Raw genomic sequence first — 250,036 nt, 5'->3', positions numbered from 1 at the left:
TCTCTCTCTCTCTCTCTCTCTCTCTCTCTCTCTCTCTCTCTCCCTTCTTCTCTAAAATCAATATATAAAATGGAACTTTTATATTATTGGTGCATATGGAAAATGGTACAACCACTGAGTAGAATTTTTAGGCTTAGGGTATGAACACACTCAACCTCACTAAACATGCCAAACTAGTCTCCAAGGCTTTACCAAGTTTTCATCTCAATAGCAATGTAAAGAGTTCCCAGTGCTATATATCTTATTAATGAGAGAGTCTCTTTTTAAGCCAGGAAGTTTGTTGTCATTAACCACATTCATTCTCCCAAAGCACTGATTTTTAATAATTTTTATAACTCCATAATGCTTTTAAGAAGTGTAATATTCATAGCAAAATTCTGACATGGACTTGCAAAGAAATTCTTTGAGTATTTAGGAAATAAATTTCATATTTCTAGAAGCAAATATAGCCTTATCAAAACCAATTATTTAACTTTCTCCTTTTCCTCTTTTCCTGTTTTATTTTTTTTCCTTCCAAAAATAGAGTTCCTATTTTGGAGGAATAGGAGAATGCCATTGAGATATATAGTCATACGTGTTTATATATATATATATATATATATATATATATATATATATATCAACATATATAATATATAATATATGCTATATAACATGTATTTATATATAACATGATTTTTAAAAAGTAGTTGATAAGCTCTCCCTTTAGTTCCTGTATATATAAGATTCTGAAACCAGGCTGGACTGATAGACTGGGTAGGTGGCAGCCTATAGCATTGTAAAGTATACAAGTACAGCAGAGGATAGTAAATAGAATTCACAGTTTGAATCAGATTACTGACAAATGATTCTGGATTATTTTAGAATTACTGTACTGTAATGGTCACAGAACTCTGTTCCTTGTCCTGTCCTGGAAGGAGATGTTGAAATGAAAATGAAAGTACTTTTCAATTCTTTCATCATTCTTAATGATAGAAAGAAAGGAAGAATAATGAAAATTCGAAAAGATCTCAAAACCAAAAGGATGGAATTTAACCAAGGAAACTGTAAATCTGTCTTCACATTTAAAAGTTAATTGTGTGTGTAAATAGTGAGTCTGCCTTGGCTAAATTTCATTTCAAAAATATTTTGTATGGCCTACTTGGCTTCCTACTTTAAATGAGGCGAGGCGGTGAAAGATTTGACACAATCAGAACGGCTGTGACAGCAGTAAAGTGTTGCTCTGGACAGGATCGCCCCGCCCCCTGTATAAGATGCTCCTGGCCCCACCTGGATATCTAATCCACTGTGTTCAGTTCTGGGGGCTGCTCTTCAAGAGGCACATCAACACCATGAATGGTACCCAAAGAAGGGTGTTAGAGCAGCATGGGGCACCTGGCCAGGAAGCAGTCTGCTTGCAAGAAGGGTTTTCTGGAATATAGTTATGTTCTACCTGGAAAAGGTGGTGACTTTTTCTAATTGGCCATAACATGCCACTAAGTAAACACACCAGGAACCTAGAGATCACTTCCTGCAAAGCTGGAAATCTAGAAAAGTTTACTGGGAGAAAGACAGATTGAGAGCCAGCCCCGAATCCTGTTCCCCAGCCTTCCAGGATATCCTGGTCGGAGAGAGCAGAGATTTAATCACCTCCGGCCCCCCAACGAGGCTCCCCTTGCCGCTTCACTGACCCTAAAGACCCACACCAGACTCATCATAATTAAAATGGCAAACGTGAAAGACAAAGAAAGAATCTCACGGTCTTGTTTGAAAAGCTGAGCTTTGCCTTGTCCCTTAAAATGAAAAACAAGACATCGTGGAATGGTGCTCAAGCATGTGAGGAATCAGGTTGAAAGTGTGGTTTGCATCCAGATGTTGCTTAGTGACTGAATGATCTTGAGCAATGACCTGAATATCTCTGGGCCTTACACATAAAATGGGTTGGGTGGTGGTAATAAAACCAGCCTCATAGTATTAGGTGGGTAAAGATTCTTGCAAAGGGCTTGGCATAGGACATAGTAAAAGTAGGTCTCGTGACCGTCACCCTGTAGCCTGGCCCTGAACTTGAGCCCAGTGGCTGAGGCCCTGTAGCAGGAGGTGAGCACTCCAGGCATTGGCTAGGTACCTCCTGGTCTTCCACCAGTAGGTTTCTCCAGGTCCCCGGAGTTGTGTTCAGTATAGTAGCCACCACCCACCATGGCCACTGAGCACTTGAAATATGGCAAGTGCAACTAAGGAACTGAATTTGAAATTCTATTTCATTTTTAATTAACTTTCATTGAAATTTACACACCCACACTGCTAGTGGCTGCCTCACAGGACGGTGCCGAAGAAGAGACCTGCTAGTGTGATGAATGACCACAGCCCACGATGAATGACCACGGACCACAGAATGACCACAGCACACTCTTCGATGAAATCGCCATGATTATTAAAAGGGGTGCAAAATCACCCTTAAAGTGGGCAGATCCCTTCCAACTTTGATCTGTAGGGGTCCTCTCTATTCAATTGCTTTTCTTCAACATCCTATTTTTGCCACCACCTACCCAGTCTTTTCTGCCAGCGGCAGCAGCTCCCCAGGCCTCACAGCACCAGGTGCCAAGCTTGCCAGGGTGCCCAGGGTGAGCTTAGCAAGTCCCAGCAACAAAGGGTGGTTCTGTCTGCATTTTGCTTCCTGCCTGGGTGTGGTGTTCACCGCTCTCTCCCGGCTGGTGTTTCTCCGAACAATGGAAATAAATCGGATGTAATGTAGCAGAACATGACAAGGGACGGTTTCCCCTTAACAAATACTCATTTGAAATGGTGCCCAAGCCCTGCTCGAGGAGCGATCTATTTCCCACAGCAGTGTTCCGGCAAAACCCATTACTAATTCCACAACTCAAATTAAAACTAACAGAGCTTGAAGGCTGGGGCCGACACTCTCTCTGCTGACAAGGAGTGAGGAAGGGTGGGGGAAGGCGCCGCGCACTCGCCTGTGTATGTGTTTAATTACACTGTTTAACACATCGAGAATAATTTAGCCACCCAAGTGGAGAAAATAAGGCACTTAACTGTTCTCTGGTGGAAAAAAAACACACCAAAAACACAAAACCCATGCAAACCACTTTTAGCTGTATGCCACCTGGGCACACCTCTGGGCTCTGGAGGGAGAGGAAGAGAAGGGGAAACCAGGGAAAGAGAGGTAGAGTAAGGGAGAGAGAGAGAGTAGGAGGAGAGAGAGGTAAGGAGAGAGGGACAGCTTGAGGGAGAGAGGAGTGAGAGGGAGAGAAAGAGAGTAAAGGAGAGAGAGGAAGAGATGGAGGCAGGAAGGAGGGAGAGAGAAAAACAGAGAAGGCGAGAAGGAGGGGAGAGAGCAGAGGAAGGGAGGAATAAAGAGAAAGAGGGAATTTTCCATACGTGCAAATCCACAGAGAGTTGGGAAGGACACATGACCACTTCTCAAGGTGAGGCAGGCAGGGGCCTGGGGCAGTCCTGTGTCCATGTGCATAAAGTGACCTGATTAAGTGAGTAGACAGGGTCTGGGAACCGGGTTAGAAGGAGACAGCGACGCTGGATTAGGACAGCTGCTGAGTGGAAGGGACATGCCTGCGGTTCCCCAGGAGCCAGCCATCCTGAGGGCCTCCCCCTCAATCTCTGCCTCAGGCACGTCTCTTACCTTCCGTTCCTGAGAAGAAGCAGGGGGTTTCAGAGACAGTGCCGAGTGATGCAGCTCAACTGGTTGGAAGCCACATCTGGATGAGGATTCGAGGGGCAGAGGACAATGTTTGGCTGAGAACGAGGATAACGTTCCTGACCTCCCCTTCCTCAGGCACGTGAGAGTTCATTGGATCCAGATGTGGGCCCCTGGCTGCGTTCCCTGAAGGCAGGTGTGTGGTCAGCTCTGATGGAGACCTGCCCCTCAGGGTCTCTGTCCACCGGCTGTGAGTGGGGCTGCTCAGTTCTCTGAGCTGCATGGGCTTGACCCTCCAGCAGGGGAGGTGGGCACAGAGGGGCTGACCCAGCCAGTGAACAGAGCCCAGCGTGCTGCCCAGAGAGAAATCAAACCGAGGTCCTGGCCACTCTCAGTTTTAAGGATCCCTTGTGGCCCATGCGGCAGAGCAAGAATATTAACCTCAGCATCGGCTCTCTTCCAGCCCAAGAACTCAGGCAGCTCATCACCCCATCACCCGGGGCCACTACCTTTAGTTCAAGGTACTTCTCTCATTAAGTGCAGCTCCACTAGACGGGGTGGCAGTGGGCAAGCCTTTGCTTCCACACCCCTCCACCATCTCTTAAAATTGTGCATGTGCTTATTAGCTAAATAGACCATCTCTGAGGCATTGCAGACGCTGGATAGAGGTGACTTTCAGCTGCCTTTCAACATGAGTGTCACAGATTACCAGGGGCTGGAAAGCCCCTTAGGGATCACCTTGCTCAACTATATTAACTATTAAGTCAAGGAAATAAGGTTTGGTTGAGCTTTCTGGCTGTTTATTGAGAGAACCAGTTTTGCAGACTGGAGAGCATGCATGGCCTCACATTGTATTGCAGATTTTTTTTTTTTTATTCAAAAAAAGACTTGTACAAAGCAGAACACAGTGCATGGTAGAGAAGAGTACCCTGAGAATTTAGGGGTCCAGACAGAAGAGAGACCAAACCCAGGGCTGCCTGGGTCTGAGGCAGTGCTCCCAACAGGTGTGCTGCAGGAAAGTGCTGGAGCACTCAGTTCCACCAATTTCTTTGTTTGGCCTTCTCAGAGTCTTTATATACAAATCTGAATCATGATTTTCCAAGGAGGGGAGAATAAGAGGCATCATTCACCCAAGTGTTTGATCCCAGAACCTTATATCAGGAGCACCTAGCAACAGCTTTCAGAATCAGTGTTCCATGTACCATGCTTTAGGAAACACTTGCCTAAGATATAGAGTCCGGTCTATCAAGGACAGGGAACACCAGTGCCTTACACATGTCCAGCAAATATTAATAACTAGAGGCCCGGTGCATGAATTCATACATGGGTGGGGTCTGGCCAGCACGTCTGATTGGGGCCCATTGATCAGGGGCCAGGCCAGCCGGAAGGAGGGGCCGTGGGAGGTTGACCAGCCAGCCCTGCCCCCATCAGGCCAGTTGGCCAGCCACAGTGCACGTCATAGGGACAGGTTGTTCCGTTCGTTCTGGTCACTTGGCTTTTATATACATATAGATAGTAATTTGATCTGTTTCGAACAAATCTTATGTGCTGTCTCAGGTTCCCTTCATGTCACTTGTCTTTGGGACTCTCAGCCCAGACAACTTCTGGACTCAAATAAAGTGCCAAGTTTAAGGACTAGGATCTGGATTTCCCAGTGGCTGCCAAAGGGGCCAGATGGCACAAACCCAAAGTTCAGGAGAGTTAACTCCCCATGGGGCAACTTGAACAACGGAAGATAGGAGACGGAATGAAACCTGCATGTAAATTTCCTCCCCAACCTCTCTCAGTAGAGTGTCCCAAGGCCTGGTGTTTCTGCAAAGCTAGCCCACAGATGTTCTGCGTTGGCCACGTGGCCAGCGATGTCTTTTTGTGAAGGTGACACTTCTCCTTGCATTGCTTCCCATTCTCCTCTCCTCCTTTCTCATTTCCCTCACCCACACTGTCCTGATATTGCATCTCCCAATGAGGCATTAGCACTTAACCTTTGTCTCAAGCTTTGTTTTGTAAAGAATCCAGGCCCAAGGGATATAAGTAGTATTAACTAAAATTTTTTTGAACATTGACCATGTGCCAGCCACTGCCCAGCACTTTGCATGTATTATTTTATTTAATCTGTTCAGTAATTGTATGAGGCAGATGCTGCTGTTACCACGTTTTAGTGATGAGGAAACTGAGACCCAGAGAGGTTAAGTAACATGCCCGAATGATAATATCACATAACACATATGGTCAGAGCACGCACAGTGCTGGCAAGAGAGGAAGCACCCAGTGCCAATAGTTGGGTCATTCATTTGTAATTTCTTGATAGCACCTCTTCTAAGCCATTCTTTCATGTGAATCCCTCACTGAATACAACCAACAGGGGGACAAGACAGCACACTGGGAACAATCTAACTCTAGCTCCATTGTTTGCATCTGGTGTGCACTCAGCAGCAAGTCACTCACCAGGTACCTCACGTTTTTATCTATAAATGGGAGGTAATGAACTCATGTTACACATAACTCTTCCCTATTACACAGTTGGCTGATTATTACTACACTAGTGGCCCGGTGCACAGATTCGTGCACAGTGAAAGGAAATTAATTAGAAGAAAGACTCATGTGGTAATTATGTTACTGCAAAAAATTACATGTCAAAATAGTATATATAATATGGTATAATAAAATTAAAACACGTGTGCAATTGGCAGCAGTGGAAGCTTTATATGTATTGCACAGGCACGAGTCAATGCTTATTTTTAAATTGCCAGTGCACATCATATGTACTGGCCGGTCAGTCGGTTGGTAGGATGGACATACAGTCAGTCACTTAGCCTTTTATATATATAGACATAGATTGGCATCAACCAATGTGCTAACAATTGAGTCCTCCTGCAGCTATCACCATCAAAAACAAAGTCTGGGTCCAGCAGGATACAGGTGGGACAACTCAGGAGGATGTGGTGACTGGAGATCCAGGGAATGCCACCCAGGCATCAGCAAAATTCTGCATGTGCCAGGGCAAACAGGCAGTCGGCAGGTCACAACCCAACTAACTATAGAGGAAACATATCCGCACTTATTGCAACCTGTTAGCTTGGCCTCAAGCAAAACAGCGTGAGCTCTGCTCTCTGAGACCAGGATCACATCTCCAGGATGACCCACCTCCAGCAGCCATAGAGGCACAAGCATTGACTGGGAAGCAGCTGGAGGGGTATAGGAACTGCCCGAACCTCTGAAGTGGCCGTGATCAGTCTTTGGGACTAACCTGGATTTTTCAACTCTGTTTGTATCATTATTCAGCTGCTTCATTAGAGAACAGAAGGCAAGGCCTGGGCCCCATTCCTCTCCTCAGTATTAAATACTGACCATGTGCCAGAAACTATGAATGGAAGGACAGAGATGGGGGTATCCATTATGGTCAATGTAGTGCTCAAGGTTGCGGCTTTGCATGAGTAGAAAGCAAAGGTGACTCAATGATTAAGAGAGGCTCTCTTAGAGAGTCAACTCATCCTTTGCCCTGGGTTTCCTTAAAGCTTATCCTTACACACTGCATCAAAAATACAGCTTTCAGAGCTACTGAAAACATATTTCTGGGTTTGCAGATTAGGAATCTACATAATTTTAAGAGGCTCACTTGGTCCCTAGCTCTAGGAGGTCACCATTCACACCTTACCTGTTTCCAACAGGTATGTCCGATGGAGCACTCGGTGTCAGCAGTATTCCCAAAGGGACCCGGATCCCAGGAGGACTGGGCAGGTCCCAGGGCTCAGCAGCAGTCTGGGGAATGAGAGTGGCAGTCTCTCTGGGGAAGTGAAGTTGCAGCCCTCAGTGCTGGCATCTGGCATCTGTTTGCTTCTTCCCCTACGGCTCTTCCTTATAAGGGCACACTAGGCATTGCCCCACCTCAGTTAAACAATAATCAGCAAACACTGGGCACCTCCCTGAGAGGGGACATTGGATTTAACTGCAAGATCTTCCCCACACTGGGCCCCAAAGCGATTGCCACCTGATCCCTCCTTACTTCCTGGAGCCCCGGCTGCAGATTTGCCAGCTGCCTGGGTTTTGGGTTTCTCATTGTTTCCAGATACTCAGCTTATTTTACTTCAGGGAATTGTGTTTCTACAAAACCACCTGGGAAGCTAACTTCCTGCCTGCCTCATTCTCACACAGGGAAGCCCCATCGCCATGTATTGCAGATCAAGAGTGTATGCTCAGTAGCCGAAACCGGTTTGGCTCAGTGGATAGAGCGTTGGCTTGCGGACTGAAAGGTCCCAGGTTCGATTCCGGTCGGGGGCATGTACCTGGGTTGCGGGCACATCCCCAGTGGGAGATGTGCAGGAGGCAGCTGATCGATGTTTCTCTCTCATCGATGTTTCTAACTCTCTATCTCTCTCTCTTCCTCTCTGTAAAAAATCAATAAAATATATTTAAAAAAAAAAAAAGAGTGTATGCTCAGTAAATCCCGGAGAGAACATCTCTCTACAGGCCACTGCAGAATGCAGTAACCGGGCCTGGGAGACCGGGGAAGGTCTTGGCATCACCCCTGCTCAATGGAGGGGGAGAAAGCAATGAGGTGTGGAGAGCAGATGCTTCCTGCCTGCAGAACCCTGGTGGCGAGGCTCCCCCGAGGTTATAGGAGGGGGTGATAAAATAGGGCAGCAAGAGGAGTGTGGGAATCACTGAGAACAGATGTGACAGGTGAGAACAGATGTGACAGGATCCATCCCCAGACTGGGGTGGGTGGGAAGAGATGGGATTTGGAATGAGAGCGCTTGGGAAGTGTGGCTCAGCCCATGTGCCTGGGAGTCAGGACCATAGGTGAGGAGCATCATTCAAGGCCTGAAACCGGGTTTTAATCTCAGTCCTACAATTGCTGGTTCTCTGACGTCAGCACACCTACCCCCTCCGAAGCTTAGTTTATTAATCTGTTAAATGTGGTTTACAATGCCAGCCTCGTATCCCTCATATTTATTTATTGGGGTGCCTATATCCCAGGGGACACACTCTGTTTGGACTTTGACTATAAATACAGTAAACAATAAACACACTCTTGTATAAGCATAATTAATGAATAAATACACATATGTTTGTTGGCTGTGCTCAGAATGATTTTGCTAAGAGGGTATGCAATCAAAAACGTTTGAAAGCCATAGTTTCAGAAAAAAGGGGTGTGAAAATGCTTTAGAAAGCCCTACCCAATCAGTGTACCTTGAGACAGTGCCTACAGAAAAGTAACAGAGTTTTCCTGCTTACTGATGACAGTTTTGTCTTCTCCCATTTCATAAAATGAAGCTCCCCCTGTCACTCCAGAGCAGTCTTTGGGAATACTAAGTTAAAAAAGGAAAACAACCCCTAAGGCAGCGGTTCTCAACCTGTGGGTCGCCAACCTGTGGGTCGAGACCCCTTTGGGGGTCGAACGACCCTTTCACAGGGGTCGCCTAAGACCATCGGAAAACACATATATAATTACATGTTGTTTTTGTGATTAATCACTATGCTTTAATTATGTTCAATTTGTCACAATGAAAATACATCCTGCATATCAGATATTTACATTACGATTCATAACAGTAGCAAAATTACAGTTATGAAGTAGCAACGAAAATAATTTTATGGCTGGGAGTCACCACAACCCGAGGAACTGTATGAAAAGGTCGTGGCATTAGGAAGGTTGAGAACCACTGCCCTAAGGAGTGTTCTTGGAGCCAGGAGCCAAGTGGCTGTGGGTGACAGTTCTGCTGTAAGGATGGCTGAGGCGAGGGGCTGGAAGGAAGACCTGTTCACCAACCCAAGGGGCTGTTTGCTTTGGGGCCTCATTGGCTCTTGGATGTTCTCTCTGCTCAATCATATGTGCTCCTTGAAAGCCACCACTCAGTGGGTTGTGTGTTCCAGAGAATTCTAGCCTGGGGTCATCAACCCAGTGACGTCTAGCTGGGACTTTCCAGCTGACTTCCTCTAGGCTTGATGAGCTTTCGCAAAGTGATACCCAAGTTACCAGCACCCAGGTTAAGAGACAGCATCACTGATACCTAAAGCTCCTTTGACAACCCTGCCCATCACTACCCTCCAGGATACCCCCAAACACCATCCCCAGCTTGTTCACCTTCATTAGCTCCATCCTCCTTTTTTTTTTTTTTTATAAGAAAACCCCCCAGTGTTGAGTTAAGGGATTAAACCAAATGTTTTAAATATGGCAAAGGGGACTATGCGGCAGAGCAAACAGGTATAGAGTGTTTGCCACACAGGCAAACAGATCATCTAACACAGTGGCTCTCAACCTGTGGGTCGCAACCCCTTTGGCGGTTGAACGACCCTTCCACAGGGGTCGCCTAAGACCATCCTGCATATCAGATATTTACATTATGATTCATAACAGTAGCAACATTACAGTTATGAAGTATCAACGAAAATAATTTTATGGTTGGGTCAACATGAGGAACAGTATTTAAAGGGCCAGAAGGTTGAGAACCACTGATCTAACAGATTTCATATATTTTTACATGACTCTGTGGGTCGAACAGCAAGTCAACAAAGCGAAGTTATTTTTGTTAGTGTCCAAAAGAATAAGGTGACGGAGGCTCACCCAGCCCAAATTTGTTGTGCTATGGATTGTTCTGGATGGATTCTGAACTGTCCAAGTCACGTTCTTACTAACTCAGAGCAACAGGTGGCAAACCCAACATTACCTACAAGGAAGGCAATATAATCCCTCCGGTTTTCAAGTCAAAGTGCCCATCGTCTGGCCCTTCCACCAACTGCAGAATTTTGGACAAGCTACTTAACTCTCAGCCTGTTTCTGCAACACCAAAATGGTGATGATAACAGAATCTAACTCCTTAGGCACCAGGAGAATTAAAAAAGCAAAGGCAGGTAAATTGCTTAAATACTAAGTCTGGTACTTAGTAACTACTCAATAGATTTAGTAAATCAGACATAGACCTGCTTGGTGGAACATTAGGAGAACTGGGCTGGAAGAGAGATTGGGACGTTTAAGGTGGAACATTATGGAAATGATAAAGGTGATAACCCAGGGACTCAGAAATGACACACTGACCAGGAGAAGGTACAGTAGGGAAAAGGAAGTCATTTTCACTTGTTTCTTGAAGTTCTATTTCAATAAGTAAGGCCACATGCTGCAAGTATCGCCTGAAGAAACCAACAGAGACCGGCATCATTCATTTCTGCTGTTGCCACACGTTGCTGAACTGAGAAAGACAGAAGCCGTTGGCCAAGGAGAAATGAGCTCTGCTACTCACGTGGAAACCTTAGTCATGGGTGGGCCGAAAGGACATGAACCCGTCGCCGCCTTCTGATGTGGTGGCCTCCCTGGAAGGGACTGGAGAAACCCAAGTGCTGCGCCTGCTGAAGGAGCGGGAGTCAATACTGAGATGTGTGTGGGTGTCAGGGCAGGGTCCCCGGGTGCTTGCTCTGCCCCTGGCAATGTTCCAGCATCCCTCAGGTGAACTCCTGCGGTGGACACCAGGTCCATGAAAGCACACTCAGAGGGTGGTCACTGTCCTTGCTGCCTGAGGAGGCTGCATGGACCAGGGCCGTATCCCATCCTGGGACTGGGAATGGGTGAGGGGATAAGACATGGGCCTCTCATCACTGCTTCCTTCTTTGACTGCACCCCCAATAGGCAAGTTCTGAGAAATTTGAGGCAAGGAGGCCTAGGTCCGCCAGTGCATGAGGTAGGTTAGGGAGGGTTGGAGTGAGCTGTGCTCCCCACTTCCATGTGTTAGCTAACCCAGGGGCCTTGTGGAAAACCCTTCTTCTTCAAAGGTGACAAGTCGGTAGGAACAGGGACAGATTGGACATATCCAAAGTTGGTTCAAGTGGCCTGAGACAGAGGAAGTGCATTTGGTAAATTGGTGGGGGAAATTGTCACTTGCCCAGAAAAGTCAGTGACCAACCCTAGGGAGGAAGAGGCAGCGTGCTCAGGACAAAAGGTTGGTGAGCAACCACTTGCAGGGCCTGGGAAGCCACCGGATGTGGGGGCAGTGCCGGCCAAAATTCACATGGGGGTACTGTGGGAACAATTAGTTCTGAAAAGAGTCTCTCAGTCCCAGTGGGAGAGACTCCAGGGACCCTGTAAGCAAATGATCTTGGGGAGCTTGGTTGAGCCAGTGCAGCTTCTGTAGATTTCTGGGCATTTCCATCTGCTCCCCAATGTCATGAACAAGAAAACCAATATAAAAGGATACCTGTGTTCACTGGGAGGTGGGGGAGGGGGAAGGAGAGAAAGAAAAAAATGTCCTGAGGAGACTGTCTTCATCTAAGCCAGTTTTTGGGGTGACAAAAGGAACTACATGAGAGCAGAGACATGAACCTCCGAAAAATTAGAGAAGAAGAATGGGGAACCCTAGGGCCTGGACCAGAGGCTCTGTGGACTCTGTACAGGGATGCCACTGCCCACTGACACACTATGGAAGAGAAGCAAGTAAGTTCATTCATATGGGTGCTGGCACCATCACAGTAATTAAATGAGGATGTTAAAACTGCCAAGTACCACTGTGTGAGGACTACACTGAGATGCCTCAGAGAGATCAGACTTCACTCAAGCTCAGATAATGCCAGTTATCATTACAAGATACAAGCCGGGTGGTCAGAGAAATAGTTATGCTTCCTTGATAAGGAGATGCTACTGGGGAGGTGCGCACAGCCTACTAATATCTATTTTTATCTGTCTGAGATTGCAAACTCTTCAACTGAACCATCAAGCTTTATTCATTTCTTGACCACTCATCATGTTACTCTTTTAATATGCAAAACTGTCAATTCAATTGCACAGTGCAAAAAAAAAATATTTGGGACAATTCAGATGATGCTAAAAGGAGACAACTACAGAGAGAGAATTTGCTAAAGAGGATTCTCATCTGCTCAGATCCTCATTGGCAAACGGATCTGGTCATCCAGGACCCCACCCCATGCCCCACCCAGGCCTCCGTCCTAGACCAAGGCCACTACACCCGTCAGGGGAACCTGAAGGGCATCAGGAAACACAAAACAAAACCTGTAAGTTTTCCCTTAGTCATCCGGCTGATAAGGTACTTTTCCTCCCAGTTTGTTTTTACATGTTCATTACATATTTCTTCTTCAAGATGAAAACAACTATTTTATTTGTTTTCAAACCAAAGGTAGGGAATATAGGTGCTGGGCAGAAGCGTTGAATTCCTGAAAGACCCTAAATTTAAAATGTTTTAGGTATCTGATGAATTTTATATACTTATAAGTATCACCTCTTCTATGAACAAAATATAATTTTATACAGTAATCAATTTTAATAGACTCTTTCATTGATTTAATTTAGCTGTGTTCTATTAATAAATTTTCATTATTCACAGGAAAAATGTGTACAGCCATTCAAATACACACACACACACACACACACACACACACACACACACTTAACACAGGGAAATGCTCACAATAATCTACACTAATAAAAGAGAAACGTGGTAATTGGCGTACAACCGCTACCCTTCCCATTGGCTAATCCCCCTGTCAGTCACAGAGTAGGGCCGAGATATGCAAATTAACTGGCAGCCAAGATGGCGGCCGGCAGCCAGGCAGCTGATGCGAACAGGGAGGCTTGCTTGCTTCAGTGACGAGGACTCCAATGTTCCTCGCCTGACTTGCCAGCCTCTCAGCTGCAACTCTCAGCAACTATGTTGCGAATATAGAAGCTAAAAAAAACCCAGAAACCTGCTTTACTCAGCAGGGTTTCAGCCAGCTGGACCGCAATGTTGTATTAAATACAGATGGTAAACAAAGGCCAGAAACCTGTTTTCAGCAGCCGAGGCCTCAGAGCTAAAGCTGGCCCAGAATAAAAAAGAAAAAAAAAGAAAAAAAGGAGCGGTTGGGAGCTTCAGTCCCAGCCTGAAAACAGCCCTCAGCCCCTCACCCAGACTGGCCAGGCACCCCAGTGGGGACCCCCACCCTGAAGGGTGTGTGACCAGCTGCAAACAGCCATCATCCTCTCACCCAGGCTGGCCAGGCACCCCAGTGGGGACCCCCACCCTGATCCAGGACAGCCTTCAGGGCAAACCAGCCAGCCCCACCCATGCACCAGGCCTCTACCCTATATAGTAAAAGGGTAATATGCCTCCCAGCACCGGGATCAGTGGAGCCGCGAGGCCTCCTGGCACCGGGATCAGCGTGACAGGGGGCAGCGCCCAAACCCCCTGATCGCCCTGCAGCTCTGTGTGTGACAGGGGGCGGGGCCCCAACCCCTCCACCCCCCACGGGCCCTGCTCTGTGTGTGATGGGGTAGAGCCATAACCTCCCCATTGGCCCTGCCCTGAGTATGAGAGTGGCGGCGCCCCAACCACCTGATTGGCCCTGCCCTGAGTGTGACAGGGGGCGGTGCCCCAACTCCCCTATCGGCCCTGCTCTGTGCATGACAGGGGGGAGCTCCCCAACCCCCTGATTGACCCTGCTCTGTGCATGACAGGGTATGGAGCCCCAACCCCCCTGAAGGGCCCTGCTCTGTGCGTGACAGGGGGTGGCAGCGCAACCTCCCCATCGACCCTGCCTTGAGTGTGACAGGGGGCGGTGCCCCAACCCCCCAATCGGCCCTACCCTGAGCGTGACTGAGGGTGGCATCACAACCTCCCAACCTGCCCTGCTCTGTGCATGACAGGGGAAGGCACCCCAACTCCCCAATCGGCCCTGCTCTGAGCCCCACCAGGGGCTGCACCTAGGGATTGGGCCTGCTCTCTGCCACCCGGGAGCAGGCCTAAGCCAGCAGGTCGTTATCTCCTGAGGGGTCCCAGACTGCGAGAGGGCACAGGCCGGTCTGAGGGACCCCCCCCCTTCCCCCGAGTGCGCAAATTTTTGTGCACCGGGCCTCTAGTGTAGAATATAAAGAGAGATAAAAATTTTATAGATGGTGCTATCTAAATTGTTCTGCTTGAAAAATACAAGTAAATAAAATTAAGCCCATAAATATAAAGTTGCAAAGAATATGAAGATTAGACAGAAATATTTCAAAATTTAAACACTGGTTATCTCTGAATAGTGGGATTATGAGTAACTTATTTTCTTGTTCAGACTTCTGTATTTTCCAAATTATCCATGGGGACATATATTATCCAAAAATTAGTGAAAAGTTATTTTTAAAATATTTTTTTTTCTGCTTGGGAAATGGTATGATATTCCCTCATAATTTACATCCCATGTGCTCTAGCAATTCCATTTCAAAAGAGTTGAAAGGTGGCACTCAAACAGACATTGCACACCCATGTTCACAGCAGCATTACTCACAATAGTCAAAAAGTAGAAGCAGCCCAAGTGTCTATGAATGGATGAACAGACAAAGAAAATGTGGTAAGTACAATGGAAAATTATTCAGCCTTAAAAAGGAAGGAAATTCTGATACATGTTACATGAATAAACCTTGAGGACACTGTGCTCAGTGAAATAGGCCAGTCACAAAAGGACAAATACTATGTGATTCCACTTACACGAGGCACCTGGAATAGTCAAATTCATAGAGACGGAAAGTGGAATGGAGGTTATTAGGGACGAGGGAGGGGGGTAATGGTGAGTCAAAGTGTAATGGGTACAGAGTTTACTTTTGGAGGATGCAGAGTTCTGCAGTTGGATGATAGTGATGGTTGCACAACCATATGAATGTACTTAATGCCACTGGACTGTACACTTAAAAATGATCAAAACATTATGTTATCTGTACTTTTACACAATTAAAAAAAAAACAAATTTTACCTGATTGAATTAAAATCCAGAGAATACTAAGGACCAGATAAAGTAATAAAGTTGATGATAAAGTTGGAAGGCCGTGGGCCAGATTGGGCAGGTCCGACAGCCCGGCAGAGCTATGAAGTAAGAGGAGCCCTGAGGAAAAGACACGGAGATGACCCTGCCCGAGTAGCAGGCTGGCAGTCACGCTCAGGATGAACTGAGCAGGAGTGGCAGGAGAGGGGAAGGAAGCCAAAAGTTCTCAAAGCCTCCTATATCCTGATGCTCTCCATATCCCTCCGTGCCTGTGGCTCAGGAGCTAAAGGCTGGGAACAGTGACTTGGCCAGTCTCAGAGCTGGCAGGTGGCAGACCCCTGTCTTAAGCTCAGATATCTCTGACCCCATAGCTCTCCTCTTTTCTTCATCTACCATGTTACTCCCGGGTATTACAAATGAAAGCAAGGAGGAAGACTGGTGGAAGAGGAGAAGGTAGAGGGAGTGGGAAGAAAGTAGAAAGAGAGGGAGGCAGAGGAGTGCCGGGAGCAGAAAGATGAGGTTCAAAGCTGCAAACAAGAACAAACTTTTCAAAAAGGCCCCGGGCCTGCATTGAACTTTTGACAATTATGATTTGTCAGCGTGGTAACTCATTCATAATTATTTTATGGGAGTTTAGCAATTCCATATGTAAGAGGCTCAAAGCTGTTGCAGAGCTGTTAATCCCGGATGTTTATTACCCACCATTCAATAAGTAGCTTAATAAATCTGAAGAAGTCCAAGTTATGGGGGTGGTAATGGCACGCTATTCAAATTCCAAGCAATTACAATAAAACCATGTCTATTGAGGGTGATACATTTGTAATTGCTGTTGTTGTTTTAATGTGATATTGGGAGGTGCAGGAACTCGACAACCCTTTGAGCTATACTTCGCTTTCTGTCTGACCTTAGGGCACCGGGGCAGGACAAAGGCCAGCGCCTGTCTCCGGGTTGCTGTCACTCCAGGCAACGGAGTGAGATGTGAGACACAAGCTTATCATTTTTCATGATATTTAGGGATCTAGGTTCCTGGTGATGGTGACATTTCACAGTGTTGGGCTCCCTGTTCAGGGCTCATCTCTGGTATGATAGACTATGCCACGCCCATGTTGGGAGTGCTTTGGTCATCGTTGAGAAGGCAGGTGATTTGGGAAGAGTCAGGAGGGATGACTTCTCTCCCCTCAGCTCCCGTCAAGTTCAGGGACTTCTCTGCTCTCTGCTTACTTCCAAGAGCCTAATATAGCCACACAGAGGACTGTAGGTAGAATAGAAAGGAGACAACACACACATGTATCCCTTGGCTCTTGGATTTCCTCTCACTCCAGACACTTGGCCTTCCAGTGTCTCCCACTTAAGGAAGCAACTGGTTGAAGGTGATGCAATGAAGAATGAGAGAGAGAGAAAGAGACTCTCAAATGGGAAAGATATTGGCCTAAAAGATTGCAGATCTGGTCCTGGCCTCAGCTCTTATCTTTACTGTGTGGCCCAGGACAAGTCACTTCCACTGTGAGGCCTCAGTTTCCCCTCCTAGTTCTGACATTCTGTGGTTCTGTGCTTCATCAAAGAGACTAGCAGGTGAACTAGAGAGATAGGCAGAAGAGGTACTCAGCAGAGGAAGAGGAGGATCCCTGTCCAAATTGGAGACAAGACTTCACATCATCAAAAGGCAGAGTCTGAATCTACCTTCTTCCAGCTCAGACATTTATGGAGCATATAGTTATTCAGTGTAAAGTTCAGTGTTTGAAATTGTACGTGACTGAGACTCATTCCCTTTCCTGCTAGGAGTTCAAATCTAGTGAACGAGGAGACACATATTTAAATAATTACAATACAAGGAGGTAAATGCTAAACTGGCATTTTAGAGATGTTTTAGGGGCAGGGAGAAGGAAAGTCACTCATTTTGATTTGGGGAAGGATGTGTTTAGGTCAGACTCAATGGAGAAATTGATATTTGAGCTAAGCCTTAAAGATGGATGAATAAACATTCACCTGAAAAAGGGTGTCCCAGGTAAATGGGAGAGCAATGGTGAAGAAGCGTGGAAGTGCATTCAATCACCTGCAAGATGCCAGGAATGGTTTGGGGGCCCTGAGGGTACGCCATTAAATCAGATAGAGTCTCTGAGTTCATGGAGCTCACAGACAAGAGAGTAGGGACCAGTATTGACCAGGTATTGAATATGTTCTAGAATTAGTGGTGATGATTGCAAAACCTTGTGACTGTATTAAAAAACCAATGCAATGTACATGTTGTGATATTTAAATTACATCTTAATAATTGACATGCAATAGATCCACTAAAATGTTTGTAATTCAGATGTTAGATAAAGGGTTAATTCCTCTACTATGCAAAGAGAAATTATAAATTGACTAAAAGACTAAATCACAATAAGCAGAACAAATTATAACAAAATATAATTCATAGAAATGCATATGCAAATGGCACAAAATATACTCAATTCACTGACAGTCACAGAAGTCTAAATTAAAATAACAATAATCTATTGTTTTGCACTCATCAGACTTGCAAAAATTATAAAGAACTATCGTATCTGTTGCCGGCAGGGATGTCAGAAATAAAGAATGTTCTTATACATCCCAGGTTGGGATAGTGATATAGTTACAGCTATTTTGGAAGCTAGCAAGCAATAAATTATTAATATGCAAAGTACATATATACTTTGACCAAGCAATTCCACTTCTGTGAATCTATCCTATTTAAGTAAAAAGAATAGTTTCTAAGGACACAGACACAGAGATAGTGCACTGTATCATTGTGCCATTCTTTTGAATTAATGGAGCTATAACCTGAATGTCTTTTTCCATATGAACTATAAACCTACTTTTGCCAATTCCTGTATATTTGCTGAATTGGTTATTGGTGTTTATAGTGGCCCCAAACTGAATTGACTTGGTACATCTATACTGAGGAATATTATGTAACCATAAAAAGTATGAATTGAAGAACTACCAGAAGATTTTAGAGGGAATTGAATGGTTTTCATTGCATTGGAAAAGAAAGATACAGAAAGATCTATATATATAAAAGCCTAAATGACCATCACAACTGAATGGATGACCAAACAGGCTGCGTGGGGCGACCAGGCCAGCAATAAGGAGGGAATATGCTAATTGACTTCCATGCCCTCAAAGATGGCGACGCCCACAGCCACAAGATGGCTGGCAGGGGAGGGCAGTTGGAGGTGACCGGGCTGACAAGGGAGCAGTTAGGTGTCAATTAGGCTGGCAGGGGAGTGGTTAGGGGGTGATCAGGCTGGCAGGCAAAAGTGGTTAGAGGCAATCAGGCAGGCAGGCAGGTGAGCGGTTGGGAGCCAGCAGTCCCGGATTGTGAGAGGGATGTCTGACTGCCGGTTTAGGCCCGATCCCACAGGGATCCCCTGAGGGGTCCCTGATTGGAGAGGGTGCAGACTGAGCTGAGGGATAACCTCCCCAGTGCACGAATTTTATGCACTGGGCCTCATATATATATATATATATATATATAATACCAAACCCCCCTTTTTTTAAAAAAAAAATTTATTGATTTTTTACAGAGAGGAAGGGAGAGGGACAGAGAGCTAGAAACATCGATGAGAGAGAAACATCCATCAGCTGCCTCCTGCACATTTCCCACTGGGGATGTGCCCGCAACCAAGGTACATGCCCTTGACTGGAATCGAACCTGGGACCCTTGAGTTCGCAGGCCGATGCTCTATTCACTGAGCCAAACCAGCTAGGGCCCAAACCCCCTTTTAAGAAAATAATTAGAAATAACAATATATCCCCTTTTAATAAAATAATTACAAAGCACAATATGTGTATATATGTGTATATCAAATACATAAATCTATATATGGTTATACTTTTAATATGCCATTAACAAAGAGGGACAAAGATCACTTGGGTGGTAGTAGTGGGGAAGATACTTAAATGGAAGCACAGGTGGGTGGTACAGAGAGCAGCTGCGAGGCTCCTGCAAAGGTCCAGGAAGGACACGCTGAAGACTTTGGCTAAGTCAACCTAAGAGCGCAGGGGATTGAGCATCTCTCAAAAGTTCTCTTGGGACATACTGTCTGGGGCCATCTTTTGGATGTTAGACTCCCTGCTTGCCTTTTGTCCTACAACTTGGTTTCCTGCTCCATGGCCAACACCCATTCCTCTATCTTGGATTCTCTTTTTCCCATGAGGCCAGTCCCCAGTGAAAGCATCTCCACAGCTTTTCCCCACCCCCATCCTTGCCCCAGTCATTGTCGTGAGCATGCCCTCCTAGCCTTCTGATATTCTCCATTAATTTGGACCATTAAATTCCATAAAAAAACACCCCCAAACCAGACAGGGTCAATAAGACATCTACAATGATATTTTAATGGTCCTTTTCTGTATGTATCCTCTGTCTATGGACAATAAAGATACCCAGCTGTGACCTTCCTTTACCTCTGTCTGGTCCTCTGCATGTTTTCTATCTTTATCCCTCCTCTGAGAGTCAACTCCACTCCTTCTTTCACTGTCTAGAGCTTCTAAGTTCTCCCAGAACTCTGCGTACTTCTCCATTCCAACCCAACTCTCCTTTCTTCACACCTAGACTAGAAATTCTCGCGTTGGTTGTGAGCTTATATATAAGAATCCTATGGGGAAAGCTTTTCAGAATACATATGCCTGTCACTCTCTCCACCTTGGTCCCCTCCCCCATGTGTCATAGGTTCTGGAAAAATGAGCTCTTTTATCTTTTTTTAAAAATAATAGTATTAAGATGGTACCATGTACTATCTTCATTTTATAAATTAGGAAACTAGAGACATAATATTAAGTGATATTCCTAGGATCTTCAGGCTCTAGAGCACATGCATTTTCTACTGCACTCCGAAATTTTTGGGAGAACCAACCAAAGACTCTGAGCAGGTGCCTTTACTTCTCAGAGGAACTATGGGAGCCTAACGCCCAGCAGCTTGTTTTGGTTTTCATTTCTACAAACAATTATGGAGCCTCCAATACATGCCAGGCATTGTGGTAGGTGCTTGGGGTTGGGGAGGAGGAGGTTAGAGGAGAGATGAAAATACAAAGATGAGCAGAACAGGGCATCTGCTTTGGAGGCACTCACAGCCAGTGGGGGAGCAGATCGGTGAGAGAGACCTTTACAGTCCATGTGATGGGTACAGTCCATGGGGCCAGCGGCACTGGCCCCATGAGCAGGCTCCGATGAGCAGGTGTCTAAGACCCACGTAAAGTAAATGGGTCTACTTAGACTTACCTATTCCTAAAAGGGAGTACTCCTGTCCCTCCTCCTGAACATGCAAAGCCTACCTTCTTGGGGGTCTATTATGCTTCACCCTTAATTGGGGGCAAAGTTACTATTCCCCTGATTCCTGAGGGCTCTGTGCCAACCAGGCTACCATGAGGTTCTGGCAGCAGGGACTTCTGCACTTCCCAGCCCCAAGCAGACAGAACGAAGTGCGTGGGTTTTTAAAGTATTTAAAGACATAAGTGTGGTCTTACAGAAAAAAATAGGGGTTTCCCAGGTGAAGAAAGTGCAAGAGAAGAGACTTCTGAACAGATGGAGGTGCATGAGAAGAGGCAAAAGTTCAAAATGGTTGAACTATGGAGGAAACTGCCTGGGCTGGACCCCCAGCTCTGCCACTCCCTAGATGTGTGGCCTTGGGCCATGTCTCCAGAAAGGGCAAGGCATTTCTGATTCTGAAACAGAAAGAAATGTGGGGAGGGGGGTGGAAAGTGGTGGTGATGCTCAAATTGTAGGTTTGTCCAGATTGTACGGGACCCTACATGAGTTTGGGCTTGAGTTGGGGAAATTAGGAGCTAAAGTAGATTTTTCAGACGAGCATTGCAAGGTCAAGAAAATTATTTTTGATCATTTCTTCCTAACCCCCCCGTGCTTTTCTGGCCTGGCAGGGATTTCTGTGAAGCTTTTGAAGAATGCTGTGAGTGGAATCAGCCACAGAGAGGTGGCGAGAGGAACACACATCTGACATGGACGGAATCGCATATCTCTTCAGAGCAGAGTGGAACCCAGGGAAGGAAGGCGGTATCCCAGCGTGTGAGAGTGAGAGGGGGCCGCAAAGCCAAATGCTTGTGCAGCGCCTGCCTTTCGGGCCCAAGAACTTCTAAAACATCTGCTCTCCCTCTGTGCTTTCAACTTCTAAAAACTGTCTCTTTGATCTAAAAGAAAAAAATGGATTCAGCCTCTAGGTTAAGGCTGCTGGCTAAGTATCTCAGAGGCTGCATGACTTAAGCATGAGCAGAGAGCCAGGCTTCAGAAGCAGCAGCTGTGGAAATAAAGGCAAGGCACTCAAGCTGTAGGGATCACAGTGTTCTCACCTATAAAATGGGGATGTCACCCCATCCCACATTCCTTCCCCAGGAGGGGGTGCAGGAGGTCATGCAAGGCAAGTCCCTTCATCAGACATCTGTCACCATATTTGTGATGCTTAACCAAACCCTCTAAACTACAAGGGCATAAAACAGTAAACACCGAATTAGCTCATGAGTCTGTAGGGTCCGGCTGATCTGGGTTTGGCTGCTCCTGTCTGTGCTTGCTCATGTGACTGGCCAACTGCAGGCCACCTGAATAGTTCTGCTGATATGGGCAGGGACCACTCCTACACCTGGGGGCTGGTTAGCTACTGCTGGTCTGGGATGGCCTTGGGATGACTTGTCTTGTTCATGGTCATGTTCTTCTAATGGCAATGGCATAGGACAAGAATGAATGAGAAAAGGCAGGTGCTTTTCAAGCCTCTGTTCATGTCACATCTTTTAACATCCCATTAGCCAAAGCAAATCACATGCTTAAGCCCAGCGTCCTCGTGGGAGGGCGTTGCAGAGTTACAACAGCATAAGATGAAGATGCAGGGAGTGGTGTAGAATTGGGGGCATTTTTGCCATCTACCATGGCCTCTATGAACTGAAAGTTATGCAAATAAACACAAGGTAATGTTACTATCCAATGGCAATTTAATCAGTGTATGCTTGCTGGGTTGATTTACATGGGCACTGGCCTGCCTCAGACCTGATTACTTTCGCAAGTTTTTCCAATGGCCCCAATATTTTTTTTTCATAGCTAGAATAAAACTCCATATAAAAATTCATCTGTAAATTTTCCTTGGACAGCTGAAGCTCTCTGCTTTCTCTCCATCTGATATTAAAGCGCGTGCGCCTGTGTGTGTGTGTGTGTGTGTGTGTGTGTGTGTGTGTGTGTGTGTGGTGGGTGCATGTTTGTCAGGGGGATGGGTGTTAGTGGTGATTTTCTGTTTCCATTTAGCTTAAGTCATCAGTGATAACTTTAACTTGGCAGTTTCATCAGGGCTCTTTGTAAATGTGCTGACATTTCAATTAAATGTCAGTGGCATCATACTGTTTACCAGCTGGAAGATTTGTAATGGGGAATATTGGTAGCGCCAGAGACTAGAGATTTACACTTGGTGAAAAGCCAGCCAATGCCTTTTTGTCTCTACTATACCCTGAGGGTCCTCTGCACGTGTGTTTTGACAGACAGATTGTCCCTTTAATATGTTCCTTGTGCTCTGGGTCAGGAATTTTCAAACTATTCCCAGAATCTTCATGGGGGCATTTCAAGCGTTAGAACATGGAATAAAATGTATTTTGCTTTCCCAATTTAATGAAAAAATAGCCTGGATTTGCAGGGCAATTAAAAAGTGATTATTTGTAACTATATATTTACATATTAAGTCAGCAAAAGAGAACAGTTATTCCAAGAATGGACTGGGGAGCTAGTCTGCCTGGGTTTGAACCCCACCTCTGACCACTCCCTCGCTGTGTGATCTTGGGCCACTTATCGAAGTTTCTTTTCTTTACAAAAAAAAAAAATATTGATTTTTAGAGAAAGAGAGGAAGGGACAGAAAGAGGGAGAAATACCTATTTGTTGTTCCACATATTCATGCATTCATTCAGTGGCTAATTCTTGTATGTGCCCTGACCAGGGATTGAACTGGCAACTTTGGCAGATCTCGACAACACTCTAACCATTATCCAGGTTTCTGGGCCTCTATTTCTGTACCTGGGAATGAAAACATTATCGGTTCTAAGGCTTAATTGAGTTTAAATGTTTGAAGCACTAAGAGCAGTGCTGAAGCATTAGTTATTATTCATTATTAATACCATACAACCAAAATAAGATATAGATAAAAATAAGATGCTGAAGCTGACACCAAAAATACAACTGTCATCCTTGATTCCTGATTTAACCGTATTTGTTCATCGAAACAATCTCATCATTGTCACTGACTGACTTTGTAAAAAGTAAATATTACTCATTATAAATTATAAAATTAACACATAAGTTCCAGATAAAATTTCATTTTGGGGGAAAAAATGTTCTGTTGCTTAAAAATTTTTGAAAGCCACCACTCTTAGCCATCTTACAGGATCCTGAATTAGGAGCTTTGAAGGCAAATCAGATCCATCTACGTGGCCCGAGAGGAGAGCTTTCCGAGTATGTGCCCTGTCCAGTGCCAAGCTGAAATCCTTCCACAATAGTTTCCGCTAGCACATTTGGTTGAACCAAACAATTTGAAAGGGCATTTTGGCGACAATAATCTTCTATAGAAATAGCAATTGTCTTGTGCATTGGTGGGGGTCTGGAAATGTCCGCTGAGTGGTTGCTAATAGCCCCCAATAGTGTGGCTATTCCCATCACTGCTGTGAGGCCCAGTTCTAATCTTCTGGTCTCACAGAATCCACAAACACAGCAGGATTCCAGGGGGAGCCCAGGCAGGTCCCTGCCTCTCCACTCCTGCCACCCTGTGGACTGATTGCTGCAAATCACTTGGATTACCTTAAGGAAGAGCCTGATGGGCAGGCAAGTCCAAACAGAGCAGAGGTTGGTCCCCGCTCCTGCCAGGGTGCCCCTGTGGAGCTGCCCTCTCTCTTGCTGTGCTTGGGCAAAGCCCTGAACATGTGCTTCCTCCCCAAAGGAGTAGCAGGGAGACTGGCTAGAAGGGCTGCGGCCAGCTACCTCCTGTGCTCACCGCAGCTCCCTGTAGTGGGCAGATCCTCCCCATTTCACAGGCAGACACACCGAAGTCTCAGTGACTCAGCAGGGCTTTGCACAAGTCGTTTCTGACTGTGATCCCTTGTGGATTTTACCCTCCCAGGTACCCTCAGGGGCTGCTGCAAGGAGGAGCTGGCAAGTGCTGAAAACTTGAACTTGTAAATTAACGCAAAGCTTAATTAACCTGCATTGTCACTATATTTGTTATTAGGGGACCCAATTTAACCTTTTCTGGTTTTGCTGTCTCTGCCCAAGAGGCCTCAGGGAGAGAAAATCTATTCTCCTTTAGCTTTTACCATTGGAGAGAGCCAAATGCTCCCATGTCATGGGCTCCTACCTCCACGTGGGTGGCTTTCTCCAGATCTGCAGAATAGAAATACTTCACTCTTAACGTTTCTGTTATGGTTGACCATGCACATTGTTTTCACCTGTCACTTTTCACTGTCATGTACGTTGCTATAATAAACACCTCTTGTTCAGTGCCAAACCATCTTTGTCAGTGTGCAGGCATGTAATTTGTTTTTATGTATCTTTTTATCACAGCAAGAGAAAAGGTCAGTTCTGAGAGTGCAGAAGGAATGCAAACATTGGGCTTGCCCAGACGCCTCCGCTGACTGTGTGGCGGTGGAGGTGGTGCAGAAAAGACTGGCACCAAATTGTGGAGGGGCTTGAATGGCAACTGCAGGTATTTTGACTTTTTTTCTGGGAAAGAAAAAAGAAGGTATAGCTAAAAGGGAAGGGTGGGTGAAATGTGCAAGCTGCGTGCAGGAGTGTAAATGTGAGGTCAGAGGATAGAATTGAATGAAACACAAAGACATGAGGTCAGGCGGTGATTGCTGTAGTTCTTAGAGCTCTCTTTGTCTCCGCTTCCTTCTCTATGCAATGACTGGAAAACTTAGAGTACAGAGGAAGAGTCCTGGTCTCAGAGCCAAGTAGACCTCAATGTAAATTTTAGCTCAGCTACTTATCAATCTGAAAAGTGGGGAGAATTTAAAATACCCCATAGGATTATGGCGATGATACAATTACGGTGTAGAGAACACAGTCCAATGGTTGCACAAGCTTGGATAAGCACTAACTGTTTCATCCTCGTCAATTTTATGGACTGGAGGCTCCCTAAGCTGTCTTCCAGCTCAGATGTGCCATGGTTCCATTATGTGATGAGAAAACAATTTAGAAGAATGAGGGTCTAGAAATTAAATCACTGGTTAATGACTTCATGGCTTAATCTAATTTTAAAAATCCTCTCCTGGCAAGAACCCCAAGGAAAATAATAGTAAAGATCTAAGCATTGCACTGAGAAAAAATGATGTTGACTAGCGAGGTTTTCTTTAAAGTGTGTTTAATTCACATCACTTGATGCTGTCCAGGCCTTACAGGTCAGTTTCTCCCCGTTCCCAGGAGAGGAATGGAATGACATGAGGAATACACCTTGACATTCTTAGATGATAAAAAAGGATTAAAAATCAATAGTCTTTCTGCTTCAGCTCTTTCAATTTTGTTTTCATATCCCTTCTGTAGAATGAAGCACAGCTACTGAAGAATAACTGGTGCATTTGGGGGGACCTGGTGTGCTTTGCCAATGACATAGGCAAGTTTTTCTAAGTGTCATTGCCAACTGCAGAATCCCGCTGCATCGATGTTTACAGGGGTGTTGGTGCTGGGCCTTGGGGAAGGGCAAACACTGGAGCTGAGCTGTCCAATACGGTAGCCGTGAGCCACGTTCCAAGTGCTCAATCGCCACATGTGGCCAATGGCTACTGTATTAGCGTACAGTATGAGAGCACAGAGGGATAGTAGAGATCGTCTAGTCTTGCTCCAAACCAGACTAGAAGGCAGAAGACCTATTTCTAGTCCCAGCTCTGCCACAACTTGTACGTTGCCTTGGTTTATCAACTAAGGATCACATGCTTTGGTTTTCTCATCTATAAAATGGGTTTAATTGTTCATTCAGCCTGTAAGCTTATTATTTTTATATCTACTAAGATTAGACACTGTGCTGTAGACTGTGAACACTAAAGCAGGTTCTCTTGAATTTCTAGAGCATCCCTGAGAGCGGACTGAAACACACACTATGCCACAGGACTGCCAGCGAGAACCACCAGATAATACGCACTGAGCACCTGTCGCTGGGCTTGGCACACAGGAGGGTTCACTGTGCTGTCAGAAGCCACTGGGGCATAAAGAAAACTCCCTTCAGGTTCTCCCCTCGCATCTGGCTGGTCTTTCACACACGTTGGCAAGCTGAAGATGGCCTAGGGAAGAGATGGAGCAGGGATCCAGAAGCTATATGTCTGGACAAGGAATGGCCTTAATCCAAGGCTTCCTCCCTACCCTCCTGCCCCTGCCCAGCGAGGTTACAGGCTCCAGAAATCAATGGGAAGAAGCACCACAGGGGCTCCCACCTGCTCAGATGAACCTGGAGTATCTGTTCCTGAGGGAGAAGCTGGAGGAGTGGCCTCAACATCTCATCTTGGCCCTACAGCATCTTAGCCACACTAGCATCACCTATTCCCAGGATATAGGTGAGGAGGTGGATGGGAGAACTGAAGCCCACACAGGATAGAAGACCCACCCACATTGACCTCCTGAAGAGGCCACCAGGACACTTCAGGTGCTGAGACCTGTTTGGCCCTTCCTGCCCATCTCGCTGCTGCCTGTGTCTCTTGTCAGGTATATGCCCAGTGAGGGCACTTCAGCCCCACGCCTTGATGCTTCCAGAGGAGCATTCTGGGCTGGAGGATAGGAAACCCAAGCTCCTGTCTCAGCCTGAGCTGTGTGATCTTGGGCAAGGCAACCAGCCTCCAAGGCGCATGCATCAGTGAAATGACCACAAGTCGTGTGTGTGCGCGTGCAAGCGCGCTAATGAGAACCAAAAACTGAAAGGAAAGAGTGTGCACAAATCAAAGCCCCAGGCCAGTGGTCAGCAAACCACGGCTCATGAGCCACCTGTGGCTCTTTGGCCCCTTGAGTGTGGCTCTTCCACAAAATACCACGTGCGGGCGCGCACATACAGGGAACATTGTGGAGTGAAAGAAGATGTAGTGTCGAGGATTGAGAAAGGTATGTTGAGGTGGTTTGGACATATAGAGAGGATGAACAAAAGGAGGTAGACGAAACAAGTATACAAGACGAGTGTGGATGGCAGAGTTGGAAGGGGTCGACCTCAGTGAACGTACCTCAATCAGATTGAGGACGTTTTTAGCAAAGGCCAGCTTAGGAGTACCCTCATTAAGTTAGTAACAATGTACCTACCTATATAGTTTAAGTTTAAAAAATTTGGCTCTCAAAAGAAATTTCAGTCGTTGTACTGTTGATATTTGGCTCTGTTGACTAATGAGTTTGCCAACCACTGCCCCAGGCAAAGTCATTGCTATCTTGTGACTGGCATGGGTGCTCTGGAGAACTGCTGACCCCGGGGGTGATATCGCATGTAAGGAATTGAGGCTTCAGGACCATGGAGAAGCAAAGAAGGCTCTGAAACCCTTCCTCTACTGCTACCTGAAGCCTGCTCGACTGCCTGCCTTCCTTCCTTCCCCAGCCATCGATAACCAGGGAATCTCAGGGACAGTCAGGTCTCAGCCTTCCCCTGTGATCAACTCCCTGTGACAGCATCTCTGTGCGTTGATCATGTCCAGGGGTCCTCAAACTACGGCCCGTGGGCCACATGTGGCCCGCTGAAAACATTTATCCGGCCCGCCGGGTGTTTTTGCCACCACTGCCTGTTGCTTAGCAGCCAACTAGGTTTTTTTTAAACTATAGTCCGGCCCTCCAACTGTCTGAGGGACAGTGAACTGGCCCCCTGTTTAAAAAGTTTGAGGACCCCTGATGTAGCCTGTGCTTGGACACTGCCGGTGACCAAGAGCTCACCACCTGTCAAGCCTGCCCATTCCACCTTTAGGCCATCCTGGCTGATAGAACAGCGGCGTGAAAGGTTGAGAGCTGATGGATTTACTGTTAGTGACTGCCTGGACGACCAAGTTAAGAAGGAAGCTGGTGCTGCCCAGGCACAGTGGTAGACTGGTTAATTAACTAACTGTGTTTGCCATTGGTTTAGAAGGGGGCAGCTGTGGAATGCATGCAGCATATCTGTGCCCCACTGCCGGAAGCTGGTCCATCCTTGCTGCTTGACACAGTCTCTGCAGGAAAGAAACATCTGCACAGCATATGTTTCAAGGGACCTGGCATATATGGCATACTGTTCTTGATGTGTTTGCTCCCCTTCTTGGCGCTATGTATTTTAACCAAGGTCACCTCTCTGAGAAAGGTTGTTTCCCCAGGTAGGGATTTTTCCCTGAAGTTAGGGAGGGAATAAAATCCCTTAACTAAGTGCCAGGAGGGTAGTTAATCACTTTAACTATGAACAATCACGCTTAAGCTACATAATCTTTACTCCCTGGAATGGAGATAAGAAATGCCCTAACCTTTGGAATAGAAATTGACAGGATTAAAATCAACTGGTATAAATATAGATGTAACAAGACAAGAAAACACAGAACCTGGCGACAGAACCTGGCTGGAGAACCTAGCGAGAGAACATGGCAAGAAAACCTAGAGAACCTGGCTGAAGAACCTAGAGACAGAACCTGGCTACAGAACCTGGATAGAACATGGCAAGAGAACCTGACTAGAACCTGGCAACTGAACCTGGCTGGAGAACCTGGACAGAACCTGGCTGGAGAACCTAGCGAGGGAACATGGCTACAGAACCTGGCTGGAGAACCTTAAGAACCTAGCAAGAGAACATGGCTACAGAACCTGGCTGGAGATCCTGGCTAGAGATCCTGGCTAGGCTGCTGATCAACTGAATGCAGCCTCCGTGTCCTTCATTTTTCACCAACTCCGTCCACACCTTGGGGAACCCCTAGACCTGCTGGGGTTGGACCCCAACACCCCACCCCCCAGTACTATAAGCTCTTCTTTCTATGGGTCAATTCTGCTTTTACCATATTGGCCCTATTTTCCCCCTATAGTGAACAATGTTGGTGGCCTTGCCAATTATCAATCCCCCTTTCGTCCTTCCCAACAGCCGAATACTGCTCAGGTTTCCACTGTTCCCCCAAGAAATCCCAGCAGAAGCGGACCTATAGCAGCTCCAAGTTGGGTTGTGATTAGTCTGAAACAACCAGAGCAATCCCATCCTCTGTACCACAGTGATTAACGTATAAATGAGCGTGTGACCCAAGTTCAGCCAGCGAGATGTGAGTGGAGATGTTTGCTGGGGGGCTTCTAAGAGCTTTCCTCATTATTCTGAGAGTTAGAGAGTTAGGTCTTGCATTCCTACTGGACTTGACCAAGAGACCATGTAGCCCTCATTGCTACTGTTGGTCATCATAAGCACATTAGAATCACCAACTTAAGGTAAGGCTGACACTGGATGGCAGAGTGGAGGAGTGGGAAGAACCTGAGAGCTGGATTGTATCATTGAGCCCCTGACTCAACCAGCCCTGAAGACCATCTACCTCTAGACCTCCAGTTACACAAACTAGTAAACATCCTAGTCATTTAAACCTGTTAGATAAGGTCTTCTGCTATCTGCACTAATTAATTCATCCTCGTTGGACCACGTAGAAGTATCAAGTCTAATTCATCTTGAAATGTCTAGAGATGGCCATCCTCGGCTCCTGTGTCTTCTCTTCTCCAGGTTCAACTATGGTTCCTTCAACTAAAGTTCCTAGAGACTGGCTAGGAGTAATTCAGTATTTTGCAGGCTATCTTCTGAGTGTATTCAAATTGGTTTAAGCAATTCTATAATGGCTGCTTTCCGTACCTAGGCATCTGGTGAGGCCAGTAGAAAGTGAGTGCCTACTGTGTACCCTGCCACCTGCCTCCTATCATTGCTCCAGGAACCACAGGCTGCCAGTGGTCACACGGGGCTTCTCTTTCCACAGCTTGGCAGAGGCAGCCAAGTTCTTCCTGGCTTCTGGGTAAATAACTCATGTTCTCGTCACTGCGTGTCACAGATAGAGAGTTTTCAGTGGGGTTCAATGTAATTGCTACCATCTATCACTTTAATAGCCTAATGAAGGTGAGATGTAATTAGAAAGGGTGTCAGTGGAATATGGAGTTTGTTTTACAATTATCTATACAGCCGGGGGGGACCATCAGCACAGAACACTGCCTTTCAAAAGCCCAAGAAACATGTGGCATAAATGTTCATCACTGAGCGACTTAAAGGGACCTGTGGTCAAAGCCCATGTTTCCTTTTAGCTCCTTTGAATCTAATGAAGGTTTGCTTACGTTGGGCAATTAGGTGGGCTCCGAAGAAAACTGCATAACAACTGAGTTTTTGTCAGTCAAATCCTCCCTTCCTAGTGACTGACATTCACATCCCAGAGCTGTTTCTTTTCTTTTGTCCGGTCTTAAGTGCCTTTGGTTGCCCCTTCTTTGAAGAGCAATTAATGATTTTTTAAACAAACATTACAATCATCCTGACTTGCTGGTAGCATAACATTCCTTTTCTCCAAGTGAAAAATTTCTGCCTGATGGTTTTTTATTGTAGTAAAATATACACAGCATAAAATTTAGCAGTTTAGCCATTTTAAGTGTATGATAAAATGCCATTATATTCACAATGTTGTACAACCATCACCACTACTCGTTTCCAGAACTTTTTCATCTTCCCAACCAGAAACTCTGTATGCATTAAACAAAAACTCCCATTTCCCCCTCTCCTCAGTCCCTGGTAACTTTCGTTCTACTTTCTGTCTCTGAATTTGACTTTTTAAAAAAATTTATCTTTATTGTTGAAAGTATTACATATATCCTCCCCCCCCTCCCCCCCCGGCCATTGGCCTCCTCCACCCTGCACCTGCCCACACCCCCAGTCTTCACCACCCTATTGTCCCTGTCCATGGGTTATGCAATACTAGAGTCCCAGTGCACAAAATCATGCATGGGGGGAGAGGTCCCTCAGCCTAGCCTGCACCCTCTTGCAATCTGGTACCCACCGGGGGATGTCCGACTGCTGGTTTGGGCCCGATGCCACAGGGATCCCTGTGGGATCAGGTCTAAACCGGCAGTCGGACATCCCTCTTACAATCTGGGACCACTGGCTCCTAACTGCTCGCCTGCCTGTCTGCCTAGTTGCCCCTAACCACTCTGCCTGCCTGATCACCCCTAATCACTAGCCTGCCTGCCTGATTGCTCCTAACCACTCACCTGCCTGCCTGATCATCCCTAACCACTTGCCTGCCTGCCTGATTGTCCCTAACTGCCTCTGCCCCTGCAGCTTTGTCCGGAAGGATGTCCAGAATGACGTCTAGAAGGTCGTTGGCTGTTGGTCTAATTAGCACATTATGCTTTTATTATTATAGGTTATTATAGATGCAACAAGGGTTGATCTCTTTCCATCCACCTACCCAACTTCCCTCTGAGATTCTTCAGTCTGTTTCATGCTTCTATGTCTCTGGTTCTACTTTGTTCATCAGTTTATTTTGTTTACTAGATCCCACATATGTGCCTCATATAAGTGGAATCATACAGTATTTGTCCTTTGTGTTTGGTTTATTTGACTTAGCATTATGTCCTCAAGGTTCATCCATGTTGCAGCATGTATCAGAATTTCCTCCCTTTCTGAGGTTGAATAATTTTCCATCGTATATAGCACATTTTTTAAATTCATTCCTCCATCGCTGAACACTTGGATTGTTTCTGCCTTTTGGCTATTGTGCATACTAGTGCTATTATGAACACGAGTTTACAAATGCCTGTTTCAGTCCCCGCTTTTAATGTTTTTGGGGGCATGTATATGTAATGAGTCTAACTTGCTTAAGGTCCAGAAGCAGGAATTGGTGGGTCTGGACTTGAACCTGGGTCTTCTGATGCCAGGTCCGGGGCTACTTTGATGACAGTGCATTCTAAGCTCCTTGACTCACATCCATTCCACGTTCTGGTCTAATGGTAGGAAGACAAACAACAGAAATCAAGAGCCACAAGAGCTTTTTCTTTCACCTTCCTCACACCCACACCTTCACCATCCCGGTAACTGGCTGGATGTCTATTGCATTTTGCATGAAGCTTTGCTGAAGTGGAGATGAAGATTCTCCCTGGTATTGTCTTCTGTGTTCTCCCCAACATTCGTTCATCAAATATTTTGAGAGTCAAAGCTCAGGCTGGTTTCTCTGGCTCAAATGTGGAACGACCACCTTCTGTAACCTTCTCTCTTGCGACTCCCTCTCCCCCAGTGCCCCCACTGCCTTGGTTCGAACGTGGTTTATCCCACAGGAAGAAATCAGCGTCAGACCGAATGCGGGATGGCTGACCCTTATTTAGAAGATACTGTCAGTGGGAAGAACATTGCCCCCAGATAACGATCACTTGCTGTTAGATAAATGCCAGGGCTTGTCTCCTGATGGATGTCGCAGAAGAAAATAACAATTACTCACTGCAGCTCCGTTGGGTTGTGGCAGCATTTACCCTTGCTAAGGGACACACACCCTTTTGGGAACTGAGCCACTGGGGACCAAAAGCAGCCTCCGTTGAATACCCAGTGCCAGACCAGGAGGCAGGGGATGTTAAATGGGCAAGAGGGAGGGGAAGAGGAGGCTCCATCTCCAATCTGCTGTGTGACTTGGGGTATTTGGTTTGTTCCAAGATGGCAGAGAATGAGCAATGACTTCTGTCTGCAGTGGCAATGGTGAGGATGTGTATATGGGAGCCTTACCCAGAGAGGCAACACCCGAACTGGACTTTCATGTGACCATTCAGGTCACAAGTATTTAGTGAGCACCTACCATGTGTCAGGCATTGTGTTAGGATCTACATGACCACAGAGATGACAGTCAAGGATCTTTCTTCATGGAATTTACATTGCAGCCATGGAGATAATGGCCAACTAAATAAGATCATTATGGACTGTGAACCGTGCTCTGGACGAGGTAAAGAGGGTAGTGTAATTGCCCATATGTGGGAGAGGCCTATGTTAAATCCAGTGGGTGGGGCAGTGTTCTAGGAAGGGGCTTTTGAACCGAGACTTGAAGGATGACAAGTCTTTTACAATGAGAGTTGGTGAAAGCTCCAGGTGGAGGGATCAGCCAGTGCAAAGGCCCTGGGGTGGAAAAGAGATCATGTGTCCTGGGTAGAGAAGGAGGCTGCTGTGGCTAGAGTCGGCTGGCACTGAGAGAGGCTGCACCCTCATAGTAAAGAGTTGTCTTTCTGCTTTTGGGAACAGGGGGGGATTTAAGGAAGAAAAGGACACGTAATTGGATTTTAGGGTTAGAAGATGTGCATGGCCTGGAGACCACCCCAGCACTTCCCGTCTCACTACCTGAATAACCCCACTGATTCTACGAGTCTTTACTTAAAACCTTCATCTTTCGTTCATCATGAGTTTTTTATATTAGTTTTGACATTTTCTATAAATTGCATTAAGATGTGATTGGACTATGGAATTCTTGGTTCCCACTTACATGTTGTGCCTTGCCCTCCTCACCCTAGTTCCAACTCTGCCTCCTAGGCCCTTGCCTTCAGACTTGGCTCAAAGGGGAGGGGCCTGGAGTTGCCACAGCTTTTAATTCCTGCCGCCAACTGTAGAACACTTCTCCCCACCCCCCGCACCTTTCTCTGGCACACGATCATGTGTGCACACAGGCGTGGCTCTTCTCCCTCATCGACTCTCTCTCAAATACAGAGGAGCTGGGTCACCACAGTCATCCCCAGGAACGGTACCCCGGGAGGGCTTCAAAGCAGAGCGAGCAAGAACCCGCTCTCTCAGACACTTGGCAGCAGAGCCCCCCACCTGTGGCCCCACAGATCGGGCTGAAATGCCCCTCGTCCCACGCAGGGCACAGCAGCCTTAAAGGGAGGCTTTGCTTTTTACCTGAAGAGACAAGGGGACCAACAGAGCCTGGAGAAGGGCCGTGAACAACGAGACATTTTCATCAAGGGCCTTTAGGAGGCACTAACCGCAGCAAGGCAGCCACTGGCACACTAGCCAGGCAGCGATTTTGATGCCTTTATCCGGCTTCCTCTGACGCCCTGGTGCACTCCCTGATGTGGGGCCCAGTAAGCCTTCCACGTGGACTAAGAGCCTCTATTAGAGGCCCTGGAGGCAGCCAGCCTTGTGGGAGAAGCCTCGGCTAGGTCAGGGGATCAGGGCGCAGCTCTGTCTGACCAGCACACTGGTTCACACCTGTGCGTCTGTGATAGAGCCCCGGACAGACTCCCTAATTCCCTACAGGGCAGTGACTCCTCCATGGCTGGGATCTGTCCTTATTAGCTTCTTAAATCTTGTCTCCAGCCTGTCATATGTGCCCAGCACATGGTACATCCTTAATACATTTTGGTTGAATGATGTGTAAGATTAAAAAAAATATATCAGAAGCCCTGGCCACTGTGGCCCAGTTGGTTGGTGCATCAAACCTGTGCACTGAAGGGTCGTGGATTTGATTCCTGGTCAGGGCACATGCCCCGGTTGCAGCCTTGATCCCCAGTAGGGGGTGTGAGCAGGCAGCAGATCAATGTTTCTCTCTCATCATTGATGTTTCTATCTCTCTATCTCTCTCCCTTCCTTTCTCTCTGAAAGTGAATAAAAACATATTGGGAAAAAAATCAGAAATTAAAGTCCTGGATGCACCCTGGGGCCCCTTAAACTGTCCTTAATAATCCGTGTCTTCTACCTTCCGCCTTCTCAGCTGGATTTATTCTTACTAATAAACTCTTCCTCCCATCAGAGCTAAATTGGAAAATTCATCCTTGTTCTTGAAGACCTTTGAATAATGCTTGAAGTATACTTAATACACTGACGGGAAGATTGGATTTAGGGACGGATATGGATTTCATGCATAACAGACCTAGGCTTGGAAATTGCTTTTACTTAAAAAAATCGTTTCTTAAGTATTATTTAATTTTTGAGTGCAAAGGATATGCATTCACACAAATTCCTCAAACTCGTGCCACAGTCGACAACGGGAAACCCAGTGCATACGATTTAGTGTGAAATCTTTCGCTCTCCCCTTCTCTGCAGTATGTGGCATCCTTAAACGCTCTTCCCAGAGTTCCCTCCTCTCCTGGCTTCCACATTTGCTCACGTCTCCCAAGCTGGAATCCTCGTCTTAATGAACGACTTCGGAACCGGTTTCCGCATGCTGGGGCGAGCGCTGCTGCTCCCACCTGCTCATCTCTCACGTACAGATGACTGTAAACGCTATGGGAAGACGTCTCACTGGTGCCTTCCTCACCACAGCCATCGGCCCTCATCAAGTTCAAACCCTTACTTTTTTTTAAATTTTGCAAAACTATTGCAAAACTCTCAAATGGGTTTTTGCCTCTCAGCCTCTTTTTGCTCCAATCTGCCCTCCATGCCCTGATCCATGTCCTTGTGGTCTTGCTGTCGGGAATCTGCTGTTTTGCTGTCTCCCCTGCCCTGTGAGTGGGCTCTGGGAGCCACAGGACAGGCAGGTGGCTGGGATCAAGCTCCTGTCGCCCAGACTGCCCTGCCTTCCCCTGCCTGGGGGGCGGCAGGAGGTGCCGCCTTCACCACACTGGCCTAGGCGTGGCAGGAGCTGACAGTGAAGCCTGGGTGCCTTTTCTCGTTCCCTGTCTAAGCTCCCTCTCCACTGGAAGCAAAAAGCCTGCTCTTAGATCCAGCTTCAGAACTAGGACTTAAAAACCCCTTTTTATTAAGGAGAATTTCAAACATATGGAAATAGAGAGAAAAGTATAATAAACCCCAACGAGCCCCCACCTAGCTTCAACCAAAATTTTTTAACTCATGGCCAGTCTTGTATCTTCTCTATGTGCAACACTCCTCTCCCCACCCCGGTTATTCTGAAGCAAACCCCAAACTACAGCACTGGGCTTTAACAGAGGGGAGCAGCAGGGGCGCAAGCCCTTCAGTGAGGCCAGTCTTGGTGCCCACGCTCAGCTCTTCTCGGCACCTCTCCATGTGGCAGCTCTTGAGGGCAGGGCTCTGCCAGGGACCCTGGGGCTTGGCCGCGGCTAATCATGGCGCATGGCCCTCTGCTCCATTGTCATCCATGGGTGACACCACCCGTCTGCAGGGAGTGGAGTAGTCGGGGCCACATGCCTGGTCTCCCTGCACCCAAGCCCTCTGTGAGCCAGCAAAGCACTGCCCACCGCTCCCTAAGCTGGAACTTCTCACCTAAAGGGGCTCATCAGATTTCCAGAATCTCAGAGGGGAGGGGGAGGGGGTGAGGAGGGATTGACCAAAGAACTTAGTATGCATATATGCCTAACCCATGGGCACAGACAATAGTGCGGTTTTAAAAAATGTTAAGATCCATTCCTGAGCTTAATGGGGGGCTGAGGGAGAAGGAGCCGCAGCCAAACAAAGGGAAGGAACCCAGATTCTGAAGAGTCAAAGTGGGAAACATGGTATCCGGCTTCCTGGGGACCCAGTAGGACCCAGCAGAGTAGTTTAGGGCAGGAGCAAGGGTGACCAAGCCCCAGGTGGCTCAGGAAGGGGATACTGTGTCCAGGCAGCTGGGAGGCAGGGGTGTCAGGCCAGGAGTTGCAATGGTTAGTGCCTCCCCCGCCTCAGCAGAGCCTTTTTTGTCATCAAAGACATTTGCAGGGCTCTGGGCTCAAGATACAAATTTGCATATTGCTTTACATAAGTCAGCATATGGAGTTCACTCACCCCTAACACCAAGAAAGGGAAATTAAATTCAATTAGATTAATTAGTGCAACTGATTGCAAACTGTTTTCAGGCCTAATATTAAGGGTGCTGCACACAGGAAAGAGAGAGTGGAATTTTTAATTGGGATTGGTGGGAGGATGGGAGGAAGGCAGGCAGCTCCGGCAGCCCAGTCAGGCTTTCCAGAGAGGAGTGAGGGAGAGAAAGAGAGGGTGGGAGGAGGGTGTGTCTGGACTTCCAGGGGACATTAGCCCTCCAGCCCCCACCTCTGCCCCCCCTCCCGCCCCCGCCCCATCTATACAACTGCTCCAGGCTGGGCAGAGGCTGACTTCCCTGGAAGAACACGCTTAGGCTTGGGGCCACTCTCTCCATGATCGCTTTCCAATGCTCAATGTTGCATTTGTAGTTTTTGAAGAGAGCCCTCCAGACTGTGTAAGTTTCAGGTTCCTAAAAGCCGACACCTGCCCCTGTTACTCTCCTGTCCTTGTGTGACCCCTGCCCTTGCTGGCTCACTTCTCCCTTTTCCTGCCTTACTTCTTGGAATTCAGGGTGGAGTTAAGGCTCCAGGAAGGAGAGACCTTGGGGGTGAGGCCCTGTGAGCACAGTCCTGGCCAGTCCTGACACCCAGCCCGGTACACACTGGCAGCCTCCAGCTCCCCTGGGGTCAGGAGTGAACTGGCCACCCTTTTCAGGTGTCTGCCCTGTGCTCAGGGCAGATCGCATGTCTGGGCCCGTCTATCTGATGCTGGTCCCTCCCTGGCCTGCTGGGGTTGCTCAGGTCCTGAGAAGGATGAGCCTCTGCTTTGTGTCCTGTGAGCCTTAGGTCCTCTGCTAAGAAAGGACCCCTGTCAAGAGGCCCAGCTCACCTGGCTGGGGCCCGACATACTGCAAACACTTGCCTTGCTTACTGGACGACCGCTCCTTCCTGGCATTCTCATGCCAGCAGGGCAGGTGACAGGAACTGTGACAGTGCCTGCCCCTCCCCGACCTGGTCCTGGCTCTCTCCTGTGTCCCTGGCTTATGTCCCTGAAGTCTCAGTGTGCCTAGGTCTGAGTCGTTCTCAGTTCTGATAAAGAGGGATTCACACATTTCCTTTACTGTTGCTTTCCAGGCCTGGCCCCTTAGATAGCAGAAGGCAGAGCACTCCCCAGAGAGTCACAGTTGGTGGCACAGGGATCCCTGGGTGGCTTAGCAGTGCCCTGAAGACCTTCCCTTCCCTTCCCTTCCCTTCCCTTCCCTTCCCTTCCCTTCCCTTCCCTTCCCTTCCCTTCCCTTCCCTTGCCTTCCCTTCCCTTCCCTTCCCTTCCCTCCTCCCTCCTCCCTCCCCCCTCCCCCCTCCCTCTCTCCTTCCCTCCCTCTCTCCTTCCCTCCCTCCCTTCCTTCCTGTGCTAGGTCCTGCGCTGGGTAGACCCATACAGTCTGGTAAGGGAGGTTAAGACAAAGTCAGACATAACCATAATGGGAGACAGAATAGAATAAGCCTTCGAGAGAGGCACCGACGGGTCCTAGGTTGCTTAGAAGTACAGACAGCATATCTTGTGGGCAAGCAAGAAAGTCTCTGGCTCTCCAGCCAAGGTAAGAGGGCAGCAGGCAGGGGTGGAGGTAGGGCCCAACCTGGAGGGACCAGAGCAGTCACAGGAAGATGCGGCAGGAGTCTCAGCCCCAGAAGGAAGGAGCTGAGCTTGGCCTAGTGTTTGGGTGGGTAAGGAGTCAGCCAGTCTGGAGAGCTCTGTGGGCAAAGGCAGCCTAAGGGGGAATGAGGAGGACGTGTAGCTAGGAAGGAAGTGGGGGAGGGCAGGAACAGGGGGTAGAGGTGTCAAAGGCCCCTTGTTCCTTTCCAGAAACTCCTCTCCTTTCCTGCTTCTCCCCGCTGAGGGTGAAGAGGGAGGTGGAGGACCTCAACTCACTGCCCCCAAGCTTGGCTCTGCTCAGTCTGGGCTGAGGCCTCCATGCATGTTCCATGTTAGCAGCTGGGGTTCCCCGGGAGCCCCAGGATTCCTCAGTTGGGCCTTGAGCATCCGAGGAGGAGCGTGGCTCTCCATTTGGGCAGTGGCCTGCTCTGCGGAATGAGGAGCACGCTCCCTGCCCGTTCATCTCTCATGAACAGATGAATGTACACGCTAACCACTTCCAGTAGACCCCACACTGCTGGGTGCGGTGCAGAGAGGTAAGAATTCCTCCTCTGGGATCTCTCAGACCACAGTCAGGATAGTAAATGCAGGAACCAGAGATGACAGCCTGTAACGAGGCTTTACCTCCAGCTGTTTGGCTCATTTTCTAAACAACAACAGAACATACCCTCCCTTTCCACCCCTCCCACTCGTTCCTTTGGGTTTGAGATCTATTTTCAGCGAAATGCTCTTGTCTAAACCTCCAGGCTCATCCAACTTGAGGAGGGAGGCCAGAAACACCCAAATCACAGGACACCGCCCCATGTCCTATGGTCACTCACTTTTGCCTCTCCTTGCTGCTGGGAACTTCCCACCGAGAAAGGGGATCCCAGGTCCCTCTCCGCTGCTGGCTCTGACCTGACCCTCTTCCAGGGCTGCACCTGCCCTGGGAGCCCTGGCCCTGGAAGCTGAGGCTTAGCACCAGGCCTCTGGCTAATATCGGGGTGACTGCCTTGTCCTGTGCTTGGTCCCCACATCATTTATACCTCTATCCGAGTTCCGGAGAACCTGTCTTGGTCCCTGCCTAGTGCCATGATTGTTCTAAGGTCCTTACTTACTCTTTTTTTTTTTTTTTTTTAATTGAGGCGAAATTCACATAACATAAAATTCACCATTTTGAAGTGAGCAATTCAGTGGCATCCAGTACATTCATGTTGTGGTACAACCACTACTTCTATCTTGTTCCAAAACATCTTCACCACTCCGAAAGGAAACCCCATACCCATCAAGCAATCATTTTTCATTTTCTTCTCCCCGCAGCCCCTGGCAACCACCAGTCTGCTGTCTCTATGGATTTACCTATTCTGCATATTTCACGTAATTGGAATCATACAACATGAGACCTTTTGTGTCTGGCTTCTCTTACTTGGCATAATGTTTTTGAGGTTCATCCACATGATAGCATGTGTCAGTACTCCACTCCTTTTTTGTGCTGGAATAATAATATCCCATATTATGTGTATCCCACAGTTTGCTTATCCATTCTCCCACTGGTGAACATTGTATTGTTTCCAATTTGGGCTATTGTGAATAGTGCTGCTATGAATATGCATGTGCACGTATTTGTTTGAGCAGTTTTCATTTCTTTTGAGTGTATACCTATCTGTGGAATGACAGGCAGGATAAACTCTCCGCTTAACTTTTTGAGAAACCACCAAACTGTTTTCCACCACAGGGGCTGAGCCATTTACATTCCCACCAGCAAGGGGTGAGTGTTTCCATTTCTCCCAATCCTTGTCCACACTTGTTTTCTGGCTTTACTACAGCCATCCTACTGGGTATTAAGGGGCATCTCGTTGTGGTTTTGATTAGCATTTTTCTAATGACTAATGATGTTGCACATTTTTTCATGTGCTTGTTGGCTTCTTTGGGGAAATGTCTATTTAATGCCTCATCCGTTTTGTTTTGTTTTGGAGTTTTTTTTTTTGTTTTTGTTTTTTTGTTTTTTTAAATTGGGTGCTTGTCCTTTTATTGTTGAGTTGTAAGAGTGCTTTATATATTTTGCATACCGCTCTTATTAGACAGATGACTTACAAATATTTTCTCCCATTCAATAAGTTTTTTCACTTTCTCAATAATATCCTTTGATGCGCAGACGTTTTTAATTCTGAGGAAGTCTGATTTATATATATTTTTTTCTTGTGTTGCCTGTGCTTTTGGTGTTATATCCAAGAAATCATTGCCAAATGGGAGGTCATGAAGATTTACCCCTGTTTTCTTCTAGGAGTTTTCTGGTTTTAGCTCTTATATTGAGGTCGTTGATTCGTTTTGAGTTAACTTTTGTATATGGTGTGAGGTAGAGATTTTTTATTTACTCTTCACTCCTGCTCCTGAACCCACATCAGCTTGGGGTCCAGCCCGGGTCCCTTCGCCTGCTGGCAGTTGTCCCAGATGCCTGCACTGCTGAGTATTCCTCGCCCTGGATCATCAGTTGGTCTGGGACACCCTCGATCCTTTGCCAGCCTTCACAATGTGGGTTGCTTGTCTAGACTGCTGCTTCTTGCCCTGGCTTGAACTCCATGAGACAGGACTTCCTTTCAGCCAAACAGCTAGGTCTATTCTTCTCTGTTGTAGATGAAACCCAGGCCCTCTCCCTCCCCCGAGACTGAGCTATCCTGCTATAGCATCAGGCCACTCCGGCAGTATCTTGTGACAAAATCAAGTTTCATCAATGCAGTGCAGTTGTGACGGGCATGGGGTCTGGAACTGGGGACCAAATCCCAGCTCTGCCACACATACCTGTGTGACTACAGAGAGTCGCTTAACCTTTTTGTGCCTCCGTTTTCTCGTCTATAAAATGGAGGAAATCATTACACCAACCTCACAGGGTTAAGGTGCAGTAAAGTGAATTAATACGTAAAAAGGGCTAAGAAGAGTGCCCAGCACACGGTAAACGCTCTGTGAGTGTTAGCTCTCCGTAAGAATGTCTAAAAACACCACTGGTCCCTGGTGCAACCAACCAGAACAGCATTCTAGCATGAGCATGATGAACTCATTTTTTCCCAGGTCCAAGGTTGGGAGGGGGTTACCTGCCAGACCAAGGGGAAGAATAAACCTACTCATGCCAATGGTCGTGGTGAGCAAGCAGACACAGGAAGGAAGGAGAGGAGGGGGACAGAGGGCTCAAAACCAATCTTGCCGATTGCAAAATTGTGTTGGTGCCTCCAGGTTAGATAAATCTACAGCAAATGCATGATACCTGTGATCTAATAAAAGCAGCAGAAGGCAGGAACTGATTTTGCTGAGTTGTCTGGGCTGTTCTATTTTTCCCCTGATTTGCCTGCCAGTGAGCTCTGGGGGAACCTTGTTATCCTTGATGTACTCACCACTGGCAGGTTTGTGTCCTGGGGCCAGAATCTCAAAGCCCCCCATCCCTCCCTCCCCTTGCCCCCCAGAGTCCCCTGTAAAGCCTGGGAAGAGGACCCCTCTCTGTCTCTACCCCCTCCCCCTGTCCTCCCCCACTCCACTTCTTCTCCTTCTTCCCCATTGCATGTCCTTTTCAGAGTTTCAGATGTTTCATCCCCAGAGGGAGGTGAGCCGCTGGAATTTATTGTCTGTCTGAATAGGCTCTGTGCAGTGCTTCTAAAATAAAATGGAAAAAATAGAGCTGTCTCAGCAGAATCTGCTGAATCAGAATTAACAAGAAAATGTTGTAACTAATGATCAGAAATTAAAATGTGCTCAGGAGCTGCAGTGTTTAACTGACTAGCAGGGCTGTGGGTGACACTGTGCGGGAGAATGAACCGCAGCCGCTCAGATTCTGCAGTGTCAACTGCGGCAGCCGGTCCACAGGCTTACCTAGGCGGGTCCCCAACAACCTGGGGCACCGGGTCTGGACAGGGACTTCCTTCTCCCCTCGCCCCAACCCTCTACTTCTCTCATCGAAGGTGCCTTACCTTCCTAAGCACCTCTCAGCTCACCCCCTGTATCTCATTAGATTCTCATGGCAGCCTCGTGGGAGCGTGAAACTTACGGCCACATCTCCCCATTTTCAGAGGTGAAGTCCGAGGTGCAGAGAGGCTATGCCAGGAAGCAGTAGGGCACAACCCCGGATTCAAGTTTTCGAATCACTGGAATTCCTGTACAAATGTGTCCTTGTAAACAATCTCCTCTGGTTGCATTTTTCCTGTAAACCAGTGGTTCTCAACCTTCTGGCCCTTTAAATACAGTTCCTCATGTGGGGACCCAACCATACAATTATTTTCGTTGCTACTTCATAACTGTAGTGTTGCTACTGTTATGAATCGTCATGTGAACATCTGATATGCAGGATGGTCTTAGGCGACCCCTGTGAAAGGGTCGTTCAACCACCAAAGGGGTCTCGACCCACAGGTTGAGAACCGCTGCTGTAAACCGAGATTTTCATGGATGGTGTGCGTAACGGGCTGCCTACTGCAGCATGCTGGCAAATATTGGAGCCCGAAGTGCAAAAGTATGGCTGTTTTCTATATCTGAAATGTTAAAGAAAGCTTTTTTGGAACAAAAATCAAGTATTTCCTTGGTTGTCTAACTCTAAGTCTGACAAAATTATTCACATCTGCAGCTGCACTGAACCACGCATGTTTTCAGTCTCGGGGTGAGTGTCTCAGGAGGCCACGGGGAATGAAAAGGGTGTAAAGAAAAGGGCTTACAGCCTGGCAGTGCCACCTTGCCTTTCAGACAACTCTCATGGCACCGCATTATCAGTGTCACAATTCGCCTCACCTCACCCGCCAGGATACTGAACACCCACGAGGGAGGAGCCTGCTGGTCCGCATGCTGAGCGGGAGACACCGGGTGATGCGAGCTGAGTTTTATTTGCACGCGTCTCCCTGGGAAGACAGAGAGGAAGCTGCCCCTCCCAGAGGCGAGAGCTGCGTCCTTCAATTACCTGGACGCAGGGGGAGCCTACCATCGGGAGCCTGGGCTGCCAGTCTTCCTGCCGACACTCCATAGTCTTGAGAGGACAATTCTCTTGGCCTCATTTTCCACATCTCTACAATGGGGATAATCATGTCTCCCTTGCAGGGTTGTGGAAAAGTCTCCAATCTACATAGATACATAAATATTATGTATCTATGTATACATAAAATATATGTATCTACATGTAAATTATATATATAAAAATGCAGTGCTGGTCCTGGACTAGGGATTCAATGGTAACATATCTGGTTATTAACAGGACTAGTCAGAATAGTAGTGCCTATATTGTATTAACTGGAGGCATGCAGTTAAGACAGCGGTTCTCAACCTGTGGGTCGCGACCCCTTTGGCAGTCAAACGACCCTTTCACAGGGGTCGCCTAAGACCATGCTGCATATCAGATATTTACATTACAATTCATCACAGTAGCAAAATTACAGTTATGAAGTAGCAACGAAAATAATTGTATGGTTGGGTCACAACATGAGGAACTGTATTTAAAGGGCCGGAAGGTTGAGAACCACTGGGTTAAGTATTTCCTAGGCTTGACTTAGCCCTCCTCTACGAATACACAAAAACACTCTTCCCCCGAAAGTCCTGCTGAAACTCATTTCAGTGCGACACCTCCCTGCGATACAGTCTGAGGTCATCCCTTCCTCCTCAGGGCTCTTTGTCTGAATTCTTATGAGACCAAACATTCCAACACCCAACAGCGCCCTTTCTTTCTATTTATGGGACCTGGGGCACAGACAGATCCGACTGGTGCAGGCAGAATGGAGCAAAACATCAGGGCGTGGGTGGTGGGAAGTGGGTGAGGGGTGAGGATTTGAGTCTTGGCCGGGCAAGTGAGCCCAGTAAGCCAGCCTGAGACCAGGAGGTCAGGGTGAGGACAGAGAAGAGCCAGGTGGCAGGACCAGAGCGGAATGGTGATGCACAATTAAGGTCTGGGGTTTAGGTCTTGTCTAGCCAGGCAATGGGTTGGCAGAGGTTCAAATGCAGTTTGCACCAGGGGTATGTGGCCTAGGATATCCGAGTTCCAAATTCAGGCATCAGGCACGGGAGGCAAGAGTGTACTGTCAGGTAGTAGGTCACTAGAATCACTTAGGAGATTTTCTCAAAATACAGCTTCTCATGCACTAGCCACTGAGCTTCTGATGAAGTCGCAAGCACTGTCAGAAGAGACCATGAGCTTTCCCGCCCCGCCAGGGCTCGTGCTTACCAGGTGATGATTTAAAATGGCCTCCTAACAGCAGTGGCCTTGGAACTTAATTAAAGACTTGAAGGTGCAGGAGGCCTTCTTTAAGGCATGTGAACCAGACACTCAGAACGTGTGGTGAGCTTACAAGCACCTAATGAAGAGAACATTTTTAAAAAGAAGGGCAAACACCACCTTGAGGATCAAGAAACCAAGGTCAAATTAATCAAAAGAAAAAGAAAAGCAGGTATTTTCTTTAGAAAGCTCCATGTCGTCACCAGGACCCCAGGTTCTCTCTCCAGAATGTCCTGCTCAGATTTCCCCTTAGACACCCCCTAAGAACAGCACCGCCGAGGAGAGCACAGTACGTATCCAAGTTGCACATCCTGTGCCTTTAATAAGCTTGTGGGTCTCTTCCTCGACATCATAAGAGGGAACTCAGGCTCTACGCGAAGGCCCGCCCCCTCAGAGGCTGGGGATGAGGGTAGGACCACCGCGAGAACCTGAGGGTCAAGAGGCATTGGTTTAGCAAATGTATTTATTTCTTCTCTTTCATGAAAACATGCTTGCTGAAATGTGGTAGCCTCAGCTCTCTTCCCCTGCCTTATGTCCAGAAAGCCATGCCTGGCATAAATCTCTCGGGTAGGAAACCAACAGACTGCTTTCTGGAGAAACTAGAGGAACCGAGAGCAAACACCTCCTGATACTGAGGATTGAATGAAAGGCCCCCATGAAAAGGCCTCATCACCTTGGGTCACCCTGTGGCTCAGCTCGCCAAGTGGCATGCCCTTCCCATACACACAGAATTTCCAGCTGTTTTCGTCTCTCATTCTTAAATATACTCTTACATCCATAGGTAATTGGAAATTTGAGGAAAATCCTCTAAACTGAATGACAGAACAAAGCCAACAAATCCAAAGGAAGCTAGAAAACTCATAGGACACCATCTAATAACCAAAGAAACAGAATAAGGAAAATCTCCAGAAATGCAGGATAGAAGAGTCTCCACAATGATATTTGGAAATATCGGAAGATCAGGGATACAGAGATAGGCTTCCGGAGAGGAAATAAAAAGGCAACTGTAATAAACTGACTAAAGAAACCGACAGACTAGAGAAAATGACTGCACTGACACCCGGGGGAGCTCAGGAGCAGTGCTGGTGGCTATAAGGCAAGGCAACAATTTGGGGCAGACAATTTATCACACGTCTCTGGCATTCCCGAATGTCTAATGAGAGAAACACTGACTGCCCTTTGTTCCGGACGCCCTTTTCAGGTGTGTTTGTACAGTGACCAGCTTTGGAAGGCAGAGACAGTATTTCCCTCCGCAGCCAAAGGCAGGCGCCTATGCCCATTATAAAACACTTGGGTTCCCTAAGCTCAGGTTCCTCTCTTGTAACACAACCCACCGTGTGTGTGTGTGTGTGTGTGTGTGTGTGTGTGTGTGTGTGTGCAGGTGTCATGTGGCCCTCTTTATGTCCCCTGTGAGAACTGGGGTTAGAGAAACAGGTGCAAAAGCTGCTGACATCTGGGCTTCTCCCATGGCTGAGTAATGAACTGTCCTTTGTCTCTGACCCGGAGCCCTGTCTCTTCTACCAGCCTCCATGGAACTGGGCCAGGCCAGCTTCTAACTCACAAGGAGGGCACAGCCCCCCTCTTCACAGTTCTGGACGGACAGGCCATCAGAATTCCGAGGGAAAACGATTCTCACCTTAGAATTTCATACAAGCCTGAAGCAGAAAACAAAGCTGAAGTAGAATACAGACAGTTTTATAATTCAAACTTTTTCCCTTGACAAATTTAAATTCAAAAAAAATTTACCTGCAATGAATGAATGCACTCATTCTTAGGAATGGTTTCTAGGATATTATCTTTAAAAATTAAGTAAATAAATAAAGAAATAAGAAGGTGTATGATTCATACAAAAAAGGAGAAGCAAAATTAGAGTTGGAGAAGAAAATTCCCAGGATGTCTGATCTGCAGCATGCATTCTAACAATATGCAGGGAAATTTGGAGAATAGCATGAAAGAGCCACAGAAAACCAGGGTAATGAAAAAAAAAAGGAAGCAATTAGTAATTCTGGGAAAAACAAAAGATTGTACAAGAGAAGAACGTTGGGTTGTAACTCACCGTTGGCTCATTGTGTAAGTGCTGACAGTTGATTTTGCCAAAAATTATTTTATAAATATGCTACAGAGATTAAAAGAGAGAAACATGGGCAGTGGTATGGAAAAGCCAAGTCTCTATCTACCACGGCACAAAGTGAATAGACAATGTCTAAAATTGATATTTCAAGAAACAGTAGTATCATTTTAAGTTATAGAGGTAAATACCAGGGAAAGCCCCAGGAGTGTGAAGGATGTTAAGTCTGAGGAGAGAAACTGCACGTGCAATAAGGGATTTCTGTACATGAGCATTCCTTCAAACGAGAATCACTTTGACAGAAATAATTACCAGATTTAAATGTGAGTTTTTAGAAATGACAAAGATAGCTCACACAGCCTTCTCGGTGGCTGAACCTTTTTCCAACCAAACTGGCTAGTCATTATCATCTCAAAACTTGAGCTAGTTTCATCACTGACCAGACAATTTTACAAATGTGTTACGTGTTGAACTTTTCAGTTACCCGGTACACTAGATACAATATCAGTTTCATGCTTCCCGATCAGATCTTTTAAAGAGTTAAACTTTCTTGGAAAAAAGAAAAGGGCAAGAGGAGAGGGGGCTGGGGTCTGGAGCAGAAAGGATGGCTCCGGCCCCGCCGCTCTGTTACCTACTGTGTGCCCTGGACACGTGACTGCTCTGCTCTGCCAGGCAGTGTCCTGCTCTGCCGGGGCGGCCAACGCCAGCTCCGCCCGGGGCACCGACAGGCAGGGCCTGGGCACCGACAGCCAGGCCTTGGGCACCGACAGCCAGGCCTTGGCATTGTATGGACTGCAGCCTCAGTAGTCATTGTATTTACTAGCTACTTGCAGGGAACAGGCATCCACCAAGTATTGACTTGATGTGAGCAAATGAAGAGTGATTTCTAAAGACACTCAAAAATGGAAATGAGTGGCTGTTATAATGTGGGTACGGTCCTAACCAAAAAGCTGAAGTTGGACTTGAAACGCTCTTTCAAGATTCTGTTGGTGCTCAGCATTCTAGGCTTTTCTTTCATTCAACCATAGAAATATACAATTCCAGGCAATGCAGTTGGGCTCCTGCAAGGAGAAAGAATGGCTAGCGGAGAGGCACAGGTCACTGAACTTGTTTTCCCAGGAATGACTTTGGGCCACACTGGATTCCCAGCAGACACAGAGACTTAATCTTCAAGCCACGCTCCCACACTAGAGCTCCCGGTTCTGGAATCTGAACTATGACCCGTGGTTGGCACACATCTGCTGGTGCCCACCGTGCCTTCCTATGGGTTCCCCTCCCCTGGCACTGCTTCACAGGTGAGCTGTTATCTTTGGTCTAGATGTCCCAAAGCCAACTGTGACAGAAGGGAGGTCCGTGGCCATCTCTCTGGGCTCCTGACCTATGCCCTGCCATTCTCAGATGGCAGGGTTGCTGAGTGGCCTGAGGGCAGCGGGAGGTCCCTCCAGGCAGCCCTGACTGCTCTGAAGTCCCTGTTACTCTGTATTGTCAATCTGCCAGGCTACAGGGCAAAAGCAGGATTATCCATCAACAGATGCTATGTCTGAGAGTCTTCCACTTGCTTCATGATCCACAGAGAGAATTCTTGGTAGTTACAGTGAACTACGGCCTGTTTGTGCTGCTCAAGTTGCAAGGGCCTGTTCTGGAGAGAAGAATGCGATCCTGGCCTGGCTGATTAGACATGAGAGCAAACAAAGGAGCAGCTTAATCTGGAAAAATCTGGTTGTGTCCACTCAGGGTGGTTCCGTTCAACAGGCACCCTGGGTGCCAGCCCTGCCAGATGCAGCGTGGGTCCCATCCTGTGAGGAGCTTACAAACAGATGCGGTGGGAGGCAGGCACATCTGCAGAGGAAGTGCAGGCCACGAAGTGCTGGCAACTATGCAGAGGGTGCTGTTCCCATAGAAGGTCCGTGAGGTCACAGGGTTCCACGGGGACCCAGAGGGGACACCTCGCCTCCCAGCACCTCTCCTGCTGGGGCGTCCAGAAAGGGTTTCCTAGGGCATGGCTCAGCCTTCTTTAGTCCCATGTTCCTACCCGACGTCAAAACAATTCCTCAGAAGTTCATAAAGGGAATGAAATGCTCTATATATTTTGCCAGGCTTGAGTCAGGTGTGAAGCAAACGTGGGCTCCTGGGTCTGGAATTCCGCCCTCTCTTCCTCTCGCCCCATCAGTCTTACCACTCAGCCGTCCCATTGCCTGTGAAGCTTTTCCATCCCCTCCCTGTACCCCTTGTACCCAAGTGACCTCTGTTACAGCCATGGTCACACCGACAGCTCCTCCCTCTGATGCCGCTCTCCTTCTCTCTGACTCTAAAATAACCCCCCCCCCCCCCACCTGCCCGTGTCGTGTCCTTGAAGGCAAGGACTGGTGGCCAGCTCCTGGCATCGTGCCTGCCATGTAACAGGCGCCTAGGAAATACTTATTGCCTGGTGATGTACACATACATGTGGGGCTGGATCACCACGTACTTTGCGGGGCGGCCTGGCCACTGAGGAGAGGCTCTGCCACCTGACAGTTGGGCCACCTTGACCAGGGAGTTACTTCTCCGGACTCACGTTCCTCATCTGTAAAACCACGAGGATGACACCTACCTCGCGGGATGCTGTTAGCATCCAGTAAAAGTGACCGTTAAGCACAGAAGCATATGGCTGGCACTTACAATAGTTCACCAAGTGCTGGTTCCCGCCTCTCTTCCTTGCCTAACAAATGGCCAATGACGGAATAAATCTGCGCATCAGTGTGGCTGACCCGTTGTTAAAGACGGAGAACTACTTGATTTGAAAAGCCAGCCCCGTAGGGACTTGCCTGTATTTGTAGCATTTTCTCCCTGGCAAGAACACACATTCATTATTCCATCCTCAGGGTGAGAAGCAGCGGCTGTGAACCCAGAACTCTGGAGTAAACTTCTTGGACTTGAATCTCACATCTACCTCCAGTTGTGTGACTTTGGGCAAGTTACACTACCTCCTTGGCCTTCAAGCGACTCACTTGTACGTCGGAGATAACAGTAGTTATTATTCTACAGCTACTGCTTTCACGAGGATTGACTACGTTAAATTCTTTAAAGCTCTTAGAACAATAGAGCACAGAAAAGCACTGTGCGAAGGGTTGCTAAGCTACTATTCTTCTTCTGCATGTCTAAAATGTTTTAAAATTAAATAGTTGAGCTTAGGTATCAGATGCCGAAATAGAACAATTAAATGTGGGACCATGAAGACTCTTGCGAGGTAAGCAGAGCAGGTTCCATCTGGCATGAAGGCCATCCTCCCACCTTGCTCCATCTCCTCTCCTCCCACACCCACCACCGCAACCTCCATAACCACTGTCCATGCTGACTGACGGTGTCACAGTCCAGGCCTCATAATCTTCCCTGGACAATTTCTGGAGTGTCTAACAGGCCCCTCTTCCCAGAACCTCGCCTCAAAACCATCTTACTCCCCCACTCCTTGCTACCCAATGCATCTTCCCCTCCTTACAATCTGGTCACTGTGACTCCCCTGCTCCAACACCTTTATTGGCTCACAACTACCTACCCAGCTGTGTTCAGAATATTGTGCCTGGCAAAGCCCCCTTTGGTCTTACCGACCCCCGTTCTCCTTCGTGTCTCCTACTCCTCAGGCTGGTGCCTTGCTCTGCATTTGCTGGAAAAGGCCAGTCCTCCCCTGCTTCTGTGCCTTTGCTTCGGCTCTTATCACCTAGGATGCGTCCCCATCTCCATCTCTCTGAGTCTCACTCATACCCCCAGTTCATCTCACCGGGCATCTTTTCTTCCTTTGAACCTCTTTTCTGACACAATGTTCTGTCTGAACTGCTTTGGGACCTTAACATCCTATCTGCTTTCTCAGGACCGAGTGTCCTATAGAACCACCCCTGGTTTGGTGAGAGATCGGACCCTACTTCTTGAGCAGGGGACCCTACTGGAGGCCCAGGACACTGGGCGCTGGCACCCAAGCTGAACCCGGCGTTCTGACAACATCCAAGGGTCAGAACTGAACATCATGCCGGTGCCAGGGGCAGAATTCAGTCAGGCATGAGAGCTGAACGCGAAGGTGAGACCAGAAGATTCAGAGGGGAGGAGGCAGAAATGGAGACATCTCCTGGGTGCTGAGGTGTGATGGGACCATCCTGTGACTGAGGAGGGGGTTTCCAGGGTGCGGAGCCAGCTGCCCTTCCTCTGCCAGGCCTCTGTCACTTGCACGCTGGCTATGACACCACTGACATTATGCACAGTGCGGCATCCCCACAGGCTCTGCACGCACCCAGCACACGCGGGGCTCGCACACAGGTGGCAGACCCGGTTAGCGTGCACAGGCAGGGAATGAGCATGATGGCTGAGGAAGCACCGGCTGCCAGAGCATAGAAAGGCAGGCAACGAAGGGCCAAGACCAGCCAGGGGACCCCCATGTCCCTCCCTGCTCCTCACCACTGCCCTGTGCTTCCTCCTCCTCCTGGCTCATCACCAATTCAGATCCAAAGAGCAGGGCTCGGTTTCTCCACCACCCTGGGTAACCCCACAAGGGAGTTGCAGGCCCCTGCCTGACCTCTAAGTGACCTCAGAGGATGGAGGGTCAGCCTTCCGCATTCCCAGGCCCTGCCCTTTGCTCTGGAAACTGATGTTTCAACCTCACTAAAAGACTACAATGATGACAAATATTTTCAGACATAATATGTGCCTGGCTCTGTGTTGAAAATCACATGAATCATTTCTTTTCATCTCAAACGGAAATAATAAGGTAGGTGTGCCTATTTGCCTCATTTACAGAGGAGGAAGTTGAGTTCAGAGAAGTTAAGTAATTTGCCCTGAGCCACACAGTGAGGAACTGTAGGAGCCAGGATCTGAACCTGAGTCCATGAGACTGACTACTGTTAGAGGAGCATGTTGGTCAAAGAAAAAGTGGGGGCCAGGCTCAAGGGAAGGCTTTCTTCTGTACATCAGGGGAGGAGAGACTGGGACACTACTCCCTTAATGCGGAGGGGTTGGCCTTGGAGGAGGCTACTGGGGGAAAGAGCCCATTCCAGATGGCCTCCAACTCCCCTAACCCGGGAGAAATTCACTTCCAGGACAAGGCAGGGGAGGAACTTGAGCCTCGGGGGAATGAAGGCGGTCAGCCCCCTCATGCAGGGACAGGCCTGGGTATCCTCCAGCTGACCTGACAGACAGGCCTGCAGAATAGAACAAAAGGCCCCGCTGAGCTGGCTGCCCCCTGAGCTTGCACCCCAGCGCTGTGGACGGGAACAGCACTGGAAGAGAGCTGTCTGCCGACTGATTCAGCCTCTGGCTGTCAGCTCACCTTGTCCCCGTGACGCCCGCTGCAGAAGCATCTGGAACAGGAACCCATTCTTTCCTCCATCCTGGGGACGGGTGCTGCCCCACTGGGAAATCACTTCGTCTCCCCAAAGGAAGGGGTGCAGAGTGCACACTGGCAGTCCACCAACTCCCCTTCTCCCCAGCACCCGGGATGGGGGCTGAGCACCTGGAGCCCAGAATTGCTCAGAAGACCATCTAGCCAGCCTTCCGCAGGGCGCTCACTGCTCCCGGCTGCGCCGGACAGTGAGTTATTGCCGCCTGTTATCTTCAGCAGCAGGTGGAGGCGTCTTGGGCTCCCTCCTGCGAGCGAAGCCAGGTACCATTTACTGGCTCAGATGAATAAGGTAACCAGCCCTGTCACAGCACAGAGGCTGCGTCTCTCACCCTAGGGTTTTTTTTCCCTTTTCTTTCTTCATTATGTTTGTAATTTTGTTTTATTATTTCCCATTGGAAAGCTGTGAAATGAAAATGATGCAATCTACTGCTGTGAAATAATGTCGTGCTCGAGTCCTTTTCCAATAAGCCCCGAGGTTTGCACTGTGACGGCTTCATTAAATTAGTCGGCTCCATGGCAAATGGAAAAGCGCTCGGAGCTTCGGATTCTGTTAATCTGGGTCGGGCTGCCTGAGATTTTAGACCACCAGGGAGCTCGGGAGGTTGGCTCTGCAGGCTGGGGAGAAGAGGTTCCCGCCCTTTGCAACGCCCCGGAGGCCACCACGCGTGCACAGCTGCTCAGCATCTCCTGCAACCCTCCAACCTTCACTGCGCTCCTCTGCATGCCAGAGGCTGCCCTAGGCGCTGTCATGGGCCAACGGGACAAAGGTCTCTCCAGGGTCACAGTGGACAGCGGCTCAGTGTGTGGAGAGAGGGAAGGGAGAGGGCTTAACTCTACTGCAGGTAAATGGTGGGTGGGCGCAGGTAACGAAGAGCCTCTCCTTGAAGGCCAGCCAGGACTCAGGTTGCTGGATGCTTGCGGACGAGATGCGAGTGCTCCCCGTCTACCTTCTCGTCACCATCCCTCAGAGTCTATGAGAACAGATTCTCTTGCTGGGCTCTACTGCAGTATTAAAGGTTTCCATTACTGATGGTTCTTGCCAGTTAGCACTTTCAGTATTAAACTCTGTCATTATAAAGTAAAATATGCATGATCTCTAAATCTATGTGTATGATAACGAGGTTTCATTGTTAGACATTTGTCTTCTCGGTCCTCCATTCCTGCTGTTGCTGTCTGTTTAAAACCCTCATGTCTGATAGCTGCAGCCAGGGGGTAATTAGGGAGAGGGACTAAGAATCACAGGCTCATTCTCTTACTTATTCATGGAAATGTACCAAGTGTCTATACGAAGATGTGGCCCCACAGCCAGTGGGGAAGACAGTGCTGACAGCCAATTACTGCACTGAGGAATTCTGGTCTGAGCCGACATGGAGGCTCCCTCCCCCCACACATATAAATATTGGATGAAGCACAATAAAACAACGTGAAATCACAGCTGCATTCGGAAGGATGGAAGGAAAAGTTCCCGATTCCAAAAACAAGTGGGAATTCAAAGCCAGAGTGGAGAGTGAGCTGAAGGGGGCTTGCAGCCAGATGTGTATAATCAGGGCTGGGCTTTTAACTCCAAGCAGAGGCAGACACCGAAGGCCACAGCCCACCGTGGCTGGGGCCAGAAACGAGACCGGACAGAGCTGGGTGCCTAGAAGGGCCAGGCTATCCCCACCCAGCTGGGCAAGTGGTGATGACATGAAAGCAAGAAGACCATTCGGGTTGAGGAAAGAGCATCTGCAAAAGATCAAAATCCACGCTTGTGCCAAGCATAGATGTGGGGTATGAATTCGCATCATGTTCCCACAGTGTGGAAACCACGAATGGAGAAATTGATGGATAAATTGGTTTGACATCAATGGAACCCAACACAGACAAACTTGAGCCTTCCCTGATGCATACCTCCATAACCAGGGGGTCAAGAGGAAATAACTACTGAAGATGAGCTCACACAGAGAAATTACACGGCACGTAAGACAACAAAGTAAGTGAGGGAGTCTCCGATTCGATATGGCACCTGGCTCGGCCACCTATGCTGGTCCCAGAATTACCTAAAAACTCCCATTTCTGCCCATCCATTCCACATCATTATCACTGCAACTCGAATCTAGACACCAGAGAGTGCCTGAGGCGCCACCTCTCTTCTTTCTAGTATAACACACACACACACACACACACACACACACACACACGTATAGATTCCCTTTCATTTAATTTGCACACCACACCATTAGGTTACATAGGCGCCCATATTGCTCACATCTGTTCCCACCAGCCAGATGTGCTCCCCGTGAGGGGGTTTCTGCCACACCTGGACACCTCCTCACCTGCCAGTGTGGTAAGACTGCTCCAGGGTGGTGATGCTTTGAGTTCAGTTTGGGGTGCAAATCTTGTGAGCCCTAAAACTACCAAGAGTATAGGTTCTTTTTGTTTCCATAGGTCGATGCCATTGGAAAAACTTCCACTTTGACCCACAGCTACAGGTGGCCCACTGAGCTATTATTCTAGGAAATTCTGCGTCCAAACGCAACGATCAGAGTTGACTTAGGACTCTAATTCAGCATCCACCAAAAAAACAAAACAAAAACAACAACAAAACAAAACACCAAAACTGACCACCAAGTCACACTCACTTCGCTGTGCACGTGCAGGTCACAGGTGTCCCACACCGGGGCAGTCGCGGTCCTACCAGGGCACCATCAGCTTTGTCCCGGATGGGGTTGAGGTTTGGAAGTGCTGCTGTTCTCGCTTTTTAATCACAGATGCTTCATCACCATCAGTAGTGGACAGAGAGCATGTGGATAACTACACGGTTGTAGCGACTTCTGTTTGCATCACCAGAATTTTTAACCTGTATTTTCCACTAAGGAGGTCTTTAGGACGCATGCCCCTGTACCTGAAACTAATATAATGTTACATGTCAGTTATACTTCAGTAAGTACAAGACGCGCACCCGGCATCTCACGTCAACCACCATATGTCCACTAGCAGGCTACCCTACACATCCTTCATTCTTACCCCAGGTCCTTCCCTAGTAGGAGGGGGACGATGGCATCGCTGAACATTAGTTCTCCTGCCACATGGGAAGCAGCCGAGATTAAAAATGGCTGTCCCCTGGGGGCAGGGGCATCTACTCCTATTTCCCTGGGTGTTTGAGACAGACCTACAGCCACCTGCACTTTGTGACTCTTTTGGGGTAAAATGTAAGTAAAGTCACTTCCTCTTGGGCAAGGAATCGTTGTTCCAATCATCCATTTAGGAAAACAGTCACTGAGTGCTTGCTGTGCCTGGCCCCGTGCTGGGAATAAAGGCAAGAGCCAGTTTTCCTGCCACCAGGGACAAGCACATACATGGAGAGACAAGGGGACAGGTGAGGACAATGCCAGCTCCTTTCGTTATTTTAGCGCAGTGCTGCATCTTCTACTCGGGGAAAAGGGCGCTGATGAACCCATCTGTTCTTTCTTTCTTCTCTGCAAGGATGGCTTAACCTCCGTGGACACATAACTTGAGAAGTCATCGGAGCGTCATCTTCCACAGATGTCTTGTCCCAGGGCCTCCTTTTCTTTTCACAATGGGGACTGAAATAGTCCCACAAAAGAGCCAACTCATAACTCACAAAGGCAAGAGGAGGACCGCATAAGCAAATACAACCACTGGAGGAGATTCAGGGCCTGTGCACTCAGCCCTCTACTCCCACACCTGCAGCCTGTCAGTCATGCATGTCTAATGATGAGCTTGGACAACTGCCAATCACTGAAGGCTTCCTGGGTGAAGGGGAGATGGCCATCTAGGGTATAATAGGATTCTAAAAGGGCCCCCGAATGACCCCTATTTTCCAGCGTCGGCTCTCTTGTGCAATCCTCTCTCCTTGGGCGTGGGCTGGGCCTACTGACTTGCATCTGTGGAATAGGATGTGGGGAAAGTGATGGGAAGTCACTTGCGAGATCAGGTTATAAAAGGCTGTGATTCCCGCTTTGCTGGCACACTTGGGGAAGCAGGCTGCTGCCTTGAAGGGGCCTGTGTGACAAGGAACGGAGGGAAGCTTCTGGCCAACAGCCCGTGAGGAACCGGATCCTGCCAACAACCACTGAGTGAGCCCAGAGCAGATCCTCGCCCGTTGAAACTCAAGACGACTGCAGCCCCAGCCCTCTCCTTGTGACCGTAGCCTCTCAAGTCATCCTGACGTAGGGGACACAGTGAAGCTGTGCCTTGATTCTTGGCCCACAGCACCCAGGAGAGTGTAAATGTGTGTTGCTTTATGCTGCTAAGCTTTGGGGTACTTTGTTACTTAGCAATAGATAGTTAAGACCGCAGCTGATCAGTTTGTGAACTTACCATGGCAGACAATGTACAGGCATGTTTTGGGAACTTTTAAACAATACAGATTGGTTTGTCTCTTAAACACTAGTTAATAAGATTGGACAACCACCAGACACAGAGCACACCGTAATTGATTAGAGAAAGAATCCTTTACATTGTGGCTGCAGACGATCAGGGCCCACGGAGCCATAGGACAGTGATTCCAACCTGTGATGGGCATGGGGCTCAGCTGAGGAGCCTGGACCCCACCCTGGACCTACTGAAGCGGGATCTCCGCAGGCGGAACCTAGAGCCCTGAATAGATGCAATTTTCCCAGATGAGACAGGCCAGGTATCCCTGGGTAAGAACCACCGATGAGCTCCTCCTACCAAACCTGACACAACAGGAAATGAAGGGCCGGAGACGTGACAGGTCTTCTTAAGGTCACACAGCCAGTCAGTAGCAGCCCAGGTCTCCCACCGCCCTGTTCTCTGCTCTCTGCTTTGCCCACCTGCCGCAAAACCCCAGACCCCCGGGTGCCCACTTGATGGAGAACTTGGCCTAGCCCTGAGCTAATGTAAGGAGAAACAAAGTAAGAGATACACAGACAACTGCTAAGGTTCATTTATTTGTTTCAAAACCACCTCCACTCCTCAGCTTTCAATTTAGCCCTGGCCTTGTGACAAGAAGGCTTTTCTCTCTGGCCTCTTGCGTAAGGAAGAGAAAACACATTAACATTTCCCATCACATCTCTGTCGCCAGACACCATTCAGGGGCAGACCGGGCCAGGACTGGAACTTCGTGGCATTGAGAACGTGTGGCTTGCAAGCTTTTCCTCCATCCTCCCTGAGACATCCGCTCCTGCCCTGGGGGGCTGTGCCTCCACCCCCCAGCTCAGGGCGTCTGCAATAATCATGGGTTGCTTGCAGCCTGATCTCCAGTCTGCTTCTCATCGGGGAAGTGCCACGCCACGGCCCCGCTGGTTCTGGCATGGATCCTCAATGGCTCTCCATGTCCCAGTGCTGGCTCATGAGTGAGGACTCGCACGGGTTGACAACGACTTCCCTGTCGTTCTCAGTGCTGTCACCAAACAAGTCTGTGTCGAGGCAGAGGTGAGAGGCCATGTGCTCGATGCGGGAGCCAGTCTTGGTCCATTGCTGAGAAGATGGAGAGGAGAGAGGATGAGCCAGGATTCTCTGGCGAAGGCCGGGTCCTATCAATAATACGAGGAGTTCCCGCAGAATCAGAAATGCTTAATTTCTGATTTAAAAGGCTAGGGTCACCTCGAGACCCGACTTCACGGTCTCATGGAGAAATAAAACTGCAACTAATTGCCTTGCCAGGTATTATTGTTGTTTTTTTAATCAGATAAAAAAAAAAGTAAAGCAAAATCAATATGTTTGCTAGGAAAACTCATTAGAAGGGAATAACCTTCCAAGCAATAAGCTAGAAAATGCGAAGCAAGTTAGTCACAGGAGCAACCAACGAAATGATCCGCGTGGGTGTCTGCATGGTCACGGGGACAGGGGAGTGAGGGGGATGGCGATGCAGGAGGGGTGGGGTTCCAGGGCAGCCTGTAAACCTCTGCTCCTTCAAAGTGATTCAGCACATGGGGGCCAATCGGGCGGGGTAGGGGTCTCAGGTTGCTGCTTCCCACCTTGCAGGACAAGCAGGGAGGGAATGGATATGTATTGGGAGATCACCATCTCAGATAATTTCTCTAAACAGCTACCCCGTGTGGTGGGCATCAATTCCATTTCACAGAGGAAGGAACTGAAGCTCAGAGAGACCCAGTAACCTGCCATGGGTCCCACAGCCAGTGAGACATAAAACGGGCATTGGAATCTGTTTCCCTGGTGGGAACTGGGTGAGGCCAGCACCCGGCAGCTGGAGGACTTGCACACATGGCACATAGTACTGGGAGTGCTAGGAACTTGGTGGACATCCTGCCTGAGTCCAAGGCCCCGGAAAGTCTGAGCCTTGCTCATCCTTGTGGCCCTGAAGGCTTTGTCCTGGTCCTCTCCTGCTCTGGGCTCCCAGGAGGGCATCAGAGCAAGACAGGATAGTACAAGACACACATGCACGCTGCAGCCCAACGAGGTCAACAGACTTTCACGTGCCAAGTTGGCCACGGCGGCTGGCACCACGGAGGGCATCAGAGGCAGCATTTTGTCCCTCTCCCAGCCACAAGGACCCCCTTCTTACCAACACTCCCTCTTAGACCTACCCACCGGGGCAGGCACTGTGCACTTACCTGTTTGTCATCTCCATTCTTGCAAAGGACAAGAACCACTGGGGCACCGGGGAAGAAGGTGATGACGGAGAGGCACAGCTCTTCCTGGATGATCTGCTGGGTGTACGTGAAGGCCCAGATCTGGAGGGAAGAGGCCAGGAAGTGTCACGTGAGAATCCTTGGAAGCCACCACTGGTGGGATACCACCGTGCTTACGTGCGACAGGATGGTTTGGTAAAAAGTACCCGGTGCTGGACAGGAATCAATCGTCCATCAAAGGTCACCTTAGAACATGCTACCAAAGAGCCAGAAACTCTTAGGTCACATCCCCAGTGCAGTCTCCATCCCTACACCCCATGGAGGAACCGGCCGGGGCGTACAGGCCACCTCTGGGAGGGGCTGAACAACACCCGAGCCCAGCTGAGCTGCATGGTCTCCAAGTTCTGTGTGGATAAGTTTCTGTTCCTCACACTGGAAAGTTCTAGCAGCTACCTGGCAGGTCACCCCCCAGCTGTCTTTAGAATCTCCCTTCTTCTCTGAAAGGGAGTCTAAACCAGGGTCCTGGGAACAGGAGGCAGATGGAGAGACAAAGGAACAAAGCAACCCAAGGGAGGCAGTGGAAGAGGAGCCCAGTGGGAAAGAGGAAAGTCCTGAGAAATAAAATTATTCCAAGAGGCTGCATGTGCTCCGGCACCCCAGCAGCATAGATCCCCGGCGCCCGAACGGCTGCAGGGAGAGAAGTTGAGGAAGCGGACGGGCAAGCAGAGCTCTGATGACAAAGGAGAAGGAGGTCGTTACCAGGAATGCTCCTCAAGTATTTCCTCCAAGTGCCAGAGATCAGAGAGCAGCTGACTGCCCCGAGAGCCCACACACTTCCCAGTTCTTACACCAGGGGGCGAAGGGGCCGGCATAGTAATGCCAAAAGGTGAACCTCCCAGAGGTTTTGCCCAGGCTGGTAAGTGGGGAGATCTGCCCTTTGCCTTCATCACGGGGCAAAGATGATTCCTGGATTGGATGCCCCGAGGGGAGCTGCATGTCCATGCTTGGTCACTGTCCTCTAAATGGTCCCCCTTGGGTCTGGGTGTGTGCGAGGGACACAGTCCACCTCGGGAGGACCGGCCCAGGGGTGAGATCCACGCAGGTCCTGAAATCAGACTCGGGCCTTGGGTGAGGGATTCAGGGTCCTAGACGTCTGGAGTTGATCTAGAATGTGGGACCAGGTCCTGGGTGTTGACCCAGAGAATTCCTTGCTCTGTTAGGAAAGGCGAGAAGCGCCCGGGGCCCAGCCAGGGTAGGACCGCCAGGGAGTCATTTACCTGGGCCCACCTCGCCTCTAGCCTTCTGCTAGAGTCTGGAAATGAGGCTAAACACAGTCACCGAAGTGGAAAGATGAGGGTTATCCTCTGTCCCTTGACCCCACCTCAGAGCTATGCCTTAGCATTTTAATGATAACCCTGCAATTATCTGGTGATCGCCACCAGACACTGGCTTTGTATTTTTCACATGAAAAGGATTAACTGGGTCAACAACAAACACTTAAAAACTGTACCCTAATTTCTGAAAGCCCATTTTGGCATTTCTTTTTTTTAATATCCTAGTGGCTTGGAAAACTGGAAGTGCTAGGGATGGAGTGGAGGCAGGTGGAGTGGGGGTGGTTCTTTTAACATCTGAGACACCCTAAACACAAACACCTTTTGGGAGGGAGTGCATAGGGCAGGGGTGGGCAACCCCTGGCACGCGTGCCAAACACGGCACGCCAGTAACTTTTGCTGGCACTCGAAACCCTCTCTTATAATCTTCCATTTACAATTTTTTTCTTAATATCGACTTTTTTATTTTTCAGATAAATTCAGTGTAGGTGCATCTTAGATAAATAAATACTTTTACCTAACATGTATACATTAAAAAAAATAAACGTATTTTTCATCATCATATACTGTTTTTGTCTCTCGAATGAATTTTATTATTTCTTCAAGGTCCTTCACATACGTATATCTTAAGAGATATCAAGTAAGTGTAACATGTTCTCAAAAAATTAGGGTTGGCACACAGAAGAATTTTGAGTCAGAGAATTTGCTGGCTTTGGCACACACTCACAAAAAGGTTGCCCACCCCTGGCATAGGGTATACCCCTGGGATGCCACCTCAAGACCCCCACAGACAGGGATCGAAGCCTTTTCACTAAGTGGACTTTCCATTAGCTGGTGCTTTACTGGCATTGAAATAATTCAGCCTCTGAATTTCCCAGAGGAACACGGCTCAATGGCCACATCTGCGAGAGAGGAGATTCGAGGGGTGGGGGGTGCTAGGACACAGGAGCGGGGGCAGGGAGTGAGGAGGGGGGTTTCCAATTCCCACCCTGCAGACTTCCTTCCCAGAATGGCCAGTGATGAACGGGTTTATTAAACAAGTCCCGGAATCAGAAATGGACTCAGGAAGGCCACAGCGGTTGCTCAGATTGGTCTGGCCTCGATCTGTAAGTGCTGGGCCTCTATTTGGGGGACTGGCTAAGTCGAAGCCCCCACTTCCAGTGCACACAGGCACAGTCAAACCCATGGAAGGAAACCCATGGGTGGCCTTATTCCCTCTGGAACAGGCTGGTAAGCGGCTGAGGAGAAGGGAGTTCTCCCCAGGAAGAGGGGACTGGTGATGGGGAGAGGATGGTCCAGGCTGGACAGCTTTGAGGCCCTCTGTGCTCAGAAGTCCCTGGAGACAGCCGCTGCAATGGGAGAGAGAAGAGACCGCTAGGCAGTGGGCAGACTTCTCTAGCAAATGAGTATCTGGCTGCAGCTGTAAAAGCTGGTATGAAACAGGCCTCCCGAGCCTGGGGCCTACTGTCTTGCACTGGATGGAGAAACAGAGTTAGGGGGCTGTGTTTCCATTAAGGCAGAAGCCCAGAGCATGTACTGATGGTGGCGAGTTTCCCATTCAAAACTCCTTCTGTGTGGGAAAGAGTGAACCACTGAGAAGAAACACGGAAAGCCAGGGGCAGCGCTGCCAGTCAGGCTGTGGAGAGACGGCCAAAACAGCTCACTCACGGGACCTGTCAGTCCCAGGCGCTCACATTCTTGTCTATTTAATCACCAACACCTACGCCTGGGAGGAAGGTACAACTGAAAGGAAGAACGTCTACTACTGAGGTCAGTGTTACTCCGGGCAATGCCGGAAACAGACCCCGGGGTAGACCGTGAACATGGGACCTCCTTGGTGAGATGGGATCTGAGCTGAGTAACCAGGGCCACTGTTGGCCTCGAGTCTCTAAGCTCACACTGGGTAGCACAACCGACCAGCAAACACGCCCTCGAAGCTTTTCAGACAAGGAGTCTGGAACGAACAAGTGGCTTCAAGTGAAACTTTAGTTCAGCGGACCTTTCGCTGCACCCGGATCCCTGAAGGAGCATCCAGATGTGCCGACTGCCGGGCTGGAACCCTGGCTCACCCGCTCATCAACCCTGTGAACTTGGGCAAGTTTCTTAATTCTGCATCTCGGTTCCCTCATGTGGAAAATGAAGATACAATCATCCCTACTGCAGAAGGTCATTGTGAGGAACAAACGGGTAAATACATCTCCATGTGCAGAGGGTGCTGGCCCCAGAGCCAGTGCTAGTTACTGTGATGATGGAGGAAGCCAATAGGGAGAGAGAGGGCCCTAGAGGTTTTCCTGTAGAAAACTGCCTTTCTTTGCCTCCCGGGAAAGATGCTGGAGAGGCGGCTGGGAAGGGGCCACTCGCAAGGTGTACTGAGAAAGCTCAGGGAGAAAGGGTGGCATCGGGCAGGGGAGGTGACATGCTGGCAACCTGTCCCACAGGCAGACTCCCCTCCAGGAGCCAATATGAATCCGGGTTTGGGGGAAGAGCCTTTATCTCCATCTCACCCACCCAGGGTATCCAGCTGCCACCAGCCAGTAGCCTAAATGGCTGGGATCCAGGTAAAAGAACACACTCAGAATTTTTTAATTTATGTGGTTTCCCTTTCTTTACGTTGGGATAGCAACTAGATTGGTGCATGGGTCTTCCTTACAGGGAATCCAATAAAGTCAAGAGAAAGCTTCTCAACCTGGAGGCGCCTTGGGCTTCACACGATTACAAACTGACGATGGATTTCTCTTGCCTTCTAACCAAGGCGCCGGTTTGCCCACATTTTCAATACACACCCCGATTACACATTTGCTCCCAAGGTCGACAAGCCAGCCCCGACAGGGAGGTGAGGCGGGTGAAGGACGAGTGGGGCTGAGGGGAAGCAGGGACACACAGCCAGCATCAAAGCAGAGGACAGATATGGTCTGGTAGTTCCTTGCGGTAACGAGGAAACCCACGGGCCTCGCCACACGCCACCTGGCCAGTGAGTGGCCAGATGGGAGCAGGACTCAGAGCTCTTGGCTCCCACAATCTGGTGCTCTTTCACCTCAGATGTGTAGGACCCCGAATCCCTCACCCACGTGGCCCGAGTCTGACTTCAGGACCTGCATGGGTCAGTCCTCCCGAGGTGGACTGTGTCCCTTGCACACACTCAGATCCAAGGGGGACCATTTAGAGGACAGTGACCAAGCATAGACATGCAGGCTAGGAGTTCACCATGGGGGACAGAGCCAGGGATGGGGAGAAAAGGGGGGTTGTCTAGGCTGGAAGCCAGCACCATGTGTGTCCCCTGGTCTGGTGTGGAGCCCCCCGAGTGTGGGCCTCGATGCCTTACACTGCCCAGTTCCCAGCAAGGATCCCTGCTCTCTGGTCTGCCCCTCCCAGTCCCGACACGGGATGTGAGTGTTGTTTCCCTCCTCAGAGGGGCTCCCATTGGGAACTGGCCCAGAAGAAGAATTTTGCCAGCTGTCTCCTGTCAAAGTGGAGCTGATTTATAGCTTTAATATTTACAACCTGGAAGAGGATCTCGGGGACAGGCATCCTCCATGATGAAATTGGAATAAAAAGGTTCCAGAACCAGCCATGACTCTGGCAACAGTTGCAATAGCAAAGTGCCCAGGGCACAATGGCCAGATTTCCCAAAGCCACCTTCATCACTTCCTAGCGTGTAACCTTGGCTAATCTCTCCAAGCCCTGGGCTTCATCACCTGTAAGATGAAGATAACAGTAATACCACAGTCCCCCCTTCTCTCGGAGGATGCATTCCAGGACCTCAGTGGATGCCTAAAAACTGGACCCTATATATACTATGTTTTTTTCATACACATACACACCTTTGCACTTAAAGGAAGCACTTTATGGCTTCTCCTTGGCATTTCCAAATTGCAGCATCACTACTCTTATGCCTTGGGGCCATTATTAAGTAAAATAAAGATCACTGAACACAAGCACTGTGATACCGAGATAGGGTATCCAATCACCAAGAGGGCTGCTGGGTGGCCACTGGGTGGGGAGCATGTACGGTGTGCTATGCTGGACAAAGGGATGGTTCACGTCTGGGACGAGGCCCTAGATTTTATCATGCTACTTAGAACCGTGCACAACTTAAAACGTATGGGTTGTTTCTTTCTGGAACTTTCCATTTAGTATTTTTAGACCACGGTACCTGAAACCATGGAAAAATGAGACCGTGGGTAATGGGGACTACTGTACCTACTTTATAGGGCCTCTCAGAGACAGAAGAGGTGGGAGCAGGAAAGAGGACGTCTGAGTCATGTGAAGGGCTGAGAAGCAGACTGACTCCCTTTGGACAGGCCCAGAGGCAGGGCAAGTAGAGACGGAGGAGGGAAGAGGCAAGGCAGGGGGAAGCGGACAGAACCCCTGATACCATGATGCATTAGCAGAAGGGGTGGGAGCCAGAAAGACAGGCCTGAGTTTATGTAGAAAGGAGCAGCAGACACTGAAAGAGAGAGAGAGGTAACGTAAGTTTTAAAGGTGTACACGCCACACATGCACACACACGCGCACACATGGTTGGGGAACTATGCTAGCTGAAATAGTCATGTGGACTTGCATCAGTCTCAGGTGGATTCAGAATGCTTGGCCTTGCATCCAGTGCCGCTGCTGGCCATGGGCCCCTCTAGGAGAGGCTGTGTCTAATCCTCCGTGGCCCCACCTTGCAGCCCAGCGCACAGTCTGATGGCCGGGGTCCCAGGGGCACCCCGTGTCATCAGCTGGAGCAGACTGCACATCCTTCCATCTCAGCGTGCTCTTCCGTTATCCTTAACTCACCCTGCTGCTATGCAAACCCAGCAGTTCTCTCCAAAGCCGAGAGACAGCTTGGCACTATTGTCTAGGAAAGAATGCTGCTCACTCTGAAGACTGTTACTATGATAACCCTTAGTTTCCCACAGATGAGCCTCCCCCCCGCCCGCCCCCCCGCCTGCTTTCCCAAAGTCAGCTGGGATAAATACTATGACCCTCTGGTCCAATAAAGTCCTGGCAACCTCTCCCAGGGCCAGGTGATTAGGGACCTCTCCCCGAGACCCAAAGAACCCCACCTCCCACTTCCGTATGTAGCCAAAGACATCGAGTACTGAAAAGCCTCCACTTAGCTGGACAGATGGGAAAACTCCCATCCCAGGGACGGGGCACACAGCATCCTGGCTGTTGGGATCCCCACGAGCAGTGCCCACACACGATTCAGAAGAGAGGGTGCTGGGAGCCGGTCCATCCTTGCTGTTTCAAAGGACCTGGCATATATGGCATACTGTTCTTAATATGTTTGCTCCCCTTAGCGCTGTGTGTTTTAACCAAGGTCACCTCTCCAAGAAAGGTTGTTTCCCCAGGTAGGAATTTTTCCCTGAAGTCAGGGAGGGGATGCCTCTCCTAGAAAGGTTGTTTCCCCAGGTAGGAATTTTTCCCTGAAGTCAGGGAGGAGATGAAACTCCTTAACTAAGTGCCAGGCGGGTAGTTAATCACTTCAACTACAAACAATCATGCTTAAGCTACATAATCTTTACTCCCTGGAATGGAGATAAGAAACGCCCTAACCTTTGGAATAGAGATTGATAGGATTGGAATCAACTGGTATAAATACAGTTGAAACAAGACAACAGCAGACAGAACTTAGGAGACAGAGAAAGAGAGAGAGAGAGAGAGAGAGAGAGAGAGAGAGAGAGAGAGAGAACCTAGGCACAGAACCTACACAGAACGTTCACTAGAGACAGAAGAACTTCGCTGGAGAGAACATGGCAAAAGATCCTGGACTGAACCTGACTACAGAACCTGACTAGAACCTGGTGACTGAACCTGGCTGGAGAACCTGGACAGAACCTGGCTGGAGAACCTAGCGAGGGAACATGGCTACAGAACCTGGCTGGAGAACCTGGAGAACCTGGCTGGAGAACCTTGCAAGAGACCATGGACACAGAACCTGGCTGGAGATCCTAAGCAGAACCCCTCTGGAGATCCAGACCAGAACTTGGCTGGAGATCCTGGCTAGGCTGCTGATCAACTGAACGCTGTCTCCATGTCATTCCTTCTTCGCCGACTCCATCTACGCCTTTGGGGACTACTGGACCCGCTGGGGTTGGACCCCGGCATCTGGCGCCCGAACAGGGACCCCTAGGTAAGCGCCCCGCACTCGGGACGGATAGGACTCCACCGTAGGAAGAGGGTGGATAGTCTTCGCCGACTCCGTCCACACCTTTGGGAACTCCTGAAACAGGATTCCCCTAGGTAAGCCCCCCTCCCCATTGAGAACCCCCACACTCGGGACGGATAGGACTCCACCAGGGTGCTACAGACCCCCCTATAGAGGATAAGTAGGGTAAGAAGGTGGATAGAACAGAACTTAGATTGAGAAGATGTGCCATACTGAGTCCAAAGAAAGAAGACTCTGTATTGATTCTTAGATTGAGAAGATGTGCCATACTGAGTCCAAAGAAAGAAGACTCTGTATTGATCTTTAGATTAAGAAGATGTGCCATACTGAGTCTAAAGAAATAAGACTCTGTATTGATCTTTTAACTCATATGCTTGCTAGCAGAGGAATTAAGGTTACTCCTAGTCAGACAGAACGTTTTATACAAGAAGTATGTCCATGCTTTTCTGAGGAAGGAAAGGTAAATGTAAAGGCATGGGAGGAGGTAGGCCCAAGGAGCCTTATCCTTAACCCCACTGCAGCCTTTCCACCCTGGGAAAGTGCAGGATTGGCAAGTTCTCCCTGGGGTGATAGATCAGGCCTCAGGTAATAGCGGAAAGTGCCAATCCTACTCTTAAAATGGATACAAGAGAGCATTTCAGGTTTTTCTTTTTAATGCCTGCTTTTAAAAAATAAAAAAGGGGGAATTTGCTGGGAGCCGGTCCATCCTTGCTGTTTCAAAGGACCTGGCATATATGGCATACTGTTCTTAATATGTTTGCTCCCCTTAGCGCTGTGTGTTTTAACCAAGGTCACCTCTCCAAGAAAGGTTGTTTCCCCAGGTAGGAATTTTTCCCTGAAGTCAGGGAGGAGATGAAACTCCTTAACTAAGTGCCAGGCGGGTAGTTAATCACTTCAACTACAAACAATCATGCTTAAGCTACATAATCTTTACTCCCTGGAATGGAGATAAGAAACGCCCTAACCTTTGGAATAGAGATTGATAGGATTGGAATCAACTGGTATAAATACAGTTGAAACAAGACAACAGCAGACAGAACTTAGGAGACAGAGAAAGAGAGAGAGAGAGAGAGAGAGAGAGAGAGAGAGAGAGAACCTAGGCACAGAACCTACACAGAACGTTCACTAGAGACAGAAGAACTTCGCTGGAGAGAACATGGCAAAAGATCCTGGACTGAACCTGACTACAGAACCTGACTAGAACCTGGTGACTGAACCTGGCTGGAGAACCTGGACAGAACCTGGCTGGAGAACCTAGCGAGGGAACATGGCTACAGAACCTGGCTGGAGAACCTGGAGAACCTGGCTGGAGAACCTTGCAAGAGACCATGGACACAGAACCTGGCTGGAGATCCTAAGCAGAACCCCTCTGGAGATCCAGACCAGAACTTGGCTGGAGATCCTGGCTAGGCTGCTGATCAACTGAACGCTGTCTCCATGTCATTCCTTCTTCGCCGACTCCATCTACGCCTTTGGGGACTACTGGACCCGCTGGGGTTGGACCCCGGCAAGAGGGGTGTGTGTCACCTACTCAAAACATTTTACAAAATGCCACTTGAGCAAATTGTGCCATTTTCCAGCCAGCCCTCCACCCAAAGCAAAACCGACACCTCTGCTTCCTTTCCTGGGTGACTCGGGCAGCCCCTCCCGTGTCCTGATGGAGCAGAGAGATGGTTCTTGGAAAAGTCACGGCAAGTGGAGGCTGGTGGTGAGATGCTTCAAAGGCCAGACCAAGAATGTGGATTTTTGTGGTAGGCAATGGGGAGCCACTGAAGGCTATAGAGAGATGGGGAGCAAGGATGAGGCGATAGCATGCCGGATGGGGGACGAGGGGCAAGGACTGGAGGCTATGGTTGTCATCTAACACAGTGGTTCCCAACTGGGGCAGTTTTGTGGGCAGAGGCCAGGGATGCTGCTAGACAGCCAACAGAACACAGGTCAACCCAACCACAAAGAATATCTAGTCCCAAATGTCCACAGTGTTGACACTGAGGAATGCTGACCAGGCATGAGGAAGCCAAGGCAGGTGTGCAGGACTGGAATGACAGAGCCCCTCATCTCGCAGGATGCAGCTCAAATGCAAGTCCTCTGGGAAGATGTCCCTGATTCTCGTGCATACGTTGAATACCATCTGGACAAAACTCTATCCAGGACACAGTTCATATGAGAATGGCTGCTTGCTTGCTTGCTTCTTTGTGCATTAGATCCCTTGAGAGGCCACGGAGGCCTGCAACCTAGCCTTTCATTTCTGCATCATCACAGTTCGCAGAGAAGTAGATGTTTGCTGAGTGAGTGAATGGGTTCATAGATGGATGAAGATACAGAATTTGTGAAATCCCTGAAACAGAGGAGGTTTCCAAAGCTGGAAGCATGGATAAATCTCCAAGAAACCACTTTAGAAAGGAACAGTGACCTGAGATCCATGGTAAATACTCACCGTAATGGCATGAGAGTTCGAGAGAGGAACCAGCAAAGAACACAGAGACAGGGAGAATGGAAATGTGGGAGAATCTGGATCACAGAGCCCCCAGAGCCAGGAGGGACACTTGCGAGATGGGTGTACTTTAGTGCATCCAGCAGGCAAATGGTATAGAGGTTGAAGTGGGCCATGTATTTGTCAGTGACCTTTAAAAGACCTTTCTAGCATCGGGGGGAGAGGGAGTGCACTGGCCCACAGGACATAGAGGTGCTATGTTGATGAATCACTAAGGCACCAGAAAACCTTTGTGATAAGGGGCGATGTGGTTTCTCCAGACCTGGGGGAAGCAAGAGGCAGCACCCCCGGCCTGGTGAGGGCAGGATGGGGATGAACAAGGCCCTGCTCAGAGGCGGGTGTGGCAGAGGATGCCAATAGCTTTAGCAAAGCTGACGTCACCTCCTGGAGCAGTGATTCGAAGAGCAGGCACTCCAGGCTGGAGCAGTGCCACCCAGCGGCATGCTTTTCTGTTTGCATTTCGTATTCCGGAGTAGCTGTCCCACCCACCCTGCCTGACCCGGCCCACATTTACTGCCAGCAGGCTGGGCACCAATGACATCCTCATTCAACTGCTCACTGAATGGCAATTCCCTATGGGCACGATGCTGCCTGGTAAGGCATCTTTTCAGAGAAATTCCATGGAACCCGGCAGAGTGAACCCCGCCCCAGAGTGAGGGGGACATACTTCTGCTCCGCTGCTGGGCTCTGGGTATACCTGGACACGTGGTGTCACATGAAAGCAGGCGACAGAGGCACACGTTCTCGAATCCCCAGCCAGTGACTCACCTGGGACTTTGCATTCTCGCCTTTGATCTTGACACAGGGCCTCAACTTGAGGTTGGAGACCTCCTGGTTTTTCTGCCGTTGAGACTCCAGGCACTTCTGGCGCTGTCGGATAGGGCCCTTCTGGATGGAGGAATCCTTGGGGACTCTGGAGGAAAGCCACAGGAGAGGTGGGAATCCGCGGCTCTTGGGACTTGAACACTAACTAGCAGCTGAAGAGGCAAGGGCAGTGTTTAGAGCAGCGGTTCTCAACCTGTGGGTCGCGACCCCTTTGGGGGTCGAACGACCCTTTCACAGGGGTCGCCTAAGACCATCGGAAAACACATATATAATTACATACTGTTTTTGTGATTAATCACTATGCTTTAATTATGTTGAATTTGTAACAATGAAATTGGGGGTCACCACAACATGAGGAACTGTATTAGAGGTTTGCGGCATTAGGAAGGTTGAGAACCACTGGTTTAGAGAATGGCAGGGCATTTTGCCTTGAACTCTGCTAGGGGAGAGGATACCTGAAGGAATAAGGCAGCCAGGAAAGACCCCAGAGCCAAAGGTCAGATGGAGCTGGAATGGAGCCAACCTGCGAATTCTACATCCTTAAGTCACACCCAGGGCTCAGACCCCAGCCATTGAGAAACACTGGTCCTCGTTAACCTCAGTCCCTCATGCTACTGGTTAATATCACTCCTCTGCTGATTTGCAGGATAAAGGGGAGCTAATTGGATTTTTCTATATACATACACCCCGCTGGCCACAGGCCGTCCCTTATCCAGACCGAATCAGCGAGGGCCTCTCCTTGCAGCCACAAAGGCTCACACAGTAGGGCAGATACCTGAGTTCTGGGTAGACATTCTCCAGGTACCACTTGAAGCTCTGGCACCGTAGTTTCCTCCTCAGGTCCAATCTGCTCTCAATGCTGGGGGCAGAGAGGATGAAACACGCTTTGTCAGAGACAGGGGCTGGGCTGGGAGGCACATGGCACACCCTGTGCCCATGCTCGGCGCCCACATCACTCTGGGGGGCACTGGAAAAATGAACTGAGAGAGATTTCTAGCGCTCCAGACAGCGCTATGGAAACACTGAGCAATAGCTCACAGTGGTGCAGTAACGACACCAAGGACTTGTGCTTTAACTTGAAAATGGATTTTGGGGGTGTTTTGGCTTTTCATTAAAAGCAAGGCTACAAGGACATTCGGTGTGTTGTAATAATTCACCATCGCACCTCTGAGTCTAGTTACTCACAAATCCCTTTTAGGATTCTGCAGTCAAAATACCAACCTCCACTGCTCCAGCCTCAAAGAATCCTCTTCTTTGGCTGGTTCTGGGGCCTTGCCATGTATTTGTTCACCAACTATTTCTTGAGCACCTACTATGTGCCAGGCATTGTGCCCAATGTGGGATCTAATGATGAGCTTTTGAGCATGAGAGAAAGGTAATGAATTGAGTGATCCCCACCCTATGTGGACGTAGGTGAGCGCGCAGAGGCTGTGGGAGAAACTCAGAGTGTGCCCCTGCTTGTCAGGTCAGTGGAGGTGAACATGATGACACTGAAGGAAAAGGGTGTTATCCAGACAAAGCAGAAAGAGGGTGAGGCAGGAGCCCTCGTAGAGGCAGGGGACTAGGAGAGAGAGAGAGAGAGAGAGAGAGAGAGAGAGAGAGAGAGAGAGAGAGAAATGCCTGTAAAAAAGTGAGTTAGTTCTGTGGGCGGAAGCAGTTCTGTAGGAGGTGAACATATGTGTGTGTGCAAATGTACATGTGAGGGGGGATGGAAGAGGGGAAATGAGTGGGATGAGAGATGAAGATATAGACCATATCATGACTTGTGAGGAGAGGCTCTGTGGAGGAGGTGGGTGGGACTATTTTTAAGGGCAATGATGCAACTGATGGGTTCTGAGCAGAGCATGATGTGATGTTTGTACTTTAAGAGCGTCCTACTGATGGCGAGTGTGTCTGATGGGGCAAAGCTGGAGGCAGGGAGAGCAGTTAGGAGGCAGTTGCAGAAGCACGGGTGCTGACCATGATTTCAGGTATAAAAGTAGGGTTTGGGAATGGAGAGAAGTGACAGGTGCAAGTCCCTCCACTTCTCTCCATCTGCACCAATCCCTTACATCCAAGTACTAAAGGGACAGTTCCATCTTGTCCCTCCCGGGCATCCATACAGACTGGCCCTGCTCTGTCCCAGCTATGCCTGCTGCCCCTAAGACCACTCTCTTGGCACCAGGACTTCTTACATAGCACTAACCACATTTCCTCACCAGGCTCTAAGCAACATGGGAACAGGAATGGATTTTTTTTTTAAGTGCTGAATATTTTGTGTTTAGCAGGCACCTGGGTGTCTGGGTGTCAATGAGGCAGTGTTATCATGACCTGGTGACTGCCTGGATGTGAGAGGAGAGGGAGGAGTGGAGGCTGACACCCAGATTTCAGACTTGGGCAAAAGGATGCAAAGAAGAGCATTCACTGAGATGGGGATTATGGGATGAGGAGCAAGTTTAGGCACAAAGTTGGGTGAGTTCAGTTGGAACTTGAGTTGGAGGAGCCTGGAAGACATCCAGGTGGAGACGTCCCATTGAGACTTGGGTCTAAGGGACCAGAGCGCAGAGGAGAGGTCCGGGCTTAGGGACAGATGTGAGCAGCAGCAGTATACAAGTGGTGGCTGACACCAGAGAGAATGTGCAGGAAGAAGAAGGCTTATGACAGATCCTCAGGGAAGACCAACATATAAAAGTGACAAGAAAAAACTGAGGCTGCAAACGAGATGGAGAAGGTGGAGCCCGAGCAGCAGACAAAAGCCAAGACGGTAGTTATAGAAACCCAGAGATCGGCAGTGCACTGGGCTGAGAGGGGGTGGGGTGGAGGAGACTCAAGCTAATGGGATAACACAGAGATGGTATGGGGTCCAAGGAGTCATGGGTGAGCCAGGTGGGAGCAAGCAAGAGGACGGGGGAGGGGCAAAGCCTCAGATCATAGAGGGGGCGCAGTGGACAGCGAATGCAGGCAGCTGAGTGGCAAAGCTTGGCTCTGAAGGAGCAGAGGACAGGGTGTAGGTACTGAGCCAAGTTGGATTGAAGGAGAGTTTTTATAGAGTTTTCTTTGTCCCTTTTCCTTTTCTTTAAAAAACAAAACAAAACATTTTTATTGATTTCAGAGAGGAAGGGAGAGGAATAGAGAGATGGAAACATCAATGATGAGAGAGAATCATTGATCAGCTGCCTCCTGCATGCCCACTACTGGGGGTCAAGCCCCCAACCCAGGCATGTGCCCTGACCAGGAATCAAACCGTGACTTCCTGGTCGATGGTCAACCAACCACTAAGACACACTGGTTGGGCTTCCTTTTCCTTTTATTTTGAAGATGTAAAATGCTGAATAAATTCAAATGCTGACAGGAACCATGCAGCAGAGAAGAGGTGAGAGTTGAGACACATGGAGGGCAAAGTCCCCTAGAGCAGTGGTTCCCACACAGTCTGCACATTAGAATCACCAAGAGGGATGGGGGGCCTTTAAAATATTCCACAGCCCAGGCCACACCCCAGACTAAATCAGCTCTCTGTGAGTGGAGTAGAGGCATCAGGTTTTGAAGCTCCCCCGGGGATTGCAATGTGGGGGCTATTTTGGGTTCCATCGCCCTAGAACTTTGCTCCTGAGTTGAGGTCCTCTGACCAGCCCCACAGGGCCACTTGGGAGCTTATCCGAAATGCAGCCCCATCGAACCATCATGCACATTTCAACAAGATCCCCGTGAGGTCTGTGTGCACATTAAAGTTTGATAAGCTCTGAGCCAGGAGGCAGGCGGAGATGAATCCAGGCCATGGGAACTCAATAAATGTTGATTTATAAATGAATGCAGGAATGAAAGGTGCGTCTGGAGTGTCGGTGGAGGGCTGGCCCGTCACCGCAGGAGACACACCTTGTCCTTGGAGAGGAAAGAGATAGAGAAGGATGGTGCAGATACAGTGAAGTGGATAGGTTGGTGTGTCCTGGGAAGTTGATAGCTCTATTCCATCTATAAAAGAGAAGGTGTCATCTACTGTGATTGACAGGAGAGTGTGGACTCGGCAGCTGGGGAGAACGGAGAAGATTTAAATGGATCTGGAGGGAGAATGCTAGCCAGGAAAGAGGGGGACCAGTAGGCATAGAGAGGGCCTCCTGAGACTGATGCTACGGAGTGTCATGTCAGCAGCACCAGGGAGGAGGAGGAGTTAGGCTTGGGTGACGAAGCACCAGGAGGCAGGCACTCCGACCTACAGGTACTGAGGCAGTTTAGTCCCAAATCCTACCTTTCCGTGAAAACCTGGGAATATCAGTCCACTGGACAAGGAGAGCCCACCCACGGAGCTGGAGGTCAGGGTTGCCAGACAGTCATTCCACAGGCGCTACCTGAGCCCTGCCCGCCCAGAACCCAGCAGGAACCAGAGGCTGTGAAGGGAGAGCCCCGCAGCCTGGGGCTGGGCGGGCTTAGTGGCTGACCAGCTCAGTGAAGGCCGGTCAGCACCTGCTCGCCTCGGGCCTGTGAGCTGGGGCTCTTGACTCGGCACAAGTCAACCGGAGGTACACTTACTCTCCGAAGGGCCTCTCCAGGGCGAACGGCCGGGCAGCATAAAAGTACTGCTTGTATTCATCCATCCACACTTCAGCTGTCCGCTTGGTGTTCCTGGGGAGGATAGGGGGTGTCAGGGAAGTGCTACCTGAGAGGACCTGGGACATATCCAGTTAAAACACACACGCATGGCCCAGCCGGCACGGCTTAGTGGTTGAGCATCAACCTATGAACCAGGAGGTCACGGTTCTGTTCCCGGTCTGGGCATATGCCCGGGTTGTGGGCTTGATCCCCAGTGTGGGGCATGCAGGAGGCAGCTGATCAATGAATCTCTTTCATCATTGATGATTCTATTTCTCTCTCTCTCCCTCTTCCTTCCTCTCTGAAATTATATACAAACTATACAGTATATATATTTTAAATGCACACATGTGAGCAAGTTGGCAGCATCACCCAGGCGGGGGCCACCATGGTCCAGCAACTCTACTCTTCCCAGGGTGCTGAGCCCAGGCCCATCCCACCCAGTCTCCAATGGTACCTTCACCCCAAGACATCGGGTATTCATAGTAATGACAAACTCTTCCCCAAAAGATATGGAACCGAAAATTACCCAGAAACTGAACTTCTGTGACTCTCAAAAAAGAAACCATAGGAAGAAAAGAGCCAGGACAGCCCGGCACATCACATGGCGCCAGTAGCCAGGAGGAAAGAGCAGGGCCGCGCCACCACCTTGCCCCGGCCTCCCCGGTCCTGCTCCAGGTGCTCCCGCTTTGCACAGGGGGTGTGGGGAGGCCCCAGCTCGCCAAGGTCTCCCTGTTGTCCAAGCAACTAGCTGCTTGCAGGTGTAAAGAATTAAGTAATCAAGCCATCGCAGACATTTTGCTAGAGCACTCTTAGGTTATTTTTAAAATGAGGTATTTGCTCTGAGTCTGACCCTAAAGGACACAGAAAGAAGTCAGAGAGGGACAGAGGCACTGAGAATGTCATCATTCAGCGGTCAAAGAGGCAGGGACACAGGGAAGAAGCCGGGAGCACAGAAACAGCTCATCAGAAGACAACCGGATGCCAGGGGCACTGTGGGGAGCAGCCCCTGCAGAGGCCCTCAACAGTGAACTTGGGGCTCACGAAAGACGGGGTGCTCCTCCAGATTCCTGGTTCTATTTGGAGCACAGGCATTCAACAGAGGGCTGTGGCGAGCCCTTCCATTCAGGCTGATGGGCCTGAAAGGAGTCATGCACACGCAGCCCAGTTCTTGGGGCTCTGAAGGCAGTTCTTGTCTTATTGACCCTTCCACTGGCCGAACCATCAACCAACCGGAAGCTGCTCAGGAGACACTGTACCTCATTCCTCTAACCCCCGAATGACCCACTGGTGGCATGCAGGATGCCACTGGCCAGGGTCCAGGCTCAAGGACAATGGATGTTCTGGAGCCCCAGGCTCTGCCTCTCATTCCCAAGCTGGCCCCATTCTACATCACAGCCACAAGGCTTTCCTATGTCCCCAGCTCATCCTTCCCTCTGAAACACCTGAGAGCTGAGGCAGCCCCACCTCTGTTCCCCGCTGCCCCTGCCTGCAGGGTTTCTCATTGCCCACCCTTGCCCACCACGTTTCTAAAAGGTGTTAACTTTCCCATGACTCAAACCTACACCTCCTCTGAGCCTGCCATGTCAGAACGTGACCCAGACCTGTTCATAAATGTGAAAAACCGAGCATGGAAGTATGCAGAGAAGGAAAGTGACACCCAGAGGAAGAAAAACACCTAATGAGGTGCTTAGTCCTCCTTCCCCCAAATGGACCAAATCATAGGAAAAAAGGTGAATAAATAGGTGAGAAAATGAGTAAAGACAAGAGGATTAGGGAAAGGGAGAGAAGGTGCTAGAGAAAAAATGAAAAACAGGAAGCAGAAATACAGTGGGGCCTTGACTTACGAGTTTAATTCGTTCTGAGACCGAGCTCCTTAACTCAAATTACTCTATCAACTCAATGCAAAAAATCGGCCGAGAGACAGCTGGTATTTCAAAAAACTCATTAGTCGGGATACTCGTAAGTCAAGGCCCCACTGTACATGAATTTTTTATTTAAAGGAGGGGAGAAAGGTTGAAAGAGAAGAAATCAAGCAGAGAAGGATGTACGCAGGGAGAGCAGGAAAAGGCACGTGGACACTCCTGGGTCACCGAGTCTTTCCTGGCCAGGAGATGAGGGCACTAGGAGAGGAGCCCAGGGCCAGGCCTGGAGCAGGCGTGGGCCTTGGATCCCCTGTGCCTCCCCATTCCCGAATCTTCCCTAGTGACTCAGCAGGCCTTCTAGAACTCAGGGGCCCAAACCGCTGCCCTTCCCTGACCCCAAACAACACGAAATGCCCAGAACCTTGAGCTCAATGACTTAAAGCCCCCAAGGCCACAGGTGGGGCCTTGACAACCTGGGGGTCCCTGCCAAACGCTGGATAGGCAACCCTGACCCCCCCCTGCATAGGAAGAGGCCCAGAGGGTGTGCTATGCGGCTCCTGACCACCCAGAACACTCAGGCAACCTGCCAGGGAACCCGGGCAGCCACAGCCCATCGCCAGGAAAGCCCTCGGCCTCTGCAGCCCCTTTGTAGCCCCCGGACGCGCACTTACTTTATATACGTGTTGGCGTTTCCATCCGGGAAAACATATGGGTGCTTCTTCCGGAAGACATGGCCCACACGGCTGCAGGGGACGATCTCTAGGCTGCCCCCACACATCCACACTCTGAAGGACATTTCTGCAAGACAGCATGCCTCCCGTCATGGTCATGGCTCTGCCTCGAGGGGGTGGGGGGGCACAGGAAGGCAGCTTGGAGGCACCAGGAAACACCAGGCCTGAGCAGGTGGTCAGGGCCCGCTGCACCCCGCTGAGGAGGATGCAGGGCTAACAGCTGTGCGCTCCACAGGCTGGGCAAGCGATTCCGCATTCACAGGTGGGGATGCTGATAACTCACACCTGGGAGGGTGGTGCGCGCTAATTCGGGAACAGTGGCCTGCGTGGAGGAGGAGCATGTATCTCAATCAGCCCAGGAACACGTGCAGGGCAGGGCCTGCGATGCCTTAGTCTGGAGAACAGGAGCCTTGGGGCCAGGAGAGCGCTGCTTTTGGACACGAGGAAGGTTTCCGTGTGGAAGACATTAAACTCCCTCACAGAACCCCAGAGGGTTAGAATCAGGACCAAGGAGAAAGAATTTCCATTCGAGAATATGGGAGAATTTGCTGTCAGTTGAGATCCAGATAGAAGTGGCTGTCTCGGAGCTAGGGGTTTCCGCACTCCGACAGGCCAGCAAACCACAGGGCCCGTGTGCAAGCGAGAGGACCAGTCAATTCCAGCAGGCACCTCCCACACCCAGAGTGCAGTTCTCCTCGCTGTCCCTCCCCACTCCTGCTCTGTCTCCCTTCGTTCCAACTACCCAAGCAGGTGCCTGATCCTGATCCTCATCTGCTTTGTCACTCACACTCCCCAGCCACCCTTTACCTGTCTGTCCCCTACCGCCCCCTGCCGTGTGTCCCTGGAAAAGCTACTGGTTTGCAGACAAGACTTCCTCTGTTGCCACCTTCGCCCCACCTGTCCAGGTGCTGCCAGATGTGCTACAGCGCATTCCCAGGAAGCTCAGATTTCCCTCGAGCAGGGACAATGTGCACATTACGATGAAGAAAGGACTCCTCAAGGTTGAATAATGGCAAGAACATGGGGTAGGGAAGAAACGGGAAGAGTGTTGCTTTGGGATCAGCCGCGTCAGGGGGGAACCTGCTTGCCCCGGCTGAGGCTGGGTCTCCTACTATGTCAGACAAAGATTATAAAAATACTCCACAGGGTCACTGTCCACATGAAATGAAATCTGGAGAATAACTGAAAACTCTCCGTGCGGTGAGAAGATCAGCGGCAGCTATGCAGCCAGTGTCTTTAGCACACGGACACCGATGGCATTGCCACCTCTGCCCATGTCCAGCTCCCTCCTTCTGCCAGGGGAGGCATCTGAAATTCACGGACCAACATTTGAGACTTTTACTCTCCATCAAGGTCCCCGGTGCAGTGATCTGGCGTTTGGCGGGGGCAGTGGGGATCGTGTGCCCCAAGCTGATGCCTGTGGGAGACCAGGAGCAATGAGTGGGCTGAGCTGACTGCACAGCCGCCCCTCCTCCCCCCTTGCAGTGAGTGCGTCCAGGGAATTAGCACACTTGTGAATTTAGTCTCCGGAATGTCTTCCCTTAGCAGGTGTGAGGTCTACTGTGCTGCCATGGACGCCTTCCCAGGATCTCAAAACACGGTCTGCTCTTGTTCCTAAAAAGGAAAACACGCTCATCCCTCAACACGAGGGATGGGGGCCTTGCCTACGAGATATAACCTACACACCCAGCGCCAGCTTTCTCCCAAAAATACGCACACGCTTCCGCTATGGTCTCTTCCTTTCCACGTATTCAAATGAGACATATGCTCCCTCCTCATTTGCAAAGTGAGGCCTCACCTCCAACTTATGTCTCAATCCTATCCCCTTCGCCGCCCGAAACCTGCTCCTTTCCCTGTGTTCATGAGGCCCAGCACGGAGCTTTTCTCTGAATCTGCTGACTCCCGTCCCCTCTGCCCCGGCCAGGCCATGCACAGGGCCCCGTCTGAGACAGTGCTGTCACCTGACCCTGCCCTTCCCACTCCTCTGGTCTCCTAGCGTTCATTCTTCACGCCAAGGCTCTGGGGGTCTTCCTGACGTGGCTTTCTCACCGGATCCCCACGTTCGCTCGACACTAAGGCCTCCCCTCCATCCCGCAGCCCCAGCTCTGCTCGGGCTCCACATCAGCGAGGTGCACTGGATGCCATCAGGCACAGTGTCTCCCCCCCTCCCCCACAGCCTGCCCCCTCTCCTCCGCCTCTAAACCCGCTCTTCCTGCTCCCCGTTTTCCCGCCTGCTGCTTTTACCTCAATCTTCAGAGCCTCTCAGCTCCGCACACATCAGCCACGGGAGGAAAATGACCCCTTCGTGTACCTCTGGCTGGGTTTTGTTCCGTCCTCCCTCCGGTGGCAGCTTGTTAGTCACCCCAACATCCCAACAGCCTCTGGGGCGCGCACCTGGGCACGGGCTTTAGCGAGCAGCCCCGATAGGGAACAGAGCAGCCTGCTTCCACTCTACTCTCCAAATCGGGGAAAGAGGTGACTTTTCATCAGACTCAGGGGTTCTTCTCAGGCGAGGCCATTTCCCTCCCCTGGAGCCACCAAGCCTGGGAAGGGCGAGGCTGGTGGAAGGCTGGAGGGCTAAACCATTCCAGCAGGCCCCACACCATCTCCTCGAACAAACGATGCTCGCACGGAGCCCGAAGGGGAAGTGGAGGCCCTGCTTCTAATTAACCTTCCCAGGGAGATGGCAGTGGGGTCACTTCCTATTTCTGCTGTAACAAATGACTACACTCACCTAGTGTGGGGTTTGCTTGGGCCTTTGCTGAGAGCCTCCCAAGGGCAAAATAAAAAAAAATCAAGGTGTAGGTGGGCAGGATCCTGCTCCTGTCTGGGGCCTGAAGAACCTGCCTCCAAGCTCCTCCAGGTTGTTCAGAGCTTAGTTCCTCGCGGGTGTGGGGCTGAGGGTCCCTCTTCCTTGCTGGCTGTAGGCCAGGAACCTCTACGTCCATGCTTCCCCCTCCTCCTTCAAGCCATCAGTGGCCAAATCAGCCTCGCTCATGCTGCCCACGTCTCTGCCTTCTCCTGTTCCATCACTTCTGCCTCCAACTGAAGAAAGTTCTCTGCTTTTGAGGGCTCACGTGATCAGACTGGGCCCCTGGATAGTCCAGGATCATCTCCTAATGTCACGGTCAGCAGCCTTCATCACATCTGCAAAGTCCCTTTTGTTGTGGGAGGTGAAGCCCTGACAGGTTCTAGGTGACATGATGCTCTCCTTGCCCAGCTTTGGCCAGCTCTCTTCTCCAAGGGGCCTTGACCCTGGCCCCCATCCTCGCGGAGCCTACATTTCCCAGTTGCAGCGAGAATCCTGCTGAGCCAGCTGAGAGGGAATCCCCCACCCTTGTAATTTCCACCCACCGGCCCCCTCCCTACCTCCTGTTCTTGGATTCAGAGTTGACCCCATCTCCCTACCTTACTGCCAGTCCTGACGCCTGCTGTGAGAGTCCCCAGTGAAGTCTTCCTAAGCATTTGAACAAGACTCCGAGTCACTCTTTCCTTTGCACGGGGGTTAGGAGTGGGTATCTTTTGGGGCAGGCCATTCTCCCTACCACTGTCTCCACCTTAAAGACTTGGAAAGAGGCTCCGTGGAGCAAAGTACCTATTCCAAGGACACAGCCAGTAACGACTAGAGGATTCAAACTCTGGCCCATCCGATCCTGCAGCCCATGTCCATACACACAGTGTGTGTGCCAAGCCTGACACACCCTGACATCCTCGACTACATTCTAAGGGGGGATGGGGGTGGTAGCTCCTCTCCAGGCCTCACCTTATCTCTTTGCTCAGCACTGCCTTTGTATTTGCTATGCTTTAGAAATCCCCCATTCTAAATCCAGGAACCCCACGCTCACCCTTCATATATGTGCTAAGGCCTCCCTTTTTTTGTTTTTAAGAAATGTGCAACCCCCACCTACACACACACACACACACACACACACACACACACACATACACACACATCACTGAGCAACTGCTTCCAGTGACAAAAAGCTAAAAGTGAGGTGCAGCTGGAAGTGAGTAGATGTATCAGATATGCTGTGCGTCCTGTGTTATGTAAATTGGAGTCTAAGCATGCAATTTTAATGCAAAACAACTGGGGGGGAAAAGGCTAAAAGCCACATTCCCCTGAAGCCTGCTCCTATGCTGGTGTAATTATCAAAACTATTCAGCTCCCCTTAGACACACTGTGTGGGAATAGGCACCTTACAGAGCTCAGGCTGGGTGAGGGCATGGGGGCCGGCTTTCCCGGGCAGCTGAGGCTGCTTCCAGCAGATGAAAGTGAGAGGGGCGGCAGGGGCAGCGTGCCACCGAGGACCCAGGAGGTCACCCTGGCCAGAGCCTTTCTCGGGAATCTCATGGATTCTGTGCTGTGAACTACAGTCAATGCCAAATAGGCAAACGCGCCTGGCACACACAGCACTCCCACTCCTTGGAAAGGACGCACCTGTTCCCGCTGTAGTTTTTTTTTCTCCGTTTAATGCAGTGAGACCTGTTGTGCATGGAGCCTCACAGACGCGACATATGTTGACCTTCCCACCCTGACTCCTCTTCCCGGTCTCTTGCTTTTGAGCAGAGAGAGCAGATTCCACCGTCAGGGCCTGGCGGACGAGAAGCTGGATGAGTGTTCTTGCCTTGTTCCAAGTTTAGCAGGAGGCAGGGCGGCAGGCACAGATGAGTAAACACAAATGCATGGGAGTGCTCAGTGCCAGGGTGGAGAGGAGACCCAGTGCTAGGGGCACAGAGCGGGGGGGGGGGGGGGGGAGGGGGCGACAGAGGAGGCAGGGAAGGCGTCTAAGTCCTGGGGTAGGCGCCCAGTGCTGTGCTCCTCAGCTTGGTGGGAAGGGGCTAGGTCGCTGGGGTCTGGGCCGTCAGGGCAGAGCCTCTGGACTGAAGGCTGGAGGGGTGGGCAAGGCCAAGGAGGGGCCCAGCTGAGGAGCGTGGGCCTCGTCCTTAGGACAACAAGCAGACAGTGGTGGCTGCCAGGCCTGGGAGGGTGGCCGAGACCTGCATCTCAGAGAGAGCACTTTGGCAGGCGTGTGGGAGGATGGCTCTGAGGGGAGAAGACGAGAGGCGGGGGCCATTCAGGAGAGTATTGGGGATGAAGAGGGGAATGGATGTGAACAATGGTGGGGGGTCAGGTCTCGGGACTTGGTGAGCTGCCTGGTCCTCAGCATCCACTTGGTCGCTGGAGCAATTCCCTGGTGGCCTCCACCCTCCAGCAACTGCTCCTTTCTCTGGCACCTCACCCGGCCTTCCCCTCAAGGACTCGCCACACCCTGGCACGGAACCCACTTCACTCTCACACATCTCCTCTACGTCTCAACACCATCTCTGCTTGCAGCTGAAGCATCATCGCCCTCCAACCCCATCAGACCCCTGATCATCACTCCCATCCTGCAGGGACTCTCCCAAACGCCCACCTTCATGTCCTCAGGTGCCGGCTACCCTCCCCCACAGCATTGATGCCGTCCACACGCTGGGTCCACCACGGGAAAAGCACTGCATTTCCTGGCACACGCAACACTAAGAAAAAGAAAGCCCGGTGCTGGCACCGGCTGTAGCTTGTGGAATGCTGGGAGGGGAGAACACCACGTGTCCCCGTGACAGCCGCCTGCACCGCCTTTTCTGTGATGGAGTGTAGACTGCTCTCCCCCAGCTGTGCAGAAGCCCCCACTGCTTCCCCATTTGAATCAGCCCCAGATAAGGCAGCCGACTTGGAAGCGACCACATGAGATCGCCAGTTGATCTGAGCAGATGTGTGTCAACATTGCTACACAGAGAAGGCACTGGTGGGCGGGACCGAATGTGCCACCATTAAACGTAACGAGTTCTCTGAGTCCAAATGGGGCTGCCCCGTGGAAGAAGGAACACACTCACGTTGTGAGGTCCAAAAGGGCACAAGCCCCGACAGACAAAAGAGAGAGGGAGGTGGGCTTGGACGGAATTTTCTAGTGCTTCAACACAAAATTCTCAGCAACGGAACATGCTGAATTGTGAAGCGGAGACCGCATCACCGTAGTAGCATCTGAGCAGAGATCGGACGACCGCTGGCTGTCAAAGTGTCGCAGAAAGAATCCATTTGGCGGCTGGGACAAAAGGCTAGAGCTCGTCACTGAAGGCCGTGCTGTTTCCGCCCAGAAAGAGGGAAATCTCATCCCCACTGAGAACAAGGGTGGACCTGTCTTTACTAGTAAGTCCTCCTGGGCCGGTGCCTGCAGATCTGACCCCAAACCCCACCAGAGGTCCCTTCATGTTCCGGGACTGGGTCCAAGACGGGGAGTCAGTGTGGTTGGGGGTGTTGGGGTTTTCTGCTTTGTTGGCCAAGCTTCCAATCTGGCCCCCGTGTGGCAGGAGACAGACTCTTCTGATGGATCTCCCCGCACTGCCCAGTTTGGGAGAACAGATGCGGTGGGTCAGGCCAACAGCCATAAATTCCCGGGGAATAACTCTTAGTGACTGAGGAAGATGCCATAAAACACTCTGGAGGCAGGGACAGGAGAAAACAATGGCAGAGGACAATGCACCAGATCACTGCTAAATGCCTGGAGAGCCCATGCATCATTCTCCTGGCCTCTGCCCCGCTCGGGGAGCCCGTGACAAACACAGTGCCCGGTGCCCAGGGAGGAGACGCGCCCCCAGCACTACAGGACTCTTCCTCTCCCCTTACCGAGTTACCGAGGCCTCCTTTGGGGCAGACACTATACTAAGCACTCAGACAGCTGTGAACAAAGCAGACCCAAATCCCTGCCTGTGTGCAGCTCATATTCTAGTCATCTCTTAGGACTCACTGCTGGAAGGAAGAAAGGGAAGCTAACATTTCTCGTCCCCGTGTGGTGTGGTGCCTGCGTTTTTATAGACTTACCTCAATGGATTTTCACAGTGACCCCAAGAAGCACCCCAACATTATGCTTTAAATACACAAGGAAACTGGAAGGCCACTCAGTGTCATCAACCAGATGGAATGGGCCTCCGACTGCTCTTTCTGCAAACCGCAGCCCTCACCACTGTGGCTGCACCTGGCCCGCTGCTGGCACAGTTTTGGAACCTTAACCCAGCCCCTCCACCCCACCCCTTTCTCTGCACTGAAAGATAAGGACAAGTTGCCCCCAGAGTTTCTGTAGCAATCACCCCCGAGCCTCCTCATTAACCCAGTGCTGAGTGCTATACGCCTAGAGCAGCCAACAGATGTGAGCCAGATGTTTCCAGTGTCACTGTCTATCCAGCTCTTCATTCTTTCTCTCCAGACTCATTGCAACTCCAAATTTTCAAAGTTCCGTGTTCCCAACTCAAGCCTGCCTCTGGCCCTGGGCGTTCCTCTTTGGTTTTCCTGGCTATTGCATCTCCACTTCCCCCTCAGGGTCTGCCTGGTCCTCAGCATCCATGTGGTCTCATGGAGCGAGTCCCTGATTGCCTCCACCCTCCTAGCAACCGCTCCCTTCTCTGGTGCCCCACCTGGCCTTCCCCCAAAGGAGTAACTTAGTCCCCATTCCCTGACCCTTTTTCCCAGGCACACGTGGTCCCAGGACACACCTTCCCCACCCCAGCTCCAGGGCACAGAGGCAGTAACTCACCAAAGTTCTCCCCACCCCAGATGTCCATGTCCATGTCATACTTCCCCAGGAAATTGAACCAGGATTTGTCCATCACGAAGAGCCCTCCAGCTATGATGGGAGTCCTGTGCATAGAGGAGAAGATAGAGCATCAACTCTGGGAGGGGATCATTTGTTACATTCTTCTGCCCTAGCTGCCCAGAACTCCAGGCCATTTTCTTACCATTATTGCTCCTCTTCGGGAAGGCCAATGTTTTCCATCTCATCTAACACACAAACTTGCTCCTGGGGTTTTCCCTTCAATTATAAATCTCCTGACCTGGCAGACAGGCTAACTCACTCATCAGCACACCTGCCATGGGGGACCAGGGCTCGCAGACCCCTGGCTGCTCTGAGGGCCGCCTGCACGGGCCTCCCCCAGGCCCTGCTCAGCATGACTCTCTGGGGAGCTCACTATTGGGTATGGGGGCCGGGGACCACTGAACAGGCAGAGAAGGCCTGAGGTAGCAACTGTCAACAGCGCGTCCATTTCTTGAGACTGAGCTCCTCTCCCCTTTTTCCTCTTTCCCCTCTGTTACGGGTTGAGTTATGTCGCCCTAAAGGTCGTGTTGGGGTCTTAACCCCAGTACCTCAGAAGGTGACCTTATTTGGAGAGAGGGTCTTTACAGAGGTAAGCAAGTTAAGAGGAAGTCATTAGGGTGGTCACACTGGGCCTGGAAGAGAGAATGTAGATCAGGACAAAGTCTCCCTCGGCCGCACCAGCCACTGTCACGTCCTCACACAAAACAGAGTAGGTGTGTTTGCTGATCAGCCGCAGTGGCCAGGCCTTGGTGTCAGCCTCCACTTATTGCAATGGCTGACACCACCTTCCTGGGCTTAATCTTGACATCCAAGACCTGGGCTCTCCTCCTGTCCCGAAGGCACCGTTTCTCCTGTCAGAGGCTCAAACAGGACCCTTTGGGACCCTCCTGTGCTTAGCAGGAAGCACAAGTACATCATGACATATTTGCCGATGGACAACCTTGGGCAACTTCCTAGCAGAAGGTCTCCACCAGCCCCATCTCCTTAATAGAAGTTTCCATGAGGACAGAAACCTTCTAAAATGAGGGCAGAAGTGGCGCTGGCCTGGCAAAGGGCTCTCTTGGTCTCTGCCCAATCTTTTGAGCATCCAATGCTGTTTACCTCCCTCAACTGTGTGAGAGCGGGAAGGAGCAGGAGGGAATGAATCAGCCACCCACCCTGGCCCTGACTTACCTGATGGGCTCCGAGGGGTCCAGGCGCTGAGCCTTCTGTTCTGGGGAGAGCTGCTCCCATTGGAAGTGGAGGCTCCAGTCAAACCCTAAAACACAGCACCCTCTCAGTAGATCTGGTCTCTCGGGTATACCAGTCGAGCTCGCTCATTCTGTCCTTGTTCTTGAAGGGCATGCATGTACCCGGTTTCCCGGGGAAGCTGGTCCCAGGGATATCAAGCCTCATCCCGCTGAGCAGAAGCAGAGTCACCTTGGCCCATTTCCCTTCTCTTTTGCCTGCCTCCTGTCTCTCTGCACCTTCTCTGCAGTTAGGGATGAAGGGGAGAGGGTACAGGGGGCGATGTAACAGGGACCCAAGGTGCGAAGATGATCAGCTATGGAATGTGGCCCTTGGCCAGAAGCCTCGGGAAGGTGGAACAGGAGGTTTGGAGGGGCAGAATCACCTAAAGTTGGTCTTGGGGTGGAGGCGGCACTAGGTCTGGGTGTGAGGCCTGCGCTGGAGCAGAGCTTGGGGGCTGAAAACGACCTGCCCCTCCCCTGTGGTAAGGGCCACCTGGGAGCTACTGACATTACAGGATGCAGAGCTGGATGTTGCAGACAAGCCACAAGGAGGCAAGTTTTGCTCCCTCTCCCCCTGGGCAGCAATGACCGTGAGGAACCGAAAGTGTCCCCAGGAGAAGGCATCAGGGCACTCACCCCCCCTGAGCTCCGTGGCCGACTCGATGTAGCTGAAGGTGTCCAGGTTGATGATATCGATGACGGGGCATACCACCCGCGTGTAGTCCTGCCAAACAACAGACCCGCGCTCAGTGTGTGGTGTGGGGGGAATCGGGAAGCTTGGCAGGCCTCCCCCTGGCCGTGCCAGAGACTGGTTTGGGGGCCTGGACCAAACACTTTCCTCCCTGTGTCTCAATGATCTCATCTGTGAAATGGGGCACCGGACACTGTGGCCTCTCTAGTTCCGATGCTGAAAGTGCTAAGACTCCTGGCACAGTGACTACCCCAGCACAGTGGAGACAGACACAGCGGAGGCTGGCTGAGAGGGCTGGGCGCTGAGGAAGGGGACAAACAGGGGGCTCCAGAAGTCCTTCACCATCAGGGGGCACTCAGGAGGCGGAGGACAGAGTCAGCTGGGAAGGTGACCTCCAGCCTGCAGCCCCAAGGAGCAGCCTCACCCCTGGGAACCTCCTGGAATTTCCAAACACTTTCGTTCTATGCCTATGTCTCTAGGCAAGTTGATGACTAGTGTTTCCAGAAATCCCTAACTTCAGTTGTTGCCTGTGATGCTCACGAATCTGTACCTCCAGCCCTGACTTCCCTCCTCGCCTCCAGACTCAGGTCCGGGGTGCGGGGAGCCACCGCCATGTGGATTGCACACAGCCTTGCGGTGGTGGCTTCATCACCTCCCTCATTGCACTCCCTTCCCTCGGTTCCCTATTTCTGTCACAGGACCATCACATATCCCACTTCCTCCCCAGCACTAAACTAAGAAGCTTCATCTCTGCGCATCACCCAGACTGCTCCTCTGAATGACTCCTGCCTCTCCTTTATCCCCTCACATCTGGGTACTGCAATGTACTCCATTCCCCGCCCCCTCCCACCCTTTCCCTTCCAGTCTACAGGCGGCTGACAAAGTCGTGTTTCTCATATGCAAACCTCACCCTGCAGCTCAACAGTTAAAGATCTGCGCTGCCTGGAAGAGGAGGTTCAAACTCCTTAGCCTGGCATCCAGGATCATCAAAAACAGGCCTGCATCTACTTTTCCGGCCTCACTGCTTGCTACTGGCCGCCCTGCCCACAGGCATCAAAGTCATCCAGAGGACAGTCTCGAAATCTGCAAGACAAATTCACTACCTCTCGGGGGCCGCCAAGGCATTGTATATATTTTAAATGTTCCCTAGTTCTGAGCGAACACCCGGTACCTGGTGTGCAGGAGTGGACGCTGGGCCCTGTGGGCGGTGAACTAGCTGTGGGCAGGGAGAGTGGATGGCTAACTAGAGCCCAGCAGCCGAGGAGACCCAGACAGGACCACTTCTCCAATCCCCCGCACCCACACCCCTGGCTGGCACAGGTGGGAACCTCTGTTTCTCTTTGCAGCCATTTAATTTCCTGGTTCAATCTCTCTTCCAAATGAGGCTGTCTTCTTATTTTAAGGTCAGATTCACCAAGTGCCTGCTTCTACGTTCACAGATTTAATCTGGCCCTCAGCCTCCATGTGTGACTCATCCTGACAGTGACAAGGTGCCTCTGAGGCCAACTGGCCCATGTGGGGAAAAATGCTCATTTCCAATGCATTGCTTCCACCTCTGGGATGTGCACAGATGCTTTCTTCATGGTCGACACAGCACCTGCCCAGCTGCCACAGTTCTTTGGGGCTCCTCGCAGGCCACTGTCATCATGCATCTGTGTGTGTGTGTACACACACACACACACACACACAGCCGTCCACACCAATATCTACGCACAGACACACCCCTAAAGACATTCTTGTGATTTGAATTCTGAAATGTTCTCAGGAGATCAGAGACTGACCTTTTGTGAGGCTGATCAAACCCTCATTTTGCTTTTGCTTGCTGAGTTTTGGGGGGTCTGCATCATCACCAAGTCCTGTATAGACCCTTGTACTGAACGATAAAGGACTAACCTTCCCCAAAGATATGCCTGGCCCTTGCCCAGAGCCTTTGAGGTAACTTCTAAGCCCTTGGGATGTCCTTACTGTAAGAATATCTCTATTTGCTGGGAGCCTATGGGCTGCAACAGATAGGCTATGCTAACAATGTGATTTAGGATGAGCGCCTTGGCCATGTGGTCCAACTCAACTTGACTTCTGGAGGTGCGTGGACAGCATGGGGGTGATCAGCCATGTCTGTGTGACTGACCCCAAGAAAAACCCTAGACAACAAGGCTCAGGTGGGCTTCCTGTTTCGCAACACTCTATGCATGATGCCACCATCCCTGCTGGGAGAAGTGCGTGCTGTGTGTGCAGGAGGACTGGGACAGGGCAGCTGGAAGTTTGTGCCCGGAGCTCTCCGTGTGTACCTTTTCCCGTTGCTAATTTTAATCTGTATTCTTTCACTGTAAGAACATGACTGTAACAGCTCTGTTATGTTTCAAGTCTTTCCAGGGAACTCTTGAACCTGAGGGTTCAGTATTTGGAAATTGAAATGCAAAAGGAAATGCTGTTTGCTTGCCTCATCCATGGGCTTCCCCAGAAGCCACCATGGGCTCTCTGCCCCCAGGGCTGGGACAGGCTCTCGTACACTCTCCCTATAGGTTCTGAGGGGTTCTGTCCCATTATTCCTGTTACAATTTGGTCACAGCCTCTGTTTAGAGTCATGGAGACCAGATAAGCAATGAGAGGTGTTTCAGGCTAAGTGGTGTGTGGAGCCATGACCTTGAGAAGGGGCGGAAGGCGACTATAAACGACCCATTGAAGCCAGGACACAAATCTCTCTGAGTGACCCTGGGAGGGGAGGTCGTATCTGTTCGGCTATTGTATTCCTCAGCCCCAGCCCAGAGCCTGGTGGGCAGCAGGTGTTCAATTGGTGTTGCTAAAAGAGGCTATCTATTAATTCCTGCCGAGGGCACTGTGTCAACGGCTGGCAGCAGCAAAGGTGGGTCAATTACAGCTGAGCAAGATGGCTTCTCCCCCATAGGCTCCCCCTATAGGAGGAACTCTCTGTAAAGATACCCAGACCCATCACCGGTCCCCGTCTGCATGCCCCAGGAGGCTGTATCTTTAAGGCCAGGTCCACAGGTAGGTCAAGCAGGCAGCTGGTGGAATCCCTGGTAGACCCAGAACTACAGCTCCTGTCTCCCTCCCTCCCCCACTCAAATCCAAGCCCAAGCCCCACCCCTCCACGGGGAGCCAATGGCCATCAATCATTACTGCAGTCATACCTCTCATTTCTGCACCCATTCATGTCATAAAACCACACTGTGAATGGGAGATCAAAAAACTCCTGGAGGCTCATTCGCTGGTTTCCTCAACCAGCATTACTGAGCACCCACTGTAGTTTAGGGAAGGCGGTGGACGGGTGAGGAGAGTTTTAGGATGAGGGAGGGGTGGGGGCAGGAGAGGCCCCTCAAAGAGGTGATGCTATGACAGGAGACCCGGGCTCCTATTTGGGTTCTGCCATCTAAAAACACAAACGACCTTAAGCAAATCAAGAACACACGGAGGAAGTCTGTTTCTTCGTCTATGAGGGCAGGAGAGGCCCCTCAAAGAGGTGATGCTATGACAGGAGACCCGGGCTCCTATTTGGGTTCTGCCATCTAAAAACACAAACGACCTTAAGCAAATCAAGAACACACGGAGGAAGTCTGTTTCTTCGTCTATGAAGCGAGGACAAATCAGTATTTGCAAAACTGTCCTGCCTTCCCTACAGGGCTTCTGGAGCGAATAATTAGGGAGAGCATGCAAAAGGGCTTTGAAGCATATGTAAGCCATTATTTATATCAACTCACCAAATGTTACAGGATTGAAATTTCTTAATTTCTTTTTTTAAAGAAAAAAATCTTTAAAATCTTTTAAAAATCTTTTTTTTTTTTAGTAAAAAATATGTAGATAAGGAAGGAGAGAGAAAAAAGAAGCCTATGTTTTTTTTAAAAAACAAACCAACTTGGTGCTTGTTTCAAGCATCATGTAATTGAAGGGGAGAGAAGGGAAATGGAGATTTTCCATGTGGAAAACACCAGCCCAGGACAGCTTGACAGCTCCAGCCAGCCTCTTTCTTATCTCTTCTCTACTTTTGAAAATCCCAAACCCCAATTACGGCTTAAAACTTCCACTTCCACTCACAAGATCAAATCACCTTTTACTCTGAGACAAGACACAAAGGCACATGGAAATGCAGGCTGACACTCACCCCCACTCCTCGTCCTGCAAGGGATGACTCGGTGGAACCATTCAGTTAGCAAGAGTCAGGGTCTGGTGGCAAGCTCTGTAGGGGCAGAGCAAGGACCACCATCCAGTTTGTCTGACCAGCCCTCTGCTACCAAAGCTTTCGGTCAGACAGGGGTGGGGACCGGGGTCTTAGCCTGGGAGGCTGAGCTCAATGTGGGGCCAAATGACTCGCAGGAGGAGGAGCCCTAGGTGGCAGCTACACTCACAGGCAGGAAGGAGGAGCTGAAGGCTTCCTCTGCCTACAGGTAAGGTGGCCAGTGGTGCAGAAATGAGAGCGTTTTCCAGAGAGGGCTTCTGAGATGGACTCAGACCCCGGGAATGAAGTCTCAGGAAAGCAAAGTCCCCTAAACACATCCTGCAGGGACAGGTCAGCCTGGGGGATCCTACAGGTCAAACACGAAGTCAACACATGACCCAGCAATTCCACTCCTTGGTAAACACCCCCAAAGAATTGGAAGCAGACACTCAAACAAAAACTTGTACCAATGTTTGCAGCAGCACTAGTCACAATAGTACAAAGTGGGAAACAGCGCAAATGCCCATCAGCGGATGAATGGGTAAACAAAGTGTGGTCTATACTGTGATGATGTGATACAGGAAGAAATATATATTCGGCCTTTGTTCCTGGGTCATCCAACAGAGCTACTAACACCCTTGTAACTTCCTGAGCGAAGGGGTGAGAGGAGCATCTTTTGTGCATCAGCCCCTCTCACCATACCTGAGCTGATGCTAATTATAGACTCGTGGAGGATGGGGGCTGGTGATTAGATGGCTCTGCCCCCCTCACCTCTCCCTCCAAGCTCCCCCAACCCCACCTCAGGGAGGGGACAGACACTGGAGGTTGAGTTCAGAATCCAAGGCCAATGATTTAATCAAGCACGCTGTGTAATGAAGACTCCATAAAGCCCTAAACACAGGGTTCTGAGCGCTTCTGGGTTGAAGAGCTAAGGCAGCGGTTCTCAACCTGTGGGTCGCGACCCCTTTGGCGGTCGAACGACCCTTTCACAGAGGTCGCCTAAGACCATCCTGCATATCAGAGATTTACATTGCGATTCATAACAGTAGCAACATTACAGTTATGAAGTAGCAACAAAAATAATTTTATGGTTGGGTCACAACATGAGGAACTGTATTTAAAGGGCCAGAAGGTTGAGAACCACTGATCTAAGGGCTTGTGCCTCAGATGTGGGGAGGGGTCTCTTTCCCGGAATAAGTGCTCAATAAATAGGGGAGACAGAGAACTAAGCCCAGAAAGCAGACTGTAGGGCCAAGTGGGCAATGCTTGCCTGGAGGAATCCCAGCTGGCCAGGTGGTCAGGCAAGGCCCCCTGGAGAAGTGGTGATAAGGACAAGGCCCTGAAGAGTAAGGGGTTTGCAGAGAGGAGAGAAGGGCGCCCAGCGACAGGAAGGACATGGTCAGAGATGGAGCTGCAGGACCTGGGGGCAGGCTCTGAGAGAAGGAGCGGCTGGTGTGACGCTGGAGGCAGCGCTGTGCCGGCAGACTGAGCCCAGGGGGAGGCAGTGATGTGGCGAAGGGCCTCCAGAGCCAGGCAAACCCCTTGGTCCATTCATAACCTACTATTTCTCAGTCAAGACCTCTTCGCCAAAATAAAGTTGAAAAGAGGGGAGAGGGGATTTTTCTAAACAGCACTCACTGTGCGAGCCCTCCCAACCTCGGGAAAGTGGTCACGGGATGGATTTTAACATCTAGGCCCACGTGTGAGAACTTTATAAACCCACCGAGCTTCTCTCATGGGAAGGAAGTAACTGGTAAGGATTTCCTACCCTCTGAGCAGTTCACACTTCCCAATCCTTTCACCCTCCCAACACCGTCATGTTGCAGGTAGAAGTTGAAGATAATAAGCAAGTGGGAAGAACGGGAAGGAAATAAGCACGGGCCACACGGAGGGTTCCGGTACTGGCTCGACCACCTAGGGAATATCAGTGTCCTCATCTGTGAAATGGGTATGTAAAAAACACCCAACCTCCTATTTCACAGAGCAGCTGTAGGACCAATAACCTGGAGAAAATGAACTGCCCCGATGCTAATCACCAACACTGGCAGCCACTGACATGCACCAGCTGGGGCAGCCCTGCCTGCAAGCCTACTATGGGTGACCTTGTGACAAAGAATAGGCCCTGGGCCTTGCTCGCTCACTGCCTGCTGTGTGACCCTGGGCACTGCTCTACCTCAGTTTCCCCATCCACCTCCCAGAGGGACTGTGGGCACATGGGAAGGACTGAGCCTGGAGAAGATGGGGACACAGGGATCCATGTGCCCCTCGGTCGGTCTCACTCACTTCTTTGACCCTGTGCAGCAGTGGCTGGAGCCAGTCCCTGTTCACCTCACAGTGGCTGTCGAGGAAAGTCAGAGTGGTGCCCTGGGCAACATCAGCGCCTCGGATCCGGGACCGGACCAGACCTGAGAGGGGACAAAAGGCCAAGTGGGTGACAGCAGGGCCACAGAGGAACCACTTGGCATTCTCCCCATACACAGAACACCCGCAAAACATGCACACACCTAATACCAACCTCCCCACCCCCGGTCACATCCCCAGATCCCGCCAGCTGCACAGACCCACCTTCCCGCTGGCCATTGCGTAGGCATTTCACCTTGGGCAGCTTGATGAGCTCTTCACAGTCACCAGCTGCAAAGACAACAGGTTATGTGAAGTGAGCACCGGGATGGAGGTGGGCCTGAAGAATAGGTGAGGCAGCCCTGCTTGCAGTGCCCACCACCGACTGCAGAGCCCCGCCCTGACTCAGGGTTCCTGGGACCTTCAGCAGGGGCACCGACCATGGCTATCAATATATGATGTGGCCTGGTCCATGCAGAGTGGCTCAAGGCGGCCTCTATGGAGCAGGTCAGTCACACAGCAGCACCTGCACACTGGTTAGAAAACACTTCCAGATGGGAGTTCCGGGCACGGTCGCCTGGGGACATTGCTCCTCTCCTCCACATCACTCAAAGCAAGAGTTCATTTCAGTGGGGTCCGGAAAACACTGCTGGGTGGCCAGAGACGGAATGGGATGAATTTTAGAGTTTCCTTTCAGACCAAGGACTCTCAATACTAGAGACCCTATTAATTAAGGAGTCCATCCACAGGGTCTTCCATCACACAGAGCTGGTCCAACTTTCCATCACACAGGAAAAGGGGCCAGGATGGGCAAGGGAGCCCATCTCAGGCATTTGCCAAGAGTCATCCTCTAGCTTGCCTGCTTCCCAGAATTCCATAGGCTCACCATGCCTTGGTTCTGAACTCTAGATCGTATTCCCACCAGTTCGGCTTTGCTTCATTGGTTTACCAACCTTAGCCTCTCTGCTTGGCTCGGACTCGACTGAGTGACAGCAAAGACTCACACATGCTTTCTTGGGGCCAGGTGCCATTATAAGCCCTTTGAAGGTATTTACATTTAAATTCTTATATAAACCACATCTATTGTTATCTCCATTTTATAGTCAAGGAAAAGGAGACACATCGAGGTTAATAATCTGCCCAAGGCACCTCCCTAGTAAGAGTGAGTGACAGGTCTAGGATTTGAAGCCAGGCAGTCTGGCTCCAGAGTCCACACTCTAACCACCAGGCTATTCTGCCTCTAAGTTGAACTAGCAGCATTCCCTTCTGCAGCCTCAGTGCCAGGCTGCCTCCCAGCAGGACGAGTGCCTCCCCACCTCCAACCCCTTCTTCACTAGGGAAAGGAGATCAGATCCCTGAGTTGCAGATGCGAGTCCCTGTGGACCTGGTGCACAGCCCACTTATGTATCATTCCCAAGGTTCCGAGGCTCTGTCACAGATGTGGGTTTCTAGCCTTCCTACAGCAGATCCCAGCATAGCAGTGCCTCCTATTCCAGCATCCAGCATCAGCTCTGGTGGGGACAGGCTCCACCCTCCTGGACTTGGAGTTGCCCCCAGTGGCCCTTGCCTGCTTCCCCTGGTTCATCAGTGGGGAGGGGCAGGCCTGCCTGGGTGTGGTTGACTGCCTGGAACTGTACCCATGGCTCTCAGAAGAGGCACTATTAATACTTGAAGCCTAACAATGTTTCTATAATGACTGACCCTGAGCACACAGGTGTCAAGTTTTTCTTGGGGACAGTAGACTTGGAATATGAATTTGGGTGGGGCCCAGGTGCTTTGACAGGACGACTAGGAAATAGCAATGACCAATAGGTTGCAGGGTTGGAAGGAGGCAGGTCTCACTGTGTCGTGGCCAGCTGATGGGATGTCCCACCAGGGGATGCCAAAGACAGAGCCCACCTGGTCCTCCTGTAGGAATGAAAGGGAGAGGGTGTGGTCTCCTCAGCGCAGGCTAGCAGTTGATCACGCATCCCACATGGGAATCTCTGGTGATATATTTGCTTCTGGGCTCTGAGCATCAGGGTCAATCCTTTGAAGGTCGAATTCCTACGTCCAGGAATGTAGGTTAAGGAGCAGTGACACACACGCTTGTGTGTACATCCAGGTGTGCACATATGCATACACACACCAACCCAGGCAAGAATCTACTAAATGTACCTGCTTACGTCCTCACGGGCTTATAGCAGAGAACCCAAGAGGCTGTTTTACAAAGGTAAGGCTTATCTCCTTCTTGAGCCCTGCTTGGACACTCAAAGGCTCCACTCCTACTATAAACCTAGGCTTTCCTACATCCCCCGAGAACCCTGGGCTCGCCCCTGCCTGGTACTGAGGGGCTGGGACAGACATTTGTGTCTACAGAGCAAGGGAGCGATGCTACTTACGGTCATTGCTGAAGTCATCCACTAATATGATTTCCTTGATCAGATTCATAGGGGTGCGGTTTAACACACTGAGAGATGGGAAGAGGGAAGATCATTATGACGTCTAATGGCAAATATGTGCATTAAATTGAGTTTAAAACATATACCATTGCATTTGAGAAAGAAAAACTCAAAGAGCAGATAAAGGGCTTGTCCAGGCCCCTGGCTCCCCCGTGACCACTGGCAGAGAACTCTGTCTTAGTGAGTGAATGCCACCACCACTCACCTGGCACCAAGGCAAATGCAGGAGTAATCCTCAACCCCCCCCCCCCCCGCCACTCCCTGAACCTCCACACCAAACCAGTGACCAAGAAAGATGGGCTGGTTCGACTTGCAAATGTGACTCGCATCACTGTCACCTCTTACACCTGCTCCGACCTCTTGTACAGTTTATTACGGTAGCCTTGACCTGCCCAGGCCGTCCTCCTGGGTCCCCCGGAGCAAGTTTTCTGATCTCCAGTCATGTGAGATTGTCTTTGCTGATGCAGACAAATAATCTGACAACCCCTCCTTTGTGGCTCCCCACCACCTACACCCCAAACCCTCAGCATGCTCTTCAAGGCCGCCTGTCACAGCCTGGAGCCAGCCCCCGTTTCCAGCCTGCTCACGCCCAGTAACGCAGAGCCTGTCCCCCTACTGCGGCCACGGCTGGAATGCCCATCCTCTGCCAGGAGACCAGTTCAAATGTCACTTCCTCTCTAATAGCTTTCCCAGCCACTTAGTGAGAATTAATTGCTTCCTCCTCGGGGATTCCTCAGCAGTTGTATCTGACGCTTCCCGCAGCTTGCACTGCTGCCTGACTGGGGGTTGGTTTTGCTGGACCTGGTCATATCCTCAGGGACAGGTCATATCCTTGTCAGGTTACCTCTTCATTGCCAGAGTCCAGCACAGCCCCTTGGCCCATTACCACCCCCTCCAGGGACATTTAGTGCGCACCTACTATGTGCTTGGCACGGGGTGTGTGATGAGGAACAAAAGAGACATAAGCTCTGCCTTCCAGAAGCTTGTGGTCTAGCAGCTACTTACGACAAGCTGTGCGATCTTGGGTGAGTCACTTGACTGTTCTGTGCAGTAAAGTACTCCATCTATAAATGGGGATAAATGTAGTAGTAGCCACTTCACAGGGCTGTTGGGAGAGCTAAAGGACTAAAGGAGGAAATGTATCTAAAGCATTTAGCAGGGTGTCTGGCAATAAATGATGAAACTTGGTAGCAATTATTATTATTTTGTGTATCATCACGATTTTTTGAATTGACTTAATTTACCCTCCTGTGCTGTGGCTCTATATCCCCAGGGCAAGGCTGGGTTTTGGAGTTCACTCTGAGTGTCAGGCTGGATCCCACTTCTCCTGAACACCCCAAACCACATGGCTCCTCAGAAGTACTCCTGGGCAGTACCATCCACCATAGAACGCCTGGAGCTATCCATGTGTTGGGGAGGGGCATCGGATGGGCCGAGGCGCTGCCCACGTCCCTCCTCTCAGCCCTGGTTCTGGTGAGACACCTTTCTAAGAAGGCTCGGGGCAGATCCTTGCCTCGAGCTACCTTTATTCATGAAGCCTTAACTCTCACCATGGCAACGGGTGTCAGGTAGACAGAGGAGCCCCAACACCAAGCCTTGAGCCCTCAGGTGGGAGGTGGGAACCAGGAGGGCCAGCAGGTGGCGGGAGGAGACCCTCACCACCTCAGGGTGATCTTTGGAGAGAAAACACAGGCAAACTCAACAAACAGTGGCTAATCAGGGAGGGAGGGGTGGGGGAGGGAGGCAGCGAGAAAGGGAAAACCTGCCTGAAGAATACCCTCTAATGAGGTTTGATTATGGCAGCAACTTCTGCATGCGATTCCCCAAATCCCTGCCGGCTCTTTGAAATTCAAGAGTTCTCTTCTGCGAACATCAAAAGGTAAATCGCATGTGGCTCTGTGCTGGTTGAACTGAGAGATGATTAGCGAATAAAAAATGCCCAGGGTTTAAACAAGAAAAAAAAAGAAAGAAAGAAATCATCAGCAGTAAGTGCTAATTAGACCATTTCCTGGTAACACCTGGCTTGTTTTTGCTCCTCTGATCACAGCAATTGGAGTGATGGTGGGGGGCTTCCTGAAAGTGGCGCTGGGCTGGGCTGGGCGGGTGCTCTGGGCCCCAGGGTGGCCGGTGGAGGAGAAAGGTCCAGGGTGGCCCAGGGGGCCGTCCCTTCCGCACAGTCCATCCCCATGCCCACCCCCCTGGCCCCTTTGCTCTCATCACTTCTCTGGCCTGCTCGCCGCGCCAGCACCCTCCATGACAAAGCCATGTTTTCCCCTGCTTCTGCGCCCCGCCCCGGGGCTGTTCCAGGCCCTCTCCTTCCGCAGCCTCAGCACGGCAGGGAGGGCTTACCTCCCTGGCATATCCAGGTCACCGTGTGCCTGGGAATCCTGCTACACCTGAGTTTCCTGTAGACACAGCTCACATCCCCGCACCAGGACGCTGTGCAGGCAGCGTCTACACTTTCTGCTTTCTGCCTGCTGCCCTAACCGTGGAGCCCACGTGGGCACCCGGAGAGGAGGTGGGCATGGCGGTGTGGGCAGCGTGGGAGGCCAGGAGGCCCCCACCGCCGACTAGCTGTGCAATCCTGAACGAGACGCCAGGCCGCCTTCCTTTCCATCTGTAATTACATTTTCCTTGTAAGGGCAGGCGATATTAATACTTGACCTACTTCACAGGCTTTTGTGCGTATGAAATGAGGAAATGTATTTGAAATTGCTTTGTGAACTCCACGGTCTCTATGCAGGCGGGGTTTATCAAACGCTCCATAAATACCAGCTGAATGAAGACCTAAGGCTGGCTGAGAAGCTGACTTGTTCTGGAGCAGACTGGCGTGGGTTGAGGCCCTGAACCTGTCCAGCCTCCATTCACCAGCTGGGGAGCTCCAGTGAGTACTGAGCCCGCAGCACCACCACTCCCTCAGCTGCATGAAAGGCGCTTAGCACTGTGCCTGGTGCACAGCCGCTGCTCTTGCAATCTGAGTGTTGACAGTCATGACATTGGTCTCAAAGTGTGATCCCAGAGCCAGTAGCATCAGCGTCACCTGGGGGCCCCACTCCAGACTCATGAGCTAGAATATCGGGGGATGGGGCCCAAGAAACCGTGTTTTAACAAGCCCTCTGCACTGCTGCCTACCCACTGGGGGTGCATCACCTGTTGTCACCTGTACAGGCTCAACTGGAACCAGGTATTGTTTCAAGGCCTTCACCTGCCTGAGCTCATTTACTCTTCTCCACAATCATGCAAAGCAGTTATTACCAGGAGTCCTTGTTTTGCAGAAAAGGAAACTGAGGCAGAGAGGTGAAGGAGCTGGCCCGGGGTCACGTAGCTGGCAAGGGCAGAGCAGCCAAATCTGGCCCCAGAGTCCGATTTCTTAACCACCTTAACCTGATAAATTGCTCCTCTAAATCTAGGACTTTACAAAGAAGCGACAGTGAGAGACTCGGGATATGAAGTATTGATCATGTGGGCTCCAGAGCTCCCAAAAGAGGCCCCCAAGGACAGGGACAACGCTGGGTTTCACATATACACAGGGACCTGCTGCAACACCAAAGATAAACCATTTTGCCAGGTTTTTCTCTCTCCTTAAGTGAGAGAAGTCCCCTCACTCACCTAGGCTGTGATTCTCTCCCTCCCCCCACTGCCCACCCCATCATGCTTCTACTTGGCTCTGAGGGTCCCATAGGGGTCTTCCCAGCCCCTCGCCCTCCAGCTAACTCAGGAGCTCAGGCCAGAGAGCTTGGGCACGCGTGAGCAGAGAGGCAAAGACCTGGCCCAGTGCTGGGAGGAGGGAGGAGAGGAACAGTGTCCCACCCCCACCTCCCCACCCCCAGTTCCTTGAGCCTCTTTCCTTTCTGAGGGCCTGGCAGCAAAGCCATCAGAATTCTAGAACATTAAAGATGAAAGGTGCCTTAGAGAAGACCCTTTCATCTCTAGTGAAGTGATGGGAAGTGATTCTCAGTCAGTCCCTTCTCAGTAGTGGAAGGAGGTTCAGAATCCCAAGGAGTTAGTGATACCTGGCCATGGAAGCTTCTAGAAATAATCTTCGCCCTGACCGGTTTGGCTCAGTGGATAGAGCATCGACCTGCGGACTGAAAGGTCCCAGGTTCGATTCCAGTCAAGGGCAGGTACCTTGGTTGCGGGCACATCCCCAGTAGAGGGTGTTTAGGAGGCAGCTGATTGATGTTTCTCTCTCATCGATGTTTCTAACTCTCTATCCCTCTCCTTTCCTCTCTGTAAAAAATTAATAAAATATATCTTAAAAAACCAAAAACATTTAGAAATAATCTTCCTTGCCTCCCTCCCTAAAACCCACTTCCATCCAGCCTGCTGCTGATGTAAACACAAGTCTGTTCACACGTGGCTTTCAGGCCCCCAATCTGCAGTTTGTGTGCATTACACTGGGGCCTGAGCCAGGGGCCCGGCTTACATCGGAAGTCTGAGAGGCAGCACACAGGTCCACGGCTCTCCGCAGAATGCCCAGCATCGGGTGTGGTCTGGCACTTCATGGCTACCCTCTGAAAACTCTGTTGATGGCCCCAAGCCCCCTCCCAGAGCACAGGGCACCAGGACGTCGGAGACAGACCTCCAGGCCGGGGGACAGAGGCACTGGGACCACAGCCCTGGCTGCCTCCCACTTCCACACAGAACCACAGGATGTTGAAAGGAGAGTCCTGGCCCCTGTCCCCCATTCACCACACACACCCGGACTTCAGACTCCAACTGGGGCCCCAACTGAAGTGAGGCGCTCTGTAGACTTAAAGCTCAGTGTACATTTAACATGTTAATGTTACTATAAAGTATCGTTATTACTATAATGAAGAGGTGGAGGAGCAGCTGGAAGAGGAGAAATATGTCTTAGAACGAAAAGGGCTGAGTCTGAGGGCAGCAGCTGAAGTGCTCCCAAGAACATAAACAGGGAAGCTGGGGGGGCCTGCAGCCTCCATGTTATAACACCCCCAAAATGTTCCCGAGACAACCCCAAGAGGAAGGTTTATTGTGGGGAATGTGACAGAACTTGAGACATCGAGTACACTTTTACCACCACCTTTACCGATCTGGTTCCTGACCTGCTCACGGTCACAAGGCTAGGAAGTGGCTGGGCAGAAACTTGACCCCAGGTCCTCAGACTCTAAGTGTGGTGTCCTTTAAGAACCCCTCAGCCTCTTGTCTTTGGAGTGCTCACTAGGTGTGCAGAGAGAGGGATGGCTAACATTGATCAAGGGCTGGCCCAGATCGCAGTCCCCTAATGGTGAGAGTGTGAGTGAGTGTATGTGAGTGTATGTGTGTGAGTTTGTGTGTGAGTGTGTACGAACGAGCAAGTGTGTTGAGGAGGTCAGAGGTGTTTGGCATCAGAAGACTCCTTGAAGGAGGAGGAGCCATCCTGGGAAGGAGCTTCTCTCAGAGGCTACAGTGTCCTCATGGAAATATCCAGTGGACACGCCCAGACACAGCCATGTGTGGCGGGCTGTGGCTGGCACTTGGGAACCAGTACCTCTGCTGCCGTATGCTGCTCTGCCTGCAAGGCCCCAAACCTCTGTTCTCCCTTCACCAGAACAGACCCGGGTAAATGGGACCACCTCTCGCCCCCTACCCCCCTACATACCCACCCCACACTGCTTGCAAGTCCGAAAGGTAAGTTATTAGTCGACTGTGAGACTCGCGGTGACACCTGACAGTGACCGGCACATTTTCTTGTCAAAAGCTGAAGTTTTGTTGGAAATAGAATTCAAATCAGGTGGCTTGTGGGATGGACGCAGAAGCCAGGGCAGACAGGGCAAGCAGCTGGTGGAAGGACCCAGCCAGCCAGTCACCAGGACATCTGGGCAGCAGACAGAGCTGCTTCCGTGGACAGAGGGGAATGTGGGACTGAAGCCTGTGTGTTTGGGCAGGTCCCTCCCTACCCTTCAAAGGGATACACTGACCCTGCACAGTGGACACTCATCATGAGTGACAGGTGTCACAGAAGACTTGGTGCCCGCCATCAGGGGGACCCTATTGCTGACTCCCTCCTGCCATTGGGTGCTTCCCCACCTGCCAATAGCCATGCAGGTGGGGCAAGGAGAGAGAGAAGGTGTGGCTTATTGATTGAAATGACAAGAGACTTTGCTGTGCTTGGTTGTCTCCTTCTTAGGCACAGAGAAGGGGAGTCAAAACAACAAGGACCTCCTAAGAACCTGGCAAAAAATTCCCGGCCAGGTCTCTGGGGCCTATCTGTGTTTTAAGGAGGGTTCTGCACGGGGAAAACACTGGAACTTCTGCATATCAAACATGCATGCAGGCCACAGGCCACACAAGCAAGGCCCTACCTATCAGAGCAATGGCAGGGCCCAGACTAGGCCCTGAGGATGGATGGAGAGGCCCAAGAGGGAACAGGGCTGAAACAGTGGTGGCTGAGAAAGCAAATGTTAGCCATTACCGTCGGGCTGCTCCGGTTTGCACCATCGGCCCTGTCGGGTGTGGGAGGCTGTGGAGAGGCAGGTGCTGGGATAGGCAGCACTTGGCAGACCCCAGTTCTAATCCCGGCCTGATGCTGGGGGCGGGTACATACTCAGCCTCTCAGGCTTCCGCTCCTTCGGCAGCCATGAACTTAGAACTCATATTCGAGAGGCGGTCAACACAGTAGCCAAGGGCAGGACTCTACCAGGCCCTCCATGACCCTCAGCGACCTTCTGTAAGTTACTCAACACCTCAGGCCTCCATCTTTCCCTGTGGATTGGGAGCTGTGAGGAGTGACCGAGTAGATGCACCTGGAGTGTGTTGAACAATGCCTGGTGGGTGGTTAGAAACACTTGATATTCTTATCACAAGGCCAGTCCCCCCCAGCAAGCAAACGAGCCCTCACCAAGTGCTGGCTCAGGCTGGCTGAGCAGCCTGGCAGACTGTCCTACCTGCGGATGGTCCTGAGCAGGGTGGAGCGGGCCTCGTTGTGGAAGGTGATGATGATGCTGGTGGGAGGCAGGTCCCTGCAGTACATCAGCAACGTGCATCTGGGGAAGAAAGACAGGAGACAGCTATGACCTTTGGGGGCAAAGCAGATGGCAGGGACCGGGACCACGGCCATCGTGTTGATCAACAGCAAGGACAGATGCCTGGCGTCCAATGGGGCAAGACCCCAGGGCCTCACCCAGCCCGACCAGGGGCAGGGACGCTCCGAAAATGACTGAAGCTCAATTTCCTATCACCCTGGGGAACCTGGGCTTGGAGCCAAATTAACCTGAGATTCAGAACATAAATGTGGGATTTCTCCCACACCCCAGTTAGTACCCAGTGGTTCCTAGAGCCGCACAAACCTGCCCCCAAATCTTGGGCTCTGCTCCCCAGTCCGGGTCCATCCAGCTGGCAGAGCCCCACCATGCTAACCCCGACCTCCTGCCCCACACACCAACATCTGGCAAGTATACAGAAGCTGAGCCCTCAACCCCCAGCATAAATAATAGAACCTGGTCTCAAAAAAGCATTCATTTCCACGTGTCCAGGATCATTTCGTATGACAATTACATCTGGGGTACCTTCAATTTAGTACCTTTCTGCAAGTGAAAACTGTAGCCCACAGCCCAGAAATTACTATAATAACGAAAATAAACCTGCCGAGAGGGGCTGGTGCCACCAGGGGCTGTCCCTGCTTCTTGCTCTTTCGGGGGCTGTCCAATCACACGGAGGGATATTAAACAGGAAGTAAATATCAGGTTTGGTGAGTTAAACATTTCCTTTCTTCATATTCCAATTTCTCCCTAGGTTTTTAATTTGGGGTCCAGAAACCCAAGGATGGATTTCAAGGGGGCTGTGAACTCTTTGAAATTGTTTGAAAGCTGCGTATGCAAATGTGCTCCCGCCCTTTGTAGGGAGATGGTGCATAGTTTTATGTAGATTCTCAAAGAAATCTGTGGCCTAAAATACTTAAGAGCCTCATTCCTAAGCCAGTGGGCCTGACGTCCCTTTGGCCTCACTGGTAATTCTGAACCCTTTCCCCTAAAGAGCGAAGACTGAGAGAACTTTTGGGATCAGGACCACCCTCCCACACAAGGGTCCGGGCACCATGGCAGCTGTGGGACCCTGGGCAGACCACCTGCCTCTCCAGGCTGCTGTGCGCTCATCTGTAAGACAGGGCTCTCCTGCTAAAGGTTCTCACAGCATCAGTAATCAAAAGCTTTGGTTAAGGCTGACTCTCAATAGCATGGTCGATTTAAAGGGAAGGTCACAAATATGCTGCAACTGAAGCTCAAGCTGTGGCTGCAGACCCGAATTTACCTTTCTAAGCCTCAGTTTCTTTATCTGGAAAGTGGAGACAAGTTTTTCACTTGTAGACTCCTCCCCGCCCCAGATTATTAATAGGTGGCTGACAAATAGTAACTCATTTATAGCATCAAGTTCAAATCCGCAGACTCCTCCTCCATTGGGTGGAATCAGATCTTGCAGGGGCTGGAGAGGCATCTTTGGTGAGTGGACTGGCCAATGCAATAGTGGGTGAGGGGTGCTGGGAGGCTAGAGGAGGAAAGCGAGCAAAGGAGGTGGCATCAATGTCAGAGAGGGGAACCTGCGCTGTGATGTCCATTTGAATCCTGGGTCTGCCAGGCACTGCTGTGTGCCCTTGGGCACGTCATTTACCTTCTGAGCCGCAATGTTGTCACCTATATATACAATGTGGACAAACACCTCCCTCCTGGGCTTGTCCTGAAGACCGCAGGCATTGCAGGCAAAACACCTGGTGTCCCGCAGATGCTGCGTAAACAGCAGCTAGAATCATCACACTGAGGCCGAACCAGCCTCCGCGCAGTGTTCAGTATTTCTGAATGAGAGCCACGAAGTCATAGTCCAGAAGAGGAAGGGGCTTTGGAGAGAGCCCAGGCCAGTCTCCTAAACTGGGCAGAAATTTGTGGCGTAACAAGCCTGGGTTGTTCTCTCCTGGGCCGCAGCCCTCCAGCATCCTATGCACAAGGATCAGGAATTCTGTAAGCGCCTGGACCATGCACAGGCTTTGGGAGGGCAGGTAGCCAGGCGGTGCCTTAGACCTCAAAGGCATGGGCATCTTGCTCCTGGGACTTAGCACTATCTGCTTCCTGCCCCTGCTCACGGCTCCAGGTACCTGGAGTCATCCTTTATTGTGTCTGATGTCATGACAGCCTCTGAGAACCTTTACTCCACAGATAAGAACAACTGAGGCTCAGAATCTTGCTCAAGGTCACACACCAGCAGAGTGTCTGCGATGAGCTGAACCCAGGTCCCGTGACCTCTCACCTGGCAAGTGTCCCTAGTGTCCCACTGTGAACCCACCCTGGTTAAGGCACAGAGCTGGAGGGGCTGGTGCTGGGTGGGGCGCACCTGCCTGAGCCCTGTGCACCAGCCACCTCCCCTCTGAAGCCCAGATGGGCCACAGCCCTGCCTACAGACGAGCACAGGACACAGGCAGCAACAAAGCCAAGGGCTGAGAAAAATTCTTACAATCTGACGCAGTGAGGAGAGGCGGCTCTCTGCGAGAGCAATCTAAAAGATTAATCAAACAGCGAGATCTATTAGGGACACGAGGGGAATGAGAAAGGCTGCCAACACTGAGATTTGGCGCCGGCAGACGGACCAGAAAGCATGTTTATAATTTATTAAGGACCCCGGGGGTTTCGCTGGAGAGGAGAGCCAGTGAGCAGAAAGGATAGGCGTGGGGGTGGGCCAAGGAGGAAGGGCGGGACCACCGCTGTGTTGAGAGACAGGTGCCAGCCCCGGGCTGCCGTCCCGATTGCCACAGAAGCTCCTGAATAATACACACCCCTCTCAGCTGATTTTCCACCAGCGGCTTCTTTTTTTCTTTAAAGTAAGAGTCTATGAAGACTCTTCATTTTCCTAAGTTCAGCTGGGTCTCAAAATGCTTCCTGAACCACCAACTTCTTGAGTGTTCAATGCCACTTATTGGCAGAGGTTGCTTCCCAGAGGGGGCTCCGAGATGCTCACGCCTGGCCTGGGGTTGGAACTTCTCCCTCTTTCGTCTCTTCCCATCTCTCCACCAGCCAATCACTGCTCCCTGCCACCCCTACCCCCCACCCCTGCACACGTGCCAATCCGGGCATGTCAGAAACTCACTTAGTGAGGATCACTGTCAGTTACACAGAAATATAAAGCTATGTACATGCCTTTCCTTTTACTGCACAAGCTCATTAAACTGACAGCAGCCTGTAAACAGTGTTATGAGGATCACCCCTCCCCCCCCCACTTTCTCAATGGGCAGCAGGGGCCCCCGGTGGCCTGTAGGGTGCCTACTGGGGCAAGGACCGGGGTCCTCTGGCTCCCAGACAAAGTCTCCCTCCTACAGCACGCTGCCCTTAGGGAAGAGGAGACGTGGTCATAAAGTATAAACATTGGGGATTTTATTCTGGAGCACAAAATCGGAGGGAGTGGCAGGGAGGCAGCCTCAGTAACTATGAAGCAGGGGAGAGCTTGATTATTATTATTAAAACTAGAGGCCCAATGCACGAGATTCGTGCAAGAGTAGGCCTTCCTTCCCTCCGCTGCCGGCACCGGCTTCCCTCTGCCACCCAAGCTATCCTCACAACCCCAGCTTCGTCCGGAAGGTCATCCAGTCTAATTAGCATATTACACTTTTGTTATTACAGATATGCACGCAAAGCAAAGCCGTTCTGGCTCCTCCAGATCTGACAACGGCCCTGAGTCTGAGAAGACAAACTCTTGGAAGGGGTTCGGGCATCCCAGAGGGGAGACTGAGGGCAGCCACATAAAGGGGAAAGGTCATGCCACATGGGGTAATGAAACCCCAACAGGCCTGTGGTGGGGCACATGGGGTCAAATCTTCCTCCCTGCGAGCCTGGCAGCGACTTGACTTCTCTAAGCCTTAGCTTCCTGGTTCGTAAGGGTGAAAATACCCACCTCAGGGAATGCTTTAAAACTATTCCCAGTGACCCCCACTGCCAGGCACTGTAGTGAGCACCTCTGAAGGCTCCGAACAGCCCGACGAGGGGCTACTGTTCAATGGGGTCACTCATGAGGACACTGAGGCAAAGGGAAGTGGTCACTCTCTGCAGCTAGTGACCCCTGGCTTGCTGGATGTCCTATCACCAGGCGACAGCATCTGCGTGCCAGCACGGGTCCCAGCACCCAGCTGTTACGCAGGCTCACTCTGTGCCCACACTCAAATCACCACCCCAACAGCAGTTGCTACTACGCTCTGGAATCCAGCGGTTGCAGTGACCTGTCCAGAAGGGAGGGACAGGAGGCCATCCCTGACGGGAAACCTCTGGCTGAGCGGCCACAGGGACATGCTAACAGGGGCCCCTACTTACTGCCCAGATGGAGCCAGAAAAGGTGAGTGGAGATGTGATTTCCACGAGGCCCCTTTCCAGGGGTGGTTAATAAACAGCTGCTCCTAAACAGAAAGCTGTGGTTGGTCCCTCTGACTCCTGGAGCTGCAGTGCACACTATGAGCTGAGACCCAGGCAGAGGAGACCAAGGCGTTCTCTTTCCGTGTGTCCCATTTCCTGAGCTCTACGGCCACAAAGGCCAAGGGGAATATAGACACGTGACACAAAGTGGGGTGGTTTCCTGGGAGAACACTGTCTGTCCCCTAAGGAGCAGCAATCTGTGGATTCCCAGATGCAGGCAGCAGGGTACATCCTCCCTCCCTCCTCCCCTCATTTCTCCTGCCACCAAAACTGATGTGTGTGAGGAAGAAAGGATGAGAAGGGAGAGCTCCTGGCCCAGGGACCTTCCCAGAATGCCAGTCCCCCGAGGACAGGAACAGTGAACATGCTGCCAGCATTTAGAATCGATTTAGTTTTTAGAGCTGAGAACACCTAATGCATTCCCAGCTCATTCTGTAAGGAAGCCTGCTCTTAGCTATTTGGGGGGAGATGGGGAAGGAGAGAAGACCTCAAGCTATAAAATGCTGCATCTGCGACTGGCCTCTAGGTTCCAGCTCAACTCTTTAGAAGGGTAAAACACAAACCGTCCAAAATGTATGACGACTGTAACACCAGAAATTCCCTTTAATCTCATTTCATGGGCAACACTGATACACTGTAAAGCATGAAATTTTTATTTCATGTCAATTTCCCTGGGATTTCACATGCAGATTAATTTGTTCGTCCTCATAAACATATACTGCCCCAGTTTCCTGCTTTAATAGCCACCCTTCCTTCATGTTACAGAAATCCTCCAGCCCATGAAAAACACTTAAAATAATAGTGAGATCTGCTATTCCCCGACACTTGCCACGTTTTGAATTGCCGAGCATGTTATTAAATTCCAGGATACTGGGAGGGTTTAAGTGGGGGCAGGGCAGGGAAGTGAGCTGCATAGAAGTTGATTGGGCGCCGTGATGGACAGCTGGTGGCCCCCAGTCCCCACCTCCTTGTGTGACCTCCTCCCAATAAGTGTGAGCTGAACCTGGCTACTTGCTTCCAAGGAACAGGATATAGCTAAAGTAATGGGGTGTCACTTTTGTGATTAGATTACAAAAGACTGTGACTTCCGTCTTTTTGGCGTGCATGCTTTGGTGAAGCAAGCTGCCATTCTGGGGAACCCCATATAGCAAGGACCTGGGTGTGGGCTTTGGCCAACAGCCTGTGAGGAACTGAATCCTGCCAACAACCCCGTGAGGGTGCCTGGAAGAGGGTCAGCCATGCCCTGTGATGCCTGCACCTTCATTGTGCCTGTAAGAGACCCTGAAGGAAGGACCTACCTGAGCCATTCCTGAATTCCTGACCCACAGAAACTGTGAGATGGTAAACATCGTCATCAGCATAAGCCATTAAGTTTTGGGGTAATTTGTTATGCAGCAGTACACAACGAATACAGGCACTCTTAGCGACTAAACAAAACAAAACAAAAAAAGTCTACCAGGTTTCTCACATCCCAAAGGTAAATTCTCTTGGGTACCTGGTAGAAGAGCTATGCAACTGCATCATGACTCCACCCCCACTCCCCATGGGCTCCCAGAGTCCCCAAAGGGCCCTTCATTGATTCCTGGTGGCCTCCAAGGTAATGGTAGGGCCTGTCGATCATCCATCTTCATCTCCGGGCCTGATGTTGCTCCACATTCCCATCATGTCTTTATGGATTACTGCAGCAACTTCTAGCTGGCTTTATCCCCTTCCGATCTATCTTGGACACTGCAACTAGAATGATCTTTTCAAACTGCAAATCTTTATCACTTTTCAACACTGTCCAAATTTCTGTGGGTTTTTTTAAAATTTTTTTATTGATTTGAGAGAGAGAAACATCTATTTGTTGTTCCACTTATTTATGCATTCATTGGTTGGTTCTTGTATGTGCCCTGACCAGGGATCAAGCCTGCAACCTTGGTGCACCGGGATGATGCTATAACCAACTGAGCTACCCAGCCAGGGCTGTCCAAATTTCTCACAAAATAAAGTTGAAACTCCTAATCACAGCTTACCATCCCAGGGACCTGGCACCACTTCTGACTCCTCTCTTCACATCCTCCACGTTCTAGCCAGGTTGTGCCTGACTTGCTTTCTCCCTTTGGGCCTAGGAAGGCGCCGCCTCCCTCCCATGTGTCTGAAATGCATTCTCCTCTCTCCTTTCTCCTCTTCTAATCCTGGCTGGGAAGTTATTTCCCCTGGGAAGCAGTGCTTGACCTCCCAAGGCTTTTCCAATGGGCTCCCCCAGGACCCTGTACTCACCTCATCACTGAAAGTTATTGCCAAGTCTTGTCAATGTACTTTTCTCTCTCCTCTGCTGAACGTTAGCTGCAATGGAGGCAAGGACTTATTTGCAGCTGTAACCTCAGTTAGTAACCTAGCAGAGCGACTAAACACAGCAGACATACAATAAATGTCTACGGAATGAGGGGGGAGGAAGCAGCTGAGGCTTCCATGGGGACAAAGCTACCGGGGGAAATGGATCTTGCTAAGTTATGGGTGACACCAGCTCCATTGAGCTGCAGAGCTGTGAGCCGAGTGGGACACCAAGGTCAGAGTAAAAGACCAAATAAGTCACGAAAACTGAAGTTGGAGTATGAAGCCACCGTGGCAAGAACAGGGAGCCTGGGCTAAGGCTGTCCGGGCAGACATCTGGGAGTCACACGGTGTCTCTGAAGAGCTCTGACCCATTCTCTATTGCACTGGGCATACTCAGCCGTGTTTGAAAAGCCAGGATGTGCCCTAGCTGGCTTAGCTCAGTAGATAGTGCGTCGGTCTGCAGACCGAAGGGTCCCGGGTTCGATTCCGGTCAAGGGCATATACCTAGGTTGCAGGTTCCTCCCCACCCAGGCCCTGGTCAGGGTGCGTGCAGGATACAAAAAAAAAAAAAAAAAAAAAGCCAGGCTGTTCCTGTCATATACCGAAGTCCTCAAGATGATAAAGGAGACTTCCTTGAGTAAGACAAGAGAGACTGAATCCTATCTGATAGGCTCATCACTCTCTTCTCCCAGACCCGCTCTGTCCAATCCGGAGCCACTAGCCACATGTGGTTACTGAGCACTTGAGATGAGTTGAAATGGAGATGCATTGTAAGTATCAAATACACACAAGATTTCAAAGACTTTGTACAAAAAGAGAATGTAAAATATCTCAGAAACATTTTTTTTACATTGCTTATATGTTGAAATGATACTATTTAGGTACACTGGGTTAAATAAAATATATTATGAAAATTAATTTCACTGATTTCTTTTTCTTTTAACAATGTGACTACCAGAAAAAAATTTAGATTAAATGTGAGGTTCCCATCAATTTCTATCGGGCGCTGTTACCCTCGGTCATTCCTGAATCTTAGCTTGTATATAATACAATTTAAAAGTTCAACATTAGTTGTCAGATATTGGTTCCCAGATGTTGGGTTCTTTCATATAAGTAAAATAAAATTTAAAAATTAGCCCAGCTGGTGTGGCTCAGTGGTTGAGCATCAACCTATGAGCCAGGAGGTCATGGTTTAATTCCTGGTCAGGGCACATGCCATGTTTTGGGCTCAATCCCCAGTGGGGGTGTACAGGAGACAGCCAATCAATAATTCTCTCTCATCATTGATGTTTCTCTCTCTTTCCCGCTTCCTTCCTCTCTGAAATCAATAAAAATATACATTTTTTAAATTATAGAGACCATTGCTTGCAACATTTCACTCTGCAGGAAAGAATCTATAATAATAAAAATCTAATATGCTAATTAGACTGAACGGACGAAGCCGGGGCTCTGAGGGCTGTGCCCCTTGCATGAATTTCATGCATCTTGCCTCTAATATATTATAGAAACCCCATCATCTACTATCATTATTTCATAAAAGAAAGGGTATTTAAATACCAGAAAAGTCTGCAATCTCAGAATAATTTAAAACCCTTTAAATTGTAAAATTTAACTTTAAGAAAATGTCTGTCATATTCTTTCCTTCACCTCCAGCTCCCTGGGTCACGTCAGTACTAACTCACCAAATGGCATCTAGGGTTTGTTCCACTAATGATGAGCCTGTCTGGCCACCCTCTGCAGACAGCATGGATGCTGAGCCCAGAAGACCCGCCATCTCCACTCCTTGTTCTGGCAGCTCCAACTCTGTCCTTGATGCTAACGAGCCAGTCTGGTTTTCTACTCTCTGGTCCGATATCTTTTCAGGCTCTCCTGCTGCCCATGTAGTCACGTGCCATCTGGGCTCTCTCCTGACTTGCAGAACGCAGACACCTGTGGCTGAGCTGAGACCTCCTAGAAATGACCATTGCTCCAGTCTGCACCAGGGCCCCTTTGTTTTTCCAGACAACTAACTTTGGCCTCTTATGCTGACCAGCCCCTTCGAGGTGAGCGGGACACTGACATTTGGTGAAAATGGTGGAGGCGGCAGTGCCTTCTCTCTGGGAAGATGAGCTGTCCTCGGGGGGCTGCAAAGAGGCTTCTCTGGGGACGCCACCAGGTTCTGTGTTAGGTGCGACCAAGCACCACCCAGAAGGCAGCTGCGTGCACGCATGTGCATGTGCAACTGTGTGGGCACATGAGGGCAGAGTGTGCTCAAAAGGCAAATGCTGAGTCTAGCTGGGCCCCAAGCATGGAGAGGGCCAATTTCACTTATTTGTGAGATGTTTCCTAAAAAAGATTTCTCAGTGTCTGAGACCAGGGCTCCTTCCAGTCTTATTTTAGCCCTGCTTGAATCACATTCCTCAGTAGCAATAATAGGTAACATTTATTGAACCCTCGCTGTGTCTCAGGCATTCTTCAAGGGCTGTGAATCTGCACAGTCATTCTCTGCGGTAGGTGCTGCGACTCCTCTCCGGAGCAGACTGTGAGGTCACGGTCAGTGGGCAGCAGAGCCCTGGTGGAAAGCCAGAGCCTGGCTCCCGGCCCTGTGCTCTCACACGTTCCACCAGAAGGACCCCGGCGGTCATCCGACTCACCAGCTCGCAAACCCTTATTTCATACTGACCTTTCTCTCCGTCTTTGGTCTTGAAGGCCTCAGGCGAGAAGGTTCTGGAAAGATGGAAATCCCAAATCTGGGCTATCCGTCACCTGATAAAGAATGATGGCTCCCCTTGACAGTCTCGGAGCTGGTTCCTGATATTTTCCAGACCTTCCCACTGAAGAATTAGAGAAAAGTCTCCCTCCTTTTGCCTAGTGGGTGAAGAGGTCCTCGGGTTGAAGCAGCTGAGATAAGCCTTGCAGCCTAGTGACTCCGGAGATGTCACTGACCAAGCACACTGAGCTCAGGAATGGTCTGGTCGGGGCAAGTGTCCACGTCTCCTTCTCCAGGACATCACGAGGGTGCGCCCCTCTGGGAGGTCTGGGGTGGGAAGGTAAAAGGCAAAGGCTTCCCACACCTTCCTGCCCCTCTGGTCAGTCAACACATCCCTGAGTCAGATTTACTCCAAATTCGGCCACCATCGCTTCCGTGTAGTCTCTCTTCCTCGGCCTGCTGGACAGTAACAGCCTCCTTCCTGCCTGTTCTTCCACTTGCAGGCTCTGCCCTTCATCCCATTCCTCCCCATTTTCCACATTAAGCTTCATACTGCACTTCCTCACACAACTCTGTCTTCAGTAATTACCTGAAGCTAACCGTGCCCACATCTCAAGGCCTCCACCATCAGGTTAACCCCCAGCCCTGCCCCACAGTTCCCTCCGCCCGCAAACCCAGGCCACAACCTCCACACCCTACCTTCCGTCCTGCCAGCTTCCTTCCTAAGGCTGCCTCATTCTAACTGCTGTGCACTGTCTGACCCAGGTTCGGCTACTCCCACTGCACTTCTCACGGGCTGCCTGGGGCCGCACCCCCGTCCGCATGGCTGTGCTGTCTTCCCGGTGGGCAGGAGCCCCTTTTCAACTTTAAGTTCCTCTGGGCAAGTTGCTCAGCTGACTGAGTCAATTTCCTCATCTCTAAAACCAGGATCACAGCAAAGTTATTGGGGGGCTTAACTGAGAGAACATATATAAGGTGCCTAACACACATCAGGGGGATAGTTTGCTCAATAAAGTTGGCTGATTATGGTCTTAGATTTATGTGCTAACAGAGAATTCTTAGTTGAGCGAATGCGGTTTTAAATTTCCCGTGATTAGATTTCCCCCTCTGTTCTGAGAATTCATTTCCATGCCTGCACTCCCAAACCCTGATGTTTCAGAAGGTAGTTTGCGACCGCCTTGTTCCCTCCACCCTGCCCTGCCTTGTTCTTGGAGTGCAGCCCAACTCAGAGACAGGGGGCAGGGTGCTAAACCAGGACCTCTCCAAACTCATATTTACTCAGCAGACACTGGGGAGGAGGCGGGGTGCAGGCACTGTGTGAGGCTCTGAAGGGACACAAAGATCAGCATCCCTGCCCAAGTCGCTCAAGGTCTCCAAGGAGAGGGGAAAGCAAACGGGTGCTTGCAACTTCGGCTTAGGAGCTGTTGAGAGGGGAGCATGGGAGTGAGGTGTAGGTACAGTACTTAGCCTGAGCAGACAAGAGGTCTTCCTGGAGAGGGGACCCCGCCAGCTGGATTCCCAAAAGGCGCAAGGGCCTGCACTGAGAGAGCAGCAAAGATCTGGAGGCGTGAACCCTCAGGGACAGGCAGGCAGGCAGCTGCAAACCCCGGGCCTGGCTGGGGTGGACATGCCTTCAGAGGAGGGGTGAGCTGATGGCACTGAAGGTTTTGGATGAGGAGTGGTGTGTGTGCCCTTGGAAAGCTCTGGAGGACGAGGTGTGGAGGATGGGCTGGTGAGGGGCCAGAGGCAAGTAGGAGGGAAGCTGGGTCCTGCTGCAGTCCCCCAGGTGAGAGGGGACAGCAAATGAGCATGGCGGCCAGGTCAGGGGTCAAGAGCTATCTAGGAGGTAGACTCAACAAAATGAGGTAAGAGACGAATAGGACTCCAAGGATTGGGGCTGGGGTCAAAGGGTGAACGGCAGGGCTTGCTCTGAGATGAGGCAGGGGAGAGGAACGTGGGTGCTTGGTGTCTCGAGAGGCGGTCCAGGCAGACTCAGAGAGGCTCCAGGAAGGAATAAGTCACGTATCTGTCTGATGAATCAAGGAGAGACAGGGAGGAGTGGGGAGGCAGGAGGATGGAGCAATGCCTGCTCTGGCTAGCTTCAAGGTCATTGTGAGGGTCAGGCGAGGGCAGAGGGTGAGAGCTGTCTGAATACAATAACCTCCAATCAAATATACGAGTTTCCTCTTGTTACATCAGAAACACCAAGGATAACCACCAGGGGCATTTGCTAGGCCAGCTGGAACCGGTGCCTCAGCAGAGCCCTTCTCCCGCCACATCACACAGCCTTCAGTTAGCTTCGCAGCCGCCCTCAGGCCCCCGCCGATCGCATAGCTCCATCCCACTGTCTCACGGCAGCCAGCCTCCCTGCCACAGCTTCTCCCACCCACAGCTGTCATCTCCTCTCTGCTCTTTTCATCTCCCATCAGACACATTCTGCGCTTCCTGGCCCCGCCCTTCCGTCACTCCCTCTGCTGGCCTTGGCTTCTTTCCCCAGCATCTCAAAAGTATGAACTGCACCAGGCCTGCATCGCAGTTGCCTCATCGCTTACTTTGCCTCCCAGTTTTCAAAGTAAGTGTGACATTCAGGCACAAGTTAAGCGTTGGTGCAGGGGGCTGAGGCTGAGGCAGGAAGCTCTGTGCCCGCCTTGTTCCCTCCACCCTGCCCTGCCTTGTTCTTGGAGCGCAGCCCAACACAGAGACAGGGTGCTAAACCAGGACCTCTCCAAACTCATGCACATCCCCCCTCCCCCTCCGGAGCTGTCATCCTTCCGCCCTGCCTCTCAGCCTGCTTTTACCCACGGCTGCGGAGCGGTGAAGACATGGCAGGGCCTGTGTGCTAATGCTGATCCCAATACAACACCCATTGACTGCTCGTCACCACCACTAACACAGTCACCCAGCGTCACCCGAGGACAAAGACTGTGCCAGCCTTTGACACGGACTGCGGATGGGCCCCCTCACAGTAACCCTGGCACCATTATTATTCCCCTGAGGAAACCCAGGCTCAGGGAGTTTGAGTTCCGTACACAAAGACCAGGTAGTAACTGGAAGAGGTGCGCTACCTCCCAGCTCACACAGCGAGGCCTCCTGCTAACTATTACCTTGCCCAGGCCTCAGTTTCCTTCCTTGACCCCTCACCCCAAGGGCGACTGAGGACACTGGGAGCCGGGGATGTGAGAGCGTTTTGTAAAATCTCACATAATTATAAGGTGCGATTGTTCCTATTCCAAGGACTCCCGCTCAACTTCCCTCTGGCCTCGGAGACCATGTGGTGTGTCGCACGGACCAAGCCAGGGGCTCTCTAGAGCCCCGGGGGAAACGGTAGCCGAGCATGGCAGTGCCCTGGGTTTTAAAGGGGAAAGCCCGCCTGTGCCAACTCCTTATTCCAAGTGAAAACTGTGGGCAGGTCACCAGTTTGCGGCAGGCTGCCCTCCACGTGATGTGCCAAGTCCAGGAGCAAACAGCTCTGCTGTTCTGTGCTTAATAGATCCTGGGGCCTTCAGATAAGCAGAGACCGCGCCACACCAGCTTACATTTGTATCTTAAGCCGCCAGGGGGTCTGCTGACCTCTGCCGAGTGGCAGGCACAAGGGTGCCGGGGAGGCTGCGGGAGGAGTGGACACGGCGGCAGCGACGAAGGGCAGCTCTAATGGTTTGGCAGGTCCTCGTGTCCCGTGGGGGCAGGGAGGTGTGTGAAGGGAAATATTAAGCCAGGGGGAGGGGGAGGGGAGCTGAGCTGAGCTGGGGGAGTCACGCATCTGGAAATAGCCTCCAATCGGATTCAGCTCCTAAGTCAGTTCGCACACGTCCTCCTGGGCAGAGGTATTTTCAGCCAGCGGAGAGCTGGAAGTGACCTTAATAACCATCTCGGAGCTGCTTCTCTCTTCTTACAGGAGGAAAGGGGCAGCAGATTGCTGAAGGGTCTGGCGATATCCTAGACAGAACGCAAGTCTTCCCAGGTTCAGCCTAGTCCCACCCCCCCACCCCCACCCCCACCCCCCCTTTATCACACTGCTGAGACACAGGACAAAACAATCAGAAGAGAAAACAGACTAAAAGGCTTCCGGCCTGGTTCATAAGAGCCCCTCTCCGGAAAACCCCAAATGAGCATTCACAGTAGATTAGAGATATACATTGTAATATGCTCACCCAAAGGAGTACTATGCAGCAACAATGCCTTCTCCTCCCCCGAGCACTCCAGCCACCCTGGAGTCCCATAGCGCTAAAGACAACATCCCAGAATGCAGAGTGCAAACCCAGCCTCTCCGCCGCCGCCTTCCCCTGGCATTACCGGCCCTGAGCACCCGGGCATGGGCTGAGTTCCAAGGCTAACTTAAGGGAACAGTCTCCGCCGGGGTGACCCACCCACCCGGCTGGGCATTTGCTCACTTGGGAAATATAAGCTCCATGAAAACACGCGTGTGGAGTGCTTCTCTCCTGATAAATCCCTAATAGCCTTATACTCCCTAATTTTCAGGATGCATTTTTCATGGGAATTATTTAATTCCAAATCAGCTTTCCATCCTGGGCAATGAATTTACTTCTCTATCTCTTTCCACACCTTTCCGTTGCCTCTTTCCTCAGGCCATGTGTCATAAAGGAGGCAAACCCAGGGAGGAGGAAGGGACATCTGCCCCCAGAACTAAGGCCGTTTAGTAGCTTTCAAAGGCACAGGTTCTCCTTGGGTTACCCGCCCGTTAGAACTTGGCCTTGGTGACGGAACACCAGAAACGATAATTGACAAAAGCTAATTGATATATGTTGTATCTGTGCCTCCAAGCAAAGCTAAAAGCTACAATAGATGTGTCAAACTACCTCACTGGGAAACTCAGAATCTTCATGCATCATCTCTTCTCCTTGTCCCACAAGCACAAGCCACACACACACACACACACACACACACACTCAGTGAACTTGGACATAACAGGAGTTTTATGCTTATGATAGAATAATATACAGGTGTCCCCAAAACATGTATACACATTTTAATAGCTGAGAGCTCAACTGATGTTTCCTTCTTTTTAGTCAAAGCTTTGGAACAAAGGAAATGCACCCTCGAATGCTACTGGAAACTTGAAAACACAGTTGAAGTTGTACGCTGCCTTTATAATTATTCAAAGTGTCCCAAAAAATGTACACACACTTTAACAGCTGATAACTAACTTAATTTTAACTCCTTTTCAGGTTTAACTAATTTGAAATGATGGGTGAAGCCAGACTAAGCTTTGGGGGGAAAAATTTATCTTATTGTGTTACTAGACCAAGCATGTCAAATTCGCGGCCTGCGAACCGCATGCCTCCTTTATTGTGTTAGCCTGTGAGTTTGATATGCTTGCACTAGACTGTTTTTATGGGGATACGTAAAATGTGAAGTTTATGGTACAAAACCAGCCAGAGTTGATGAACTGAAGGTACACAAATATCAAACAAAATGATTCTTGATGTTTGCGATTCCATTGCTTCGAGTTATCAGCAGTGCCTGGACCAGAATGGTCATCAGTTTGAAAAGAGGCTTTGACCAAAAAAAATTATTCATTTCTGTAGATTCTTTTAAATTTTGGAAATGAACTGTATGACTTTATAATCAAATGAATACTGACTTTATAATCATTCAAAGTATGTATAAATTATTTTTGGTGGGGGGGACACTAAAATACCTAGAATCTGAAAACTTGATTTTGAGTTTTAGCCAAGCACTGACTAGCTGTGTTGGCCTTGGTCAAGTCCCTTAACCTCTCTGATCCTGAATCTCCTTATCTAGGCATGTGGTTAATCTGCTAGTAGTCTTGCTCTTTTGCCCAAGTCTCCACTGCCAGTGCTAGTGCTCAATCCTGAAACCCAACACTTAGTTTGGGGGTGGCGGACAGACCCCTTTTCTAGGTCCCCACCAGCTCCTTTTCCTTCCGGACCAATTCTTGCTTCTCATCCCTTCCACCTCACCTTACAACAACCTCCCCAGTGTAAGACCCAATACCTCCTCCTTGAGGATGCAGCCAAGATCCCACATTAATCTCCACCTCTAGGGTGAGCACTCAGTTCAAGCCAAGCTGGTACTGTGTTGTTGCCCACCGTCTCTTGGGGTTGGGGGTACATCACTGCTGCCTGGCACACTTCTGCTCAGTCCTACCTTTGTCCCCATGCCCTGGCAGGAGCTCCCAGAATGTGGTGCTGGCAGGAGTGTGTTGCTCAGGGCATCTCTTGGAGTTGTCATTGAAAGGAGTTAAAGCAGAATTAGGTAGATAGGGTAAGGGGTAGAAGAAGTATGAATTGTAGAACCAGCTAAAACAAAAAAAATGTGTTTTACAAGAAACAGGATGGCAGAAAAACAGGTTGGATAGCAGAATAACGGGGTGTTCTGAAACTAGGATGTTTTTCTTGCAAGTGCGAAACAAAATGTTGCAAAGAGGCCAGGAACCAATCAGAGAACGACACAGATAGACAAAGAGCGGGCCTTTAGCAGCTATAAGGGGAAGAGCAGAATGCGTTGGGGCAGCCCATTTAAATCCCCCTCCTGAGCTGGTAGCCTGTGTTTGTTTGCAATAAACCCCTGCTTCTTTGAATGCATCTGGTCTTCGGCTTCATTCTTCGATTCCATGAGACATAGCCCCAGGAAGAATTCTTGCTCACCAGTTCCGGTATCATCATGATGATGAGGCAATGACAGTACGAACGTCAAAGCATTCCGATGTTTACGGAATTAACTCTAAGCTCCTTACCCTGAATTCAAGACTTTGCCATAACATGACCCCAAGTTTCCCCTACATCATCCCACAATCCAAGGCATTTCTCTCACTAGTCCCCGAGCTCCTGGGGAGTGGGGAGCAATTCCTAGCATAGAGCTTGCCATGTGGTTAGTGCTCAATAAATGTGTTGAGCGAATGAATGAGCACATCAATAGGAAAATGAATGAATGAATGAATGAGGTTTGTACAGATGAATTCTCAGCAGGTTTTCTTGACTGGTCCCCTTTCAAAGGCTGAGCTGCCTCTCGGGGAAATTTGTCTAAAACTCACAGAGCAGGTAGTGGCGGGAGGGGCGGTCAGTAGAGACCCAGGGTACTGGGAGTGAGAGAATCCTGGCCCAGAGGTACCTCCTATCTCAGCCTCTGTGGTCTTCCTTTCCTTCTTTCTTTTTAAATATATTATTAATTTCAGAGAGGAAGGGAGAGGGAGAGAGAGAAACATCAATGATGAAAGAGTATCGATTGGCTGTCCCCTGCCCACCCCCTACTGGGAATTAAGCCCACAACCTAGGTATGTGCCCTTGACCAGAATGGAACCAGGACCCTTCAGTCCGCAGGCCGACGCTCTATCCACTGAGCCAAACCAGCTAGGGCCTCTGTGGTCTTTCTTGCCCCCACCCTGGTGAGGACCCAATCCAAGGCCCTGATGGTGCTCAAACAGCTGCCCGGGGCGGCAGACAGGGTTCTCCAGGATGTTCAGAAACTCTTTCCGCTGCCCCCTCCCAAAGCTCCCCAAAAGGCTGAGGTGCTCTGGGGTGAAGTGCACTCAGAGCCGCTGCCAACAGGCTCACAAACTCCTGTATTGAGAAACGGTGCACAGGAGGGGCCAGGATGCAGCAGATGGGAGCTCCTTTGCAAAAGCTAAGTGTCCACGATGGGTTTCCCCCCTCCCTCCCCTCCCCGCCACCTTGATGTGGCATCACCAACTCTGTGCTGAGCTGGTGGAGCAGCCTTGACTCCGAGGGAATATGAACATTTTTTATCCTTAGCTGTTCCAGCCGTAAAGATTTTTATCCTATTATGGCTAAGTGACGAGTACAAGGAAAGAAATGATGATGATCTTTGGCAGCCATTCCAACCGAGTAAATACAAGGAGGGAGGAATGCGAGCCCAGGCTGGGCCACCGCTCCTTCATTGCCCAGGATGAAAAGGAGCAAAGGAAAAATGTCCTCCCAGTGAGATGTACTGAAGTGTGGAATTTTCCCTCTAGGCAAGCAATAGGCATCCCGCTGTCTGAACCGTTTAGCACGGCACTGGGCTGGGCAAAGGCCGGGAGAATGTACTGAGGGAAACAGGCACAGCAGCCGGGCCAGGAGGAGGTGACTTTGTGGGGCTTCCCAGCTTCAACTCCTTCCAGCAATGGTCCTGGGCTCAGTCCACCCTGCTACCTGCTCCCCTGCAATCAAAGCAACCCCGTAATAAGTATTGCTGGGCGACAGCAAAAATATACATTTGCTTCATCAAAATATTTCCTCCCTCCTAGAGAGGTGTGCCCCATTGCAGGGCCTCTTGGCTGCCAGATGTCTTATGTGCTACTTGGATGATGGCAGATCCAGCTGTTGTCACCAGGATGGCAGGGGTGGGGGGAGGGCAAGACATCAAAGAGTGTTTGTTGGGTCAGTTAATGATTTATAGACAGCAGGACTCCCCTGTGACATCTTCTCAGACCCACCCCAGCTAGATGCTGCCTCTCCCTTACATTGTAAGTTATTTAGGGCATACCACCCCCTCTCCTGGACATAGGTGGTCACAACTTATTCCTCCTTGTGGCCCCACAGGACCCAGGCAGTGTCCTGGAAGTTAAAGCTTTCATCGGTGTTAACAGAATTGTGGGCCTTAGAGGGGGAATTCAGGGTTAGGATGTCCTGAGTCAGGCTGGGAGAGCAGTGTGTGTGTATATGTGTAAATATCTAGGTGGGAAAGACCAACCATGGGAAGGTGAACTGATCTACAATTGTGTGGTGACTTACTGAATGATGAGGCTTCGAATCCAACTAGAGATGAGAAGACACAGCCAGGAGAGGAACAGGTACATGTGGAAGGCCATTGCTGGTTACCGCATCCCCACTCCTCTCACAGGGCCTGAATTGGGAAGAGGGGGATACCCAGACACACCAAACTTGTGTCTAAAGGCCGATGACACCAGGTCGCAATTTTAGGTGCAAATGTCAAACATTATAGAAGGGGTGCGGTGGGTGAGGGGAGGTCGTTAACCCCAAAGGGGGAATGAATAGGGGATCCAATGGAAACTATGCACGCTTTCCAAACCACCCTGTGTGCGGGCTCACTCACCGCCCACCCCGCGTTCCCCTTAAGCCCTGGGATAGTGGAATCTGATGGCTGCCCCAGTCTTATCTTCTCCTACCCCTCTCCCCCATTATACCAAACTGACTCCCTCCAAAGTACCGTGGGCTCCAGGGGCAAAGGCCCAAGGAAAATGTGGCAAGTCTGCCCTTCTCCATACAAGGAAACTCGGCCTCTCTGGGGCTTCTCCTAACACATGACATCACACCATGGCTTGCTTGCAGGGGTTCCACTCTGCAATGCACTAGGCTTTTCGATCAGCACGGCCGCCTGCTGGGTGAAAAGCTGCCCCGCATATACCTCCTTCTCCCCGTCCTCCCTCCACCTGCTGCCTCTTGGATCCCCAGGCAGTTCACCCAGCGCCTGCCCTCTCGGCAGCCCTGTTCTAATGCTCAGCTAATAGTTCTGTTCCAGGCGCTGTCCAAACGCGTCCTATAAATCAGAATCCAATTACTGTGGTGAGAAAATTGGAAGTAAGCTTAATAAGCTCAGACCCCTCCCACAGGCTGTGTCTTCCCTCTTCTCTTTTCAGTAATGAGAACGTTTTCAGGGAAAAAGCCTTTTCCCTTTAACTGATTCTGTTCTCCAGATCCCTCATCTGAATACCCCGAGGATGGATGGATAAGAGGAAGAGGCGTCTTTTAGCTCCTCTCTCCTCTTTGCACAGACGGCAGATGGGAGGGGGAAGTAAATTATCTTTCCACTCTTAGTACTCTCCCTTTCATTATTGGTTCAACAACATTTATTGAATTCTTATCACACACCAGGCACTGAGGATGTTATCAAATATCACTCCCCCTAGAGGGCAATTGGTGTCATAACTAGTAGAACCTTAGAGGCAAGGCATGATGGGAATGGAAAAGAGGGCCAGTGGGAGGAAAGCCTGTGCCAATGGGGTTGGGTCCCACAAAGGAGCCAGGAGTCCAGTGTGGACCAACGGCCATCTGTCCAGGAGTGGCCCCACAGTAGGAGCTTCTTGGTGAAGGTGACGTCAGCTGCCTGGAGGATGGCTACGTAGAGAGTCTGTGGTTGAAGGGACTGGGAGAAGGGGGAGAAGAAGGAAGGAACCAGAGAAGCCGAAGGTCAGCACATGGCCTGAGACGGAGGGCCTGTCACCTGGATGGAGGAAGAGGGTTGCAGCATGTGAGGAGGTTGGTGGTCTTATTCCAGGGCCTTTACTTTCTACTCAAACCCCGAGTCTTCCAGCTGAACAAGTCCACCCATAGACTTCATCTGACCCACAAAAACAAGAATAAGCTGATGCCCTGTGGTTTTCAAACGTGAGCAGGCATCAGAATAATAACCTGTCGTGCTTGTCAAGATATAGGTTGCTAGTCTGCACCCCCAGGGTTTCTGATTCTGTAGTTCTGGGAACTAGTTGCATTTCTAACTAGTTCCCAAGTGATGCCAGTTGCTGTTGGGCTGCTAGTTTGTGGAACCAACTTTGAGAATTGTTGTTCTGAGTCCTTGCTATTCAAAGTGTGCTCCAAGGACCGGTGGCATCAGCGTTGCCAGGAAGCTTGTTAGAAATGCAGACCCCAGGCCCTACCCCAGATCTGCCGAATCAGAGATAAACAACATCCTCACATGATTTGTTAGCTTGCCTATTTAAGTGTGAGAAATACCTACCTGGAGCAGCAGTTCTTAACCCTGATTCGTTAGAATCACCTGGGGAGCTTAGACAAGAGACGTTAGCTGGTCCAAGTCTGGGTATCAGCATTTTTAAAAAGCTGCCCTGTGGTTCTTCTAAGGAGGCTGGATTGAAAACTGCTGAGGCTCATGCTCATGTCCACACTCCATGCCCATATGATGGGGTTGACTCCACTGCTCCTATTTCTCTAGCATTGAACTCAACCTTGAAACTCTCTTCGGTCCCTCCCAGCCCACCACCACTCTGGACAACTTGGTGATCTTCCTAGTGCGCCTCCCTGATACCTGGGGTTTGGGTGCATCTCTTGCCCCAAACTGAGCATCTTCAGTTTTCTCAGGAGAGCCCTCCCCTTCCATTCCAGGCCCTGCAGTGTCAGCTTGCTCATACCCTGTAATACTAACTACAATGGAAATGTTTTGACTATTTACTATGGAGTAAGTAAGTACTTTACATGTATTTTATTTGATCCTTACAAAAATCGCAGTAGGTGGGTATCATTCATTGTTCTTTTTATCCCTATTTTTCAAAAGTGGAAGTTGCAATCCAAAGACGCCAGGCATTGGTGCCTTCCCTGAGTTAAGTCCACGGCACAGCTATGGCTGGAAACAGGGTGATCTGATCCCAGAGTCTGCGCCCTTCACCCCTGGGCTGTACTGCCTTCTGCTTGGTTCTGCCTTCGGGCATCAAAGCAGGGTGAAGTCAGTACAGAGCGGGAGGCTGGGCCCATGGAAGGATTCTGGACTTAGCTGGTGACTTCAGCCTCAGGGACACAGGTTCCCTGGGAGGCAAGGGTCGGAAGTGGGAGACCCTATATTTAGGTCACCCCACAATGGGGCCCATTTGAGGGAAGAACACCAGGCTTTACTGGCAGTCTCTGGAACTTCCAACCCCACACAAGTGATGTGGGCACAATCCGCCCTTTACCACTCAGCCTGGAGATGGCTGATCCAATTGGTGGCCTCTCACAGTGCTAGCCTGGGGCCTTGCACACAGTAGGTGCTCAATACCCCTGCCATGGCTGCCTAGTCCCAGGTGCTTGCCCTTAGTCCCAATCCCCTGTCCTCTCCCCTTCCTGCTTTCCGATTAGGATCCATAAATCTGAAATGCTCTGAGTTACTCAAGCCCAGCTCCCACAGGGCAAGGTGAGTGTCCCGAGGATGACGTATGGCTCGTACACTTTCCCTTTTTGTCTTCCCAAAGGGTGTCTGGATTTCATCTAAAACCTCTCTCCTCCTCTTGCTGTGATCCCAGCAGATCACACTACTGAACAGACAGAACTCACTGGGTTTAGTTGCAGAGCCCAGGATTGGACCAGGGGAACTTAGATCTGTGGGGACAGACTCAGTTCTTCAAACCCCATGGACACCTGGCCTTTGCAAAATTCTCTCATTTCTGCTTCTCAGGTCATAGAATAGGTGAATGCAGAAATTCATCCTGCTCGGGGTCTCCTGCGTGCCTGCCTACTCAGGGAATCCCCAAAACCTGCCTGCCGCAGGGGAGAGCATTCAGGGGCACGTTCCCCACGGCTCTCACCCAGAGGCCCCAGCTTCTTTTCTGGCCAGGAGATGTCTCTTTGCCCCTCTGGGCTTGGCACCTGGACTCTGGACAGGAGAGACACCACCAGACTGGGACCCAGTGGGGCTTCTCAGCATTCTGTCTCCTTCCTCTCCCCCGTTCTTCTATCTGTAATCTCTGCTCAGGGAAATCAATAGCCTGATATTCAAATAAAATTCTATCGGACACCAAGGACCAGGATCTAGGGGATTTTAGAAGACTCTGACTTTACGAAGCTTTCAGGCCAGCAGCAGGGGATGTTCTAGGTAGAGTCCATCCCCTGGGTCTCTGTTTGCAAGGGACTTCCAGTCCCTGCTGCCGGGGAAAGGGGCCTGCCACCCTCTCACAACAATGAGCAGCACAGACCGTGTGAATTACCACATCATATGTATACCCTCCAGCAACCAACTGGCAACAAATGGTTTGCCTGCCCCAGTACCTGGCACCGGGCACTGCACAAAGTGAGCCTGCTGTTGATGTGTCTTCACCACAGGGAGGGGGGGAGAGTGACAGAGAAGGAGGAATACCTCAGGTGGCGAGTATCCGGGATGGCCCGGTTGCTGGAGATCCGCTCGCTCTCCCGCTGGTTGAAAGCATGCAGCTTATAGGGATCGTCACCCACGCGCCACTTTTTGGCATTGAGATACCGCCGCTCGTCGAACTGGTCCCACAGGTCATCCCAGTCAGCATCCAAAATCTGTGTGACATGAACGGGAAGTCTGTGAGAACGGCTCCCGGCCCTCTACCAGCCCCTCCGTCTGTCAGTGCCCAACCGCGGAGACCAGGCTTGTTCGGGGAAGGGTTAGCTCAGAGATGAGGCCAGAGGTAGGAGGTTGATAAAACGATCAGCAGCGAAAGTAAACAGAAGGACCCCAAGGTCAGTGACCGTTTTCTGAGCACTATACACCGGGTGCTGCACTGGGACTGTTACTCACATGGTCTTGTGTGTTTCTCATAGAGGTTCTGTGAGATGGATATTGCTCACATTCCCGTTATGCAGGCAAGGAGACAGCCTCACCTGGCTAAGTATCTTGCTCAATATCCCACAATTAGGAAATGACCTTTAGTATCCGGACTCCAGAGACCACCTCTCCAGGGTAATTTGAGAACACATGACTGAAACTCCTAGCCCAGGAGATGGCACATAGTAGGTCCACAGTGACTGTCATTCCCATAGGAAGGCGGTGACGACAAGTAGGCAATCCATGTAACGGTGGGCTACTGCCCTGGTCGGTGTAGTTCAGTGGTTAGAATGTCAGCCCATACACAAAAGGGAATCAAGCAGTCGATTCCAGGTCAAGGGCACGTACCTAGGTTACAGGTTAGATTCCCTGGTCCCATTTGGGGCTCATGTAGGAGGCAATCAATCGACATGTCTCACATCGATATTTCTCTCTCTCTCTCTTTCTCTCTCTCTCTCTCTCTCTCCTCTCTCTCTCTCTCTCTCTCTTTCTCTCCCCTTCCTCCCTCCCTTCCAGTCTCTCTAAAAAGCAATGGAAAAAATATATCCTTGGGTGAGGATTAAAAATAATAATTAATTAATTAATTAATTAATAATAGAATGGTGTGCTACCCACTGGACAGACACCCTATGTGTCCCTTTCTTCCCCCAACCCAGGAATCTGTGATTATTTATTTTTTTGGTTAATCCTCCTGGAAGATATTTTTTCTATTGATTTTTAGAGAGTGTGGAAGGGAGTGAGGGATAGAGGAGGAGAAGCAGAAGGTGGGAGAAGGAGGAGGAGGAGGAGGAGGAAGAAAGAGAGAAACATCAGTACAAGAGGATTTTAAAAGGAGAGAGACACATCAATTAATTGCCTCCCATGTGCACTCTGACTGGGGCCGGGGATTGAACCTGCAAACCAGGTATGTGCCCTTGACTGGGAATTAAACCCACGACCCTTCAGTGCACGGGCCGATGTTCTAACCACTGAGAAACACTGGCCAGGGCTGTGATTATTTTTAAGAAGCATCAATGGGGGAGCAAGTCATAACCCTCACCATAGGGGGAGACAGCACTTTAGAAGGCAGAAGGTGGTTCCCTTAGTCATGACCTCATTTCATCCTCCCCCAAACCTCTGCACTGAGTCGGGAACCAAGGTTTCCAAAAAGGTGACTGGCTTGTCTGAGGTCGCCCAGATGGAGACTGGCAGAGCCCACAGCTAGCTCATTCTCCCATGCCCTCCAGTGCATTTGCATAGCAGAGGAGGAGAGATCTGCCCCACCCACACCAGCTCCGCAGCCAACAGAGCCTTTCTGCAAAGCCAGCAGGAGGTGTGGGCTTCAGGGCCTCGGAAGCTGCATGTCAACCACTAGCTCTGTCACCCCGAGGTGATAGCCCATCGATATCCAACCAAGCTCAGATCTTTCAGGCACATCAAAGTCAAAAGAATGCTGAGTCTCTGGGGAGAACCCATTGACCAGGGTCTGAACTGGAATCTAGGGGGGCAGGAGGAGCACTGGGGCCCTGGGTCTGGCATCGTACCTAGGATGAGATGCTCATTTAGGTGCTACAGAGCCTAGCTGCTGTGCAAGTATCCAAAGCTGCCCAGGTACCGCCCATTCCACACCGACCAGGATGCTCTTCTTCACTGGGGGAACCTGACAGGAGGCCCAGAGCAGGTGCACAGACCGCAGTGCAGGCGCCTGGCCCACACGTGGCAGGTGAGGGGCCGCTTGCCAGTGTGCACATGTACCTCGGGCGCCACTCGATCTTATCTGGTAATTGATCTCTCTTTCTCTCGTTATCTCCTTTTCAAACAGCATTCTCCTGCTAATAGCACAAAATGAAGCTTTAGAAATCAGTGATTTTTATCCAATAATTGAATTTATTAATGTCTTGTGATACTGTTGCTACAGAGGAGAAACTGGGGCGTGTGTGTGAAACTCCCGAGCCTGTGCTGTGCAATGTCACAGCCTGACAGCTGTCACCTGTGCTTGGAACTTCACCGCAGGGCGTTCCGACCTCCCAGTTTCCAGTCATGGACCACGGGGCCCTGAACCGCCTCCTGCTGGCTCATCTCTGATGTAATTCACTGCCATTCTCTCATATGCTGCAAGGCCCCACCGTGCTCTGTGCTCCGAGGGGCAATGAGAGATGGGAGGCCCCTGCCCTCGAGGGGGTTGCTGGGTTGCAGACATGCACGAAGACACCCCTAAAGCCTCTACCAGGCATGAGCAAATGGGAAGGGCTTTCTGGAAGAAGTGTCAAGTGAGTTAGAGCTGGAAGGCTGGGCAGGAATTTTACTCTGTGTAAGGGGAGGCGGGGAGGGAAATACGTGTGCAGTAAAAATCCAGATACAAGGCAGGGAGGCCTGGAGGAGGAAAATCTGCTCAGGGAATGGCAGCTCAGGAATGGGGAGGCCAGAGCGGGACGGCAAAGAGCAGGAGTGAAAGAAAACTCCAGAACTCGGCCTGTCTGAAGCAGGTCAGGGGAAAATGTCTCCGGCCACATGTGGGATGGAGTGGGGGGAAGGGAGCTACCGCAGGAGGCCAACTGGGAGGTGACCTCAGTTAACTCACCTGGTGGGAAGGGCAGCCTGAAGGGGGGCCCTGCTGGGGCCCAGATGGATGGTCCAGCGAGAGTAGCAGGTGGAGAGGACAGGCAGCCAACCTCTTGGCCTCATCCCCTGCTCTCTGTTCCCACTAGACCAGGCCCAGGGCCAAGAGGGCATGAGGCTGGGTGATCTGCTCAGCCTGGCAATCGCCACCCTCGGGCTGTTAAGCCTCCTTGGCAGGATCTGCCTCCTTGGAGATGCTGCCATGAGAACTCAGTGGGGTTCTGGCCCCTAGAGAGCCTAGAGCCAGAGCCGCAGCCAAGCTGGCAAGAGAGATGACCTGAGCAGTCAGGACTAAGCTATCCTGGGGGCGGGGGGGGGGGGGGCTGCTCCCTCAAATGGTCACATGTACAGAGCTGGGCCACACTCTTCTGCTCAGAGATCCACTGACTGGGGGGAGGGGGCGGGGGGGACGCGCTGCAGGGACAGCTTCCTATCACGATATCTGGACATAGTAAATAATGGTGAACCTGTGTTTAAAATTAAACCACTACCACTTGAATGGCAATTTCTGTTTTTGTTTTTTAATATATTTTTATTGATTTCATAGAAAAGGGAGAGGGAGAGGGAGAGAGAAACATCAATGATGAGAGAGAATCACTGATCAGCTGCCTCCTGCATGTCCCACACTGCGGACTGAGCCCACAACCCAGGCATATGCCCTCACTGGGAATCGAACCGTGACCTTCTGGTTAATAGGTCAATGCTCAACCACTGAGCCACGCCGGCCAGGCAGCAATTTCTGTTTTACAAGCAGCTTGCACAACTGTCACAGAATCCGCACACAAGCCCATTTGTGCAGGGAGGGACTGGCTTTAGAAGTTTGGTGGCTTGCCCAAGCTTGATAGCTAGTGAGTGGAGGGACAGCTGATGGAATCCTCCCGAGAGCATCCCAGGGCCATGGTCTGCTCTGTCTTCTCATGGACAGAAACGAGGGGCATCTTCTCTGCTGAGGGTGAGTGGGCAGAGAACGCCCCACCCCCCGAGGGTCAGTTGGGGTCATGCCCACAGAAAAGGCCAGCCACTCTCTTCTTGCTTGCCCCCCAAATAGACTTGCTGTGGGCCTCCTGGGACTTCTGAAGGGGCACTGACTCCCCAGGGACTTCCAGGACAGTGTGGGGTTGGCTTCCAAGCTCCACAGGTCAAGGCCCCATGACCAGCATCTGAGGGAGCAGAGAGAGTGCAGTACATTGTAGCCACTTGCTTCCTGTCTCACGGGACCATCCAGGAAAGCACGGGACCATCCAGGAAAGCACTGGAACGGCACTTACCCCTTCACAAACCTTCCCAGCGTGAGAAGGGATCCTCCTCTGGGAAATGAGCACACACTCCCGCCCCAGCACTGTGCCCGCTCCGGGGCGGCCCTCACCACCAGCCATGCCCCGGAGCAAGCCCCCACTTAGCTTTCTAACCATAATTTATTCATTCTAGTGTTGGGGGAGGGGGACTTGCCAGACAATAAGTAGATGCCACAAATGGAAAACAACCCTTTAAATAGAAAATATCTGATGAAGTCAGCCAAACCCCTGGCCAAGATCACAGCTTAAACAACTTGGCACCCAAAACAAAAGCTCAGAAGCACATCTGTTAGGTTCCTTCATTTCTTTGCTCCCACCATGCTTTCAAGAGAAATCTCAACTCCCCTTTCCTCCCCCCTTTCCTGGCCTGTTTTCTCTCACTCTGGTTTCAAGCTGATATTTGGCTCAGGACACATGGGTGTAAGGCTGCCCTTCTGTTCGGTTTTGAAGTGCCTCCATTTCCCACTACTTCCATTCCCTCCCCTCCCCCCTTTCTCCAGCTGGGTACTACCAGTTCTCCCGTATTGTCCCAATTCTCTCCCTTGGCATCTTTAAAACAAGAACATCTCTATCTATTCATAAGGCTTCGGTCCTATACTGACCTGTGGGGATCCTGAATAAAACTTCTCAAACTTGCCCAATAATAAAACAGCTCACACCTAGGGGTTCCTATCACGTGTCACAAATATTTACATTTAATCCCCACCATCACAGATGTCGATAGCACCATCCCCATTTTATAAATGGGGAGAACTGAGGCACAGAGAGACAGAGTAACTTGCCCAGTGTCACCGAGGAAGTGCGTGCTGGAGCTGGGATTTGAACTCGGGCAGCCCGGCTCCAGCTCCCGTGCTCTCAACCACGAGGTGGCACTGCCTGTCCCGGCCTCACTACCACTTGTCTTGGGTCATCTTCGAAGATGATCTATGTGTTTCCCATCATTTTTCTCAGTCAAGTTCTCTCTTTGCTCAGGGACCCTCCTCCCTCAAAGGATGTCTGTACCCCTTTCACCATCACCCCACCTGCTCCTCACTCCCCTTTCTGGGCAGTGTTTCCCCTCCCAGCAGCAGGCTTCCTCCTGGCATCCAAGGAAAGAAAAGTCTGTAGTCATGGTCTTGCAAGAAGGTGGGAATGCGCTAGGCCAGTGATGGCGAACCTTTTGAGCTTGGTGTGTCAGCACTTTGAAAAACCCTAACTTAACTCTGGTGCCGTGTCACATATAGAAATTTTTTGATATTTGCAACCATAGTAAAACAAAGACTTATATTTTTGATATTTATTTTATATATTTAAATGCCATTTAACAAAGAAAAATCAACCAAAAAAATGAGTTTGCGTGTCACCTCTGACACGCGTGTCATAGGTTCACCATCACTGTGCTAGGCTAACACAGGGAGGAGGTCACCACTGAAAAAATATGACGTGCCCGACCGGCGTTACTCAGTAGTTGAGCGTCATCCTATGAACCAGGAGGTCACGGTTCCATTCTTGGTCAAGGCACATGTCCAGGTTGGGGGCTGATCCCCAGTGGGAGGTGTGCAGGAGGCAGCCAATCAATGATTCTCTCCAATCACTGATGTTTCTATCTCTCTCTCCCTCTTCCTTCCTCTCTGAAATCAATAAAAAAATATTTTTTAAAAAGAAGAAATATGACGTAAAATATTATTTAAAGATGATATAATTAAACCATCCCCTCAGGGTTTGAAACTCCAGCGTACCATTCCAATGTCCAGTGGACATCCCTCCTGGGTCCGCTAGGGACACAGAGGTCCCACGTAACCCCCTCCAAGCTTCAAAGGACTGCAGCTTCTAGAAGTTTCCTTCTACTACTGAACCAGAATCTGCCTCCTGGTAATCTCTCCCTTTGGGGCCTGGTTTAATCTGCAATGCTATTTGATACAAGTCTAATCTTTCTCATACTTTTCAAGCATTTAGTGGCAACTATTGTGTCTCCCGGGCCTTCCACTCTCTGGTTCCACCAGCTGATACTTTCAATTCGGGAACAATGACACAGAAAGATGCAAAAGTACACCAAATGGTCAAGGAGAACTAGACCAACTGACGTCAGATGGGGTTCATCAAGGAACTCAGACGCCCCGCAAAGCCTTTCATTCAAGTGGTCTGATCACGATGGAGTCTAACTTGGATATCCAGGTTCCTAGACAGAAGCTGTTGTGTGGAAATGCTGGGCCTGTGATGAAGCCTGCCATTTTATTTATTTCCCATCACCATTTATCCCCTCTATGCTCTCCTCCATCTCCCCCTCCCCCCACCGCCATTGATTGGGCACACAAAATTCACCACCACGCCTCCCCTTGTCAGGGAAGCCATGAGCGAGGGGGGCCTCAAATTATCTCTCATTCTCATAAGCCTAACATGCAATAGAAAATTGTATTCCCAACGTCCAAGTGAGGAAACTGAGGCACAGGAGGACAAATGATTTGCCGAAGTTCGCACCACTGAGAAGCGTCTGTCTCAAAGCCCAAAGAGCCCGTTTCTAAGGCAGCCCTGTGGCACTGCAGTTCTCACCCACGTGTGCCCACAGCCTCTGGCCCCCCCAGACCTCTCCAGTGTCCCTGCTCCTCCCCCGCTGGGGCTTCTGCTTCTAGCACATGCAGACCAGATACCCCAGGGAACTCATGCTAAACTACAACTAGATCCTGCATTAATGACAACAAATGTGTTTGTAAATACATTGCTGGGTTTTCTAGAAGGGAAGTCTTCATGGTGAGAGGAGGGATGAAGCTAGGGGAAAATACAGGGTGTGGAAATACAGGGTGTGGAAAATACAGGGCTATGATAGTTGAATGTTAAGTAAAGAAAGGTGAGGCTGCCCGGAGGGAAAGCCTCCTGGGAAAGTAAACGGCCCCAAAGGGTGGAAAATCTGAACCTGAGTTTTCCATAATTGAGGCCAAGAAGCGGGTGGGAATGATCCCAGGTCAACTGATTCCAGGGCTCCCAGCAGAAGCGAATGTAAATCCTATCTGGAGAAAAGCATCTCCAGTTCAGGCTCCCAGGATTCCTACAAAGCTCACCAAGTGATGAAACCCAATAGATAGTATTGATCAGACACACGAGGAAACAAGTCACTGTAAGGGGGAGTCAGCGGAAACTAGAAACAATATATTTTGATATTCTAAGGACTTCAAATACAGGAAATACAGATACGAAATAAAGCATAACTACAGATAAAATGGTTAAAATATGGAATAGGAAATTAGCAAAGAACAAAGTTCTTTGAAAAAGAACCAGTGTAAGTTTTAGAAACTAAAAGTCTAATAATGATTAAACTTAAATACCAAACCAGTCCAAGGGAAATGCGTATAATCTGCAAAGGATTTGACTGAAATATCTCGTTTGTATTACCCCCGTGAAGGAGGCGGGCCTGTTATACTGTCCCCATTTCACAGATGTGAAAACTGCGGCTCAAGGAGCTTGCACAAAACCACATCGATAATTCACTACTGACGCCCTAACCCAGGTTTTTTGCCTTCAAAGCTGATGTTCCTTCCACATCCTCAGAGGGTTCACTCATCCGCAGGGTCAGTGTTTTCCCACTGGGCAGTCAGGGGGATGTCAAAGTATCTGCTCACTCCGATACTGTTCTATTGTCCCCCTAGCTGGGCACGGAACTCATTTTTCCGAAGGCCAGTTAAAGGGAAGAGGACAGCCTATCGGCTGCTCTGTAAGTCCTCCCTACAGTGCCCGGTCTGGGAAAAGCATGGCGACTGCTAACAGACACCCCCCAGGGTGCAAGACAATCTGCAAACACAGAAGGAGGGGCAAGCCAGCCCGTCGCCACCTGAGCTCATGACAAAGGAAAGAGCTGGAAAATCCTTTTCCTTCATCGGGGGACAGCACATCAATTACAGATTATTAGATAAGATCTTCATTGTAATATTTCCACCATGTATTATCACCTCTTCCTCTCACTGCAATTCTGTCTGGGGAGTTATTTAAATGATGTGCAGAAATCTAAATTTAATTTATTATGATCTAACTCACTTTAGAAGCCAAATTACCCTGCACTGGAGAAGGATCAAGTCAATATCCCACTTGGCTTTCTATTTATCTTCTGCAGGGTTTTCTCTCCTCTTTAGCATCCATTTTATCTCGGTGCTGCTAATACATTTAAATTTTCCTCAGAATTAGGCAATTGCTTCTTCAATGCTGTAGTTTAATGGTTGGTATTAATTATATGAAAGTCACTCCTTAAAGCGTTTGATAGATGAAATGGACATATAATAGAGGGGGAAAGGGCTATTTCTTAGATCAAATGAGGTAGCATGTGATCAGCAGGGCTGAATTTACTCTCCTATTCTACCTCCTTCTGTCTCTTTTCTCCGCTTTGATTCTCACCCTGCCCGCCCTCCCTCGAAAGCCAGGTGCCTAGATAATGCTGGGAGCTGAGCGCTGTGGCCTCTCTGAGCCCCTGGAGGGTCTGATGGCCTGGACGCCGAGGCTAGAGCCTTCTAGAATGCTGGCTTCTTCTCCATCCGGCTTCAGTCTCATTTAGTCTCTGACAACAGGAGCCACCACCGCCTGGCTCTCTCCTCCCCACCACTGCCCTGATATACTCGCTCACCACCTATATCCTAATTGCACGCTACATGCAAACACAGCTTTGGGGGATGCCTCACGCTTTCTGGAAGAAGAAAAGTTCTGATAATTATAATTGCCCGAAAACTCCAACTGCAAAATGTGTGATTAACCGAATGGACAGAAGCCCGGTTTTTGTTTCCGGAATAGAAATAAAGAAACTCACACCACTTGGACCCTATATGCAGATTAATTTGCTTACTAATTAGCATGGGGGGAGGTGCCAGGGAAGTGTACCTCAGCGTGCCTGGGAAGACAGCTGGCTCCCCTGCACGGGCCAGGTGTGTGAGCCCACATGCTGACGTGTCTGCTTCCTGCCGACCTGACGCCCTATAAATCCCACCACCACAGGCGAAGCCCAGAGCTCCTTCCTGGGGACAGGCATCCCAAGCCTCCTGTCGCTCCCAGTGCTGGTGAGCATGAGGACTGAGAGAGCCGGCCCCACCCACGCCATCCTCTTCTGCACCCACTTCTCTGTGTTCAAAGACTGGAGCTGGTCACTGGCTCCCGAGAAGCCTCTGTCCCTCCAGCTCTGGAACCCAGAGAACAGGAGATCAAGGAGGGAGGGAGCCAGGAACGCACATAGGGCCCAGGAGAAGGAGGGTTGGGTGGTCTGCACGGTGGCACAGGAGGGTGGGTTGCCTACCCTGGAGGACAGCATGCGCTGAGAGGTCGGACCAAAGAGAGGGCTTGGACTTCCGGAAAGAAGAACCAGAAGCGGAGAAGTGGGCTCAGGAAGGGAGGCTCCCTCTGGACAGAGCTGACGGCTGAAACACTGTGTCTGGTGTGGACAGCGGAGCTGCCGGGGGTGCAGGGCCACCTCATCAGACGGAGGGCAGGTCTGTAAGGCTGATGGTGTGGCACCTCCCAGGGCCAGGGCACAAGAGAAAGGGAGGCCACCTTCTCCTGGGGTGGCCCAACAACATGGCCAGAGTGGCCTCCAGCAGGACAGAGATGGGACCTGGTAGTCAGAGGCTCACCCCACTGGAAGCCACTTCTAGAAAGAGAAGGGAAAAAAAATAACACTAGAAAGAGGATTTTGATTTCTCAGCGACAGAAGCAGGCTCCCTCTAAATCAGTCTCCTCTCTCCACCTTCGCCTGCATCGGGCCAGGAAATACCTTCAGGCATCATCAGAAAGCTCTTTAGCCTCAGGAAGAGCGATGGAGGCAAGCAATTTTCAAGGGGCCCTACCGAACCAAGATATCTAGCAGGGGTCACAAATGAACCTGCCTTCAGGGTCACTGAGAAGCAAAATGTAAGCGAGTACCACTACTGTCCAATAACTGCCAGTTGCACTGCTTGAAACCTCCCTCTGGGTGAAATAAAATATGCCCGTGGGCCTAATTTGGCCTGTAGGCCACCAAATTGCATTTTCCATCCGCTCTGTACCCCAGGGACAGTAATGGATTAAAAGGAGAAGGGTAAGAGAGACAAAGGAGGGGAGCATAAAACCAAAGGAAAAACGCTCATCCTATGTGACTTCTGTTCTACTTCAAAGGGGCCCCTGATACATTTCAAGCCAATTTCACCTGGAAGAAATAAATGCAGGGCAGCAGGGGGCGGAGCTGGGCAGGGAAGGGGAAGTACAACACTAGGATGGTCCTCTGATTCTTCTCCGCAGTCTCATGGAGGCCGTGAGAGAGCTGGAGACTGGAAAGCCAGTCCCGAGCCTGGCTCTGCTCCCCATGTTCTTTCAACCTCTTGTGGTCGCTTCCTTCCTCCCTCCGTCCCGAGAACAATACTAATCTTCACCCCACGCAATTCTGCAGAACGAGATCTCAGAAATGAGATAAGACATGAAAAATTGCTTGGCACAACAGAATGCGTGTGTACCCTATTATTATCGTCAACATTGCCGCAGTTACCATTATTTCTTCTGGGGACTGAATGCTAATGGAGAGAAAATGCCATCTACAGTCAGGCAATTTATGTTTCCCTTCTTCCTTGCCGGGGGCAGCCATGGGGTCTCTGACAGCATCCACGGGGGACTGGATCCATCATCTACTGTCCGGCTGTGATGAAAGCAACGGTCATTATTAACACCGATGTTTCCTGGGACTCAGCAGGTCTTTTCGATCCATCTCAGTCTGAGCACAGTGACATGCAAATGATAGGACAAGAAAACTGCTTTACGAAGCATAATGCATAAGATTATCACCAGCTTAGAAGGCTGGAAATTGAGCTTCGAGTAGTCTCTGTGTTAACCCCTTTCTATGCATGTGGAGGTGGGGGCAGAAGCTGGGTTGGGCAATCAAGGGGAGAGACCTGGGGATCTTAGAAGTGGGGTCAGAAGCCTGAACCTGCTTGAGACCCCAAGTCTCCCACCTGGCCAAGGAGCCTGGACGTCTGTCAGGTCTCCCTGCTCAGCTACTGGCCCCTTCTCCTCCACTGACATCCGCCGGGAGGGTCCTCTCCAGGCCTCCTGGGGCTTGGCTTCTGAGGGCTAGCATGGCCAGTCCTGCCTGCAGCTACGCTCACAAGGAATGTGTTCAGCAAGGTGTGCAGCGTGTTCACCTCTCCCTTGGGTGCTACTCAGGCAAAGATGACAGTGGAGGAATCAAGGTGGAGGGAGCTGTGGAAAGCGAAGGGAAGGATGGGTGATCAATTCTCACACCGGACACGACTCAGAACAACAAGCACGACCAACAGTTTTGCAGAGTTTACTCTGTCCAGGCTCTGTCCTAAACATGTCACTCATTGGCTATGGAGAGCAAACCTGAAGCAGGTGCTACTATGAGCCCTATTTTACGGAAGGGGAGACTGAGGTTTGAGGAACTAAAGGGACTCGGCCAAGTTCACACAACTAGTGAGTGGAGGTGCTGGGATTAAACCCAGGCAGGTGGACTCTGTCACAACCTGAACCGGAACCCACATGGCAAAGGGTCATTGGTGGAATGAGACTTCCAGACCTGGCACTGCCCAGGGGAGGAGGGAGGAGGGAGGAGGGAGGAGGGAGGAGGGAGGAGGGAGGAGGCCCGACAGAAGCTCGGTCTTACACTTTCTGCTGAGGTTAGCCTGCAAGCGCCTTCCCTGATCCCCCCCTCCCACCCCCCACCGGGAGGTGCTCACCTGGGATCTGGTTAGAAAGAGAGTTTCAGATTCCAGTATCCCCTGAGCCCTGTCGTTCATTCCCCTGAGGTCACATTAGTAAGAAGCCTTGAGCTCTTGAGTTGCCGGCAAGATCTCCCAGACGCTGTGTGCAGCCAGGGCCCAGAGCTTAGCGCATTTTCCATCCACTCTATAAATACGGTGACATCCAGATACCCTCTGGTTCCCTCAAAACTAGGTCAGCTGCTGAATGTGTAGGTGTGGGGTGGGAGCGAGTGACTTTGAAATGACTTTATCTCTCAGGAATGCATGGGGGCCGCTGGCTGGCTCTTTAATGAAAGGGGCTCTTTCTGTGTCAAAAGGGGACCCACAGCACCCGGATGCCATGCCTGCTGATTGGGTGGGGGTGGGATGCCGGCCTCAGCCAAGGTCAAATTAAGTGCTGCAGGGGATACAGCAAGTGATAAAGACAATGGGCTGAAAAACTGGGAGAAATCCTATGAGCCTGTCCTAATAGTGACCATCTTTATAGCACAGCACGAAACCATTCCAGGGCATCTTGCATGATATAAAAAAAAGGGATTTATCATCATCATCGATAAATCAACAAACAACAAGTGCTGGTGAGCATGTGGAGAAAAGGGAACCCTCGTGCACTGCTGGTGGGCATGCAGACTGGTGCAGTCACTGTGGGAAACAGTGTGGTGTTTCCTCAAGAAATTAAAAATGGAACTGCCTTTTGACCCAGCCATCTCACTTCTGAGACTATATCCTAAGGTTCCCCGAAACACCAATTAGAAAGGATATATGCACCCCTATGTGCATAGCAGTGTTATTTACAATAGTTAAGATCTGGAAATGGCCCAAGTGCCCATCAGTAGATGAACAGATAAAAAAACTTAGGTACATTTACACCATGGAATACTATGCAGCAGTAAAAAAGGAGGAACTCCTTCCCTTTGTGACAGCATGGATGGAGCTGGAGATTATCATGCTAAGTGAACTAAGTCAGTCAGAGAAAGACGGGTACCATATGATCTCACTTATATGTGGAATCTAATGATGAGCAAGGTAAACTGACAAACAGAATGGAATCAGAGGCATGGATACATGGAGGGGAGAGGGGAGAGGGAACTGGATGAAAGAAGGTCATTAGCCAAAGAACATATGTGCATAACCCACAGACAACAGTGAGGTGATGGCCAGAGGGCTCGGGGGGGAGGGCTGGGTGGAGGTGGGCAAAGGGGGAGGGAAATGGGGACATCTGTAATAGTCTCAGCAATGAAAATAAACTTGAAAAATAAAAGTCCCCCCCCCAAAAGGGGTTTATAATGTATTTGCTATGTAATTAAGACCCATGGGGGAGTTTCCCCCACCTTAGGAACCACCCATAATTGCTCCCCAAATGACATGCTTGTCACCGATCATTCTTGTCTATTCACTAGGCAACTGTGGCATTAACTCTTCTATAGGTTAATCCTGAGTTGCCATAGGCATGTAGGGAGCCAAAGTGATCTTTCCATGTCTCCTGCACTCTAAGTCAACTTCTTTTCATCCACAGCGGCCTTCTCTTAGCTGCCGCAGAATGAGACGTACTCTCATTTTCAACACAGTCGGGACTGGATGGGAACTGGATGTGCACTTCAGATACATTGGAAAGAGATTATCACTTCGCCAGAGCTGTTTAGGTTTGCATTTTATTTCATAGGATCACTCACTACAAGATTCCTCTAAATACTCCACTTCCTTAGTGCATGAAAATTAGATTCTGATGACAAAGAAAATCCAGTACCTGAACTTTTCCAGAGCACTATGCTGGAAAATGGGGTGAAAATTATTGTTCACTTACATTCTCACCTCCACTCACAGCAGTGGGGATCCCAGGCTCTCTGGCCCACAGCCCCGGGGCAGGCCACTCCTCCCGCAATGTGCTATGCCCTGAGAATGACCACCATGTCTCAGGTTCCGCCTCTTCCCAAAAGGAGGGAGTCAGAGCCAATGGCCTGTATCTACCCCTCAGATTTTTCAACACCATCCTCCTCCTTCAATTTCCCAAGGACCAGGTTCTCTCTGACAGTCCTTCCATCCTCCAGATCTTAGATCTGCCTGGGCGTGGCATCCTCTGGCTTCATTCCCTAAGTGCTCAGTGCTGGGCTCCCCTGGCCTGGGCGTCTTTGGCCCCATCAAGGAAGCTCTCCCAGTACATTCAACAGTAAGGCTTTCCAGGCAGCAGAGACAACTGCACCTTTGGTCTGTCTCTGAAGCGAGACTGGGAAAGAGGCAGCCGAGTGCAAGTGGCGGGAGGGCGCGACGTGTAGAGAAAGTAGGTCATTAGTGGTAAAGACTACAATTTCCAAGCGGTTGTTAATGCTTTGTTTATATGGATTTCTCCAAATGTGACATTTTAATGGCATCATAATTGTGTGATTACAGTGCAGGCAACACCGCTCAGGGAGGAAAGGCGACAGGGACTCCGGCGACCTGCTGGGCAAGGCGGCTCCCTGCACGGGGCAGCCGAGGGGACTGTCTCAGTCCTGCTTAGGCTGGGATGCCTGACAAGCATGAGAAGTGGCTCCCCAAGGGGCCCCTCTGCCAGACTGGAGCCGATGGTATCCAGGAAAGTTGCGCCCAGTCTGGCTCTTGTACAAAATCAATGCCTGGCTGCAGGTGGGGAGATGAGGAAGTGACAGCCCATCTCAGAGCCTCCACTAACAGCTACATAGATCATACACTGCTTCATCCACTGATGCCTGCATTCATTCATTCACTCATTATTCCTGAGTTCTCACTGTGATCTGAGGGAAAGGCCATCCTCAGGAATAAAAAAACAAATTCAGAGGGAGAGAGTGACAAGGAAAAGGGTCCCACACTGAGGGCCACCTACTGGCTGCCCAGCACTGAGCTACGATTTGGCACATTCATCTACCTTGACCTCTGAGCGACATTCCACCTCCCTGGGGAAGCCCCTTCAAGGGCTCCTGTGCCTTGGCTTCCCCCAGCCCTCTCCCTTGGGCTTTCTCTCTCTTTGCTACCCTCTCCTTCTGGCTTCTCAAGGTCAGAATTGCTCCTGGATTTAACCCTGGTCCCGCCTCTCTTCTCAGACATGCTCACCACAGGTGACTTCCTCCATCTCTGTGTCTTGAGAACCTTCTACAGGTGGGTAATTCCCAACATACCTTTCCAGCCCAGGCCTCTTCCCTTCACCACACATCTTTCTTAAACACATGCCTTTTGGACACGCCCACCTGGATGTCTCACCAGCCTCTCACCCCGAGTCGGTTCCAGATGGAACCCTGGATCTGTCCGTCACAACAGTGCCTCCTCCAGTCTTTCCCACGTGAGGAACGGCACCACCACCCATGCAGTGGCTCAACCAGGAAGCTGACAACCATCCCTGTCACTCCCTTCTCTCTCACCCGCATCTTTGCCCTGATCACTTGAACCCACAAACTCATACCAACCCATCATATGTCCTGTCGATTCTACCGCCAAAACATGTCTCCACCCACCCTCCCCTATCTCTACCACCATGCCCGGCCACCACGGACTCTTTTCTGGAGCACAAACTTCAACACTTCAACACTCCTGGCCCAAAAAAATTATTTTCCAGAATCACCTTGTTAAAATGGCACCCAATCCTCTGTCTCCTTTTCTGGATCAAAAACCCTCCAGTGGCTCCACACTGCACTCAGAACACTGTCCAGACTCCACGTCGGCCCTCCGGGCCCTGCACACGCTCCAGCCTCATCCCATCCTCCCTTCCTCTGTGTTCATTATGCTCCAGCCACACCAGCCTCTCGTCAGCTTCTAAAACAAAACAGGCTCTTTTCCGTCTGTTAGGGGGTGAACTGTGTCCCCCCAAGACTCCTCTGTTGAAGTCTCCAGTACCTCAGAATGAACCGTATTTAAAGACAGGGAGGGCCTCTGAAGAAGTAACTAAGTCTAAATGAGGTCATATGGGTGAGCCCTAACCCATGCGACCGTATTTGGAGATGGGACCTTCCAAAAGGTGATTGTTAAAATGACGCCACCAGGGTAAAGCCCTAATCCCATAGGACTGGTGTCCTTATAAAAAAATGAAGTGAAGACACCAAGGTTGCCCTTCACAGAGAAAAGGCCATGTGAGGACAGAGTGAGAAGGTGGCCCTCTGCAAGCCACAGAGAGAGGCCTCCTGAGAAACCAACACTGTCAGCACATTGATCTTGGACTTCAGGCCCCCAGAACTTCAAGAGAATAAGTATCTGTTGCTTAAACCACCCATTCTGTGGTATTTTGTGAGGGCAGCCCAGCCCGACACAATGACACACCATCTCCAGCCACCATGCCTGGTGTGCTGCCTTCCTGGAATACTCTTCATCTGGTCAACTCCTACTCACCCACTGTTCTCAGACAAAGTGTTATTATATCTTTAAAGAAGCCTCCCATGAACCTTTAGGCTAAATCAAGCCCCTCCTTCTACTCTCCTAGAACTTTGAACATGTCCTTCGTAGAATCTGGCAGTCCCAGCCAAACCCAGCTAACTGTCTAGCTCGATAGTTCATCCCTGCCTCTCAGATGTTCTAGAACAGGAACGGTGTCTTTCACTCACCACTGGCATCATTGGCACAGTTCCTGCCACATGGTAGATTCTCAAATATTTGATGCATAAATGACTTGGTGGACATAAATTATCTCATTTAATCCTCTTAAAAGCTCCAGGGTATGACTATTCACGTGTCATATCCAAGCAGAGGCTGGGGGAGAGGAAGAGCAACCATCAAGGAAGCAGCAGGACGGGGAGTTTAACCAGGACCATCTGCCTACAGAGAACTTGCAGTGGCCCCACCTACCTGAGAAGACAAGGCCAGCAAGGACAGGGCCTGCCCACAAACACTGCAGGAAGAGCCAAGTCTTGACTTGGACCTTGGGAGATGGACCCGGCTGAGGCAGGAGTCCAAACAGTGGGAGGATGGGATAAGTAGAGTGGATGCCTGAAACAGCTGCGTTTGCCATCTCTCTCCTTCAGTACTGTCTCTGGGACCTTGGGCAAGTGATTTACCCTCTTCCTTTGAATTGGGAGTGACACAGCTATAAAATCATGATACTGTTTTACAAACTAACATGCAAAGTGTTCCCTCGGGAATTTGACCAGGAGACTGGGAGTTTGATCAATTGCTATGACATGTGCTGACCACCAGGGGGCGGTGCAGAACGAAGAGAGGCCCCAGCTGGCAGCCAGAAGGCCCAATAGGCCCTGATCGCCAGCCAGGCCTAGGGACCCTACCCGTGCACGAATTTCATGCACCGGGCCTCTAGTAGGCTTATGTAAGTAAAGCACTTTGCACTGTGCTGTGCACACACCAAGTACTCAATGGAGAGTGGCTATACTAGTAAGGCTAAGATGCAGACAGACAACACCATGTGTCATGGGGCAGGAGGTGATCTCACAGTGAGGCAGCCAGGTGTTCTTGGAGGATCCAGGAGATCTGCCTTTTAGACCTGCCTCTGCCACCACCTTGTATCCTTGGGTAAATCATTTCTGCTCCCTGGTTCTCTGGTTACTTTCCCCACCTATGAAATGCAGGGGTTTACACAGAGCAGGCATCTTAACTATTTTGAGGCAACATCGCCCCATTGTCAATGTGATGGAAGCCATGGCCCTTTTCCCCAGAGAAACATCCTTGCAGAAACAGATGTAAATTTCTGCTTATAGTATCAAGGACCCAGGGCCACCCAGGAGCCGAGGAGGCACCTGGCTACCAAGTAGGGTATACAGGAGTGGCTGCTTCCCTGCAAGGATGAGCTCACATGGGCAGACCTGTGCGGTGGGAAGAAATCAATGATGTCCTGCCTCCACCCCTAGCTACCCTTTAGGGGGCCGAAGTCAGTTCCCAGGCTCTGCCAGCCTCTGGTCATCCCACGCTGAGCAGAGTAATAAGGCGTGCTGTGCGGAGGGACCCGATAATTGGTTCCTGCTCTGTGCAGTGCTGGAAAAAGACAGCAATCTTGAGATATATTATCCAGATGGACAGTCCGCGACCCTGGCTGCCATCTAGGCGACCCTCAAAATCATCTCCAGAGGTCCCCGAGGAAATATCACCGGGAAGGAAAGCTGCATGTTCTTCAGCTGCGGTCCAGAAGCTGAGGGTGCTTAAAGGGGGCAGCGGTAAAGAACGGTGGGGGTGTCAGCCTCTTTCAGGAACCTCTGTACTTCTTGGTGCCCCAGCTCCGACTATAAAAGAGATTTCCTTGGCCCCTTTACAGAGCTGACCAACAGATACGCTCTGGGGATTTAAGTCTTTAGATCTGTAGTTAATTTATCACACTGCTGCTGGAGTGAGCTTATATAGTTAGATCCCATTAATAGAATAAAGGTCAAGTTCCTTATTGTGGCCTGCAGGTCCTTCCCTGGACTTCTAGCCTCATCTGGTTCCATCCTGGTCCCCATACACTGGTTCCCTCCAATGGCCATCACCAGCACTGGAAGTAAGTTCAGAAAATCTGGTCCCTGTAATCTAACAGTGTCCCCTCCTCTTATGTCGTGGCACTCACTATAATTACCTGTTTATTAGGTCTTCTTCCCTAAATTGCACACGTCTTAGACTTAGAGGTAAGAGCGGGGGGTTTCTCTCCGAATGCCAGCATCTCATAGAGAGGCTGGCCGTGCTGATGAAGGCTGCTCACAGCCTCAGGCCGGCTCTCCCCCTCAACCCTCACCCTGGCCAAGGTTCTCAGACTGCAGAACAGTAGACAGAACACAGGACTGACAGCCCCACACTATGTCTTACGGAGGAAATGAACAAGGTCAGGCAGGCAGGGGAAAGTGTCAAGAATTGACTTGCCCGAAATCAGGGTCACTAGGTCAGTCAGGATAAGAAGAAACTGCATGGCAATGATGCAAACATGTCACTGGGAGTGAAGGGGGGCGGGGGGGGGGGGGACAAAAAGACAAAAGCAAACAAAGAAATGGAGCATAGGATGAACAAAAGACTAAAATCACCACCACACACACACACACACACACACTTAAAACAGACTCCCCGATCTGGAAGAAAATATAAACTAAGGAACAGAAGGAAATTACCCAAATATGCTTCATGTTATAGAACTACTTCACATAATTAGTAAAATATAAATTTAATAAAATAGCTAAAATATGAGACGAGGAAGCAAAGAAATGAAACAAAGGTTTCTGTAATTGAGAATCACAAAACACTTTTGCAGAACCAATAAGTAAACACTGACACTGCAGGGCAAGCACAGGAGAAAGCCTAATTAGCGACTCGAATGGCAGGGTTCCGGTCCTGGTTTGCCACAGCAGCAGTGGGTCGTTGGCCAAGTCACCGTGACTGCAGAGGAGAAAGGCTTCAGTTAGCACCCAGAGGCGAGAAAAAACATGTAGAAACAGCAAAGGTGACCCAGCATCACAAAACTGGTGAAGCTGAGGCAGATACACAGGTGGAACACACAGAAAGGTTTTCACCTTTAAAAAAAAGCCAAAACGAATAAAGAACTAAATCTTCGTTCCACGAAGAATGGATACAGAACAACTGACATGAAGACATTTCCTGGTCTAGGTATTGAACTTGGAAAATCAAGACCCAAAAATCATCAAGCATCCAGGCAGAACTAATGAGTCACCTCCAAGGAGAAAACGTTCGCTGACCTCACACTTCCCCATAGCAACACTCATTGTCAGATGACAATGAGGAAATAGCCCACCGAGGCCCGGTGCAACTCCAGAGCATCTTAACCTGCTGGGCTGCTGTTCAAGTGTGAAAGGCAAGAGACGACGTTCTCCCCGAGGGAGAACTCGGGACTACTGTGTCTGAGCCCACTTGGAAGGATCTACCCAGCCCATGAGGAGAGAGAGGGCTGGTCAGGAGAGCCAGGGAATGGAGTATAAGAACCAGCAGAGCACTGATTCTATTTACTTATGGAAGCAAAACGACACAGCGTGGGAATGGTCGGAAAACGTACTACTTATGTGATTTGGAGTAAGCTACTTAACCTAGTGGAGCCTCAGTTCCCTCACTTGTAAAATGGGGAGATGATTGTATCTCACAGGGTTTAAGGATTAAACGAAAGTATCAAATGTAAAAAGCTGTGACCTGCTTATCGTAAACCGTTTGCTAAGAGGTGACAGGGATCAAAGATGAGGATGAAAATGAGAATGAAAGTGAGCATCCCAAGTGCCCCTGCTTCCTCCTCCCTTCCCTCCAAAGAAAGGCAAGAGGAGCAACCGCCGCTCCTAGTCTGGATGGCACGTGGGAGGCTCTGGATTCTCCCGAGGTCCTTGTCCCAGCGCGCCAAGCCAGAGCAGGAAGGAGCCTTTCCCCCGGAGAGGCGTGGGACCCCAGTTTCCAACCAGGCAGCAAGTACCCCCCTTTCCTCAGGACTGGGGGAAAGGAGCTGAAGGGGAAGGAGGAGCAGGGTGGCAGGTGGTGTGGCTCTAGCTAGCCAGAGGGCACCTCCTGCTGAGGGCCTGGGGCATCTCTGTAGGGGCAGCCTGGAGGGGTTGAGCACCACTGGGAGCACAGCACACAGGTCGGAAACAGTTCTAGACCTGGCCCTGGTACCCACTCATTCCTCCTAAGCTCTCAGTGTCTGTTCACTCATCAGTGAAGAAAGAGGGTGGGAGTTCTCACCCTGGGTGTAGAGTGCCAAGTTCTGAGCTGGTTGTATCCCTGACATGAAGTCTTTGTGGCCACAATTAATTCCACAAGCAAACCAAAGGAAACAGGCAGAAAGGCAAAGGAACCGTGAGATCACAGTGTAAGTTAGCAGGGGAGGGGATGAGAAAAGGGAGCCGGAAAGAGCGGAAGCTCTGTAGCCTATGACAGAACCAAGTTCAATCGCCTTAAAGCAGTGGTTCTCAACCTTCCTAATGCCGCGACCCTTTAATACAGTTCCTCATGTTGTGGTGACCCCCAATTTCATTGTTACAAATGGAACATAATTAAAGCATAGTGACTAATCACAAAAACAATATGTAAGTATATATGTGTTTTCCGATGGTCTTAGGCGACCCCTGTGAAAGGGTCGTTCCAACCCCAAAGGGGTCGTGACCCACAGGTGGAGAACCGCTGCCTTAAAGGAATGTGGGCTCCCTGACAATAACAGCTGAAAGTAGCTGCCTACACCTGAGCTCACACCCAAAATTCCACTCCACTAGGAAGTCAACTCCACTTTATAAACAGGGACCACAGAAGGATACAAAGTGCACTCATCTATCTTAAAACTGGTGGGCTAGAGCTTGAGAAGAAACAGGATATTTGCATAGCTTCAAAGTACATTCCCCCAAGAATTCCAAAGGGGAAAAATGATAATTTTACAATGGAGAAACCTGGCAGGCACCACCTTAGCCAAGTGATGGAGGTAAACAACACAGTAAGAAGACGTAGGGCTATCATGTGTCCCCTGAAGGCCCAACATCACTTCCAGAGCATTCTTGCCAAAAGCCCATCACCTCATCTGATCTGGAGAAAAGATCGGACAAGCCCAACTGAGAGCCATTCTACAAAGTAACTGACTAATAGTCTTCAAAGTGTCAAGGTCATGAAAGACGAGGGAAGACAGGGCAACTGTCACAGTTGGAGGAGACCAAGGAGACATAACAACTGAACTGGATCCCAGGAGAGACAAAGGACATTAATGAAAACACCGGTGGAGTTTAAACTGTGGTTTAGTTCATAGTAGGTGTGTAGTACAGGGTTATGTAACAAGGTGACACATGCCATTCGAGGGCAGAGAACTCTGAACTAGGGCCTGAGAGAGACAGAACATTCAGGGATGACCAGACCCCTGGCACCCTAAAGCTGGGACTTCTCCTCCCACGGCCCATAAAAGAGGACAGGAGTGACGGTGGACCCTCCACAACCCCTCCCACCTCCCTTTCCCCCACCCACACAAGCATTTCTGAATTCTCCCATCGCAATCTGAATCCTCCCAACTATCACAACCTCAATGACATTTGCATTTACTGTAAGTAATACACACATAACATGGTGTCCATTTTTATAACTATTTCCATTTCCCGTTGAGATAACACAGGATTTTACCTTTCTATCTGCAGGGGACCCTGGTTCTTGGACAGACTGATGAAGCAAAGGGTTTAAAGACCAGAATCTTCTGATGCAGGTAACCCGTTCACGACGCTCAGAGCGGCCTACTCTGTAGGGAGAGGACCCGGTTCAGCCTCTGACCCTGTGACCTTGTCACCCATGGAGACCACTCAGGGAAGACCCACCCCGCAGGCCAGCTCCTCTCGGCTAGGGATACGCCAGCGCGGCTGCACCGGCACGGCGGGATGGCTGAGAAACACAGCACTTGATGAAATTAAAAGGCAACCAATTTAAAAGAGATTAAGCAGGGAAAGGGGAATTTAATGATCAGCTTTTGCCACTGTGAACTAAGTGAACCCACTGGCACGGAGACTAATGGTTTAATATGTTGTTAAACAAGGGCAAGCCATCCGTGTGAGTAATAAGGGCATCTGTGGTTACAGCGACAAGGGTAGATCACCCTCCCGCAGGCCCTCGGCCTTGGGGGCCGCACTCCACTCATTTGCCAGTAAGGTCAGGGCTGAGCATTCAGCGGCTTCCCAGCCCCAGGAGAGGCTATTTTCCTGAGAAGAAAGGCAGCCTGGAGACGTGTGAGAGGAAGGAAGAAAGCCCTGGAGAGCAAGCGGCAGGAGGGGGAGACCAGCAGCCTGAGGCTGCACACGGGCAGGCCTGCCTCTGCCATCGGAAGGAGGCCCGTCTCAGGACTGAAGGAGTGCCCGCCCTGAAGGACTCCAGAGGAACCACTATCACACACTGTTCATTCTTGCTAAAGAGACTAGAGGGCTCTTTTTACTTTTTCACATTTGAGGAAGATGACATCTGGAACAGTGAGGGCTTCTAGGGATGGCAGAGTGAATCGGGTGGAAATTCGTGCAGTTTCTTTGGGATGTGAGATCGCGATGCTAGGGATGGTGAGGATAAATGCGCGGTTTTACTCAGCACATGGCCCTCGTGACCTTGCGGCCTTTCGGTGTGGCCCGCAAGCTCTGTGTAACCCCGAACGATTCTCAGTGGGTGGTCAGTAAATGAGTGAATGACAGTGTGACGGGGGCTGGTGACGGTGAGTGAGGCATCTGCAGTTCTATGCTTAATGCTTTATTGAGCATCAGCTCATATAGTCCTTGGCACAACTCCAAGAGGTAGAAAAGACTGAGTCATGTCTCCAAGGCCACAGGCTGGTAGAAGGCTTGGCGCCTTCAGATCCAGGTGCCCTGAATCAGTACCCTGAGAGCCTCCACCCAGGGTGGGAGGGACGGAGACCTGAGGGCCAGAACCCTCTCAAAAGGGTGGATGCTGCCACGCCTCCAAGAGGCCCTTCAGCTGTGATTCTACGTCAATACCAAGTAACATAGTCCTAATTCAGAACCTGACTTGGGTTGAGAATTTGTTGACATCGGAGCTTACTGTGAGTGGGTTTCGCTTTAATGTTCAATTGCAAGGAACCCCTCTTTCCGGAACTGCAAAGCCCAGTGTCCGACACCTAGTGGCCATCACAACTCATTTGTCAGGGTCCCAGGTCACTCATTCATTCACTCCTTTAATGACCACTCACTCAGAATCCAGCTGTGCCCTGCAGGGTCCGGGCCAGGCAGCAGGCCATGGGGATACACACCACACAACCACACCACCCAGTCCCCTGCAGCAGGAGCCTGCAGTTGGCCTGACAAGTCATGAGGGTTATGACGGGGCAGGTGCAGGGATGCACGGGTTCCTCACAGAGGTTATGTGTCTATTGCTCCCTTTCAGGGAGTCTAGTACCCCGGCTTCAGCCTGGAGCCTGGACCCTCGTGAGAATGGTGGCTTTGGAGCAGAGGAAAGAGTACTGGAGTCTGGCTCTATCCCCCTGCTTACTCCCTGTGTGGCCCCAAAAGACCATGAGGGAGCCTCCATTTGCCCCGCTGTAAAATGGGAATCACAATACCTAGCTTGCCTAGCTCACTGGATCATTGCAGGAATTAAGTAAAAATATGCACGCAAAAGTTCCTTGACAGCCTAAAGAACACTCTACAAATTTAAGAGGTAATTATTGTGCTGAACTTAAGTATAGAATTGTCCTAGAGTAGGGGCAACAGGTCTACCCTACAAACAGCATCTCTGCTGAACAGACAAGTGTTCATTGATAAGGGATTTGGGAACCTACAGGTTAGATAGATGTGTTTTGCTACTATAACACAGCAAGGCAGTATTGGATCATTATCCAGCACCTGAAAATAGACCCCATCTATAAACTGTACATTTTAATTGTGTTCGTTAAAAGGGGAATGAACCTAGAGTGAATGCTGATTTTTCTGTAACTGTTCTATCAAAAGCATAGCTACAGTGTTTAATACCTACATGTGGATCAATGATGCCCCAGAGAACAGAGAGGTTTAGAAAGAAACAGGGGGCAAACAGGGGGCATCGAGCAGCTCCTGGCCTCCCCCCTCAAAGACGGTCAGAGCACCGCCTCTGGGCAGCACAAAGCTGGGGGTAGGCGATTCCCCCTGAAGAGTTGGGGAATCTCATCTCCAGGCCCAAGGCTCCTGGCACCCTGGGGAAGCTACTTAATGCTCTACTCCTTAGCAGTCATGCTGGGTCTAGGACTGCCCCTCCCAGGCCCACCTCTTCTGTCCCCTGGGGAGGGGAAGTGTGTTGCTGGTGGGAACACCCTACCTCTGTCTTGTCCTTATCTGCCTTCTGGCTTCCAAGCATCATACAGCTTATAGTGATCATTTGGGACAGGCTGCTCCCACCTGCTGATCCAGAATTCACTTGGCTCATCTCCACGCAGGGTGAGCCAGGCTCAGCCGCCCTGAAGAGCGTGGTGTGGGGAGAAACAGGCTTGCCAGCAGCCTGCACATTTCTGAAAAGCCAATTACATGCTTATTACTCTCTCCAGGAATGAAACCCACGTCCCACGTGGCCAGTCCCCTTCCCCAGCACACACGCGCTTATCTCAGCCATGTGGTCCCTTTTGCCAGCCACTGCTGTCAGAAATGGAGAGCTGGGCTCTTAATCACCTGCCAATGGGCCTGGAGGGAAGGCAGGAGCATAAATGCCCATCCTGGAGCCAAGAGATTTACACATGAGCTGGAAAAGCCAGCAAGCACTGCACAAATGGGCCGGTTTGCAGGTGAGGGAGGGGCAATGGCGGCCATGGGACATCAAGGTAAGAGGTGGTTTTGGAGGAGGTCTGGGGTCCTCCCTGTGGGCCACATCCAGTCGGCCACCTGCTCTGATAATTAGTTTTGTGGAAATACTGTCACACCCACTCATTTACACACTGACTGCTTTCTCAAAAGGACAGCAGAGCTGAGACCACGTGACCACACAGCCTAAAACATTTACTACCTGGCCTGTTGGAGAAGATGTTTGCGACGCTGGGATAGCAGAAAGAACAACACGGGGAAGTCAGCAGGCTTGAGATGAAATGTGCGCTGTGTTTGACTTCTCTAGAGGTCAGTGGCTCTCATCTGTAAAATGGGGACATAGTATCATAGTATCTAGGGCTGTTGTCATAATTAGTGAAAATTAGATAAACCGTGTGCACAGTGAAGGGCGTGGAGGCAGGTGCATCAATAAGGAATTAGAAGAGACCCTTTCTTCCTCTGTGGTCCTGAAATAGTGTATCTTTGCATCCCACTCTTCGTGGTTGGAATATTTTCAGTGACCCTGCATGTGTTTTGCAAATTTGTATGTGGATGAGAGGTGTGGGTCAGACAGGGGAGGGGAGGAGGGAAGAAGGGAGAGCTGTTCTGGATTTTTCCCTATCAGAAATACTGATAAGTAGTCTAATCAAAGCCTGCCTTCTTTTTGAATATGAATACTACCATAGTTAAAATGTGGCCATGTAGTCCCTCCGTGGGAAGTGGGGGGAAGGAGAGGGAAGCTGGGCCCATCTTAATACCTGGCTTGGGGTCAGCCTCCCTTGGGCTGAGTATTATGGATCTGGAGCCCATGCTCAGCCCTGCCGCCCCTTCTCCTATTCCAGCTCTTTTAACCAACACCCTTCCTTCTTCAAAGTGAGAATACCATCCCACACGGGGCCTCAGTACTACAGAACAGCGTCTTCACACTCAGCAAATGTGTATTTAAGAGCTAAGGAGGTGCTGCAGGGGCCCCAAGACTGGTGGGATACAATGCCTGCTCAAGGTGCTACGGCCCCCTGAGGGAAAAAGGGGGTCAGCAGGACCAGATAAAGATCTTTAGGGATCTTTGGGTCTAAGCACAGAAGAAATCATAAAGGGTGTCCCCAAAAAATGTACACACATTTTAATAGCTGATAACTTAATCTTTCAGGTTTAACTGATTAGAAATAATGGCTGAAGCCAGACTAGCTTTGAACAAAGAAAATTTATCCTAAAGTGCCACTAGACTTTTTTTTATGAAGATACATAAAGTATAAAGTTTACGGTATAAAACCAGCAACAGTTGACAAATACCTAACGAAACGAAACGATTCTTGATGTTTGTGATCCCCTTGCTTCATGTTATCAGCAGTGCCCGGACCAGAATGTTCAGCGGTTTGAAAACAGGCATTAACCAAATATATTATTCATTTCTGTAGGTTCTTTTAAATTTTGAAAATGAATTGTATGTTAATAAATATTGACTTTATAATCATTCAAAGCATGTATATATTTTGGGACACCCTATATAATTATAAATAAGAACAATATGCCACATTAAAGCACAATATTTACAAGTATACTAAAACTAGAGGTCCGGTGCACAACATTCATGCACTGGGGGTGGGGGGTCCCTCAGCCCAGCCTGCATCCTCTTGCAGTCCAGGACCCTTCGGGGGATGTCCGACTGCCAGCTTAGGCCCGCTCCCTGCCTAAGCTTCAGGCAAACATCCCCCGAGGGGTCCTTAGCGCTGCTATGGAGGCAGGAGAGGCTCCCACCACTGCTACTGCACTCACCAGCCATAAGCCAGGCTTCTGGTTGGGTGGTGCTCCCCTTGTGGGAGCGCACTGACCACCAGGGGGCAGCTCCTGCATTGAGTGTCTGCCCCCTGGTGGTCAGTGCACATCACAGCGACCGGTCATTCACCATTCTGTTGACTTGCATATTAGCCTTTTATTATATAGGATGGACAGAGGTTCTTTGTAGCTTTTCTAATACCACAATTCTGCGTAAGTTCATGGAAGCTGAATTCCTTTTCTCCCATGCCACCCATGGGTGGCCCTGCCATGCCACTGCCCTTGCCAAGCACTCATTCTTCTTTGTGAAGAGGGCAGCACTGACAGGAAGTGCCCTGGAGAGACCAAACAAAGGACACAGATGGTGAAGAGGGACCACTTCCAGGAAGGGGCTTGTGGGAATGCTACTGCAGGAGGGGTACATTGGAGACAGGCCTGGTAGAACAGGTACAACTTCAACAGACTGAAACCTAGGAGAAACTTTCAAGATATATAAGGGTCTGGCAAACAAATGTATGGGGTTGGGGGAAAGCATGTTTGAAGGGATGGTAAAAATTTTAATTTTGCCTGGAGCAAAGTAGTACAGTAGTGAGAAAACACTTGGGCTTATTTCGCCAATTGGACATGGGTGGAGGAAGAAAGAAGAAACCAAAGTTGAGGTCAGCTAGGAGAGCTCTAACCTGGCTGGGGATGTGGTTGAAGGTCCCTGTAACGCAGAAGATAAGTGGAGACGAGAGGCTGAGTGTAGTAGTCAGGGTTCTCCAGAGAAACTAAACCAACCAGAGAGAGAGAAAGAGTCATTGATTTTAAGGAACTGGCTCCAGCAAGAGTTGTTGTCCCAGCCTTGAGAAAAATTCCTTCTTCTTCAGGAAACCTCACCCTTTGCTCTGAAGGCCTTCAACTGATTGGGTGAGGCCCACCCACATTATGAAGTGTAATCTGTTTGACTCAAAATCTACTCATGTAAATGTTCATCTGTACCTACTGAAGGCTACAGATTTAAATGTTTATCACGTGCTTAAAATAGCTTCACAGCAACATCTAGGCTTGTGTCGACCTAGCACAGCATGAGCCCTCACTGTGAGCTTGTCCTCAGCTGTGCCGAGTGTGCAAGCTGGTGATGTCTATAACTTTCAAGAGGCCATTTCTCTCCAGTACGAGGCTGGGCCACTGGCTTTTCTACAGGAGGTGTGCAAAGATCAGCATATCCATCTTTATTTCCCCTTCGCCTCTTATTACACTGCCAGGTCCCCGAGGCCTTGTAGAACCTTCTTCCTTCCCACTATTATGGCTGTTGTTATTATCCTTCTTCATCTTGGCACGAGCATGCCCTGGCTGGCTTCCAAGAGGAAGAATTACTTTCTGTTTCCCTTACACACTCCTGTTGCCTTTAATTGGATGCGGAGTATCCTGTCTTCTCTTCCCAGAGAGATGCTGGAAGGTGGCCTGGGAAAGTTTAAGGGGCTTCCCTGCCCTGGCTCAGAGATGAATAAGAGTTAGAATCGGGTGATGCTGGGTCAACCTGGCTGCTACATAGAAACTCTTGCTTCTAAGAAGAGTCTGAGGTGCTTGTGCATGTCACTCACTTATCAGAAGGGGGGGGGGGCTGATCCAAGAATCATAGCAGTTCCAGTCCTGCCTCTGCCACTAATGTGCCAAGTGGTTGTGGATCAGTTTTTCCCATTCCCGGTCCTTGAGTTTCCCTGCAGACCTAGCTAATCTCCAAGGTGTCCTCCAGCTCTAACACTGCCATCATGGCAGGTCATTTCTGTCATGCTCATATACCGAGAAAGGGTCTGTCCTGCGTCAGGATATGTAAACATGTGCTCAAGGATGTCAGGGGCACAGCTGGGAATTGAACCTGGGAGCCTCAACTCCAAGTCCAGAGCCCTTTCCTCTCCAGTCTTCCCCAAGCTGCCCACTCATTTGAGTGCAACCCCAGGTAAGAAATACATTTTATAGTATGACCAGCAAATACACCTGTAAACACAACAGAGGCTAACATTTTATGAATGGAAAGCTCCCTTTCTGTTTGCAATGCTTTCTCATTCCGTCCTGTCCCTTTAAAAAATACAATTCGCTGATGCATCATAATGTTCATTTAAAAACATGTGTCTCTGGGCCTCCTGACAATACCCAGGCAGCATGTCCGCATGCTCTCACTGGGGCTTAAAGGCAGGCTCTGCTCTGCATTTTCTTACTCTGAGAGGTCACGGAGCCCGGTCAGTGACGGAACCTTCAACCTCGGTGGTCCTAGCACAGTGCACACAGATCCCAGACGATGTGGGTCATTGTGAGGCCAGACAACCTTGGCAACTTTTGGAAGAAACCTGGTACATGGATACCAGTGGGTTAACAGGAGCAAGTCCCAAGTGTTCCCTTCAGGACTGGTGTACCGTATTAGCTGCCCATGATCTGTGATTCTGTTTTTCACCACAATTTCATGTGCCCACCCTAGATGGTCAAATAGGAACCTAAATGAAATTCACACCCACCTTGTGTACTCCTGTTGACTGCATACCTGCACAAACAATAGTTTTTATCTCTGGAAGGCTTTAGGCAACAATTGTTGCCTAAGGTATATGGCATGCTAAGAGGACTGAGGTAGGTGTGTGTGTGTGTGTGTGTGTGTGTGTGAGAGAGAGAGAGAGAGAGAGAGAGAGAGAGAGAGAGAGAGAGAGCAGCAGGGGCATCTTCATCAGGTAAACGAGGTTTGCTGAGTCCATTGCTCAAGAGCATGTGTAAGGAGACAAATAATATTTATGCATGAATACACCCGTAAACTCAAACCCTTTAGTGAAAAATGTTTCTGTTAGTGATTCTCATCATTCTCGTTGTTACTGGCATGAACTCTTTCTCCTCTTCCTCCTGCTCCTCAGTGCCAACGTCTGCCAGGGAGACAGCTGTGAAGGTGCTTGGCCTCTCTGAAGAGGGCACTGTGTCCTTTATTGCCAAGCACTTACCTCGCTGAAGTGGCACCTTCAGCCGGTCTCCTCCATGCCCAGGACAGACCAGGCTGGAGGTGCCACTTGCCCTAGGTCACCCTCCTCTTCCCACCTCAACTTGGAGCCGGATCAGAACTCTCAGGCCACCCAGAGCCGGCTCCAGGCTAAACACCAGAGTCCCTAATCCGTCCCTGCTGGACTTGACGCCCACACTCAGGGCTTCAGGGCAACTGCCCGAGGCCAGGCCCAGCTACCAGCTACCTCCCCCCAGTTACAGCTGCTTCTGTCTGTCCTTCACCTCAGAGTCTCCCACACATAACAGTGTGTGTCAGAAATACTGCTCCCGTGTTATACATATGCAAAGCTTGGGAGGCAGCCGGCGACGGGGATAAAACACCAGGAACTATTTACGAGTCTCCCACTCGCACGCTGGGGCTTTATTTGCTTAATGAATGGCTGGGGCCAGCCATCAGCTGGGGGATTTATGTGTCACCGGGAGCAGAAGACACTAGAATGTGGAGATGTAAAAATGACAAATTTTCTGACTCAGCCGAGGTGGTATTTCACCGCCTCTGTATCCGCGGGGAAGGGAAGGTGAGGAGAGAAGGCCGGCTCTCGTGCCGAGTAGCAATGGCTGAGAGGAGCGTACGGTTGAGGGACTGGCCATGTCAAAAAACGAAAAGTAAAAACAAAAGTGCTGCTTTCCAGAATGAAGGCTGAGGGCCAGGAGTGAGGACATTTATTAGCAGCTCTCAAATGCTCTTACTACCCTCAGCTCTCCGGGTCCTCCCTAGGCTCCCCTTTATCAAGCTGTCCGCCCCCCAATTCTAATGTGCGCCAAGGGAAAGGTACTGGCCCAGAAGAGTGAAGACATGGGGCTGAGTTTCTATTGGACAACTTCCTAGTAGAGTGACCTTGAACATCCCACTTCAACTCTCTGGATCTGTGCTGTCACTTGTAAAATAAAAGGCGAGGCAAGTCTGTGGCTCTTATACGAAGAACTGAAGTCGTAAATAGCCAGTCTGCCTATTCACACACATTCTGCCCCTTCCACCTCCAAATTCACTGTCTCGATGCCCTGTACCGCCTCTGTCACCATCACCTGCACTGCCCCCACCACCATCGTGTCCAAATGCCTGGTCTTCATCTGCCCACGCAGCCGCTCTTGCATCCCCTCCCCAGGCAAAGACTGACCGCTGTCTCCTTGACTCTTTCCCCACTTCATTCATTTGGTAACAGAATCCCTCCCTGAGTTTCAGCTGGGCACAACCCCCTAGCTAGCCACTGTATTTCCCAGTGTGCCCTGCAGCCAGATGGAACCATGTCACGAAAGGAAGGTGAGTGGAAGTCATGTGTATAGCATATAGGAAATTGACTGTCCCCGCTCCTCTCGTTCCCCCTTACCCTGGACTGGGAGAGGGAGTGATGCTGATGGCCAGTCTCAGCCATGTGGCCAAGGACAACAGTCTAAGGCACAGAGAAACAAGACAGAGCCAGGCTCTCCACAAGTTCATGTGGAGACAAGGAAGAGGAAGTCTTTAACTGCCCTGCGTAAGCCTTGAAAATAGCTGCCACCTCTAGAATTCCATAAAGAAATGTGGCCCTGGCCGGCTTGGCTCAGTGGATAGAGCGTCAGCTTGCGGACTGACGGGTCTCAGGTTCGATTCTGGCCAAGGGCACATGTCTGGGTTGCGGGCTTGATCCCCAGTAGGGGGTGTGCAGGAGGCAGCTGATCAATGGTTCTCTCTCATCATTGATGTTTCTATCTCTCTCTCCTTCTCCCTTTCTCTCTGAAATCAATAAAGAAATATATTTTAAAAAAAGAAAAAGAAAAAGAAATGTGGCTTTGGGTGCAGAATCTCGCCTATACAGTCCAACTCGTGGAGGGACCCGTGTGTGGGTCACGCATGAGTTGTACACACAATACTGGAGTAACGCGTTCTCTCTCCAATAAATGTCTTTCTGTTTGGAGCCTGTGTCTGGCATTACTGAGCTGTGCCCTGTTCCCTCTGCCTGCTCCTCTAGGGACTCCTTGTAGCTGCCACACTAACCTGCTGGGGACCTTCCTTCACTTGAAAGGAGGCATCTTTGTCCTTCAGGAAGGCCACACTGGGACCACTGGTGGGATTTGGGGAGGAATACCTGGAGGGTAGGACCAGACTTGTGGGTACAACGGAGCCCTTGAGGCCCATGGTGAAGCAGGATCCCTGAGGGGGGTGACCAATTGGGCTGGAGCCCAAAGCTCTATCCAATGAAAGAATGATTTTTCTCTGAAAGTCCTCTGTGCCTATGGTCCCTAGAGGACTCACCTACTCAAGCTACCTCCCAGCCACTGACATCCCATAACTGTCATCTGCACCTGAGCCCAGGGTTGGGAATGAGAAGGAGTATGGCAGGCAGGCCATAGTGCGGGGCTCCAGAATGTCCCGAATAGCCACCAAAACATGGCAGGGCCACTTTCATTTCCGGTTGTAAGAAACAGATGAAGTCGGCAGTTCAGGGTAGCTGGGCCTGACTTTTGCTGCTTCTACTTTTCCGGTGTCTTCCAAGGTCAGGCATATTAAGCAGCATCCTGAGGCTGCGAAATGACTGCCGCAGCCCAGAGGTCCATGCAAGCAAGTGCACATGTTGTTTCTGTAATCCCCCTGCCAGCGTAGCTCTGGAGAATATTCCCACCACCTCCAGCCCTGATGCTCTCTTTTCCCCCTGCCCAGGAAGCCCTGTGGCAGCACAGCTCAGCAGCACTGCTGAGCCATTAAAGTCCTATCAACCTCCCACAGAGAGGCTGTGAAGAGGGAAGATGCATCCTGCCCCTGGGCACTTGGCTCAACACAGGAGAAACAGTGGGCTCTGTGGGGGGAGCCAGTAAGGCTGCATCCATCTTACAGGCACCACTGCATAGGTCAACTCCCTAAGCGCTTAGTTGGGAGGGACCTGGAGTTACACCCCACCCCAAGGTTGGGGCCATACTGTGATCAGTGAACACCCTTGGGCTGGGGAACAGACTGGGTGTAATCTAGCTGGTGACACGTGGGTAAGGGGGCAGATGGCAGTACCAGAATCAGGTCTCCCACATGAGCTCTGCTGGCTCAGGTGGGCTGCTTCTCCGGGTGCTCAGGCTGAGCCACTGTAAAGCCAATGAGCTCTAGAGGCTCTGGGGCAGTGGTCGGCAAACTTAGTCAACAGAGCTGAATATCAACAGTACAACGATTGAAATTTCTTTTGAGAGCCAAATTTTTTAAACATAAACTATATAGGTAGGTACATTGTTATTAACTTAATTAGGGTCCTCCTAAGGCTTAGGAAGAGCCACACTCAAGGGGCCAAAGAGCCGCATGTGGCTCGCGAGCCGCAGTTTGCTGACCAGGTCTCTAGGGTATCTGGTTTGCAGAGCATTCCCCTCTGCTTCCTGGACAGGGGTTCCCATCTATCTATCACGTATAGCATGGCTCCTATTGGCAAAACCCAATGCACCAGAGGTAGGGACAAGATGGGGTCCCCTGTCCTCCCTGGTGGCCTCCCTCATGCCCTAATGCTTCTAACCGCAGAGACATAACAGTTTTCATTTCAAAATAAAGAACCATGAAATCTCAATGCAAGACCCTGAAATTGTCCCAATTCCCTCTTCCCAAGCCAATCGTTTAAAATGAACAGGGTTGCCAACCATTCCTCCTCGCGAATCTCAAGTTCAGAAAATGCTGCTTTTGCTTCCTTCATTTTCTAAGGAAACACCTATCTGTAGCTCACGGACATGCCCTCATCCCCAGTCCTGCTATCTTCTCTCTCACCTCAGGGATAATGGCTGTGACTCTAGGAAGCCCTGTCCTGAGTTCCTGCTTCCTTCCTACCCTGACCTTCCTCTGCCCCTAACCAGTGAGACTTCTCCCCTGGCTGAGTCTTTGTCCGCTCAAAGACTCACTCCACGCTCCACTCCTCTCCCTGAGACAGGTGGGTGATGCCCAAATGTTAGCTCTGGCACTAATTTCTCTCCAGAATTCTCTCTCATGTTTTTAGTTGTCTGAGCTCAACATCTCCACTTGGATGTTCTCACTACTGAAATGCATCAGAAACTGAACTCATTGTGACAACAGCAAACAAACTCTCATACTCATCAAGAGTTTGAGCTTTCACAAGTGGCTTTTACACCTATTTTACACCCATTATCCCATTTAAATCATACTCCAGATCCTGAAAGAAAAGCCAGGGAAGCAGTGCTATTCTCATTTCATAGACGAGGGAACTGGAGGCTCAGAACTGTCTAAGATCAAATAGCTGGTAAATTGTGGAGCCAAGGCTAAAGTCAGTTTTTATGCTTTCTTACTTCTCAGATCAAAGATCCAAACAGCCATAAAATCCAATGAAGTCTTCTTTGCTGCCTAATCCCGGTTATATTGAACCTGTCCTCCCATGGCCACTGCTGGGCTTCTGTCCCTAGCTGGCTGAGCTATTCCAGCGGCCCCCTGCTTCACCTTATCGATTTCATTCTTTAGTGTTTATAATACACTGAACGCTGCTTCCAAATAATACACACCGACACTAAGCAATCCTTTAGAGCACATTTCATTTTGTTACTCTCTAGGATACAGTTCCAAGGACTCCTCTGAGCTCACACATCAAAACCCACCACTGGGCCCTTCACGAAATGGTCCCAATGTCCTTGCAGCCTTGCCTGGCCAGTTCCCTGAGCTCCTTGCGGCTCTTCCAGTCACTGACTTTTGATCTTTTTTCTAATCTTTTGATGGTTCTTCAGTCTCAATTTATTTCTGCTCTAAGCTTTATTAATTTCCTTCCTTCTCTTTGACCTGCTTTTTCTAATTTCTTAAGGTGGAAATTTAGGTGATTGATTTGAGATCTTTCTTCTTTTTTAAGGTTAGGCATGTAGAGTCATACATTTCCCTCTAAGCGCTGATTTAGCAGCAACCCATAAGTTTGAGTTGTGTTTTGACTTTATTGCTTCCCAGAGTATTTTCTAGTCTCCCTGTGATTTCTTCTTTAATCCACTGGTTATTCAGAACGAGGTTGTTTCATTTCCACATATTTGTTCATTTCCCAAATGTCTTTCTGTAATTGATTTCCAACTTCACTCCGCCGTGGTGGGAGAAACTACTTTGTATGATTTGAATCCTTTTAAATTTTATTGAGGTTGTTTTATGGGCTGACATATGGTCCATCCTGGAGAATGTCCCATGTGCCCTCGAGAAGAATGTGTGCTCTGCTGTTGTTGGGTGGAGTGTTCTACAGATGTCTGTTACGTCTAGTTGATTTACAGTGTTCAAGCTTTCTATTTCCTTGTTGGTCATCTGCTTAGTTTCTCTATCTGTTATTGAAAGTGGGGTATTGAAGTCACCAGCTATTATTGTGATATGTCTATTTTTCCTTCAATTCTGTTAGGTGATTATATGCTTATATTTATATCTTCCTGATAAGTTGACCCTTTTATCATTATAAAATGTCCTTCTTAGCCTCTACTAAAATTTGCGTTTTAACGTCTGTTATATCTGGTATTAGTAAAGCTTCGTTTGGTTATTGCTTGCATGTTACTATCTTTAAGTATATTTTTACTTACATTTGTGTCTTTGAATCTAAAATATATCTTTTGTAGACAGCATATAGTTGGATCATGCTTCTTTTAAATCCATTTGCCAATCTCTGCCTCAACTGGAGTATTTACTCTATTTAAATATACTGTGTAATGAATGAGAAGGCAGGATTTATGTCTGTCACTTTGCTATTTGTTTTCTCTTTGTCTTACATCTTTGTTCCTCTATTTTTCCACTACTGGCTTCTTTAATGTTAAATTAATGTTTTCTAGTGTACCATTTATATTCCCTACTGTTTCTTTTTATTTTCTTTTTAGTTATTTTCTTAGTGGGTTCCCAGGAGATTATAATTAACATCTTAATTTATAACAATCTAGTTCAGATTAATTCCAACTTATTTTCCATAGTATATAAAAACTTTAATCCAACATAGCTCTATTTTTTCCCATTTCATGCAATCACTGCCATACAAATTACATATTTATGCACTATAATCCTATAATTTTTATAATTATTGCTTTGTGTAGTTGCTTTTTAAATCAGATAAGAAAAGAGTAGCAAATGAAAATACATTTACACTGTATCAACTTTTAATAGTGCTCTTTAATTCTTCGTGTGAATTTGAGTTAAGTCTCATATTCCCTCATTTCAACCTGAAAAACACTCTTTAATATGTCTTGTAAGGCAGGTCTTCTAACAATAAATTGAAGTTTTTGTTTATCTGAAATGCCTTAATTTGTCCTTCACTTTTGAAGACTAGTTTTTACCTAATACAAAATGCTTGTCAATATTCTTCTAGCATTTTGAATATTTCATACCACTGACTCCTGGCCTCCAAGTTTTCTGGTGAGAAGTCAGCTGTTAATCTTACTGAGGCTCCCTTGTTTGTGACAAGTTTCTTCTCTCCCACTACTTTAAAGGTTCTCTCTCTGTCTTTGACTTTCGACATTTAACTATGATGTGTTTAAGTAAGGAATTCTTTAAATTTATCTACTTGGAACTTGTTGACTTTCTTGAATGTGTTCATTGTTTTTCATAAATTTGGGAAGTCTTTTGATGCTATTCTTACAAATATTCCTTCTGCCAATTTCTCTTCTCTCCTTCTGGAATTTCTATCATGCGTATGTTTATATGCTTTATGGTGTCCCACAGGTCTCAGATTTTTGTCCATTCTTCTTGATTCTATTTTCATCCTTCCTCAGACCAGATAATATTAATTGACCTATTTTTAAATTTGCTGAATCCTTCTTTTTCCAAACTAAATATGTTATTCAGCTTCTTTAGTGAATTTTTATTTCATATACATATACATATATACATAAGATGTAAAATATAAAAAAGTATAACTGAAATATATATGTAAAATGTATAACTTTTTATTGATATTCTTCATTTAATGAAACAGTTTTCTCATACTTTCCTTTAAATCTCATATGTCCCCTAACTCACTGAAGGATCCTGAGGCCTATTTCCTTAGTCCCGTCGTGTATGAGAAGGAAAAGGGTCCACCTTGAAGGGTCTCTTCTCATTTAGCTCCACATCACTCCTGAAACACAGGAGGGTAACTTAAAAGATCATGTTTCAGCCGAAAACCGGTTTGGCTCAGTGGATAGAGCGTTGGCCTGCGGACTGAAAGGTCCCAGGTTCGATTCTGGTCAAGGGCATGTGCCTGGGGTTGCGGGCACGTCCCCAGTAGGGGATGTGCAGGAGTCAGCTGATCGATGTTTCTCTCTCATCGATGTTTCTAGCTCTCTATCTCTCTCCCTTCCTCTCCGTGGAAAATCAATAAAATATATTAAAAAATAAAATAAATAAATAAATAAAAATTAAAAATAAATAAATAAATAAAAGATCATGTTTCAGATGTGAGAGAGAGGGGAAAACAAGCATATTAACTCACCAATGATTTATGTGCCTGTAAATGCCAGGCACCATGTTTGAATAAAGTCCCAGCCCCTGTGTTCACAGACATTTCAACAGGAAAAAAGACATGGCCAAGGCCATTAACACGCAAAGGCAACATGAGGGGCAGAATCTGCTTGCTCAGATTGGCCATACTTGTATGTCGCTTAGGATATGGTCTTCAGTAGATATTTATTTCAATCTCTGTTCTGTTTAGGCTATCGTGTCGTGGTGCTATCTATAACACCTGGCCATATATAGGAGTTTAGACAGAAGATAAAGGTGGCAAAAGAAGAGACCAGTGTCTGTGGCCAGAGTGCCTATGTGCAGGCCCCCAGACATAATCCCCACAAGACGTATCAAGCAGCACAACTTCAAGAAACAGAGACCTATGTGAATACCTTAAAAGACTTGACTTGATACCTCCTTTATAAAGTTTCACATGAAAAGTTTACTTTTACCCTAGCCGGTTTAGCTCAGTGGAGCGTCAGCCCTCGGACTGAAGGGTTCCAAGTTCGAGTCCGGTCAAGGGCACGTACCTCGTTTGCAGGTTCCCCGGCCCTGGTTGGGGTGTGTGCAGGAGGCAACCAATTGATGTGTCTCACTCACATGTTGATGTTTCTCCCCGTTCTCTCCCTCTCCCACTCTCTCTAAAAATCAATGGAAAAATATCCTTGGCTGAGGATTAACAAAAGAAGAAAAATTTACTGTAGAATCAAGCGATAGAAAAATCTTTGCTTCTCTTGAAAAACTGATTGTTTCTCCTTTTCTGATAACAGAGTTATGAAACCACATCTCTCTTTTCACTTTGGCAACCAGAAAGCTTAGAGTCAAAAGTGAAGTTTAACTATAGCAATTATAGTCACTGCAACTTTGAGTAATTTCCCTGGCCCAAATTCTTTATTTCTATTTCTATTAAGTCATAATTTATGACATGTGTTCTTAGCATAAATCATTTTATTAAGAGGTGTGACAGGAAAATCATTTTGACTTTTTTTTTTTGGCAATACTGAAAGAGGCTAAAAGGAACAAGTTATTTTCTCTCTCTCATCTGGAGAAAGTTTTGAGAATGTCCCCTGAAGCTGGGATGGGGCCTGATTTCTGGAGGTTTCATGAGTGGTGGATGTTGGGGCTCTGCTTTCTGTGTCCGGGGACTATGGGAGGCTCTGAGAAAGGACCTTCAGCCAGGAGCCTCGTGCTCTCCTAACACGGAAGCAGAAGAGCCACTGGCCTGCAAACCACGTGGGCTCGGCTGCGAAAGGGTCCTTGCCCAGCCCTTCAGAACGGGTGACAACCCTGAGGCTTGTGTACAATCATCAGGCAGTGGTTAGGAGTGGAAGGTTCTCAAAAGACAGATTGAATTTCCTGCCAGTTCAGCAGGTGGAAGCTTGACGCTGATTAAATTTTAAATAAAGAAATGTGACATCACTTGCACCCTACTATTGCAGCCTGCAACTCATACACGCCACTTGGGATATAAATAAATGAATGAGGAAATAAACAGACCAGAGGCCAGAGTGCCTGGGATCAATTCCCAATTGGCCATGTTCCCACCATTAGGGTAGTATAACCTGGAAGCACAGGGCTAATGGAGAACTCAGGTTTTAGCCCAACAAACACCATCTGTGCGACTGATGGTAAGGGATGGAGGTAAGAAAGCCAAGGTCAGTTCCAGCCTTCACAACACTGACAATTTAATGTAGGCAGCACATGTCAACAATAAGAGATTAATAAGAAAAAGAACAGCCCTACAGTCGTGCGACATATTTTATTATGCACTCACCACACATAAGGCACAAGAGAGAAAGGTGAGGATGAGGACGGCACCCAGCAGGCAGGACATGTACAGGTTGGTGAGTGCGGAAGATAGGAGAGGTAGAAGAACAACACACTAGAAGAGGGAGACAGGCTATAAAAATGATTTGCAGAAAGTGCTATGGAAGGAGAGGTCATCTGTGTCTGAAGAAAGAGAAGGCTTCAAAGAGGGAGGAGCCCTTGGGCTGGTCTTTGAAAATGGAAAGGATTTGAGCAGAATAAGGTGGCCTGAGGGCCCTGCAGACCAGGTGTGATGAAGATGGGGGTACCCACCTGCTCATGCTCAGGGCTGCAGTGGGGGCGGGGGGTAAGATGGAAGGTAGTAAAGGTTTCATCATGATGCCACTCACGGTGGGTGAGAATAGATGGATAAATGTGGTGAGAAGGCCAGAAAGGTGTGTGCAGGCTGGTCACAGGGTTTTGGATACCATGCTCAGGTGTTCAGATTGTAAGCAATAGACAAGGAGGTGGGGAGATTACAGAGCTTGGAATGGAGAAGGGTCATGATAAGAAAAACGCTTCTGGCAATTTGCTCAAATAGCTGAACGTGGGATGATACATCAGAGAGCACGGATAAAGTAGTTACAGGGAGAGGTGTTAAGAAGTCCATGAAAGTGACGCGGGCACTTGAACTATAATTGGGGCAGAGATCTTAGAAAGAATACTGGAGAGGCAAGGGAGTTCACAGATTTCGTGAAGAAGGTACGAGCTGGGGGTGGGGGCGAATGAGGAGGACAGCTATCAAGAGAGGACTCTGAGATTTCAGTCCTGGGTGAAACAGAGAGACAAGGGTTTAGGAGGAAAATGATGAGCTCAGGTGAGAACACACCGAGCCTGAGGTCCCAGGGGGCCTCTGATGAGATGCTTAGCAGGTATCTCATGTACGGAGATATATCATACAAGTGTACACTCAGTGTTATATGTGCATAAGCTGGTCTTTCAAAACTGATAAATGAGCGGAGCTCCACAGTCATCTAACAAAAGGATTCTTCACCTTACAAACGCATTAATAATAGGGTACTTTAAATAGTTAGCTCCCCTGGTGAATATAAAACAGGCTTTAATATTTTTTGAAAGGTGACTTACACCTCTCTTTTCAAAAACCCATCTATTGTGTTAAGTAAAGCATATCTATGTCTGAATATGGAATGAACTGGGAGACTTCAGCCAGGTAAAATTAATCAAGGTAGATGTCATGAAGGAGATGATCAATCTTAAAGAGAATACTGAAAGGGTGGCACTCGACTTAGTGAAGAAAAGAGATTGAGGGCTCACAAGGGGGGAGTGTAGTCTCACTTGGATGGAGAGCCTCCCACATTCTCCCCCACTCCTCTTCCTTCCCAGGGGCCAGTGGGGCTGATTGGATGGTGGGGAATCCAGCTCTGCCCACACAGCCTCTCCACCTCTGTTGATGGCAACTCCATCCATCCGTCGAGATGAAGACCTTGAGGTATCCTTCACTCTCTTCCTTTTTCATGCACCCTGCATCTAATCCATCAGGAAATCCTGGTACCTTTTCAGGATTTGAAACATACCCAGTATCTGCCTTTTCTCATCATCTCCACTACTGCTACCACCTTGATCCAAGCCACTATCCTTTTGGACTTGGATTATTTAAACAGTTTCCTAGTAGGTCTCATTGATGCTATTTATCAAAGGGATTCTGCCCTTGCCCTCCCAAACTCGATTTCCAATACAACAGCTAGAATGGCCCCTTTCAAAAGACAACTCAGATCATGTCATTCCTTTCCTCAAAACCCCGACGGCTCTCCATTTCCTTCTGAATGAATCTATGCCAAAGTCCTTTTTATGGCTTACAAGGCTCTACCTGATATTTCTGGTTACCTGTCTCACCCTACCCTCCCCCCAGCCCAGCCCAGCCCAGCCCAGCCCACTCCACTCCACTGGCCCCTTGCTGTTCTTCAAGCTCTCCAAGCACACTTTTACTTTGGAGCCTCTGCTGTAGCTCTGTCCTCTGCCTGGAACACACTTCCCCAGGTGTCTGCAAGACTAAATCTTGCCCTTCCTTCAAGCTGCTGCTCAGACCTCACTTTCAACCCAGGAAATGCTACAATCTACTGCCTGCCCTCAATATTGCCAACCCTCCCCCTGCTCTCCTGTTTGTTTTTTACATAGCACTTATTTCCTTTGAACATTCTCTATACTTTCCCTATTGATTATGCTTATTCTTTATTGGCTAGCTTCCCCTGCTAAAATAAAAGCTCCATTAGCGTTCTTTATCTGTTTTGTTTTGTACCTAGCTCATTGTAGCTGTTTGATAAATAACATAGCAATGAGTCAATGAATGAATAAGTGAAGAAGAGAAAACGATGTAAACAAACAAGATGGGGGAATCCCACAACTCAACATCTCCAGCCCAAAATGCTGCACTTAGAGACAGAAGACAAAAGGTCCAGATCCTGCAGCGTCCACACGTCAGGCCGTGGGGCTCCAGGCAGGTATTAAAACTCTCTGGGCCCTCCAACTTACCAGGAAGGGATATACCAGGTGATTTTTTTCCTTAGCACTTTTGCAAAATTACTTAATCCACTCAACTAATACATATTGAGGGCCTACTGCCTGTTAGGTCCTGTGCATATAAAGATTAATAAGCTATCACACCACCCGGGTCCCTCCCCACAATCCAGAGAGATCAACCTGTAAACAAAGAATTATAATACAACTAGAGGCCCAGTGCACAAAATTCGTGCATGGGTGTGGTCCCTAGGCCTGGCTGGTGATCAGAAACTATCGGGGCCATCTCACCCCGTCCAAATCGGGGCCAGGCCGGCTGGGGTCTGCCGGCTGCTGGCCGGGGCCTAGGGGCCTGCCGGCTGCCGGATGAGGCCTGCCGGACAGGGCCTGCTGGATGAGGGGAGGAATAGGGGGAGGGAAAGGGGAGGTTGGCTGGCCATGGGAGGTTGGCTGTGGGAGTGCACTGACCACCAGGGGCAGCTCCAGCATTGAGTGTCTGCCCCTGGTGGTCAGTGTGCTTCATAGTGACTAGTCAACCAGTGGTTCTGATCATTTGGTCGTAAAGGTTGCTTAGGCTTTTATATATATAGATACGATATCAGCTGTCTATGCAGAGTGCCAGGTATCAGATATCACAGGGATGTGATCAGTGGTGGTTGGGCAGGGATAAGGGGATGGCCAGGGATGGGTCTGCCAGGCTAGATAGAGGTGCCTCCCTGCATCTTGGAAAGCAGAACCAGAAGCACCCACCCTCTGTGAATGCTGTCAAGTTTCCCAATTGCCAACTTCAACTGTCCTCTATAACAACATAGCAAAGGACCGGCAACTTATTATAAGACCATCCAATCATTCTTTAAGAGCATTTAATCATTCAAAGATCAATTTTTTCCATGTAATTGTTTCTTCATGGTCCCATTAGTAAGCCCTTTAAAGCACACATTGTTTGGAAAAGACAAGCCTTTTGTCCTGACACATCAGAGTTCCCAGAAATATCTGGAAGGGCTCAGCAGTAAAATAATGCGCTGCTCATTTCATCCTGCAATGGTGTTGTGCTTGCAAACTGAACATGCTGCCCTCCTAAATTAAACACAGTACAGAGATTTTGTCTTCCCCAAAAACCCAAGGTGCATGTTCAAATCAAGTAACATTGTCCTCTTCTGCATCCCCAATTATTATCACTTACTGACAATACCACCATCTTCATCGGGACATGGATTTATTAAATGTCCTTCTGTGCCTAGGATTTAATTCAGAGCAAGGTTAGCAGACATGTGGTCTCTGCACTCTAGTAACTTCGATACTGCATATTAACAGTGTACAAACCGGGAAGGATTCTTCTAGGAAGTACACACTGGCTACACTCTATCCCAAGTGCATTTGGCTGGTCAAAAGTAGGGGGCAGCAGATCCATCAAAGGCACTGGAAGTTCAAACCAACATGCTCACAAGAAATCACCATCTAGAAAACCTCCAGAAAGGGCTCCTGATGGGAGGTAGACAGGCAGATGTCAGAAGCCTTCTGCATGCTAGGAAGAAAAGAACGACCAGGTCACTGAAGGAGAGGGTTGGGTAAAGGTGCAGGCAAGGATGGGACTACTGAAGTACCTGAGTAGCATCCGTGATCTATCTTGGTGCATTCAAGCAGGTGAGAAAACTGGCCCAAGCCTTGAACGTTGACGCCTTAGCCATAGGGGGCCATTCAATGTCTCAGAATCCAGGGACCAGCTGAGGTGTAAAACTACCAAGATGCTAACCTGAGCTCAGACATGTCAATGAGAAAAAGCTAGTTTCCAAACTCCACACACTTGAGTTACCCAGGTGCATCCATAGCTGGTTACCTAATAACGAAAATCTTTCCTACTTCCTCTCTTGAACAAAATACAAGCACGAATCCAGGGGCAACTTCCATGATCCCTCCTCGTTTTTTATAAGCTTCAACTGGCCATTTCTCCCTGTCCCCTGTAGCTAACAAGGAGCTCAGAGTAAAACGTGGAACTTTCCAACGGGAACCACGTGAGACCTCTGTGGTCATCTTAGTCTGCTCTTAAGTTCTGACTCTTCTTTTATCCTGTATTATCATCACGTTGTTATTGCTGCTACATCCCTCCAATCCTTTGTGCAACAAAGCAGAGACTAATGATGGTACACAATAACAATAAAAATAATAATAAACGCTTATTGGGAAGATTAAGTTATGAGAAGTCGTTGGGCTAAACTTTTCACAGGATTCCAATGAGGAAGGTGCTATTATTGCCCACATTTAATACATTAAAAAAATGAGAATGCACCTCTACGTTCATTGCCGCATTATTCACAGTGCCCAAGACATGGAAACAACCAAAGTGTCCTGCGATCGAGGACTGGATAAAGATGTGGTACATATGCACAATGGAACACTACTCAGCCATAAGAAAGAATGAAATACTGCCATCTGCAACAACATGGATGGACCTTGAGAACTATATGCTAAGTGACACAAGTCAGTCAGAAAGAGCTAAGAACCATATGATTTCACTCAGATGTGGGATGTAAAACTGAAACTCATGGACACAAACAGCAGTGTGGTGGCTGCCAGCAGGAAGTGGGGTGGGAGAAGGGGGTCCTAATATATGGTGATGGGAGAAGATTTGACTTTGGGTGGTGGGCACACAATGCATTATACAGATCTTGTAACATAGAAACCCACACCTGAAACCTGCATGATCCTATTAACCAATCTCACCCCAATACATTTAATAAAAGAGAAAAAAATGGGAGTAGAGGAAGTTGAAATGACATGTCCAAGCATCAGAGACCAGGTTTGAGTCTAAGCAGACTGACTCTGGAGCCTGGACTCAAAGAGCCCCTCTGTGTGCACACACCCGGGTATAAAACACTTTGTAGGCACTGTTTGGAGTGTTGCTATGGCACAGTTGATGAATGTGTATGCAAACTGTTGAGAGCTACCCGGCTTTTGAACAACACTTTACAGTAGCTGTTAATTGCTGGCCCACAAGCCCAATTTGGCCCTTAGATATGAGTTACTCGGGGCCTGCGGTATTTATTTTTCCCTAAGTGAATCTAATTTTGCTCCCCAGTTCTCCACAGCTCCCGCCACTCCTCACTGCCCAGCTCACTCATTTATGTCCCACATTTCAAGTTCACAGACCTTGCTGTAGAATTTTCAACATTTCTCCCATCTCTCAGCTCATTGGGTCTTTGAAATGTTTCCATGAGGGAGGCCAAGACAGAAATCAAATCCCCTTTTACAAACGGAGAAACTAAACCTCCGCGAAGTCAAGCCCCTTGCCAGGGCTGGGAGGCTGGGAAGTGGTGTGGCTGGAACTAAACTCCATCCGGGTCTTCTGCTTCCTCATCAGGGGGTGAATCTCACAACATAGACCACCCTCCCAAAGGGTAGAACACAAGGTACATGAGGCCAGCAATCGGCATTTCTAATGTTGAGCCTTCCTCCAGGAGAAACCAGCAGAGCCTAAGCCAGTGGTTCTCAACCTTCTGGCCCTTTAAATACAGTTCCTCATGTTGTGACCCAACCATAAAATTATTTTCGTTGCTACTTCATAACTGTCATGTTGCTACTGTTATGAATCGTAATGTAAATATCTGATATGCAGGAGGGTCTTAGGCGACCCCTGTGAAAGGGTTGTTCGACGGCCAAAGGGGTCGCGACCCACAGGTTGAGAACCGCTGTAAGTGGTCCAGGAGGCTGAGCTGCGGGCCTCAGACTGCTAAGAGGAGCAGAGAGGAGACCTGCCTTGCAGCCTCACCTTACCTGCCACCCCCAGTCAGAGCCGGCAAGGCAAGAATGAAAGGCCAGTGGAAACATCTGACATGAGGTCAGCGTGGGGCTGTTTGACAGGCTTTTTTGGGCTGTGGCATCATCCCCTGGGGACGGAGGTTATCTTGCTGGGGAAATCCTAAGTCATCCAACCCTGGAGCCCCTCACCCGCCTATACTGCTCCTTCCCTGCCCACTTTACTGTAAGACAGGGCGTCATTCCCAGTGGCCCAGACCCCATGTGCAGCCACTCACTAGGCCCTGAACAGCTTCTGAATGGGCTCTCCCCAAGGACTCTGGCCTCTGAGATCTGATGTGCACTGGAGGTAACATCTCCGACATTTGCAGAACTGAAAACAAGGGCCGAGGGCCCAAGGTGTTCCCCAGTCTCCCTTCCATATCCAAATCCATGAGAGCCTGGGCTGGTGACCTTGAAAGAATCCTTCCTATGAGAGGGTGGACTTGAGCAAGGGTTCCCAAATCTGGCTGCACATGGAGCAACGGGAGAGTTGGGTTAAAACGCAGGTTCCAGGGCCATGTCCCAGACACACGGAATCATAAATGCGGCAGGAAAGCCCTGGAATCTGCATGTTAATCTGCGGTTGAGTCTCGTGCCATAAGGAAACAAAGCTGCAATGGAGCCTTCTTATCAGCACAACCAGCGAGAGGACAGAGAGCCGGACACGAAGACGTGCCGCGGGAGCCGAGGCTGCCCACCCACCTCACCTCCAGGAGTGTTCTGAGTGCCAATGTCCCAGCTATTCCGGGAGCACTGGCTCCCAGCCAAGCACAAGGCCTTTGGGGCTCCAGCTTAGTGCCCATAATAGGTGGATTTGGAACATTTAATCCAAAGATGCTGAGCACGTGGGATGCCTCCAAACACCCGAGAGGAGAGAGCCGGCTCCCAGCTCTCCGGGAGACACAGGCCCGACTCGGGGGTCATGAAACCCCCTGCCCTGGCCCAGAGGGGCCTCCTCAGTCCCACCTCGGGTGGGAGGGCGGGGGCAGGAAACCCTCCGTACTGGCCTGTTTCTCTTACTTTCTAGTAGGGACCACAGGTCTGGGTCCTGATGGCTCTATGGCAGGGGTGGGCAAACTTTTTGACTCGAGGGCCACAATGGGTTCTTAAACTGGACCGGAGGGTCGGAACAAAAGCATGGATGGAGTGTTTGTGTGAACTAATATAAATTCAAAGTAAACATCATTACATAAAAGGGTACGGTCTTTTTTTTTTTTTTTAGTTTTATTCATTTCAAACAGGCTGGATCCGGCCTGCGGGCCGTAGTTTGCCCACGGCTGCTGTATGGCTTTTGGCCGGGGGGACACAGGAATGCCAAGGTGCCTCAGAAGCCTCCTGAATGTTCCAAGCCAGAGCTGAGCTGGCTCTGCTGCTCGGCTCCCAGGTTACTGGGGGACAGCCAGGCCGGTGCGGCTTCTGGGCCCAGGCGCCGTGGAACTCACTCTTCGGGCCTTGGGTCCTGGAGAATCCCAGAACTATGGGGTGTGTGTGTGTGTGTGTGTGTGTGTGTGTGTGTGTGAGGGGCTGAGCTGAGTAGAGGGGGTGAGTGAGGATATAGAGTGGGTGAGGGGGTGGGAGGCCACAGGTCAAGCAGGGAGGACCAAGGCAGACAGCACTCTTCCTGGATAGCAGGAAGGAGCTGACCAACCTGCAAACCTTCGTCTATAAAACCCATTCCCCTTCATTCACGATTCCGCTCAGACCTCCTCCACTAAATCCCTTCTGACTTCCCATTAAACTTTACTACAACGCACAGCTTGTAAATGGCATCAAAACAATTTACTACAGCCTTTATCTGCCTTGGTTTAAATAATAAACATTTTTATTTCCCTCTTCTGTGAAATGAAACTCTTGGGGGCAAAGCATGAAAAAAGTCGAGGTGGGACCAAGAGGGGGTGGGGGGACAGAAGCAGGAAACAACGCAAGTGCAGGGCTGTGGGAGACCCAGCTCTCACCAGCATGCGGTCCTGCTCAATGTCTAGGGGCTAAGTGTTGAGCACCACCCTTCTCATTCCAGACAAGAAAGCCAGGTCCTGTCGCCAAGGGACACGGTGATCAGCATGGACATGACAGGCTCAGGATGTGGTCCACGAACCCACATGGACACCCCCAAACCACACAAGCTCGGAGAGTCCAGCTGAGGAGGAACAGGCCCAGTGGAGAACTATTGGAGAATAACTATTGGGGTGGGAAGGCATTATGGGAACAGTTGAGGGAGGAGCCCAGCAAGGGCCCTGGGGACCTGAGGCTCCGGGGAGCCTGAGTCCCCACCCTGGCCCCTAGGGGCTCTGGTGGGCAGGACCCCATTGCTAGAAGCAGCAGACGCCAATCCCTTCTGGATGTTCCACTTGCCAGCACTAAAACTTCTTAAGTGGAAATCATTCAAGGCTCCCAGGGCTCTCGCTAAACCTGAAGCGTCAGCAACCAGCCAGCTTGTTACTTTCTTTAACTAATGCCTTTCCATTTCCTGCAGAGTAAACAACTTGATTCCATTAGATGTTGTAAAATATTTACCAAGCGGAAGCTCGGAAGCTCGGCCTTAGGACTCTGAACAAAGATCAGCAGATACAGCCACCGGCTTCCAGTCAGTGACCATCAGCTAGGGACACCAGACTTGGAGGGGGGAGGGGAGAACTGGAAAGGCTCCCTGAGAAGGAGCAAGCGGCAGCCAGACCAAGCCTGCCTGCGGGCACAAAGGCACTATGGCGTCCTGGGCTGGATCCTGGGGCAGAGGGACTTGTGAAAGCCAAACAGAGTCTGGAGTTGGGTTAATAGTAATGTAGTACCCATGGTGGCTTCTTAATCATGACAAATGATCCTTGTAATGTAAGATGATGACATTAGCGGGAACTGGGTGCAGGGTAGGCAGGAACTCTCTGTACTCATTGCAACTTTTCTGTAAATCTAAAATGATACTAAACTGTAACTTCACTTTTTTTTAATTTTTTTTTTTTATATTTTATAGATTTTTTACAGAGAGGAAGGGAGAGAGATAGAGAGTTAGAAACATCGATGAGAGAGAAACATCGATCAGCTGCCTCCTGCACACCCCCTACCGGGGATGTGCCTGCAACCCAGGTACATGCCCTTGCCCGGAATCGAACCGGGGACCTTTCAGTCCGCAGGCCAATGCTCTATCCACTGAGCCAAACCAGTTTCGGCGTAACTTCACTTTTTAACAGTGAATGTGCAGCCCTTTTGGGGGTGAGGGGTTCTCCATGATGGGTGGTGGGGTTTAGGGACAGCCCAGCCCCAACAGGGACCTGCTCTGTGTGGGACCTCTCCCCAGACAGAGCCCACAAGTCACAAATGGGTTATAACCAAGGAGAAGGGCAAAGGAGAGAAGGAGAGGGGAAGCCTCTGAAGAGAGATGGAAACAAAGGGGTCAGGCAGGAAGATGCTCTAGAGCAGCGGTTCTCAACCTGTGGGTCGCGACCCCTTTGGCGGTCGCACGACCCTTTCACAGGGGTCGCCTAAGACCATCCTGCATATCAGATATTCACATGATGATTCATAACAGTAGCGACATTACAGTTATGAAGTAGCAACGAAAATAATTTTATGGTTGGCTCACAACATGAGAAACTGTATTTAAAGGACCAGAAGGTTGAGAACCACTGCTCTAGAGAAACCTCCTTCAGAGCTTTGCCAGGAAATTCACCTGGACGGAGGCCATGAATGAACTGGGTAGAATGCTTCACACCACGTGGAATATTCTGGGCTGGCATCAGGAAGCCCATTGCTGGAATCCTTCCGAACCTGCCTCCAGCGGACTGTGGGAGACCCTCTACCAGCTGGGCATGTTTGTAATTCTCATCATGGGCCCAAGGAAGGGGTGTATAACCGACCTGACCAGGGACTTTGAAAAAAGATTAGCATTTAGCTCAACAGACTTTGAGTCAAGCCGATTATCCTCCTTAATGTGGGTGGGCCTCATCCCATCAGCTAAAGGTCCTAAGAGCAAAGAATGAGGTTTTCCGAAATATAGGAACCCTACCTGGGCTTCCACCCTGCCTGGCCTGGCCAGTGGGTTCCAAACTCAAGACTGCACCATAAGCTCTTCTCTGAATTTCCAACCCTGCAGATTTTGGACTTGCCGGCCACCACAATCACCTGAGCTAATGCCTTAAAATTAACCTAGATAGATAGATAGATGATAGATAGATAGATAGATAGATAGATAGATAGATAGATAGATAGATATGAGATAGAGACATACACTGGCTCTGCTTTCCTGGAAAACCCAGGCTAACACAAGCAAAGCGGAGGGCCAGAGGTGCCCGTTCCACTCACCATCCTGCTGACATCTCTCTGTGCGTTTAGAGATTGTGACACCCATCACCGGTGCAGCCACAGCTTCCCCGTTCCGTCAGTGAAATAAAGAGTTCATATTGATTGTCTTAAGAGGATGTCTTTCCCTGTTCTCCAAAGTGACAGTAAGTGACAAACATTTCAGAAATAAGCTTAGTGGACATTCCCCCCACTGCCTCTCATTTTCAACTCAAGAATAACAACACATCACTCAGCTTCCCACTGCCCCCCAGTCATGTGTGCCCTGGGCTGACAGAATATCCTCAGTGAAGAGAACAAGTGTGCCACCTGCCAAGGAGATGCACTCACTGAGGTGCTGAGTTACCCACCAGCACACAGCGAGCCACCCACCGGGACAGGCTGCTGGGCCTTCAGAGTTGTCCTTCTGCTCGCAGTTGTCTCAGGATCAAGGGCAAGAACAGTGTCTGTGGCTCGAAGCTGACCAGGAGTCCACAGATCTGGGGTGCGTCCTCAGGACCCCATGCAACACTGAGACACCCATCTCCCAGTACTCCTGCGAGCCTCAGGTCCCCCACTCTGTGACCCAACAGAAATGGGGGTGACATCCTATAGGTCACATCCTAGGTGTCAGTAGAGGACATCCTCAAGGTCAAACAACAAAGTGGGAAGTTGAGCATTTTTACTTTGGACTCTTTTTCAGGGAGGAGTAGCAAAGAGCAACAGTCTGCTCTCCATGGAAGCCTGGCCTCCTGGGAGACCCCAGGGCATCCTTCCTCCATCCGGCCAAGACACCCCTGCCCTCCACATCAGCCCTGCCACTCGAGCTCCATCCTTCAGCTCAACTGTCAATCCAGAGGAACAGGTGCTCAGGGAGGTGGAAGAGAAACAGCAGCTCCATCAGCCTCGACCGCAGAGGACGAGCCAGACAGCCAATGCTTGAGAAATCAGCGGCCTCTTTGAGAGCTTCTGTTTGCCTTCAAATTAGGGTTGCCAGACTCTTCAAATAAAAATACAGAATGCCCTATGCCCTATTAAATATGAATTTCAGATCAACTGTAAATACCTCTCACATAAGATTTGGGGCATATTTATAATTTAAAAATTACTCCTTGCTTCTCTGAAATTCAAATATAACTGAGCATCCTGTATCTTACCTGCCATCCCTAATTCCAATGGAGGAGACCCGTGAGAACTACAGCCTCAGGGCCACTTGGTCACCAGCCTCTGGGCCTCTCATTCCTGTTCCTCACAGCTGAGCCCACTCACTCAGCTCAGGCCCAACCACAACCTGTTGCAAGAGAGGTTTAACCAGCTCCAGACACACACCAAAGTCGAGCCCCAGTGCTCCCAGCCAGCCCTCCTGGCCCCAGTCCTCTCCTGGCCCCAGCCCCCTCCTGGCCCCAGCCCCCTCCTGGCCCCAACCCCTAGTCTTATATTCCTCTCTTACCGCATGCCTGTGCTGTGTTCTGCCTGGCAACACTTCGAGACCTGGGGACGTGACTGATGATATCAGGCCCTTTGCCCATCCTCAGATCCAGTCCCTAAACCCCAGCATGATGGGTGAGGGTCCTGACTGCCGGGATGGTCAGTACGTCACCTGGGTACATACCACCATCCTCCCTGCTGGATGTGACTGAAGACAACGACAGCCCCAAACCCTGCGCTGGTTGCAGGTGTAAACTCACCCACTCAGCACCTGCTGCTGGTGAGCTCTCCACCCTGTGAGTGAGAATCTTCTCAGCCCGCCTTTCCCCACATGCCCTGTCATGCCCTCCTGTTCCACCAACCCCCAACTCTCAGTCATGGATCGGATCTCAGCCAGATGGAATTCCTGAGCAGGCTCCTCTTCAAAGTGAGACCCACGAACATGCATCCTGGGACCATGTCCCACCATAAATCCACTGCTTCCCCTGAGGCACCCACTGGTAGCCTGAATCCAAAAACAATTAGGCTTCTGATTAGACTGGCTTCTTGCTTAATCCTGGCATTCTTTTCTTTTCTTTTCTTTTCTTTTCTTTTCTTTTCTTTTCTTCTTTTCTTTTCCTCTCCTCTCCTCTCCTCTCCTCTCCTCTCCTCTCCTCTCCACTCCTCTCCTCTCCTCTCCTCTCCTCTCCTCTCCTCTCCTCTCCTCTCCTCTCCTCTCCTCTCCTCTTCTCTCTCTCTCTCTCTCTCTCTCTCTCTCTCTCTCTCTCTCTCTCTCCCTCTCTCTCTCTCCCTCCCTCCTTCCCTCCCTCCCTTCCTTCCTTTCTTTCTTTCTCCATTTGTACTTTCTTAACAAGAGACATAGCAGGACGTTAATATTTTACTAAGCACTAAATCTCCTACCGTCTTCAGACCATAGTGTTCGGGGGGCTATTGCAGATCAGATCAAGGCTGGAAAGATCCCTCTTACCAGTTCTTGCCCAGCTTTGAGCCCTATCATTGCTTGGCAAGAGCCTGAGGAGAGTGACAATCAACATCATTCATTCCTTCGTCCATCCATCCACTGACCTACTGCAGGCCTCCCCTGAGCCAGGCATTGCTTTGTGGATGCAGGGGAAGCAAGTCAGTATCCCTGCCTTCAATAATGATCACACATTACTTAGGGGGAGCAAGGATACTGGCCAGTTCTAGGAAATGTGACAAATCCTTCAATCCCCTGAGGTGAGCTGTCTACTTAATGGCTGTTTTATTCTTTTTTAAAAAATATCGTTTGAGTTCAGACTGAAGTCGTATTTACATATGTGCAGACTTACTCTGGCCATTGTGTCCATGTGATCGGAGATGATCTTGGTGTGGCTGGTTCCTGCTTGTCATTCTGGTCTCGCCTTCAGTGCCTCCTCCTCTGAGGGGCTTTCCCCAACTGCCCGATCTGAAGTCACTCTCCCGCCCCTCGTCCTGTTTTATTGTTATTATGGCATTTATCTCTGCCCGGCCTCTCCTTATTTGTTAATCCATCCTCCACCTAGACCAGATTCTTGTCTTTCTGGTATGATGCTACACCCCCGGCACCCGGCACAGTGCCCACTCCACCGATGTTTACTGCACAAATAAATGAAAGAATGAGTGAACGGGAAGAACAACAGCCCACTGGTTCCCAACCCCCAGGGACCCTTGAGTGCAATAACAAGACACTGCGAGCTATTCTGATATATTCCAAGCCCAGCAGACTTCATCTGTTTGCGTACCCTTGATAAAGCCTCACAGGAGAAATAAAATGTCACACTTCTTTGCCTTTGACTAGAACGATAACAACTCAGTACTACTGCCTCCCATGCTAATCAGAAACTCTCATTAGCAAATAGATTTTGGGTATTAAAAGTGGAAAACAAAAGCATCACAACATCAGAGCCATTTATTTAGTGGATAACATCTTTCCAGACCGGAGGCCATGGAGCAAACGAAAAAGCACTAGCCGGTTTTCAGGGTGGGGCGGAGGCTAGGGATACTGTTTGTTTTCTGGGTGGCGAGACTGAGGCTTGAGGCCATGCAGAGCCATAAGCAGGAAGCACGGAAACTATCTGAGCAAAAAAGAATGAGACTCGGCCATGAAAATATTGCTCATCAAAGAAATCATGCTCTGGAAAAGGAGTAATTTAAATAAAAGCAAAAATTATTATTCACAGCACAGATACACAGTATCTTCCGGCTCACTGCTATCAAATAGATCATCCACATAATACTAGCAATCTTCCCAAGGCCTAATGAAAATTTGGAGAGTGTACACCCATTAGCAAGGCGCCAACACACCGCTTTTCATTATTCTAACATTTTAAAAGCGTAAATGACATGGGCACTTAGCCCTCCGAAGCTGACCTTTGAATAGCGCTTTAAATGCGGGGACTAAAGGTGCTGAATAAACCACAGACTTGTCATTCCACTTGATCAATTGCCTGGCAAGCTTCAGGGTCGAAAGGGGACAGTCCAAGGTCAGCTGGGTTCAGCTGCCAGAGGCCAAAGGGGCTATTATGCTGTTATCCGCTCCCTGAGCCCTGGCCTGCCCCTGCCCCCCATCTGCAGGGTGCTGGGTCCTGGGAGGGGCCTTCTGTATAATGAGGACTTTGAGCAGGCTCACAGCAAAGGAGACTGACCAGGCCCTCTGACCCAGACCTTTGAGGCATCACCCGCCACAATCCAGTACCTGTGGTTACAACAATATAGGTATACAGGGTCAAGACCATGCAGTCCAGGGATTCTGAACCTTCTGTGCGGGTGGGAGCCATGGGAAACCCTTCTCAGAATAATGTTTATAAATGCATAGAATAAAAGGCCTGGTATTACACAGAAAACAAATTATATTCAAATTTGTTTTTTCAAAGTCATTTTTAAATTTGATACAATAATATGTTTATTAATATATTCAACCACAAGATCTAGCAATGTTCTAATAACTGCTATAATTTCAAGATAGTCACAAGATGGGGAGAAAATTTCAAAATACCTATAGTAGCTGCATTGTGTTAGTGTAAAGCTGGGTCAAGCTAGGCACCCAGCTTAGCCCCTGAGGCCCCGGGCCTGGCTCGGGTACCGAAGGAGAGGCGACAACCATCACCAGGTGCTTCACTTTCTGTCACGGAGCCTGAGGTCCTCACATGACCCACCACTGCACGTGGGAGCCTGTGTGGAACACTGGGTCCGCTTAGAGAAATGGTGACGAGCCCTGGTTCTGATGTCAGAGGCTCCAGTTTGCATCCACAGTGACCTCTTCCATCCCACTATGCACCCTGGGAGCTGACCACGCCAAGCCACCCTCTGCCAGGGCTCCAAGGTGGCTCCAGTAACACACACCCCCCCTTACCCACCTCCACTCAGCCCGCCCCCGCCCCCCGCCCACCGCCTCTGGCCATCACCACACTGTTGTCTGTGTGCATGGGCTATGCATACATGTTCTTTCGCTAATCTCCTCTCCTCACCTTTTTTCATTTGGTCTCTCCCCCACGCCCCAACCTCGGTCAGTCTGTTCCATGTATCCATGCTTTGTTTTAAAAGGGAAAGCCAGTCTTGCCCTCCTCCTCACCTATCTAGCATTAATGAAAAAAGTATTTGTTTTCTTTGAATTAAAAAAATCATAGCCCACTTCTATTCTTAACAGAAACAGCCCAACACTTTATGTACCTACTCTAAAATGTTACTTGTCCTGAACAAACATATCAGAAATTCAATTTAATGTATGATTTCTTGGTAATGCCAACTTATATTTCCCTTCCCCTGAACGGGCATTCCCAGTCTCCTTGAATGCTTGGTGTGGACACCACCCCAAGTCCTCTCCCATCCCCAACCTTCAAATGCTTCACGGTCACTGGTGACTACGGTACACCTCAGAGGAAGAGAGGTGCTGTCAGCTGCACTTCCCAGATGGACAGACCAGATGCAGAAAGGTTAAATGGCTTGCCCAAGAGTGACAAGGAAACCAGGGTTCCAGCCAAGAGTCCCTAAGGAGTTCCCAAGTCAGGGGGTTTTCCTACCAGTCTGGGAAGACTCTATTATGACCACACAGCCTTTCTCCACCCACCATACACCAGTCCCTCTGGTCCCCTCTTTGCCAACAATCCACACAGGCCGGCCACCCAGCACCTCTCATTGAACCTAAATAGGACCAATGTCAAAGGGGTCCCACTCCTGCCATCAGTGGAGGAATGGAGCTGATTACACCCTCCTGAACTTCATAGGGAAAAGCAAATCCATTCTGAATAAATGGAATCCTCCTTCCCAGAGCACAAGGGAACCTGTTCATAAAACACTGCCTAACTATTAACTGCCGTCCTGTTATCAAATACTGTTAATGGCAGCTCCTCAGAGCTGTGCCTCACCAGTCTAGCTGCACCTTTAACGGGCCAGTGGCTGTCAACGTGACACCTGGGGCCCAGCCAGCACAGCCGGGTGATGTGTTTAAGTTAAGCAGCTCCCTTGATTAGTCTCGGTGCTTTGGGCCCAGCGGGTCACCCCTCTCCAAGGGAAGTCGGAGAAGCCCTGAAGACAGTCAATTCTGCAGGACCACCTGGCTCCGCTGTGTCCTATGTCTCGAGTGCACTCTACCCACCAGGACCTTTGTAGGGAAGCCCCAGGGCATAGAAGGATATGGGTGTCTATGGCCAGGGGACTGTCTCTGAGAAACAGAGGTGGCTGCTGTAGGAACTGCAGACTTTCTTCCCAGCTGGCTTGTAAAAGAAGTCAGGCCGTCCTTTGGCTCTCCCATCTGCATTTCTTCTCATCTTCCCTTCCCTTTCCTTCTAAAGTGTTGGTGTATCTCTTCCCACCCTTCAAGTGGTCCCTCGTCGCTTGTCCACACCCAGGCAGTCAACCATCACCCATAGGCCAAAGGTCCCAAATTCCACGAGGGCTCTCTCTGAGCTCCAGACTCCCTAGCAAGCACCCCACTTCCATGTCCCATAGGCCCCCTCAACCTCCACGCAGCTAAGGCCTTATCTCCACCTCCCACACGCAAGGTGCTCTTTCTCCCCCCAACTCCAATCTCAAAAGCAAGTTCCTTTCTCCACCCAGTTTCTCAAAACAAACATTTGGTGTTTTCCTTCATTTCTCTTTCTCAACCCTCACATCCATGGATGGGCTTATTAATTCTACTACCAAACATCTCTGGCATCCATCTCCTTCCTATCTCTCATTTTTAATGGGATCTTCTCATCTCAGTCTGGGTGTCCATCATTCCTCCCAAGGATAATACTCGTCCTCTAAAAGATCATCAGGGTACTTTCCTCAAAATGAGTAGTGACCATAAGTTTCCCTCTCCTGGAAACCCACTCTTTGTCCTGTAGCTTCTATGGTCTTTTCCACCTGGAACCTAAACTCTCTGGCCAGTATCAACTCAAGTGACTTTCCCCAATGAACCTGGTACTTCAACTGGCCCTGACTACCATGCAACCATAGAAAACAGGCATTGCGATCCCTGTGAGTATTTACTCGTGCCTTTCCCCCAGAATGTTCTTCCCCTTAATCCTTGTCCTTTAAGCCTCATGCCCTGGCCCTTTCAGAATAAAATCTTAACAATTTACTCTACATCTGCTTCTTTTCTGAGTCACTATGTCTTACTACCCTGCCATCTACCCCCAGGTACCTACTGTCACCATCCACACTGAACAGCCCTCGAAAATAGGATCATAGTTTAAGCTGACTCACACCCCCAGCATTTAATAAAATCTTGACAATGAACTGAATCCCTGACTGACAGTAAGTAAGAATAATTTTGCCTGAATGGGAGAGATCTGAAAAGACAATTCCATAGGAGGAGACCTCTAGAATGAGGATTTCCTTCCCATTTCGCACCTGTTGGGCAGCGTCCTCTATTACTGGTTACAAGAGGAGAAATGACCAGGCTCCTGGCCAACTCCACCAGAATCCAGAATGGATGTCATATCTAGACTGGTGGAGAGTGGCTCTCTTCCCCCGATACCCTGCTGCAAACACTTTCATTCAGTGGGAATAGAGAATGAAACTCAACTGTGTATACACCCGCCTTCATGTCCCTACTGAATGCAAGGACACGAGTTCAAGATGCTGTTTCTGCCAACACAGCTTTCACAGGCCCCCTGGAGAGTCTAGACATAGGCACAAAACCAGAGGAGAATCGTGTGAGAGAGCAAATTTCTAGAATATTCTATCTGAAACAACCTTCAGGGCTGACCTCTCTCAGCCACAGATTCTAATGCAAAGAGCCACTAGGCCAGTAGAGTCTGCCCCAAACCCTGTCCCCCAAAAACAGAGCTCCACTTTCATCCAATTCATATATGAGACCTGGCACGGATTTCAATCAAACTAAAAGGATTCTTCGGGGGGAAATGTTTGAAAGTTAACATCGACTAGCTTACAGCATAGCCAAGACTGTATGTTTACATGTTGAAATACATGGCACAGAGGACCTGACTTCTATTGGATTGGCAGACTTTAGATTGTCCTGTTGGATCTTGCCAGACACTCCTACATTTTGAGATCTGAATCCAGGAGAAGACTTAAGTCTCCTTCCCCACCCACCACTGGGTCCCCTCTACCTCTAGGTCCCCTCTCCTGAAAAGGCCTCTGGTGCAGGAAGTCGGCATTTCTGTCCAAAGAACAGAGGTGACTTCCTTAAGCCAGATGTCCATGCAGCCAGGTGTCCACTGGGCCTGCGGAGCACCAGGCTGCAACCATGGCGCTGTCCATTTCAGCACCACGACCCAGTGTCCCTTCTCAGATATGGCTCTGCTCTAAAAAATGTGATGGGGGAAGGCAAGCAGGACCAGGGGAGGAGGACTAAGGATTTTTTTTAAAACTACATAGCCCAGTCCTCTCCTGGGAATAACTTTTCCTTTGTATCGATCCCCAGAACAAACAGTGAAGAGCTGTTACAACAGTTACAGAGATTCATCTCCTCATGGCTGGCACATCAAGTGCTCACACTATCAGGCTGTCTGCACTTCTCCTGGGGGCGGGGGAGACAGGGGAGAGTGGGGACCATGGAGAAATGGTTGGAAGCAAAGCCCAAATGGACCTCCCTTTCCAGATCAGCCAGAAGCCCTCCTCCGGCTCTGGACCCCCACAGAATCTGCAGTCTCTGCATCCAGCTCGGTCCTTTATCCACTCTTTTGCTTTATTAACTGTTACGTGGATGCACTCAGTTCCTAGGACCTTGAGGGCAGGGACTACTTTGATGTTTTACAGTCTGTCTTCAAGCTTCCCCCTTCCTCTCTCTTCCTTCCACACAAGGTTGGCATGGTTGTGGGGAAAGCGTCTCTGTGAGTCGAATCAAATAGCTGTGTGATATTTGGCAAGTCACTGACTCCCTCTGAGCTCTGTTTTCTGCATTGGAAAAAATGGGGAGAATACTTTTCAGGAGAGTGGTAAGAATTAAAGCAATATAGATGTTCTCCGCAAAACACAAAGCTTGGTGCCTGGCAAATCCTAAGGGACAAAACAAGGGAGCAACCAGCATGGCGTTGGGTGGGGTTGACCAGATCAGTCCGGGGCCAGGAGGAAGGCCCTGGGGAGTGAATGCTACTGCACCCCTCCCACCCCCTCAACCTGGTAACAGCCCTTCCAGGGTCTCATACTGACAGGTCCCGCTCACCATGTGAGACTTTAAAGATGGCGTGTGAATGGAAGCATTGTGAAAGGAATCACCTTCTGATCGCACTGGAGAGCTTCCTCCTTTGAGAAAGACTAGAACAAACCCTCCTACAAGTCCTCCCTAGGTGCCCAACATACCCTGAGTATCCAACCAACCTTCCCCCGCCCCCCCCCCCCGCTCCCCCCGCCAGTGTCCAGGGACAGCACAACAGCAGGGCAGAAGACAGGGGGCAGATATGGGTTTTGAGTTCCAGCTTGAACACATTCATGCCTTGTAACTTACCTAAATATCCCTACAAACTGTCCCAAAGCTCAACTGCCAGTGCACAGGCCTTCAGCTCAGGATTCAAACCCTGCCCCGTCCTCTCTCCAGCTGTGTGACCTGGAGCAAGTGGCTCAATGTCTCTGAGCCTTACTGTCCTCACCTTGCCTGCAGGGTGATTATGTGAGAGAGGAGATACTCGCTGCAAGGTGCTGAGCGCAAAGCAGGATTGCACACAGCAGGTGGTCTCTTCCTAGGAGCCCTTTCCCCCATCTCCTCCAATCAGGAGGTCCCATTCTGTGAGAGCCCACTGTTGTAGGCTTTTCACTGGCTCCTCAGCTGAGCTGTTTTTAGGCCACCCCGGGGGCTAGAGCACCAGTGTAATAGGGAGATGGAGGGAGAATTCACAGCACCCTCCCCTACTGTAAAGCACCCAGGAGCCTGTCAGAAGCTAGAGGAGCGAAGCTGTGGCTTCGACAGCAGCCGTAATTCACCGACTCTGCCCAAGGACTCCCAGTGGCTGCGAGGGTGGAGGGTGGAGGGGTGGCATCCAGCCGCTATTAAGGGTCCCTGTTTGCTTCTGGAAGAGAAACAAGAGGCTTATTTATGTCACTGGGGCTGAGCAAGCAGGGAGGGGCCATGCAGGGGAGCCTTTTATTAGAGCTCTTGCCTCAGAAACGCTGATATGGGTTGGACAGGAACTACATCTCGGCCAAAACATCACCATCCCAGCGATCCCGGTGGAAAGATAAAATCGGCTGCAAATATGTGAAGAGCACAGAGCAGCCCTTGGGTCTCGGTGCAGGTCGGCGGGAGCCACCATGTTGCTGCCACAAACACCTGTTCCAGGCCACCTGGCTCTTCCCAGCCAGCCTAGCTGCTGTGCCACCCACTGCCCCTCCCTCCCCCAGCACTGGGCCATTCTCCAGCAGCAGAATAGAAATCAAGTCACAGCAGGAAGCTGCCACACCTGTAGAAAACCCAGGTCCCAGGCCCAGTCAGGCGGAGAAGTGGGAGCCTGAGAGGGACACTGGATGTACGCCCACCTCGCCCACGTCCCAGCTCAGGGCACTCGGACACCAGCACTAACCCCCTCGAGCAGGGGATACCCACTCAGGCCCCATCAGTGATGCAGTGGGATGATGCCGGCTTCCCGCTCAGCCACGCATCTCTTCAGTCTGCCCCCAGCAGTCATGGCACCACCATTCCCGCAAGGACTCCGTCATCTGCTCTGACACTACCTCCCTCCAGCCCCAGGCAGGCAGATATGCCCTGCCCCCTTCACCCAGTCACCAGGCCTCCCTGGCCTTGGCCCCTCATTTGTCACACAGAAGACAACAGGGGAGGTGGGTGCAGAGATTCCCTCCAGACCCGAGGAGGGATGCTGAGGGGAGAAAGAGCAGCAAGCTCAGGCCTTGCAGCCACACAGCGAGTCCAGAGGCAGGAGCACGTGCCCCGCTGGGGCCATGGAGAAGGGGCAGAGGCCCAGCCTGAATCCCCCGAGAAGGTGCACAATCACAGGTGACTTCCTGTTCCGCATTCTAAGAACCTTACAGACCTCCTCGCGCCCCCTTCCCAGCAGGGTTTGTGAAGGGCCGACGCCACAGTCGCTCAGGAAAGTGGGGTGTCCGCAGGGGACTGAACCTGCTGTGAAACTGGGGTCCCCAGCTCCGCCCCTTGTGGCCCTGAAACTGAGGTTGCTTCCCATGCCTCAGTTTACCCAACTTCGTAGACAGAGGCGCTTATTCCTATTGCAGACGGATGCCTCAGGAGTCTGAGCTACTCGTGCAACAAAAACGACCCTTCGTACTGAGGCAGAGCTCTGCTTTCAGCACCATCGGCCTGCTAAGCTCCCATGAACGCCTCATGAGGGGGCAAAGCTCAGCCCATTTTCCAGATAAGGACGAGGCGCCGGGTTGCTCGGGGACCTGCTCCATGTGCTGAGCCAAATCCAGGCAGTCTGGGCACACACAGTACATCAGTCCCCCCTGTCTCAAGGGAAACATTCCAAGACCCCCAGTAGATGCCGGAAACCTTGGATAGTATACTATATATATATATATACTGTTTTTTTCCTGTAACTTATAAATTAGGCATAGAAAGAGATTAATAATAACAATAAAAAATGGAACAATACACTGTAATGAAAGTGATGTGAATGTGGTCTCTCTCTCTCTCTCTCTCTCTCTCTCAACAGATATGATAACCAAGACAGCTCCTAAGTGACTATCGAGCAGAAAAATGTACACATTTATAATGGATACGCGGCACAAAGGGATGATTCATGCCCTGGAGGGACAGAGCCCGGGCACAAGATTTCATCACCCTACTCAGAATGGCATGCGACTTAAAACTTCGGAATTGTTTATTTCTGGAATTTTCCATTTAATATTTTCAGATCGCAGTTGACCATAGGTAACTGAAACCGCAAGACAGGAAGCTGGGGATAAGGGGGGACAACGGTATCACTGTTCCCATGAGCCATAATCAAGGGCAGCGATTTCCTACCTTTTCCATCCCATGGCACACATAAGCTAATTACTAAAATTCTGCGGCACACCAAAAAATATATTTTTTGCCGATCTGACAGAAAAACAGGTATAATTTTGATTCCTTCAGCCTGGACAATAGTCTTTATTTGACAATCTAAGGGAAAAGAGGTCGGTGCCCCTGACTAAGTAGTCAGGTACTGCATGCTTTAAAAGTTCCTGTGGCACACTGGCTGAAAATCGCCGGCCGAGGGAGAGGCTGGCAGAAAGGCTGGGGACGCAGGCCCTTCGCCGAGTCTTCTCTTCCCTCCTGCTGGTGTGGATTCTCCCTGTCTACACCAGCAACAAAGCTCAGGAGCCTCCACTTCCCACACTGCCCCCAGTTCCGCCCAGAAAAGGATTCCAGTTCTTCTCCAAACTGGAACCTCTGGTGAGACTGTTGGGGCCCAGCCCCACAGGCACCTGTGCTCTGGCTGCTTAAGAAGACCGATAAAGGGCTGCACTCTGAAAAGGTCCACAACCGGTGGCCAACTCCCTTTAAATAGTAACCAAAGGGGCAGAGCTACCTCCTTTGCCCTCCCAACCCCAGAGGACCCACGCTGGGGGCAGGCAGGGGTCACCTTCCAGCACACAGCAGCAGCCCGGCCCCCGAGCCCAGGACAACAGCAAGGCTCTTGGCTGTTTAAGATGATGCCGGATTATTCATCATGAAGTGGAAACAACCCAAACATCCACCAGCTGATGAGTGGGCAAGTAAGATGAGGTACATCCATACAAGGGAGCATCACTTGCCAATGAAAAAGAATGACCCGTGCTACAACATGGATGGGCCTGGAAAACATTATGCTGCGTGAAAGAAGCCAGACATAGAAGGCCACACCTTCTACGGTTCCATGTTTATGAGATGTCCACAACAGGCAAACCCATAGACAGGAAGTAGAGTCGTGGTTGCCAGGGACCAGGCAAGGGGCATGGGGAGTGACCGCTCACGGGTACAAGGTTTCTTCTGGGAGGATGAAGAAGCTCTAAGATTAGGTGATGGTGATGGTTAGACAGCCCTGTGAACACACTGCAACCACTGCGCTGTCCACTGTATGTGGGTGGATAGTACGCATGTAAATGATATCTCAATAAAGCTATTCTGAAAAAAAATAAGATGCTAGGATGACCCTCCCCCACCTCCCTTATCTTCCTTTTTGTTGAAGGCCGGGGAGAAGGTGAATATCCCAAAAACAGAGCGAAACATTCTCTTTGTTGTTCAGCACAAGGTCACATAAGGACGGTGAGGAGGCCTGTGTTTATGCGCGTGCATTTGTCTGTGGACAGGTTGGACAGCCTGCTTCTGCCCCGTAATCACCACACTTAGCGTTTATTGCATCCTAGTTACATTCTAAGCACTTTGCTTGTATCTCCTCATTTACTCTTCACAACGGCTCTATAAAGTAAAATGCTTTTATTACCCCCACTTCACAAACGAGGAAATGGACTCACCGAGAGGTTAAATGTGATACCTCATCCGAGGGCAGGCGGACCCTGTGCTGGGATGGGGACTCGGGCGGTCTCTCCAGAACCTTCCCTCTTCTCCTCGCCCTTGACCCGGGGAGACTTCACTGGAGGCAAGCCAGGGCCGTGCCAACCTGCCGGAACAGGGCCAAGCTTCCCGGAGGCCGACCCCGGCCATAAAAACTGAACTCGAAATAGGAAGATGTCTTTTTCTTCCCGAGAGGCCTCGGGCCACGACGAGATGGATTTCCTTTTAAATGACTGTCCACTGTTGTGTGTGATAGCTCTTTGGTTTTATCTAATCCTCCTCAGTTCCCGTTACTGCTGTCATTTGTCTCCCCATCCCGACGGGGGTGATGAACTGCCTTGCTCAGTGAGAAGCAGGCGCTGTGACAGGGAGGAGGGGAATCCATCAGCGCTGGCCCGGACCCGGGTGAAGAAAAGGCGATGGCTTCATCAGCCCACCAACAGCAAAGCCAGCTTCTTCTCCACCCACCTGCCCCTTCCTGAATTCTGCAAAGCCTCCTCCAAGAACCTCTGGGAAGAAAGAGGTGAAGGGTAAGCCACCACCTGAGTGAAGTCCCAGAAGGGCCCTGTCACCACCTGCCAGGACAGAGTCCACTCCTAAGTTCTTCCTCCCCAGGTGAACCAGGACCTGCTCCACCCAGTCACTTGCTCACCCAGCACCTGCCACAAATTCAGTTTGGACCCGGCACTGCCCAGCATCCTGAAAGGAGCCCCTAAACAAAGCTAGGAGATCAGCTTGGATAATCTAGGTCTAATCTAGGTTATAAAGGGTCCCAACGTTCCTCTAAAGATGGAAGGAACCCAGAAATGGCAACGCCACGCAGGCCTTGCCCAGGCTGTCCTGCCCTCCTAGTGGGCCCCTGACAAAGGCCATCGTCTCCCACCTGCCCACTTTACACTGAACTTTAATAGGCTTGCAGTTAGGCGCCCTTTAAAAGCCCTGTGATTCATTCCTTCCTATCAGCCCGAAAAATGCTTGGCAGCCATTTAGCCGTGTGCCTGAGCAGAGGCGCTGCCAGGCACGAGCCGGTGCAGCCAAAACAAGCTATGCTGTGAACACACATCTAATTTTAATTTGAAATCCTACATCCTCAAGTCTGATTTTTTTTTTTTTCAGGTGCATCCAAATTCCAGTATGTAGCATTTGTGGGGCAAGCTGAGATCCTTGTCCAACTGCAAAAACGCAGATGTGGAAGTCGGGTAATTTGATGTGTGAGGGATGAAGAGAGGCTGGCCCTGCTCGGGGCCGGGCACTGTGCTGGCAGGAGCAGCAGGAACTGTCCTTATTAGCCGAGAGATCCCAGGGCCTCCTTGGACTTGGAGAAAGGTGGAACCAGGGTCAACCAGGATGCCCATGATGAGTCTGAGCGCTCCGGGGACTTGACCTTCTACAGCTATTTCTTGAACAAAGTCCAGAGGACACTGGAGCATAATGGATGGCCAATGCTCTAAAGCAGTGGTTCTCAACCTTCTGGCCCTTTAAATACAGTTCCTCATGTTGTGACCCAACCATAAAATTATTTTTGTTGCTACTTCATAACTGTAATGTTGCTACTGTTATGAATCGTCATGTAAATATCTGATATGTGGGATGGTCTTAGGCGACCCCTGTGAAAGGGTCGTTCGAGCGCCAAAGGGGTCATGACCCACAGGTTGAGAACCACTGCTCTAAAGACAGCCACTTGCATCTGAAGTCAGAGATGACAGAGAAGCTTCGTTCAGAAACTCGTGTCAGGTGACAGCATCTCCCTCTAATAAGAGATGTTCTCTTCCCTGCCCACCCAGGCAGGGAGGGGTCCCTGCAGCCAGGCCCAAAGCAGCGGCACTGCCTCAGTGACCGAGGCCCTGAAGGCCCACTCACTCTGTGGGTCCCTAGCCAGCCTCTCCTGCCTTACAGGATGACTGGCTCACCTGGTCCCAGGAATCTTCCCCACAGCGTCCAAGCTGCATCCCAACCCACCTTCTCCTCACCTGACCTGACTCGTCTGGGTCTCCCTCCATCTCACCCCTGCCCTCCTCTGAATTCTGGACTCTCCCTCTTCCTGCAGAGCCCTCAGTGAGTTTCTGGACTCAAGCACGATGGGCTACATAACCGATAGGGCCCAGTGCAAAATGAAAACGCAGACTCCTGCTCAAAACTCCGGTAGAGTTTCAATATGGCAGCAGCAGACACGAGACCGAGCACAGTGCAGGGCAGGAGCTGCCTGCCCGGGAGCCGGCGTGCCCAGGGGCTGCCCCTGACACACAGGTCTGGCCTGGAGGTGCTGATCAGCAGCCCCCAAGGGAGACAGTGCCTGGGGGACAGCAAGGACTGCAGTGGGGGAACCACCATGTGTGGGAGAAAGGAGAGGGTATCGGGGAAGGGCCAGAAAGGGAGGTATGACAACAGGTGGAGGAACAGGGTGAACCCCAGACAGAGGGGAGCATGTCAGGATGGAAGGACTGAAGGCAGATCTTCAACCTGTGCTGTGCCCAGGGGCTGGGGCGGAGGGGAGGAGGGGGTAGGGGTGCAGCTCAGCCGAGATGGAGCTTGTTCCACCTCCCTTGCTTCCAGTCCCCTTCCTCCACCATGTGTATTTTACACACACACACACACACACACACACACACACACACACACATATGCGTGCATGCATGCGGGTACATATAGGGTGTCCCAAAATTCACGCAAGATTTGAAATTGAATTGAATTGCAAATCTTGCGTGAATTTTGGGACACCCTATACCTACATATATGTCAAATACATATTTTTCCCTTCCTGTTCCCATTCTTTTTCCCTTTGCTCCTTCCTTCCACTGCTTTCTTCTCTTTCATTCTCACCTTCCTCTGGTCCCCTGGCCTGGCCTCTCTTTGTCCTCTCTGAGTCCTGCTTTTTTCCTGCTCTCTTTTCCTTTCATTTTCTTACACAACCGGTTGCTTCTCTCTTACCAGACTCAAAACTCATAGACTAGGCCGCCTTGAGCTGAAGGCGTCCTTAGAGGAGACGGGTCCCACCCCAAACTGACACATACATCCCTCCAGTGGGATCCTCTCACCTCCGTGCATGGGGACAAGGGACTTCCCTCTCAGCCCTCTAGATGGGTAAGAGGTGAGGGAGGCACACTGGACACCCTGCAGAGATGTGCCTGCTGGACCGGTTGACACGGGCCACCAGACTCCAGCCCCGTGCTCCTTCCATGACCACATGGCCTCAGCCCTGCACTGGGCATACTAGTTGTCTTTCTATCTGATTTAAGCCCTAAATTCTCAACCCAACATGATAAACTAGCTTTTGCTCTGAAACAGCTGAGTGTTGGGAACACGAAAATTGTGGATAAAGAAAACAGTCAAGGAAATACCAGGAACTGCAGGGGCCAGGCAATTTTTGCTGGGAAAACCCCTCCCCCAATTGCTTAAGTGATAGCAGCAAGTGGGTCACTCAAGAATAGTGTCCCACCCTAGACTCTGTCCTATTGGGTCCTGCACTCCAGTGGAGAAGACAGACAAATCATGGATAAATGGTCTCTGCTGGGATGAAAAATAAAGCAAATTCAGGGGCTACAGTGCAAAAGAGGAGCCATGTCTGGGGTGGAACCCGCTGTCCATAGCCACATGGGGCCCCTCTGCCCTACCTCGGGCTGGCTGCTTATCCACCTGTATATTATTTGAGTTTTCTATCCATAATCATCAATTGGGTGGCGTTTACACTGAAAACAACTGCCCGCGAGTCGGGGACTGGGAAGAGGCAAATGTGGGTGAGGAACGACAGCTTGCTGCAGGGAAGCAGTTAGGGGAGGGCCAGCGGTCACCGCAGGGGAGGAGGCAGCTCTAACAGATTGTCAGCTCCCAGTACACTGAGCAGAGAACACAGCCTGCAGTCAGCCCTGGACCCAACCCTCAGCTGTGTGGCCGTGGAGAAGTCACCTGACCTCCCGGGCCGAAGCTCCCTCTTGTGCAAAACAAAGCCACAAGGACAGTTGCCATGAGCACTAAAGAGAGCACATACGCAGAGCTTGGCACAGAATGGAGGGATGTCCCCACATCTCTTTCACTTGCAAATGTGTCTCACTGAATCTCTGAGCCTGCCCCCTCCAGCCACCTAGAAGCTACCCAGAAAGCCTTGCTGATTGATATGCAAACTTCAGAAGCAATCTCTGCGCAGTGTTCCTGGGCTGGTGCGGAACGTGTGTCACAGCTGGCTCTCCCGGTTTCCGAGAAATGGAGAGGAGCATCTCGAGGCTGGGCTCCTGGACCGTGCCCAATCCCAGAGTGACAGCATGTTTACGAGAGCTATTAGGGCTGCTGCTCCTCATATGCTTCCAGGATGATTTACTCGGCCAGGCCTGGCAGGCTGCTCCTGCGCCTTTCACTGTTGAATTGATTATTGACTCACAAATATCCCATTTGAATAACATGATTTAACTTCAAGGCAGGCAGGAAGTTCAAAGCTCACAGGAGGAAGACCTCTCTCGGAGGATGCTGGGCTCTGGGGCTCTGGCAGTTCCACACACGCTTTCATGAGATGGCGAGAGAAAGCTTTCTAAAGCGCTCCACAAACAGCTCCGGCAGCCACCAGTTCCGGGAGACCAGAGGCTGCACCTGGCATTCACCAGGGAATTCCCCGGGCCTAACTCAGTGCCTGGCATTCAGTAAATCCTTCCTGAATGAATGAATTGGCCTATCCATCTACCTGGCCATCTAACTCAAGCATACCCAGGTCACCAACGGACCTGAAAACCACGGTGTATAAAGAACAGCTGGAAAAACTAGAGGAAGGAGTTGGGTAAGGGCAGGTAGGGACATGGAGCTGCCCACATCTATGCAGAGGACTGTCCTTTCCAAGGCTCGCATTTATTGATCACCCACTACAGTCAGGCCCAGTGCAATGCAATCCTTCTAACAAGCTTCAAGGTCTATTCTGTTGCTCACTTTTCTGTACAAGCAAACAGATTCAAAGAAGTTCGGTGAGTGGCCGAGGAGCAGAGAGCTCCCAGGTGACAGGCAAGGATGCCGACTCATGGTCTGTCCACAGCTCCATGTTTTAGAACCAACTCTGCTCCTATGAATACCCTTCCGTCACTCTCCTCTTAGCCCACCATCCTCTGATGATCCCCTTTCTGTGAGAGGCCCACTTAGCAGCAAACAGTGGGAGGGAATGGGTTCTGCAGAGATGACCATATAGGATGAGGTCAACACATCTCCTTGAGGTGAGCACTGTTAAGGAACTGATGCAAGTGCTAAAGCAGTACTAAGGGGGGGAGGGGGGTGTCTGTGTGTGTGTGTGTGTGTGTGTGTGAGAGAGAGAGAGAGAGAGAGAGAGAGAGAGAGAGAGAGAGAGAGAGCACATATACACAGATTTACACATACACACATATATATAGTGGCCTCTAGAGACACATAATCTATTTGAGAAAACAGGAAACAATAAATAATGCAATAATACTGTCTTACTGATTTAGATAGTAAGAATCAAATGTCGGGTAACTATATGATTTGTCATCCAAACTGGATCACTCTTAAGAAGGAAAGGAGGCACTGCCTGGGGACAACAGTTGTAGATGGGACTGGCAAGGTGAGCCAGCACATACGTCACCTAAGGTAGCTAGGTGGTCACAAGCCCCAGCCAAACTTATGCAGCCTCAGCTTTCACGTGTCCTATACAAGTGTGGACTTCTGCACAGGGCCCACTGTCCCTTGTGACTAATGATAGCTGGCATTATTTGTATTATCATAGTAGTAATCCTTATAATAATTGCAGCTTCTGTTGATTGGTATTCCAGCTACTGCACTAAGCCATTAAAAACATCATCTCATTTCATATTCACGGTGATGAGAAGTGAGCACTATCAGACCCATTTTACAGATGGTAAAACAGGGGACAGAGTTAAGTAACATGCTCAGAGGCCACAAAAGTGAGTATTCAAACCTAGGACTGAATTTAAAGGACCTCATCTTAATTATAAACTGTTGGTTCTCTCATTATTTATTTTCACCTGTATCCCTTGTCAAGGAGGCCCTAAGATCCAACACGCACCCCCACCTTTTACGATCCACAGCTCACCTCCTGCCATTGCAGGCAGTTTCTCTCCCTAATTTTAACACGTGTCTCCCCCTTTAACATCTGTCCTTTTTTCCCCTTCAATTATCTCAGAAAATACTTTTTCTTCTCTCTAAATATTTTTTTTTTTTTTGCCATCTCCATTCTTGTTACAAACCCCCAGAAACCCTAGCTAATCCTGTTTGGTAAGTCTACGAGTTTCTTTATGAAGGCAAAGGGAAGCCTGAGTTGTAAGATAAAATTTAAAATAATAACCAGTTATATCATTCCATAATGATATAAAAAGTGCCCCGAAGTCCTCTTTCACAATCCCCAGAAATCTTTATTTACCTCTTTATCTGTCTTTAATTAAATTCACTTCCTCCTGAGCACCAGCAAAGCACACACATTTCTCACTCAATTTCAGCGCCTTCCGTTTCCATCCCACAGTGAGCGGGGCAGCGCATCACTGCCTCTTTTCCATGGCACAGGCGTCGTATTTCAGGTACAGTCGAGGTGGATAGGCTATGGCGGACTGGCCCAGGAACATGACCAAGATTTCTCACGTTGTGCCCACGGGAAATGTATACAAATGGAGTTGTGGGGCTCAACCCCGGGGACTGGAGAGACCAAAGCCGACCAAGAGGCTGGGGCAACGTGGAAGGAAACAACAGCTTAAGTTGAGGCTACTGTTCTGTAGGCCAGAGGTGCCAACACAGAGAAAAAGTGAAGTGGAGGGTAATCCTGCGAAAAGACTGCCCCAGTGGAGACCGAGCTCATTCTGAAATGAGGAGGCTGGAGAAAAGGCCCTGACGAATTATATTCATTAGTCAATAGGGACAACCGCCAAAAAGTCCCAGGCATAAGCGACATCAGGGAAAGTTCAGGCTCATTAGAAAGAGAGAACGTGAATGGTAATGACCCAACTCAACAACTTTCAGGGTTTCAGCAAGGCTTTGGAAATGGTAATTACGTTTGATAACATTAGACCTTCATAATTTCCCCTGGTCTATCCCCCAACTCCCATCTTAATCAGCCGGTCCCTTATTAAAGGATCACAAATTGATAAGGAAACCTTATTGTTTTAAAGGTTACCAGAAAATTGTGTCCAGAATTAAAGCCAACTAAATGACTTTAGAATAAAAGGTCTACGTCTGAATTTCCCATCAAAGCAATCCTGGGAGGATGTGGCCCATTAAAGATTTCTCTTCCCACTCCTGGATCCTGTTCAAATCAGCCCCACTCACCCTGCCTGGCTCCCATGCGCTGTCTTGGGCCGAGGCCTGCAGGAGTGCCAGAACCGGGGGTGGGGAGTGGGGGTGGGGGTGGGGGTGATCGCAGGCCCTGGCTCCTGGGGGCCACACCGCCCACTCAGGACAGAGTTCACTGATGGATGGCAAAGGTCAAGAAGCTGGACTGCACGGTGAGACCACCAAGCAGGGAATGACATGGCGCATGAGATCAAGACATAGGACAAGAAACAGGTCTGGGAGAACGAACCGGGGTGTGGAGACAGAGCAGGGCCAAGTTGGTTCACAAACCAGAGGAGCACATGGCTGCAATGGACGGGGAGAAACGCTCCCCCAATTAGAAAGCATGCGTCGAGGGATAATTGGCTTCTGAGTGAGGCTCCCATCGACCGGCCAAGTGGCTGTGTCAGCAGGAGCTTTGAACAGGCTTCCTCATCTCCCATTCTGGGCACAGGCTTCCTCATCTCCCATTCTGAGCACAGGCTCCCTTCTGGGCATGTCTCTCAGCCTCCATCACAGCTACTCCCTCTGGTGGTCACCTGGGCGCTCAGGGCACTGCGCTAGGCCCCAGCAATCCTGGATTAGGCCAGTCTCCTGGGACCTGGTGCTGCATAGGTTGGCTTAGGCAGGCATGGGCTCTGTAAGCATAGGATCCCTTCTTGAAGGGGATGCAGTGCGCATGTTAATGAAAATGGTACATGGGACATAATCAGAGCTGACCAAAATGATATGTATATATTTTTATAGTCATTTTAAAATATGTTTTTATTGATTTCAGAGAGAAAGGGAGACAGAGGGAGACATAGGAACATCAATGATGAGAGAGAATTATTGATCGACTGCCTCCTGCACGCCCTCTACTGGGGATCAAGCTGGCAACCCAAGCATGTGCCCTGACCTGGAATCGAACTACAACTTCCTGGTTCATGGGTTGACATTCAACCATGGAGTCACACCAGCCAGGCTGGTCCCCTTCTTAGCCATTTTTACTTAATGTCATTGACATTTGAGTCCCAAATGTTAAAAAAAATACATATATACTTAGCCCTGCCCATTGTTTGAAGAGTTTATCACCTTTTTGAATGAAAATTTTGTCAGACACTGTCATCAACAACCTATTAATTACATCATTAGATATATTTTTTAATGAGACAGAACACAGCAGAGTAGAATATACAGTGAATTAAAACTCAGGCATGTCTGGCCATCTATAAGGTGAATTATGTACATTACCAAACCACTTAAAAACAACATGGGAAACCAAACACAACACATTATCCTGAATAACAGGGAGACCAGGATTGTGAGATATGAAGTAGGGTGCCCAGTCAAATTTTTAGTGTAAGTATTTCCCATGCAATATTTTGGATATACTTACACTAAATACATACCTGAAATTCAAATTTAACTGGGTGTCCTCTATTTTTATTTGTTAAATCTAGCGCCCCTGCAGCAGAAGCACACGGTGCTTATCCACACCTAGACTGTAGTGCAGCCTATGCAAGTCCAGAAAAGGACAGCTGTAAATGAACAAAAGTTAGATGTTTGTATAAAGACACTAGTTTGAAAAAGTCATTACTTTCCAGAGAAGATGAAAACTAAGAGGAGAAAATACCCAAGCCAGTACATGGTTTTTCGTCCCAGGCTTGTGACTTATCAAGTCCCTTAATTTTTATGTTAAAGAGTTACTTTGAGGATGAGACTAGGAAATTATATTCTTTCCAACCTTAAAATGTTATGCTTTTCTACTCAATTAGAACTATATGAACAGGGTGAAGACGAATGTATTTATGTTCCAAGTCCTAGAAAAACAAAACTAGAGAGCACCTGAAAGATGCAGGTAATGTGTTTTCTTTTTAAACGATTCACTTCACCTTTCTTTTTGGTGAGGACAATTAAGATCTACTCTCTTAGCAAATTTCATGTATACAATATCCTATCTAATAAAAGAGGAACATGGTAATTAGCCATACATCCGCTACCTTTCCCATTGGCTAATCAGAGCGATATGCAAATTAACTGCCAGCCAAGATGGCGGCCGGCAGTCAGGCAGCTTGAAGTGAACATGAGGCTTGCTTGCTTCAGTGATGTAGGACTCCAACGTTCCCCGCCTGCCGCTGCCAGCCTCTGAGCTTGCAGTTTGAAACATTGTTACAAATATAGAAGCTAAACAAAACCCCAGAAACCTGCTTTCAGCCAGCCGGGATCTCAGAGCTGGAGTTGAAACAGTGTTTCGATTATAGAACCCAAACAAACAAGATACCTGCTTTCAGCAGCCAAGGCCTAAGAGCTGGAGCCAAGCCTCAGAGCTAAAGCTGACCCAGAATAAGAAAAAAAGGAGCGGTTGGGAGCTTCAGTCACCCGCCAGCCTGAAAACAGCCCTTAGTCCCTCACCCAGACTGGCCAGGCACCCCAGTGGGGACCCCCACCCTGAAGGGTGTGTGACCAGCTGCAAACAGCCATCATCCCCTATTCCAGGCTGGCCAGGCACCCCAGTGGGGACCCCTACCCTGATCCAGGACACCCTTCAGGGCAAACCAGTCGTCCCCCACCCGTGCACCAGGCCTCTATCCTATATAGTAAAAGGGTAATATGCCTCCCAGCACCGGGATCAGCAGAGCCACGAGGCCTCCCGGCACTGGGATCAGCGTGACAGGGGGCAGCGCCCCAACCCCCTGATCAGCCCTGCTCTGTGCCTGATAGGGGGGAGCTTCCCAACCCCCTGATTGGCCTTGCTGTGTGTGTGACAGGGTGCGGTGCCCCAACCCCCCCATGGGCCCTGCTCTGTGTGTGACGGTATAGAGCCATAACCTCCCCATTGGCCCTGCCCTGAGTGTGACAGTGGCGGCACCCCAACCCCCTGATCAGCCCTGCTCTGTGTGTGACAGGGGGTGGTGCCCCAACTCCCCTATCGGCCCTGCTTTGTGCGTGACAGGGTACGGAACCCCAACCCCCCTGATGGGCCCTGCTCTGTGAGTGACAGGAGGTGGCGCCGCAACCTCCCCATCGACCCTGCCTTGAGTGTGATAGGGGGCGGTGCCCCAACCCCCCAATCAGCCCTACCCTGATCGTGACTGAGGGTGGCATCACAACCTCCCGATCCACCCTGCTCTGTGCATGACAGGGGATGGCGCCCCAACTCCCCAATCAGCCCTGCTCTGAGCCCGACCAGGGACTGCACTGAGGGATTGGGCCTGCCCTCTGCCACCCAGGAGCAGGCCTAAGCCAGCAGGTCATTATCTCCCGAGGGGTCCCAGACTGCGAGAGGGCACAGGCCGGGCTGAGAGGCCCCCCTCCCCCCCGAGTGCACAAATTTTTGTGCACCAGGCCTCTAGTCTATATATATAAAAGGCTAAAATGCTAAGTGTCTGACCATCCAAATCACTATCATGTGCACTGACCACCAGGGGGCAGACACTCAACACAGGAGCTGCCGTGACATGCATTGGGCATTTACAGAAAAACAGCACAGCGAACCTGGTGCCGACAAAGCAACACTCAGCTTCCCCAAAGTGGGACACAGACCCTGCCACCACCCCAGCGCGACAGTCCACCAAATCACAACCGACGTTGCCGAGACCCCATGGTGCAAAATCTGGCCCACAGCCCAGCCCAGCCTAGAAACTGTCACTGTGGGTGCTGGGTAATGACGTCACTAGCAACACCCAGCTTCCTCTCCCTAGTGACTAGCCTCCTTGCAGTTTCTTCAGCCCAGAAACACAACTTACTTTATAGCCATGTGGAAACATTTTACACTTTAACCAAATGTCTGTGAAGCATTTTCCTGTGCCTCGTCTCATTTGATCTCACAGAAGTCCTGGAGTAGGTAGATAGGAGACTCAGTGGAATCCTATTTTCTTTTCATTAGCCAGAAAATGGAGATTTAGAAAGCTTAGAAACTTGGCCCGACTGAAAAGAAGTAAGAAATGGTGGACCTTGAAAATGACTTCAGGTTTTCTCACTGTGCAGAATACAGTCAAACACTGCTGCAGTTGAATATTTTACCCTTTGTTCTCTCTGCGTGATATACAATAATAATCTGCTTCATGTTGATATTTACTGCTATGTTGCTGACAATTACCTGAAAGAGCAGCTGGGGTGCTTCACTGGGCTAGAAAAAGTTTAGCTAAATCAGAAAGCATGTCTAATTAAGCAAGTTTATTCTATATATATAAAAGGCTAAGTTGACTTGTGCATGCACGATACATACAAAGCTCTCGCTGGCGCCAATTGCATGTGTGTATTTCGATCTGTCATTGTTGATCATGAATTTGGTTGACACTTCTATTATAGAGAAAGGGTGAATAGCAATATTAAAATATTTCTTCTAACTAATTTCCTTTCAACCTGCACAAATTCGTGCACTGGGCCACTAGTAGTATTATCACTACAGTCACCAACCTGTACATTTCCAAAATTTATTCAACCTTCATAACTGAAACTTGGGCCAATATCATCCCATTTTCACCATTCCCCAGCCCCTGGAGTCACCATTCCACTTTCTGCTTCTATGAGTTTGACTGTTATAGATTCCATTTATAAGTGAGATCATGCAGTATTTCTCTTTCTGTGTCTGGCTTATCTCACTTAACCCAATACCCTCCAGGTTCATCCAGCTAGTCATAAATGGCAGGATTTCCTTCTTTTTAAAGGCTACACAATATTATTTCATTATATTTTATGTGCATATATATGTGTGTATATAGATACATACATACATACATACATACATACATACATACATATATGTTATATTTTCTGTATCCATTCATCTACAGACAGATAATTGACTTCCCAGAAGGCAGAGAATGTATGTGGAGACAATGTCATAAGTTGAAGCCAGAAACAGGCTCATAAAAGACAGGGGTAAACCCAGCAACCAGGCCTCTGACGCTGCATAGGGTCCATCTCAAACATCCTGAGGCTGATAGAGGGGAAGAGAAACTGTCCTTCTCTAGACTGCCGTAGCTAAGACTGTGACTGCTTCCAAATGTGAGTCTTAAAATGTTTGGTTATTGTGAAGATACATTCTTGAAATAAAACCCACTGATCCCTATGAGGACAATCTGTCTCAGATATAGTAAAGCTCAATTAATCATGAAAGATGCTGATAAGGCTCCCAGAAATTCACACAATGGCTGGCAGAAGTCAAGCACAGGGATTCTCATCAATGATTAAAAGGAACATCACATTGGTGTGATCACAGCCAGACACATACAAAAGTGTCTCGCAAGGGAGACAAATTCAGTCTAAATTTAAACAATCATTTGGGAACTACAAAGGTAGAAAAGCTTACCTTCTTTTCTAATACACAAATACACAGAAATGAAAGGTAAAGACTTGTTAACTCCAAAATAGAATATTATAAGTGTTTTGGGTTGGATCTGCCCCAAACAGTCTAATCCATCTTAGCAAAAACACATTTTTACTTTACAGTAAACAACAACAACAACAACAAAAAACAACCCACAGTTAAACATTCAAAAATGCACATGCTTATTTTGTTGGGAAAATTATACACATTTGTTTGATTAGCTTTGGTAAATAAAATAACCAAGTCATCACTCAAGACTCAGATGTGGCTGCAAAATTGATTCAACAAAATGTCAAAATAAATCACAGCTTAAAAATGCATGGTATGTAACTCCTAAAAATGAAAAACCACATCTATCTCTGTCAGAGTTGGGGAGACTGTGCATTAAAATTATATAAAAAATAAATGCATTTTTGAAGGGAAAATATTGACTTAATCGACTCTTCCTGACTAGTCATTCATGATCTGAATCAATTTGATTTTAATCGACCCCACCCCATCCAAAAGTCACTGATACATGCCTTTGGAGTGCATGATGTTATTTTCAGTGGCCTATTTGTCTTCCTCGTTATAGGATGCTCAGACTGATATATTAAAAAAAAAGCTATGTTCCCCGTACCACACCAACAGAGCAAGGAGCAGAGGTTTCTGCAAACTTAGACCAGTTGCAGATAATCCCAGGGAGGCCAACCAAGCACCATCTATGATTACTAAGCAGCTGATCAAGCACAGGTCAAGGCAGCCAGGCGGGATCCAGGGTGCAGGTGTAAAAGCCAAGCCTCAGCGACAGAAGGTCAAGTGCAACACTCCAGGCTCTCATAGAATTCTGGAGTGGAAGTCAGGAGCAAGGCTGACCTTAGTCGCAGGGAACTGCAGTACTCAGCAGGTCTCAGCCACAGGAGAGGCTGAGAGCTAGGGACCAGGACGAGGCAGAGGTGGGAGGAAACCAGTTCTTAGAGCCAGAGGATTAGAGGGGAGGGGCCCCTGCTGGAAGCTGACCCTAATGCTGAAAACATGAGTTGGGAGAACAGGGAAAGAAAGTCATGCTGAGGTTGACCAGATGAATTAACCATAACCTCTGCCTGAGCTTCCCAAAGAGGATTATTGACCTCCCAAAGATGTATAGTGTCAACCTGGCACACGGGAAGTGCTCAAGACCGGTTATTACCAATGATGACGATGATGAAGAAGAAAAAATGATGTTGCCTGCTAGTGGGACCAACTGTAAGTCTGCCTAGGACTGATGGGTTTCCCAGGATTCAGGACATTCAGAGCTAAAGCTAGAAAGAGTCAGGCAGACCGGGATGGGTGACCCTTCTCTCCTTGCATTGTGTCCAGATGACCACAGAGCCCCGGGGTGGGACGGACCCTGCAGGTGGGCTTAAGAGCCCTTAGCTGTGAGGATCAGAGGTCTATAGAGGCAGGGAGCCAGACACAACTTCTTGGGTGGAAAGCTGAGTTTTCTTCTTCGAGGATCATGGTCTGGCTTTTCTCTTTAAGGTGCCTGGTGAAGGGAACGCAGTGAATCGATGATCGTTAACAAGCTGCCCAATCTAATCATTTCCTCCAGTCAGTTCCAGTTAAAGAAAACAGAACAAGGAAGTGGAGGGGATGGTGAGAATACCAGGTCTGGCCATGCCAGCAATCACTGAATTTCACTGATCCCCCACCCTTCGCCGAGTTTAACCTCTACTCGGGGGCCTGGCAGGTGCACAGCATTTGAGAAGCCGGTGATGGGCTGGGGTTTCAATCTGCCACTTCCTTGCACATGGAATGGCCTAGGCCAGTGGTCGGCAAACTACGGCTCAGCAAACCGCGGCTCGCGAGCCACATGCGGCTCTTTGGCCCCTTCGGTGTGGCTCTTCCACAAAATACTGACTTCTGCCCATGGGCCATGAAGTTTCAATCACACTGTACGTGCGCGCCCGCACGTGGTATTTTGTGGAAGAGCCACACTCAAGGGGCCAAAGAGCCGCATGTGGCTCATGAGCCACGGTTTGCCAACCATAGGCCTAGGCACTTGTCTGGAATTACTATCAGGGAGCCATGGTTCAGCAGAAAGGCCCTGCTCCCTGTCCTAGGTGGCCCAGGCCCAAGGCCTTGCCCATAACCCTGACCCCAGACGCCACATGTGACCCGAAGAAAGGGCAGTTATAAGCCTTGGGTTCCTACTCGCTCTCCTGCTGCTGGTGCATCTTAAAACTGGGAGCAAGAAGGGCCTGCAGAGCATTTGGTGAGAGGCTGTTGGTGGGGGTAGGGGGCAGGGATGGTTGGGAACACGATTTCTAGAGGCTGCAGACACAGAGCGTAGCAGGGGAGAAAGTGCACTGGATTTGCAGCCAGAACCTGCCTGCTTAGCACCCTCCAAGGTCAGCTTCAGCTGGCACCTGCTGGCTGGGCACAAGAGCAGCCACTGCTGAGGCACTTCCTCAAAGTTTGTCCTCATTTAAGACTGCAAACTAAGCACTAGTATGCCCCCATTTTTTTATAAGAAAACAGTCTCAGGGAGCTATACTCTTAGGCTAAGAGAGATGAGCCATTCAAGAGAACAAAGCTATTTCCTTGGTGGTTCGGTGTTGGCTGAACCTGAAACAGTTGATTCTGGAACCTTGAAGAAGCGGGTCTTAACGGGAAGCGTTCCCCGAACTGATGATGCTGGTGATGACCAAGGCAGGAAACCAGGAACCTCGGGGCCAGAAGAGCCTTCTCGGACAGCCATCTAGTGCGGTGTCTGATGCCTGGGTGGTGTGTCTAGCTCTTCCGCGTGTGTCAAGGGCTTCAGCATCCTGATCTGATGCTCAGCATGTCTGGGCCACAGGGGCGGGGGGTCTCCTTTGGAAACACTGCTGAGGTGGGACAGTAATGGAGAAGCGTAGGTTTAGACACCCACAAATCAAGATTGCAATAATGGCTCTGCTCCGTGGTAGCTAAGCAGACTTAGGCAAGTCCCTTAACCTCCCTGAACCTCAGTCTCTGCATTTACAGCCTGGCTTACCCATAGCCGGTGTATTAGAGGCAGTGCGTGTGACATGCTTAGCAATGCCTGGGCACAAGGTAGCCCTCCGCACTTGGGGAACACTATCTTAAGCAAACATTCTCTAACTGGCAGGGTTCCAGGCCCAAGAGCCAACAGACGCTCTCCTCCTCCCCATTAATGGCATTGAACCACGGCAACTGACTGATCTAACCAGGAGCCTGACTCAGTCTCCATTCCTTGCTCTCTCTCTTCCAGGCATCCAATAAGGCAGCCAGGATCAGGACAACGAGAAGGGCTTCCAGGGAGAGGGAGGAGCCAGTGCTCAAGCATGACCTTCAGGGCCTCAAAACGATGCTTCCAAGAACAGCCACAGATGAGTTCCACTCCCAGCAGGAGTCCAGGAGGGAGCCTAAGCCACAGGAAGGCAGCAAGGAGGGTGCAGGAGGCTCCTGGGTGAGGCGGGGAAGTCAGCTGCTGCAGCTCCTGGCCTGGGCACCGATGTACTCGCCAGGGAAAGCCAAGGCCCACACTGACTTCTGCCACCTCTGTCATGTTCCCCTTCCCCCTGTCATCGCTCTTCAACGCCCCCCCCCCCACACACACACACACACCCCGCTTCAGAGGGCTCATTAGCAGTCACTTGTTTCCTTCCTGCACATTGCTGTGACCCCTCGGCTCTCCTGGGTTTTCTCAATGCTTCTCTGATTGAACTGCTTAGTTCCTGCCCATGTGTGACACTTGGTCTGCCACCGTCACCTGGCACCCTGGCCATCAGATCAGGCCTTCACCACATCCCAAAATGTCTGGACAGGGCCACAGTCCCCAGGGTAAACCTCGGTTCTCAGGCATACGGAGTTGCCAGCTCTCCCACCCTTCCTCCTGCTATGAGCCTCCTAGCCTCCAAGTCCTAGGCTTCCAACCCCACAAATGGGCTCAGGCCTGGACATGGGGGACCGCCCGCTGGAGCATTACCTTCAGAGTGTCTGCCTCCCAGCTGTGCTCTCAATCAGGCTGAGAGCTCCCCAGCCCCCCCCTTCACCCCCCACCTTCCCTTTCCACCCCTCTCCAGGCCCTGCTGCTGCTGCTTGAGCAAGTACCTTCGTCCCTCTGGAGCTGTATTTACACTATAAAAGGTAGAAGTTACACACATTATGTTAGTAGGTGAGATAAAAAGGCCCTATGAATTTAGAAGGACCTGCAAATGAATTTGTATTTTATTCATTACACCATCATTTGAAAAACAGTAGAGCACACGTGCGATGTATCATTTAGTTCTCCCACGGCGAAGCCATGTCTGGGGCCCTGTGCACTCTTGGACCCAGGGCGATAATTCCACAGTCCCCCAGAGTCCACAGCCTACAGACTGGCTACAGTGGGCTAGACAATTTCCAAGGGCCCTTCAAGGTCATTAATCCAACAAATATTTTCTGAGTCCGTGAAAAGAAGTGTACATTCTAGTTAAGGAGACAGAAAACAGAACATCCAAGAGAACAAATAAAAGAATGACAAATTAGGGTAACTGGTAGAAGACGTAGGAGTGACATAAAAAATGAGGCAGCAGAGGGAACGCGGCCTCCTTCAGAGAGATGGTTCAGGGAGGCTTCTCAGGGGTGTAACACTGGACCACATGCCCTGGATGACAGTAAGACACTAGTCATGGGAGAGTTGGGGTGGGGGAAGGGCAACAAGCGTCCCAGGCAGAAGGAACAGCCCTTCCAAAGGCTCTGAGATGGGTGCCAACACAGTCTGCTTAGGGCCTTTGTGGCTGAGGGTGGGGACATCGAGGGGCCAAATTAGAGAGGGGAAATAATCCCACTCAGATGTATTAAGTATGGAGGTCATCATGACATCCAAATGGCAATGTCAAAAACAGCTGAAACAGAAGCGATGGCCCCAGAGGTCAGAAGATTTCAAAGTCTGCTTGAGGGAAGACGAGCTCAGGAAATGATGAGGCAAGATCATCAGAAGAGTGTTGTTGGCAGTGCTAAGGGGACCCTGTGGCCTATTGTTTGCCCTTCCTTAAATGTCTTTCCACTTTTCTCCACTAAATTAAATCCTGTAAGTCTCACTGTTTTCTTGAAAAACTTTGCTAACTGGTCCAGCCTACCATGGCCCCGCCCTTTTCCTACTGCATCTGTAATCTCCACCCCAGTCCAACATTGACTAGTCCTCTCCTTGTCAGAGGCAGGACTTACACATCCCCTCCCTCTGCTGGCCTTGAGCTTGATGAGACACGGGGCCATGCGTCTGCTTCTTTGGAATCCCCCACAATGTCAATGACAGAGGCATGGTCATGCTGAAGAGGCTAAAAATCCCGTCAACTAGTTCTAGAGCAGCGGTTCTCAACCTGTGGGTCGCGACCCCTTTGGGGGTCGAACAACCCTTTCACAGGGGTCGCCTGAGACCATCGGAAAACACATATATAATTACATATTGTTTTTCTGATCAATCACTATGCTTTAATTATGTTCAATTTGTAACAATGAAAATACATCCTGCATAGCAGATATTTACATTACAATTCATAACAGTAGCAACATTACAGTTATGAAGTAGCAACGAAAATAATTTTATGGTTGGGGGTCACCACAACATGAGGAACTGTATTAAAGGGTCGCAGCATTAGGAAGGTTGAGAACTACTGAGAAGAAAAAGTATTTGTCTGTTACCATTTCCTCTTCTAGAAGAGCTGACTTGGACCTAAACAAATCAAGCCAGGCCAACTGTGAAGAGTTAGCCACCAGAGCTATTGTTTTTTTGTGAGACAAATGTGTTTTTTACTTTGGGGTTATTTTTTTTTTCTTACTTCTTATGCCAACTTCCCTGAAGCCTGATCCATTTTCTTGACTGCTTCAAACACTCTTTCATCCATCCTCCCTTGGATATACTGACACTTTCCCTGGGAAAGCAGAAGGGTTATTTTCCAGATGTTCTTTAATGCCATTGCTTAGAGGGCTTTCTGTTTGCTTTTTAATGAAACAAAAAGCACCATCTCTGACAGGTGAAGCTAGGAAGCCTGTGCTTCATGCCAGGGGTCCCAGACCTAACAAGCAGCCGGCATGCTCTCTCCATCCCAACTATGCAAATCTTGTTTATGCCTGAAAGAGAGCAGAGGGAGCTCTCAAGGGACTCCCCAGCCTGGGCCAGGATAGCTAAGTGGACCTTGAAGTTTCCGTTCAAAGAAGAGGGATGTTTCAGAAGGTCCTGCGTCTCTGCCATCTCCAACACCCACCAGTTATTGTGAAGATAGGACTGGTCCAGGGGACACTCGCCTGGCAACAGCACTGGCACAGACAAACTCACAGGGCACTTACCTTCCCTCCCCGAGAGGCTGCTTCCACCCTCCCGAGTTCCCATCGTTTCCAGACCCCAGAATTGTCAGGCCAAGCCGACCCACTCTCTTCCTCTGTTGGGGCAAAGTGTTCCTCAAGAAGCCCCCAGTCCACGGTTGACCTGAGGGTCCCCTCTCCTGAGCTTCCGGGTGCACCCTACTCTCACCTCCCAGAGGTAGTAGGTATTTCCCCAAGAGTCAGGGCTCTCTGGGACTGGAGCTGTATCATATCCACCCGTACTTCCTTCTCTAGCAGCATGCCAGTCTCGAGTGAGTGCCCAGTAAACGGTTTGCTTACTCTAAAAGCATAGGTAGGCAGAACCTGGACCCGCCTGTGATGAGCCCTGGCTTTGCCTGAACTGGGGAGCTTGAGGCAGTGGTTTCATCTGTAAGAGGCTTTCTCCTAAATGGGGAAGGCAACATTAAAACATCTACCTCACAGGTGCTGGGAGGACAGAACTAAAAAATGCATGTTTTATAAACTGGCGAGCGTCTTACAAAGGTAAGTTATTAACACTCATCTGTACTAAAGTTATAAAGGCTGCACTACCGTTGCCAAAGTATTTTCACTTTATAAACAGACCTCTGGCCTCCCTTCCCACCCCTGTGGAGGGCCATGTTTCCTCCCTCAGCAGCGGTGGTGCTGTGGGCACGGGCAAAGGAACTGTATGAACTATGTTTGTTTTGACTGTGGGATGTGCTCAAGGCCCTTAATTACAGAATCTAGACCAGTGATGGCAAACCTATGACACGCGTGTCAGAGGTGACACGCAAACTCATTTTTTTGGTTGATTTTTCTTTGTTAAATGGCATTTAAATATATAAAATATATATCAAAAATATAAATCTTTGTTTTACTATGGTTGCAAATATCAAAAAATTTCTATATGTGACACGGCACCAGAGTTAAGTTAGGGTTTTTCAAAATGCTGACACGCCGAGCTCAAAAGGTTCGCCATCACTGATCTAGACTAAAGGTCAGCAACTTATGTCCCCCTGTCCAAATCTGACCCATCACTCATTTTTGTAAGCCAGGTGAGCTAAGAACAGTTTTTACATGTTTAAATGGTTGAAAAAGCCAAAAGAAGAGTATTTTGTGACATTAAAATTGCATGAAATTCAAATTACAGTGTCCATAAAGTTTTATTGAAACACAGCCATCTCACGGGGTTATATATTGTCTATGGCTATTTTCTTGCTACACCAGCAGAGCTGAGTAGCTGTGACAGAGACCACGTGGTCTGTAAAGCCAAATTATTTACTAATTGGGTTTTTAATGAAAAAGTTTGCCAATCCCAGATACAGCCCATCTCTCTACTTGCCTCAAGGCTACTCCTGGAAAAGGACATAAAAGCCAAATTTGATTCTGAGAATTCCACTTTAAGAGAGATACAGACATTCTCAGGAGGCAACCAGGGATGTGCCGTGACTGAGACATACTATGGGAAAGCATGGTTAGAGAGATCATTGGGGGGGGGGGGGAGCGTCAATGATCCAAAGAGCTGTCATGAAGAAGGAAGGCAAGAATAATTCTCTGTGGCTGCAAGAAATAGACTTAGGACTGAAGAACCATTTGAGCTCAATATAAAGAAGCATCCTAGCTGTCTGAACTGTCTCAAGTGACGAGTTCCGTGTCACTGCAGACATCCCAGTAGTGGATATACGATGTCGTGAATGTAAAATGCAGTGATCAATGACCAGCATCTGCTCATCTTTTAGAAGATGACTTATCTGGCAAAGACCTCCTTAACTCCACCACAGGCATCCACAGGATGCCACGTCCATATAATGTGATTCATCCATGGTTTATTGGATCAGCAATGGCTCCTGGCTGGGGCTGGGCCCATGGGAGTCCCTTATGTTAGAACTTGAGAGAGGGTCAGGGTGGGGAAGAGAGAGAGGACAAGGGCACTCTATGTGACTGGGACAATAACCTTTCTGTCCACCATGTGGGCTCAGGAGAAGAGAAGATTGGTCTACTAGGAAAGGAGAATATAGCTGATATACAGAGAGGGGGAGAGGGATGAGCTAGAGAAAGAGTTCTCCTGGGCCTCCCAACAGCCTTGAGTCCTGGCCTCCAAACTTTTTGTGAGGCCTGGCTTCCATGACCACACAACAAGAATCTCATTTTTCAGAAGCCAGCTTGAGATGGATTCTCCGACTTATAGCCTCAGAAACATTCAATAATGTCGTTTGGGGGGGAAGGGAGACTCAACCCCTGACAGCTTGGCCAACGTCTTCTAGTTCTGGGGACCTAAGATCCTATTAGCCAGCCTAGAGGAGAGGCCACGCCACCTCAGGAAGCAGTGCCTGGGGAGCCTGCCACTGAACAGCCTGAGCAGCGACCACAGACATGGCAGGTGATTCCCATCCACTATGCTTATCTCTCTCCTCTTTAGGAAGAAGATAATGTGAATCTATCACACCATGCCGCTGGGAAGAGTAATGAATAGCACCGTTAACAAGTGACAAGTGTTACCTTTCTTATTATTATCTATCATGTATACATCACTTTACTTCTGTAGCATCCAGCAGGTAGTGAATGCAAATGGGCTGGAAAACACTTTTGCAGACTTGCAGTCTCCAGAGAAACCCCGTGAGCACAGACAGTAAAGCTGCCAGGTGCTTCCATGTCCCAGACTGAATTACCCCGAGCAGGACCTGAGAAGCCCCCCTCAAGCACGGTGACTGGCTGGAAAACCCACTGAGTCCAGGCCATTCACATTCATTGCAGTGCAATGAGACCTACCCCCAGCTGCAGGCTTTGACCCGGCCCCATTTGGAGGCCAAAGGTATTGTGTGATCAGAGAGCCCTAGAAACTGGACAGTTTGCCCCAGCAACAGGATGGCCTTGGTCCTCCCTTGACCCAATTCATTCCACATGTCAGATTTTCCTGCTTCCCAGGTGTCCCTCTGCTCTCTCCATTTTGCATATGGAAAATGAAAGTTCATGTGTAAGTAATTTTCCCAAAGAATATGAGGCTGGTCTTAAGATTAGAAGGCACAGGCTGTGTCTGGTCTAGCAATATTGCCTCTACATACTCACAGTAGGGGGTGTGCTGGAGGGACAGCAAGGAATAGAGTAAGGGGAACTGAGTTCCAGCCCCATTGCTGTCCCAATCATATTGGGCCCCATGCAGTGCATTTCTCCTCTCTGCCTTAGTGGCTCATCTGTCCAGTGAGCAGATTGGACCAGGAGACAGGTCAGAGCCACAAGGAGTATCAAGATCAAAATGAGTAAGAGGCCAGGAGCTGATACCAAAAATGACCAAGCAAATGCCAAATCTGAAGTGGAATCAATGATTCTGCTGAGCATACTCTAACTCAGTCACCAAGAGGGCAAATGATGCACTGAGAATCAACAGCAGAATCGAGTCATGGAAGCAACAGTGGGAGTGGTCTCAGGACGCTGGTCTCCCACTCTGGGTTCCTGACTGTCAGGTTGTGTCTCATTGGAAGTATTCTCCTAGAACCAAATTCCTCCTTTCTTGCTATGGGACTATCAGTCCTGGGTCTAAATCAAGAAGTCATGATCCTCTAGCTGGGGTTGGGGGAGTCTCATGTCTGTGCAATGCTGGGGACACGAGACCCTCCTGCATAGGTGAGACAGGGTAACTAATCACCGTTATGGAAGCTTCTCCCTGTCCCCTTAAGTCAAATCCAGTGCAAGGGAAAACATGCACAGTGGAGACATTTTCTAGGAAACAAGAAAGGAGGAGGGAGCTAGAGATTATCTGAAAGTCTTTGAGGTGCTGGAGACATCGGTTATTTTTTGGCCCCTAGGGTCTTTTGTTACATCAACGTCTTCAGGGGACTATCTCTCTCCCTATTCTCAGACCATGTGCTTGATCCATCCTTCACCCTCCACTCCAAAGGTGGAAAACTAACTCCTTCTGTAAGTATTTACAGAGCATCTAATATGTACTCCAGGCATGGGAGAGACAAAAATAGACAAGATACAAGAATAGATGAGTCTCCTGCTGTCAGGGAGCTCCCAAATACACAAATAAGCAAAAAACATCCAAGAAGATACTTTTCAAGAGTGTAATGGGTTATGAAAAAATAAATAGGGCTTTTGTTACAGAGAGAGCCCGAGTATTATCTGGACCTTTCAGTTATGTTAACTTTTGTTTAAGCTCATTTGGGTCAGGTTTCCTCTTGTTCACACCCAAGCATCTTAACACAGATTACACTTACCCCCTCATACTGAGCCTCCCTGCCACTGTACTGTCCATAATATTACACTGAACGGACCCAGCCAAGACCTTGGTGATTGTGGGAAATGGACAATGGGAAAGAACCCACAACTGGCAGGTTCCAGCTCAGAAGCTCAGGTTCCATGTAGTTCCTAGCTCAGCACTGACAAGCCGAGTACCCTCTACCTGGGCTGGAACCTGTTAGTCGTGTTTCTTTCCCATCACCCATTTCCCACGATCACAAAGGTTTTGTGATCTCCCTCTTCATTTCCTTACCAATGAAGTGGGAGAGTTTCACAAGTCAATAGCATCCGTTCCACTCCCACCATTTGTGTTCTATGCTCTATTATGGTCAGAGCTGCTCAGACTTCCGTTATAATTGGAAACTGGGTAATCTCAAGCTTGTATCAATCACCACCATACATCTCTATTAGAAAGCTGCAAAACAAGCATCTAACCCTTGATCCAGATCCATGCCGAATCGTCAGGGGAGAAGCAAACCGCATGCTCAGCAAACGCACTGTGTTCTGCAAACAAACACTCCAGAGCCTAATAAAAGTCAGTGATTCGAGAAGATGCTGATTTTACCTGAAAAACAGTGGACGCTGAGCTCTGCCTCTATCCTTCATGGCTTATTAAGGGGGGAAAGGCTTTGCGCAAATTACGTTTGGTTGCAGTAGAAGCATTGGCACCCATTTCTGTAGGTGGGGGATAAGGGATGTGCACCATCTTGTGATGTAAATATATCAGTGAATGTTTTGGAATCCTCTCAGTATAATAATCGCTTTGAATGCAGACTGGTACAGCACTATGGAAGACAATATGGAGTTTCCTCAAAAAACTAAAAATGGAACTCCCATTTGACCCTGTGATCCCACTTTTAGGAATATATCCCAAGAAACTAGAAACACCAATCAGAAAGGATATATGCAACCATATGTTCATAGCAGCACAATTCACCATAGCTAAAATCTGGAAACAGCCTAAGTGCCCATCAGTAGATGAATGGATTAGAAAACTGTGGTACATCTACACGATGGAATACTATGCTGCTGTAAAAAAGAAGGAACTCTTACCATTTGCAATGGCATGGATGGAACTGGAGAGCATTATGCTAAGTGAAATAAGCCAGTCAATGAAGGAAAAATACCACATGATCTCACTCATTCATGGATAATAAAGACCATTATAAACTTATGAACAATAATAGATACAGAGGCAGAGCTGCCTCAAACAGATTGTCAAACTGCAGTGGGAAGGCCGGGGAGGGTTGGGGGGCAGGAGGGAGGGGGCTAAGAGATCAACCGAAGGACTTGTATGCATGCATATAAGCATAACCAATGGACATAAGACACTGGGGGGTAGAGGAGGCCAGGGGATTGTCAAGGGTGGGGAAAAAAAGGACACATATGTAATACCCTTTGTAATACTTTAAGCAATAAAATAAAAAATAAAAATAAAAAAATAATAATAATCCCTTTACAGAATAAGTGGATTTATGTGGTTAAAGAAAAGCATATAGTGAAAAGTTTCCCTTCTATCCTGTCCATACTTCGTTCACCACCCATCAAGGCAAACCATTGTTAGCGTATCCTTCCAGACTTTCTTATGCATATAGATGCAAAGATAAATACACATTCTAACTCTGTCCCCATCTCCATTCCACTACCTTTTAGACAAAGTTAGTATTGTACATATACTGCTGTGCATCTTTTTTTTTTTAACTTGGCAATCTGATGAAATATGGTTGCATTTATAAAGAGATTTAATTTGATTTATTATGAGGTAAGGTTGAGTCTATTTTTAACACATTTAGGAGCACTCATACCTCTTCTGTGAATTGTCTGGTTATGTCTTTTGCCTATGTTTTCTCCTGGATGGAAATTCTTCATCTTATTGACTCTTTTGGAGCTCTTTATCTATTAAGGTGACTAGTCCTTCATCATTTGTCTTTTCAATTTACTTCATGTAGGTTCTTTTTGCTAGTCAGGTGATTTTGTGTGGTTTTTTTCCTTCAATTTTCATCTAATCAAATTTTCCCTTTATGCCTTCTGGATTTAACTCTTGGTTATAAAGGGCTCCTTATTTTCTTTTGCTACTTTCATAGACTTATTTTTACATTTAAATTTTATTTTCACCTTGAATTTTATCTTGGTGTTTATGTGGTATATGTATATGTTTATGTATAGAGACAATTTTATCTCGCCCCCCCCGCCCCCCGCCGCCCAAATAGGGCTACCAGCTATTCCAATAGCACATATTTAAATTTTCCCTCCAGTGATCTGAGATGCCACCTTTATCAAGTCTTCTATGATACAGGCATTTGGGTCTTTTTCTGGACTATCTATTCTGTTTCTTTTGTCTATGTTCCTGTAACAATCAACTTCAATAAATGAGGCACTACAAGAAGTTCTAGTCCGGATAGTTTCCCACCTTGTTTTTCTTTTTCAGACTTCCCCTGACTAGGGGCCCACTGCACGAATTCGTGCACCTTGAAAGGAACTGTGGGCCGCGAGGCTGTGGTGGGCACAGGGGCAGGTCTCAGTGCCTCCTTCGTGCCCCTGCCTGGCCCCTCCCACCACGGCCCCCCATTCCCTCCTTTCCCCTCCCTCCTCTGTCGGCAGCCCCAGTCCGCTGCCGCTGCTCCCACGTGCTGACAGCACAGGCCCTGCTTGCACCCACTGACGGCACCGAGCGAGTGGGGCCAGCGCCAGCAGCAGGTGTGAGCACTGGGGCAGGACTATGGCATGGGGGAGCAAAATATTTTCAGTAACCACCAGAGGCTCACCCGATGACAGTAACCGGCGCCCCGCCCCTGCTCATCTGCCTCACCATCCCGCTGAGGCCGACGTCCGCCATATTCCGCGCATACCCCCTGGTGGTCAGCACACATCATAGTGACTGATCAGTTGTTCTACTGTTTGGTCTATTTGCATATTAGCCTTTTATTATGTAGGATGAGAACTTTAAAATAAACTTACCTATTTTTAAAAAGGACCTACTTGTACTTTTATTTAGATTGCATTAAATTTATAAATTAGAGAGAATGACATCTGTTTTTCTATAAATGAACATGATATTCCTCTCCACTTGCTCAAGCTCCTTCTGTATCCTTCAACAGTGTTTTTAAATTATCTTATAGATCCCATATATCTTTTTCCTATGTTAATTATTAGTTGTTTTATATTTTTGTGATTAGTCTTTGGTTTCTATTGTGCCTTCTTTGCCAGGTTTTGGTAACTATTTCTCTTCTTTGTCTGTGGTCTAGAGCAGGGGTGGGCAACCTTTTTGTGAGTGTGTGCCAAAACCAGCAAAAATCTCTGACTCAAAATTCTTCTGCATGCCAACCCTAATTTTTTGAGAACATGTTATGCCTACTTGATATCTCTTAAGGTGTACGTATGTGAAGAACCTTGAAGAAATAATAAAACTCATTCGAGCGACAAAAACACAGTATATGATGATGAAAAATACACTTATTTTTTAATGTATACATGCACACTGATAATCCAAGAGAAAACTTTATGACTCCGTTTGATATTATCAGTGGGACTTTTGCTTCTGCATCACTGATGACAGAGATTTTACATCAGGTTTATATTTTGTGACCTTCAGAGATATGCACGAGCTACTACTTTCATCCGTCAGGCTATTCCTATTACAAAACTTAACAAAATTCATCACTGAGAACAAAGATTCACAAGCATATGTGAATGAAACCAAAATACTGGTCAGATCTAGGAAGGCAGGGAGAGTTAAGGCAGAGGCATAGAAACTGCTCTTTCCCTCTCTCATCAATCCATGTCTATGGTTTTTAAGATAACTTTGTTATGTAAAATTATTTATTTATCTAAGATGCACCTACACTGAATTTATCTGAAAAATAAAGAAGTTGATATTAAGAAAAAAATTGTAAATGGAAGATTATATGAGAGGGTTTCACGTGACAGCAAAAGTTACTGGCATGCCATGTTTGGCATGTGTGCCAGGGGTTGCCCACCCCTGGTCTAGAGCATATTGAAATTGCTTCTCAGAAGTTTGGTAACATTTTCCCTATAAAACCACCTGGACTGGTACTCTCTTTTGGGGACTAGTATACATGTCTAAAAAGTCTTGTTGTTTTTAATTTCTACCTTTGAAAATTTGGATTCTTTTCTGGGGTCAGTTGAGTACATTTTATTTTCTTGAAAAATCTGGTTAATTCACAGTTTCAAATGTATCTGCATACCGCTGAACAAAGTACTCTCTTATGCTTCCCTTAATTTCCTGTTTATATCATTATTCCCCACATATCAATTTTTATTTTATGTATCTACACTTGCTCTCACATTCTTTTGATTGGCTAACAAGCTTATCTATTTCATTGTTATTTTTTCCCCAAAAAACAGCTTTGAAATTTATTTCAACGGCTTTGTTTTCTAACTCATTAATTTTTACTTTTATCTAGTTCTTCCTTCTGCTTTCCCTCTGTAATAATCTGTTTTATTATTACATGACTACATGACTAATTCATGTGTTATTCTTTTGTATAAATATTTAAAGGCCAGCATTTTTCCTCTGGGTACTGCTTTAGCTATATCACATCTGTTCTGCTAGTGTTTTCACTAATAATTATTTTCCAGAAAATCTGCAGTTTCAGTTTTTATGAGACCTGCATTGAGAGGTTTTGTTGTTGTTGTTGGTAGTGGTGTTTTGTTTTGCTTTTATTTTACTTTTAGTGGAATGGTCTTTTGGTTTTCTGACTCAGTATCAATTTCTAGTTTAATTGTACTATAATCAGAGAATACTTTTTATATTTTTCTACCTTTGGGGGTTTATTGAGGTTATCTTTGTCCCCTAAGAGATGGCCAATGTTTGTGAATGTTTCATGGGCCCTTGAAAGATACATTCTTTTCATTTAATCTACAGGGTTTGCTAATCAATCAGATCTGCTTTATTACTTACGTTAATTACGTCTTCAATATTGATTTTTATTCTTTGTCCAGTTATCTGAAACATGTAAATTAAAGTGATCTGTTACTGGTGTGCTTTGGTCTGTTTTTCCTTGCATCTCCTGAGAGTTCTGTTTTTTCAGTATTGCTGCTGTTTTTTCATTCTGAAATGTACACTTTGGCATTAAGAAGTTCCTTTCTTTATCTTATTTAATGCGTTTTAGCCTGAATTCCACTTTGTGTGATGCAGGCTTATAATTACTACATTTTATTTCTATATTTACTTTTTATTAACCTTTTAAAGCATTTTCCTGGCATTCCTTTATTCATTACTTCCTGTATTTTTTAACCTTTCTGTATCACTTTCCTTCAGGGGCATTTCTATAAACAACAAAGAATTGGATTGTGATTTGTGATCCAATCTGAAAATCTTTTTAAAAGCTGAGTTAACCTCATTTATATTTAGCAATATAATGAATGGATTTTTTCCTAGTTCTCATTTTATATCATGTTCTCTGGGTCCTTGGCATTATTTTTAGTCTTTCTGTGATTGTTTCTCATGGATGGTTCTTCTGGAAAGGTTCATGCTTTTATTCTTGTGATTGCACTCATACCTACTGTGTTAGATGATAATTTTAACCCATGTCTTTAGACATCATTAATCCTACACTGTAAGCAAAGATAAATTGGTATACTTTCTCTTCTTCCCCTTTACTTACCTCTCCACAGTAGCATAGCAAAGGCTCGACTGGGGTGGACAGAGAAAGAGACACACATCCCTGGGTCCCCGTTATACACAGAGGCAGCTGCACACAGGGAAACAAACACATTGCATAGGCCCTGGGCATGGACCACTTACTCTGGCCGTGCTGCGTCTCTGTTCTACCACCTGATTTTAGTCAATAATGTTATCTCCCTTAATGCTTACTATTAATTTTTCAATATAATTATGCTCATATTACTTCATTTCTCAGCTCTAAATTATATCCTTTGACTTCCTGATATTTTAGAACTAGAGGTCCAGTGCATGAAATTTGTGCACTCGGGGGGAGGGGGAAGTCGCTTAACTCAGATTGCGAGAGGGTGCAGGCCAGGCTGAGGGACCCCACCGGTGCACAATCAGGGCCAGGGAGGGACACAGGAGGTTGGGGGAGGGACCAAGGGAGGGCTCCAGGATGTGTCCAGCCCATCTCACTCAGTCCCGATTGGTTGGACCCCAGCAGCAAGCTAACCTACCAGTCGGAGCATCTGCCCCCTGGTGGTCAGTGCACATCATAGCGAGTGTTTGAGTGGCCTCAGCATATCATTAGCATATTATGCTTTGATTGGTTGACCAGATGACTGGACAACCAGACACTTAGCATATTAGGCTTTTATTATATAGGATGAGGCACCCAGAGATTGTACTCTTTTTTCCTCCTTCTCCTTCCAATATGTGTTGGTCTTGTCCTTTCTATATCATCAGGGCACAGCACATTTACATTCTCCTCTGTTGCTCTAATCCTTATGCTTGTTTTAGTTTAGTTTGACAGTTGGAAGGAAGTACTTAGTGTTCAGTCTTCTCTTTATTGGCTAAAGTTCATCCCCTACTAGTTTGCTCAGGAAGGGCTCCTGGGAACAATATGCCCTGAGTTATCACATGCTCAAAACTGTCTTTTTACTTAAAGGACAGCTAAGATGCATATAAATCTTTAGCTCACACAGTTTCCCTGGTTATCATGTAGATGTTTCACTGTCTTCTGGGCATTGCATGTTGCTGCAGAGGAAATGAGGGCTGACCTGATATTTTTCTCCTCATATGTAATTTGATTTCTTTGCCTGGATTCCCAAGTAAATTTTTCCTTTTTTCTTTCTTTCTTCTTTCCTTTCTCTTCTTTTCTCCTTATCTTTCTTCCCTTTATTTCTTTATTTTTATTTATTGTTCTTTCTCATAATCCTATTATTAATTTTGAAGTAATTTTAAACCTTGTTGCAAGAATAGTATAAACTCTTATACTCCCTCCACACAAATTCCCTAGGTGATGCTATTTTACTGAGATTTCAGAGAGATTTTTCTTTTCACATGATGTCTATCACCTCTAACTATTCCAGTGAATGCCTCCCTTCTCCTATATCTACCATCCAACCTCCTGTTAAAAAACCAACACTGGCTCTAACCAGTTTGGCTCAGTGGATAGAGCGTCGGCCTACAGACTCAAAGGTCCCAGGTTCGATTCCGGTCAAGGGCATATACCTTGGTTGTGGGCACATCCCCAGTAGGGGGTGTGCAGGAAGCAGCTGATCGATGTTTCTAACTCTCTCTCTCTCTCCCTTCCTGTCTGTAAAAAATCAATAAAATATATATTAAAAAAAAAAAACAACCAACACTGACACAGCACAGACCTCACCCTCAGACCCATTCAAATTTCTCCAACTGTCCCAACAATGTCTCCTTTCCCATCCTGGTCCAGGATCCTATCCACCAACATGCATGGCATTTAGTTATCAAGTCTCATCTGTCTCCTTCAATCTGGAAGCGTTCTTCAGTCTTTCTCTCTGATTTTCAGGTTTCTCCAAGAGTTGCAGACATTTCATTCTACAGGGCCTGAGTCCATCTGGTGTCTCCTCATGACCAGATACAAGCCATGCATTCTAGGCAGGACTACAATGGGAATGATGTCACGGCCTCAGTGCATCATACCTAGGGACACACTAGACCAGCTGTGGGCAAACTACGGCCCGCGGGCCGGATCCGACCCATTTGAAATGAATAAAACTAAAAAAAAAAAAAAGACCGTACCCTTTTATGTAATGATGTTTACTTTGAATTTATATTAGTTCACACAAACACGCCATCCATGCTTTTGTTCCGGCCCTCCGGTCCAGTTTAAGAACCCATTGTGGCCCTCGAGTCAAAAAGTTTGCCCACCCCTGCCCTAGGTCAACCCATCCCACCACTAGTGATATAAACTTTGCTCAACTGGCCAAGTTGGTGTCTGCCAGATTTCACCACTGATAGTTCATCATGTTTCCATTGTTCTTGATTGCAATTTTGTGGGAAATGATTACAATATGGCACCAACATACTGACCCTTACAAAACCTCCCACTCACATTTATCATCCACTGACAACTATTGCCTATATCAACTACAGTGGTTGGCAAGTAGTGAATAGTTATTTCCATCATCCCCTCTACATTTATCAGTTGGCACTCTACTGTAAGGAAGAGCTATCCCTTCTCCTCCCACTCACTTACTTATTTACTTATCCATTATCCATTTATTATTTATTTACTCACCCACTTATAACAGTATGAGCTCACGGAATCCTATCTTATTCAATAGGTCATAATCTGATACTAATTATTTACTTTGATGCTCATATTGTCCTCAATTTGGCCCATGGAAACTCCTTGGAAGGAGGTAGGAAGGGAGGGATTCTTTGTTGTGCTGCCACAAACATTACTTCCTACAAATAGGTCTCTTTGGAGGATCCTTTGTATTAACCCACTGCTTCTCTGAAGCAAAACAGGCCCAGGAAGGACCATCCTTCAGTTCTGCTTATGCCAGTCATGGCTCAATGTTTGCAAATAAAGGATATAGCTGGGGGCTCTTCGGGATGCCCCTGCACCTCTGGGACACACATTTTGCTGGCACCCTCTACCATCTGCTGCCCCAAGGCACTCCTGTCACGCTCCTAAACCTCTTCACACATCCCCAGTGGCCTCTTTCAAACCTAGCTGATTGGGCAGCCCTTGCACATAACCAAATTCCCCAGATTATATCCATCCTTTATTCCTACTGAAAATGACATTTAAATTTTTTAAATTGTTCTTCTTGTTGCTTTCGTCTAACATACAAGAATGGAAAGCAGAAGGGTTTGGTTTGCACAAACAACCGTATCATGCTGGAATTCACGTTTGCTCAAACCAGTCACTCCTGGAGCCTCAGTCTCCCCGTTAGCAGAATGGGCAGAAGGAACTGCTGTCTTTCTGTCTTTCGCCTAGCTCCTTCTGAAGATGATCAAAGCAGAGAACAGACATAAGGCAAGTCTCATGGTCTCATTGCTCTTAGGAAAAATTTCCTAAATGGCAAGAAGCATGGTGCTTCCCAGGGTACTGACCGCTTTACCTCCCATCCTTCTCCCTTGGCACCAGCTCTTCTCAAGACCACCAGCCAGGAAACAGCTGGTTCTTTGGGACAGAATCATACCCCATGCCTCAGACTCTCACCACCTCCCCAACAACACCTACACACCCAAAGATGAGCAGATTCTTCAAAATACCAACTTGCTGGCTGCCCTGCCTATTTCTCTTGCTGGCTGCAAAGTAGCAGTAGGAATGTGCCACTACTTGGCACCAACTGCCTGGCTGTGAGCAAACACAGGCTCCCTCAGCCAGGTGGTGTGTTTCAGGAAATACCGAACCCACACTCCTACCCCTGACCCATGTGAACCCCGAAGTTTCAGGCTGCAGATAGGTGACATCAAATCCCAAAAGCCCCAGGACTCCACCACTTCCACATCAGTCACAAATGCCACCCTTACTAATAGAAGTGGCAGATGGAACACCAGTTCTTCAAAAGCAATCTATTTGCCAAGGACTAAGGAACATATGAATGCAGTGTGAACACTAAATGTCTCCAAGTTTAGAAGGCTGGACGTGTCACCCGCTCAACCAAACAAACAGGCTTGAAAGACCCAAGCTAGGTTCCAACCTGCTGCAAATGTGTCTGGCTGACTTACAGGTTTGTTCTCTCTTTCCTCTGCTACCTCTTCCAGGACAGCCCGAAACCACCAGAGCAAAACCCAAGAACAACAACACAGGTAGGTGGATTGGGCATTCATTTTTTTCCAAAGAATGAAGATAAAACTAATCCTTTGATAAAACAAGCCTTTGAAATCATGTGCCCTCATTCAGGACTCTGCAGAATGGAGCTTCCTTGGGGCATGAGCATGACACAAGTGTTAGTTGTTTGCACGCTCGGGACGGCATTCATGGCAGAGGGGCCACAGGCTTCCTGGCATCCTTGTCAGCAGCTCCCAGCTCCCTACTAAAGTCTGCACTTCCCAGAAGCAAACAGAGCCAGCCTAGAACAGACAGAGTGCAGAGCTTGGACTAGGGGCCAAGAGGCCAGATTCCAGATCAATTCCATCACTAACTAGCTACCTTGAGAAGGTAACGTCCTCTCCCTAGCCTCAGCATCCTAGAGGTAGAGAGAGCAACCAGGTTTGAGAAACTCAAAGGCCTCCTGCCTCAATAAGTGGAGATTCTTCGGGCTTAGCCCCCTGAGCCTGGCTGTTATCTCATTCCCAGATCCCACCCTCACCCCACACACCACAGGGGAAGCTCCCTGTGCTCTGTAATCAGCCGCCACTTCCCCCAGACCTGGAACGCAGTCATTACTTCCAATCCAAAGGCAATGGCAAACAGCCGGGAAAATAAAATTCAGCAAACTTTTACTGCACAACCAAGCCAGCAGATGAAAGAGTGGAGAAAGTGACAGCCCAAGGAACATTTCCCTAAATTGCCCACCTTTTGCCTCTCTAGGAGAAACAGATAACAGAAGGAAGCCACCCATTGAGTCAGAAAATGCATCAGCCTTGGTTCTCAGATGAATTCAGGTGGCTAATAGCGGTGATACTCCAAGACAACCAAAAACAAGGCATCTCTGGCTTAAAAGGAGCCTGTCATCATGTGAAGTGATGCCCTTTTTTCTTCCTTGAAAGTGTAAATTGATTTGGCTCAAATTATGTCCAATTAAGACACAATGACAATGAAATACACATAAACACACACAGCCAGAGATGCTCACTCCCAGGAACCGGCCCCTCCATCCAACGGGAGCGCGCACAGATTGTAATGGACGCGGCGCCGCACAATCATGAAACATCTCTCCAGCTTATTTGCGTGCAGTGTGTCTCAATAATGTGTTATGAGGTGTGTTTGTAATTGGCTACTGCTGATAGCGGTCCTTGAAAGGGAAATGGAGTGTGTCTAAATGCAGACAGAGCCACTTAGCGCGCCCGGACAGGTTGAGACGCTCCTCACAGGTCCAAATGGGATACTCAGGCTTCTCCCACCCATAGCTTGGGAGAGAGAGAAAGAAATAATCTGTCTCAATTTTCTCAGCTCCAGAAACAATATTTATAAAATAGAAGGCGATTTCAGAGCTCATTTATTTTCCTGGTTCACAATCCCCGCTCTCTGCTGACATCATTTCTCTAACCAATTTTATTTCCAACAATCGCAGGAACAGGCTCAATTCTACTTGAAATCATTAAAAACAAATCCATTCTTTCCTTGTCTTTGAGTCCCATCTTTCCAAAGAAAATGGTTTAATTTCTGCATTTGCCAGGTCACTGAATAGCCAATCTAGAGCCTTCTTCCTCCCTGTCTTACCTTCTAAATCTCTGCATTCCCTATCAATGCAAGAAGCACACAGATTCCTCATGGCCCCCAGGTCTGGGCACTCTGTTCACCAGCTCATCAATTCAAAGGCTGTCCTACCTGCAGTCTTGCCAAAGGACACGTCTTCCAAATACTAGGCATCTTAGAAATTGAACAGGCCCAGGATTTTTAAAGTCACAAAAAAGAAAGAAGCCTGTTTCTTACCCTGAAGGCAATCTTTAGCAAGCAGAATCAAAGTGTAGCAGGAGATACCAAGCATGGTGCTGGCTTCCATGAAAACTGCGGACATATGCTGGCACAGGGGAGGATCAGCGCCATCTCTCTTGGAGTCCTGTGGGCCGGGGGGAGGGGGGAGTGGCGGGGGGGGGGGGGGGGGGGCGAGGTGCGGTGCCAGCACATGGACTAGATGTTGGCCAAGCCTTACTATGTCCTTCCCCTGGCCTCCCAGTAGAGCGAACACAGAAGACACGCTTTGTTCTTAAGGGAGCCTGGCAATCACCACATTTTTCCCCTAAGTGCTCAGAAAGCCATCTGTCTGCCTAGCTGGTGTTGCTCAGTGGTTGAGCATCGACTCATGAACCAAGAAGTCACAGGTTCCATTCCACAGGGCACATGCCCGGGTTGTGGGCTTGATCCCCAGTAGGGAGCGTGCAGGAGGCAGCTGATGGATGTTTCTCTCTCTCATCAATGTTCCTATCCCTCTTCCTTCCTCTCTCAAAAAAAAAAAAAAAATCATCAAAAACATATTTTCAAAAAAGAAACGAGAACCATCTGTTCTAAATTTTCGGGGAATTCATGTCAAGCTGATTGGTCTTTTTCTCTGAGTCTACAAGACTTATGTCAACCCTCCCATAGGCACTAGATTCAAGCAAACATCTTAACGCCTGATTTTCAAAGACATGACTCAACCTGAGTCATGGGGGTTAAGGGAAAAGGCAGGGACGTGGACTCTAACTCCAAACCCTGAACGCCTTGGCGGTCAAGTATTGCCATGCCCCATTTGTAACAGAGAGTTAGACAAACCACCCCTCACCCCTGGGGTCTTCCTACAGAGTCAGGGGATTTAAAGCAGCGGGCATTCCGAGCATAGAGGATAGGAGGCTGAGGATGGCAGGGAAGCGTCAGCTGCAGGTGGGGTGCCTCTGCTGAGCTGCCCAGCATGCTGACCCAGGGCTCTGCGTTAGCAAGACACCAGGACAGCAAGGCAGGGCCTCCAGGGTGGCTACCTTGCAAAGCTGCACAGGTCTTCAGGGCGAAGAGCCAGGGCTTCTCCCCTCATCCCCACATTGCAGAGTTCAGTGTGGGACACAGGAGACACTCACTGAACATTTGTGGAATTTAACTTGTTCACGAAATGGAGAGCAGGGGAGCCCCTATCTGCTTGCTCCCAGGCTGGTTTGGCGGGCACAGCTGTCCTGGAAGCCCCGTGGGTGGCTTTCTTCCAAGACTTCACACTACCACCCACCAAACCGGAAATAAACGAAAACAAACCCTGACAAACCACACAGAGTTCACACCTGCACCCGCCCCTGGAGAATCAGCGAGTCAGGCCACCATAAGCGCCTTTTGCCTTTTGAAAATGGAGTGCGACACAGGCTGACACATGCTTGCCTACAACTGTTTTATAGACACAAGTCCTTCTCTGATATTAGTCACTTGTTCTATGCAAGATGAGTTTCAATTTGGTCCTTTCCTCCTTTGACTACATTTATTTTACTACTATCTCGTGTCTTATTTACCTTTCAACTGTTTAAATTACCACCCGAAGCACCAACAGCGCAGCCCCACAGACGGCTGTCGCTTCCAATGAAGGGGCTGGGCGCCTTCTCTCTCTCCAGCTCTGTGTATTTGCTGCTTCTTTTTTCTTCGTCTCCCTCCTTGTTCCACAGAGGACCTGAGCTCAAGGCCAAGGGTCACACCCCTGCCCACTCAGCAGAAGTGTCTTCCCAGAGAGCAACAAGCCGGCCCGGGACCCAGGGGAGCAAGCACCACTGTTGCTTTCTTACCCTGAGCACTGTCTGAGCAAATCCTGGGCAAAAACCTATGCTTTCAACTGCACTATGGCCTCTGGGTCAGGCCTCCTGCTCAGCTCATGCATCTGTTCCACGGACACTCACTGTCTGCACACGGAACTGAGCTCCTTGCAGGAATCATGGGGAAGGACATAGCCCAAGGTGTGTTTCTCGGCTCCCAGGATAAGGAGAAAACCTCCCAGGCCCAAACAGAAAGAGGAAGTAACTTACAGAGGAGAGTAATTAGCCTTCAAGTAGACCTGCCCTCTGCAAAGCTGGAGTCCAGAAGACAGTAGAAAACCAGTGCAAAGGGGGTGAAAATGGGGGACATCTATAATAGTGTCAACCATTTTTAAAAATACCATCAACAGACTGCCGGATAGCCAAGCCACATGAGAATCATATCTGTGGATATGCAAGAGTTCAAAGACAATATAACCCTTACACCTGAAAACTAATATAATATTGTATGTCAACTACAATGGGAAACTTTTAAATATATATATATATATATGAATTCAAACAGAACAAACAGAAATCTTGAGATGGGTGAGATTCAAACAGTGGTGAGTAACAGACCTTACAGTCTGTATGGCTGACTCTAAATTGATAGCATTAAAGTGCTGAAAACATGGAATGTAAGTGACAAGTAAGAATACTTAAGAAGCAGCAGCACTCAGCAAAGAAAAACTTGACATTTCGTTCTAGAAGTGTTAAATTATCACAGCAAAACCTAGAAATTAGGAGTGGTAGAAGGTGGGTGGGTAAAAGTCTTCTAAAGGTTTTGCCTGCTTTCAGTGTAGGAAAGAATAAGGGAGTAAAAGTACTCCTAAAAGGCTCGATTTATTAGGTCAATAATGAATGAGGGAGTAAAACATTTTGGCAGGAAAAAAATCATTGGTATCTTGTTTTTATAGATATATCTATTTAAATGTCCTGAAAAGGAAGGTAACCGTGTAGAGTTTATAATAAAATATCTTTTTTTAAAAAAAAAAAAAAAGAGAAGTTGAGAAAGTAATTGGCCAAACTAGTGAAGCTAATAAAAAAGAAGCATAAAAATAAAGGAAAACAAATAGTAAATATTCAATTTATCAATTATTTCACTAATTATGATATGCGGAATATCCCTATTAAAATACAAACATTATCAGATTGATTTGAAAAATAAAAATAGGTATTTAAGATAGTCAAGGGCTACCACTGGGTAAGTCACTAGTACCAGTACTTTCAGGATGGAGTTTTGTGTAGTCATTAAAGAATAGATATGCCAACGTTGTTTAAACTATTCTCACATGCTGAAAAATAAAATCTCCCTAATTCATTCATTCTCCCTAAATATGGTAGCAGTATATGCTTAAGTCTAAACACAAATGAGTACCCAAAAAAACTATAAATCAATATAATTCATGAATATAGATGTTAAAATTCCAAACAAATTACAACAGATAAACTACAGCAGCATAAATAAAAGTAAACTATAACTGAATAGGGCATATTTCCAGAATACAAGGTTGGTTCAAAATATGGAAATCAAAATAATTCACTGCATCAATAAAAGAGTAAAACTATATCTGATTCAGAGAGATGTCTATGTGAGAGTGAAACATCGAATGGCTGCTTCCTGCACACCCCCAACTGGGGAAGGAGCCTGCAACCTGGGCATGTGCCATGACAGGGAACTGAACCAGCAACCTTTGGGTGCACCTGATGATGCCCAACCAACTGAGCCACCCCAGCCAGGGCTCATTGGATTTCATTTTGAATATTCTCATGAATGTGACAAAACAAGACAATAAAATAATCAAGATAAATCACTCGAAAAGGTGAGACAAACTTAACTCCTTTTGATAATGATATGATTTTGGACCTAATAAATCCGATGGGTAATTACTAGATTTAATAAGAAAAATCTAGTAAAAAGTATGATAGTGAGAGATCAATAGATCAATAGAATAGAATGGAGAGTCCACAACTAAAACCCAGTGTTTATGGGAAATAAATATATGACAAAGATGGTATTTCAGTTAGAGAAGGAAAAGATGGTTTATTTAATTAATGGTTTTGACACAAATAACTATCCATTTGTGCCGGGAGCCGGTCCATCCTTGCTGTTTCAAGGGACCTGGCATATATAGCATACTGTTCTTAATATGTTTGCTCCCCTTAGCGCTGTGTGTTTTAACCAAGGTCACCTCTCCGAGAAAGGTTGTTTCCCCAGGTAGGAATTTTTCCCTGAAGTCAGGGAGGGCATGCCTCTCCTAGAAAGGTTGTTTCCCCAGGTAGGAATTTTTCCCTGAAGTTAGGGAGGGAATAAAACCCCTCAACTAAGTGCCAGGCGGGTAATTAATCACTTTAACTATGAACAATCATGCTTAAGCTACATAATCTTTACTCCCTGGAATGGAGATAAGAAACGCCCTAACCTTTGTAATAGAGATTGATAGGATTGAATCAACTGGTATAAATACAGATGTAATAAGACAGCAAGAGACAGAACTCAGGAGACAGAAGAAGACAGAACCTACACAGACAGAACCTACACAGAACCTACAGACAGAAGAACTTCGCTGGAGAGAACATGGCAAAAGATCCTGGACTGAACCTGACTAGAACCTGGTGACTGAACCTGGCTGGAGAACCTGGATAGAACCTGGCTGGAGAACCTAGCGAGGGAACATGGCTACAGAACCTGGCTGGAGAACCTGGAGAACCTGGCTGGAGAACCTAGCAAGACAACATGGACACAGAACCTGGCTGGAGATCCTAAGCAGAACCTCTCTGGAGATCTAGACCAGAACTTAGCTGGAGATCCTGGCTAGAGATCCTGGCTAGGCTGCTGATCAACTGAACGCTATCTCCGTGTCATTCCTTCTTCGCCGACTCCGTCCACACCTTTGGGGACCCCTGGACCCGCTGGGGTTGGACCCCGGCACATTTGGAATAAAATGGAGTTAAATTCCTACCTCAAACTAGATATAAAAATTAGATCCAGATGTACTTAAGATTTAAAAATCATAATGAATGGATGTTTTATATACAACCTAGGAGTTAGGAAAGTCTTTTTAATGGGACAGATACTCATTAGCTATTATTAAAACGATATATTTAACTATATAAAAATAAGCAAAAAATTACATGACAATATATATCATAAACAAAATCAACAGTGAAACAACTTATTAGGAAAAATCTATAATTCATATGACCAACAAAGAGCTATCTATAGCATACAAAGAATAATTAAAATTGACACAAAAAGATAAACAACCCAGTGAAAAAATGGGCAGAGGCTATGAATAGACACTTCACAGAAGAGCAGCTCTTTTAATGGCAATAAACGAATGGAGAACCTCTCTGGTAGTCAGAGGAATATAAAATTACAAAAGGATTCCATTTTATACCCTCTAATTGGCAAAATGATAATGACAAATTTATGCTAAAGGGGATATTGGGGAAAGAGTATTCTCATACTTTGCTAATAGAAAAGTGGATTACTAGACTGTTTTAAAAACAGTATTAATGTGTGTGTGTGTGTGTGTGCGTGTGTGTGTGTGTGTCTGATTCCCTTTAACTCAGAATTCCCACTCCTCAAAATCTATCCTATAGCAGTAAAAGCACCAACATATAAGAATATGTGTACATAGATATTTACTGCAGCTCTTTGTGTAGTGATAAAAGATAAGAGATATGTTAGATACCCATCAAAAGGAAATGACTAAAGAAAATGTCACATCCATACTGTAGAATATTATGCAATCATTAAAAATAAGCTAGCTACCCAGCCAGTGTGGTTCAGTGGTTGAGCACAACCCATGAAACAAGAGGTCACGGTTTGATAACCGGTCAGGGTACACGCCCAGGTTGCGGACTTGATCCCCAGTGTAGGACATGCAGGAGGCAGCCAATCAATGATTCTCTTTCATCACTGATGTTTCTATCTCGCTCTCCCTCTCCCTTACTTTCTAAAGTCAATAAAGATATATTTTTTTAAAAAAAATAAGTTAGCTGACATGAGGATTTCTAGGATGCATAATTAAATGAAGAGTAAGATGCAAAGTTTATACAATACGACCAATTTCTCTCTCTTCCTTTTAATAATGACCAAAACAGATCTTATATATGTTTATGTACTGATTACAGGATGCACAAAGAATAATATGGGAGTTTATATTCCAGGTTGTTATGTTGTTTATTGAAACGTGGAGGAGGGAGGAGTGGAGGGAAATAGGGAAAAGATAACCCTAAATCAAGCAATCAACAGCAGAAATGAGAAGTACAGCATAAACAATACCCATTTATGTAAATCACCCATTTTGATGTTCTAAGATTTTTTTCAGTGTACATCTTGTTTAAACAAAATAGGATCCTACTATGACACAATTTTGAATTCCCTCTTTTTTTTAGCGTAACTTTTTAAAAACTTTATCAGGAGCATATTTCCATGTCCACCATGTTAGGTTCTTTCCTAGCCAGTTTCCTAAGAGGATAATTTGGAAAGAGGCACAGTGGATCAGCCACACATTTCATTAACATCAGTGGACCATCCATCAGCCTGTGGGCTACCTGGTATACATAAGCAGAAGGAAATCTTCCATATCCTTATCCTGATCTAGCCTCCTGATAATACCAGCTGGGATATCCGCACTTCTCAGTTCTTCCAATTAATGCACCTGGACTCAGGCCCTCGAACTCAGATGCCCAGCATACCCCCTCAGAGGGCATGACTAGGTGACTTCTGGCCAGAACCCTGCCAATGCCTCACTCAAGGGAATGTAGATAGGCAAGATGACGTCTCCACAGGGCATTCCTCTAAGAGCAGCTACATGAATTAAAGATAAAAATAGGTAGTCCAGAAAAGTGAGCATCAATAGAAAAAATAGAGAACATATGTGACTATCATTTAGGCTGGAGGGGTAAGAGAAAGGGAATGCCAAGTTCAAATTTCACTGAAATGTCCCTTTAAGAGCAATTCGAGTACTCTGAACATTTAAAACCCTTAAACCCCAAACATTTCCTGAACAAAGTCCCCAGTGAGTAGACTATAATATTCCCAACTGGGAAGATCTGTCTACTTTCAGACACACTTGCATCTTAGAACAAAAATAAGCCAATGGATTTTCAAACTCTTCCACAATCTGGCGAGCTCCTGATTTCCATTGGCCTATGGTCACTCTCGCTGCATCCCACAGCCTCCCTTGGCCCTGCTGTCCACACACCCTCCCCTTCTCTAAACTCCTACAAAATTTGCCTCTTGCTCTACAGGAAGATAGCCTACGTTTGCTGTCTAGATTGTGTTGGCTATGTCCCCAACTGCATCGTGACATACTACAGGTATGGTAGGGTGATGATGTATTGGGATATCCATCTGAATTTGTTCTCATGCATTCTTCCCAGTTACTCTCATTGCAGCCCCAACCTCAGCACATAACCAGGATGCTCTCTTGCTTCCATGGAGGTGGTATGCAAAATACGGTGCTAGAAAGAATGCACAGGAGGGTGACAGAAAAAGGCAGTTCCTTCAGCTGGGAAGACAATGCAGGCAGCCAGCCAGTCCTGAGAGTGGCGGGTGCCCCAGTGGGTAGCAGGGCCAGAGAGGAATGGCCACGTGGTACCCCTAGGAGAAGGGACCCAGGGCTCCAGGGCTCCCAGCATCACAAGGAACCCACTAGCCTGAGAACAGCAGAATGATAAAGGGTCTGGTCAGTGATGCAGATTCCAGCCTCTTCCCATATCCCTGGGCATTGCGGAAGCTCCTGGATCCTTGTGAATCTGTAAGCAGAAGAGGAATCCCCACCCCAAACCAGGAGAATGGGAGCTCAGGATGGAACTGAATTCAATAGAGAAATTAAGCACCAACTGCAGACCTGTTTGTGAAGCATGTTCACACTAGCTCTTTGTGAGCAAGTCATCGGTCATCTAAGGCAGCACTTCTCAAACTGTAATTGCACAGGACTCCCCGGGGGTGTGTGTGTGTGGCGGGGGGGGGGGGGGGGGGGGTCTCGTTAAGATGCAGATTTTGAATCAGTAGGTGAAGAGTGGCCTAAGTTATGGTACCTCTAACAAACTTCCCAACGGTGCCAACACCCGTCACCCATGAACCACACTTTGAGAAGCAAAGGTCGAAGGCAGGAGTTAGCAAACTTTTTCTATAAAGGACCAGCTCGAATTTTGATTTTTAGAGAGAGAGGAAGGGAGAGGGATAGAGTGACAGAAACATCAATGAGAGAGAAATATCATAGATGGTCTGCCTCCTTAACGTCCCCCACTGGGGATCTAGCCAGCAATCCAGGCACCTGGGAATCGAACCGGTGACCTCTTGGTTGATGGATCCATGCTCAACCCCTGAGCCACACTGGGAATTTTGGCTCTGTAGGCCAGCTAATCTCCATTGCAACTATTCAACTCTGCCATGTAGTGTACTAGTAGAAGCAGCCTTGACAATACACAAAGGAATGAGCATAAATGTTCCCATACAACTTCATTTATGGACACTGAAATTTGAATTTTATATAATTTTCATTAAAAGTGTTAAAAAAAAAACAACAGTCTTAGCTCACAAACCTATTATATAAACAGCAGGAGAAGAGGGTCTGGATTTGCCAGGGGCCAACCCTGGCCTACGGTACCCAAAACAGTACAGAACCCACAACAGGCCTCCCCGACTAATTCAATTAAAGTCGGTCGCTCAGTCAGCCCATTTTCTATCCTGAAGTTGGCTTTCCTTTCCTGTTATCCTTCCACTAGCGCTACGCTTTTCAAACAGCAGGCACTTGGGGGACAAGTGGATTCCAGCAAATGCACTTCTTCAAAAATCACTGAAATGACTTTAAAAGACTGCCTGAAATCCTTCTTCTTCCAATAAGACGCCCTGTGGAATAACAGGCTCCTGTTTTACTGAAACAGCTTTCAGGATGAGATTAAACCTCACACAGTTTTCTGAGCGAACAGAAGAGTGGCACGATCAGGGGAAGAAATTCACCCTTGCAGAACAACTCCTAGGAAATTCAAAAGCAATTGTCTCAAACTCTTATCCCATGAACCCGCATAAAGATTCTCTCCATCCCCTCCACCTCACATTTCACATTGACTCAGAAGCGAGGAAAGACTTCAATCCATTGTGCACTGTTCCCCATTAATCAGGCATCCTAGCGACACGGTTGTCTTTCTAGGGATAAAGCAAGGCATCCTAAGTCCAAGAGGAGAGCAGAGTTCTAGAGGCAGAAGGGGCCAGAGGCCAGCTGCTCCACCACTCCCCAGAATTCACCCTGGGCACAGAGATCAGAACCCAGACCCGGCATCTCCTGCACAGGGCTTCCTACCAGCAATGTCTGTATCCATTTGCTGATGAACTATGCTCGCGACCCAGTGGCCAGGTGCAGGGGAACTGGCCTACTCTCTCTCCCCACACTGGGTAGACACACAAAGGGAAAAACGCCTTTGAGGGTTCACCATGTTTCTCACTTGCCAATGATCCCAAAGGCACCCCAGCACAGGCTCCAGCCTCACACAGGCCTATCTCAGTTCTGCAACTAATTAGCTCTACAGACTCGGGCAAATTATTGGACATTTATGAACCTCAAGTTCCACATGGGTAAAATAAAGATCACCAGTGCAATATCCAGAGAGAGATAACATTCATCCAACACCATTTTGACAACCTGTGTGGCTCGGGCACTGTTGAATCAGAAAGGTGCCAGTCACAATCACCCAGTATGACTACACTGACAAGCGCTAGCTAAATCTCAGCCCGCTTACCTCACGGGGTGGTTGAAAAGAGTGAATGACCTACACATAAAGCACCTAGCATTTCTCCCAAAAGGCAGTCCCATGCCCCTCTCCCCATGGAAGCCTCTCCTCTCTACATGTACTCCTGGCATATAATGGTGGTCACAAGCAAGCTCCATCTCTAGCACTTTGGGAGGACAGCTGACCTTCAATGGCATCACTGATCAAGGACATGGCCAGAGGGGTCCCTGGACCATGCTGGCTTCTCTCTCTGGATAACCAAGGGAGGTCCCAAGTGCTCTCCAGATGGTCCTACTCATAGAACCCATAGCCACGTAGGTAGGAAGACAGCAGGAATCTCATACTGCTGGGAACACACTGTCAACCTATTTGTTGACCGGTTTGGTGAGGAGGGAGGGAGGTACAGGCACCTGAAGCACCCAAATGCCCATCCTATACTCCTGGAATCCAGGATAAAAAGGACCTAACCTCAAAGTGCCACAAAAAAGCAACCAGGTCATTTCTTTGACAATCAACTCCACCACTGATTTCCCGGGGAAAACCCTGCCATCCCGGTGCCCAGGGGAAAGACCTGGATCCTGCTCTGGAATAGCAGAGGAGACCTAGCACACTCCACGGAGAGCCTGCCATGTGGCACTCAACACAGGTCAGCTCTCCCGGCCCCTTTTGCGACTGGAAGGAAATAAGAAAATGACTTGATTACAGCTCAATACACAAATATGCTTAATATGACTGGCGAAATGGAAAGTCTTGGCACAGAAAAAAAAAAGAAAGAAAATTGCATCAAAAAGTAGAAAATATTATAAATGCAGCTTATTTATGGTTCATAGCAGGTATTTGTTTTTGGTGCTAATAATCTAATTAGCAGTCAATCCAAAGCATCTTTTATCATCAGCTGATCCATAATTACTGCTCCATGCTGAGTATTTTCCCCGCACATGATAGCTTTCAACTCCTCAGCACAAACAACCAAATAATTGGTGCTATTATGCTAGACACCGACTATTCCTCTCTGAAGGGTGATGTGGGGAGTGTTTACCATCCACTGGTAAAAGGGCCTATGTGTTTTCTGAATCTGTTGATCAGTTCCTCACTGTCGCCTCCGGGGTCAGTCTTGTGGTGTGCCCAGAATGTGACACCATGGAGACTTTCTCTTTTAAAACTTAACCCTGGGACCAGAAACCTTTCTAGTCACCTGTAGGAGAGAAGTATTCATAAGGGATGTCAAATAATGCTGAAAGCCCAATATATCTCTCTTTGAAAAAGCTGTAAAGTTTTCTCTTTCACTACTGTTTTAAGAAGACGTGTCCTAGAAGAGATGACTTCTGATATAACACTATTTCATTCCACAGCTCTGGTCTAAACAAGTGTGTGCAATTCTGGGAAGCGGAACACAGGCAGGCTGTAAAGGCTGGTTGCTCAGGGGAAAATATATTCAAGCCATCACTTTCAAGAGATCAGACTCAGTGTGACTGTGAGGAGAGATTAGGAAGCCTGGGGTGAGCATGGTGAAGGGGAAAGATGGTGGCTCTGGGGCCACAGAGAACTGGTTTGGAATCCAGCTCCTCCACATATGAGCAGCACGACCTTGGGAAAGTCACTTAACTTCCCTAAACCTTGATGTTCCTCATCTGAAAAGCAGGGTGAATGATGCCCACTACCCAGGGTTGTTATGAAGAATTGACGACTGACACAGGAGGCACCTGACACTTGGGGTTCAGATTGTTAGTTCTCTGCTTTTTTACTCCAGATGCAAAAAAAAAAAAATAGAAGCTGGTTTTCTACAAGCCAGGTGCTGTGCCATATAATCCCATTCTGTGCAATTAAGCCTCCACCTCTTACTTACAAGTATAGGTAGATTTCAGCCCAGATTCGCTATGGGGCAACTGTACCAGCTAAAGTCCTACTCATGGTTCCCGTCTCCACTCAAATCCTCCCCATCTTCCTATGATCCAGCAACTAAATAGTTAATGCTCATCATCATACTCATAGGTGGGTTGGCTGGTGCCTGTCCCACACCCATTGTTAAATGTCTCCCTGTCTGTAAAAAGGAATAAGACTTGGAAAACTGGAAAGACATATTGAGGCCTTTCTCCAAAGACTTTCTTACCAGAAACCAAACACCAGTGGCTATAAAGAGACTTAAACCTGCTACACTCTAAGCCCAAATGAGGTGCTAAAACCTGGAGTCAGAAGCCACACGTGGTTCAGACTTTTTCTTTTGAATTTTTCATTAGAGTGGATTATACAAACCAAAAGAGCATGTCTTCAATGAAGTTTCACAAAGTGAACACATGCGAGAACCCAGATTAAGAAACGGAACAGTACCAGCTCCCCACGCAAGCGCCCCCCTTGCTCCCTTCTAGTCACTAACCCCAACCAGGGATCACCATGAAACTGGCTTCCACACCATAGCTTAGTTTTGCCTGTTCTCACACATTATATAAATGGAATCCCACAGCCCTCAGGCCAAATCTGGCCTGCCACCTGCTTTAATACACCCCGCAAACTAAAAATGGGTTTTACATTTATAAATATTTGAAAATAATACCAAAAATGAATAATATTTCATGAGACATGAAAAATATGCAAAATTCAAATTTCGGTGTGCATACATAAAGCTTTATTGGAACAGCCACTCTCGTTGCTCACATGCCATCTTTCACTCAGCAACAGCAGAGCTGACTACTTGCAATAGAAGCTATAAATCCTAAAAACCCAAAATACTTACTACCTGGTCCTTTTCAAAAAATGTTTGCCAACTCCAATTCAAGTGCACAACATTCACCGGAATACATGTTCGTGTCTGTTGGGTTTATAGCCAAGGGTGAATTGCAAGGTCATATACGTATGTTCAGCTTTAGTAGACACCGCCAGGAAGTTTCCCAAGAAAGAAGATGCTCGGTTTTAAGAGAAAAAGCCAAAACCATAATGTCATTTACCAGTAAACAGGGAGTATTACAGGGAGTTGGTCTGATCCCGAATTGAGCAGATGATTAGAAAATTATCAGGGCCTCCAAGTGGAGAGGGAAGATGTCAGAGTTGTCTGGGTTCGCATTTCTTTCATCCTTCCTCCATGAGCACAGTTTAAAAATACAGTCCCCTTTAACGTCGCCATTATCAGTAGAAGTGGACAAGAGAGAGAAAGTCATGTGTCAGCTGGGGATCTCGCAGTACAGACTGACTGCCATTCAGGCCACGTAGCATGAGCGCACTGGTTGTTTACTGGAATTGCAGACAAAATACCCGGGAAGACATTAGCAGTCTCCTGATTTTATGCTTTTATAAGATTAAACATATATATATGAGCAGCTACTACATGAGTCACACCCTGCCACCAAAGCAGCAACAAAGCGGATGAGCCCTGTACTGGGCAGAACCAGCAGTCCATCCGCACAGAATGGACTGAATTGAGCAGTCACCAGTGGACAGTCAAGGCTAAACAGTAAGACCCAGGCAGCGCCCTCTGTAGTCCAGAAGGAGGGAGAATCCCAAGTGATGCCGCTTGTCTTCTAAAGGTACTTCCCTCCTGGAGTCATTCCCCCCCACACTAGCCTTGCATTTCAAATAGGCTGTATTAAGTTCTTTCAAGTGACATTTTTCCTTAGGAGGGAATTGCTTCTGATTCTTTAAGGACCACGTTCATCACGAAAGGGATTCCAATCAACAGTTTCTGTGTTAATTGCACAAACCTTTTATGAGTTGAGCAGCCTCGTGAATGACAACATGGCCTCCTTTCTGCTGTCAAACCCCAGGGCCCAGGGGAGCTATGGCTGCCCAGCATGGGCTCACCACATCAGGATAGAGCCAGTGGTGACCACAGAACTGAGGAGGTGGGAGTCTCTCTCTCTGCTTCTCCTGAGACCCCAAGTCTGCCACTCCGGCCCAGCATCTTCCCACAGCAGAAGGCAGCATCCTGGGGGACATGTCTCTAAGGCAAGCAAGTCAAACTCAAAGGCTAACACGGGCCAAATAAACGAGGGATGCAGCCCGCAGGCCGCAAGTTTGACATGCTTGCTCTAAGGCCTGCAAGGGATTAGACTTGGCCTATCTTGAAGGAAAACCTAACTCCTCCTGCACCCTTCCCCCATGGCCCTCCAGAGACGGGCTCTATATTCCCCTTAATTCACTCCTCAGTTCCCTTCAGTGTGCAGAAAAGCAATGCTGGTGTTTAATCAGAGATAGGGAGTCATTTCTCAGCAAGAGCCCTCACTTTCCGCCCATATGAAAATATACATGGAATACATCTACCAGTATATATATATATAAAAGCCTAAGCAACCATTACAACCGGACAACCGGTCGACTGGCCGGTAGCTATGATGCACCATGCACCAGGCCTCTAGTACATAGATAAAATAGGTTTAATTTCCCCTGGAAAAGGAAGCTAGACAGGAGTTGAGGATGGCCATAATACAAAGAGCATGTGCTCTACAGTCCAAAGAGTGAATTCAGGGCCACTCGGGAGCTTGCCAGTCTCCTCCCTGCATCACCTCTGATTCATCATAGTTTAGAAAATGGGAAGAAGAAGAATAACATCTGCCTCTCAGGGTGGCAGGAAGGATCAAATGAGGCATTTGAGGTGAAGAAAAATGATTTGTAAACTGTAAAAAACATCACAGGAGGTGATGGAGGAGAGAAGCTACCTCTTATCTTCCTGGTCCTGATTCGCCTTCCATCAGCCAATTCTTACTGGCTGTCCCTCTTCTGATGAGGACCACAGCCCACCCTAAGGACCGGAGCCAATTCAGCACCCAGCTGGCAGCCATCAGCTGGCCATCTATTAACAGCCAATTATCTGGGTGGCTGAATTAATCCGTGGGCCACGTGGTCTGATCTCCCCGAGATCCTAGAAAACAATGAGCCTGAAATACAGGCACCAGCTAATTTTTCAACGGCCATCAAGGAATTGGGCGTTCATTATTCCCGCATGTTGCAGCTGCGAGTGATGGGTGCATAAATATTGATTAGACCAGCCTCTGTGGCTGGGGGGGAGTGGGGGGATGAATGATTCGAGTGTTCTCAGAGGAACAAGAGAAGATACATAAATCTCAAATCGGACCCTAGAGGAAAAAACCCTGATTTCTAAACCTTGGTGAGGAAGAGAAAAGAGACAGCCACCTCTTTGGAGAGACCTGGTCAAGATGGGGTGGTCACAGCAGTCCTACGGGTGTTTCCCACTCTCTCCTGGCCTGGAATGAGATGCAAACTGGGTTTAAACCACAGGATCACTAGAAAGGAGGCAGCCGGGGTGTTTTCTTCCTCTTGGCATTCAAATCCAAGGCTTTAGGATCATGTGAGCATGTCGGTCTCCCCAGCAATTCCTTGAAAGATCTCTGTAGTGTTTACAGTTAAGTAGACAAGTGACATGAGGAGAATTTAATTGTTTTTTTAAGTGCCCAATCTTGTCTCCTGCAAATGGTATGCAGAAGAGACTTTGTGCTTGAAAATTGGCATCGTGCAGGAGGCCATGCAGGAGGCGGTGGGTCAAAGGGCTCCTTAATTCCCACATTCAGGGCTCCTGCTGATCTAAGGGCATCTGAGTGGACTGGCTCAGGGTGGCCAGAGAGGTTACCTTCCTCCTCCAGAAAGAGCTGCCTTTGTGTCCAGAGGAGCAGGGGGGAGGGGGAGGAGTAGGGGAGGGGGGGGGCAGTCCGGCAGGGGAGGTGGGGGGGGGGGCAGTCCGGCGGGGGATGGGGGAGCAGTCCAGCAGGCTGCTCCCACCCATGGTTGGAGCCTTCAGGGAAGGACTGGGCTCGGTCCCTCCAGCCTTCTCCCTAAGCCCCTGACCGAGTGCTCCGGGGCTCTCTGCTCTGACCCCACTCGCGGGGCAGGAGATGCGAATCCGAGGAGGAGGAGGAATGTGATGAAGGGAGGAGGGTCGCATGGAAAGAAAAGCAGAAGGAAAGAGGACTCCTTGGGTGGCACAGACATTTCTCACCCCGTAGAGATCTCTCCCTCTCTCTCCCTCTCTCTCCCTCTCAGCTTCCTAGCGCTCATTAGGTCCTGTGATGGCAGCAGCTGCCCGCCGCCGAGTGCAGGCTGCCGCCCCAGAAGGTCACACCAGGCCATTTATTCTGAAATATCAAAATACCAGAGCCAGCACTTTCAGGAGCTTCTGCAGAATTCCCCGGGGCACCAGTGTATGCGCGCACACGCCTGAGTGTGTGTGTGTGTGTGTGTGTGTGTGTGTGTGTGTGCGCGCCTAAGTATCCCAAAGGGGTTCCTTCTTAATCAGCTCAACATCTGAGGACTCAGAGACTGATTTATTTTTGGTTAATCTAGCGTTTCTGGTAAAATAATTAGAAGCTAAGTAACAGACACAGAGTATCTGTGGTGTGATTATTGATAGCCATGAGGTCTCGCTTTAGAGTGATTCACAAGTAACCCGAAACCACTCACAGGGCTGGCAGGGCAGTGGGAGACAGGCAGTGCTGCCTCACCCGGCCCCCATTTCACAGCTGAGGAGACTGGGCCTGCAGAGAGGATGTGTGTTGTCCCTGGCACTCCCTACACCAGCAGGAGACTCCCAAGCTGCCACGTGTATAAGAAAACCCGGAAGGTGAGCGCACACTGGCTTAGACACCCATGTGGGAGCTCCGAGGAGAGGGTCAGGCTGTCTCTCTCTGGACTCCAGTGAACAGTGTGAGTCTCTGAGGCCCATCCGAGTTGGAAGGCTGACCACCTAGCTCAGGTCACTGCAGACAAGTGGGAAGGGTCAGCAGCCAGCTGGCGAGGGCACAGGGCACAGCCAGCCTCACTTCCCCACACAGAGGGCAGGTCTAGAATGCTGGTCTCTGGGCTGGAATGTGCAAAAGGGCTCACAGTCTGCCCCTATGAGAGGAGCTGGCCATTCGTCCCTGCTTTCTAATTCAGATTCTTTTCCCAAAAATGCATGGGGGGGGGGGGGCGGTATTTGAGATGCTCTGGAACAGTGACAAAACTGTGAATGTTAGAAACTAAACAAGGGCACAGCAACATTTCTCCAAATGTATTCCTGGTGCCTGGTAAGACCTGGGGACACCTGTGACGGGAGAGGTGTGGGGAAGGACACAGGCACACACGGCAGAGGAGATGGCAGTGGACGAGCTGCGTGGAAATCCTGGGGCCGTAGGCATCAGCCAACGCAGCCTCATTCCGTCCCTGTTCAGTTTATCCATGACCTCTGATGAGTGGAAATTAACACTTTTAAGTGACACAAACAGATGAGCAACCTTGAGAAAGGGTAGTCCCTAGACAGGCTGGGGAGGCTTGTGACAGGGACATTAATTTCTCTATCCTGCCTGGTGTTGCCCTTTTGTCTTCTCTGACTTGAGCAGGAATCATTCTGTGCCTCCAAGAACATTTGGGATTCCTGGTCTTTGTTTCCAAAAGCACCAGGCCAATTAGGGGGAACGAGGGTTGAGGGAGGAAGAGAGCTCCCTAGACTGACTTAGAGAGGGAATTCCCTTAAAGCAGGTCTGGGGGTCCCTGGATCCCTGGATGGGGCCTCCCAGCAGGACCTGAGCTAGGTGGTCCAACTTGGATGGTGCTGGCTGGGAAAGGGAGCTAGAGCCTGAGTACACCCCAGGGCTTCCAAAAATGACCCGGGAAGGAGAAATTCCCCCCAGCTAGACAGATTCAGAAAGGGAGGAGTAAACTCAGATTCATCTGTTTATTTTTTTTAAATGCTTATTGATAGCCAGAAAGCAGAGACAGACTAATTCTTGAATACCTGAGGTTCCAACCTCCTACTTCCCTATTTCCCAGCCTCTCACAGCAGCCACTGTGGGGCCACCAGGCACCACCATCCCACCAGCTGCTCCAGGAACCACCGCCCAGGGCCCAGCTCCCACACAGGAGCCAATGAAAGGATAAACATTCTTCTGCTAATGGGCTACTTCCGGTCGTGCCAGAGTCCAAATCCCCTGGACAGAGTCCAGTACCCACCCGCTGAGCACCAGCAGATTAATAGGGGCTCTCTCTCTGAAATTCATGATTTTTTAAATGGGAGAAATTATCTACTAAATGGGGAATAAAATAACAGTGTCATATACTGCAGGCATTTGTGGTATGCAAATGTTATGGAGAAAACGAGTTCTTTTCTCATAGTGTTCGCTGTATCCCTAGTTCAACACAAATACATTTACATGGGCCCCAGGCACTTTGTTCAAAGCCTTTACATTTCCAATATTTTCCTCAAAAAATTACCCTCAGGTCTCAATTTTTTTTTTTTTTTTTTTTTGGCTTTTACTAAAGCTTAAGCCCTTGGACTAAATTTAGTTCTAGGAAATAGGAGACAAATTTTCTGGTTTTCTCCTTTTTTTTCCCAATTCCGTCACTTATTGCAGACCTCTCCATAAGGCAAACAAATGATAGAGGAGAGAAGAAATGAAAACATTTTTGGGGTATTTTTTAGCGGTACCATATTTATGGCTAAACGTGTAGTTTGAACGAAGACATCAAACCTGTTACATGATTTCCAATTAGGAATTAGAGCTTGCTGAATTTGGGGGGAGGGGATCGGGTGAAAGAACAGAATCAATATTAAAAAGTCATACTTAAAGAAATCTTTACTTGAGCTATTAATAGAAGCAGCCCTTCTTGAAACTAGGGGGGAACACTCAATTTTCTTCCGCCAGTGGCACAGCCTGCCTGCTCCACATCAGCTGGATTGTGACCAGGCGTCGGTTTTATTTTACCCTCAGGCCCACCTTGGAGGTCCCGGCACTGGGTGAATGAGATGTGTCCTGACACTGTGAACAAAGGAGATCCAGGGCCTGGGGCACCAGAACTCGAGTCTGTAGCAGATCCCAGGGAAGGCAACTTGCCACATGGAATCTAAAATCCAGGAGGTCCCCCGCCCAGGAGCCCTCACCACAGCCCTCTCCTCTCCAATCCCTCCAGCATTCACAACTTCTCTAAGTACGTTTAAGAGGAGGGAGCCCTCTGCTCTTGCGCTGGGAAAATAAGCTGACTCCCCACCGCAGTGGGAAGAATCCTAGGCTTATGAACAGTTCCCGGAGGCTTTGCCACGCGCAAGGCAAGTGCTCTCTGCATGGCTATGCATGCGCGTTTCTTAGGGAAACCTAGGATGCTAAACTCACCCAGCATTGAGTTTTTTCCCCACAATAGACCAATGTCCCAGGAAATGTCCAAATTCCGACTGTTGAGGAAACAATCTCTGCCCCGGTCAATGATTTCCAACCCAAAGGTGCTGCAACCTTTGGGTGCTACCTCCCCACCAGGGTGTACTCTGACCAGCAAAGGAGCCTCCTCTGCCCCGGGGCAGAGTGGGATCTCGCTCTGGGGGGTTCCCTCACAAATCACAGCAACCCCCTTAAGCTCTCCAAAGGCCAGTGTCTAGGGATGAGCCACAGGAGTGCTGGAGAGTGGGTTGGGGAGCACGTGCTGCAAACATCCCTAACCTCACCCCATCACCCACAAGTGTAGATCCAGGCAGTCCGCAAGGCACAGTGGCACGGAAGGAGCATGTGGGTGGGCAGTGCCCAGAATGATCCTGTCCCATCCCTGACTCTGATGCTGCTACTTAATAATAAGCCTTGTTAGCATGGGCCAATTGTATGACCTCATTACTCAGTCTTATCTGCATAAAAGTATTATCTGCCTCACGTGGTAGTTGTGAAGACTGAAGGAGTGCATCTATGTAAAATGGAGTTTGTGAATTTGGAAAGCACTGTACAAAGGCTACCTGTTGTTATTTTGCACGTGTGAACCCTCTCACACAGCCTGGTCCACCAGGAACTCAAGAAGAATGAAATCACGCAGGCATATTTACATGGGGCCAATGGAACTATTAAAAAGTCCACACACTTCATATTCTTCATCAAGCTCCTGAATGCCATCCACCAATAGGCTGCTTCAGATTCACATGGAGCACTTGTAACAGTACTGATTCTAGAATTTCTCCCAAACCCACAGAATCATAAATCCCAAAATGGGTATGGTAAGCCAGCCCTCCAGGTGATTCTCACATGCAGTCTGGTTTAGGAACCCCAACTGCACTCCTTCCGGCAGGATGAGCAAATTCCCTACACCGTAGATTGGTCACGGGAATAAAATCACTCTGGGGCTAAGATGAGATCTCTCTTTGTCTCTCCACCTCTGTTCTCAGACACATATACACTAAGAACAGAGGGGTGCTCATTCTCCAGACACAAACACACCCACGAATACACACACCACGTCTATGCAGATGTATAGTCATACCTACAGTTGAAAAACAGGAAGGAAAAATATACTAACAAAAAAGAAGGGCACCAAGGTATCAAGATTTTTAAAGCATAAGGAACTCCTAGTAATAAAGGATACAGAAAGGGGGAGGGGGGATAGGATATTAAGACACAGAGCAAGTGGTCAAAACTAGACGCCGGTCTTCCGTGACTGACAGCGCTACGGGAGTAGACGACTCCCAACACTACTCATTTGTTTGTAATGCTGCCTCCACCAGGAGCTCATGACAGCCCCCCAAAGGGCAGAGACACAATGTACTCACCACAGTCGCCCCCAAACCTGGCACAGAGCCTGGCGCAGGGCTGCATTTGATCCATAAATGTGTGTTCAGTGCACACCAGGAAGGGAAGAGGCAGGTAAGGAAAGACAAAGTGCACAAAGAAGGAAACATCTCTTGCCCCAGACCCTGGTGGAAGCTAAGAATAAGTAAACTTCAGGTAATGAGGTTCAACACGAAACAGAGAGTGTACGTCCCCACCAGCAGAACCATCCAGGAAAGAAGGAGGAAAGCTCCCTAGATCTATGGGCAGGTCTGGGGTGAGTGAGAAAACCGATCTTGTGCTCTAAAGGTTGTTTAAAGCCTCCTCACTTTCCTGCTTAGTAGCCCTCCCCCCCAGGTTCCCCAGCATCCACAAGGTCCTACCCAACATACCCCACCTTCACCTCCCCAGTCTCATCCCTGACATCTGCCACCTGCTTCACACTCCAATGCTGCCAAACTCACAGTGCATGCTGTGCCATTCCTGAGCCTGTTTGGTGCTGTTAACTTCTACCTGGAGCGCCCTCCCTACCCACCCATAGACCTACTGCTCATACTTCTCAACTCAGTTCTGTCAAGTCCTCCTCCTCCAGGAAGTCCCCTGGCCCCATGACACCAAGTGCACTGAGGCCATTTTGCTCTCAGCACACTGTATGGTTGGTCCACTGACGAGCAAATCCCACCGGAGCCTGTAAGCTCTGCATCTCTGTACTCATATTTTAGCCCAGTGATGGCATAGGGTCAACCAACAAAAAAATGCGTGTGGAACGCAACTGAGAATTGGCAAGATTCCAAAACCTAAGTGCCAGAAGACTTCCTTAAAAAGGGATCTGAGAGGCACCTGGATAGAGTAGAAAAGATCCTAAATATCCAAGGTCAGAGTTCAAATCAGTAGAGTGAACTAAGGCAAGGCAGTTAAAGGCTGAACCTGTTTCCTACGCTATGAAGTAAGGATGGTACCACACAACATACAACTCCTTATGAAGAAGCAGCACTATGTCACCTGGCGCATCGTGAGTCCTCTGGGGAGACTCCACACTCCCCTTCCCCCTGTTGTCAGTCTCCTGCTTTGGACCTTAAATAATACCAAAGGCTTTTCCCAGGCCCTTAAGTTCATCAATGCTGCATCCCTGATCAGGAAACCCCCAGGCCTCCTTCTGTGCCCCACAGCCAGGTGCGTAGAAGAAGAGACAGAAATGGGAGCTCTGAATTCGAGGTAAAAGTGAGCCTGTAGGAAGAACCTCCTGGCTCTGCTCAGAACCAACTGAGCAGGAGTCTGAAAAGCCACTTGGGTTCTCCAAGGAGTTTGTTGTTGTTGTTCTTGGTGTTTTTTTTAGGGGGGAAGGGGGGGGGAGTGTTAACAGACTCTTTACTGGTGTTCAATTCCCAATGCAGCCAAAGGGCTCAGGGACAATCATAAAACAGGGGTGGCAACAGGCCGTGGGAGGCTGCAGGGCACTCGCCAGAGATACACAGGCGCGCGGTGCATCCCGGGCTTCCGGCCTCCCAGTGTGGGGCCTGGCAGCCGCCAGACTTCTCACGGGCGCCAGCACCGGCTGGCCCTGCCACCCGACCCAAACACCAGCGACTCTCTCGAGGAGTCCACAGACCGCCACCTTCTGTGCCACAATTCTGCAGCGCCCCCTCTGCTCCGGACCCCGGCGCGCTGCCCAAGTTGAGAGCTCCACTCCGCCCGCGACGCGCGCCCACCACCTACACCCACTCTCACTTTCACACACGGCAAGTCCGTAGATACCCCCGAGCTTTTCAAACCCAGAAATATCCGGTAGCCGCATCCGGCGCCCGGTTACCTGCTCACAGCACCCAGACCCCCGCCTTGGCTTCCTGGGAGCCTGCAAACCTGGAGCGCGAGCTGCGCGCCCTCCGGCAAACGGCTGCCCCGCGCCCGGCGCGCTGCCAAACCCCGTACCTTGGTGGGCTGCACTTCAGGTACCACGGACACCTCCAACTTGTTCTTGTTTACCCAGAAGAACAGCAGTACGGTGATCCAGAGCACCCCGAAGAGCGGCAGCACCAGGCGGCGAGAGAGGCGCCGCATGTTCCCCTTCGCCTTCTCTCCGCGGAACTGCGACCCTGGGGCACCCCCTGGCGGTCAGGGTCGGCGGGGCAGGAGTCCCGAGAGCTCCTCGCTCGGTGGAGCGCTAGCCCGGAACGCGGGTGCAGCAGCGGCGGGATCCTTTAAAGCGCCCCGCCTGCAACCGACAGGAGAGAGTGGGGATGGGGGAGCGGGGCGCCCCGAGGCACGGCAAGGGAGGGCTCGGGGGCAGCCAAGCTGGTCAAGCGCAGTAGCAGCGACGTGGTCCCCGCGCCGCCGCCGCCGCCGCCGCCGCCGCCTCGCCCGCCGCAGCCGCCACGAGGGAAACTGACTCGAGCAGCGGGGAGGAAGGAATCCGAGGCAGTGCCCGGCACCCCAGAGGAACACGAAGGAGGAAGGGGAGGAGAGAGCGAAGGGGGAGGGTAGGCACGACAGACTGACCTACTCGGAGGGAGCCAGGGTGCGAGTGAGGGGGCTCTGCGAGGGGGCGCTACCGCCGCCCGCCGACCGAGGCGCACAGGGCTGTTCTGAGGCCGCCCGGCCGCGCTGAACACAAGCGCAGCTCCGGGCCACCCTGGGGCGGGGCGGGATGGTGCATCCACGAGGCTGCCGCCGCCAGCTCCACGCTGGTACCTACCTCTGGCCGGGCTATCCTGGGAGGACTTGCCGGCTCACTGAGGGGGTCTGCACGTGGCGCTCAACCCTAGTGCCGCCCTCCATGCACCCCACCCCCTCTATGCAACCCCCTCCCACCCTCCCCCGGAAGCCGGCTCTAGGAGCTTGGGACCTGGAGCTTCAGGGCCTCAGGGCCATGGCCGAGTTCAGCCAACTCCCCAGGGTGTTTCTCTGCCATGCATGCAGGTGCCTGGCAACTTTTTCTGCTTAATGGAACGCTGAGTTGGTCTAAATTTAACTTGAAAGGAATCCTTTTAAAAATTAAGGCGCAATCATTTCCCTCAAGGGTTTGCCCTCCCTATAAGCTTTTAGAGCTCTGTGCTGGCAGATGTTCCAAGGAGGGGGTCAGAAGTTGGGCCAACCACATGGGGTTCTTGGAAAGTGACCCTGGGCAGGGGGATACTGGATGTGGAGGGTTATCTTTCGAAAGGGGGTGAGAATGATGTCCCTACTACTGTAACACCATCCTCCCCGCCTCTCCCCACGGAGCTCAACATAAGGGAAGCCCCATGCACTACTGAAAGTGGGGCTCCAGAATTAATTCTTCAGTAAGAGGGAGCCCCCAAGAAGTGGAATCAGAGATGGAGGAATCTGCGGAAAGCCATTCTGTTTGGTAGGTTGTCTTTCCATCGCAGGGCAGTCCTGCCGCACAGCCCCAAAGAGTCCTTGGCCAGGAGCAGAGGGGGGAATCAAACAGTCCAGAAAAGAAGAGCACACTTGCCAGCCTAGCTCAAGACTTGGCTGAGCGCTCTCTGACCACCACACAGAACCCTGGGATGGCCCAGGATTCGCCTTCATTAGAACTCTATATACTGAAAGGTTGGGGTAGGATCCCCAGCCATCACTTTGGCCAGACAAAGGAGCAGGTAGACCATATCATGGTCATGGCCGGGAATGGGCGGGGGGGGGGGGGGGGAGAAGAGTGGGGAGAAGGCCCAAGAGAACCCATCCCTACAGCATCTGAGCTGCCTGGATCTCTTCCAGGAGTCTCACCCGGGACCTGCAAGCTTGGGCTTGCAAAGTGTCCTGCGGCAGACTCTGCAGGGGACGCCCGGGCAAGCGGCTGAGACGGAGACGCTGTCAGCTCCAGGCAGGAGCCGCAGCTCCGTAGCCCATTGCTCAGCGCTTTGTGATATTGCTTCTGAGGAACAGATGGCGGGGAGTTACACAACACCACCGCCAGGCTTCCGAGACGGTGCAGCACCACACTGCCTGCCGCAGGGGTGCTAGGTGCTTCGCTCTGACTGTTCAGCATCTAGGGACACGGAGGCCCTGGGACGCCCATGGCAGCTCCACGCAAGATCTGTGATGCCTGGGAGAGCAGGGATTGCCTTCGACGGTGCCTGCCTCTTGAGTCACTGTTTTGTCCTCCAGTCAAGTGGAGATTGCCTGGGCCTCTGGGAGCTGTTGAGGGAATCCGGTTTTGCCAAGTGTCATTACCTGATCCAGCCAAAAGGCACGTTCGTCTGGGTTATCAAACCAGTAACTGTTTTTAGGATTGAGATCTACTTTAGATGCAACTCCAAACATCTGGAAGCCAGGTGAGTGTCCACACCGAGCCCAGCCCTGTAGGTCTCTCCCAGGACACAGCCTACCCAGGGGTCCCCACGCTCTGGTGGATATTTAAAACTTTAATAACCAGCTTGAGTAACGCAGAGCACAGTTGATCCCAGTGGGGGATTGACTATCATTAGCAACTAATCCAAGTTACTTTTTTCTCATCACCGCTTAGATGGGGAGGAAAACCTCCCCGCAAAAGAGATAACATGGCAGGAAATAAAAATACAGGCACCCTCCTGGTGCCCAAAAATGAAGGGACCTCCCTGGTCTCCATGTTCTTGAGCAAGTTCCACATTTCTACGGGTCTCAGTTTCCCCATTGGTCACATCATGCCTCTCAGAGACCCTTCAGGCCCACACAGGTTCGAACCTTCCTTGTCCCTGCATTAGGATTCCTTTTGCCGAGCCTGTCGCTGGCAAGTTTCATGTAAGCTGTTCTCTCCTCACAGCCGAAGACATTAGAGAGCGAATTGGGTATGGGAGCAGATGTGAGTCATTCATGTTCGTATAAAAACTATGGAATAAAACCCATGATGGCCCCGGAACGCAGTGTAAAGCAGCATATGGAGCAAATGCGAGCTGGAGATGGGAGGGAGCTGTGAAGTCCAATGCATATGCTCTCCAGCGGCTTTTGCTGTGGGTTTTCACACTTTGCTCCTCGTTTCCTCATGCTGTCCTCCTGTCACTCTCACTCAGCTCATCTGCAGAAGATGCAGCCTTTTGTTCCCTTCGGATCAGATTCCCTACATCCCTCCTCTCTGCCCACTGTGTGGTGACTTCATTCGCAGTGTGTGTGTGTGTATGTGTGTGTGTGCCATCTGCATGCTTATTAGACCTGTCACTACCAGCAAGATGCCCTCCTTGCCACCCTAATGAGATTTCACCCACAGAAGCCCAAACAGCTTTCTGTAGAGATCTTTAGGATTCTGTGCCACAGGGAAAGGTAAACGGTAGCAGGACAGACTGCAACACAGCCATGAGATGAGACACACGCAGGCTGGCCCAGCACCACCCTGGGTGTCTGGCAGCAAAGGGAGCCGGAGTGAAGATTCGGATATGTCTGTCTTTATTTCACAGTCATACAGACACAGGTCACTGGGCCAGCCCTCGGAGTCTGCTCTGTTCAAGTTCTCCATCTGTAAATAATACATCAGCCCCCTTCCCTCCTGTGTGCCTCTCCCTTTTCCTTGCCACTGTAGATTCTGTCAAAACCTCATGTCCCAGGCTCCTGCTAGGCCTTCTTATAAGGTGATGGAGTTGTTGAGGATGCACAGTAAATGAGAACGAGCTATTACCAACCTTCTAACCTCCTCTCTCTGCCACGTTAGTGTATCTTTGTTAAAAGAATAAAGCCAGCCAGTTTTTCCTCTTATCTTTGACGAGTAGCTGGGTGGCTTTATCTAAGGGATCTGAGAGTCACCTTTCTGGATCTTTCTATATCCATCTCACTACCCTCCTCCCATCCTCCCTTTTATATCTTAGGTCCTACTGTATAATTTGCCCCTTGGAAGGGGACTCATATCTTTGCATTTCAAAAACCTGGCTCTTTCTTTCAATATTGGAAATGCCCCCAATTTTTCTTTGTTCCTCCCCCAAATGCGAAGTGTTAAACTTACTGCTGCTGCTGCTGCAATGATATGTCTTTGCTGGTTGTGGAGAGTGATTTGATCACCAATGGTGGTGCCCTACCATGATCTGAGCCACGCCCTCCCCCTCCACTAAAATGTGGATTTCTAGTAGCATGAACAGGTGACCCAATCAGCTTAACAAAAAGTAGAGGACACTTCTTTAACCTGAATGACCTAGTAGGGTCTCCGCAAGAGGGGAGCACAGCAGAAGAAATGGAGGGATCCAAAGACAGATGTCATTTGCTCCCCAGGTCCCACCTGCATCATCTGAGAGTCAAAGGCTGTCCTTAATAGGCTCAGGCTTAGAGGCATCAGTGAAAGGTAGAAAGAGACGGGAGAGCTCAACCTCTGGAAGAACAGAGCTGTGTGGATCTTCTCCAATCTGGTAGGAACTTCAACAGTGAGATGAGCCAAGCACACTCCAGGGATGGGAACGGGACAAACCTGTCTCCCAGAACAACCTCCAGTGGCCAATGGCAGATTCTGTAACCAAGACATCAGTGGAGGTTGCGTATTGAGCAGGGTGACCACATGCCCCAGTTTGCTTGCTGGTTTATTCCTGTTTTCCCGGCATAATTAGTAATAATGCCCCCTTTGACTTTTAAAAAATGTTTCTTTTAGACAATAAATTGGATGGCCACTCCAGTGGACTGGAGCACTTCCAATGATATTGCTGAAAGGAAGATTGGTTTTCTTAGGTGACTGAAAATGTGCATCTTTGCTGTGAAAGTTCTGCTGAGTTGGGCATAGCCTACATGTTCGTGGGGCACTATTCTGAGTAAATGATATTCAAGGCATTTATTCGAAGAAGAGACCATGTGGACAGTTTGAGCTTTAAATGGGAAATAAGTGTGTTGCTCGCATCAGTCAATGGCTATCTGCTCTCATCCCCCCAACTGAAGGCATTTTACCCACCTAGCAGCTCACCTACCCCAGGAAGCAGCCATGGTCCTGGCACAGATGCCTTTTTAGAGGGCAGGGGGTTCTTGACATCAGACTCTCATGATCCCTCCAGCCACCTCTTCCTCTCACCCACATACCTACTCAGGCCTTGAAAGTCGCATGAATGAGTGAAATGAGATGGGCTCAGGGAAACAGGAGCGGAAGCCCAATGATAACAACGAAACTGGACAGTCAACCTTTATGTTGAGGACACAGTAGGAAATGGTGGGGTCCATGTAGGTCTCGCTAGGAAGCAGTTTCCACTGATCTTTGCCAGTGTAGATTAGGTGGCACCAGAATTCTCCTACTTCTCAACAGGAGCAGCAGTCCAGGTAACTAGGAATCTCCTGGACTTTAACTATTGTTAACTAATTCAATTCCCGCCCACCCCCAAAAATCAGGTGGGCTAAACCAAACACATCCGCAGTCTGGCTCCAGCCTGATGCTTTCCAGTTTACAACCTGTACTTCTGCCATAAATGTTTTAATACGCACTGAGATTTCCTGTGTACCATCATTCTACTCACTCCAAACAGATAGACCCAGCTAAGACAAAGGAGAAGTGGTGGGTCAGACTATATTAGGTGAGAAACAGACTTGGAGACCAACTACTTCAATGCTCCTTATTTTGTAATTGAGGAAACGCGAGTTTAGAGAAGCTACGTCATCTACCTGCAGCAGGACAACAAGTCCATTTGTAAAGCTTGAGTTATAAGTCATCTACCCAGATCCCCCAATCCTCCAAGTGACATCCTTTACTAGGTTTAATCGACTAAGTGAAGCAGGGAGCTGAGACATTTAGGGGGGCTATTATGGCCAGAAGTCTCCAGGTAGTCAGCAAAGCAATTAACAAATACACTGTGAGCAGAGATTCTGGGCAATTTGCTCTGAAGAATACAAATAAATATAAGGCCTATTTCCAGCTCTTCGAGAAAGTGTGAGCTCATGATTAGGACGTAGGTTTGAGTGTTAAAAGATCTGGTCCCTCCTCTCTTTTGAGTTGCCACTGAGTCTCAGGTGGATGCGCTTCAGTGCACCTGAGAAATAGCTACATTGCAACAGAAAAGTCGTGTTTGTGGCCATTTGTACCTGTCT

At 49.1% G+C, this 250,036-nt stretch overlaps 1 protein-coding gene across 1 annotated transcript; it reads right to left on the bottom strand.

Moving 5' to 3' along the window:
* Nucleotides 1-57,149: 57,149 nt before the first annotated feature.
* Nucleotides 57,150-244,299, bottom strand: GALNT14 (polypeptide N-acetylgalactosaminyltransferase 14). The gene is made up of 15 exons (XM_081100654.1): nt 244,013-244,299; nt 124,442-124,611; nt 102,160-102,258; nt 95,213-95,280; nt 93,057-93,122; nt 92,775-92,896; nt 86,266-86,353; nt 85,574-85,658; nt 84,341-84,444; nt 76,716-76,842; nt 74,120-74,212; nt 70,392-70,475; nt 69,560-69,704; nt 58,795-58,914; nt 57,150-57,697 (listed from the first exon to the last, which is right to left on the bottom strand). The coding sequence occupies exons 1-15, from the start codon at nt 244,139-244,141 to the stop codon at nt 57,539-57,541; spliced, it is 1,659 nt and encodes a 552-aa protein (XP_080956780.1). The 5' UTR covers nt 244,142-244,299; the 3' UTR covers nt 57,150-57,538.
* Nucleotides 244,300-250,036: the final 5,737 nt, after the last annotated feature.

This window comes from Myotis nattereri (genome assembly GCF_964212035.1).
Source record: "Myotis nattereri genome assembly, chromosome: 10".
NCBI classification, from domain to species: domain Eukaryota; kingdom Metazoa; phylum Chordata; class Mammalia; order Chiroptera; family Vespertilionidae; genus Myotis; species Myotis nattereri.
This window is presented reverse-complemented; position numbering and strand designations above follow the sequence as displayed.

What these genes read in the sequence shown, in the direction of transcription:
- GALNT14 (XM_081100654.1), bottom strand. Translation starts at nt 244,141, where the DNA reads ATGCGGCGCCTCTCTCGCCGCCTGGTGCTGCCGCTCTTCGGGGTGCTC. An exon ending in CCGGATACTCGCCACCTGAG is followed by an intron (nt 102,259 to 124,441) that starts GTATTCCTCCTT and finishes TTTCTTCCCCAG; the next exon opens with ATGCACGTTGCTGATGTACT. An exon ending in CTGGGGTGGGGAGAACTTTG is followed by an intron (nt 76,843 to 84,340) that starts GTGAGTTACTGC and finishes GCTGTCTTGCAG; the next exon opens with AAATGTCCTTCAGAGTGTGG.